Source organism: Amblyraja radiata, chromosome 4 (assembly GCF_010909765.2).
Source record: "Amblyraja radiata isolate CabotCenter1 chromosome 4, sAmbRad1.1.pri, whole genome shotgun sequence".
NCBI classification, from domain to species: Eukaryota; Metazoa; Chordata; class Chondrichthyes; order Rajiformes; family Rajidae; genus Amblyraja; species Amblyraja radiata.
Window position 1 is genome coordinate 51422293 of NC_045959.1, and position 234374 is coordinate 51656666.

At 42.7% G+C, this 234374-nt stretch overlaps 1 protein-coding gene across 2 annotated transcripts; it reads right to left on the reverse strand.

Moving 5' to 3' along the window:
• Positions 1-16599: 16599 nt before the first annotated feature.
• Positions 16600-175115, reverse strand: ldlrad4 (low density lipoprotein receptor class A domain containing 4). Of its 2 annotated transcripts, XM_033019425.1 has the most exons (6): positions 174707-175115; positions 135523-135922; positions 126389-126529; positions 49297-49451; positions 35422-35478; positions 16600-21959 (listed from the first exon to the last, which is right to left on the reverse strand). In XM_033019425.1, exons 2-6 carry the CDS (start codon positions 135560-135562, stop codon positions 21423-21425), a joined length of 930 nt encoding a protein of 309 aa, XP_032875316.1. In that variant the 5' UTR covers positions 135563-135922; positions 174707-175115; the 3' UTR covers positions 16600-21422. The 2 variants fall into 2 exon arrangements, with proteins under 2 accessions (XP_032875316.1, XP_032875317.1); XM_033019426.1 differs by lacking the exons at positions 135523-135922; positions 174707-175115 and adding an exon at positions 108124-108212 and having other exon boundaries at positions 126389-126503.
• Positions 175116-234374: the final 59259 nt, after the last annotated feature.

Genomic DNA, 234374 nt, shown 5'->3' on the forward strand with positions numbered 1-234374 from the left:
GAGATTTGTAATAGAAAAAAAAATCACATGTGGTTAAAGTGCACATTGTCATATTTTAAATAAAGGCCATTTTTATACATTTTGGTTTCACCATGTAGAAATTACAGCAATGTTTATACATAGTTCCCCTATTTCAGGGCACCATAATGTTTAAGACACAGCAATGTCATGTAAATGAAAGTGTTTATGTTTAGTATTTTGTTGCATATCCTTTGCATGCAATGACTGCTTGAAGTCTGCGATTCATGGACATCACCAGTTGGTGGGTGTCTTCTCTGGTGATGCTCTGCCAGGCCTGTATTGCAGCCATCTTTAGCTTATGCTTCAGTTTTCTCTTCAGCATATAAAAGGCATGCTCAAATGGGCTCAGATCGGGTGATAGACTTGACCACTCAAGAATGGACCATTTTTTAGCTTTGAAAAAACTCCTTTGTTGCTTTAGCAGTATGTTTGGGATCATTCTCTCGCTGTAGAATTAACTGCCTGCCAATGAGTTTTGAGGAATTTGTTTGAACTTGAGCAGATAGGATGTGTCTGTACACTTCAGAATTCATTATGCTACTGTAATTCCGGTCCTAATCTTACCCCCCCTAGTCTGGTTCAGTCAAACACCGAATACGAAACATTGGAATCTAACTCTCTTTATTGCACAACACCAATGCAATACCTAGTCCAATACCGTGGGTCCGATCCTTGTCTCTATTCATTCGAGCCCATCAGCCTCGTGCGAATAGAACAACTCCAGAAGATTAGCACACTCCAATGCACTATCTCAGAAGATTGGCCACCCCAATGTGCTCTCCCCTTTTTTATACCCTTGCAGACCCTTGGCACGGAAATACATGGTGGGGGGAGGGGCAACCCCTACAAGCCAATTATCAATAAGGATTACAAAATACATTAAATGACAGTTCCCTAACCCAATCACAAAACATCACATAACATAGTTTCGATAGAAAACAATTAGCACGGATTTTCCGTATTTTGTACGGAAATGCAATTAGAATACGGATTAACGATTTTGTGTTGTTAATTACAGATTTTAAATATGGAGTTCAGTTCAGTCTGAAGAAGTCTCGACCAGAAACGTCACCCATTCCTTCTCCCCAGAGTCGCTGCCTGTCCCGCTCCAGGTTTAAACAGAGCGCTGTTAGTTTAATGCGTGGGAATTTATATGAAGAGCTGTCGGCTATAGCGCTATGAGTTCTAAAAATAGCGCTACCAGCTGGAGCACTACGGGAGTTAAACATAGCGCTATGGGCTTTACACATAGAGCTATGGCCACGGCGCTATGGGTCACAGACTGTTCAGGAAAATTCCTGGATAACAATGACTGGAATTCTCTTTCTCAGTGCTAGTTGAGCCTTTGATTATTTTCCAGGCAGTGGTAGAATTGTGGATAAGCCTGGTGGTGAAAGGATTGCAGTTACATTGGGATTGGCCTTGATTTTACAGAACGGTGGGTGGGTTCAAGGGGGAGAGAGGGAGAGGATGGAGGGAGAGAGGGAGGAAGGGAATAAGAGAGGGAGGGAGAAAAAAAGGGGCAGAGAGAGAGGGAGGCTTCCAAAATGGCTTCTACATCATCATCTATTGCTAAAAGCAGGAAGCAGTCGTTCAAACAGCAGTATACAAAGAGATGACAATGAATGCACTGTCAAGTAAGGTGCCTAGAAGACATGTCAATTGGTAGCAAATTTATGCATTCTTGTACTCTTGTATGACTGCACATTAAAAAAAACTTTTTTCAGCAAAATGACACTAAAAATACTGATTTCCTCAGCAAAATACTGATTTCAGGTACTAGAATACTGAAATGCTCTGACAAAACTTAGCAGCTCTGACTTAGTGGGAAACAATTCTATTAAGTAAAGAAACATTATACCAGGTAAAGTAAACAGTTTGGGAAAGGCCCCTCTCCTTGACCAATCACAAGTAACTGCGCGAAGACCATGCAACATAGTCCGCAACATTATTGTAACCCATTATTTCCCACCCAATCCCAAGCATGCATTTACAACAGGACCTAGCTCCTGCAAAACCTCACACATATTAACAATTAAAGGCCATCTGGACATCAACCTTCATTCAACCTCGTCCCAGGCTACAGACACTCTGGAGCCATGATCCTCATGGTCTTTGCAGCTTTTGCAAAAGATGACACCGTGTAAAAATACTGATTTCCTCAGCAAAATACTGATTTCAGGTACTAGAAATATAAAAGTGGAGAAGTCTCCAGGTCCTGACAGGATATTCCCTAGGACATTGAGGGATGTTAGTGTAGAAATAGCAGGGGCTATGACAGAAATATTGCAAATGTCATTAGAAACGGGAATAGTGCCGGAGAATTGGCGTACTGCGCATGTTCTTCCATTATTTAAAAAGGGTTCTAAGAGAACTAGCAATTATAGACCTGTTAGTTTGACGTCAGTGGTGGGCAAATTAATGGAAAGGATACTTAGAGATAATATATATAAGCATCTGGATAAACAGGGTCTGATTAGGAACAGTCAACATGGATTTGTGCCTGGAAGGTCATGTTTGACTAATCTTCTTGAATTTTTTGAAGAGGTTACTAGGGAAATTGATGAGGGTAAAGCAGTGGATGTTGTCTATATGGACTTAAGTGAGGCCTTTGACAAGGTTCCTCATGGAAGGTTGCTTAAGAAGGTTCAATTGTTGGGTATTAATGGTGGAGTAGCAAGATGGATTCAACAGTGGCTGAATGGGAGATGCCAGAGAGTAATGGTGGATGGTTGTTTGTCAGGTTGGAGGCCAGTGACAAGTGGGGTGCCTCATGGATCTGTGTTGGGTCCACTGTTGTTTGTCACGTACATCAATGATCTGGATGATGGTGTGGTAAATTGGATTAGTAAATATGCAGATGATACTAAGATAGGTGGTTGTGGATAATGAAGTAGATTTTCAAAGTCTACAGAGAGATTTAGGCCATTTGGAAGAGTGGGCTGAAAGATGGCAGATGCTGATAAGTGTGAAGTGCTACATCTTGGCAGGACAAATCAAAATAGGACGTACATGGTAATGGTAGCGAATTGAGGAATGCAGTTGAACAGAGGGATCTAGGAATAACTGTGCATAGTTCCCTGAAGGAGGCATCTCACATAGATAGGGTGGTAAAGAAAGCTTTTGGTGTGCTAGCCTTTATAAATCAGAGCATTGAATATAGAAGTTGGGATATAATGTTAAAATTGTACAAGGCATTGGTGAGGCCAATTCTGGAGTATGATGTACAATTTTGGTTGCCTAATTATAGTGAGGATGTCAACAAATTAGAGAGCATACAGAGGAGATTTACCATGGTTTCAGCAACTAAGTTACAGAGAAAGGTTGAACAAGTTAGGGCTTTATTCTTTGGAGCGCAGAAGGATAAGGGGGGACTTGATAGAGGTCTTTAAAATGATGAGAGGGATAGACATAGTTGACGTGGATAAGCTTTTCCTATTGAGAGTTGGGAAGATTCAAACAAGAGGACATGACTTGAGAATTAAGGGACAGGTTTAGGGGTAACATGAGGGGGAACTTCTTTACTCAGAGAGTGGTAGCTGTGTGGAATGAGCTTCCAGTGGAAGTGGTGTAGGCAGGTTCAATTTTATAATTTAAAAATAAATTGGATAGGTATATGGATGGGAAAGGAATGGAGGGTTATGGTCTGAGTGCAGGTAGATGGGACTAGGGGAAAATAAGTGTTTGGCACGGACTTGAAGGGCCGAGATGGCCTGTTTTCCGTGCTGTAATTGTTATATGGTTATGTGACAAGCAGGTTTTACAGAAGCAGAAATCCTCCATTTTGTCAAGCACCCAAAATGCGTGATATTATCATTCCCCTCTTTTATCATATATGATAACATACAAAGTAAGATGACACGGTTCCTGTTATACAATTTAACAATGATGGCGATGTAATTTATCAGAACTCTTAAGTAACATCCCGAGTTTTCATGGACATAGTTTCACGATTTCTGACTGACGAGTCTCCATCTCCCGAGTTTGCATGGGCATGAATCCTCTTTGTCCATCTTGTTAGCTTAATGTACTCTTGACTCTCGATGGGTACGATATTCCTATACCTAAGAAATTCCTTGACGAAAGTTAGCAGCTCACTCTTCTACTAATACTCTTACAATGGTGAAGATGGACCCTTGCATTCCTTCCTTCTTACCTAACCGCAGTTGGAGTCATCAGGAGAACCTGGTAAGGTCCGTCCCACCGAGGCTCCAAACCTTTCCTTACCCAATTCTTCACTAGTACATAATCACGAGGCTTGACTTTAATGGAAGAAACCAAAGGAGTAATTCACTATATGCTGCTCGCACCGTAGAATGCAAATCCCTTAGTGCCCGAGTCAAGGCCAGAACGTAATTGGTCATCTCCGTAATCATGATATGGAAGCTTACGACCTTTGTGGCATTTTGGTTCCACGGGGTTCTTAAAGGATGTCCATAAACAATTTCAGCTGGGCTCAGTCTCGATTTCCCTGCAGGCGTGACACACATATAAAACAAAGCTATAGGGAGTAATTTGATCCAACTAATTCCCGTCTCCGCCTTCAAGTTTTCAGGGTCTGATTAGCCCTTTTCGACAAGTCCAGCAGCCTGTGGTCGATAAGCACAGTCCAGTTGCTGTTGGATGCCCAGCGGTTCACAGAATTCTTTATTAATTTGCCCAATAAAATGAGGACCATTGTCAGAACAAAGCCGAATTGGGATACCGAATCTAGGGATAATTTCTCGCATAAGCACCTTGACAACAGTAGCTGCTTTGTTATCAAGTGTTGGATAGGCATCGATCCATCTGCTGAATACATCGACAATAACAAGTACATATCTATATCCTTGGCACTTCTCTAGCTGGATATAACCCATTTGAAGCGTTTCAAAAGGACCCATGGGCAAAGGTGTTCTTCCATGTTCACAACCTTTCCCAGGATTATATATCTGACAAATGATACAGCAGCTACTCACTTTCTGGGCCAATAAACTTGGGTGCCACCAAGTAGCTGAAAGAGCATCACCGCACCACAGCGAAATGCATGCACTCCACAAACCAAACTGCAAGAGGATCTGACATACAAGTCTGCCCTGCCAGAGTAACCCACAATCCCGAAATGCAATCTATTGTACATCCAAGCTGTTTCCATAATCTTATATCCCCTTCAGAAGCTTCTTCCTGCAACTGAATAATTTCCTGGATGGTTGGCATTAGCTTTTCCGAGGGAGACTTGTTACCTGAACTTTTTATCTGCCTCATCATTTTTGGCACGACCACCTTGCGTTCTCCGGATAATTCCTTGGCTGCTTGATCAGCACATCGATTCCCTATGTCTATCGGGGTCTGTCCCTTTGTCTGAGGGCTACACTTCATCACTGAAATTTGTCTAGGTAGCAGCAGAGCCTTCAATAGATCAGTCACCAATTGCTGCCGAGGTTGCTATACCAATTGCTATTCCTCCACAGCTGTCCAAAGTCATGTCCTACTCCGAATGCATATCTCGAATCTGTATATGTTTACCCTTAAATCTTTCCCAACAATACATGCTCTGATTAAAGTGAACAGCTCAGCCTGTTGTGCTGAAAAGGGTGACTCAAAAGCAGCTGCCTCTACACTGTTCCCATCCTGGTCCACAATAGCGTATCCAGAAAGTTTCTCTCCCTGGGGCCCAATGGATGCACTCCCTTCCACGTATAGTGTCATGTCTGGGTCTTCTATAGGAGCGTCTTTTAGATCCTCCCTTACAGATGTTTCTTCTTGTATTATGAACAAACAGTCATGTCCTGATTCTGACTGTTCTTCTGGAGGTGAAATGAGGAAAGATGCCGGATTAATAGTACAGTGTCTGAATTTGAGTTTTGGATTGTTCAATAGATAAATTTCATATTTGTTTTGACGAGATGAGTTTGCAGTTGTCTCAACAAGGTTGCCACCAGATGGGAACTGTACACGACTTTCTCCTGCTGACGGGTCAGGTTTGCAGCAGACTGTAGACTATTATAGATTGCTGTTAAGATCTGGGTGCAAAGTGGGTGCCCCTCGCTACTGGGTCGAGCTTTGAGGAATAATAAGCCACTGGTCTGTCCTTATTCCCATGTTTTGGGGTGAGGACTGCAGCTGAACATTCAGAAAGGGTGTTACAGTAAAGTTGGAAGGGTCTATCGTAGAGTGGCCTTCCTAGTGCTGGAGCTTGCATTAAAGATCTCTTCAAATACTCGAAAGCTTTCTGAGCTTCTTTGGACAACTGAAATTCGCCCTCTAGGCTAGTATAAGGAGTCAATTCCTTGGTGTCTAGTGCAATATTAGGGATCCAGGGTCAGCAGTAGTTCACCATACCGAGCCACTGTCTCATCTGCTTCGCCTTTTTTGGTACAGGAAACTTGCAAATTGGTTCAAGTCTGCTGTTTGCTAGACTTCTCTCTGTAGCCAAAATTATTACTCCCAGAAATGTTACTTTTTGTTGAGCCATTGATACTTTGGACTGAGAGACCACATATCCTAAGGGTTGCCAAGTGGTTCAATAATTGAGCAGTATCCTCACGATTGCTCTGCTCATCTACACTATCCACTAACAGTCCACACAAGTCATCCATATACTGCACTAAAGTGGATTTCCTTTTAAAACTTAAGGTGCTTAACTGTTCGTGCATACATTGAGAAAACAAGGTAGGCGAATCAATGAATCCCTGAGGTAGTCTTGTCCACGTATATTGTTGTCCCCTGTAAGTAAAGGCAAATAAATACTGGCTGTTTCTGTGCAGAGGCAATGAGAAGAAGGCATGCGGCAAGTCTACAATTGAAAAAATCTTCACTTCCGCTGGAATCAAAGCTAAAATATGAGCCGGGTTTGGCACCAAGGCATGGAGCGGTTCTTCCACTGCATTGACAGATTTAAGTTCTGAACCAGTCTGTACTGGCCCTCTTTCCCTGCCTTGGGCACTGCAAGGATTGGTGTGTTGGAAATAGACTGGCACTTCACTAAGATGTCTTGTTCCAGCAATGCCCGATTCAGCTTGTCTATACTAGGAATTGCCTGTTGTTTCAATGGTTACTGCTGTATCGAAGGCAGTGCCACTCCTTTCTGGAGAGCTACCTGGATGGGATCAATGCGAACACATCCTACCTGAGTTGCATTTTCTGCCCACACTTGCGGGTTCGCATACTCACATACCTCACTCCCCAGATGCTGGCGTAGCTGGGCAACAATTGTCCTCTGGGTCTGATAAAACGTAACAGTACATTGGTTAGACAAGTTTTGTTGGCAGACAGTTTAACAATATTGCGAGGTACTGAGGAGAATTCGCCCCATTACGAAAATTTTAATCTCCTGACTGATCCATATATAGTTCCGAGAACCTTTCTAAAAACCCATCTGCTCCCTCTCCTTTCTTTGGTCTAATATCCAGAATCCTAGCGATGTCTATTGGCTTTTGGAGGGTAGTGGCAAGGGTGCACGAGGTGCTGGATATGGAGGTGGCACATAGGGAGCACAAAGGGAATAAGGTTGAGGCTGCAAACTTCTCTTAATTAGAATACTCTCCCAATCTTCCAAATATTCTTCATCTCCCCCTTCCAAACCAAAGCCAACCAACGAGTCCCTCAACTCTAATTCTACAAGTGCCAGTTTCCCTTCTGGAGTCGTCTTTGTCTCCCGTTCCCTATATTCTTTATAAGCACATCCACATTCCTTCTTTAAGGTATCTAGAGGTTTGTTTCCTTCATCATCTTTCAATTCTATTCCAAGCTTCAAAGCTGCCTCCTGCCAATTTGACATTATTGCAGCCTCTCTGCATTCTCTTAATCCTTCATAATATTGTCTCCACAGCCCAATAAGTTCCTTTGCGACTTCACTTTGGCTACATTGGCATATAATCCTCTCAATATATCTCACACCCTCCAGGGTTCCAACCCCTCCTTCAGGCCACAACTCATCTAAATTTTTATTCAAAGTTCCTGAGAAATGTTTCAATCTTTCTGCTTCTTTAGGGAACTTACTGCAAACTAGTTTGTAAAGTAGTCCAGTCTGACACACTGTAACTTTACTGAGTCTTTAATAAAGGCACATGTCAAACACGTCCCAGTACTGACTGCATCTAGTCTTCAGGCGTACTGGAACCAAGGGAGGAGCAAGGGGAAGATATCGCAGTTATACTGAGATGACTGGACGTGGTTAGTGGTATTGAGGTAGCTACATTATAGGTTGCATGCATAAACCATCTACATCCTTTCCCTTAGAAATCTAAAATTGAAGTTATAACAGTGGCAGTGTGATTATACAACACATGCAAATTTAAACGAAATCACCGTAGCGGACAGGAGGTTTGACAACCCGACCCGAGCGTGTGCGTATAGCACCATCACCCTCCCCACCAGATAGAAGAGGAGGCGGAGCAGTAGCAGCCGGGAAGGAGAAAGTCGGCGGAGACCCAACCGGGAATGCGGGAGGTGACCCAACCGGCACGGGTGATCCAGGAGGAGGAGACGGAGAAGGAGAACGAGCAGGGGAGGAGATCATCTGCCCGAAAGCAGGAAGCGCAAAGGGAGGAGAATGCGGCAAACAAACTGACCGGGGCATGCAGGGAGCTGTGGGGTAATTAGTAATGACAGGCTTGAAATGCAACGGAGGAGCGTAGGGATCCGCAGGAGGCAGAGGCTCGTTAACGGCCAACAGGTGCTGGCGGCTCCGGCGGTAGACAGTTCCATCAAAGTCCACCAGGTAAGATCTCGGGGAATCGTCCACACCAACAACGGTTGCGAGTCGGGAGAATCCGGTGGCTGTCTGCATGCGGACGACCTGGCCAGGCAGTAGTGGTGAGAGCGGGCGGCAGGACTTGTCGTGAGAGCGGCGCTGTACCTCATGCTTGTGAGCAATCCGTTGCTGGACGGCGGCAGGCTGGAGGACCTTGGGCACTAGGGATTGTTGGGCGATTGGCATCGGTGGGCGAAGCACGCGGGACATCAGACGCTGGACAGGAGATCGCATGGTAGGGTCCCGTGAGATGTTGCGAAGGTTTAGTAGACCCAGGTAGAAGTCACCATTGGAGAGACGAGACTGCTCGAGCAAATTCTTGGCACTGCGGACAGCTCGCTCGGCCAGGCCGTTGCTCCGCGGGTATTCGGGGCTGCTGGTATAGTGAGTGAAGTTCCACTTCACAGCGAAAGCCTGGAATTCTGCACTGGCGAACTGACGGCCGTTGTCGGTCTGCAAGCGGACCGGGGACCCAAAGGTAGCAAAGTGTCTACGCAGCTTACTGATAACCATTTCAGAGGTGACAGCAGGGAGAAGATCCACTTCGAACCAGTTGGAGTATGAATCAACCAACACCAGGTAGTGCTTGCCTCGCCATTCGAATATGTCAGCAGCCAGCGAGGTCCAGGGCATGGCAGGCGCAGGCTGCTGCAGAAGTGGCTGGCGCTGCTGATGTGGGGCAAGAGTGTTGCAATCAGGACAGGAGGCTACTCGGGATTTAATGTACTTGGCCATGCCGGGCCAATAGTATTGTTCTTGGGCATGTGAGACGGTGGCATCGGCTCTGGGATGCCCCATGTGGGCAGCGTTGTAGTACAAGTCGTATAGGGAGGCAGGGACGACCACCTTGTGACCCTTGATGATGATGCCGTCCCGGAGCACAAGCTCGTCGCGGACCAGAAAGAAGGGGTGGGCGCCCGCAGGCAGTGAGGTGCGTTTGCTGGGCCACCCCCGCTGGATGACAGCTGCGAGCTGTTGCAGGTCGGGGTCGTTGGCGGTGTGCTCAACCAGGCACTGCAGCTGCTTAGAGGGAACAAAGTTGACATTTAGTACCTGCAGATCCTCCTGTTCGTAGGGGTGCCTGTCACAGGAGGACGGGGGGCCCGGGACAGCGCGTCGGCCACATGCATCTCGGTGCCCCTCTTGTACACGATCAGAAAGTCGAACTGCTGGAGCTGTAGCATCATTCGCTGGAGTCTAGCTGGAGCGATGTGGATAGGCTTATTGAGGATGGTCACCAAGGGTTGATGATCGGTCTCGATGGTGAACTTGGTACCGAAAAGGAAGTCCTTGAACTTGAAGCAGGCGAATACAACCGCAAGAAGCTCCTTCTCGATTTGTGCATAGCGCTGCTCAGTGTCTGTCATGGTTCGCGAGGCATAAGAAATGGGCTGCAGCGAGCCGTCATCATGGAGTTGCAGGCAGGCAGCACCGAGTCCGAAGCGGGAAGCATCACATGTAACTACAATTGGACGTTGCAGATCGAAAAACTTGAGAGTCGGTGCTAATCAGCTTTGTTTTGAGAAGGTCGAAAGCCTGCTGGTGTTGGAGAAACCAGGACCAGGCAATGTCTTTTTTCGTCAGTTGCCTCAGGGGTGCGCTCAACTCGCTGAGGTCGGGGATGAACTTTCCCAAATAGTTGACCATGCCCAGGAAACGCTGCAGGCTGGTCACGTCGGTCGAGGCAGGCAGCTCGGAGATAGCGATGGTCTTCTGCGGATCAGGTTTCAGCCGGTGGGCCGTGAAGATGTGGCCAACATAGGGTACTTCAGCTACACGGAACTTGCACTTTGACGGGTTAAGTTTTAAGTTGATCTGGCGAGCGCGGTCTAGAATCCGTCGGAGGTTGTGGTCGTGCTCAGCAGCATCTTTCCCATAAACCAGGATGTCATCCACGATAATGGCACATGGCAGGCCAGCAAACAGTTGCTCCATGGAGCGTTGAAACACTTCGCTAGCAGAGTTGATGCCGAACGGCATCTGCAAAAATTTGAATCTTCCGAAGGGGGTGCCAAAAGTGGTTAAGTCTGAGGAGTGTTTGTCTAGAGGTATTTGCCAGAATGAGCTCCTGGCATCAAGGACAGAGAACACCGTGGCCTGACCGACCTGGGCAGCAATATCTTCTACAGTCCTCATGTGGTAATGAGGGCGCCTTATTGCCAGATTTAAGTCTTTGGGGTTGATGCACACCTGTATCTCGCTCTTACCCTTCTTCATGGTGGCGACCATGGTGGAGACCCACTCGGTGGGTTCGCTGACAGCTTCAAGCACTCCCATGTCAACCATGTTCTTCAGCATGGCTTCGACCTTACCTTTCATGGCAAACGACACCCTGTGTGGAGCACGGACCACTGGTACAACCGACGGGTCAGTTGCGATCTTGTATACAAGGGGCAGCTTACCCAGATAATCATCGAATAGGTCAGGGTACTCGGAGAGTGGATTCAGCATCACCCGCACTTCGTGGACCGTACGGTCAAAGGACACCAGCCCGAGATTCTGACAGGCCTGATTGCTCAACAGAGTCACACAGTCACAGTCAAGAATGAAAAACGACAGGTCACGCGAAGATTTCTTCAGCACACAGTGGAAGGTGGCCCTCCCCACAGGTGTTAGCTCCTCTCCCCCATAAGCATGCAATATGGAGCGATCAGCAGTTAACAGCTCATTATTTCTTATCTTCCTGAACAGGGATGTTGACATAACATTCACTTTCGCCCCCGTGTCCAGCTTAGCAGTGAAGGACTTGTTGTTGACAGTGACAAGCACAGAAGGATCGGGGAGGCGAGATTGATTATGAAGGAGAGAATAAACACTGGCATCTCCCATGGAAATACTGGGCTCAGAGTCGAGGGCAGTGTCGACAGAAGACTGGGAACCGAATTCGTTATCAACTTGTTGAAGGTTGTTTAAAACTTGTCTGGGAGCTGGAGGAACGTTCCCACGGGAGCGACAGGCAGCTGAGAAATGGTTCATCTTCTTACAGAAATTACAAGCTTTACCAAATGCTGGGTACCTGCGACTGCATAGAGTAGGACATAATTGCAGTTGGGGCACTTCTTGACAAGCGGGACCCGAGCGGCATAAGTCAGCAGCGGTGCAGGGCGAACGTTGTCTTGCTTGCGACGGGGCATAGCAACACCAGTCAGATTAATAGCCCGATTGTCAGATCCCCTCGGCCCATGTAGCGGGGCAACCACCTCAGCTATTCGGCATGCATGCATAGCCTCAGTCAGGGTGAGATCCGGTCTTCGCAGCAGCTCTGCTCGTAGCTTCTGATCTAGCATGCCGGTGACCAAAATATCTCTGGTGAGCTGATCACGCATGTTCTCGAAACGGCACCGCTGAGCAAGGTAGCGCAGGTCAGCGATAAAACATTCAACAGGTTCATCAGGCTGCTGTTTCCTTGTAAAGAATCTAGCCCGCTCCAATATACGGTTGGAGGGCAAGTCACAAATCTCCGCAAACTTGCGTAAGAGACATACCGGGTCGTTGGCAGATTCCGCCGGCTCGACGACCTGGTCGTTGTCATCCAGGACCGCTGGATTGTAAGTGAAAGCCTGAGCTCGCTTCATAGCATCGGGACCGGCAAGGTTCAGCAGGAGTGAGGCTTTGACCGCATCAGGGTCGTTTCGGTGCACGATGTTGATGAAGTGGTTGTAGTCCATCACGAAAGTAGCCCAGCGTTCCGCAATGTCAGCATCAAAGACAAGGGGAGAGGGCTTTCGGCATGAGAATGCCATAGTAAATAGGGGATTAAACACTAGTAAAACTAGGAGCAAATAAAACCCGATAAACAGGATAAACGTTTAACTTACTGACACCATGTAAAGGTCTCCAGTCTGACACACTGTAACTTTACTGAGTCTTTAATAAAGGCACATGTCAAACACGTCCCAGTACTGACTGCATCTAGTCCTCAGGCGTACTGGAACCAAGGGAGGAGCAAGGGGAAGATATCACAGTTATACTGAGATGACTGGGCGTGGTTAGTGGTATTGAAGTAGCTACATTATAGGTTGCATGCATAAACCATCTACATCCTTTCCCTTAGAAATCTAAAATTGAAGTTATAACAGTGGCAGTGTGATTATACAACACATGCAAATTTAAACGAAATCACCGTAGCGGACAGGAGGTTTGACAACCCGACCCGAGCGTGTGCGTATAGCACCATCACCCTCCCCACCAGATAGAAGAGGCGGAGCAGTAGCAGCCGGGAAGGAGAAAGTCGGCGGAGATCCAACCGGGAATGCGGGAGGTGACCCAACCGGCACAGGTGATCCAGGAGGAGGAGACGGGGGAGAAGGAGGAGAAGGAGAACGAGCAGGGGAGGAGATCATCTGCCAGAAACCAGGAAGCGCAGAGGGAGGAGAACGCGGCAAACAAACTGACCGGGGCATGCAGGGAGATGTGGGGTAATTAGTAATGACAGGCTCGAAACGCAACGGAGGAGCGTAGGGATTCGCAGGAGGCAGAGGCTCGTTAACGGCCAACAGGTGCTGGCGGCTCCGGTGGTAGACAGTTCCATCAAAGTCCACCAGGTAAGATCTCGGGGAATCGTCCACACCAACGGTTGCGAGTCGGGAGAATCCGGTGGCTGTCTGCATGCGGACGACCTGGCCAGGCAGTAGTGGTGAGAGCGGGCGGCAGGACTTGTCGTGAGAGCGGCGCTGTACCTCATGCTTGTGAGCAATCCGGTGCACGATGTTGATGAAGTGGTTGTAGTCCATCACGAAAGTAGCCCATTGCTCCGCAATGTCAGCGTCAAAGACAAGGGGAGAGGGCTTGCGGCACGAGAATGCCATAGTAAATAGGGGATTAAACACTAGTAAAACTAGGAGCAAATAAAATCCGATAAACAGGAGGCACGCATTTAACTTACTGACACCATGTAAAGGTGTCCAGTCTGACACACTGTAACTTTACTGAGTCTTTAATAAAGGCACATGTCAAACACGTCCCAGTACTGACTGCATCTAGTCTTCAGGCGTACTGGAACCAAGGGAGGAGCAAGGGGAAGATATCAGTTATACTGAGATGACTGGGCGTGGTTAGTGGTATTGAGGTAGCTACATTATAGGTTGCATGCATAAACCATCTACATAGTTGTAATGGGCTTTCGGGGTCTTCTACAGTAGAAGATCCCGAAAGCCCATTCGATTCTACAGTATCGATTTCAATTGGTTTCCCATTGTCACTTACAATGGAAACAATAGCTCAAGCTATTCATACTTCACTCACAAAATTCCTAAGAACAAGTTCGCTCACAAAACAATGGCCTAAAGTTCTTCAATGCACTAGTAAGTCTCCCACACAATCAATCTCTCTCCTTTCAACCGGGTACCCAAGAATCTTTCACGCAAATCTCAAACACAGAAATCACACAAGCTTTTAAATCGGTAAACACTCTCAGCTCAAGGTGGGGACCACCTTTTCAACGGAACAATCAAACACACTTCAGCAGCAAATCTCCTACACTTAAATACTTCAATCCAAACAAAAGCAGATACGGTAACACTCAAGCAAAATCACACTTGAACAAGAAATAATACCACTAATAACTATCATGCAAAAACAATGGAAACAGGATGAACCTAACCTCAATTTTGAGTGTCATAGCAAAGGGTCTGAATACTTATGTAAATGTGATATTTAAGTTATTTCTTTTTAATTACTTAACACATGTTTTCGCTTCATTCTGGGGTATTGTGTATAGAAACATAGAAAATAGGTGCAGGAGTAGACCATTCGGCCCTTCGAGCCTGCACCGCCATTCAATATGATCATGGCTGATCATCCAACTCAGTATCCTGTACCTGCCTTCTCTCCATACCCCCTGATCCCTTTAGCCACATCTAACTCCTTCTTAAATATAGCCAATGAACTGGCCTCAACTACCTTCTGCGGCAGAGAATTCCAGAGATTCACCACTCTCTGTGTGAAAAAAGCTTTCCTCATCTCGGTCCTAAAAGATTTCCCCCTTATCCTTAAACTGTGACCCCTTGTTCTGGACTTCCCCAACATCGGGAACAATCTTCCTGCATCTAGCCTGTCCAACCCCTTAAGAATTTTGTAAGTTTCTATAAGATCCCCCCTCAATCTTCTAAATTCTAGCGAGTACAAACTGAGTCTATCCAGTCTTTCTTCATATGAAAGTCCTGACATCCCAGGAATCAGTCTGGTACACGCCAGGAATCAGTCTGGTACATCCCAGGAATCAATCTGGTGATTAATGATTTAAAAAAAAGAATGTAATCCATTTTAAAATAAGGCTGTAACATAACAAAATGTGGAAAAAGCGAAGGGGTCTGAATACTTTCTGAATGCACTGTAAGTTAATCTTTGTCTCATCTCTCCACAAGACATTTTTCAAGAACTGTGGTTGCTCTTTGAAGTACTTCTTGGCAAACTGTAACATGGCCATCCTATTTTTGCGGCTAACCAGTGGTTTGCACATTGCAGTGTAGCCTCTGTATTTCTGTTCATGAAGTCTTCCGTGGAGAGTGGTCATTGACAAATCCACTCCTGAAGAGTGTTTCTGATGTGCTGAACAGGTGTTTGGGGATTTTTCTTTATGGAGAGAATTCTTCTGTCATCAGCTGTAGGAGCTCTTCCATGGCCTGCCAGTCCCTTTGCAATTAGTGAGCTCACCAGTGCTCTTTCTTCTTAATGATGTTCCAAACAGTTTATTTTGGAAGCCTACGGTTTGGCTGATGTCTCTAGGTTTTATTCTTGTTTCTCAGTCTCATAATGGCTTCTTTCACTTTCATTTGCACAACTTTGGTTCTCATATTGTTAAACAGCAATAAAAGTTTCCAAAGGTGATGGAAAGACTAGGTGTTGAGAGCTCCCTTATACCTGCATGAAGGAGGCATTTAAACACACCTGAGCGATTACAAACACCTGTGAAGCCATGTGTCCCAAACATTATGGTGCCCTAAAATGGGTGGACTATGTATAAACACAGCTGTAATTTGTACATGGTGAAACCAAAATGTATAAAAGTATCCTTTAATAAAATCTGACAATGTGCACTTCAACCACATGTGACTTTTTCTATTACAAATTGTGTAACATTGTATCAGATTGTTGAGTACAGAGGCAACTAAATAAACGACGGGTCTTTCTCCCAAACATCGAGGGCACTGTATGTGTGCTTCAATTTTCCTTCATTTCCATTTTGTCCTTTGATCAGGAATGCCAATGTCTCTGTTCCTTGGCTATTATATTGATGGTGGAATTGTGGCAATTTCAGGACTGCCACCCATTGTGGCAGTACTTAAAGTTGTAATAAATAGTATGACCTCTGCATTTAAATTTGCATTCAAATGTATAGAATAAAATCCATGCATTGATGGCACAAGTTTCTTGATGAAACAAATTGGGCAAGTATTTTGAGGCGGGGGGAGCAGCATAACTAAACGCTACACAAAATGAAAATCTCACTTTAATACTGACAACAGAACATTTATTTGGAATTGCATGATGCTACACTTGCCACGGGGAAGGTGCAAAACTTAATTTCCCTCTCCACTACAGTCATTCACGATTTGAAGAATCTAATGAGGCAGAGCTGGAAATTGGGATGCGCAGAGTACATGTAATGTGCCTTTGTGTCAAATTTCCCCAAAATTAACATTATAAAATGTATTTGCCTTTTCAAAATGTTTACAGATTAAAAATCAATCTATTACAAAATCCTCAAATGTTGTTTCCTGTAATAATTGAATTTAATGAGTCAGTTCTTCACAGGCATATTGTCAACAAAATGACATGTTAAGATGGGATCATGTGGCTAGAGTAACATTTGAGTTTCATTCAACAAAAAATGAAAAGATAGCCAGAATTTATTTATTTTAATTTTAGCTGTGGTCTGATCACAGCACAGTAAGCGTAAAATATTTTTGACTTACAGCAGCACTTAGCAACATGTTCTGTAAAGTATTGCAATACCAGACCTCGGGTCAATGAACTATGACACAACCATTGCTTAATTAAAAATAGGCATATACACAAGTTTTTCTGTGGATAGTGGTGATACAGAAATAAGTAAATAACTTTCTTTAAAGTATCCATACACAAAGTTTCCATTTTAAGTTACATAGGTGACTAGGTGTACAGTTCCATTGTAGTTAACCTTTCTGCCAGCATTCTTTTGTGATAAAACTCAATTAAGGACCATTCAACTAGTTGAGATATTGATGTACAAACACCATTTGTTTTGGTCAGTAATTAACGAAATTAGGGTATATGACGGCTTAAAAGTTACAGTACAATGTACTATAGCTGAGGCACCAATGCTGGAATAAAGCCTGCTATAACTCGAGCATCTAGCAAGCTGGCAGCTGTATTTGATCTATGCAGCACTGCTATGTTTTTTTTAAAAAACGTCTAAATAAAAATTATTTTTTATTGCCTGCAAAAAACAATTAGGATACTTATTTTTTTAAATGCTAACATTTAAAGAAACTCGTTTATTACTAGGAAAGAACTAGAGATGCTGGTTTAAACCAAAGGTAGACACAAAATGCTGGAGTAACTCAGCAGGACAGGCAGCATCTCTGGAGAGAAGGAATTGGTGCGTTTCGGTTCGAGACCTTGCTTCAGATTTGTTCATGTCAACAGATGGCAGGGTTTTAGTGTCAATTGCTACAAAATGTTCAAATGCAGTTATAACATTTCCTATATTTCAGATGTTTAATACTCCCACTGCATTTTGCATCAAATTTAAATATTGGGTATGAATACAAAAATCATTTGGTCACTCCTTTGGAAAGGCTTGTGCTGTTTCACCCTCTTCCAGACACATCTAGGGACTTAGAGGAATAATAGTTATTCCCCTCTCCCCTTCATCTGACCATTATGGTTTTGTAACTCAAGAACACAAGACCACATACAAAATAACTAATCCCCATATATGCTTAATTGTACCTGTAGCTCACTGTACTTGACATACATGTTTCGTAATTAAAAAAGTGTTTTGTGAATGTAACTGATTGTTTTACAGTGCACTGTTTTTTAATGTTATGTTCTTTCTCTGCATTTAAAAAGAGCGTGTATCTTAGATTTTCCTCTTAGTAACTAAAAGAGCAAAGGAAATATAAACATAAATCATTTTTTTAATCAATTCTGGCTGGAAACCAAATGATAGGCAAAATAAATTGTGAATATACTATTGCGTTTTAATGCCGACTTTGCAAGTCTTCACGGAAAGATTACATTTACAACGGAGAATTCTACTGCATACAAACCACTAATTACCCCCAATTCAGGGGCCATTATCAAGCTTGTATTTTTAGCTTTTTACTTTAACATTACAGGATAATCATTTTTAGGAAAATAAACTAAGTAGATATTCTTTATGTATTATTTTGCAGACCTTTGTTTACAGAAAGGACAAAGCACATGGTAGGCATTCAAATTCTATGCCATTGTTAAAATTTGTCATTTATACATTATCATACATTATTAACAAATGTCGTTTTTCTACCCATTGGGTAGGATATGTGCATAATATATTCAAGTTATATACAGCACCGTACAAATAAACATAAAAGATACACAACAATAGAAGCACCATATTTAAGTGAGGCACAACAAAGGTGGGAGCTCAGAGTGCAAGGGATTCCTATATCTGCTCAAACCTGAAAATGAGGCACCTTATCTGTTCACATACTAGAAACATGCAAACCTCCTCAAAATATATATAGATCAGTTTCTACCAGAGCTGACAAAACAAGCCAAGATAGAAAGCATAAAGAGGCTACTTTTTGCACCGGGTCTTATGATATAGCACATGATTATTATGTGACATACAAATTATTGAAAGCAATAGCAGCAAATAGAAGCAGCAGCAACACCACGGTACAAGTTAACTGCAGTCATTGAAAATCAAACAGCTTACATTACAAAAAAACTCTCAAGAACCAAGGAAACACGACTACTAAGATTTATCTTTCGTTCAGGAGTCATACAGGATACTGCAAGGTAAGAGGAAAGGTCATATATGAATTATCTTTTAAGTAGCAAAAGTGCAATATCGCCTATTTCTATTCCACCAGAGCTAAAAAAGTAAGATTGTTTGAGAGTACCTCATGCATTCTTAATTTGCGTCTAAGCAATGGGAGAAGGCTAGTTGGAGACACAATAGTTGGATCCTTCATAGCCCTTCAGAAAATGGGTGACTGATAAATTTACAAGTGATCGCATTAGTCTGTAGAATGTGCTCTCTGAAGATACATTACTTATTAGTAATACCTTTATAAACATTAAAAACAAGTCTATAAACTGGTGGGACAACTAGGGATTTGCAGGAATAACCAGTTTTAACCATTCACCATACAAATTTTCAGTTATCTACATCAATTATAATGTCTCACTTTAATTATGTTATTTGATAGAAAAGCTGCCTTCATATCATTAGCTAAGGCTTTCCCTTTATGTTGCAAATGGCAGTGTATTAGATATTCCATGAGATACCAAATGCATATTTAGGCCAATATGTTGTCTACGGGCTAATGACCCATCATTCACATGGTCATGCTTGGTTTCACGGATGGCCCTTTCAAAGCACAACTTTGTATTGTGTGCAGTAAAGCTCTGAATTTGTGTTTGCCACATTACAGCTCCTGCAAGAGGAAAAGGAAGTGGGTGTGTAACAAGGATGGGAAAGTACGCCTTTATTGTGTGGATATACGCAAAGCACTTTCTGGTGCCAAAATAGGTCACTCACAACACTGCTGCTTGGAAGCTGCCATAAGAGAGCTGTGCCAAATTATTTGGGGGGGAGGAAATTCCACCATAATCTGCAAGGGTTGCAAGTTATAATAATGGACGTATCTCACATGTTGTAGTTTGTTTTGAAGCCATCAATTATTTTATACAATTTTAATAACCAACTATGAAGTGCATATAAAAAAGTCAACTGTAAAATAAAAACTATTGTATTTCATTCACTACAAAGTTAATATCTTCTAACATTGTAATATTCATCAGGTAATAATCTGTAACCACAGAACTGAAATATCTAAGCATTGCTTTTCGAATACATATTGCTTGCTGCTAAATATCATGTATCTCAAGATTTAGTCACTTTGTAAAAAAAAATTCTGAAAGCAGGACTCCCAAATGTTCCAAGTGAAAACTTTTTCTGTATGTTTTCCATGAGTTGTAAAAGCACACAAATCAAGTAGTGAAAAACACTGCAGAAATCCCTGCAATTGTTGCTTTTAATGAAAACTTCCTGAAGGGCTAAGAAAAATTGTCTGTGAAAGTCAATAAAGTTTCAAGTATTTAGTTTACAAGAAATTTCATAAAGTAGTTTGAAAACATAAAGAAATAAAATCATTTTAACAGTTTAGACTGAGGAATGCACTCAACAGGGCTGTACTTTTGTGTCACTATTGGAAACTCAGTGGCTTTCTGTACACCCATGGCAATATTTCATGTGATGTTAATTGACACGTATAGAAATGATCACACTGAAAATAGTATGTTCAAAATTTACAGAAAAGGGCTTTAGCTTAAGTATCTTGCACATGCTCAATCTCAATTTTTGATCAAAATGGGCTGTAAATGTTCAAAAATTTCCAAAAGCAATAGGCAGTAAATAGCTGAAATAGCTAGATATTAATTTATATTTTCAGTTAAAAAAAACATCAGTAGATCCATGAATAAAAGTAACAGAGATCTTAGTCACTGCATATTTAGACTGAACTAGAAATAATCTAAATTCTAAGTTCCACCTCTGGAATTTAAATCTACACATTTATGTTTTCTCTACAGAAATGCAACTGGCCAGTTCCAACACATATTTGCAATATTAAAAATTTACAAAGTACAAGAGTAACTTATATACTCTACATGATGCTTTTTAACTAATTGCAATGTACTTGGAGAGTAAGGGTTAATCAAGTGCAAATATGCAAAAATCTTTGAGCAGTTGTAAATATGAATCATTGTTCATTCTAAGCAGCTGCAAACTGGGAACAATTGAACTTTAAACTATCTTCCACCTGGCAGGCGTCTAGATCATCATTTTCATCATTATGGTATTCCTTAGATTTATTGCGATTACAGTTAACATTTTGTGTCCCTGCATTTTCCATAATATGTGTGAATAGGCATTAGGCTGGAACCAGAAATCACTTTGGAAACAACTCCATCCTCTGAAAATGCTAGTTCCCGACATCCTTGGTAATTCTGTTCAGTTCCACTGGTGTAAAGACAAAAGTTGGGTTACATTTTCCCCATAAAGCAATTTTCATTTTCCCTCCCCAAACAAGAAGATAGTGCAACATTTCAATTTTTCACAAACTAGTTAAACATTGCGTTTTTTTCTTCCACATTTTTGTCGGCACTCAAGAGGGATTTCAGTTTGTTGTTTGACAATATCACAAAATTGGCCAAAAACACTTTTCAATTAAATGCCTTATGCATCCACCTTGGGTATCTCAGTCACTATAAAATAATCTACAAGGCAATAGATTAAATTTGTTAAATCTCTTTAAATTGTTAGAATTAACATATCATGCACTCCCTTAAAGAAAACAACACATTTCATGTTTGGTTTTACCAACCAATTCCCACAAAGTAGCACCTTGTGCCACCAGAGTACAGCTCGATATTGCTGTACCTGATTCAGTTCAAGCATTCACAGAGACAGTCACACAATTTTCCCTGTATGTGAATCCTTTCCTTGAAATGAGATGGACCTATTGTCCTCATTGTTCTGCTGAAAGTGGAGTCTGTTATTGGCCTGTGAGGATGGCATGTTCTGCTGGTGATGGAAGAACGCTGACCCTGGGTAGTGACCCATAACTTCACTGTAAGTGGGCGGTGGTCCTTCCATCCTTCCATTGCTGCTATAATTAGTTGCACTAATGCCAGAATTGCTGCTTGGTGGCTGTGGTCCTCCATTATACACAGAGACGTCAATCAAATCACTATCAAAGATAGTTCTGTTAGGTGGTGCCCTGACAGACTCACGATTGAGTTCCATTTGTTGTTCTGGATCTCGAAGTTGCAGTGTGCACAACCCCTGATATGGAGGAGGTTCCTCTCCATCTGATAGTGAAATGGTGGGAGGAAGATCAATTTCATGTTGTGCGTAAGGATACGTAGGTTGGAAGCGGCTAAAGCGCTCTCTCTGCATGAAAGATGGGGCTGAAAATCTGTCCCTCGATCTTGGAGAATACATCAGCTGAAAGCAAGAGAAAACGTTTTAATAGGGTTTTAACTAGTATTGAGTTTTTATATCGCATTTTTAAAATACAGTTACCATTTTATAACCATATAACAATTACAGCATGGAAACAGGCCATCTCGACCCTTCTAGTCCGTGCCGAACACGTATTCTCCCCTAGTCCCATATACCTGCGCTCAGACCATAACCCTCCATTCCTTTCCCGTCCATATAACTATCCAATTTATTTTTAAATGATAAAAACGAACCTGCCTCCACCACCTTCACTGGAAGCTCATTCCACACAGCCACCACCCTGAGTAAAGAAGTTCCCCCTCATGTTACCCCTAAACTTCTGTCCCTTAATTCTCAAGTCATGTCCCTTTGTTTGAATCTTCCCTACTCTCAGTGGGAAAAGCTTATCCACGTCAACTCTGTCTATCCCTCTCATCATTTTAAAGACCTCTATCAAGTCCCCCCTTAACCTTCTGCGCTCCAAAGAATAAAGCCCTAACTTGTTCAACCTTTCTCTGTAACTTAGTTGCTGAAACCCAGGCAACATTCTCGTAAATCTCCTCTGTACTCTCTCTATTTTGTTTACATCCTTCCTATAATTAGGCAACCAAAATTGTACACCATACTCCAGAGTTGGCCTCACCAATGCCTTGTACAATTTTAACATTACATTAACATTACAGGAGGAGGAGCAGCCATCTTGGGGAACGGCTGCTAACTAGCAGCCGTCCGTTTAATTCACTTTTTTTTGTAGTTCTAGTGAGTCCTGTGTTTTGTTTGTGGGAGAAATAGACTTATTAATGTGGGGGGAAGGGGGTAACTATATTTCTAGGTCCCTACCTGGTTGGTGAGGCAGCTTTTTCTCCGGGCTGCCCCGTCGACCCGTCCTTGCGGCCTACCAGCGGGCGTGGAGCGCCGTTTCCTGGCGGGGACCGCCCAGCACCTCGGCTTCGGTGGCGGCACAGCGCTGGAGCGCTATCGCGGAGCGGAGCGGGCGATGCCTTACCTGGGTCGCCGCGCTGGATCGACGCGCTGGAGCTCCGGTGAGCTATGACCGCCGAGTTCAACACCTCCGGCTGGGCTGCGGAGCGGGAGCCGACTTCAACATCGGGAGCCTGGGAGCTCCAAACCGGCGCGGCCTTGTCGGCTTCGGAAGCTGCGGTTTCCGGTAGGGAATCGGCCGTTCCAGGTGGCCCAGCCGCTGAGAGGACTCTCCCGACGCCGGGGCAACAGCACCCGGCGAGAACGGCCAGGAACATCGGGCCTCCATAGAGGCAATAGCGGAGGCCTCAATAGGCCTGACTTTGGGAGAACTGGGGATGGGGACTGGACATTGTGCCTTCCCCCACAGTGGTAACCATTGTGGGGGGATGATTTTTGTGTGTAAGTGATTATTTTAGTTTGTGTCCAAGATGGCTGTCGGAAGGGAGAGTGTACGCTGGCGCGGTTTAGCTGCCGCTGCTCTCTCTTCACATTGTGTTTTTGATTTTTTTGTCTTTGGATCGAATTCTGTCTTTAATTTGTGTATTGGTGATGTCTTTATTATTTATTTTACTCTGATTATATGTTTTTTACTCTTGTTAAATTCTGTAAGGTGTCCCTGAGACTTTTGAAAGGCGCCCACAAATAAAATTTATTATTATTATTATTATCCCAACTTCTATACTCAATGCTCTGATTTATAAAGGCCAGCACACCAAAAGCTTTCTTTACCACCCTATCTACATGAGATTCCACTTTCAGGGAACTGTGCAGTTATTCCCAGATCCCTCTGTTCACCTGCATTCTTCAATTCCCTACCAATTTACAAATTAAAGATATTTTTGAAGATGATTACAAGAATGCAACAGTTTAATGTATTTCATCTTTATAGGAATGAATATTAAGCACCTGTATGTTATGTTGAAAGCATCATTATAAAAATAGTAGATGGATTTAAAAGCATCAATACAGAAGTGGCTCTAAATGTGGGATATGTGAACTTTGAGATATGGCTTGTGCAAAATCACAAATCATAACCGGAAGAGAAAAGGGTAATCTCATCTAATAATAAAACCTACCAATTTGGGTTTTGCAGCCATGGTATTATTTGAATCTCGCAGTTGCACACAACACAGACTAACCCTGGATCAACATCTGCAATATTATAATGGTCATGCAGTAAAGCTCAGGCTAATGTTAAAATAATTTTAGGAATGAATTTGGAGTATTAACATATACCTGTAGTGAGATGAGGTACAGGGCAAGTTACAGTACCAGAATAAAAATTGATTGAAATAGAAGGGTAAAATCATAAAAGATTAAATTTTCAAGCTACTGTGAAGTTGAAGTTTAGAAATATGTAGTTATTTTATAAAAAAGTAAGCATATCCAGTTATTCCTTGAGTAAAACGACAGTGATGGAGTAACTTAGCATTGTTTAAGAAAGAACTGCAGATGCTGGAAAAATCGAAGGTGGACCAAAATGCTGGAGAAACTCAGCCGGTCCCCCTGTCACGTAATAAGGGGTGGTAGGAATAAACATGGCATTATTGGATTAGGAAAGATAATTAGAAGAGAGCAAGAAGGAGGTGTTGGGCCCCATCTGTTAATATCCTATCTCAATGATTTGGATGAAGTGATAAGTGCCATGTATCCTGACGAGATTAAGTTGTCTGTGGGCTGTAATGAGGATTCAGAGAAGCTTCAAGCTGACAGATTGTGAATGGGAAATGACATGGTATGTAGGATTGTCCATATTGGGAGAAAAAACATTGAGTATGCTATAAATGGTGAAGGTTTGAAAGGTGTCCATGTTCAGGGAGTCTGAATGACCTCATAGATAATATGCACTGTGGCGGCACGGTGGCGCAGCGGTAGAGTTACTGCCTTACAGCGCCAGAGACCCTGGTTCGATCCTGACAATGGGTGCTGTCTGTATGGAGTTTGTATGTTCTCCCTGAGACCACTTGGGTTTTCTCCAGGTGCTCTGGTTTCCTCCCACACTTAATTGTGGGAGGAAACGTTTGTACGTTAATTGGCTTCGGTAAAAAACTGTAAATTGTTCCAAATGTGTAGGATAGTGCTAGTGTACGTTGGTCGGTGCGGACTTGGTAGGGAAAAAGGGCCTGTTTCTGGGCTGTATCTCTAACGTCTAAAGGTCCAGCAAGGAATTAGGAAGGCAAACAAAATGTTGTTCTTCAGTGCAAGAAAATTTGAGAACAAGAGCAGAGGTATCTTGCTGCAATTATATGGGGAGCTGGTGAGAACCAAGAAAGAGTGTGCACAATAGAGGTAGTGCAACAAAGGTTCACCAGATTGATTCCTTGTAAAGGGCCTGTTCCACTGTATGAGGTAATTCAAGAGTTCTCCCGAGTTTCCCCTCATTCGTACTCGGAGAATTACGGTATTAGCCGTTCGTAGGTACTCGGGGACACTCGTGGACACTCTCCGCACTGTTGAAAAATCTTTGCGAGCTTACCCCGTTTCACGAGTACCTGCCGTTATCGTTACGAGCCGCTAAGAGACGTCCCGAGCTCCAATGTACCCGCTACGTACTTACCACGAGTTTGATTTTTTTTTAATCTTGGGTAAATTCGTATAGTGAGACAGGCCCTTTATATGAGAAATTCATAAAACAGGTGGGGCAATACCCTCCATAGTTAAGGTTAAGAAGTTATAGAAACATAGAAATTAGGTGCAGGAGTAGGCCATTCGGCCCTTCGAGCCTGCACCGCCATTCAATATGATCATGGCTGATCATCCAACTCAGTATCCCGTACCTGCCTTCTCTCCATACCCTCTGATCCCCTTAGCCACAAGGGCCACATCTAACTCTTAAATATAGCCAATGAACTGGCCTCGACTACCCTCTGTGGCAGAGAGTTCCAGAGATTCACCACTCTCTGTGTGAAAAAAGTTCTTCTCATCTCGGTTTTAAAGGATTTCCCCCTTATCCTTAAGCTGTGACCCCTTGTCCTGGACTTCCCCAACATCGGGAGCAATCTTCCTGCACCTAGCCTGTCCAACCCCTTAAGAATTTTATAAGTTTCTATAAGATCCCCTCTCAATCTCCTAAATTCTAGAGAGTATAAACCAAGTCTATCCAGTCTTTCTTCATAAGACAGTCCTGACATCCCAGGAATCAGTCTGGTGAACCTTCTCTGCACTCCCTCTATGGCAATAATGTCCTTCCTCAGATTTGGAAACCAAAACTGTACGCAATACTCCAGGTGTGGTCTCACCAAGACCCTGTACAACTGCAGTAGAACCTCCCTGCTCCTATACTCAAATCCTCTTGCTATGAAAGCTAACATACCATTCGCTTTCTTCACTGCCTGCTGCACCTGCATGCCTACTTTCAATGACTGGTGTACCATGACACCCAGGTCTCGCTGCATCTCCCCTTTTCCTAGTCGGCCACCATTTAGATAATAGTCTGCTTTCCTGTTTTTGCCACCAAAATGGATAACCTCACATTTATCCACATTATACTGCATCTGCCAAACATTTGCCCACTCACCCAGCCTATCCAAGTCACCTTGCAGTCTCCTAGCATCCTCCTCACAGCTAACACTGCCCCCCAGCTTAGTGTCATCCGCAAACTTGGAGATATTGCCTTCAATTCCCTCATCCAGATCATTAATATATATTGTAAATAGCTGGGGTCCCAGCACTGAGCCTTGCGGTACCGCACTAGTCACTGCCTGCCATTGTGAAAAGGACCCGTTTACTCCTACTCTTTGCTTCCTGTTTGCCAGCCAGTTCTCTATCCACATCAATACTGAACCCCCAATGCCGTGTGCTTTAAGTTTGTATACTAATCTCTTATGTGGGACCTTGTCGAAAGCCTTCTGGAAGTCCAGATACACCACATCCACTGGTTCTCCCCTATCCACGCTACTAGTTACATCCTCGAAAAATTCTATAAGATTCGTCAGACATGATTTACCTTTTGTAAATCCATGCTGACTTTGTCCAATGATTTCACCACTTTCCAAATGTGCTGCTATCCCATCTTTAATAACTGACTCTAGCAGTTTCCCCACTACCGATGTTAGACTAACTGGTCTATAATTCCCCGTTTTCTCTCTCCCTCCCTTCTTAAAAAGTGGGGTTACGTTTGCTACCCGCCAATCCTCAGGAACTACAGCATTGTTATTTGATCACAGCGAAAAACAGAAATGCCGGGTCTTCAACTTGGAATGTTAACTGGCATCTCTTCCTACAGATTCTGTTTGATTGGCTGAGTTCTTCCAATACTTAAGAGTCAGGAAGTTGTGTTGCAACTTTAAAAAACTTGGTTCAGCCACATTGAAGCACTGTGTGCAATTCTGGTCACCCATTACAGGAAGGATGTGAAGGCTTTGGAGAAGGTGCAGAAGAGGTTTACTAGAATGCCTCCTGGATTATCTACAAGGAGAAATTGGATAAACTTGGATTATTTTCCCTGGAACATCAGAGGGCGAGGAAAGACCTGAGAGAAGTTTATAAGATTAAAAGAGGCACAGATAGGGTAACATAGTTACAACCTATTTCTCAGCATGGAAATATCAAAAACTAGTGGGCATAAGTTTAAACTCAGAGGAGGGAAGTTTAAACGAGATATGTGAGACAAGATTTCTTTTTACACGGTGTGTGGTGAGTACCTGAAATACGCAGCGTGGGGTGGTGGTGAAGGAACCATATTCGATAGTGGTATTTAACAATCTTTTAGGTAGGCACATGAATATGCAGTGGACGATGTGATATGGATCACGTACGGGCACAGAAGATTAGTTTGATTTGGCGACATGTTTAGCACAGACATCGAAGGCCGAAGATCCCGTTCCTATGCTGCATTATTCTATGTTCAATATTATATTTCTGTTTCTGTTTCTGTTTCCAACTCGTTTTGCTTCCGACTTGTTTCTGATTGTGTGATATTCTGGTCACCTAGCATCAAGAAGGAGGTCATGAAGTTTGGAAGACTGCAGAAGAGATTCACCAGAATGTCACCCCCACCCCTCCAACATGCAAACTTGAGTTATAGTGAGAGGTGGGATAGGCTGGGATTTTTTCCTTTGAAGCAAAGGAGGCTGAAGGGTTATCTTAATGACGCGTATAAGATCATGAGAGACATACAGTGCCCTTCAAAATGTTTGGGACAAAAAAACATAATTTATTTATTTGCCTCTGTACTCCACAATTTGAGATTTGTAAAAGAAAATAAAAACATGTGGTTAAAGTGCACATTGTCAGATTTTATTAAAGGGTATTTTTATATATTTTGGTTGCACCATGTACAAATTACTGCTGTAATTATACATAGTCCCCTCCACTTCAGGGCACCATAATGTTTGGAACACATGGCTTCACAGGCGTTTGTAATTATTCAAGTGTGTTTAATTTCCTGCTTAATGCAGGTATAAGAGAGCTCTCAGCACCTAGTCTTTCCTCCAGTCTTTCCATCACCTTTGGAAACTTTTATTGCTGGTTATCGACATGAGGACCAAAGTTGTGCGAATGAAAGTCAAAGAAGCCATTATGAGACTGAGAAACAAGAATAAAACTGTTAGAGACATCCGCCAAACCGTAGGCATACCAAAATCAACTGTTTGGAACATCATTAAGAAGAAAGAGAGCACTGGTGAGCTTACTAATCGCAAAGGGACTGGCAGGCCAAGGAAGACCTCCACAGCTGATGACAGAAGAATTCTCTCTATAATAAAGAAAAATCCCCAAACACCTGTCCGACAGATCAGAAACACTCTTCAGGAGTCAGGTGTGGATTTGTCAATGACCACTGTCCGCAGAAGACTTCATGAACAGAAATGCAGAGGCTACACTGCAAGATGCAAATTGCTGGTTAGCCGCAAAAATAGGATGGCCAGGTTACTGTTTGCCAAGTACTTAAAAGAGCAACCACAGTTCTGGAAAAAAAGTTCTTGTGGGCAGATAAGACAAAGATTAACATATCAGAGTGATGGCAAGAGGAAAGTATGAAGGAGAGAAGGAACTGCCCAAGATCCAAAGCATACCACCTCATCTGTGAAACACGATGGTGGGGGTATTATGGCCTGGGCATGTATGGCTACTGAAGGTACTGGCTCACTTATCTTCATTGTTGATACAACTGCGGATGGTAGTAGCATAATGAATTCTGTAGTTTATAGACATATCCTATCTGCTCAAGTTCAAACAAATGCCTCATAACTCATTGGCTGGCGGTTCATTCTACAGCAAGACAATGATCCCAAACATACTGCTAAAGCAACAAAGGAGTTTTTCAAAGCTAAAAAATGGTCAATTCTTGAGTGGCCAAGTCAATCACCCGATCTGAACCCAATTGAGCATGCCTTTTATATGCTGAAGAGAAAACTGAAGGGGCTAGCCCCCAAAACAAGCATAAGCTAAAGATGACTGCAATACAGGCCTGGCAGAGCATCACCAGAGAAGACACCCAGCAACTGGTGATGTCCATGAATCGTAGACTTCAAGCAGTTATTGCATGCAAAGGATATGCAACAAAATACTAAATATAACTACTTTCATTTACATTACATTGCTGTGTTCCAAACATTATGATGCCCTGAAATGTGGGGACTATGTATAAACACTGCTGTAATTTCTAAATTATGAAACCAAAATGTATAAAAATACCCTTTATTAAAATCTGACAATGTGCACTTTAACCACGTGATTTTTCTTCTATTACAAATCTCAAATTGTGGAGTACAGAGGCAAATAAATAAATGATGGGTCTTTGTCCCAAACATTATGGGGGGTGGGACTGTAGATTAGAAGATTCTAAAACTAGAGGGCATAGGCTTAAGTTGAGAGGCGAGAGATACAAAAGGGGCCTCAGGGGCACCATTTTCACTCAGAGGGTAATCTGTATCTAAAGTAATTTGTCAGAAGAAGCTGTTAAAGTGGATGCTATTATTTTTTAAATTTATATGGTAAACTATATGGATAGAAAGGGTTTAACCATATAACAATTACAGCACGGAAACATGCCATCTCGGCCCTTCTAGTCCGTGCCGAACACTTATTCTCCCCTAGTCCCATCTACCTGCACTCAGACCATAACCCTCCATTCCTTTCCCGTCCATATACCTATCCAATTTATTTTTAAATGATAAAATTGAACTTGCCTCCACCACTTCCACTGGAAGCTCATTCCACACAGCTACCACTCTCTGAGTAAAGAAGTTCCCCCTCATGTTACCCCTAAACTTCTGTCCCTTAATTCTCAAATCATGTCCTCTTTGAATCTTCCCTACTCTCAATGGAAAAAGCTTATCGTCAACTCTGTCTATCCCTCTCATCATTTTAAAGACCTCTATCAAGTCCCTTAACCTTCTGCGCTCCAAAGAATAAAGACCTAACTTGTTCAACCTTTCTCTGTAACTTAGGTGCTGAGACCCAGGCAACATTCTAGTAAATCTCCCCTGTAATCTCTCTATTTTGTTGACATCTTTCCTATAATTTGGCGACCAAAATTGTACACCATACTCCAGAATTGGCCTCACCAATGCCTTGTACAATTTTAACATTACATCCCAACTTCTATACTCAATGCTCTGATTTATAAAGGCCAGCACACCAAAAGCTTTCTTTACCACCCGATCTACATGAGGTTCCACCTTCAGGGAACTATGCACAGTTATTCCTAGATCCCTCTGTTCAACTGCATTCCTCAATTCACTACCATTTACCATGGACGTCCTATTTTGATCTGTCCTGCCAAGATGTAGCACCTCACACTTATCAGCATTAAACTCCATCTGCCATCTTTCAGCCCACTCTTCCAAATGGCCTAAATCTCTCTGTAGACTTTGAAAATCTACTTAATTATCCACAACACCACCTATCTTAGGATCATCTGCATACTTACTAATCCAATTTACCACACCATCATCCAGATCATTGATGTATATGACAAACAACAGTGGACCCAACACAGATCCATGAGGCACCCCACTAGTCACCGGCCTCCAACCTGACAAACAGCCATCCACCATTACTCTCTGGCATCTCCCATTCAGCCACTGTTGAGTCCATCTTGCTACTCCACCATTAATACCCAACAATTGAATCTTCTTAACCAACCTTCCATGTGGAACCTTGTCAAAGGCCTTACTGAAGTCCATATAGACAACATCCACCGCTTTACCCTCATCAATTTCCCTAGTAACCTCTTCAAAAAATTCAAGAAGATTAGTCAAACATGACCTTCCAGGCACAAATCCATGTTGACTGTTCCTAATCAGACCCTGTTTATCTAGATGCTTATATATATTATCTCTAAGTGTCCTTTCCACTAATTTGCCCACCACTGACGTCAAACTAACAGGTCTATAATTGCTAGGTTTACTCTTAGAACCCTTTTAAAACAATGGAACAACATGCGCAGTACGCCAATCCTCCAGCACCATTCCCGTTTCTAATGACATTTGAAATATTTCTGTCATAGCCCCTGCTATTTCTACACTAACTTCCCTCAATGTCCTAGGGAATATCCTGTCAGGACTTGGAGACTTATCCAATTTTATATTTTTCAGAAGTGTCAGTACTTCCTCTTCTTTGAATCTCATAGTTTCCATAGCTACTCTACTTGTTTCCCTTAACTCACATAATTCAATATCCTTCTCCTTGGTGGATACCGAAGAAAATAAATTGTTCAATATCTCCCCCATCTCTTTTGGCTCTGCAGATAGCTGTCCACTCTGACTCTCTAATGGACCAATTTCATCCCTCGTTATCCTTTTGCTATTAATATAGCTGTATAAATCCTTTGGATTTACTTTCACCTTACTTGCCAAAGCAACCTCATATCTTCTTTTAGCTTTTCTAATTTCTTTCTTAAGATTCTTTTTACATTCTTTATACTCCTCAAGCACCTCATTTACTCCATGCTGCCTATAATTATTGTAGATCTCTCTCTTTTTCCGAACCGTGTCCAATTTCCCTTGAAAACCATGGCTTTTTCCAATTACAGGTGCACAACCTTTTATCCGAAAGCCTTGGGACCAGACACTTTTCGTAATTCAAAATTTGTCGGTCTTCGGAATGGAAATGTTTTAGCGTAGATTTTAATGGCTGGCTCAGTGGTAGAGTGCTCGGCTCATATCCGCAAGGTCGCGAGTTTGCGCCTTGATCCCGGCAGTAAACTCGGCCGCGAGTTTGAGTCTTCAATGTAGTTTTTTCTTGCAGAATAAATGTTTGTATGAAATGCAGTGTAGGAGAGGTGTACTGACTGTGTGGGCAGAACTTTGGAAGTGATTGCCCACCAGTCTAAAAAGCCGCTGTGTCTCCCTGTCCCTGGGATAGCAGGGGGCGATCAAACAGCACAATACCCCCCTCCCCCTCCAACTCCAGAGGAATCCGCTCCCCGATGGGCCGCTACGGCGACAGGTGGCAGTTTGCCCACAGCCCGAACTGCGCCCCCTCATCCGCCACCCCAAGAACAAGACGTACCTTGCACACCATCAGCTTCTGCCCCTACGTGTTCCTCTGGAGTTGGAGCGGGGCTGGGCTGGAGTTGCTGCTGGCTGTGGGTCTCTGGGATCTCCGTGCTTGCAGTGGGCCTGGGGGTCGGTGTCCCGTTGGTCCTGACGTCTCCGGCCACCCCCCTGGACTGGAGCTGAGACTGGAAACTGTACCGCCCTTGCCCCCTCCCTCTGCAACTGCAAACAACCCCACTCTCCTGCAAGGGCGGTACAGTTCCCGGAGGATGGCAGGTGGCCAGAGACGTCAAGACCAACAGGAACCCGCTCCCCGATGGGCCCCTACGACGCCCCGAGCTGCGCCCCGTCATCCGCAACCCAGGTTCCTCTGTAGTTGGAGCGGGGCTGGGCTGGGCTGGGCTGCTGTTGGCTGTGGGTCTCTGGGATCTCCGTGCTTGCAGTGGGCCTGGGGGTCGGTGTCCCGATGAGGGGGCGCAGCTCGGGGAACGGCTTCTGGTGGTCCTGACGTCTCCGGCCAGTTTGCAGTTTTCCTCTGGAGTTGGAACGGGGCTGGGCTGCTGCTGGCTGTGGGTCTCTGGGATCTCTGTGCTTGCAGTGGGCCTGGGGGTCGGTGTCCCGTTGGTCCTGACGTCTCCGGTGACTGGCACGGTCCTGCTGCAATCGCCGACATGAAGACAGTGCAAAGCCCCCACGCCGGTGCAATGGGCGGGGAGCTGGAGAGGGGAGGGAAGGGGTCACACACATGGCCGGGAAGCAGAGGGGTGTAGGTGGGGTGAAACTGAAGCGAGCGACAATCTGCTGCTGCCTGCCCCGCTGAGTTAAAAAGTTCCCACGCAAGACTCACGAAACACTGTGTATCGTGAGTCTACCGTGGGAACTTTTTAACTCAGCGGGCAGGCAGCAGCATATTGTCAATTATTAACTCTCCCGCGCAATATACCCTCACCTTCTCTTTTATGAATGGGGATTTAGTTCCCCTTTCTTCGAGGACCGACCGGAGGTTCCGCTGTCACCTCTGCGGGCCGCCCTCGGTGAACGTTTTCAAGGACCTTTCTTCAAGGACCGAAAAAATGGCCGCTATTCGGAGGTTTTCGTTATTTGGATCTTCGGATAAAAGGTTGTGCACCTGTATTACTATTTCCTTTCAACCGAACAGGGACATAAAGATTCTATTCTCTTAAAATTGCACCTTTAAATGTCCTCCATTTCTCTTCTACATCCTTCCCATAAAACAAAATGTCCTAATTCACTCCTTTTAAATCCTTTCGCATCTCCTCAAAGTTAGCCTTTCACCAATCAAAAATCTCAACCCTTGGTCCAGTTCTGACCTTCTCCATAATTATATTGAAACTAATGGTATTGTGATCACTGGACCCGAAGTGCTCCCCAACACATACCTCCGCCACCTGACCTGTCTCATTTCCTAACAGGAGGTCCAGCACTGCCCCTTCTCTAGTAGGTACCTCTATGTATTGCTGCAAAAAACTATCCTGCACACATTTTCCAAACTCCAAACCATCCAGCCCTTTTACAGAATGTGTTTCCCAGTCTATGTGTGGAAAATTGAAATCTCCCACAATCACTACCTTGTTCTTACTACTAATATCTGCTATCTCCTTACATATTTGCTCTTCCAATTCTCGCACCCCATTAGGCGGTCTATAATACACCCCTATAAATGTTGCTACACCTTTCCCATTTCTCAGTTCCACCCAAATAGCCTCCCTCGACAAGCCCTCTAATCTATCCTGCCAAAGCACTGCTGTAATATCTTCCCTGACAAGCAATGCAACACCTCCACCTCTTGACCCTCCAATTCTATCACACCTGAAGCAACAAAATCCTGGAATATTTAGTTTCCAAACACAGCCCTCCTGCAACCATGTTTCACTAATCACCAAAACATCATACTTCCAGGTGTCAATCCAGGCTCTAAGCTCATCCACCATTCTTACAATGCTCCTAGCATTAAAATATACGCATTTAAGAAACCCACCACCTCTTATTCTCTGTTTATTATCTTTTTCTACTTTCTCCCCTACATGTTGGGTCTGAGTGCTTCCCTTCTCTGCCTCCTGCCTCACACACTGTCTACTAGCTTTCTCTATTTGAGTCCCTCCCCCCAACCGTTCTAGTTTAAAGTCTCCCCAGTAGCCTTTGCAAATCTCCCCGCCAGGATATTGGTCCCCCTCAGGTTCAAGTGCAAACCGTCCTTTTTGTACAGGTCACACCTTCCCCAAAAGAGGTCCCAATGATCCAGAAACTTGAATCCCTGCCCTCTGCACCAGTCCCTCAGCCACACATGTATCCTTCACCTCACTCCATTCCTACTCTCACTGTCGCGTGGCACAGGCAGTAATCCTGAGATTGTTACTTTTGCGGTCCTTCTCCTTAACTTTCCTCCTAACTCCCTAAATTCTCCTTTCAGGACCTCTTCTCTTTTTCTACCTATGTCATTGGTACCTATATGTACCACAACCTCAGGCTCCTCTCCCTCCCATTCCAGGATATCTTGGACACGTTCAGACACATCCCACACCCTGGCACCAGGGAGGCAAACTACCATCCAGGTCTCCTGACTGCGTCCACAGAATCGCCTATTTGACCCCCTAACTATAGAGTCCCCTATTACTATTGCCCTCCTCTTCTTTTCCCTACCCTTCTGAGCAACAGGACCGGTCTCTGTACCGGAGGCCCGGCTGCTGTCGCTACCCCCAGGTAGGCTGTCCTCCCCAACAGTACTCAAACCGGAGTACTTATTGCCAAGGTGTACAGCCACCGGGGTACTCTCTAGTCCCTGCCTCTGCCCCTCCTCACCATGACCCACTAGAAGTAGGCAAATGGATCTGGTGTGCCAATTTGTTTGGCATCAACAAGGTAGGCCAATGGGTCTGTTTCCGTGTTGCATTGATCTATTACTCTCTCTAGGAATCCAGCATCTTTTATCATTATTCTATAATTTACCTGTGATTTATACATTTCATTCAAAATATTTATCTCACATTCATATTATAGAACATTCAGTTGGTCCATACCTCTGAAGCACCGTGACGCGATACTGTGCTGCTATCTGATGGACATAGACACCCTTCCTATTGAAAAGATAAGTAGTTTATAAATGAATAACATTTCACAAAAAAAAACATACAAATTTAAATTTATTGTCTCCCTTTACAGTTTAAGTTTCCTAGGTTATGCAGTGGAAGTCCAAACATCAATACTGTATTTAGTTTGCAAACAATGCATTCAAACTACAACATCAAACACTGACTCAATATCAGGCACAGAGATAATTAATAAACAGATTAATATGACATATGAAATGCATACTCTATGCATAGCATGGTGCCTTTTACACAAGTTTCTCTTGTAAAGCTAATTAGGCGCAAGTTCAGTGAATCAGTATCCCAGCACAATTGTCAATCTGGCTGTCTACCTTTGATTAATTTAATGCCATGCATGACTGCACTATGTTCCAAGCTCTTCAAACCTGATTTATTTTTAGGCATAGCTACTATTATAATGTTGAAAGGGCTAAGGATATAAATCACGTTTTGTTTTACAAATTTCTGGTTGGAGAGAGCGAGACATGGAACCAATGTAACTTTCAACTCTTTCTATCATTGGATGCATTTTCTCCCCTCCTCCCACTTCAGCATTCCCACCACTCTTCCATCCCTACCAATACGTGGCCTCCTTCGCACGGCCCCAGCTATTTACAAGATGTATTAATGATTTGGATGAGGAGATAATATGATATTATAGATATGATAATATAAATAATATAATAATATAGGATGTAATGCTGCAGCAGGATATAAACAGGTTGGTGGAATCGACAGATACCAGGACCCTGCAAACTGAAAGAAAATGCTCTGCAAAGCCCACGTCCATCTGTGTTGGGTTTCTCCAATGTAGAGGAGACCACATTGTGATAGCATTATCCAGACTGGAAGAGGTGCAGGTGAATCCCTGCTTCAGCTTTGGTCTACACCATCAAAATCCCGGTCTGAGTTGATAAGGGAAGGAATGATTATTATCGTGTCATGTGTCCAACAAGAGATTGTATCTACTTCTCCTGAAGCACAATGGCATTAATGTTGCTAAATCACCACAGGCAAGAACCCAGAATTTTAATTAGATCCACCACAAACAAAAACAAGAGCAGGATGGGAGCAGGGCAATGCACAAGTGAGTTACCTCTTCACTATCTACAATCATACTATCAACCTGTTACATTAGCAGTTGGGCGGAAATCGCTTTTAAAACATGGGGGGGGGGGGGGGTGGGGGACGACATAGTGAGGCCTAACATCTAGGATAGGGGTCGGCAACCTACGGCCCATAACACAAAATCATCCGGCCCGCAGGCGTATTTTTTTACAATTAGTTTTCGCGACCTGGGAACTGCAGCCAGTCCCGGGGCAAGTGAGCCGACCTGGACTCTACAGCCAGACCTGGGGCAAGCGAGCTGACCTGGGCGCTACAGCCAGACCTGGGGCAAGCGAGCTGACCTGGGCACTACAGCCAGTCCCGGGGCAGGCGAGCCGACCTGGGAACTACAAGTCCTTTGACCCACCATGTCCGCACTGACCAGCAATCACCCCGTACACGATCACCATCCGACACACTATAGGGACAATTTAAAATTTACCGAAGCACTTAACCTACAAACCTGCACGTCTTTGGAGTGTGGGGCAGGCAAGCCGACCTGGGCGCTACAGTCAGTGTCACACTATCCAGGGACAAAGCAACCCATTGAAGTGGGCTTTCGTCTGCACCCTCAACATAGAAACATAGAAACATAGAAATTAGGTGCAGGAGTAGGCCATTCGGCCCTTCGAGCCTGCACCGCCATTCAATATGATCATGGCTGATCATCCAACTCAGTATCCCGTACCTGCCTTCTCTCCATACCCTCTGATCCCCTTAGCCACAAGGGCCACATCTAACTCCCTCTTAAATATAGCCAATGAACTGGCCTCGACTACCCTCTGTGGCAGGGAGTTCCAGAGATTCACCACTCTCTGTGTGAAAAAAGTTCTTCTCATCTCGGTTTTAAAGGATTTCCCCCTTATCCTTAAGCTGTGACCCCTTGTCCTGGACTTCCCCAACATCGGGAGCAATCTTCCTGCATCTAGCCTGTCCAACCCCTTAAGAATTTTGTAAGTTTCTATAAGATCCCCTCTCAATCTCCTAAATTCTAGAGAGTATAAACCAAGTCTATCCAGTCTTTCTTCATAAGACAGTCCTGACATCCCAGGAATCAGTCTGGTGAACCTTCTCTGCACTCCCTCTATGGCAATAATGTCCTTCCTCAGATTTGGAGACCAAAACTGTACGCAACTACTCCAGGTGTGGTCTCACCAAGACCCTGTACAACTGCAGTAGAACCTCCCTGCTCCTATACTCAAATCCTTTTGCTATGAAAGCTAACATACCATTCGCTTTCTTCACTGCCTGCTGCACCTGCATGCCCACTTTCAATGACTGGTGTACCATGACACCCAGGTCTCGCTGCATCTCCCCTTTTCCTAGTCGGCCACCATTTAGATAATAGTCTGCTTTCCTGTTTTTGCCACCAAAATGGATAACCTCACATTTATCCACATTATACTGCATCTGCCAAACATTTGCCCATTCACCCAGCCTATCCAAGTCACCTTGCAGTCTCCTAGCATCCTCCTCACAGCTAACACTGCCCCCCAGCTTCGTGTCATCCGCAAACTTGGAGATATTGCCTTCAATTCCCTCATCCAGATCATTAATATATATTGTAAATAGCTGGGGTCCCAGCACTGAGCCTTGCGGTACCCCACTAGTCACTGCCTGCCATTGTGAAAAGGACCTGTTTACTCCTGCTCTTTGCTTCCTGTTTGCCAGCCAGTTCTCTATCCACATCAATACTGAACCCCCAATGCCGTGTGCTTTAAATTTGTAAACTAATCTCTTATGTGGGACCTTGTCGAAAGCCTATGGCTCTCCAAAATTGGCCCTATATAGCTGTCTAACTGTTTTTGTCACCTGATCAAGGTTCACCAACTGAAAACATTAACTCTGGACTTTACCTCCACAGATGATGTGTGATCTGCTGATTTTTAATTTTTTTTAAATCACTTTTTTGCTTTTTGATAGCTGTAATATTTACCATTCCTCAAGATGCATTGCAGCAACGTTCCTGCTCATTATCTCCACCATCCAAAAGGACAAAGACAGTAATCACCACTATTTCCCATTTATATTCCAGACCTTCTGACAGAAATATATTGCTATTCCTTCATCTTTGCTGGGCAAAACTCCTGGAACTCTCAACCTAACACCACTTAGTACCTTTGCAACATAGATTACAGCGGTTTAAGTAGGTGGATAACCGCCACCAATTACGGATGAGCAATAGCTACTGGCCTTGTCAGCCATACCTTCATCTCATTAACAAACAAACTGAAAAGAATATCCGTGTCTATTTGAAAAATCTGGTCATAAGATCCAAGAACTTATTCATGGTACCTTCTCTCAAACATTTATGGTCAAACCAATCCCATAACCAAGTAAAATAATTACCTTGCATTCCAATGACTTCAAATATTAACTAATAGCACCGTTTATGTATCCTTATCAAATGCTTTTTGCGAGTCCAAACATTCCTGCATCCAAAACTGTAGTTAAATTTCCCCAAGTGCTCAGTCACTCTGGTCCTTAATTACACATTTTAGGAACTTCTCTACAATAGATTATAGACCAACGGATTTGTAATTAACACAGAATTAAAAGCATATACAAAATCACACTCCTGCAGTACTGTCTAGTCAAAACAGTCAGGTTAAGGCATGGAAACAAAATTATAAGCACTAACAATGGCAATTATCCAAATAACTCTCCTTTTCCTCATGGGATTTGTTGGTTAGTAACCTATTTCTACTAAGACTTAAAAACACATTTATTGTAAAAGTGTGACATCCCTTGCACTTGATTTACTTCTATCAGATCTCCAATCGGCCTTTTCTAATGTTAACTCGTCAGCCTCTATAAATTTTAATCATCATCAATTCATGTCTAAAATCCATTGATCTAAACAATTTAAAAATGTTTAAGTACTTGTGCGACTTTTAAAGAATAAGAATTAATTCCAGTCTAGATGACAGGTCTATGACCTGAAACGTCAATTATCGTTTCCCTTCCACAGATCCTACCTGATCCACTTAGTTTTCACCTCCTTTTTTACTTCAAATTCCAGCATCTGCAATCTTGTGTACATTAAAGAATTCATGGGGGTTTTATATTCAGATTTTCAAGAAGGTATGTGTGACATTTAGTTCAGATCTTCAGTGGGAAACACAGCTTTACTTTGAGCAGGCTGCAAAGAAAAGGCTTTCAGATCATCTAACCTAAATTGGTACTTTTGCTCTGCATGAGCCTCTTGATTTCCAAACCACATGTATCTTTGCATAATGTTGAGCTTCTGCTGTTGGAATAACTTAAGTCATACACCATGATTAAGATCCAAAGACTATATTAACGTTACAGCACAGGGAACATCATCATAGCACGTTACTCTAAAAGTGAGAGAGTAAGAGCAGGGAGGCTTTCTGTTAAACTAGTGGGTGTAGCTACAAAGTGTGACGCATAACATGAGTCACTGGCCTACATCCTCCCTCTTAAAGAATTCAATGTCAGTACAAAACCATTGACTAAATAAGGCATGCACAGCAATTGATAATAAGCTGGAGGAAAGTCAAACATAGCCCGGGTACTTCACGGTGGGCTTGCAAACACGACCAGCACGTGTGCGATATAAACCATCTCCGTTTTCCCCACCGGGGAAAGAGCCGGTGGCTTCACAGGTGACGGAGACTGAACCAGCATTCCCGATGATGAAACGGGACTATGGCGCAGGCAGAGGGGGCATCGCCACCCACTCGCAAAGAAGCCGTTGCAGAAGTGGGTTGTTGTGCTGGTGGAGGCGGATTAATGCTGCTGGACACGGACGGAAGTACACGTGTACTGTCTGGATAATACGTAGGTGGAGTGGCTCATTCACAGGCAGGATATGTTGTCTGTTACGCCTGTAGGTGCCGCCATCGGCACTGACCAGATATGAACATGGCTCAGAAGCAGTTCCAGAAATTACACCGATACGGTCATGGCCTTTGTCAGTCCGCAAACGAACCACCTGCCCTTTGGTTAATGGTGGCAGTAGCCTACTTGTTTTATCATACCACTGTTTTTGAATGTCACGCTTTTGTTGTAACCTGGACTGGACTTCCGATGGTGGAATCAATGCGTGATCCGCCACAGGCACCGTGGCTCGGGTCTGCCTCGACAATAAACGTTGAGCAGGTGAACCCAAAATGTTGCGTAAGTTGAGTAGATCCAGGAACACGTCGGAATTAGCTCTGTACAAACGTTCCATGAGCTGTTTGGCACTCTTGAAAATCAATGTCAAACCATCCTGAATACGAATCGACAAGTACCAACTACTGCTTGCCATGCCACTCAAATATGTCAGTTGCCAATGTAGACCACGGGAGTACAGGAGCTGGATGTGAAAGAAGTGGTTGCTTTTGTTGATGAGGTGCCAAGCTATTGCACACTGCACAGGACGTCACATTCTCGGTGATGTATTCGGCCATGCCAGGCCAGTAAAACATGTTTCTCGCCCATAGGACGGTAGCTTCAGCGCCTGGGTGCCCTGCGTGGGCAGCGTTTAAATACTTGCTGTGCAGCAAAGCAGGGACCACAGCCTTGTGTCCTTTTACAACAATGCCATCCTGCAGCACAAGCTCATCACGGAAGGCAAAGAAAGGCCGAACTGGCAGCGGAACGTTGTAGTTTTGTCAGGCTTGCCACGCTTAATGACGGAGGCAAGTGACCGTAAAGTACTGTCAGCAGCAGTGTGGGCAACCAAGTCCTCCATGCTGGACGAGGGAATAAAAGACACAGTCATTACGACAAAGTCATCATCCGGCGAGGGCGGACCCTCGCAGGTCTTCCGGGGTGCATGCGCGAGAGTGTCAACCAGGTGCATATCCATACCACATTTGTAGATCAGAACAATGTCATATTTTTGAAGCTGCCGCAGTAGGCGCCCTGGAGAGGCATGAATTGGTTTGTAAAAGATGCTGATCAGAGGTTGGTGGTCAGTTTCAATCGTGACCGTAAGTCCGAAGATAAAGTTGTTAAATTTCTTGCAGGCGAAAACAACCGCCAGCAGCTTTTTCTCAATTTGGCGGATCCGCAGCTAGACCCGGGGCTCGCAGGCGACCTGGGTGCTACAGCCAGTCCCGGAGCTCGCAGGCGACCTGGGAACTGCAGTTAGTCCCGGGTCTCACAGGCGACCTGGGCGCTACAGCTAGTCCCGGGGCAGGCGACCTGGGAACTGCAGTTAGTCCCGGGGCTCGCAGGCGACCTGGGAACTACAGCTAGTCCTGGCGCTCGCAGGGGACCTGGGAACTACAGCCAGTCCTGGGGCTCGCAGGCTAACTGAGCGCTACAGCTAGTCCCGAGGCTCACAGGCGACATGGGAACTACAGCTAGTCCCGGGGTCGTGAGGCATCTGGGAACTGGAGCCAGTCCCAGGGCACGCAGCCGATCTGGAAACTGCAGAAAACTAATTGAAAAACACGTGAAAACTATTATTATTAGTATGTATTATTACTAACTTATGTATCATTAGTTTATATATTCACTAATTACTAATTTAGTTAGTATGTATTATTACCTCCATTTATTAACTATGGCGATAGATGTGGCCCGCCATCCGCTCACAAATATGCAATAAAGGTTGCCGACCCCTGGACTAAACCAAACCCTTGATCCTGTCCCGCCAGCCTTTTTTTTTAGAAGTTAGCAATTCAAAATGGGAGTGTGTCTTCGACGCAGGTGCGTTTTCATTACCGGGAAATACGGTAAATTTGAAAGGGGCTAGAGCAAAAGAACTAGTACAATTTCCAAGTTGAAACCTGGGATGAAAGGCAGGTCTGACAGTAAATAGCTGCAATAAGTATTGCAACTTAAAGCAATAGTGTGAGATCTGTAGGATAATAAAAGGCACATATACTGAGAAACTGTTGGAAAAATAAAAAAGATAGAGGAAGCAACTTTGAACTACTCTGCCATAACTCATCCCAGTTAGAAGAGATACCTAAAATTTAATGTAATTAGGGATGATTGGCGCCATCTGAGACCACTGGGAATGAAATTACAAGAGGATTGAAAGAATCTCTATGCACATACATTTTTAAAATAAACACATTAAAATAAATTATGTTGTATCATGCCAATACATACTTCTTAATCAATATGTGGTTAGCAATATCATTACCAAAACGACTTCACAAAATTGTTTCCTGGTGTGGGAACAAAATACGGCTTTATATTTTATACTCTTCACTTTTAATGTCAGTTAAATATTTTCCACTTTCTCTTTGAAATTGTTGAATACCTTTTATTCAAAAAAGCGAGCCAATGTTCTTGTAGTAGGATGCAATATCATTGTAGTGAGTAAAGGTGCATGTTGGGGCATGAGGTTTGAGAACTGCACAGATGAGTGGAGTTGTGTATGGTCAGTTATTTGGGACACAACAGATACTTTGTTAATTGCATAACAACGTTTTTTTAAATTTCACTGATGTTAATAGAACCATAGAGCTAAGCAGCACCGAAATATTCCCTTCAGCCCTCCACATCCATGCCATGTTGCCTAACCGTGCTCGTCCTACTTGCCTGTGCCTGACCCATATCCCTCCAAACCTTTTCTATCCTATCTTTGTCTTATCTGCCAGTTTCTAATAGCACGTTGAATAGAATTCATTCCAAAAAATATGTTGAATAGAATTCATTCCAAAAACCAAAATAAATAAATAAATATCTGTACATTTAGTCTCATCTTGATCACTTCCTGTTTGCACTGCATATTGATTTTAGAAAAAACGCTACCACTTACGGCTGTGATTTTTGGCCATCTTACTCAGAGTCCCCCTCCACTGCGCAGGACAAGAGGATTTTTCCCATCGATGAAAAATAAAAGACTTATTAATGTTTACGCCATGAAGGCCACGCCTCTTCCGGTGGGAGGGGGGGATGGACTATAAAACCCGGAAGTGTGGGCGTGGCTCAATCTCTGCAAGATGGGGGAGCGACAAGTCACGACTTTCTGTCTGATCTGTAAATCAATTGAACACACTGAATGTCTGAACTGTGAGTGTGGTTTTTATATGATTTTGTGGTGTTTAATGTGTTTTTATGGTGGTTTCACCTTGATTGAAATGGTATGAGTGCATTTGAATTTGGTGGCCTTGCACCCTGCTTGAAATGGTATGAGACTGCATATGAATTTGGTGGCCTTGCAGCCTGCTTGAAATGGTATGAGACTGCATTTGAATTTGGTGGCCTTGCACCCTGCTTGAAATGGTATGAGACTGCATATGAATTTGGTGGCCTTGCAGCCTGCTTGAAATGGTATGAGACTGCATTTGAATTTGGTGGCCTTGCATCCTGCTTGAAATGGTATGAGACTGCATTTGAATTTGGTGGCCTTGCACCCTGCTTGAAATGGTATGAGGCTGCATTTGAATTTGGTGGCCTTGCAGCCTGCTTGAAATGGTATGAGACTGCATTTGAAATTGGTGGCCTTGCAGCCTGCTTGAAATGGTATGAGACTGCATATGAATTTGGTGGCCTTGCAGCCTGCTTGAAATGGTATGAGACTGCATTTGAATTTGGTGGCCTTGCATCCTGCTTGAAATGGTATGAGACTGCATTTGAATTTGGTGGCCTTGCACCCTGCTTGAAATGGTATGAGGCTGCATTTGAATTTGGTGGCCTTGCAGCCTGCTTGAAATGGTATGAGACTGCATTTGAATTTGGTGGCCTTGCACCCTGCTTAAAATGGTATGATACTGCATTTGAATTTGATGGCCTTGCATCCTGCTTGAAATGGCATGAGTGCATATGAATTTGGTGGCCTTGCACACTGCTTGAAATGGTATGAGACTGCATTTGAATTTGGTGGCCTTGCACCCAGCTTGAAATAGTATTTCAAGGAATAGCCATGGGTTAACTGCCAGCCCACCAGCCGAGAGTGAGTGAGCTGCCAGCACACCAGGCTTGAGTGACTGAGCTGCCAGCTGAAGAATCCATTCAGCCCACAATGTCCATACTAGCCCTCTGGAAATCAGTCCCTTCATCCCACAACACCCATACTAGCGCTTCAGAAATCCCCCCTCCAACTGGCCACCAATATTGGAATTGGTGGGGAGGTGGAAAATTGCATTGGGGGATCAGCCCTCCCATGTGAACATGGGACCCAACGGGTCCCCCTTAGTCTGACATATATATATATATTGTAAATGCTAATTAATGATTTTTTTGCTTTACAGAATCCAATCTAACTTATATTTTAGAATGTGACAACAGTTTAGAAATTATCCCTAGAAATACACACACACACACACACACACACCTGCAGAATTACTTCTAGCACCCACCATGCTTCACCAATGGAACAACTGCCCTGCACCCAACAACCTCAACAGTCTTCAAGAGCACATCTGATGCTGCCACTGCTTTAGCAAGGGTAAGTAAGTGACCAACATGGATAGCAACATGTTCAAAAGGGAACTGCAGATGCTGGAATATCGAAGGTACACAAAATTGCTGGGGAAACTCAGCGGGTGCAGCAGCATCTATGGAGCGAAGGAAATAGGCGACGTTTCGGGCCGAAACCCTTCTTCAGACTGGATAGCAACATCTTTTTTCTCTATCCAATCTAAGTTTTGTGGATATTCTGAAGATATTAACACATCCCGAAGGATCAAGAACATCTTATTCCATGTGAAATTTGAGACTGAGAGCAAGTATAGAGCCATGGTACAAACGGCTACCCCAACCCCAACAACTAGAGTAGCTGAACTACTATCTACCTCATTGGAGACCCTCTGACTACCTTTGAACGGATTTTACTTGTTTTATCTTGCATTAAACGTTATTCACCTTATTCCTTTTATATTGTACCTACACTGTGAATGGCTTGGTTGTAATCATGTATCGTCTTTCTGCTGACTGGTTAGCAAGCAACAAAAGCTTTTCACTGTACCTCGATACACGTGACAGTAAACTAAACTCAAACTCAATTGTATTCCTGACAACTCCAACCACCTGAAAATGCCCAGTTAGTCAGGTGCAACCTGAGGAAGTAATCAATGAACTGCAGGTTTTTGCCAGCCAAATACCTGGAAGTGTGAGCTGCTTTCTTCCTCAAATGGTTAACCCTAAAATCGATAAATCAGCCTGTGGATAATCACGAGTTGACTATATTTCTTAATCAGCCCCATATGATTAATTCCTTGTGCAACTGATTTTTCATCACCTGCCCAAGCCTGTACCACATATTCAAAGAATTTTAAATTACACCTAGTCAATTCAGTTAAAAGTTAATTCAAATTACTCAAATCAAACAATTTCCTAACCTAGTGCATCCTATGATTTTTGTGATGTATGTTACCAAGAGGAACCTGAAGATGGTCCAGCAGCTTTATAGATTTGGATATGCAGTTATGAAGTTCCTGTCTCCAGGAGTTTCTACATTTCACTTATAGGGTGATTTCACGAAAGGTCACTGGAGCGTAGATCCGCACCCACGTGACCGAAAATTTTAACTGGAGTACATGCGTCACTTCCGGTACAAGTTAGTGAATGGGAAAACACGCACTTTCACACCCGTTAAAAACATCGAAAACGGCCCGTTTTTGAGCTGCAATTAACTGTACCAGTCGGGGTGACCGTGAGGCACAGCTACCTAAATTTACAGTCCAAAAAAAAGATAGAAACTAAGGTAAATTCAAGAGGGAGCTGAAGGTGTCAAAACGGCGGAAGTTGATAGCGGACATTTGCCGTGGAGATTTAAAGATCGAAAATATCGGGAATTATCGCGTTTGCTCGCTGCATTTCATCAAAAGTAAGGCATTATTGACTTTTTATCTTTATTCATTTGTTATATGAAAAGTTAAAAATCCGTCAGTAAAATTGCAAAATCGCCCATGGTTCTCAGGTGGGTTTTAACATGCAAAATGAAAATGCTTCTGAAGCTCCATTTACCATTTAAATAATCGTAAACTATCAATGCGTTTTGAAATAAATTTTACTGAGATGCAAGCTAAGGAATGGGATAATTGTCAGCTGTTTGTTGGACAAAAGCAGGACATTTTATTATCTGCCAAAATATATTTCTCAATGTTTCTTGTTTAAAGCCTGCACAATCACCCAAACTACTTATTTATTTATTTATCATCTAATAACAGACAAGCCTGCAGCATGGAATGATGTCAACAATCCTGATTGGGCACCCACTGTGAGCAGGATAGACAATGTGCACAAGAACGCCATGCACGTGCAACAAGAAGAGAGTATTAAAGCAGATTTGGTTGCAGCTCAAGCATCTGTCCTGCTTTTATCCAACAAACAGCTGACAATTATCCCATTCCTTAGCTTGCATCTCAGTAAAATTTATTTCAAAACGCATTGATAGTTTACGATTATTTAAATGGTAAATGGAGCTTCAGAAGCGTTTTCATTTTGCATGTTAAAACCCACCTGAGAACCATGGGCGCTTTTGCAATTTTACTGACGGATTTTTAACTTTTCATATAACAAATGAATAAAGATAAAAAGTCAATAATGCCTTACTTTTGATGAAATGCAGCGAGCAAACGCGATAATTCCCGATATTTTCGATCTTTAAATCTCCACGGCAAATGTCCGCTATCAACTTCTGCCGTTTTGACACCTTAGTTTCTATCTTTTTTTTATCAGATAATAAAATGTCCTGCTTTTTGTGATTCTATGTGATCTATAGTCCCAAATATAATTAGTAATATTTGAGTCTAATTTAAAAAAAAAATATTTTGGTATATATACCGGTATAGATTGAAATAGGTATAGTAATTGTGGTAGGAAGATCATTTTTATTGCATTTATTCTACCTAATAATGATAAGGGAAGTGTTTTCCAAAATTTAATCAACGTATTAAGTTTATTTAATAAAGGTATGAAATTAGCGTTGAATAATGCTTTATATTTTCTAGTAATCTGAATACCCAAATATTTAAATTTTTCTGTTGCGATTTTAAAAGGGAACTTCAGTAAGTGTGTAGGTTCTTGAGGTTTTAATGTCATGATTTCACTTTTATTCCAGTTTATTCTATATCCAGAAAAAGACCCAAATTCCTCTATTAAGTTTAATAAATTTGGTATGTTCGTTTGTGACTTTGTAATATATAAAAGTATATCGTCTGTATATAATGAGATTTTATTCTTTGAGTCCCTGGTATTATAGCCCTGAATATTCGGATGAATTCTTATACTTTCAGCCAGGGGTTCTATCATAAGGGCAAATAGCAGGGGTGATAGTGCACATCCCTGCCTATTACCCCTTGATAGTTGAAATTTTTGAGATAACATGTTATTAGTTAAAATTCTTGCCATTGGTTTATCATATAATAATTTTACCCATGTTATAAAATTCTCTCCCATATTAAATTTTTGTAGTACTTTATATAAGTATTGTCAGCTGTTTGTTGGATAAAAGCAGGACAGATGCTTGAGCTGCAACCAAATCTGCTTTAATACTCTCTTCTTGTTGCACGTGCATGGCGTTCTTGTGCACATTGTCTATCCTGCTCACAGTGGGTGCCCAATCAGGATTGTTGACATCATTCCATGCTGCAGGCTTGTCTGTTATTAGATGATAAATAAATAAATAAGTAGTTTGGGTGATTGTGCAGGCTTTAAACAAGAAACATTGAGAAATATATTTTGGCAGATAATAAAATGTCCTGCTTTTGTCCAACAAACAGCTGACAATTATCCCATTCCTTAGCTTGCATCTCAGTAAAATTTATTTCAAAACGCATTGATAGTTTACGATTATTTAAATGGTAAATGGAGCTTCAGAAGCATTTTCATTTTGCATGTTAAAACCCACCTGAGAACCATGGGCGATTTTGCAATTTTACTGACGGATTTTTAACTTTTCATATAACAAATGAATAAAGATAAAAAGTCAATAATGCCTTACTTTTGATGAAATGCAGCGAGCAAACGCGATAATTCCCGATATTTTCGATCTTTAAATCTCCACGGCAAATGTCCGCTATCAACTTCCGCCGTTTTGACACCTTCAGCTCCCTCTTGAATTTACCTTAGTTTCTATCTTTTTTTTGGACTGTAAATTTAGCTAGCTGTGCCTCACGGTCACCCCGACTGGTACAGTTAATTGCAGCTCAAAAACGGGCCGTTTTCGATGTTTTTAACAGGTGTGAAAGTGCGTGTTTTCCCATTCACTAACATGTACCGGAAGTGACGCATGTACTCCAGTTAAAATTTTCGGTCACGTGGGTGCGGATCTACGCTCCAGTGACCTTTAGTGAAATCACCCTATAAAAGTTACAGATTTAACACAACGTCCATCATGGGTACTGAGCTAAGTTGCTGTCTCAAAAAGGCAGCCAGCATCATCAGAGACCCAACACCACCCTGCCTACACTCTCATTGAAGGTGTAGGAGCTTGAAAACTGTAATGTCCAGGTTCAGGAGCAGCTTTTTCACCCAACACCAATCAGGCTAATAAACACTACCACTTCCAACTAAGCAAAATGGATGAATATTTTGCAAAAATGAAACATTTTTAAAAATCCATATACCTGGCACATTTAAGCTTCCTGAGAATTAAGCCAAGCTTGTGGGCATTCATTAACTTAATAAACCAATTCAACATCAGTGAATAAAGTAGTTAATAAAAACAAAGATCAGGATAAATTTGAAGGTTTTTTTTGATTGGTGCTTTAAACTATTTCTGTATTTTATTTTGCAAAAATAGTTTTCATTTTCATAAGAAGGGTACTAAATTAAACTTACAGGATGCAGTGTTTCCTCTTGGCGTCTAGCTTGACTCTGTCGATTTATGAAAGGCCGTGTTAAAAGCTTGTAGTGGTTCAGCAGGCAAATGATTACAACCACCATCACAGTCATTACTGCAACTATGATGATTATCTTGACAAATTCTTGTTCAGCTGAAATGACAAAAGAACAATGTAACTTGTTTAAAATGTTCAGTACCATTTTACAACACTGATGAGATGAATCTAATTAGCAACTACCCTCAACATTTCCTTTGCTGTGACAATGGTTTGAGGACCTATTTTTTAAAATCTTGAGTCCGGCGCGTTTTGAAGCAGTTAAATAGTAACACATTTTAAGAAATGACTCTAATGCAAAACAGAACAGTCATATAAACTTTTTTTTGTTGCACCTCTTCTCTAAAGAAAAACATCTCTTTCAACATTTCTGTTGAAATATCAAACCATCGTCCAATTTTCTGTTTCAGGAGGATGCAAAAAGTCCCTATTTTTAAGACCCGATGATTTCTCTCAGAGTTCTGGTCAATAATCACATAAATAAAGATCACAGTTATTTGATCATTATCACATTGCTGTTTGTTGCAGCATGCGGTTCACAACCTGGTTGGCTAAATTATCAAGTATTTCATTAGCTGTAAAACACTTTGGGGTATCTTGCGATTTTGAAAGATGCATGTAAATAAATGCAAGTCTTTGTTGTTCCTTTTACCTTTTCCCCAAATCCAGCCATTTGATTGCATAACCTTGACAGTGGTGACATTCATCTCATCATTCTGCATGATAAAACATGGATTTTACAATGTAGAGCCAGCTGCACTTGACCATGTTTCTTGAAGTGAAGTGACTTCAATGGTAGACAGAGAGAAACGGAACAGTGTTGTTGCACTGCAGATATCACAAGTACCCAGGTGCTAGACTTAAAGACAGCAGTATGATAACCATGAATCAAATGAAATCACTGGTAGAAAATATATGCTGTAGCAGGATGTTGCACGTGGAAACATAACCATTCTTAGCCTTGCTACTTTTGTTTGACAAAAGCTTTCTTGCCAATTGTTTACTGAAGTTAAATAAACAGGAAGAGAACTAGACACTTCAATTTGAATCCTTCAGCCAGTTTACCGCAAGGGAAACTGGAACAAACAGTATGAGTGTGCTATGTCTAACAAATGGATGGGACAACACTCAACAGATCAAGAGAGGATTTGTGCTTCTTGCCTTACTAATCTGGCTTTTAAAATATCATCTTGTAATAGATATTATCTTCACATATATTTTTGTTAATTTATACTGCAGTAGGATTCCTTTATTTGGAATTGAAATATATACACAAACACACAGTTCCCTCCATAATATTGGGATAAAGACCCATCATTTATTTTTTTGCCTCTGCACACAATTTGAGATTTGTAATGGAAATAATCACATGTGGTTAAAGTGCACATTGTCAAATTTTAATATAGGCCATTTTTATACATTTTAGTTTCACCATGTAGAAACCACAGCAGACCCCCCATTTCAGGGAGCCATAATGTTTGGGACACAGCAAAGTCGTGTAAATGAGAGTAGTCATGTTTAGTATTTTGTTGCTTGGATGTGCTTGGATTTGTTGCAAGATGTGGCCCTTGTGGCAAAAGGTATGGAGAGAAGGCAGGTACAGGATACTGAGTTGGATGATCAGCCATGATCATATTGAATGGCGGTGCAGGCTCGAAGGGCTGAATGGCCTACTCCTGCACCTATTTTCTATGTTTCTATGTTGCATATCCTTTGCATGCAACGACAGCTTGAAGTCTGCGATTCATGGACATCACCAGTTGCTGGGTGTCTTCTCTGGTGATGTTCTGCCAGGCCTGTATTGCAGCCATCTTTAGCTTATGCGGGTTTTGGGGGCTAGTCCCCTTCAGTTTTCTCTTCAGCAAATAAAAGGCATGTTCAATTGGGTTCAAATAAGGTGATTGACTTAGCCACTCAAGAATTTACCATTTTTTAGCTTTTATAAACTCCTTTGTTGCTTTAGCAGTATGTTTGGGATCGTTGTCTTGCTGCAGAATGAACCGCCAGCCAATGAGTTTTGAGGCATTTGTTTGAACTTGAGCAGATAGGATGTGTCTATACACTTCAGAATTCATTATGCTACTACCATCAGCAGTTGTATCATCAATGAATATAAGTGAGCCAGTACCTTCAGCAGCCATACATGCCCAGGACATAACACCTCCACCACCGTGTTTCACAGATGAGGTGGTATGCTTTGGATCTAGGGGGGGCCGTCCTGTAGCTGTCCGTTTTTTCTCTTTTTTTTTATTTTTAGTTAGTTGAGTTTTTTTGTTCTGGAGTTCTAGCCTTTTTTATGTGGGGGGAGGGGGGGGGAAGGGGGAAACTGCTTTTCTAGGGTCCCTACCTGGTCGGAGAGGCAGCTTTTCTCCGGGCTGCACCGTCGACCCGTCCTCGCGGCCTACCAGCGGGCCTGGAGCGGCGTTTCCTGTCGGGGACCGCCTAGAACCTCGGCTTCGGCACAGCGCTGGAGCGCTATCGCGGAGCGGGCGATGCCCTGCCCGGGTCGCCGCGCTGGAACTCCAGTGAGCTGAGACCGCCAATAAAAACATCGTGGAGCTGCGGGTCTGAGGAGCGGCCAGCTGACTTTTCATCGGGAGCCTGTGATCTCTCAGCGAGATCACCAGTTGTGGAGCTCCATCCGGCGCGGCCTTGTTGGCTTCGGAAGCCGCGGCCTCCAGTACGGAAGCGGCTGTTCCAGGTGTCCCATGCCGCTGTGAGGATTCTCCCGACGCCGGAGCACCATCACCAGGCGAGAACGGCCTGGAACATCGGGCCTCCGTGGAGGCAACTGTGGAGGCCTCAATAGGCCCGACTATGGGTGAACTGGGGATGGGGACTGGACATTGTGCCTTCCCTCATAATGGGAACCATTGTGGGGGGATGTTTTTATGTTTAAATGTTTTTATTACTGTTATGTCTGTATTCTTTCTTTATGTGCTGCATGGCAAGAAGCATTTCACTACACCTAGGTGTATGTGACCAATAAAATAACCTTTGAACCTTTGATCTTGGGCAGTTCTTTCTCACCTCCATACTTTCCTCTTGCCATCACTCTGATATGTTAATCTTCGTCTCATCTGTCCACAAGACTTTTTTCCAGAACTGTGGTTGCTCTTTTAAGCACTTCCTGGCAAACTGTAACCTGCCCATCCTATTTTTGTAACTAACCAGTGGTTTGCATCTTGCAGTGAAGCCTCTGTATTTCTGTTCATGAAGTTTTCTACGGACAGTGGTCATTGACAAATCCACACCAGACTCCTCAATAGTGTTTCTCATCTGTTGGACAGGTGTTTGGGGATTTTTGTTTATCTATATTACTAAAAGTAATATCTTGACCACTTCCTGTTTTTCTGTTACATGATTTTTGAAAAAACGCTGCCACTTACGGCTGTGAATTTTGGCCATCTTACTCAGTCCCCTCTGCTGCGCACGACAAGAGGATTTTTCCCATCAATTAAAAATAAAAGGGTTATTAATGTTTAAAACATGTTGACATTCTCTCTGCTGCCCCTGCTGGTGGGTGGGAAGGGACTATAAAACCCGGAAGTCTGATACCTCACAGTCTCTACAAGATGCAGGAAGCGAGAGGGTCACGTCTCTCTTAGCTGTGAGTAACACTGAACACATGTATACTCAACTGTGAATGCCCTTAATGTGGTTGCTTTGAAATGCTGCACTGCAACTGGTTGTTGGTGGTGGTAACTGCTTTGAAATGCTGCACTGCAAATGGTTGTTGGTGGTGGTAACTGATTTGAAATGCTGCACTGCAAATGGTTGTTGGTGGTGGTAACTGCTTTGAAATGCTGCACTGCAAATGGTTGTTGGTGGTGGTAACTTGACAACTTCCTGTTTGCACTGTATATTGATCTTAAATAAAACGCTACCACTTACGGCTGTGATTTTTGGCCATCTTACTCAGCCCCCGTCCGCTCATCAGGTGCAGAGAATTCTTCCCATCAATTAAAAATAAAAGTGTTATCAGTGAAAAATGTTGAGAATCTCTCGCCTGTCAATCATGCCATGAAGGCCACGCCCCTTCCAGGGGGAGGGATTATAAAACCCGGAAGTGTGGGTGTGGCTCAGTCTCTGCAAGATGGGGGAGGGAGAGGTCACGACTGTCTGAGCTGTGAATCAACTGAACACACTGAATGTCTACTGAACTGTGAGTGTGGGGTTTTGTGTGGTTTTATGGTGGTTTCACCCTGCTTGAAATTTTTATGAAACTGCATTTGAATTTGGTGGCCTTACACCCTGCATGAAATGGTATGAAACTGCACTTGAATTTGGTGGCTTTGTACCCTGCTTGAAGTGGTATGAGTCTGCATTTGAATTTGGTGGCCTTGCACCCTGATTGAAATGGTATGAGGCTGCATTTGAATTTGGTGGCCTTGCACCCTGCTTGAAATGGTGTGAGGCTGCATTTGAATTTGGTAGCCTTGCAGCCTGCTTGAAATGGTATGAGACTGCATTTGAATTTGGTGGCCTTGCAGCCTGCTTGAAATGGTATGAGACTTCATTTGAATTTGGTGGCCTTGCACCCTGCTTGAAATGGTATGAGACTGCATTTGAATTTGGTGGCCTTGCACCCTGCTTGAAATTGTATTTCAAGGAATAGCCATGAGTTAACTGCCAGCCCACCAGCCGAGAGTGAGTGAGCTGCCAGCACTTGAGGCATTAAACAGCACTAGCATTTGGTGGTCTTGCATCCTGCTTGATGTTTCATGAAACCGCACTTGAGTTTGGTGGCCCTGCACCCTGCTTGGAGTGGTAGGAAACTGCAGTTGAGTTTGGTGGCCCTGCACCCTGCTTGGAGTGGTATGAAACTGCACTTGAATTCGGTGGCCTTGCACCCTGCTTGGAGTGGTATGAAACTGCACTTGAATTCGGTGGCCTTGCACCCTGCTTGAAATGGTAGGAAACTGCATTTGAATTTGGTGGCCTTGCACCCTGCTTGAAATGGAATTTCAAGGAATAGCCGCGAGTCAACTGCTCGCCCACCAGCCGTGGGTGAGCTGCCAGCACATCAGGCTTGCGTGACTGAGCTGTCACCCCAAGAATCAATTTGGCCCACAATGTCCATACTAGCCCTCTGGAAACCAGTGCCTTCAGCCCACAATACCTATACTAGCCTAAGGTTTGCCTGATGTCTCTAACAGTTTTATTCTTGTTTGTCATTCTCATAATGGCTTCTTTGACTTTCATTGGCACAACTTTGGTCCTCATGTTGATAAACAGCAATAAAAGTTTCCAAAGGTGATGGAAAGACTGGAGGAAAGACTGGGTGCTGAGAGTTCTCTTATACCTGCAATAAGGAGGCAATTACACACACCCGAGCAACAGCAAACGCCTGTGAAGCCATGTGCCTGAAATGGGGGGACTACGTATAAACACAGCTGTAATTTCTACATGGTGATACCAAATGTATAAAAATGGCCTTAAATAAAATCTTACAATGTGCACTTTAACCACAAGTGATTTTGTCTATTACAAATCTCAAATTGTGGAGTTCAGAGGCAAATAAATAAATGATGGGTCTTTGTGCCAAACATTATGGAGGGCACTGTTACACTAAGCACTTGAAGCTCTTCTACATTTTTAATTGTATTTCCCTGGCACGTCACTGAAGAATTTCGAGTGCTTAAGTAATAGTTGTTCTCAAATAGTTAATTCTCAAAAGTCACATTTAAATCTGCAGGCCAGTCACACAAGGGAATAAGCAGCATTTCCTCTTTCGTCAACAAAGCCTTCACTCTGAGCAGTTCTGCTAGTATATAATCAGAATGAGGACTGTGAAGACATCTTTCCTGAATGAAAAATTTCTACTGGTATCTGTAGGAAGCAGATACTGAAATCATTGTTTCATGTTTTATATTCGCATGATGCTAAAGTAGGTGACAATGGTAAGTTACAATGCTTTTGTTCCCTTTCGCTTTTGCTGCAGTAATCATAAAGGATGCTTAGGCCACAGTGATGCCTGTCACCATCAGGATCGTGGATGCTACCTTGGTGAAGTATGGCTTTGTTCGTCATTTATTTACTTTTCCTACATGCAGTTTTACCAATTTGCTACAGTTTCAGTCAGATACTGTTATGCTTAAATTACCTAACTGTATGATATTTAATTACATTAAATACAATTTGACAAGTCAAATTTTCTCACATAAAAATAACATATACATTGGATGAAATGAAACACTAACATGTTTTATGATACCATCCCGAACATCTTTGAGATTTGAGAGGAAACTCATAGTTATAGGGAGATATAATGCAAACTTTACACATCCAGCACTCGAGGAAAGGGTAGCTGGTACCAATCTCTGGTACTGTGTGGCAGAGGTCTAATAGCAGTGCCACTGCACGACTCATCTTATTTTCCTTTCCTGTTGGGTTTGGGTCCAAAATAAAATCAATTTAGAAGTCCTGGGTTTTGTTCCAACAGGTCATGGTTGGTTTAAGTTTTAATTTTTTCCCTAAGCAGATCTCTGATGGTTGGGTGCCTAACCAATGTTTTGTAAAGTCGCAACTCTTAGACATTTTATCCTGACCTATGTAGGAATTTGCAGTATGCCTTCTTTACCATCCTATCCACTGTAGCCACATTCAGGGAACTATAGACTTCAACTCAAAGGTTCCCCTGTTCATCAACATTGTCTGGAGTCCGTCCATTTACTGTGTATATTCTACCGTTAATTGACTTCCCAAAATGCATCATCTCACATTTGCCAGGATTAAACTTCATTTTTCCATGTGTGCACTTAACTTTCCAACTTATCTACATTTAAGGTCTGTTGTAAATTGAGCAAAATCCTATTGCAAAGAAGAAAAGCAATTACTGTATTATGGAATCTCAAAGGATCCTTGGGATTCATTTCAACAGCGGGTTGTAATAAGGAATTGAACAACATAAGGATATTTAACATGCCTCAAATCCAAGCACATGTCCTGTCCATCATTGTTTGGGTAATTTAAGCATGCGTTAAAATAAAGATTACAATAGTAGATGACCTATCAGCTAATAATTTACATTATTAAAAACCTCATAGCAATCCTTACCTGCCGACATGTCTTCCTTCTATGCATTTTGCATTCCTACATTCTTTTGTCTATGTTTATTTAGAATAATTTTATTGTCACATTTCCAATATGTATGACAATTAAACACTCTTGGCTTTGTCTGTGTTCCCACTCTCTAACTGCTTCTTCACTCACTGACCAGATATAAAGTACTGTTGGAACGCAACGGATCGGGTAACATCACCCACTGAGTTGCTCTATCACTCTGTGTTTCGCTCAAGATTTCAGCATCTGCCTCCATTTTATAGCTTATCCTCATGGTCACCCTAGTTTTACATTACCAGAGGCATTCTTACTTCCCTGTCCTTCCTGCAGTTTAACCAGTTCTTGTTGTCTTCCCAGTTCTGACAAAGAGTCTTCAACATGAAATGTTAGCTCTGTTTCTCTCCCCACAGATGTTACCTGACCTGCTAAATTTTTGCAACTCTCTTCCTCAAAAGCTGTGGCGACTTTGAATGTTTTTAAGGCAATGTTGATATATACATAATATCAAAGGGGTGCCAAGTTATCCTGGGTAGAGTGGAATTCAGAGTTGATCAACCATAATCTTAGTTTAATTTAGAGATACAGCATTGAAACAGGCTCTTCGGCCCACCGAGTCTGCATCGACCAACGATCAGCCGTACACTATTCTATCCTACAACCTAGAGACAATTTACAGAAGCCAATTAACCTACAACCCTGCTCATCTTTGGAATATGGGAGGAAACTGGAGCACCTGGATGAAACCCATGCAGTCACAGGGAGAACGTATAAACTTTGTACAGACAGCACCCAGGATCGAACCCAGGTCTCTGGAGCTGTAAGTCAGAACTCTACCACTGTGCCACCAATTGAATTGTGATTCAATGAATCTCATTGAATGGTGGAGCATATGAAGGACTTGGTGACCTACTAACTACCTACCTACTAAGGACTTACTACCCCTCCTAATTCATGTTTTAAAATAGGAAACTATTGATTAGAATTATGTTTTACAAAGTATGTAATAAAATGGTAAGTGATTAGGGTCTAGAACCATGCGTGTAAGCCTTGCTGGCTTTGAATCCTCCTCCATTCCCTTGGCATATGGGGTTCCACAGGGCTCAATTTTAGGGCCCCTGCTCTTCTCTCTATACCTACTTCCTCTGGGCTCAATTTTAAGAAGGCATGGCATCTCCTTTCACTTTTACGCAGATGATAGCCAGTTATATATGCCACTCAGGAAAGAAGACGACTATTCTCTAAAATCACTTCTGTCTTGTCTTGAGGACATTAAGTCCTGGATGGCCTTAAACTTTCTGGGACTTAATGAAAAAAAGACAGAGGTGATTTTGTTTGGCCCCAAAGGCTGCCGTGAACCTCCCTTTGTTGACTTGGGTCCACTGGCATTGTCCGTAAAGCCAACAGTTTTAAACTTGGGTTTTAGGATGGACGGTGATTTTAAACTAGATAAACAAATAGGCGCGGTGCTTAAGTCCAGCTTCTTTCACCTAAGGAAGCTGGCAAAGATGAAGCCCATCCTCGAGCGGCAGCATTTTGAAACAGTAATCCATGCCTTTATTACATCTAGGCTGGATTACTGTAACGCACTCTACTCTGGAGTCGCACGAGCTTCATTGGCTCGTCTCCAGCTGGTTCAAAATGCTGCCGCTCGCCTGATAACCGGAACTCGAAAGAGGGAGCACATTACACCAATTTTGGCCTCCCTTCACTGGCTCCCAGTGCACTTTCGAGTTCATTTTTAAATTATTTTATTTGTTTTCAAATCGTTGAATGGGCTTGCCCCGCCTTACCTCTCTGAGCTGCTCCACCTATATGCTCCTGTCCGGTGCCTCAGGTCAGCTGATCAGCTGCTCCTTGAGGTACCAAGGTCTAAGCGGAAGCTCAGAGGGGATAGAGCCTTTTCTGTTGCTGCTCCGGCACTCTGGAACACCTTGCCGTTGCACATCACACAGGCCCCCTCACTGTCCATCTTCAAATACTCCCTAAAAACTCATTTTTATTCTCTGGCTTTCGACACTGGCTGAGACATTGCTCCTGTTCTTAGTGCTTTTAATGTCTTTTAATTTTTACTGTTTTTTAGTCCATCGTTTTACGGTTTTTAATGGTTTGTAATAACTTTTTGTCCATGAGTTCTCATGTACAGCACTTTGTGGCAACTGCGGTTGTTTAAAGTGCTTTATAAATAAAGTTATTATTATTATTAGAAATTTTGGATAAAGAGAGTTCAAGGATAGAAAAATATGAAATATAATTCAATAAATTTGGTGATTTGAAAAAAACGCCATAACCTAGCTGAGGCCTCGAGTACGCGGAGACCACTCTCGAGCATGAAGGAGAGTTACGAAGACCTCCTACGACCTCGTGTCGACCATGCTGCGAGTCTGAGTCGAGGGTAAACTCGCCAGAACTCACGGATTAGGTCGCCCAAGTTGGTCAGGCCCGTAAGGATGTCACAAAACTGAAAAGAATACAAAGATGGAGGGTGAGTTGTAAGGAGATGCTGGATAGGCTGGGTCTTTTTACCCTGGAATATAGCATGCTGAAAAGTGACCGTATAGATATTTATAAAATTATGAGGAGGATTAATCAGGTAAACAGCCACAGTCTTTACCCTTGGTAGGAGAGTCTAAACCTAGAGATCAGATTTAAGGTGAGAAGGACAAGGTTTAAAAGAGACCTGAAGGGCAAGCTTTTCACACAGAGGATAATACGTATATGGAATGAGCTGTCAGGGTAAGTAGTAAAGGCAAGTACAATTGCAGTCTTTAAAAGACATTTGGATAAACAGATGGATAGAAAAGGTTTGAAAGGATGTGGGGTAGGCACAGGCAAGTGGGACTAACTTGGTTAGAAACTTGGTTAGCAAGGATGACCTGGACCTTAGAGTCTGTAACCATGCTCTAGAGCTATATCTACTGTGTCAATTTATTAATTTTAAAGAATGGCATAACTTAGAATGTCCTCAAATTATCTTACAATATTCACCTTATCCAAATTGATCTGAATATTCATTATGGGTGATTATTTTTATCTCAAAATCATGGAGGTGGTGGAAGTAGTCATGTTAAATATTCATCTAAAATGCAAATAATTATCTGAGTGCTCCTGTACACAGCAATATTGACGTGGGATTAGCCACAAGGGGCATTAATAATTTTCATTTGGGTTTTCTTACCAAGCAATGACAAAGCAAAACTATACAGCTCCAGAGGGCTGATGTATTGGCTAGACAGTCAAGTATAAGATACTCAAACAGTCTGGATGTTATGAAAATCTAATTGTGTTATTGGCTGCTGTCTATGTGACAAGGCAGTGTAAGACTCATTTTCATTCCACCCACAAGATCGTGTTTGTATTAGTATCTGAGTGGTTGGCATATTTGTCAGCTCAAACTCATCAAATATACGATTTTTACGTTATCTATAGCAATTCATCAGGTAGTGCAATGCAAGGATACAAATAAGCAAACAGCCTGTGCAGATATAATCTTGAAATCTGTCAACCCTACAGAAACGACATCATCAGGAACTGTTGGAGTTTTAACAGTTTTACGTCTGTTGCATTTCCTTCAGCAATACCTAAGGAATTCTCTAATATAGGAAAAATCCTGCTATTATTGTTCTTCTTAGGCTGTCCCACAGGTGAGCCAGCAGAGCCTGATAGGATGCAAAAAGGTGTAGCTTGAGGGGCGCTGGTCTCTTTCCATCATTTATATTGAGATTTTGTTTGCCCTATAAATGTACATTCACAATGATTCATCTCTGTGTTGAGTGGTCTTGTGCCACAGATTCCCACGGGTAAATGGAAATGTAGCATATTTTCAAAATGGTTTTGAGAATGTCCTCATTTGTTTTGTTTTGTTCAGTTGGTAATCTCACCCTATATGGTGTCAGCATGTAAACAATGTGGTCATCCCAGCAGAAGCCACCAAGCATCCATGTTCCCCTGAGATGCTGCCTGACTCACTGAGCTACTCCAGCACTCTGTGTCTGCATCAAGTATAAACACGGCTGAATGATGAGCCTGTTAGCTTTGGAGAGGGTGCTTTTATCGATTTGCTAATCATGGCTAAAGATTTGGGGGATTTTACAGATACAGTTTTGGTAGCCTCACTGTTGTATATCTCAGAAGTATATAGAAGGAGGATCATTTCTGCCAGGTAGACTATTAGCTTTGGGTTAGAGGTCTTGCTCTGTAAAGGCTCTCTCCGTCAGATGACCAATGTATATGTTGTTGCCTTGAAGGTGATGGTGAGTTTGATCATCCATTTCTGCTTTCACTGAGAGGTAGTTCCCAAAACATGAGCATCGACAGGTTATTAGAAGTCATTTGCTGTGTGGAAATAAGTGCAAGACATCCTCTTGCTGACTTCCATGAAAGAGTGAACAAAGATTAGAGCTCAGCCACTGAATGTAAGAATCTTGTACTAATTGTAGCATGACTTACTAAGGTTGGGGTGATTTTGTTGTGACGTTGAGATGAGTTAAATGAAACAGTTTCTCATTAGTCAAGCAGGTAGCTTCATTCCAATGGTAAATTTGCTGGATGTGAGGTGAAATAGTGCAACAAGAAACATTGAGAGAATGTCAGGGCAATGACGCAGCCTTGCTTGACATCAAACTGAGATTGATTCAGTTGATCAGAGTCATAGCTTTCATGACATATTGAAGCAGATATAAAATAGAGGGAAACTTTTACAGGCAGACAAATTTAAGAATTGTTGTCAATAGTCCTTTCCAAATAATAGTCAAAGTCGTTAGTGAGGTCGAGTACAGTGGTTGGTGTTGCCTCCTGCATGTCTCTTGGTATTGTCACATAATGAAGGTCAGGTCCATTGTGTCTCTAGATGGACAGAATTCAGAATTCAATCCACCAAATGGTTGAGGAGGATCTTGACTCAACCTATTCATCATGGCATGGCCACTACTGATGGACAAGAGATTGAAAAGGCTATTTGCCAGCTCTCAAGATTGGTGGTTCCCTTGCTGAAGTTATAAAACTTAAGAGTTGAATAACATTGTGAACACCTGGAAAGTGAAGGTTATTCCAGGTGACCTCAATAATGTTGTAATCATGACCTTCTCCAGGAAAGGAGACAAACCTGAATGTGGTAACTATGGACAGATATCTGTGCCATCTCTGCCATAGAGTCCACCTCAACTGTCTCCTCCCTGTGACTGAATAACTGCTTATCTGGCATTGCCCATCAGTATTATTACCAACTGAATTGAAATATCTAATCAAATTTAATGAAAATAAAGGATCTAAGAGACCAGGTAATTGACTTCCAAATTGTCTTGGGCAAAGTGCTATTTGACCCTGAGTGAATGAATAGTAATTTGCCAAGTTCTATCTACAAGCACATCTACCTGCACCCTCCATACCTTTCACCAGGGGGATCAAAGTGAATTTCTAATGAAACAATGTAATTTACTAAATTGAAAAGAACATTGGTTGAACAAACTAATATCTCAGTTTTCACAAATAATGGTCAATAAATCTATTTTCTTCCAGTTTCACTTTGATATTTAGAAATTGAATTTAAGATGCACATTTTTTTTAAAGTGGCTGTTGTGTGAGATCAGATGGGAAAAAGCCCAAATTGTATATCATTATGAAGGATTTTCAACCAACAATAAAATAAAATAAATTTTAACAATCGTTTTGCAGAATAAACGATAGATAACTGCAACTGAGCTGCAAAGATCAACAAAAGAGACACATATTCAGATGAAACTATTTTACTTCAAACAAATTCTGTGTAAAATTTAGATTTATTAGTAGGCATAATCTGAAAAGACCATGAACACTTGGAATCTTTACCAAAATTGATATCTTGATCCACCAAACATCTTAAAAGGACTGTGCACAAAAAGGTTAATCAGATGGGAATTCTTAACAAATTCTTAGTTGATTCTTAACTGCCCTTTGAAGAGAACTTGTAAACTTTTCTGAAAATCAAAAAACACTCCACCTTCTTAAGAACAAACAGCATTATCTCACCAGTGATATCCATAATCTACAAATAAATCAAATAGTAAACTTCTATAGTGGAATTCCAATATTACAGGACTATTTAATGAAATGGGGCAGAATCTTGTGTAAATTTACCCTGACAAAATGATAAAACAAGGATAAAAAACATAAAGATTTCAGCCACAGCATTTAACTGGACTGGCGTAAAGATCTTTGTGAGGATAGTCACTACTGGCAGCTCGCGTTTCTTCTTTTCAATTGCGTTGTTGCTTCTAGGATAGATACAAAAAACTGGAGTAACTCGGGCAGCATCTCTGAAGAGAAGGAATGGGTGATGTTTCGGTTTGAGACCCTTATTCGGACTAATGCTTCTGGGAAATACATTGTTCAAGGACTAGAAGAAATATAAATCATTTCCACTCTTATTTTAGTGTTATAATTTATAATCTGCAATTATGTAAGAAATGTGGTAAATTTTCATATTTAATCTGATTTATCAGGTAGATCAGATTAGGATGAAATTGTTCAATGTAACATATTCTAGCAGAATCTGTTAGCAGTATTATAGCCTGCCCTGATTAAATTGAGAATATAATAAACTCATTCAACTATCAGCATCTTATAGAAACTAATTTGCCTAGATGGCCTCAGAAATGTTATGTACATGTATCGCTACTGTGAATAATTGTTCGATAATCAATGATATGAGTACAATATTATTAACAAAGCCAATGTGACAGTAGTATAACATTACAATAGCTGAATAGGATGAACAGCTGAACTTTCAACAGATGCACCAAGCATCAGTATGCTTCTCCAATATTGTCCAAACCCAAACATTTTTGTTGAAAGAGTTCAAAAGAAATGTATTTGCTCATAGCAAATATAATAATGCTATTTGCTTTTTGACAAATGTGCGCTAAACTTGGTATACAACTAGCTTCACCAATCATAAGCAGGTATGTACATTCTGCTGAAGAACAGTTACCATCATAACTGCTGGCACTTGTGGTTGCCCATCAGATTGCCAGAATCTCTTGCTGACAAAGCAGGTGCTATGCCACTGAACTGCAAGCAAGAAATCTATGAGTTTTTGACCAAATGAGACCACAGGAGTGAAATGAATCTCAGGCTCATTTGGGGATTCAGTGTGCAAATTTCATTATTAACTGAAATCGTTTAACAGATTTTAAAGATTTTCAAGCAAGACGAGGATCAGCATCTACCTTAATGTAGGCAAAGTTCTGAAAACTCTTTACCCCAGCACTTCCTATCCTGTTTTTCAACCAGCTTTCTCCCCATTATTCCATCAGTCTGAAGAAGGGTCCAGACAAAACATTTCCTGCCACAGATTCTGTCTGGCCCGTTAAGTTCTTCCAGTAGATTTGTCTTTTGCTCAGCAAAACATTAATTCTCTAAATATAAAAAATCAGCACAAGATGTTTGGGCAAAAGAAAGAGATTGTAAAATTGCTTCTGTGGAATAATTTAAGAAATATTACATACTGTAATGGTATTGATGTTAAAAAAAAAAATATTAATATAATATTGGTGTTGTGTAAATAATAACTGAGCCGCTGCAAGTGACTCTCTCTCTCTCTCTCTCTCTATTTTTTACAATTATTATTTCTGATTCGTCTGATGTGCTTTTGATGCCATCCATTACAATACTGTGTCAAGGATTACCATATCAAGTGATTTTTATGGACAAAATTTACTTCATGTCTGTAAAAACGGAATGAGTTCATTACCAGGAGATGGCCTGTAGCAGGAGGAAGCCAGGATGGATTATCCATTAGGCACTTCTGGCTGAACATGGTTGTAAATGCTTCAGCCTTGTAATTAGCGCTCGCATACTGGGCCCTGCCATCTCTTAGGATGGGATATCTTTGAGATCCCTTATCACATTTGCTGTTTAGCTGACTAGAGTAGTCCAACTCTATATACAATTGACATGGTGTGATTGCAGATCTTTGATCTGATCCACCATCTGATGAGCAATGGGTTAATAAATGTTCAACAATATTAACGGTATTGACCACAATGGTCACCTTGGGATCTTGCTGTTGACTGTCCCATGTTACAAAAGTGAGTATATTTCAGAAGTATCTCACGGACTAAAACAATCTGAAGCCATGAAAGTGTTTTATCAATGCAAGTCTTTTCATTCACATTTCACTAACATGAAAATCTATTCATATTATCTATATTACTAAAAGTCTGTTCTTGACCGGTTTTGGCGATCTGTGCTGCGATTTCCGAGAGAACGCCGCCACCTACGGCCGTCATTTTTGGCCATCTCGCTCAGAGCCCCCCTCCGCCGCATGTGTGCCGAGGATTTTTCCAGTCGATGAAAAATGACAGAGATATTAATGATTTTACAAAATTCCCCATTCTCTCTGCTGCCCCCGCTGGCGGCAGGGGGGATGGACTATAAAACCAGGAAGTGGTGTGCCTCAATTAGTCTGCAAGCTGGAGGAAGGCAGAGGGTCACGTTTCTCTGAGCTGTGAATAACACTGAACACATGTCCACACAACTGTGAGTAAGTACCCTTAATGTGGTTTGAAAATGAAAATATGGTTAAAGTAAAAAAGCACTGCCTGCAAATGGTTGTTTGGGGGGTTTGGGTTGAAATAAAAAGGCACTCTCTCTCCCCCCCTCTCCACTCCCTCTCCCCCCCTCTCCACTCCCCCCCCCTCTCCACTCCACTCCCCCCCCCCCTCTCCACTCCACTCCCCCCCCCCCTCTCCACTCCACTCCCCCCCCTCTCCACTCCACTCCCCCCCCCTCTCCACTCCCCCCCCCCCTCCCCACTCCCCCCCCTCCCCACTCCCCCCCCTCTCCACTCCCCCCCCTCTCCACTCCCCTCTCCTCTCCTCTCATTCCCCTCTCCTCCCCCCCCTCTCTCTCTCCCCTCTTTTTCTCCCCCTCCCCTCCATCCCCTCCCCTAAACCCCCCTCCCCTCCACACCCCTACCCCCTTCCCTCCAACCCCCCTCCCCCTCCCTGCTCCCCACCTCTCCCCCTCCCCTCACCTCACCCCCCTCTCAGCACCCCCCACTCCCCCCTCTCCTCTCCCCCTCCTCTCCCCTCCTCTCCTCTCCTCTCCCCCCCCTCCCCCTCCTCTCCCCTCCATCCCCTCCCCCACCGTCCCTCCCCTAAACCCCCCTCCCCTCCACACACCTCTACCCCCTTCCCTCCACCCTCCCTGCTCCCCACCTCTCCCCCTCCCCTCTCCCCCTCCCCTCTCCCCCCCTCCCCTCACCTCTCTCCCCCTCACTCACCCTCTTTCTCTCCTCCCCTCCACCCCCACCTTTTCCCTCTCACCCACCCTCCCTCTTCTCCTCCTCGCCACCCCCTCTCCCTCTTGCCCCTCTCTCTGTGTCTCTGCCCCTTCTCTCTCTGCCCTCACTCTCTACCCCCCCCCACCCCACCCCCTCCCCCCCTCTCTAGATGTGACTGCAAGTTGGGGGCTATGCGTCAGTAGATAGGGTGGTTATGGGGTAAAAGGAGCAAATGAATAATATTAATATAATATCAAGGGGGGTAATTAGCGTGAGTGCGGGGGGGAATAGTTAGTGTGTGTGACGCTGCATGCCGCCTCCCCACCACAACCGCACTTTGGGGGAACAGACCCAACGGGTCTGCACTTGGTCTAGTTCTATTTAATAGAGTATGTGCAGATATTACAATCTTGCCAGATAAAAACGTCATTTTACAAATGAATTCCTATCTCATAATTTCACGGTCATCTTGAATTACCTATGGTACCAGACATCCTCTACTCTCTGGCAGACCCTCAGATTTAAGGTCACACAGGACACCAACACCAGACATGTCTAGACACCTTGCATTTCAAACTTCTGTTTAATTATTTAGCATATATGTAATTATACTGACAAACCCAGATCAGACCAGCTATTACTGAAGCAGACTTTAATTCAATACTCAACACCTTTCTATTTAGTTACTCCAAACTGATTTACAACGGCTTATAGGCAAGGATGGTAATGAATACAAACACAACAATTGCTCAACTGGAAAAGGGAAAGACTTTCCACCAACCTTTCTTAATAACATATGCGATAAACTTCATCCATGATTTCACTCACAGAATTGAAATTGCTGGAAGCTGTAATAATCAACACAATTGTCTAACTTTTAATTTTACAATTCTAAGAATGAATCACAATTAATTTGCTGATTAAGGTAGACTGCTAATTAGATTATTGTTCAATAACTGGTATATTTAGGTCAGATACAATATAAAATTAAGCTATATATTATTTTTCACAAAGCACAGCGTGACTAAAATTACAAATCAACAAGACTTGGATTTTTAATTACCTCACTCCAACTGTAACTGGATGACAGAAGGCCAACTCTACTCATTACCCTACCTTCTGGTCTGCCATCTATTAGCCAATATAATTGATGAGCGCACAATTCTCCCTGACAGAGACTATGCCTGTGACGATATTCCATGTTGACATCTCACCAGCACAATAGTGTAACCTTTCCAGTCTTAATAACTAATTTTTCGTGCTTAAAAACTTTAGAATTTTAAAATATAACTTTCAAAACATCTGAAAACATCAGAATGAAATACATAAATTAGTACATCAGCACCAGAGTGGAAATTTGGAAGTTTTGTACATCAAGATGCAATCTCATAATATCAAAATATCAGTATAATTTGATAAATCAATAATTTATCAAAAACTTCCTTAGCAACACAGTGTGCTTATTGAATGCGCTGGTACAGAAGTTTTTATTGTTCTAAATAGAGTATCAAGGGAACAAAATAAAGGCTTAATAAGTTTGTAAAATTGAACAATGGATCAAGAACTATTAACAGAAAGTGCTGCAAAATTAGGTCAAGCAGCATCTGTGGTAAAAAAAAAGAGATAATGTTTTAGATCAATGTGTCCCCCTCCCATTAGTACGGAACTTTGACATTTTTCAGCTTGAAATTGTGCAATATGGTGCATACTGTAGCGAGTCTTTTAACCTACACTTGAATGCAATATATATGCTTTAAATTGGATTAGCTATGAATAAGGTTAGAGTAAATTACATTCCTAATTACATTCCACAGTATGGTAGAGAATTCCCTCCAGCAGGTAGCGTAGCTGGGACATGTTTGCGCCGAAGGGCCTGTTTTCACACTGTATCACTATGACTACATTATACCTCCACCATGCATGAATGCTTCAAAATCAAGTGATCGAGTTTTATTGCCATATACTCAAGCATAGAAACATAGAAAATAGGTGCAGGAATAGGCCATCGGCCCTTCGAGCCAGCACTGCCATTCAATATGATCATGGCTATTCATCTAAAATCAGTACCTTTCCTGTTTTTCCCCATATCCCTTGATGTCGTTAGCCCCAAGAACTAAATGTAACTCTCTTGAAAACATCCAGTGAATTGGTCTGCACTGCCTTCTGTGGCAGAGAATTCCACAGATTCACAACTCTCTGCGTGAAGAAAGTTTGTTCTCATCTCAGTCCTAACTGGCCCCCCCTTTATTCTTAAACTGTGACCCCTGGTTCTGGACTCCCCCAACATCGGGAACATTTTTCCTGCAGTTACAGTAAGTGAAAATCTAGCAAGCAAGCAGGATGCTTTCTCCAACCACCCCCCTTTGAAGTCCACTAACTTCCATCGTTTCTACCCAGTGCTTGGTACTTACATCCAGCAGCCACTAGTTGTCCTCCAGCAGCCTGATCCATGCCGGTCACCTGGGCGAATTTGGCACAGAGACTCTCATGGCAGCGGCGCAACGCTTCCGACGCCTCCGAAGGCCCGGGACTCTTCCACTGAGGCTGCTCCATGGCCGGAGCTGCAGTGAGCGACTCCCCAGCCCGGCAAACACTCGCCAGCCCCGCTCCCCGTCCGCACCTGTCCCCGCCGCTGCTTCTGCTTCCAACACCCGAGGCCCATGCAGTTGATATGAGTTTTAAAATTTTCGTTGATCACAGAATTTCTCACAACAGAGCGAGAGAAATTTGTGACCAGCGTGAGAATTTGGCAAAATGCGTGATTCTCATGCTCAATGCATGGGAGTTGGCAGCCCTGACTCTATCCCCCTCTCTCCCCTCTCTTCCCCCCCCCTCTCTTCCCCCCCCCCTCTCTTCCCCCCCCCCTCTCTTCCCCCCCCCCTCTCTTCCCCCCCCCCTCTCTTCCCCCCCCCCTCTCTTCCCCCCCCCCTCTCTTCCCCCCCCCCTCTCTTCCCCCCCCCCTCTCTTCCCCCCCCCTCTCTTCCCCCCCCCTCTCTTCCCCCCCCCCTCTCTTCCCCCCCCCCTCTCTTCCCCCCCCCCCCTCTCTTCCCCCCCCCCCTCTCTTCCCCCCCCCCTCTCTTCCCCCCCCCCTCTCTTCCCCCCCCCCTCTCTTCCCCCCCCCCTCTCTTCCCCCCCCCCCTCTCTGTCCCCCCTCTCTTCCCCCCCTCTCTTCCTCCCCTCTCTGTCCCCCTCTCCTCTCTCTCCACCTCTATCTCTCCCCTCCCCCTCTCTTTCCCCTCTCTCTCCCTCCATCTCTCCTCTCACCCTCTCTCTCTCCCCTGTCCCCCTCTCTCTCTCCCCTTCCCTCTATCTTCTCTCTCCCCTTCTCTCTCCCCTATCTCTCCCTCCCCTCACTCTCTCTTCCCCCTCTCTCCCTCCCACCTCACTCTCCTCCCTCTCTCTCGTCCCCTCTATCCTCTCCTCTCTCTCCCTCTCTTTCTCCTAACTCTCTCCCCCTCTCTTTCGCTCTCCCTCTCTCTCCCCCCACTCTTTCTTCTCTCTCTCCCCCTCTTCTCTCACCCCCTCCCCCTCTCTCGCCCTCTCCACACTCTCTCCCTTCTCCCCCCCCTCTCTATCTCTCTCTCCTCCTCACCTCTCTCCCCCATTTCTCCCTCCCACCTCACCCTCACCCTTGCTCTCTCTCCTCTCTCTCCTCTTTCTCTTTGCCCACCATCTCTCTCTTTCCCCCTCTCCCTCTTTCCTTCTTCCCCGTCTCCCATTCTCATCTACCTCTCCACCCCCTCTCTCTCTTCCCTCTCACCCCTCTCCCCTCTCACCCCTCTCATTTCCCCCCCTCCCACCTCACTCTCCCACCTCACTCTCCCCCCTCTCTCCCCCCCTCTCTCCCCCCCTCTCTCCCCTACCTCTCTCTCCCCTCTCCCCTCTCCCTCTTCTCTCACTCCATTCACAGAGACACAGAGACTCTCGCGGCAGCGGCGCTTCCGATGCCTCCGACGGCCCGGGACACTCGCACTGTCCGGAGTGCTCCATGGCTGGAGCTGCAGCGAGCGACTCGTCAGCCCCGCAAACACTCACCAGCCACGGCTCCCCGCATTTGTTCCCGCCGCTGGTTCTGCTCCCATCCCTCCCTCAGCCCCGGCTCTCCAACACCCGCGGACCATGCAGTTTATCTGAGTTTTGAAATTTGCTCACCACAGAGCGTGAGAAATTTCTGATCAGCGTGAGAGTTTGCCTGAGGGCGTGATTCTTACGCTCAAAGCGTGAGAGTTGGCAGCCCTGTTATGATGATTGTCACAAAATTGCTCATCTGTTCTCTCTCCCACTCTTTAAGAAAGGCGGGAGAGAGAAAACAGGGAATTATAGACCAGTTCGCCTGATGTCGGTGGTGGGGAAGATGCTGGAGTCAATTATAAAAGATGGGATAGCCGAACATTTGGATAGCAGTAACAGGATTGGTCCGAGTCAGCATGGATTTACGAAGGGGAAATCATGCTTGACTAATCTTCTGGAATTTTTTGAAGATGTAACTAGGGAAATGGACAAGGGAGAGCCAGTGGATGTAGTGTACCTGTACTTTCAGAAAGCATTTGATAAGGTCCCTCATAGGAGATTAATGGGCAAAATTAGGGCACGTGGTATTGGAGGTAGAGTGCTGACATGGATAGAGAAGTGGTTGGCAGACAGGAAACAAAGAGTGGGGATTAACGGGTCCCTTTCAGAATGGCAGGCAGTGACTAGTGGGGTACCACAAGGCTCGGTGCTAGGACCGCAGCTATTTACAATATACATCAATAATATGGATGAAGGGATTCAAAGTAACATTAGCAAATTTGCAGATGACACAAAGCTGGCTGGCAGTGTGAACTGTGAGGAGGATGCTATGAAGGGCGCCGTCCTGTATGGTATGGCTGCCCAGCCTGCAGCTGTCCGTTTTTTCTCTCTTTTTTTTATTTTTAGTTAGTTGAGTTTTTTGTTCTGGAGTTCTAGCCTTTTTTATGTGGGGGGGGGGGGTGACTGCTTTTCTAGGGTCCCTACCTGGTCGGAGAGGCAGCTTTTCTCCGGGCTGCACCGTTGACCCGTCCTCGCGGCCTACCAGCGGGCCTGGAGCGGCGTTTCCTGTCGGGGACCACCCAGAACCTCGGCTTCGGCAGCGGCACAGCGCTGGTGCGCTATCGCGGAGCGGGCGACGCCCTACCCGGGTCGCCGCGCTGGAACTCCAATGAGCTGAGACCGCCGATAAAAACATCGCGGAGCTGCGGGTCTGAGGAGCGGCCAGCTACAGGTGGCGGCGCTGACTTTTCATCGGGAGCCTGGGATCTCTCAGCGAGATCACCAGTTGTGGAGCTCCATCCGGCGCGGCCTTGTTGGCTTCGGAAGCCACGGCCTCCAGTACGGAAGCGGCCGTTCCAGGTGTCCCATGCCGCTGTGAGGATTCTCCCGACGCCGGAGCACCATCACCCGGCAAGAAGGGCCTGGAACATCGGGCCTCCGTGGAGGCAACTGTGGAGGCCTCAATAGGCTCGACTATGGGTGAACTGGGGATGGGGACTGGACATTGTGCCTTCCCTCATAATGGGAACCATTGTGGGGGATGTTTTTATGTTTACATTTCTTTATTACTGTTATGTCTGTATTCTTTCTTTATGTGCTGCATGGCAAGAAGCATTTCACTACACCTAGGTGTACGTGACCAATAAAATAACCTTTGAACCTTTGAGAGTGCAGGGTGACTTGGACAGGTTGGGGGAGTGGGCAGATGCATGGCAGATTAAATTTAATGCGGATAAATGTGAGGTTATCCACTTTGGTAGCAAAAACAGGAAGGCAGATTACTATCTAAATGGCGTCAGGTTGGGAAAAGGGGAAGTACATCGGGATCTGGGGGTCCTTGGACATCAGTCTATGAAAGTAAGCATGCAGGTACAGCAGGCAGTGAAGAAAGCGAATGGCATGATGGCCTTTATAACAAGAGGAATCGAATATAGGAGCAAAGAGGTCCTTCTGCAGTTGTACAGAGCCCTAGTGAGATCACACCTGGAGTATTGTGTACAGTTTTGGTCCCCTAATTTGAGGAAGGACATTCTTGCTATTGAGGGAGTGAAGCGTAGGTTTACAAGGTTAATTCCCGGGATGGCGGGACTGTCATATGCTGAGAGAATGGAGCAGCTGGGCTTGTACACTCTGGAGTTTAGAAGGATGAGAGGATATCTCATTGAAACATATAAGATTGTTAAGACTTTGGACACGCTAGAGGCAGGAAACATGTTCCCAATGTTGGGGGAGTCCAGAACCAGGGGCCATAGTTTAAGAATAAGGAGTAAGCCATTTAGAAGGGAGACGAGGAAACACTTTTTCTCACAGAGAGTGGTGAGTCTGTGGAATTCTCTGCCCCAGAGGGCGGTGCAGGCGGGTTCTCTGGATGCTTTCAAGAGAGAGCTAGATAGGGCTCTTAAAAATAGCGGAGTCAAGTGATGTGGGGAGAAGGCAGGAACGGGGTACTGATTGGGGATGATCAGCCATGATCACATTGAATGGCCAAACGGCTCGAAAGGCCAAACGGCCTACTCCTGCACCTATTGTCTATTGTCTATTGTCATTGATGCTTTGTCTATTTGCATTATTAAAATGCATGCCTGAGAATTTCACCTCTTCTAGTTAAGCTTGCTTCATACTGGCAAAAAATGTTTTTCTGAAAACACTAAAGGATTCTGAAACACCAATACATTTTTCACCAACTGAATACTAGTTAATATTAAATATTGAAGTCCATCCTCATTACCGTCCTGTTGTCATCACACTTGTCAAAAATTTGCTCTCTCTCACTTGGATAGCTTGGAGATCTACAGAACACTCCTATGTGTGGTTCAATACCGAGGGGTGACGATTCATCAGCTGATATTGAATGTGGTAATTTTCAGAGGGTTTCTTTAATGTTTTATCTGATGCCATGAGGTTTTTGGGCTCCGTAATCAATGTTGAAGGCAACCAGGCCCCTACATCAACACTTGCAGACAATTGAGACACAATCTCTTGTGGTTCACCCACTAATGTGGCAAAGCCAAACCAGAGGCTGTGATGGAGGATATGAACTGTAAGGAACAACTTTGTTGAATGGCTTGATTAATCTGTTCTACAGCTCTTCCAATTTAAATACTTGTTCTAATGCTCCTGAGATAATTTACAAGATCAACTGGGCTGTGAATGCATACAGGGCAATTTTATGTCATAGCCCTTAGTGGCAAGACATTGATGAACCATCATAAAGACCAGCTTTTATTTCTAATTTAATCACAGATTACTTAATTAACTGGACAAACTCCCTAGATAGCATGATGTGATTTGATCTCGTGTCTCTGAATCAATAGTCTGGATTCCTAGATTATTTGTTCAAGCCTCTTTATGATTAATACCCATATTTCAAAATGCATTACTTAGTTATCCCATAATCAGTTTTATTCTGAATTTTTTTATTGAGAAAAGTTATTTTATAAATGTCAAAGTGAACGACTAAAGAGAAAATTAAATATAGCCTCACAACCTATATAAACCACACGAACCATATATATTTCCTTTGCAGTAAGTTATTTGAAACTAAGCAAAAGAGTACCAGATAAAATCAGATAAGTGCAATAAATCTTAGGTTAGTGCATATATGATGGGCCAAATTTCATAATGTGAAATTTCTCTACATTTTTTTTTTTTACATCAGTCACATAACACATTAGCTACAAGAGTGTATTACTGACCAGAAATCAGCATTTAAAAAAAATTTGTATGGGGAAAATGCAATTTGTATATATTGTGAACCTTTAAATAGACAAAAAATGGGAAATAGGTTTTGTGATTGTTTGCAGTTTGTTTCTTCAAATTGATTCTGCATAAGGATCTGCCTAGCAGGTTTCCACTAGAAATAGATCTCAATCACGTACTTTCATTTATTGCATTTTAATTTGTGGCTCAGATTATAATCTCTTTGAAGAATAGTGACATAGAGGAGGGATAACTCAGAAAAGTTATTAAAGTGGTGTCAGAATTATGCTAAAACACTTGAGGTTAAACATGGAAATATATTTGAGGCAAGTAAAAACAACTTGAGTTTTGAGATTTTCCATATTACGCCAATTAAGGAAAAACAACTTATACAACAACTAAATTTTCACACCAATTGCCACAGACTAGTCAATTTCCAGCCCTTAAACAGTAATTTTCAATTCTTCTCTTTAGTCATTCATTTTCACATTTTCATCATAAGACAGAATAGTCAGGGACAATGATCATAATGAAAACTAGATTAAGTGGAACCCGTTTGGTCCCATGTTCACACCGGAGGGCTGGTCCCCAACACAATATTCCACCTCTCCACCAATTCCAATATTGGTGGCCAGTCGGGGGAACTAATATGGGTGTTGTGGGCTGAAGGGACTGGTTTACAGAGGGCTAGTATGGACATTGTGGGCCAAATGGATTCTTGGGCTGGCAGCTCAGTCACTCAGGCCTGGTGGGCTGGCAGCTCAGTCACTCAGGTCTGGTGGGCTGGCAGCACAGTCACTCAGGCCTGGTGGGCTGGCAGCTCAGTCACTCAGGCCTGGTGGGCTGGCAGCTCAGTCACTCCGGCCTGGTGGGCTGGCAGCTCAGTCACTCAGGGCTGGTGGGTTGGCAGCTCAGAAACTGCCAGAAATTCTGCCCAAAACAGGTGAGAGACTCTGTGTGAGAGAGAGAGAAGGGGGAGAGGGTGGACAATCAATTTTAGACATTTTTCATATTTTTCTGCAGATCACAGCAATGAAGGAGGAAAGTCTATCCTGGCCTGGATCTCACAGGGAGCCAATGAAGGGAGGGAGAAAAATACTGGGGTGAGGTTTAATATTTGCAGGGGGAATATTACTGATGGGTCGAAGGGACTCCTCCTGGGCGAGTACAAGCCTGATGGGCCAAGGGGGCTCTTTAAATAAAAAAAATGAGTGAAAGGCACTTTTTCTGGACTTTTCCTGGCCTGGCATGGGCTGTTTGGGCCAAAATGCTTCTCCTGGGCTAATGCAGGCATTTGGGGCGAAAGAGACTGGTTTCTTGGCTAATAGGGGCCCTGTGTGCAGAAATTAGTGGTTTCAGTCAGGCCAAACAACTCATTCCATTTCAAGCAGGCCAAACAACTAATTTCATTTTCATTTCATTTCCATTTCCATTGCAGTTTCAAGCAGAGGGCAGGACAAACAACTCATTGCATTTTCAATTAATTTCCATTTCCATTGTAGTTTCAAGCACAGGGCAGGCCAAACAACTAATTGCATTTTCATTTAATTTCTATTTCCATTGCAGTTTCAAGCACAGGGTAGGCCAAACAGCTCATTGCAATTTCATTTCCATTTCCATTTCCATTGCAGTTTCAAGCACAGGGCAGGCCAAACAGCTCATTGCATTTTCATTAAGAGCTAACAAATCATTTATTGCAAGTACATTGCAGACTCATAGTTCAGTTGATTCACAGCTAAGAATCAGTTGTGGCCTCTCCCTCGCCATCTTCCAGAGTGACTGACTCATGTCCAGGCATCCGAGGTTTTATAGTTCTGCCAGCCCCCGGAAGGGGCGTTACCTTCATCATGGTGATTGACAGGCGAGGGGACCAATCAGCTGATCTCGCGATTTTTTAAACACTCATAGCTTTTTTATTTTTCATCGATTGGAAACATCCTCAGGGCTCCTTCAGCGGAGGAGGACTCCAACTGATTGCCAAAAATCATAGCGATATAGGATAGCGTTTTCTCTAAAATCAATATACAGCGCAGACACGAAGTGGTCAAGATGAGACTTTTACTTATATAGATGAGAATGTTTACTGTACATTAACAATGAAGTCAGATTTTCATGAACTTCTTTGCTCAGAATGTTCTGGAATTTGGAATATATCAAACATATAAAATAATTGATACCAACCTTAAAAGTTCAAATCTTCCATTTTGTGAGCTGATTTAAAGTTATTAATTTAAAGTTATTTTCTGGCTATAAATTCAACGGCCATATCAGATTGGCTCATTCAACGTAAACTATATTTTTGAAAACATAAATATTCCTAGTCTCAATCGCATCATAAAATATATTATTTGCCTGTAGAAACAAGGAACTGCAGATATTGGTTTACGCAAAAGGATACAAAGTTATGGAGATGAAGTTTCGGGTCAGCACTGAAGAAGGCTCCCAACTCGAAAAGTCACATCCATTTTCTCTAGAAATGCTGCCTGACCCTCTGAATTACTCCAGCACTTACTGTCGTTTTATATTATATGCCTGCAAAAAGCTCCTCTCTTCCTACAGTCATACCCACAGGAACACAGTCAGACTAAGTTTAGAATTTGATAAAACTATTTTCACTATTATTTTTGAGAATCTGCATAGTAAGACCAATGCTTCAAGCTTGAATAATTTTTTTTTTAAAAGCTCCTTGTTGCCATCAATAGTGAGCAAGCAACATTGAATGTGCAATTAAGACATTGGACAAAGTCATGCAGCACATTTAATGAAGGGTTTGCTAAATATTTTCCTTCCAATATTTTTCAATGAAATTAGTGTTAAACTTAATTGTTTTAACAGGTTAGCTAAATAAATATAAATCTTAATAAATATTGAAAGAGATCACTTGCGGCTTATTAAAAGAGGTCCAGTATCGAATAAGACATCAAAAAGAAAATTTTGTAAATGCCCTTAAAAATGGGTGGATCTGATCTATATACAAGAAATACAAACTAAATATGATTGATGTCTACTATACCACATAAACAACAAAATATATAGAACGCTATCCAACAATCTTTCTGTATGTCCATAACGAGAAAGTCAGATTACCAAGACAGGAAAAATGTTCCCGATGTTGGGGGAGTCCAGAACCAAGGGTCACCGTTTAAGAATAAGGGGTAGGCCATTTAGAACTGAGATGAGGAAAAACCTTTTCACTCAGAGAGTTGTGAATCTGTGGAATTCTCTGCCACAGAAGGCAGTGGAGGCCAATTCACTGGATGTTTTCAAGAGAGTTAGATTTAGCTTTAGGGCTAAAGGAATCAAGGGATATGGAGAAAAAGCAGGAACAGGGTACTGATTTTGGATGATCAGCCATGATCATATTGAATGGTGGTGCTGGCTCAAAGGGCCAAAAGGCCTACTCCTGCACCTATTTTCTAATTTTCTAACAAATGATAATGAATTCTGTGCAGACAAGTAATGCTTGATTCCACTTGCAAACTATTCTGAAAAAAAAGTATGGGAATGGGTGCACGAAAAGACACTGCAAATTCAGAGCTGAGAAAATATTGGATACACAATGTATTTACATTGAAAGAGCAAAAGCAGCTTTTTCCTTCCGGAAGTTTAAAAATATATAAAATATTTATGGGGAAATGTGATCTCCTTGCTGGGATGGGAAGGAGGAATACAAACAGAGATCTACATATTTCAGTTTTTGTATTGCTGAACTTCCTTTGCACCAGTAAAATACATATTATATATCAGCAGAAGAAACATTCTCCATCAAACAGGTAAATTGTAATGAGAACTTCTGGTATACACGGCGAGCGGAAACTTTTGATATTCTTGGAGTAACATGTCAAGATTCCAATTTTCCCACCTTAAGCAAACATAAAAGGAAATTGCTGGCATATGTAAAATATAAAGGAGATTTATATGCCTCACAACCAGAGACACTCTTTTATGATGCCCAAGGCAAATAAATTATATTTGAATTATCTGCTTGAATCACAAACGTTAGTATTCGCCTACCATTCAGCATACAATAGAAATGCCTTACTCTGCCTTATTAATTTGGTTTTGAATCAGCTGAGGCATAATCGCCATGCAGAACAAATTTAATGAACTGAAGACACAAGATACTGTGGATGTAGAGATCATGGGCAAGAAACAAAGTGCTAGAGGAATTCAGCAATACAGGCAACATGTGTGAAAAGAAATGGACAGATGCGTTTCGGGTCGGGATTCTTCAAATTGATGGAGAAAGGTGAGGAGGAACTTAACAATCTGTTATAACAATTCAGTCTAAGAGCTCAAAGTAGCAGCGTTCTCCTCGAAAATAAGTAATGGGTGTATAATTTCAGATACTCTCTACTTTTCTCAGAAAATCTCAACTTCCTCACCATTTGAATTTAAAATAAACAAGGAAGTTATGTTAACCTTTACAATCACCAAGTAGACCTTAAACCAGTAAGTACTATGTTCTATTGTGGGCACCACATTCTCGGAAGGACGTGTGAACCTTGGAAAAAATACAAATAAGATTTACCAAATAAATAAAGCATTAAGACTTCAATTGTCAGGGTGGCTAAAAATAATTCAGAATTATTCTCCTTAATCCGAATCCTGGACTCCAGCTCATTAATTGATGCTGCAGATACTTAATCTGCTTGGATTCCATTGGTTTTCATAATCTCCCACACACAACAAATGCAATGCATAATGTAGAAACAAAGAACTGCAGATGGAGAAAATAGATGGGTGACATTTCGTGACAGGACCCTTCTTCAGACTGAAAGTAGGGGGTGGGGTGGGGGGAGGGGTTCAAGAGCTTGAGGCGAGAGAAGAGCAGGAACAATCCGGGTCAGTCACAAATAACCTCCAGAAGGTTGGTGCCCTGGTAGGCCCATTGTTGGCTAGAGAAAGTGTGATCTCAAGAAGGATACAATGTAGAGAGCTGTGTAACTGGATAGGGTGGAGGAAGTAGGCAAGGGGAGAGGGTGAAGGGGAGGGGTGTAAGGTAGAAGGGGGGTAAGGGGGGTAAATTGCTTAAAATTAGAGAATTAAACGTTCATACTGCTGGGTTTTAAGTTTCCCAAGCAAAATATGAGGTTTTATTTTGTCCAATTTGCGTGAGGCCTCACTCTGGCAGCGGAGGAGGTCCAGGACAGATTGGTCAGTATGGGAAGGGGAGTTGAAATAGTTGTCGACTGGGAGATCCCATAGGCCTCAGTTTACTGAGCTTAAGTGTTTTGCGAAAGGTGATTAATATGGAAAGTGGAAAGGGGTGGGATTGAGAAGACTTGACTGGTGGTGGGATCACATTGAACCTGGTTTCTCTTCCCACAAATGTTGCTTGATCTATAGTTCTTTAGTCCTGCATGTTACAATTTAATATTCATTTTCTGTGTTCACGCCTTCTAAATACCTAATTTCATAGCTTTTATGAGTAAAGAACTATATTCTTTCCTCCTAACTAAATGGACCAGATTACCTTGTCTACAGTTTACCCCAAGTGCAACAATGGCTTTACTATTGATCGAACTATCCCTCCCCCACTTTCCCTACAATTTAATATCAATTTATATTCCTCCTTTCCTAGTTCCATTAACTCTGGTTCTCTTATCCGATGCTGCCTGGCCTTCTGAGCGTTTGTAGCATTTCTAATTCTAATTTATATTAACATGGGGATTATTCTTTTCTAGCTTGTTGACAAACACTGAAACCAAAGCATATATATTTTGCATCTGAAGAAGGGTCTCGACCCGAAACGTCACCCATTCCTTCTCTCCAGAGATGCTGCCTGTCCTGCTGAGTTACTCCAGCATTTTGTGTCTATCTTTCATATATGTTGGACCATGTTCAGAGACAAGATTGTTATGGTGTGATCCAGTGGCCTGTTCAGTCAGGAGAACATTGCTGCTAAGTATCGGAAAGAACTGCAGATGCTGGTTTAAATCGAAGGTAGACACAAAATTCTGGAGAGAGATGGAAAGCAAGGGCTATTTGAAGTTAGAGAAGTCAATGTTCATACTGCTGGGGTGTAAGCTGCCCAAGCGTAATATGAGGTGCTGTTCCTCCAATTTGTGCTGGTCCTCCCTCTGACAATGGAGGAGGCCCAGGACCGAGAGGGCAGATTGGGAATGGGAGGGGGAGTTAAAGTGCTGAGCAACGGGGAGATAACCATATAACAATTACAGCACGGAAAACAGGCCATCTCGGCCCTTCAAGTCCGTGCCAAACACTTATTTTCCCCTAGTCCCATCTACCTGCACTCAGACCATAACCCTCCATTCCTTTCCCGTCCATATACCTATCCAATTTATTTTTAAATGATAAAATCGAACCTGCCTCCACCACTTCCACTGGAAGCTCATTCCACACAGCTACCACTCTCTGAGTAAAGAAGTTCCCCCTCATGTTACCCCTAAACTTCTGTCCCTTAATTCTCAAGTAATGTTCTCTTGTTTGAATCGTCCCTACTCACAATGGGAAAAGCTTATCCACGTCAACTCTGTCTATCCCTCTCATCATTTTAAAGACCTCTATCAAGTTCCCCCTTAACCTTCTGCGCTCCAAAGAATAAAGACCTAACTTGTTCAATCTTTCTCTGTAACTTAGTTGCTGAAACCCAGGCAACATTCAAGTAAATCTCCTCTGTACTCTCTCTATTTTGTTGACATCTTTCCTATAGTTAGGCGACCAAAATTGTACACCATACTCCAGAATTGGCCTCACCAATGCCTTGTACAATTTTAACATTACATCCCAACTTCTATACTCAATGCTCTGATTTATAAAGGCCAGCACACCAAAAGCTTTCTTTACCACCCGATCTACATGAGATTCCACCTTCATGGAACTATGCACAGTTATTCCTAGATCCGTCTGTTCAACTGCATTCCTCAATTCGCTACCATTTACCATGTACGTCCTATTTTGATTTGTCCTGCCAAGATGTAGCACCTCACACTTATCAGCATTAAACTCCATCTGCCATCTTTCAGCCCATTTCCAAATGGCCTAAATCTCTCTGTAGACTTTGAAAATCTACTTCATTATCCACAACACTTTTTCACCCAGAGAGTTGTGAATTTGTGGAATTCCCTGCCACAGAGGGCAGTGGAAGCCAAATCACTGGATGGATTTAAGAGTGAGTTAGATTTGGCTCTAGGAACTGGTGGAATCAAGCGATATGGGGCCAAGGCACGGGTTATTGATTTGGGACAATCAGCCATGATCACAATGAATGGTGGTTCTGGCTCGAAGGGCCGAATGGCCTCCTCCTGCACCTATTTTCTATGTTTCTAAATGACTGGCCCCCTATTTTAAAGCTACGTCCCCTTGTTCATAACACTCCCAAGAGTGAAAACATCTTCCTGTTGACACTGTCAAGCACCCTTTGGATCTTATATGTTTGAATAAGGTCATTCCTTGTTCTTCTAAACTCCAAGGAATACAGACCTAAGTTTGCACAAACATGTCAACCCCCTGCTGTAATCTGGTTTTAAAAACTCAAATGCTTTGCAAGGTACAACACTGAAATTTACAGAAAATGTGTTTATGCATAAAATATGTAAATACATAAATAAAAAGAGCACGAGGATTCATGTTCATTGTACAACAAATGTCTCAGCGTTGTGACTGTGCATATTCTTATGTTATTTGGCATTGCAGTACATGATCAATCCACCCTCCCACCCCCAATATCTCAGCTTTATAATTCATAACCATGGGGGATGGAAATCCATCATTAACATTGGACAGATCTTGAGTTTTTCAAACAGATTACAAATGCTATCTTTGTTCTTTCTACACGGTCTGTGACAAATCTACATCTTAATTCACACCATAAAAAACTGCTAGAGAGACAGATTTACATTGTTTCAAGTCAGTAGCGTAACAGATTCCAAGAGGAATACATTACATGGAGACACAAGAAACTACAGATGCTGGAATCTTACTCAGGAATGCAAGTTTTTTTTCCAAAATACAGTATTTTTTGTATATTACGACAAAAGTTCAAACCAATCAATTCATATTTTTTATTAATTGTGTGAAATTGTGAGATTATTTTCATCTCAGTATCCCAGAATATGAATTTCTCTAACTTCAGGTAGCCCCGGCATTCCCTCTCTCTCTATCCCTCCCCCACCCAAGTCGCAATAGCTTCTCGTTTTCACGTAACAAACAGCTAACAATGGCCTGTTTCCTTTATCATTGTTACTTTGTTGCATATCTTTCATTCATTGTTCTTTATCTCTCTACATCATCTCCTATCCCTTTATCCCTAACCAATCTGAAGAAGGGTCTCGACCTGAAACGTCACCCATTCTTATTGAAACACAACCACATGTCCATCGGGCAGTGGCTGGCACGGAACGTCCTGCAGGCACTGCAGAGAAAGGACTTGATGGATCTGGTGGCGATGATCCGGTGGCAGAGCAGACTGCCCAGCTTGTCTGGCAAAATGCCTCATCGCCAGAACTCACCAACAAGCACCAAGACCTGGCGAGGGGAGCGCTCCCAGTAAGATCCTTCCTGCACCGTCGGAACCTCACTGCCAGCGCACGCTGCCCTCAGGACAGCTGCTATGGAGAGGAGATAGTTGCCCACCTCTTCGCAGAGTATGGATTTGCTAAGAGAGTCTGGAAAAGTATGCAGGTATCCCTGGCACGCTTTATCCCGAACAGCTCCGTCACAGAGGACTCTGTGATTTACGGACTGTTCCCAGGGACACGTTCAGAGACTGACATCAAGTGCTGCTGGAAGGTCATCAACTCGGTGAAAGACGCCCTTTGGTCTGACCGAGCGTTGTTCACCACCCGGCAGAGCGAGATGTCCATCAGGGAATGTTGCCGACTGGCCCGCTGCAGACTGCAGGAGTACATGCTGAGGGACACACTGAAGCTCGGTGCAGCCAACGCCAAGGCTCGGTGGGGGAGGACCACAGTCTAGGGTCATTCCGCTGCTGGACACGGGGGGGGGGGGGGGGGGGGGGGGGGGGCAGGGTGTGGTGAAGATGCCCCTCAAAATAAGGGAAGGTATCCCCCGCCAGGGGGCCACATGAGTGGCACGGGTGGGGGACGGATTCGTAAAATTTGAGCAATTATATAGACTGTATTGAACAATTTGTATAGCCTCCGAAAATGTCGGATGAATTTTTCGCACGGTTCATGTATTGTATATATTTATTACCTGAATAAAGTCTATTTTGAAATTCTTATTGATTATAAGATATTTAAGACATAAAAGATTATTAAGGTTTTGGACACGTTAGAGGCAGGAAACATATTCTCGATGTTGGGGAGTCCAGAACCATGGGCCACAGTTTAAGAATATGGGGTAAGCCATTTAGAACGGAGATGAGGAAATACTTTTTCACACAGAGAGTTGTGAGTCTGTGGAATTCTCTGCCTCAGAGGGCAGTGGAGGCCGGTTCTCTGGATGCTTTCAAGAGAGAGTTAGATAGAGCTCTTAAAGATAGCGTAGTCAAGGGATATGGGGCAAAGGCAGGAACGGAATACTGATCGTGGATGATCAGCCATGATCACATTGAATGGCGGTGCTGGCTCGAAGGGCTGAATGGCCTACTCCTGCACCTATTATCTATTGTTATTCCTTCTCTCCAGAGATGCTGCCTGTCCCGCTGAGTTACTCCAACTTTTTGTGTCTATCATCAGTTTAAACCAACATCTGACACAGAACTGTATTCATGATGGCTGGAATTGTTCTGAACCAGCAGAATAAAGGCAACTGTTTAAGATATCATAAATTCTCACCATTGGTTACGTTTAATCATGTGTAGAGAGGAAAACAAATGGGTTAGACAGTAGCTATCATTAATGTTGCCAGTGGATGTTCAAATACTAAATGGACTGAGTACTCAATTTATGCCTTATTTCATTTTCTTCAAGCACAATTGTATGAAGTTGTGAGGTATAAAGTACAAATACAATAGATTTTATGACTGAAAGGTCACATTGGTTAAAATGCAAACAACAGCCAAATGGTTCCACCCGCATCTTCCACAATGCTGCTTTCTTCACTTCTCCCCCGCTGCCCACACCAACTACTCCCATTTCCATTACAGGGCTTGAGACAACACTGATCTGTTCTATGCCCAGAAACACTCACTTAACCAAGCCAGTACAGCTGCACAGACTAAACAGAGCAGAAATTTCCAGACACGCATTTCAACTGAACCTAAATTGTCTGCTTTAAATGGTATTTTATATTTTGTTTTCTGTCTGCTAATTCAAATTTAGAAGTGGCAAACCAGTTGCACAAAAAAGTTGTGCTGGTATGGATTAGTGTTTAAAAAAGTAGAGAAATGTAACAACTACAGTATAGATCAAATTTAGAGGCAAAGAGTCATACAGCTCTTGGAAACAGACCCTTCAGCCCACTTTACCCAGGCTGACAAAGATGCCACATTGACACTGTCCACTTGCAGCCCATACCCTTGTAAACCTTTCCTATCAATGTACCTGTCCATATATCTTGTGGATGTTGTTAAATGTACCTGCCAGAACTACCTCCTCAGGCAGCTCGTTCCATATACCCACCACCCTCTGTGCGAAAATGTTACCCCTCATGTTCCTATTAAATCTTTCCTCTCTTACCTTAAACCTATGTCCTCTCGTTCTTGATTTCCCTACACAGGATTAACGATTCAGCGCATTCACCCTTTCTATTCCTCTCATGATCTTATACAACTCTATAAGATCACCCCGCACCCTCCTGTACTCCAAGGAATAAAGCCCCAGGCTGCCCAACTTCACCCTATAACTCAGACTCTCAAATCCTGGCAAAATTCTTGTAAATTTTCTCTGCACTCTTTCCAGCTTTAACAACATCCTTCCTATTGCAAGGTTACCACAACTAAACAATTCTCCAAATGTGGCCTCACCATCGGCTTATACAACTGTAACATAGCATCCCAACTTCTATAATCAATACCCTGACTGATTAAGACCAATGTATCAAAAGCCTACTTGACCACCCTTTCTACCCGTGATGTAATTCCCAGATATATATCCCAGTTGTATAGACTTTTAATCATATTGAGTCTTTCCACTGACTGGATAGCTTGTAACAAAAAAAGCTTGTCACTGTACCTTGGTACACATGACTAATTAGATCCCTTTTCTCAACGACACTCCCCAGGGGGCTGGCATTCATTATGAAGGTCCTGCCCTGGTTTGACATCCTAAAATGCAACCCCTCGCACTTCTGTATTAAACTCCATTAACCATTCCTCAGCTTACTAGCCCAATCGATCAAGATCTTGCTGTAATGTTTGATAACCATCTTTGCTATTTACGATACCATCCCCCTTTCATGAAGCCAATTCTCTATCCACGGATAGCTCTCTCTGGATACCATGCAAGCTAACTTTCCAGAGTAGCTGACCATGCGGAATCTCATCAAATGCCTTGCAGAAGTCCACATAGACAATGTATTTTCCCTCATCAATCTTTTTAAGTCCACATAGACAATGTATTTTCCCTCATCAATCTTTTTAGCTACATTCAAAAAACTCAATCAGATTCATGACATATTTTCCCACATACAAAACCATGTTGATTATCACTAATCAGCCCATGTTTTTCAAAATGCATATTTACCTTATCCTTCAGCATCCTCTCCAGTAACTTGCCGACCACAGATGTGAGATTCATTAGCCTATAGTTCCCAAGCTTTTCCCTAACTTTCCCAAGTTCCCTAGTCTTCATGTCTTTCTCAACAGAGGAGTAATCCGCATTGAGGACCTACTCTTCTGTGGTTACACACAGAGATGTTCACTTTGGTTTCTGGGGCCCCATTCTCTCTCTAGTTACCCTCTTTCCCTTAAAGTAATAAAATATCTTTGGATTTTTCTTAATATTGTCTGGCAGACCTATCTCCTACTCACTTTTTGTCCTTCTGATTTCCTTCTTAAGTATGCTCATCAGTTCCCAAAACTCCTTCATGTATACACTTGATCCTAGCTGCCTATATCAATCCCATGAATTATTTTACCTGGCTAGAGCCTCAATTTCTCTCGTTATCCAAGATTCCTTATTCCCACCTGCCTTGCCCTTCACGCTAACATGAACATGCATGCCCTAAACATGTCATTACACTTTTAAAAGCATCCCACTTTCTATGCGTTCCTTTGTCTGAAAACAGCCATTTCCCATCAACTTTAGATTTGTTTAATTGGATACATACTTCACCAATACTTACATGCAAAAGTTTAATTCCACCAGTAAATCTTTATTTGAACCCAATTAACCCCTTTGTTGGGGTTATGGCATTAATTTTCACATCTTCTGTCCATGTGAATACATACATTTTAGGGAATTAATAACCATTTTCATGATAATATTCGCCTGCTGAATGATGTCTTCACCAAGTGTATACTAGTTCCCTCTCTAATCTTCATCAGTACCCCCTTATTTTCCTATTCATCTAATCAAGCCATCCCTGTACCATGCTGTTCTACCTTTGATCTCCACCTCTATTCCTGTTAAGTATTACGCGATTACGCGATCAATTACTCCGCTCTAATCCTTCCCGCTTATTGGCCATTAGCATTTCCTGCCCACAACCCGACACTCTGTTTGAGATTGTTGGCGAAGCTACCTCGTCTGGGCACTAACACAGTTGCAACATTCTTTCTTTCTTCCATTAGCTTCACTTTCATTCCATTCTATACCCTCAACTATCCATCACTCAATACTAGGGGACATGGGTTTAGGATGAGGGGTGAGGATTAGAAGAGTTTTTTGACCCAAAGAGTACTCTTGAGAGAGTTGTGTACGCAGATGCTTTCACTTTTTTTTAAAAACATAGAACATACGATGCCAAGTTAAACTGATCATTTCTGTGTGCCTATCCAAAAGCCTTTTAAACACTACTATTGATTTTGCCTCCACCACCACCCCTGGCCAGGCCCTCACCACTCTCTGTATAAAATAAACTTGTCCCACACATCTCCACTACTTTTCCCCCCATCACCTATGCTAGCTATGCCCTCTAGTATTGGACATTTCCATCATGGGAAAAAGGTTCTGACTGTCTACCCTATCTATGCCTTTAATAATGATATATACTTCTACTAAGCCTCCCCTAAGCCTCCGACGTTCCAGAGAAAACAATCAAGGTCTATAGCTGAAACACTCTAATACAGTCAGCATTCTCGTAAACCTCCTCTGCACCCTCTCCAAAGCCTATATATCTATCCTCTTATGGGGCAGCCAGTACTGCACGCAATACTCCAAATGCAGCGTAACCAGTCAACTATCGTCATGGATTCCTGACTCTTATATTCAATGCTCCTAGCAATGAAGGCAAGCATACCACACACCTTCTTAACTACCCTATCTACTTGTGCTGCCACCTTCAGTGAGCAATGAACGGACTCCCTCTGCACATCAATGCTGTTAAGGATCTTGTCATTATATTCTCTTCTTACGTTCAACCTCCCAAAGTACAACACCTCACACTTCCTTGGGTTAATCTCCATCTGCCATTTCTCTGTCCATTTCTGTAGTTAGTTTGTATCCGAAAGTAGATTCTGACAGCATTCCTCACTGTCTGCAACTCCTCCAATTTCGATGCTGTCAGCAAACTTAACTCACCAACCTATTTACATTTACATCTAGGCAGGGCTGCCAACATTGGGTGAGAGTTGGGAGTGAGAAATTGCGAGAGACCAAGCCCGAGGGAGTATAGCGACCGGGGGGGGGGGGGGGGGGGGGGGGGGGGGGGGGGGGAGGAGGAGAGTGTCCCCCTCCCATTGGTACGGAACATTTGCATTTTTCAGCTTGAAATTGTGCAATATGGTGCATACTGTAGCGAGTCTTTTAACTTACACTTGAATGCAATATATATGCTTTAAATTGTATTGGAGCGTTTTTGAAAGGGGGGAGGCTGTGCGATCACTGATCACTGGCCTTGGGGGTACCCGGTGAGGGAGTGGAGCAACCGAGTGGGGAGAGGGTGTGGAAGAAGGGTGTTCCCCCTCCCAGGGTAGGAACCTTTTGAAATTTAATGTATTAAAATCATGTTTTAGTGCACTGTAGAAGTATGATTTCAATGTTTTTTGTATGAAGTATTTTTTAGAGGTAACTTTATCCACACAAAGGGTGATGGGTGTATGGAACAAGCTGCCAGAGGAGGTAGTTGAGGCAGGGACCATCCCAACATTTAAAAAAAAGTTAAGACTGATACATGGATAGGACAGGTTTGGAGGTATGGACCAAAAGCAGGTGGCGTAGTTGGGACATGTTGGCGGGTGTGGGCAAGTTGCACCGAAGGGCCTGGTTTCACACTGTATCACTCTATGACTACATTATCCCTCCACCATGCATGAATGCTTCAAAATCAAGTGATCGAGTTTTATTGCCATATACTCAAGCATAGAAACATAGAAAATAGGTGCAGGAATAGGCCATCGGCCCTTCGAGCCAGCACTGCCATTCAATATGATCATGGCTATTCATCTAAAATCAGTACCTCTTTCCTGTTTTTTCCCCATATCCCTTGATGTCGTTAGCCCCAAGAACTAAATGTAACTCTCTCTTGAAAACATCCAATGAATTGGCCTGCACTGCCTTCTGTGGCAGAGAATTCCACAGATTCACAACTCTGCGTGAAGAAAGTTTGTTCTCATCTCAGTCCTAACTGGCCCCCCCTTTATTCTTAAACTGTGACCCATGGTTCTGAGCGCCCCCAACATCTGGAACATTTTTCCTGCAGTTACAGTAAGTGAAAATCTAGCAGGCAAGCAGGATGCTTTCACCAACCACCCCAATTTGAAGTCCACTATCTTCCACCGTATCTACCCAGTGCTTGGTACTTACTTCCTGCAGCCACTGGTTGTCCTCCAGGATGCACCGAGCCGCAGCCTGATCCATGCCGGTCACCTGGGCGAATTTGGCACAGAGACTCTCACGGCAGCGGCGCAGCGCTTCGACGCCTCCGAAGGCCCGGGATTCTTGCACTGAGGCTGCTCCATGGCCGGAGCTGCAGTGAGCGACTCGCCAGCCCGGAAAACACTCTCCAGCCCCGCTCCCCGTCCGCATCTGTCCCCGCCGCTGCTTCCGCTTCCAACACCAGAGGCCCATGCAGTTGATATGAGTTTTGAAATTTTCGTTGATCACAGAATTTCTCACAACAGAGCGAGAGAAATTTGTGATCAGCGTGAGAATTTGGTGAAATGCGTGATTCTCACGCTCAATGCATGGGAGTTGGCAGCCCTGCCTCTCTATCCCCCTCTCTCTCCTCCTCTCTCTCTCTCTCTCTCTCTCCACCTCGCTTTCTCTCCCCTCTCTCTCTCCCTCCCACCTCACTCTCATCCCTCTCTCTCTCCCCCTCTCTTCCGCTCTCTCTCCTCTCAACCCCCCTCTCTCTCCCCTCCCCCTCTCTCTCCCTTCCCCCTCTCTCTCTCTCCACTGTCTCACCCCTCTCACTCCCCTCCTTCTTCTCTCTCCCCCTCTCTCTCTCCACCCTCTCTCCCCCCCTCTCTCTGCTCTCTTCCCCTCTCTCCCCCCTCTCTCTCTTCCCCCTCTCTCCCACCTCACTCTCCCCCTCATCCCCTCTCTCTCCCCCTCTCTCCCCTCTCTTTCCCCTGACTCTCTATCCCCACCTCTCTCTCTCCCCCCCTCTCTCCTCTCTCCCCCCCTCTCTGCCTACCACCTCACTCTCACCCTCTCTCTCATCCCCTCTCTCTCCCCCCTCTTCCCTCTCTCCCTCTCTCTCCCTTCTCTTTCCCCTAACTCTCTCTCCCCTCTCTTTCCCCTAACTCTCTCCCCTCTCTTTCCCATAACTCTCTCTCCCCCCCTCTCTCTCCCCCTCTCTTTCTTCTCTCTCTCCCCCTCTTCTCTCCCCCCTCTCTCTTTCTCCCTCACTCTCTATCTCTCCCTCTCTCTCTCTCTCTACACTCTCCCCTCTCTCTCTCTCCTCTCTCTCTTCCCCCCTATCTCTCTCATCTCTCTCTCCCACCTCACTCTCCCCCTGGCTCTCTCCCCTCTCTCTTTGTCTCTATCTCCTCTTTATCTTTGCCCACCCCCCATCTCTCTCTTTCCCCCTCTCTCCCTCTTTTACCACCCCTCTCTTCCCCCTCTCCCATTCTCTCCTCCCTCTCCACCCCCTCTCTCTTCCCTCTCACCCCTCTCTCTCTTCCCTCTCTCTCTTCCCCCCCCTCTCCCACCTCACTCTCCCCCCTCTCTCTCCCCCCCCTCCCTCCCTATTCTCTCTCTCCATTCACGCCCCCTCTGTCTCTCCCCTCTCTCTCCTCTCACCCCCTTCTCTCTCCCCCCACTGTCTCCCTGTCTCCTTCCCCTCTCTCTCTCTCCACCTCCCTTTGAGAGTCTGTCCCTTCGGCACAGAGACTCTCGTGGCAGCGGCGCTTCCGACGGCTCCGCGGCCCGGGACACTCGCACTGTCCGGAGTGCTCCATGGCCAGAGCTGCAGCGAGCGACTCGCAGCGCCACAAACACTCGACAGCGCCGCAAACACTCGCAAGTCCCGGCTCCCCGCATCTGTTCCCGCCGCTGGTTCTGCTCCCATCCCTCCCGCAGCCCCTGCTCTCCAACACCCGCGGACCATGCAGTTTATCCGAGTTTTGAAATTTTCGTTGATCACAACATTTCTCACCACTGAGCGTGAGAAATTTCTGATGAGCGTGAGAGTTTGCTTGAGGGCGTGAGTCTCACGCTCAAAGCGTGAGAGTTGGCAGCCCTGATCAAGGTCATTTATTTTTTATCACAAACAGTAGAAGTCCCATCAGAGATCCTTACGGAACTCCACTGGTCACAGATCTCCAGCCAGCATATCTGCCTTCTGCTATAACCCTCTGTTTTCTAAATCTAAGTCATTGTGAATCCTGTACATCTTAATCATCCGGATCTGCCTACTAGAGGGGACCTTATCAAAGGCCTTACTGAAATCCATGTATACAACATCCACCGGCCTGCCTTCATCAATCTCCTTCATCACCTCATCAAAAAACAATCAAGTGAGACACAACCTGAAATGTACAGTTCTCTGGGACCTCACTTGTGGCTAAAGAAGAAACAAAGATCCTCGGCAAGGGCCCCACAATCTCCTCTCTTGCCTTCCTCAATAACCAGGGATAGATCCCATCAGGCCCTGGGGACATCCACCTTAATGAGCCGAATATCTGTACTTAATGGTAAAAAAATGATTTAAAAGTGATAATATTGAATATAGTAGATCCTTCTCTGGGAAGGGCACGCAAGGAGTCACTACCCTCCGGTGCCATATTGGAGGCTATCTCATTGAAACATACAATTCTTACAAAGACTTGATGAGTTGTTGCTATTTCTGATTATGATTTTGGAAACCTGGAGTCACAGGCTCAAAATCAGCGGTGGCCATTCAAGACTGTCAATAAGAAGAAATGTCTTCATCCAGGAACTTTGAACCCTGGGAATATTCAACTGATGAGAAATGTGAAGTTCAGTTGCTCAATATATTCAAAATTAGCATTGATAGGTTTTTAAATTTGGGGGAATCAAGAAATATAGGATTATTATAGGAAATGAAGCTGAGGAAAAAAGATCAATCATGATTTTACTGAATGGCAGAACAATTACAAGTGATCATGCAGCCTAGTCATTTCTATTTCAAATGTTCCATTCAAAGAAAACATAAATTATTCATTAACTTGCACCAAATACCTCATACACAGAATTAAACATCCTTGTGATTGGTCAGAGACTTTCAGTAGTGGACAGGTTCACTTACTTTTGCCACACTTTCTCAGGATCAGCCAACATTGCTGACAAAACCAACAACAAAAACACCTCTGTTTTAGTAAGTAAAATGTGGGAATAACAGATATCAGTTAAAGACCAAGCTGAAGGTCTATCATGCTGTTGTCATACCTATGTTGTCATTCTATGCTCGCCAGTTATGGACTTTCCCTTACCCCTGACCAGTCTGAAGAAGGGTCTCGTCCCGAAACATCACCCACAGTCAACCTGGGCCTGCACTTCATCCTCCAGCACCAGGAGACCTATGCGAGGATTTTGTTTGTTGATTTTAGCTCTGCATTCAACATCATTGTGCCAGAGCTACTACACTCCAAACTTTCCCAGTTGACTGTGCCTGAAACCCACTCTCGATGGATCACCAGCTTCCTGATAGACAGGAAGCAGCATGTGATGCTGGGAAAGCACATCTCGGACCCACAAACCCTCAGCATAGGAGCACCGCAAGGCTGCGTACTCTCTCCTCTCCTCTACACCAATGACTGCACCTCCACTGGCTCCTCTGTCAAGCTTGTGCGGACGACACAACCCTGGTATGGTCTGGTTTGGCTCAGCCACCAAGCACGACATGGCTGCAGCGAAACGTCCGATCAGCTGAGAAGGTTATTGGCTGCAACCTTCCCTCCATTGACGAACTGTACACTGCAAGGGCTAGGAAGCGAGCGGGTAAGATCTTCTCTGACCCCTCTCACCCTGGCCACAAACTCTTTGAATCACTTCCCTCTGGAAGGCGACTCTGGACTGTCAAAGCAGCCACAGCCAGACATAAAAACAGCTTTTTTCCCCATGAGTAGTAGCTCCACTCAACAACCAAAAATCTGTAGCCTCCTTTAGCTCTGATATTTTATTTAATTCACATGTTTAATCAATAATGTTTTATTATTAATGTTTAATGTTTTATGTATCATTCCTAACTGTCACTGTATGTCATGTTGTCACTTGCGGGCGGAGCACCAAAACAAATTCCTTGTATGTGAATACTTGGTCAATAAAGTTATTCATTCATTCATTCCTTCTCGCCAGAGATTCTGCCTGTCCCGCTGAGTTACTCCAGCTTTTTGTGTCTATCATGGACTTAAATAATATGGATAATGCCTGGAAAAGGTACACATGCTACTTAAAAGACATTCTGGCTTGAACACCTTGTCTCAGACCATTTAAACATTGGAAAGACGCAAATACTGGAGTAACGCAACAGGTCAGGCAGCATCGCTGGAGTACATAGATAGGTGCCGTTTCGGGTCAGGACCATTCTTTTCACTGGGGAAGGATCCCGATGCAAAATGTCACCGATCCATGTTCTCCAGGGAAGCTGCCTGGCCCACAGTTACTTCAGCCTTTTGTGTCTTTCCTTAGTAAACTACCATGTGCAGTTGCATGTTTTCACATTTAAACATTGGAAAAGGTCTACTACTTTCTTTCCTGCCACCATCTTTCACAATATAAAATTTTTCTAATGCATTTTCCATTAATATGCAAATCCCAATCACATTAAATTCATCCAGCCATCTTTCTTAATATTCTAGTATTTTAACTGTTATTTATTTTCTGTTTCTTTTAATCTTCATATTTAGTTACTCTATCTCTTATTGTTATATTGTCGACATATTAAATGCACCATTCCTTTCAGCTCATGAAATACTTTAGTATACATTAAGTAAGATATTTGATACATATTTGTGAAATCTATTAAATATAATATATTAAGTATATTAAATATAAAGACTGGAGCAGAAATCTGGGAATTACAAAGAAAATTGCAAAAATTGGGCTGGAACGCTGAGAAATCTTGGCATTCCTTAGTACAGGCATCATGATACTGCATTGATGCCTAACAGCGAACCATGAGTTTTCTACTGTTCCCCCACTTACACTGCGTGATCTGTCATCAACTCTGCAACAGGTGAAACAAGCAGCAGAAACAGTCGTCCATTCATTTCAGTGGAGATGAAAAACCTCAAGGATCAAAAAGTGGTATTAATTACTTTACAATTTTCCATTAATTAGTTATGTATTTAAATGCTTCCATTTTTTTAATTAGTTTTCATGTTTTAACTGTTTTATGGAATTTTTGTGTTTTTGAATGTTTCTAAAGATCAGAAATTCAAAGCTAGACAATCGGCCCGAAATGTTGCCTATTTCCTTCGCTCCATAGACGCTGCCGCACCCGCTGAGTTTCTCCAGCACTTTTGTCTACCTTTGATTTTCCAGCATCTGCAGTTCCTTCTTAGACAGAAATTCAAAGCTGGCTGGATGTGGCTATAACTGAAGTGTGACTTAGATGCTTTGAGGGTCAAGCTTCTTCGGATATGGGAAAGAATTATATTGCACAAGGCCATATCGTTTTGAACCAGAATGGCTTTGGATAGCAAATACACTCTGGTGAAAAGATAAATTAATTTATCTTTTAATTAAGATTAAAATTAAGATTTATCGCAGTCGCTGCCTCAAAAAGGTTGGCAGTATCATCAAAGACCCACACCATCCTGGCCACACACTCATCTCCCTGCTACCTTCAGGTAGAAGGTACAGGAGCCTGAAGACTGCAACAACCAGGTTCAGGAATAGCTACTTCCCCACAGCCATCAGGCTATTAAACCTGGTTCGGACAAACCTCTGGTTATTAATAACCCATTATCTGTTATTTGCACTTTATTAGTTTATTTATTCATGTGTGTATATATTTATATTATGGTATATGGACACACTGATCTGTTTTGTAGTAAATGCCTACTATGTTCTGTGTGCTGAAGCAAAGCAAGAATTTCATTGTCCTATCAGGGACACATGACAATAAACTCACTTGAACTTGAATTAATATTTTCCATATAGGTCAACGGCAAGCAAGGACAACACTTGCTGGAAACAAGTTCTGGTATAAAAACCATGTTCCTCTTCACAATTATATTTTCATGATAATTAATCCTACATCCATTAAGAAAATACAATTTAAAAGGTTTCGTCAAAAGGTACGATCAAACCATTCAGGTACTATGTCTTTTTCCATGAACCCAACAATGAACATTCCGTGGCACACCTTGCAGAACGTACATAGGATTAGTTTTAAGCCACTATCTGTGGCTGAACAACTAATCATCCAGGTATTTAGCTATTTATTTCTGCAGACTTGCTTAGCGTAGAAATAGGATGTCAGCCGAGGATAATGAGGTAATGTCTAGGTTTCAAGCCAAACTGTAGAACTGGTAAAGACACTGCTGGGAAATATTGTCCTACAAATGGTGAAATTTACTTTGCAACTTAAATAAATTCAATTATACATTTATTTTAAGTTTCCAGCTTACAACACAATTTTAATAATTTATTCAGTAATTTCACATAAATTAAATTACATCTATAAATTACATAAATGATTGAATTATTGCATCTGAGATATGATACAGCCAATAATGACATGAACTGAAAGTAAACCTTATTTTTCTTCAGTTAAATGCAAATTTTAATATAATTTTAATTTCCTCTTGAAAATGCCCATTCTTCGTAGCATGTTTACTTCAACCCTCAGAAATATTACAGTGAACATGTGAACTTAAATGATAACCATCATAGAGGGATACAGCATGGAAACAGGCCCTTCGCCCCAACTTGTCCACACCAGACAACATGCCCCAGCTACACTAGTCCCACCTGCCTGCGTTTGGTCCATATCCCTCCAAACCTGTCCTATCCATGTACCTGTCTAACTGTTTCTTAAACGTTGGGATCATAAAAATTAAAAAATACCTGCAGATATTTGAAATCTGAAATTAAAACTGAAAATACTGGAAACATTTAGCTGGTCAGGCAGCATCCGTGAAATAAGGTTTACATTACAAGCCAGTGACACTTTGCTCAGGGATCATCATAGCCCACGGAAATACAATGCTCATCAACGTCAGATAAAAAGACACAGACATATAATTTTCCAGTATCAGTCACTGCATAGTTAAGCACGCAGGCGTTCATACTCTTTCCCTTACTAATATCACATTTCCAGTCTAGTGGCACAAGACATTCATTCATTATAAATGGTGCTAAGGATGAGATTAGTTGCTCAAGCCAAATTTAGAAATTTTGGAAAGAGAAAGGTAGAAGGGAGATGGCAAAGGGTGAAAAAGGGAAGAGGAAATAGGCAAGGAGGGAAAAATGAAACACCCACGTAGGGGTAAATACAGAGACAGAAGACAAGGGAGGCACAGAGAGCATGGGGAATGTGGGTGAGCAAGGTCCAGAGAGGGAGATTGGTGGGTATATGGAAATGCTCAGTCGGAGGAACGAGGTCCAGAGAGTTAGGGCTATCGGAGAGGAGCATGCGGGTAGAGGTTGTCAGGAAAGGAGGTCATAATGCATCTTGCTACTATGCCCTCATTGGATGCGTTCTGGATTCCAAACAACTTTTAGATTTAAAAAAACACCTTCTGTTTTTATTTCAGATTTCCAGCATTTGATTTATTTTTACCTTCATTTTGATAGCCTTTTATTTTGATCTTCATCACCATTTGCCAAATCTTGCCAGATGATATTGAAATCGTCCTACCCCCAATGCAGGACCTAGGCTTTGTGCCAAGAACCTGGGTTGGGGAGGGGGCGGGGGTTATAGAATGTGGCTGGATAACTCTCCCTGTGTTGGTGCAGACAATATAAACTCTCATTTTTAAAGCACACTTAAACAATGTTTTGTCACTGTGCCATTTAAGAAAGATGAGAGAGGGAAGACCAATCAGTGGTGCACCAATTAGCCTAATGCTCCTTAATCTGCTATGCTTAGGAATTGAGTAGTACCACACTGTTAAATTCTCCTGACTATTGGGTGTTATTAGCAATTAATACCCCAGCACATTTTTAATTTACCTTTTTCAAGATGATATTCAGTATTGTAATACATTTTCCAGTAAACCAAGTAGAGTTCCCCGAACTCTACCTCCGCTACATCGACGACTGCATTGGTGCTACCTCCTGCACCCACACACAACTCACTGACTTCATCCATTTCACCACTAACTTCCGTCCTGCACTCAAATACACCTGGACAATTTCCGACATTTCCCTACCATTTCTAGACCTCACTATCTCCATCACAGGTGATTGACTACTGACCGACATACACTATAAACCCACTGACTCCCATGGCTATCTGGACTACACTTCTTCCCACCCTGCTCCCTGTAAAGGGCCTGCCCCACTTTCACGACCTAATTCGTGACCATTTTTACTCTTGGACATTTTTCATCATGTTAGAATAAACGCCCGACCTACTTGATGCCACGAGTACCTACGACTAGCATCACGGCCTGCTACCACCTACATACGACCTCCTACGACCTCGTGACGACCATGCTGCGAGTATGAGTCAAGGGCAAAGTCGGCAGAGGTCGTGAATTGGGTCGTGAAAGTGGGACAGGCCCTTAAGGACTCCATCCCCTACTCCCAATTCCTCCGTCTACGCCGTATCTGCACCCAGGATGAGGTGTTCCACACCAGGGCATCGGAGATGTCCTCATTCTTCAGGGAACGGTGGTTTCCCTCTTCTACTATAGATGAGGCGATCACCATGGTCACTTCTATACCCCGTAATTCTGCTCTCACTCCCCATCCCCCCCACTTGTAACAAGGGCAGAGGTCCTCACCTTCCACCCTACCAGCTGTCACATGCAACAAATAATCCTCTGACATTTTCGCCACCTCCAACGGGATCCTGCCACCGGCCATATCTTCTCATCTCCTCCCCTGTCTGCTTTCCGCAGAGACTGCTCCCTCCGTAACTCCCTGGCCAATTCGTCCCTTCCCACCCAAACCACCCCCTCTCCTGGCACTTTCCCTTGCAACCGCAGGAAATGCTGCACTTGTCGCTTTACCTCCCCCCTTGACTCCATTCAAGGACCCAAGCAGTCTTACCAGGTGCGGCAGAGGTTCACCTGCTCCTCCAACCTCAACTATTGCATCCGCTGTTCTAGGTGTCAGCTGCTCTACATCGGTGAGACCAAGCGTAGGCTTGGCGATCGCTTCGCCTAACACCTCCGCTCGGTTCGCAATAACCAAGCTGATCTCCCGGTGGCTCAGCACTTCAACTCGCCCTCCCATTCCGAATCCGACCTTTATGTCCTGGGCCTCCTCCATGGACAGAGTGAGGCCCACCGTAAATTCGAGGAGCAGCACCTCATATTTCGCTTGGCAGTTTACACCCCAGCAGTATGAACATTGACTTCTCCAATTTCAGGTAGTCCCGAGTTTCTCCTCCCCTTCCCAGCTCTCCCTAAGCCGCCCACTGTCTCCGCCTCTTCCTTTCTTCTTCCCGCCCCCCAACCTCAGATCAGTCTGAAGAAGGGTCTCGACCCGAAACGTTGCCCATTTCCTTTGCTCCTTAGATGCTGCCTCACTCGCTGAATTTCTCCAGCATTTTTGTCTGACTCCACACTTTGCTACACTATATTCCATCTCTGCCCATGCTCCCAACCTGTCCAAGTCCTTCTGCAGAGTCCCTGCTTTCTCTACGCTATCTGCTCCTCCACCTATTTTCGTATCATCAGCAAACTTTGCCACAAAGCCTTCAATCTCCTCGTCCAAATCATTAATATTCAACGTTGCGGCCCCAGCACCGACCCTTGCGGAACTCCACTAGTCACTGGCAGCCAACCAGAAAAAGCCCCCTTTATTGGCAATCTTTGCCTTCTGCCATCCAGCCTATCCATGCTAGTATCTGCTCTTTGATACCGTGGGCTGTCATCATCCTAAGCATCATAACGTGTGGCACCTTATATAAGGCTTTCTGAAAATCTAAGTAAACATCATCTACTGACTCTCCTTTGTCTGACCTGCTATTTACCTCTTCAAATAATTCCAGTAAATTTGTCAAGCAAGACCTCCCCTTCACAAAGCCATGCTGACTTTAGCCTATTTTATCATGAACTATGAAATCTCATCCTTTATAATTATAATGGGCTCTAAAATCTTACCAACCACCGGTCAGACTTTAGCTCCTACTATTCTGCCTTGCTCCCTTTTTGTGCAGCGGGGTAATATTGGCAATTTTCCAATCATCTGCAACCAATCCTGACTCGAGTGATTCCTGAAATATCACTATCAATGCCTCCATCTATATTACTAAAGGTCTGATCTTGACCGCTTTTGGCCCACTGTGCTGCGATTTCCGAGAGAACGCCGCCACCTACGGCCATCATTTTTGGCCACCTCGCTCAGAGCCCCCCCTCCGCCTTCCGGGACCAGAGGATTTTTCCCATCGATGACAAATCAGAGAGATATTAATGTTTTTTAAAAATCAGCCATTCTCTCTGCTGCCCCTGCTGGAGGGAGGGGGAGGGACTATAAAACCAGGAACTGGTGAGCCTCACTCAGTCTCTGCAAGATGGAGGAAGCCAGAGGGTCACGTCTCTCTAAGCTCTGAATAACACTGAACACATGTCTACTCAACTGTGAGTGCCCTTAATGTGGGTTGAAAATGAAAATATGGTTGGGTTGAAGTAAAAATGCACTGCTAATGGTTGTTTGGGTTGAAGTAAAAATGCACTGCTAATGGTTGTTTGGGTTGAAGTAAAAATGCACTGCTAATGGTTGTTTGGGTTGAAGTAAAAATGTACTGCTAATAGTTGTTTGGGTTGAAGTAAAAATGCACTGCTAATGGTTGTTTGGGTTGAAGTAAAAGTGCACTGCTAATGGTTGTTTGGGTTGAAGTAAACATGCACTGCTAATGGTTGTTTGGGTTGAAGTAAAAATGCACTGCAAATGGTTGTTTGGGTTGAAGTAAAAATGCACTGCAAATGGTTGTTTGGGTTGAAGTAAAAATGCACTGCTAATTGTTGTTTGGGTTGAAGTGAAAATGCACTGCAAATGGTTGTTTGGGCGGGTTTTGGGTTGAAGTGAAAAGACACTGCAAAGGGTTGTTTGTCTAAACAAGACAACTTCCTGTTTGCACTATATTGATTTTAGTTAAAACGCTACCACTTACGGGTGTGATTTTTGCCCATCTTACTCAGTCCCCCTCCGCTGATCAGGTGCAGAGGATTCTTCCCATCAATCAAAAATAAAAGTGTTATTAGTGTTTAAAAAATGTTGAGAATCTCTCTCCTGTCAATCACGCCATGAAAGCCACACCTTTTCCGGTGGAAGGGGGAGGGAGAGGTCACAACTCTGTCTGAGCTGTGAATCAACTGAACACACTGAATGTCTACTGAACTGTGAGTGTGGTGTTTTGTGTGGTTTTATGGTGGTTTCACCTTGCTTGAAATGGTATGAAACTGCATTTGAATGTGGTAGCCTTGCACCCTGCATGAAATTGTATGAAACCATTGGAATGTGGTGGTGTTGCACCCTGTATGAAATGGTATGAAACTGCACTTGAATTTTGTGGCCTTGCACCCTGCTTGAAATGGTAGGAAACTTCATTTGAATTTGGTGGCCTTGCACTCTGCTTGAAATGGAATTTCAAGGAATAGCCATGAGTTAACTGCCAGCCCACCAGCCGTCAGTGAGCTGCCAGCACATCAGGCTTGAGGGACTGAGCTACCACCCCAAGAATCTATTTGGCCCACAATGTCCATACTAGCCTTCTGGAGACCAGTAGTCCCTGCAGCCAACAACACCCATACCAGCTCTCCAGAAAGCCCCCCACTGGCCACCAATATTGGAATTGGTTGAGAGGTGGAATATGGCGTCAGGGGACCAGCCCTCCCGTGTGAACATGGGACCCAATGGGTTCCACTTAGTCTAGTAATCTCTAAAGCCACCTCTTTCAGAATCCTATGGTGCAGTCCATCAGGCCCAGGTGACTTTATCCACCTTCAGCCTGCTCAGCCTGCCAAGTACCTTCTCCCTGGTAATAGTCACTCCACTAACTTCCATCCCATAACTCTCTTGAATTGTAGGCACGTTGGTGGTGTCTTCCACTGTAAAGATTGATGCAAAAAAGTTATTCAGCTCATCTGCCATTTCTTTATTCCCCATTATCACTTCTCCTGCATCATTCTCCAGCAGTCCAAAGTCCACTCTTGCCACTTTCCTGCTCTTTATATAACTGAAGAAACTCTTACTATCCTATTTTATATTATTGCATAGCTTACCTAGATATTTCATTTTTTCTTCCCGTATTTTCTTTTTAGGTACCCTTTGTTGTTCTTTAAAAGTTCCCAATCCTCTGGCTTCCCACTAATCTTTGCTATGTTATACACCTACTCTTTTGGTTTTATACTGTCCTTGACTTCCCTTGTAAGCCACTGTCTCCTCTTTCTCCCCCTAGAATCTTTCTTCCTCTTTGGAATGAAAAGATCCTGCATCTTCCGATTATTCCCTGAAATTCCTGCCATTGCTGTTCCACCGTCATCCCTGCCAGGGTCCCTTTCCAGTCAACTTTGTCAAGCTCCTCCATCATGCCTCTGTAGTCCTTTGCCCAGCTGCAATACCGACAATCGGTGAAACTAAGCGCAGTCTCGGCAACCGTTTCACCGACTTGGGCCTCTTTCATTGTCACTGTGAGGTCAAATGCAAACTGGCGGAACAGCAACTCATATTTCGCTTCGGTAGCTTACAACCTGACAGTATGAACATTGAATTCTCCAATTTTAGGTAGCTAACCTACAAACAACCCCCCTTTTTTTCTATCCAAAATCTAATTTCAACAAAAAGATAGTTGTGCGTCTCTGTATTATATCATGCTTTTATAGAGAAACGTAATTATTTTACTATTCAGTTACATGCTTGTGCTTTAAATCTTTTAAAAATATATTTTCCAGCAATTTAACAAAGGCTTTGCAACAGTAAGTAACAAGCTACGCAATGCTCATTACAACACAATCGGAAGCAATTTAAGAGGAATTCTGTGGAATTCTCTGCCTCAGAGGGCGGTGGAGGCAGGTTCTCTGGATGCTTTCAAGAGAGAGCTAGATAGGGCTCTTGGTTCTTGGTTCTTGGTTTCTTGGTCCTCCAAAATATTCCAAATGGAATTTAAACTGGAGGTGGTGAAGGGAGGGATTAAGCCAGAAAGGGTTATTGCAAAGAAAGAAAGGCTCTTAAAAATAGCGGAGTCAGGGGATATGGGGAGAAGGCAGGAACGGGATACTGATTGGGGATGATCAGCCATGATCACATTGAATGGCGGTGCTGGCTCGAAGGGCCGAATGGCCTACTCCTGCACCTATTGTCTATTGTCTAAGAGGAGGTTGTGGTAGTTCATACCTTAATAATAATGGTTTCTGCACTCTTGTGGAAGATTGTATCAATTAATTGATCACAAGGAACTATTGATCGCATAAAATAAATCTAGACCCCTTGCAATTTGCATACAAGAAAAATAGGTCTGCAAGACTAAGTCCCTTGCACTACAAACCTAAACTTTAGGACTTTTGCCTTGGGGCCTCCATCACCAATTGGCTTCTGGACTTTTAACCTGACCAGTAGATCTCAGTCGGTTAAAATTCGGCATAACATTTCTTCCACTCGGACCCTCAACACTGGAGCCTCTGAAGGTTCTGTGCTCGGTCTCTTGCTATTCCCTTAACCATGTGGCCAAGTTCAAAGTCAAATCGATCATTAAGTTTGCCCATGGTACCAGAATTGTCGGCCCAATCAACAACAACGAGACAAAGAACAAGAGAGTGAAAATTTTGTGTCGTGATGTCAGAACATCAACCTATTTCTTAATGTCAGCAAGACAAAAATTGGTTGATAACCAAAAGAAACGAGGAAGTCAAATCAGCCCTGTTTTCATCAACAGAGCTACCGTAAAGATGATCGACAACTTCAATTTCCTAAACATCGGTATCACCAGCAGCCTATCAAGGTTCCTTTGTGCTAATGCAGTGATCAAGAACATGCATCAGCGCATTTACTAACTTAGGTGCCTGAGAGGATTCGACATATCCTTAAGGATGCCATGCTGCAAAACATATTGATTCCATATTGGATGCAACAAAGCAAGATCAATTAATGTATTCCCCATGCTACAAGATTTTTATAAATATCTAGTCCATAGTATATTAACTCAAATTGGACAAAGAGAATCTACAAATGCAACAATTGTCTGAGCTGCTTGTCTTTCTATGGATTCTGGCCAAAAAGTAATTTTGTACAGCAGGGTATAGCTAATGAAATAAATTATCCATCAAGTAGCATGGCTGAGGGCTACAAAGTATTTCAGATAATGCAAATCAATGATTGTCAGTATAAGTTACAAAGATAATACGCACCAAAAGCCTTTTAAGATTTCTAAATTGGATTCTGTGTAGAGGGGTTCCCTGGGTTACAGAGGACTTACCTTAAGGAAATGTGATTATGCAAATTATTTCATGAATCAGTTGATGTTCGGAAGTGCATGCTTTGTTAGGCTAACAAATAATATGCAAATGTTTTGTAGTGTTTGGTAGAAGAATTGTCTGAAAGTGCATGGACGAGAGGTTAGTTTCTGCAAACCATTCCCTCTCAAACTGAGGCCTTGCTGGACTTCAAACCTCAAATGAATTATGACGTATCAAAGAAAATCACTACTGTCTGATATATTTTCAGATTCCTCTTTGTCATGTTCATCTTACAGATGGTAGAAACTGAGACTGGCAAGCCATGGAAGTGTTATGTATTTTTTGTGGCATCCAGTAATATCCAGCAGAGTGTATTACGGATAATAAGCCACAATAATCAAAATACACAGATCATTATGAGATTAAATACTTACATATTGTTGCAGGGTCTAATATTGGTCTCAGCTGTCAAATACAGGTGGTGGGTCACTTTGTCATCACCGATAAAATGGCCTAATATGTACAAATATTCCAGTTTCCGCTGCAATATTTACACAGGTCATAATCCTAATCAAAATTTATATGTCTCCTAAATCAATCAATTGAAATTTCAATAATCGCTCATTAGCTTTTTAATCCTTATACAAACAAATGGAATTTACTGTTAACATCACATGCTCACTTGGTTTTTAACATCCTATCAGCTGTATGGGGAAATCTAAGGAAAAGAGTATCATTTCTCAATCTAGAAGGGGAGGCCCAACTATTTCAGGCAGGTCAGGCAGCATGGAGAGGTGACAATTTGGGCTGAGACCCTTCTTCAGACTGGTTTTGGGGGAAATTATTTCTAACTTACAGTAAAATTGGTTTGTGGAGAGTTCTCAGGAATGGAACCCTTATGTACCTGTCGCTGATAAAAACGTAGCAGCAGAGAAATAGTAACTTTTCAGAGCACTGTGTACCAAAGATGTAACAACAACTGCTCAAAGACGTTGAACAAAGTAGGTAAGAGCAAAGATACTAGAGGAGCTCCTCTAGTATCTTTGGGTAAGAGTGATCTATCCAAGATTATATATATGATGATTTGTAACCCTAATCAAAAGGAAAATACATTATAGATTACACCCATTCTGCCCATATGTCTGGTAAATCAATCCTTCTCCTGTGGAAACCCACATCATACAATTGTTGGATTTAATTGGAATTAAATACCCTTAATTATTTCACATATCATCAACAAACTTGACATCAAACAAGGATTCTAACACAACTTTCATTACATCCACCAGCACTGGTTCAGACCTGCAATATTTCAATTTTTAAATTATCATTTGCAGATGTCTCTACAATTTACCCTCTAAAGTTGACGTAATTAACAATTTTGCTGTTCACATACTCATTTAAATCAAGCCAAGCCTCACTCATCCATCACACATTGTGTGCGGACGCGGCGCCGACAGACAAGAGGCCGAAGCAAAGAAGCCGAAGCCAAAGAACCGAATAGAAACAAGGCTGAAACGCCAATGAACCGAAAGAGTCCGAAGATGAAACGCCTACTAACCGAAAGGATGGGACGCCTAAATGCAAACTAACCGAAAGGGCGGGACGCCTAAACGCCAACGAACCGAAAGGCTGCGTCGTCTAAAAGCAAACTTACCGAATGGCCGCTCAGTCGAAACGACACCTACCCGAAAGGCGGCGGCGCCTACAATCCAAAGGGCCGACTGCCGCTCAACAGAAAAGTTACTTGATGTTGCCGGGGGGCGGGACTTGTCAGCGATTGGTCTAGACCCCCGCGTCCATCACATCACTGTGAAGGCATGAACATTGCCCCAAACCTCCGCTCCACCCGACCCGCAGCCCTCGGAGGGTGGCCGTGGGAGAGTGGGGGCTGTCCCGAGGAATGCAGACCTTCGGCCGCTTTCAACTTGGTGCTTGGGTTCAGATTGCCCAGTCACCTATGGCTTGTGTGGGAAAATGAACCCCACGCTCCCGTCTCCCCCTTCTCTCTCCTCTCTTCTCTCTCTCCTCCTCTCTCTCTCCCCCCTTTTCATAAAATCTGTGCTCTCATCCGAGCATCTGTGCTGACTCTCATCTGATCTGGTCAATCTCATTAGCCAGCTTTTCCCCTAAATCTCTGCAAATATTTATCACCAAATTTTCAAATAGTTTACCTTCAAATATTTATCCAATTTCCCTTTGGAAATAGTTTACCTTCAAATATTTATCCAATTTCCTTTTGGGCAATTGATAATTTTACATTAACGTCACTTTGTGGAGTGGAGTGCTGCACTGGATAAGCATCACCAAACATCCCACATGGAGCACCTGAGCAGACCTAAAAAAGTTCCAGTAAAACTGAGACAGCAAAGCCACATTTCCATTTCTGCCCTATGTTTAAGAGGTCACGTTTTTGGAGGAGTGCTTCTGAACAATATTTAGGTGCTAGTTCTTGACCAGTTCCCTCAGACTGAGTAATATGTAATGATGTTTTTGAATAATTAAAATAAAACATTCTGACAAAAAGAACTTGACCTGAAACATCAACCCACAGATGCTACATGCCTCGTTTACCTCCAGCATGCTCTATTATTTTGTTGAAATATATTTCTTATTGTGGATAGTGATAACATCTGAAATTTGGTTGAAAATGACTGAAACAGTGCTCCACTGTAAAGAATATTACATTTGAACTGCACCATCAATGGCAGTCAGTGGTGAATGAACACTTGCACCCACACAGAGGCAGATTATTTGAAGCCTTTCATTATGGATTCTGGAATAGCAGCATGCATCTCCAATCATGAAATTGTAAAACATTTAAAAATACTTTAAAAGTTCAAACCAGGAAACATAAATGTTCAGTGCATAAAGGTTCAGTGCTAAATATACAATTAGAAAAATGGGAGAAATTGGGCTGTAGTGGAGAGTTGATTTTTTAAAACTCAAATCTTGTGACCAAGTCAGTGCTGGCACTCCTTACTCACTGTTTAATGTATACATTAACAATTTGGATACAAATGTAGAATACAAAAATGAGCAGTTTTGTTGATAAGAGGATAGTCATAGGCTATAAGATGATATTGATCTTTTGGTAAGATGGGCAGAACAGTAGCAGATAAAATGTTATCTGATAAGTGCAAGGTGATGCACTTCGGGAGGACTAATAAGGTAGGACATATAAAATGAATGTCAGAAAATTAGGGAGCACCTTGGTGTAAGTGTCCAGGATCCCTGAAGGTGGCAGCATAGGAAGTTATGGTGGTGAATAAAGCAGGGATACTTTCCCTTATTCAGGCATAAGAAAAGGAGTAAGAGGTTTTGAGGAATCTGAAGAAGATTTTTTTTCACCCAAATGATGTTGGAATATGGAATGCATTGCATTAGTGGATAGCAGAGGTAGGTAGTCTCACAATATTTAAGTATTCGGATGAAGATTGATTCACCAATATATAGTCGGTGCAAGTGCTGATAAATGGATTAGCGTAGACAAAGACATGATAGCCAAAGGACACGTTTCTGTGCTTTAAGATTCTCGGAAAAGAATAGCAAAAGTTAACAATGATCCTCAACAAACTGCAACAGGAGAGATTATACTGGGGAATAATTAAATGATTGAGAAATTGCATCCCAAGATTTTGAAAGTGGTTGTAATGGAGAGAGTGAATGCACTGCTTATCATTTTCTAAAATCACATGCCTGACAACAGTAGTTGGGAAAATAGTGAAATCTATCAAGGAAGAAGCAACAGGTGGCTTAGAAATTAATAACAGGATTGACAAAGTTAACATGAATTTATGAAAGTAATATCATGTTTGATGATTTTGTAAAGAATTTACTGATGTTAAACTAGCAGAATAGATAAGTAGGGAATCAATGGGCTACACAGATTCCTGTTGAGATAATACTTAAAACAGTGTGTACAGGTCTGGTCTTCCTGCATTCATAAGAATATCCTTACAATAGTTCAACAAAGATTTCAAAGATTGATTACTGGTAGGAAATAGGTGGGGATGGAATTATCCAACTAGGAGAAATTAAGCAGACTGGGCCAATACTGTCTAGACATTAGAAGAATGGGAGGTAACCACATTTAAACATACAGTACATGATCCTTATGTAGTTTTAGTGTGGATAAAGGAATGTTTTCCCTGGTTAGGTGGTGCAGAACCTGCAAGCTAACATTCGAAGCAGCATTCAAACACAATGATAAATGAAGTAAACAATTTAAAAATGTTTAAATTAAGACAATATAGGAATTTAAGCCACCTAAAAGCACTTTCTGTTTCATCTCCCTTTATGAATCACATATTTGTTTCCCTTGATTTAGCCCCTTGTATATCTCACTCTGAACTGTATGTTCAAATTTATCATTCCTGGTTTTACCATTTACCATTTATCATTCAGGGGGCGCTCCTTTGTGTGCAGCTATGTCAGCAGCGCGTCAGTTTTTCCAGCTTTTTTTTATTTTTTAGTATGTTTTAAAGTGTGTATTTTGTGTTTCTTTGTGTGTTTTGTGTGGGGGGTGGTGTGGGGGAAACCGCTTCGGTCGCCTCCTCCATGGAGAGGCGACTTTTTCCAGGTCGCCTCCCCCGTGGCCTAACATCAAGGATCGACGCGGCCTTTCCCGGAGACGCGCCCGGGGCTTCAGCGGCGGGCGCAGCGTGGACTCGTGGACTCTCGGCGTGGAGCGGGTGAGCCCTCGCTGGAGGGGAGCGCTCCGTTTCGCTGGCCCGCGGCAGCCGGTAGCCTGAAGTCGCAGCCTGAAGCCGCGGTCTGCAGAGCTCCAGCTGGTGCGGCGTCTACAGCCCGGGATCCCTCGTGGGGGACCCGGGGGAAGAAGAAGCCATCACTGCCGGCCCGCGGCCAACTTCTACCGCGGGTGCGGCATGGACTTACCATCACCCCTGGAGGGGAGCTTCGACCGCCGGCCCTGCAGTCTACGGTGCTTCTGGCTGCAGCGGGGACTTTAAATCTCGACCGCCGGCCTGCGGCCTACAACAATCTAAAGCCGCGGTCTCCGGTGAGGAAGAGCCGATCCTGGACTGACTGGACTCATGTCCTGTACACGGGGGGGGGAAATGGAGGAGGACTGGCCAAATTTTTGTGCCTTGCACCACAGTGATGAATGCTGTGGTGGTTGTTTGTGTTACAGTTTTATTGTGTGTTCTTTATTATTGTACTGCTGCTGACAACCCAAATTTCCACCAACCCTGGTTGTGTGGCAATAAATTATATCTATCTATCTATCTTTGAATTCTAAGGATTGGTAAAGATTGGTTACCATTGATAAGGATTCTTCAGTCTATAGGGTTGAAGATGTTTGCTTAATTTGCCATTAACACAAACTACAAAATTCCCTGTAGAAAGCTTCAGATTATATCAGTCTCTATTACTACAAATGCCAGCACAAGAATGTGTGAGGACATTTTATTCACTGCTAACAGCCATTGATACAGCCAAATTAAAAAGCAATATTAAAAATCAAAATATTGCAGATGCTGGAAATAAAATCAGAAAATGCGTGAGACACTCAGCAGGCCAGGCAGCATCTGTTGAATGAGACACAGAGTTAAACATTCCTTTTCTTTCACTTCCCACAGATATCACCCAACCTGCTGAGTGTTTCTAGCATTTTCTGTTTTTGTTAAACTGTAGTATTATTTGCGAGTCAAACTGCAGTAGAGCAAAATTTCTGCTGCCATTTCCTGTTAACTTTGACCTACCTTCAGACATTCGCATTCACAACCACAATATGACGTGTATTTAAATTTTTCAATAATAAAACATTAAAAATAAAAGCATCAGGGAACATCTGTGGAAAAAGAGAATCAGTTAATGTATCAAGTCAGGCTTCTTTTATCAGATCAAACTATGCAAACACATCCATCACACTCATTTATTGCAGTTGTCAAGAGTTTTGAAACTGGCTGATAAATATGTTGAAGTTTAAAAAAAGTAACTATGGACGTTCAAAAGATTTTGACCAAGATTCACAAGGGTCTATACAGCTGTTAGAATTAAGAATTCATTTTCGAAATTGATTTTTTAAAAATGTTCTGAAGATCCAGTAAACAATAAATAGGAGCAAAACTGGAACAATATGGAACAAGCTTGACAAACAAGTGACAAGTTCAATAGCAAATCAAATTCAGTGGTCAGAGAAAGAAGCAAGTTCCCTCAAAGGCTTAATGATTGCCTTTGAATACTCTGAACACATTGGAGCCTAAGCTGACTCCATACTCAATCCATGCAAAACAACAATCAACCAAGAATACTTGTCCGAGGAACTAATGAACAAAAGAGAAATTATGAGAAAACTGCGAGAAATTATGAGCAAACTGCAACAAGTTATACAGTGCTCTAGTCAAATTACACATTGAGAACTATATTTACATCATAAGGTCATAAGGAATAGGAGTAGAGTTAGGCCATTCGGCCCATCAAGTCTACGCCACCATTTATTCATGAACCCCATTCTCCTGCCTTCTCCCCATAAACTCTGACACATGTACTAATCAAGAATCTATCTACAGTGCATTCAGAAAGTATTCAGACCCCTTCACTTTTTCCACATTTTGTTACGTTACAGCCTTATTCTAAAATGGATTAAATTCATTTTTTTTATCAGCAATCTACACACAATAGCCGACAATAAAAAAGCGAAAACAGGTGTTTAGAAACTTTTGCAAAATAATTAAAAATAAATAACTAAAATATCACATTTACATAAGTATTCAGACCCTTTACTCAGTACTTTAGTGAGGCACCTTTGGCAGTGATTACAACCTCAAGTCTTCTTGGGTATGACGCTACAAGTTTCACACACCTGTATTTGGGTAATTTCTCCCATTCTTCTCTGCAGATCCTCTCAAGCTCTGTCAGGTTGGATGGTGAGTGTTGATACACAGCTATTTTCAGGTCCCTCCAGAGATATTCGATCGGGTTCAAGTCCGGGCTCTGGCTGGGCCCCTTACGGACATTCACAGACTTGTCACAAAGTCACTCTTGCGTTGTCTTGGCTGTGTGCATAGGGTCGTTGTCTTGTTGGAAGGTGAACCTCCGCCCCAGTCTGAGGTCCTGAACGCTCTGGAGCAGGTTTTCATCAAGGATCTCTCTGTACTTTGCTCCGTTCATCTTTCCCTCGATCCTGACTAGTCTCCCAGTTCCTGCCGCTGAAAAACATTCCCACAGCATGATGCTGCCACCACCATGCTTCACCGTAGGTATGGTATTGGCCAGGTGTTGAGCGGTGCCTGGTTTCCTCCAGACGTGACACTTGGCATTCAGGCCAAAGAGTTCAATCTTGGTTTCATCAGGCCAGGGAATCTTGTTTAGGTGCCTTTTGGCAAACTCCAAGCAGGCTGTCATGTGCCTTTAACTGAGGAGTGGCTTCTGTCTGGCCACTCTACAATAAAGGCCTGATTGGTGGAGTGCTGCAGATAAAGTTGTCCTTCTGGAAGTTTCTCCCATTTCCACAGAGGAACTCTGGAGCTCTGTCAGAGTGACCATCGGGTTCTTGGTCACCTCCCTGACCAAGGCCCTTCTCCCCCGATTGCTCAGTTTGGCCAGGCGGCCAGCTCTATGAAGAGTCCTGGTGGTTTCAAAGTTCTATTTAAGAATGACGGAGGCCACTGTGCTCTTCGGGACCTGCAATGCTGCAACAAATGTTTTATACCCTTCCCAGATCTGTGTCTCGACACAATCCTGTCTCGGAGGTCTACAGACAATTCCTTTGTCTTCATGGCTTGTTTTTTGCTCTGACATGCACTGTCAACTGTAGACAGGTGTGTGCCTTTCCAAATCATGTACAATCAATTTAATTTACCACTTGTGGACTCCAATCAAGTTGTAGAAACATCTCAAGGATAATCAATGGAAACACGATGCACCGAAGCTCAATTTTGAGAGTCACAGCAAAGGGTCTGAATACTTACGTAAATGTGATATTTCAGTTATTTCTTTTTAATTATTTTGCAAAAATTACCAAACACCTGTTTTCGCTTTTATATTATGAGGTATTGTGCGTAGATTGATGATAAAAAAAATGAATGTAATCAATTTTAGAATAAGGCTGTAATGTAACAAAATGTGGAAAAAGTGAAGGGGTCTGAACACTTTCTCAATGCACTGTATCTATCTCTGCTTTATAAATATCCACTAACGGCCTCCACAGCCTTCTGTGGCAAAGAATTCCACAGATTCACCACGTGTCATAACACAAGCCACTGTATAGATGGGGAGGGGGTTACGAGAGGACGTGGCTGATTAGTCATTAGAAGCAAAAGATAAGAGGTATAAGGAATAAGGAAATATTTGAACTTTTCTGTCTGGATTTAAGATATATTCAAATCAAAGTATGCAAGATACCTGGCAGAAATGAAAAAGTAAATTTGGAATGTTTCTTCAATCTATAATGCCAGAGTACAAGAAGGGAAAATAGACTGAAACTAAAAATCATAAAATTAGACTTGATTCTTAATTAAGAATCACTAATGGATTAAAAAAAAACCCAGATAGAATAATAAGAGTAATCATCTAATACTGAAGAAATAATTGAAATTAGCAAAACAGAAATGTTGGGATCTTCCTGCAGAATTGCTTCTTTTTTTTTTAAATCCACAATTTCTGCTCCTATATCTTATGAACTAGTTAACCAGTATCAGAAATTGGGAAAGATGGAGATCTCTGTATAAAAATGTTCTTACAAAATTAATTTTGATGGCTTGACAGGGGAAAGCTTAGAGCAACTTTCAGCATTTTCCAGAGCATTAAAAATGTCCGCTAATCATCGCTTCTAACCTTTTAACCAGAGATGATTCTTTCAAGCAACTTCACTCCTTTCATGTAAGTTCTATAAGCATTTTAGAAATATGCGACCACCACTGATGGAAGTGAAATGAAACAAATGATCTTTTAATATTCCTTTTTAAAATGTACTAGACCAAGTGCAGACCCGTTGGGTCTGTTCCCCCAACGCGCGAGGGGGGGTGGGGGGGGGGGGGGTTAGGGGGCGTCACACACACACACACACTAACCACCCCCACACACACTAACTACCCCCCCGCACACACGCGAACTACCCCCCTTGATATTATATTCATTTGCTCCTTTTACCCCATAACCACCCTATCCACTGACGCATAGCCCCCAACTCGCAGGCGCATCTAGAGAGGGGGGGGGTAGAGAGTGAGGGCAGAGAGAGAAGGGGCAGAGACAGAGTGGGGCAGAGACAGAGCGAGGGGGGGGGTGGAGGGGAGGGGGTGGAGGAGAGGGAGGGTGGGTGAGGGGGGAGGGTGGGGGAGGAGGGGGGAGTGGCGGAGGGGGGAGGAGCGAGAGGGGAGGAGAGAGAGGGGAGGAGAGAGAGGGGATGAGAGAGGGGGGGAAGTGAGGGGGAGAGGTGGGGGGAAGGGAGGGGGGGGATGGGGGCTGCCGCCATGTTCTACGATCGGACGGGGGGGGATGGAGAGGATTCAGAAGCAAGCCGGTGGCCTCTGGCTGTGAGTGAGCGGCTGTGAGCGATGCCTCAAGCCGCAGCCGTTGATAACTGCCAACTGACAACAGCCCTTTAAAGCCGCTAAGGAGCGGGCGTTCACAGCATAGAAGCACCGGCTTCTGACTCTCTGGAAACCCACAGCTGGGGATTGGAGGGGAGCACAGGCGGGCGGGGTTTCGCGAGCTGCGCCAGCTGTGAGGAGAGAGTTCAGCGGAACTTATGAGAAGAAATTCAGCATGCGAGGAGTCACTGCCCCGAGATCTCTAGAACAAAGAAGCTATAGCGGAACGCAGCTGTAGAATCTTTGTTCTGCAGAACTTTCTCGATATTTCTGCGCCTTTAGTCCACAGCGGCGGGGGGACGGTGCCTGTCGGCATGTGGGCATTGTGACGTCAGCAGCTGGTGAGCGCCATTTATATTTAAAAATTTGAGTTTTGTGATCAATTTAATTCAAAATTTGGGGAAATAATTGACCAAAGAGTGGATTACTGAACTCATAAGTTAAATCCCTACCGAAATGGCAAAAATCTCCACGTTTTTGTGTATGGTTTTCGAGGAGATATGTTTCACATGCAAAATAACACACACACACACACATAGAGTTTTAAAAGTATACCAGACCAAGTGCAGACCCATTGGGTCTGTTCCCCCAACGTGCGGTTGGGGGGGGGGGGGACAGCATGCGGCGTCACACACATTAAGCACCCCCACACACACACACTAACTACCCCCCCCCCACACACACGCTAACTACCCCCTTGTTAATATATTAATATTATTAATTTGCTCCTTTTACCCTATCTACTGACGCATAGCCACCAACTCGCAGGCGCGTCTAGAGGGTGGAGTGGGCGAGCGGGCGTGATCCCGAGTGAGCCTGCGGGCCGCCAGCGAGGACGGCGAAAAGCAGCGGGGGGACCAGCCGATCTGTGGCTTCCGCCAGCGTGACAGAGCCGGGGTGGGGGGGAGTGGAGGAGCGCCGGGCGGCAGCAGCCGTTATCGTTGCGCGGGGCACACGATGAGAAGTTGGCCAGCGGGAGGCGAAAAAATGACTGAGTGAAGGATTTTATTAAAAATGTGTACAGAAAAATGACTAAATTTAATGAGGAGTGGATTTGCGAATGTAAAAGTAAAATCGATAGCGAAATGGTAAAAATCTCGGCGTTTTTGCGTCTGGTTTTCGCGGAGTAACGAATCAAAGGCAAAATGTCAAAGGCAAAATGACATACACCCATACACACACAGAGTTTTAAAAATAGATAGACAGACAGACAGACAGACAGACAGACAGACAGACAGACAGACAGACAGACAGACAGACAGACAGACAGACAGACAGACTATCAAGCCATAGAAGGAAATGACTGGCCAGGCACATCTTTTCAATGTTGAAGTTATCCAGCTCGATATGACAGTATTTTTTTTTTAACTTAACAAACCCTGCCTCATGATCAGAGTTTTCTCCATATCCTGTCACACCAAGCCACAATGTTCTGTCATTGGAATAACATATTACATTGTAGATCCCTGAAGTTATGGATAGATATGAAAAGAATTCCTGTAGTTTGCCTAAATGTAGTTATCTTAATCATCTCTTGGCACAAACATAAATCAAATATAAAAATCAAAACAACTTGTACATATGGAACCAAATAAATTTACATGCTATAATTAGAAGTCATGACATTACTCTCAATGAATCAGCAGAGACAATTGAGTGCTAGAAAATGGAATAAATCAATAAAACAACCCTTTCCCAGTACAGGTAGTCAGCTGGAGCTAATACTTTTAGTTTGAAATTACACCACTCACATGTTTTCACATTTCAATTGTTTTTTCCTCTTTAAACTCAAGAGAGTTATATAATCATGTAAATCAAATGGATTTATATCCAATTATAAAAAAATAATACAATTGCTGCACCCATACAATAGAGAAATTTTGGCAGAATTTTGTGAGGAAATGTCAATGTTTACACAAAGGGCTAAAGCAGCAGCCAAGCGTTCCAAGCACCTTTCCCCTGAGCATGCTTCAATGAACTAGGTTCCTTTTATTTGCAGCAATTCAGCACAACTTGTGGTGGGAACGTGGTTCAGGGACTGCTTCAGCATGGATTTCAACAGAGGAAAATGGCTACAGCAGACTAAATTATATATATTATGTATATATGTTTTAGTTTTAATAACTTTAACTGTTTTAATGTTTCAGCAGAAATTTTTGGAAGCTGGAAACTTGTAGCGTTTTTTAACAGGTTGGCACCTGGTAGATACAAAAGTATTACATTTTTCTAGTTTTATTGAATGGGGGACATTGTTCTAGCACCCATCTACACGATCCCGTTACACAATAAAAAGCCCTTTCTACGTACGGGATCTCTTAATAAAATAACTGCACTTGAACAAAAGAAAAAAACATATTTTTCAGACCCAAAAACAAAGTGCTGAAGGAGCTCAGCGAGTCAGACAAAAGTATAATTGGAGTGAATGCACACACAGCGCTTTGGGTCGACACCCTTCTTCAGACTGATGGAGTGGGGGGGGGGGGTGCCTGACAAGTGATAGGTAGAGATAGATGAGGGTGACTGGTAGAGTGGTGCAGTAAATGACAAAGATTAGATGTAAAGAGGAGTCAAAGAGTGTCAGATGTGAAAAGAAGAGGTGTGAAATTTAAAGTCGGATATGGGTAGGGGACAGGGGATAGGGGAAAGAGGGGGGAACAAAAGGAAATATGGGACTCGGGAATGGGAGATAAGGGTACAGGATGAAACAATGGAGTAAGGTGGCTGGGGTGGTTGGAGATGGCGGGGGAAATGGGTGCCTACCAAGGTGCGAGGGACAGGGGGAAGAGAGGTGGGATAGGGGGATATTACTTGAAGTTAGAGAATTCAATATTCATACTGTTGGGTTATGTTATGCAAGCGAAATATGAGATGCTCTTCTTCCAGTTTATTCAGACTCCTTTTCTGGAACTTACGCACCACCCAGTACATCACAATTTTGGTTTTGTGCATGATTGTCAAAAATTTGCACTTAAAAATCATGATGAGATCCTAACTGCATCAGAGGAATCCAACAAATAACAGGGTTACAGACTACATGGGAACTGTGCAATAATTTTAACCAGTCTGTTTCCATCATGCAGGTAAGATTAAATTTGCGTTTTAATTTCAGATTTTAAAACAAGCATCTTAAGAACTGAATATTTAGTCAGAAGTGTTAATTACAGAATATCATCAGTTTGCAGACAACACAAATTGGAGTCTAAGTCAACATGTTATAATGTGCATTTTTTTTTGCTCAGAGCAAAATAATGCAAAACTTCAAACCAAGGTAACTATTGACCTGTTATATAAAACACCAAACTTTTCCCAATTCTAGGCTAATATATGCATTGATTAGCAGTGGATTAGATGAGAAAATGTCCTTACATTTCCAATTATCTAAACCAGCTCTCACCGTTATGTCCTGAGAGACCACAGTTTCACTTGGGCATAGTCTGTCTAGACAGTATTCATGATCATCCATCTGCTTGTACAGCCAGGATGATGACAAACACTATTAGAATTCAAAGACTTTCAGTGTGCAAGTCGGTAATCCTACTCTGAAAATTACTATCATTGTTCAAGCTCTTAAAATAGCATGATCCATTTCATTAACATCTGCACCAGACTACTAAATATTTAATGAACTTAATAAATTTCACCTCCACCCAAGCCACTGCATAAAAATGCAGAATCTAACCAAATTTATTCAGCTGGTTTCCTCATTCTTCAAAACCAGACTCTAGTGTTGATAAAATATTAACTATATCTATAAAATAATTTTATTATGCAAAGAACTTTCATAACCTCATGACATACCAAAGAATTTCAATGCCAATGACGAAGTTTAATACAGGCACCAAACAGAAACAGCAGCCAATTGTCATGGAGACATACAGCATAGAAACAGGCCCTTCGGCCCACCATATCTATGCCGACCACCTAGTACCTTTCTAAACGAATCCCATTTATCAGCCCTTGTTCCATGGCGATTCAAGTGCTTGTCAAGACAGTTCATAAATGTGATCTAAACACATCAACCAACCTACTCAATCATGTTTTCAAGTCACAGAAATGTGATTTGAACCAATACATTTGATTCCAGAGCAAATATCCTACAATTATATCAGGGTTTTTACAGTTGGTTTGAAACAAAGCCATATCATACCAGTTTACCCAGGGGAACTGAGAAACGTTTGGAATAGGAATAGAAGTCTAATTAACATATCCAGCTTGTTTCACCTATCAGTAATCTATATCTTAACTATAAAAATTTGCCAAACCATATGTACATTTATATTTATAAAATTCTTGCGAGTCCTGAAGTTTTTAATTTATCAGAAAAATGTTATGGAGCCTCCCCCACTTGGCTCCATCTGCCCACCAAGCCCTCATCTGGATCCACATATCGCTTTCCAGCATTTGCCTTATCCCTGCCCCTCAAGTAGCTATCTCCCCTTTACATACGTAGTCCTGAAGCAGGGACTTAATCCATCCTTTTGCCTTCTCAGAGGATGCCTGACACACCAAGTTCCCCAGCAGCATATTTCAGCAGCTGCAGTCTCTTGTGTCTCAACTTAATTTATTAGCCTTTTGAAAACCATCTTCTTCACTCCTTGGAACTTTTAACAACAAACCTTGAATGTATAACTTACTATTCACGTCTAATTCATCTAATTGAATAGCTGTAGCTCCAAAGTAGATCCCATTTAGTAACATTAGCCATATCCTGCCAATATGACTACATTCCCAAAAATCTTCACTAACCCCTAAAATTTTGGCAATTTCCCAAACAGGTCAACTATTTGCATTCAATGACTTCAACTACAACCATTTCTAATGATGAACCATCAAATTTCTGCAGTCAATCCATATAAATGGCTTTTCCCAAATTCTCTAACGCGCTACCTCTTCAAAATATTTGGCCAGTTTTGTCAAGTCTGACTAAGCCTCTAGAACCCAATGCTGCTTCCTTTCAACAGCTAAAATAGTAAAAACTGAAAATGCTGAAAACACTCAGCAGGTAAAGCAATATCTGTGGAGAGAGAAGAAATGTCAACCCACACAGGAGTTAACATCAAATTCAACACTTTCAGATAACCTACCTTTCTGGTTTGAATCAGATATGATAGGATAGTTTAGAGGGCCAAATGAGGCAGATGGGACTAGTGTAGATGGTGCATGTTGGTCGGCCAGGGTAAGTTGGGTCAAAGGTCCTGTTTCCATGTTATATGATTCTATAACAGATGGTCACAATTTTGAGGATTCTCTACTTTCTCACTGATGGTATAACCAAAATGAGAGCATGACCAGGGTGGAGTGGGTCTTTGATGATATTGGCTGCCATTTTTTCCAACCAGAGCCTCCTCTAGATCCCTTTGATAGTCGGGAAGTCAGTACCCGTGATGAACCAGACAGCGTCCGTCATTCTCTATAATTTCCTTTGTTCCTGGCATACAAATTGCCAGGCCGTGATACAAGCAGTCATTGTGCAATCTATTGTACATCTGCAGATGTTCAATAGAGTATTTGTCAACATACCAACTCTTCTCAATCTTAAGGAAATAGAGGCTTCGATGTGAAGGCTCTGGCAGAGATATTTGCATCATGATGAAGTTCTAAAAGATTGGAGGATGGCTGATGTTGTACTGTTATTTAAGAACATAACAAGAACTATAAGTCAGTGAGCCTGATGTCAATGGTGATAGGCAGGGATTGATTAGGGATAGTCAGCATGGCTTTGTGTACGTGGGAAATCACATCTCACAAATCTAAACGTTTTTTGAAGAGGTCACCAGGATTATTGTGGAAAGAGCATTAGACATTGTCTATATGGACTTTAGTAAGGCCTTTGGCAAGGTCCCACATAGTAGGCTAGTCTGAAAAGTTAGATCACATGGAATTCAAGGTGAGCATGTCATTGACTTATTAACAGTTTGGTAACATGGTATCAAAATGACAACCTCTTCCTCAACGTCAACAAGACAAATGAGCTAGTTACTGACTCCAGGAAGCTGGTGTACAACACACCCCATTCAGCATCAACCATATTGAAGTGGAGATGGATGGGAGCTTCAGCTTCTTAGACAAAAATATCACCAACAATTCATCCTGGATCAACCACACTGACGCTACAATCAAGAAAACACACCAACCTATAACTGTAACATTTATACGCTATAACATTATACTCTGCACACTGGTATTTTTCTCTTTGTATTACATGTTAAATGTGTATAGCTTGGTTGTATTCATGTATAATATGATTTGACTAGAAGCACTCAAACATTGTTTTTCACTGTATTTTGTTACATGTGACAATAATATACAATTACCAACTGGATTCAAAATTGGCTTCATGGTAGGTGTCAATGGATAGTTGTGGAGGGTTATTTTTCTGGTTGAAGGCCTGGTGTGCTGCAGTGCTTGGTTTACTGTTTGTTATCTATATTAACGATTTGGCTGACAATTTAAGTAAATTTGCAGATCGGACAAAACTTGGTGGTATAGTGGACAGAGACTAGGATATGCATGTTTTTAACAGGATTTAGGTCAATTGGGAAGGTGGTCCATCAAATGGCAAATGGTATTTAACTCAGACAAGTGTGAGGTGTTGCACTTTGGTGTTTCAAACCAGGGCAGGACTTACTCAGTGAATGACTGAGCCCCATAAAGAGTTGCGAAACAAAGAGATCTGTAAATACAGTGGAATATAGTGGTTCGGATGGAACGGTGATGAAGGTATTTGACAAATGTCTTCATTGGGAAGAGTTAGTTGGGACATCATGATACAGTTGTACAAACCATTATTTATACTAGACTTGGAGTACTGTGTGCAGTTCTAGTCGCCCAACTATAGGAAGGATGTCAACGGAGTTGGAAACAGTACAGGAGATATTCACTAGTTTATTACCTGGACTTGCGGGCTCGAGTTATAGGAAGAGGCCGAATAGGCTGACATTTTTTCTTGGGAGTATGGGAGGCTGAGGAGGTGACCTAATAGAAGTATTCAAAATCATGAGATGCATAAATAAAGTGAATGTTCAGACTTTCAACCAGAGAAGTGGATTCTAACACTAGATGTCTTAGGCTTAAGGTGAGAATGGATAAACTTAAGGGGGACCTCAGAAGAACCATTTTTCACTCAGAGGGTAGTCCGTATCTGGCTTTGTGGATCTTGGGTGAAAAGTAGTAAATAAATCAACACAAAATATATTTCTAACTCGTGTTTCTTGACGCATGCACAAATGACATGGCTTCATGTTACGGAAAAATCGCAACAGGCCTCATATTCTGGAAAAGCTTCCCCCCCTCACGCACGAGTCATCTGTATTAAATGTAAATATACCATAGCTGTTTTAAGACACATGTTCATACAGTTGGACTGCTAACTAAACCAGACACGTTACTGAATGTCATATGGCCGGGTCTTGAATACATTGTTGAAGCAAACCAACTCAAACACACTCTAGAAACTGTTTATCTTTGAGACATGAGGAAGTCAGCTCATGCCATTCTATGTGAAAATTTCAATCAACTGAGCGGCACGGTGGCACAGCGGTAGAGTTGCTGCCTTACAACCCCAGAGACCCGGGTTCGATCCTGACTACGGGTGCTTGTCTATACGGAGATTGTACCTTCTCCCCGAGACATGCATGGGTTTTCTCTGGGTGGTCTGGTTTCCTCCCGCACTCCAAAGATGTACATGTTTGTAGGTTAATTGGCTTGGAATAATTGTAACTTGTTCCTAGTGTGTGTAGGATAGTGTTAATGTGCAGGGATCGCTGGTGATTCGGTAGGCCGAAGGGCCTGTTTCCATGCTGTATTTCTAAACTAAACTGAACCATATTACCTTTGCGAGAAGTATGCATTCCCATTTATGCATTCTTCTACTTCACACTAGCTGCCCTGTGGCCAGCGGGATGAGTGGCATATCAAAAAGTCACTATGAATTTGAGCTCAGCTGTTATGGCAGCTGGTGCTAGTTCATACCAGTGTGACAACTGTAGTTTTAATAAACAGTCACATTCCATTCTGACTTGAAAATACTTTGTAGGTCCTTTATCATCACTGGGTTGAAATCTTCACCCCTTCAGTGTTGAGAGAATACGTCCATGAGAAGGATAGCAGTGTTTCAATGTGACAATTGAACATTACATTCTTGAGAGCAATTAAGAGTTAAAGCTGAAGTAATTTTGCACAAAACCAGGTTCCTTGACACACCATGCACGCAGCGCATATATTTAAGGTAATGGGTAGGAGGAGATATCTGAGAGTGATTTTTTTTTCACCCAGACATTGAAATTTGGAATAGACACACTGCATTTTAAAAGTATCTGCATCACAACATAGAAAGTTATGGGTCTAGTTAGCCTGAGATGGTGGATCGAGGGTCTTACCATAGATAAAATGGAAATGGGTGAAAAAAGAAAAATACTTCTGATTTCTCCCCACCTCCCTCCTCCCCCCGGTGCACACAACTTTCGCCCACAACTCCCTTCACTGTTCCTTTCCCCTCTTTGCATGCATCTCCCACCCCTCCATACTCCATTCACCCATTTCTTTATCACCCCTCTTTATCCCCCCCACCCCATCTCCTTCCACCCATATCCCTCTCTCTGGCTTTACATTTCACTCTTCCTTCCTATCTGACACTCTTTTTACTCCATTGTACCTCTAGATTTTGTCATTATCTGCACCCATTTGCCAATCACCCCTCTGCACCTGTATCCACCTATCGCTTGCCAGGCTTTGCCCCAACCTAATATTTATTTTCCAGCTTTCCCACTCGCCACTCCATCAGGCTGAAGAAGGGTCACAACCCAAAACATCATCTGTCCATTCCCCTTCACAGATGTTGCCTGGCCTGCTAAGTCCCTCCAACACTTTAATTTTTTCATAAGATTCCAGCATCTGCAGTCTCTTGTGTCTCCAGCTATGTAAAATAGTTTTGAGCTCTACTTCGGAAACTTAAGGATATTGTAATCTGGATAACAGACATTTCCACACTCTGTTTGCAAAGGGAACAAATAACATTCACAAGAGCAGAGATCAGTTTGCAAAAAGCCAATTGATTTTTTTAAAGAAATACCTTTTACTAAAATTAATGTGCATAAAATGAGGAAACAACTAGTACGCTGGATTTTATGATAAAATTTGGATGGCATTTATTGCCAATGCAGCTGAAATAATAAAACTCTCCATTTTTTCAAGTGTAATCTTCCTAATTTATTTCTGTACCTATATGTCAATTTATTATTTTGTAAACAAGGACACCAACATATCACATCATCTTGCAAAAATTTGCCCACTAACTGAACCTATCAAAATCCATTTGCAAACTGTAACTTCCTCTTAAATTACTTTCAAATCCATCTTTATATAGCCAATAAATGGTTATAATTCACTTGGCCCTTTTAAACAATAGACAATAGGTGCAGGAGTAGGCCATTTGGTCCTTCGAGCCAGCACCGCCATTCAATGTGATCATGGCTGATCATCCACAATAAGGACCCCGTTCCTGCCTTCTCCCCATATCCCCTGACTCCGCTATCTTTCAGAGCCGTGTCTAGCTCTCGCTTGAAAATATCCAGAGAACCCGCCTCCACCGCCCTCTGAGGCAGAGAATTCCACAGACTCACAACTCTCTGTGTAAAAAAGTGTTTCCTCATCTCCGTTCTAAATGGTTTACCCCTTATTCTTAAATTGTGGCCCCTGGTTCTGGACTCACCCAACATAGGGAACATGTTTCCTGACTCTAGCGTGTCCAATCCCTTAATAATCTTATATGTTTCAATAAGATACCCTCTCATCCTTCTAAATTCCAGAGAATACAAGCCAGCCGCTCCATTCTCTCAGCATATGACAGTCCTGCCATCCCGGGAATTAACCTTGTGAACCTACGCTGCACTCCCTCAACAGCAAGAATGTCCTTCCTCAAATTTGGAGACCAAAACTGCAAACAATACTCCAGGTGTGGTCTCACAAGGGCCCTGTACAACTGCAGAAGGACCTCTTTATTCTTATACTCAACTCCTCTTGTTATGAGGGCCAACATGCCATTCGCTTTCTTCACTATCTGTTGTACCTGCATGCTTACTTTCTTTGACTGATGAACAAGGACCCCCAGATCCCGTTGTACTTCCTCTTTTCCCAACTTGACACCATTTAAATAATAATAATCTGCCTTCCTGTTTTTGTTACCAAAGTGGATAACCTCACATTTATCCACATTAAACTGCATCTGCCATGCATCTGCCATGCATCTGCCCACTCACCCAACCTGTCCAAATCACCCTGCATTCTCATAGCATCTTCCTCACAGTTCACACTGCCACCCAGCTTTGTGTCATCTCCATATTTGCTAATGTTACTTGTAATCCCTTCATCTAAATCATTAATATATATTATCCAAATTGTCATCATATACCGCTTATGATTGAGGACCCAGCAGTAGTTATTCTTTGCCAACCTGCAAATAACCAATTTATCCTGGCCCTCTTTCTGTTATTTGTCAATCCTAGTTTGTTTATTATCTTCAGTACAATAAGGTCTTCCCTTCTGAGGTAATCTTGACGGGCAATTTTATCAAAGCCTTCTGGAAATACAAATGCACATTATCTACAGGTTCCCTTTGTCATTTTTCTCATTATATTCTCGAAGGACATAAGTTTACCACATAGACTATACAATAATACTGTATCATGATTTTCTGAATATCTTGCTGATTCTTCTTAAAAAAAGATACCAGCATGGTAAAATAACAGCAAACAGGCCAGCTAGATTAGTGTTCCCTGCTTTCTGTCTCTCTCCTTTCTTGAATAGAGATATTCATGTATGGCTTTACAATCTAATTTGTCCTGTGCAGAATCGGAGGGAGATTTTAGAAGATCAATACTAACTTAGATAGGACAGCAGCTCAGAGACAGCACCGTTGTTCAAGTAGTAGAAATGCTAACTCACAGACCCAGAAACCCAACTTTTCCATTTTTAATTGCTCATCTTCTCCAGGACCAGATTTTACCTTACTTCTTCTTAATATGATTATGCTGTCTTATTTTTAATTGTTTCTAGCAAGCTCATTCTCAATTAATTATTAACCTTCAGCTTTTTTTAGTTATTGTTTGCTCGCTTGTAAAATGTTCCCAATCTTCTGGCCTCCTACTAATCTTCACAAGATCATAAAACCTTCTTTTCAAGTAGTTATCAGTCCTAACATCCAGAATTAGCAACGGTTGTTTCATCCTCGAGAACATTAGTTTCAGACTTGTTTTTCATTTACAAATTGGATATAAAACCCTACTGTGTTATGCTTGCTCTTCTCCAGAAAAACCTTTGCAAGACATTTAATTAATCCTGTATTACTAAAAGTGACCAGATTGAAAATAGCCTCCGCCCTGCTTGGTTTCACAACAGCTCATGCTCAGAAAGGCCTAGACCAGGGATGGGGAACCTGCGGCCTTCTAGGCCATTAAAGTGTGGCCTTTTGAATGAATCCAAATTTTGTAGAACAAATCCTTTTATTTTTATTAATATGTTTTTCTTCGTCTTTATTTTAATCTTAAAATGAACGTATTTAAAATACCAAAGAGTAAAAGAAGATTCAACTAAATAATCCTCCCCTACTGACGGCAACAATTAAATTATTGTAAGTCATGAGGGCTATTTTAACACCTGTCTTGCACATGATTTAGTTCTAATGCGACTCTAGAATGTACGTTAACCTCCCTGCCTGACTGGCGCCAATACCGCCTAACCCAAATCAAAACGCCCTTAAGGTCATAAATGACGTATACCCATCTAGAAGATCAGCTGAAATGCGTACCTCCATGTTGCAACCAAATATTCAAATGCTTTCCCACAAAAAGCCGTCACAACAAAGTAATTAAAAGATTAGTAAACTTTAGAATTAACAATTTTTTTTCATTTTCTTGAAGTTAGTACATAGTAGTTAGATTTTTACAAAATAATGTACATTTTGAAGTATATCTAATTGAAGTTTCTTGGATGCGGCCTTATTAGATTACAGCTAACTTAATGCGGCATTCCAACATGAAAAGGTTCCCCACCCCTGGCCTAGACATACCATATGAATTTGTCCACCTTTGCCAATTTTGTTTGGAAGATGAAAGCTACCTGAATTTATTTTCATACTTTCCTTTTGTAAGATCCCATTATTTCTTGATTTAAGGTCTGTTTTAACTTTGGTGCGGCTATTGTTAGCATACAAATACATATACTGTCAAGGCCTACTGGATCACCCAGTTAATAACCATTTTAACTACTGTAAACACGAGCCATTCCCACACTGATCTGGACCTCTTCCATTGCCAGAGTGAGTTCTATTGAGCATACAAATACATATACTGTCAAGGCCTACTGGATCTCCCAGTTAATAACCATTTTAACTACTGTAAACACGAGCCATTCCCACACTGATCTGGACCTCTTCCATTGCCAGAGTGAGTGCACACGCAACATAATTTGCATTGGGTAGTTTACATTTGAGTTCTCCAAATTTAGATAACCCCTACTCTTTCTCCCCGAACCACCACCACCTCTCCCTCTCCCCCCGTACCCCACATGGATTCCCACCTATTTCCCCTCTACTTACCCCACCCTACCTTTCCTGCCAATCTCCTTCCTCTGAACTTACAATCCACAACTCTTCAAACCTGTCTCACACCTTCTTTCCTTTCTTATCTCTGGCCTTTCACGCGTTGTCCTGCCTCTCACCTTTTCCAGCTTTCTTCTCCCCTCCGCTGAAGAAGGGTCTCACCCTGAAACGTCAACTATCCGTGTTCTCCAGGGACGCTGCCTGACCCACTGAGTTACTCCAGCACTTTGTGTCCTTCTATATATACTCTCGCCAGTCACTTTTCATCCTTCCTATTAATCCACAGTCATTTCTCACTACTGATCTCACCCTTTATTAGTTATCCCATCTTCTTCGAGATTCTGCCTATCCTTCCAAAACATTATATCCCACAAAACATTTAGCTTCCAACCTTGGCACCTGGCAATCATATATTTCTAATGGCTATTAAATTATTCTCATGTATTTGTCTTTGTGCCAATAAATTGATCAGTTTATGGAAAATCCCGTATTCAGATAAAGAGCCTTTAGTTTTTGTCTTCTTAACACTTTACTCTACTTTACTTCACTTACACTGTAATGCTAGTACAGTGGCCATTCCTTTCACACTCTGGCCATCATTGCTCATTTCGCGACCCTACACCACTGGTATGCCCTTCTTTAACTTTCTAAATTTCTTCTCAATAGAACTCTCCTCCAATATCAAAATTAAAGCACTGAATGTAGCCCTAGTTGTTTCATTCATCAAGACACTCGTCCAAGGCCAGTTCAAGCAAGGCCCTTCTCCAATGGAAACGCAACAGTTTCCAATGAGAGGTCAAAGCGGAAAGACTGAACAGTTACTTGACGAACACATGTTTTCACAGAGTGGTACATATATGAAACAATCTGTAATAGGAAGAGGTTCAAGCACGTACAATAATAACATTTAAAGACATTTAGACAGATACATGGATTGGAAAGGTTAGGAAGAATATGGGTCAAATTAAGGTAAATGGGACTAGCTTAAATGGGTATTTTGGTCAGCATAGATGTGTTGAGTTGAAGGGTCATTTCCGTGCTGAAAGACTTCATGTGTAAGTGCAATATGACGAACTCCATTCCGACCAAATCAAACTTTGAGCTCAACATACTGACCTTGTTGAACATGTGCAGGTCACGTGTGATGCAGATAATAATCCAGAGGTTATCACCTGTGGATTCAACTTTTTTCCTCTGCGGAAACTCGTACTTCATCTACTTGCATCACACTTGCACCACAAGCTACACAACAACCGGATATTTACTCCCCTCACAAAATTCCTCTCCAGACATTAGAAGATTGGGCCACAGTTTAAGAATAAGGAGTAAGCCATTTAGAACGGAGTCGAGGAAACAATTTTTCTCACAGAGAGTGGTGAATCTGTGGAATTCTCTGCCTCAGAGGGCGGTGGAGGTGGGTTCTCTGGATACTTTCAAGAGAGAGCTAGATAGGGCTCTTAAAAATAGCGGAGTCAGGGGATATGGGGAGAAGGCAGGAAAGGGGACTGATTGGGGATGATCAGCCATGATCACATTGAATGGAGGTGCTGGCTCGAAGGGCCGAATGGCCCTCCTGCACTTATTGTCTATAAGATGTTCCGAACACTGGCAGTAGACAGACATGGCATACTTTGGAATCCATACACATAGCTGTAGAGAACAGTATCAGTGAAAAAAAAAATTCCAGGTTCAACCGCAAAATATTTTTAATTTGATAAAACTGAAAATTTCAAGCTCCATTCATCCTCATATGAATGACAAGAAATACAAAAAGAATCGTAGTTCTCCGTCTGTTCATGGCAATATAAAATATAAACAGGGTTCAAATTCAACACTTACAGTTAAAAATTGTTGGAGGTGGGTGTTCAGTTACGAGCAAACAGTTTTCTTCGTCACTATTATCGCCACAGTCATTTAGTTGGTTGCAAATCAAGTTTCCAAATTTCAAACAGTTGCCATTGTTGCAGTGGAATTTGCACTCTGCAAAAGAGCATATTATTTGCTTTTAAGGATCTTCAAATTGTCAGAAAGAACTTGCTAAATTAACGTTCATAGACATTTACATGAAATTTAAAAAAAAGTTATTTTCCACTTTGAATGTTTTGAAATATTACAGTGGGTCAAATTGCAAGTTACTAATATGATGTCGTCCACAATTGATTACAAATAATTGTTATCCTTTTGTTCTTCCCTAGAAATGTGGTTACCAGTACGCAAGAAATTACCTGAACAATTTGTGTACAGAAAATTAATACAAAACAAACAAGGCCATATTATGTGAACTGGAACATCATCCCTTTCATTCATTGTATTGAGAAAGGCTCATGAATCACAATGCCTATCACCATTCTTAGATTTGTGTTGTGAGATTAACCATTATCTCAGTTAACAGTAACTGGAAAGGCAATTTCTGAAACCCATTGAATTTCCACTGAATTACTGTATATTTGAGCAGAAGGTTGGGGTGGGAGATTGCAACCTTCACATGGTCCACCCTGTCTTGACAAATGCAATCAACCTGGCGTGCACAGAAGATCAAACAGAACAAGTTGTCTTACAACTTTAGGCTGTGCATGCCATACGCCAAGAAGAAAAAGAGCACAAGGTTAAATTCTTACCTTTTTATTTGAGGTAAAAGATGTATTTTGTCACAAAAGATGTAGGGATATTTTTTATAATTCTACAGAAAAGATGAGACGGCTTTCAGATGCCAGGGACCAAATCTTGGGCAACAAACCTGAGCTACATCCCCAGTTAACAGTTTATGATTTCTAAGTTTACGTGCTCATCTTCCTCAAGATTCTACCCACTGCAGTCTCTTGTGTCTCCGCTAGGCAAGTCACATAGCTAAATATGCACAGGATGGATGAAAATCATTTATTTTAATAACTTCCTCCACATCCTCACACCCCATCCCCCATTCTAGGAAAACAGTACAGGTTTCCTCCTGCTCTACCACACTGTAACGTATCAGATTATTTGGCACCATCTCAAACAAATGAACAGAAGGTTCTTCCATTGAAGTAAAACATAACGACATAAAGTAATTGGTGGGCATTCCATGAAATTCGCTAAGTTAAAACAATACCAGCAAAGTTAGTTTTAAAATCTATTCGTTAACTTATTCCCTAAACAGTTGGCTACCACATCAACTGCTACCATGCCACAACAATTTTCAGCTTGTCATATCTGCTACATTCATCTCAAACTCACCTCTTCCTGACATCTATAATTTATAAACACACAGAAGTATGATAGCTTCCAATTCAAAACCTCAATTAAAATCATAACCAGGCTAAGTACACCCAGAAGGGAGAACATTTTCATTAGTTTCCAATATTAATGCTGCTGTTCAAATTGACTGATTTGCCTTACCAATTACATTAGTCAGCTACAATCATTCCGACTCATGGAGTCATACAGCACAGAAATTGGCTCTTTGGTCCACCATGTTGACCTTTTTGTCCATTTACATTAATCTCATTACACCATACCTTTCTTTGCTTTGGGATCAGTGAACAAAGAGCTACCTTTTCAATGATCATGCAAAGGCCTCCTTTGTGATCCGAAACCCCATGCACATCCCCTCAGCCATGTCCAGCAGCAAATGTCAAGTTCCCCAATAGTTATTTCACAAAACCTAGTTCTGGAAATCACCATTGAGGACTTTGACAGTTGCTGCATGGAGCAGTGCTGAGAGGACTCTGCTTCTGCATGATCTTCTTTGTTTTTAAACTATATGTCAGTGACATAAGTTATGTTGATGCTGCCTGCCCAGAAGCACACATTATTGACTCAGCCAGGGGCAAGTTCATCACTAGAGGAAGCTGCGAGTTATCAGATCATTCGTTTGTTTCGTGTCCTGTTGAAACTGTTAAGACCACTTGTTTACGTCTTCGCTTGTAGTATGCACTAGTTGACAATTGACAACATCTCATCCATCTTTCCAGATTAACCTCGGCATTAATTGTCTGGCACTTATTTGGATCTTACAATATGTTTGATTTTTGACTCTTGCCTACTATTCGTGCTGTCTGCAGGCCAGACAAGGTCAGCTAATAACATAAGAGTACGAAGGAACAGCAGATACCGGTTTACACTGAAGATAGACACAAAATGCTGGAGTAACTCAGAGGGACAGGCAGCATCTCTGGAGAGAAGGAATGGGTGGTTTTGGGTCGAGACCCTTCTTCAGACTGAGAGTCAGGGGAGAGAAAGTCTAGAGATATGGAGGGGTAAAGTGTGAAAATGACAGATCAAACTAGACATTGATAAGGAAATGTAGAATGTAGAATGGTTCATTGTTTAGCTATGGGGAAGGTGACAAGGAAGCATACAATCAGTAAAATTAATCAGAAGCACCATGAAATTAGTCGTAGAACTAGGGGGGAGAGAAGGAGAGAGAAGGAAAGTAAGGGTTCAGAGAAATTAATATTTATACCACTGGGTTGTAAATAAGCCTAGCCAGACTGAGCAAAGATGTTCAGTGAAACAATCGCCGAGCCTGCGCTTGGAGTCCACATCTGGAACAGCGGATACAGTAGATGAGTTTGGAGGAGCTGCAAGTGAACCTGAAAGGACTGCCGGGGTCCTTGGATGGAGTCGAGGGAGGAGGTATAAGGGCAGGTGTTGTATTTCCTGTAGTTGTAGTTGCAAGGGAAAGTACCTGGGGAGGGGATGGTTTGGGTGGGAAGTGATGAGTTAACCAGGGGGTTGCAGAGGAAAGGTTCACAGAGGAAAGGAGTGGAGATAGGAAGATGTGGCTAGTCGTGGGTTCCCGTTGGAGGTGGCAAAAATGTCAGAGGATTATGTGCAGCATTCGACAGGTGATGGGGTGAAAGATGAGGACTGGGGGGACTCCGTCCCTGTTGCGACTGGGGAGAGGGGGAGCAAGAGCGGAGCTGCGTGATATTGAGGAGACCCGTGTGAGGGCCTCATCTATGATGGAAGAGGGGAATCCCCGTTCCCTAAAAAATGAGGACATCTCAGATGTCCTAGTATGGAACACCTCATCTTGGGCGCCAATGCGGCGTAGATAGAATAATTGGGAGTGGGGGATAGAGTCTTTGCAGGAGGCAGGATGGGAAGTAGTGTAGTCCAGCTAGCAGTGGGAGTTAGTAGATTTATAAAAGATGTCCGTCGATAGTCTATCTCCTGTGATGTAGATGGTGAGATTAAGAAAGAGAAGGAAGATGTCAGAGATGGTCCAAGTGAATTTGAGTGCAGGGTGGAAATTGGTAATGAAGTTAATGAAGTCCATGAGTTCTGCGTGGGTGCAGGCGGTAGCCCCGATGCAGTTGTCAGTCATAAACTTACCAGTTGTCAGTCGGAAAGCAGAAAGGTGTGAAGATGGGAAGATGTGGCCAGTAGTGGGTTCCCGTTTTTTTTTTGTTGTTATATTTTTTTTTGTTTTCTTTCATTCCGCTTACATGTTTTGTAATCTGCTTACTAAATTTTGTAAGGTGTCCTTGAGAGTCCTTGAAAGGCACCCATAAGTATAATGTATTATTATTATTATTATTATTATTATTATTATTATTATTATTATTATATGTTAATAACATAATTATCTGAGAACTTAAAAAACACACATGTAAATCTGAAATAAAAACATTAAAGTTGGAACTATGCAGCAGGTCAGGCAACACATATGTAGAAAGAAATAGTGTTAATGTTTTAGGTTGATGAATTTTCTCAGAACCGGGAAGATGTTGAAAATATATATATTTTGAGCTGCAGAGAAAAGATCGACAAGTGGCGCTGGGAGTAGGTACCAAGCGAATCTCCCAGTAGACATCAATCTGCATCATTAAGATCTCTTGCTCTTCCTCCTATCACAGACATTCCCTTCACCTCCACCTTAATTGTAACTAAAATCCAAAGTTCTGAAAAAGGCTTGTCAACTTGAAACATGGATTAGAGTTCTCCCTCCGCATAATGTGCAACTCTGGTTGACCCATTGCATTGTGGGTAGTGGGAAAGAACTGCAGATGCTGGTTTAAATTGAAGTTAGACGCAAAATGCTGGAGTAACTCAGCGGGACAGGCAGCATCTCTGGAGAAAAGGAATGGGTGATGTTTCGGGTCGAGACCATTCTTCCGACTGATGTCAGGAGAGTGGGCGGGACAGATAGAATGTAGTCGGAGACAGTAAGACTGGTGGGAGAACTGGGGAGGGGATGTAGAAAGAGGAAAAGCAAGGGCTATTTGAAGTTAGAGATCAATGTTCATACCGCTGGGGTGTAAGCTACCCAAGCGAAATATGATGTGCTGTTCCTCCAATTTGCACTGGGCCTCACTCTGACAATGGAGGAGGCCCAGGACAGAAAAGTCAGATTGGGAATGCGAGGGGGAGTTAAAGTATTGAGCAACCGGGATATCAGGTTGGTCTCGCCGATATACAGGAGTTGACACCTGGAACAGCGGATACAGTAGATGAGATTGGAGGAGGTGCAAGTGAACCTCTGCCTCACCTAGTAAGACTGTAAGGGTCCTTGGATGGAGTCGAGGGGGGAGGTAATGGGACAGATGTTGCATCTCCTGCGATTGCAGGGGAAAGTACCTGGGGAGGGGGTGATTTTGGTATGAAGGGACGAGTTCACCAGGGAGTTGTGGAGGGAACGGTCTCTGCGGAAAGCAGAAAGGTGTGAAGATGGGAAGATGTGGCCAGTAGTGGGCTCCCGTTGGTGGTGGCGAAAATGTTGGAGAATTATATGCTGTATGAGACGGCTGATGGGGTGGAAGATGGGGACAAGAGGGACTCTTGTTACGAATGGGGGGAGTGGGAGCTAGAGCGGAGCTGCGGGATATCGAGGAGACCTGAGTGAGAGCCTCACCCAAAATGGAAGAGGGGAAGCCCCGTTCCCTGAAGAATGAGGACATCTCCGATGACCTGTTTGGGAAAACCTCATCCTGGGAGCAGATGCGGGAGCATAGAATTGGGAGTTGGCGATGGAGTCTTTACAGGAAGCAGAGTGGGAAGAAGTGTAGTCTAGATAACAATGGGAGTCAGTGGGTTTGTAATAGAATGTGATGGAGACGGTGAGATCTAGACGGTAGGGAGATATCGGAGATGGTCCATGTGAATTTGAGTGCAGGATGGAAATTAGTCGTGGAGTTGATGAAGTCAGTGAGTTCAGCAAGGGTGCAGGCAGTAGCACCGATGCAGTCATCAATGTTGCGGAGGTAGAGTTTGGGGATAGGGCCAGTATACGCCTGGCACAGTGATTGTTCGACGCTTTCCCTCTCTTTCCATCCCCTCCCCCATCCCAGTTCTCCCACCAGTCTTACTGTCTCTGACTACATTCTATCTTTGTCCCGCCCACTCCCCTGACATCAGTCTGAAGAAGGGTCTCACCCCGAAACATCACCCATTCCTTCTCTCCAGAGATGCAGCCTGTCCCGCTGAGTTACTTCAGCATATTGTGTCTACATTGTCGGTAGTTCCAGCTTCTCCATTACAGGAAGGTGTAGGATTTGGAGAGTCTGCAGTAAACGTTTACCAAAAGGCTGCATGGATTAGAGGGTATTAGCTCGAAGGAAAGGTTGGAAAATTGGGGTAGAAGAAAAGATTCAAGTATGTACTAATTTCTTTGAAACTGTTAGAGATTATACATTTTCAGAACATAACTGGAATGGTAAAATAAAATGTGATTGTAGTGTTTTAAAAGAAGCACATCATGAAAATTCAACCAACTAAAACCTGCACAAACCACAAAAACAAAATGATAGTGAATGCGGTAGCCCATTCATGCAAGTATTTCACTGATTAATTACTACATTTAGTGAAATAAACACCCAATCAATACATTTATAGAGCAGCAGGGAACAACAATTGATAATGGAGAAATCAGCGCTATAAAATTGAAACCAACAAGTACACCAAATCAATCACAAGGCACCAACCAATTAACAAGTTAATAATTATATGTGAATTAATAAAAACCTGAATGTCTCGCACAATAAATCAATATGAATTTCACAAAAGATAATGGGGTAGCAGGCACCCAGGAGTCAACAATAGTAGTGCAGTAGGCATCCGCGAATCAATAAATCAAAATGAATGGCGCTGTGGGTTTACTAAGAATTTAATAGATGAATATCTTTGTGGAGCAGCTTACACTTCTAGGTCCAATAATGGAACAGTGGAACACCATAGAAATTAGTGAAGCAACAGGAACCTAAAATTAATACACAAATGGGGCCAGAGGCATTAAGAATTGATAAAAAAAATCATGGAGCAACATTAAAGTTTGGATGATGTGGCCACAAGGTTGCTTGTGAGAAAACAAAATAGCTAAGCATACAAGAGAAAAATATTGGCAAATGTCTGCAATGCTCTGCATTATAACACACCATGTAGTAGACAAACCAAATTAATGAATGTGAAATAGGGCACATAAATTCATTTATATTTATTTATTGTAAGAGTTTCTTTCTATAATAATTGAACATACATTTTTTAAATTAATTTTTTCCTTTCAGGTCAATGAGCTTTCAATTTTCTAAGATACAACATGGAAACAGGCCCGTCGACCCACCGTGTGGGAGGAAAACGGAGCACCTGCAGACAACCCACGTAGTCACAGGGAGACCGTGCAAACTCCTTCCAGTTGCACCCGTAGTTAGGATCAAAACCCAGATCTGTGGCCCTGTAAGGCAGCAACTCTACCACTGTGCCACCCAGTCTTTTATTAACATTTATTAAAATTAGAAACATAGAAAATAGGTGCAGGAGGAGGCCATTCATTGTGATCATGGCTGATCGTCCCCAATCAATAACCCGTGCCTGCCTTCTCCCCATAAATTGGTGTAAGTCTTTAGACTTTAGAGATACAGCGGGGAAACAGGCCCTTCAATCCATTGCGCCGACCAGCGATTACCCCGTAAACTAACTGTCCTAAACACTAGGGACAATTTACAATTTTACTGAAGCCAATTAACCTACAAACTTCACGCCCTTGGAATGTAGAAGGAAACCGGAGCACCCGGAGGAAACCTACGCAGTCACAGGGAGAACGTGCAAACTCTGTACAGACAGTACCCGTAATCGAGATCAGATCCAGGTCTCTGGCGATGTGAGGCAGCAGTTCTATCGCTGCGCCACTGTGCTGACGGGCTGGCTTGTTCAGAAAAATTACTTCCATCACTTCCTCAAGGAGGATACAAGGGGTTCAGGGATCCTCCCTGCCCCAGGTCACCAAGCAACCCCGTCTCGGCACCAAATCACTTTGTAAACTCTCCGCCCCCCACTTAACATCATACAGCATGGAAACCGGCCATTCTGCCCAACTCGTCCATGCCGACCAAGATACCTCATCTACACTTGTCCAAACCCTTCCTATCCCTGTACCAGTCCAATGTTGAAATGTTGTGATAGCACCTGCCTGAATCACCTCTGGCAGCTCGTTCCATATCCCCACCATCAGGGTGTAGAGAAGATTTATGACTCGAGGCCCTGAGCTATAGGTAGAGGTTGAGCAGGCTAGGACTCTATTCCTTGAAGTGCGGGAGGATGAGGTGTGATATTATAGAGGTGTACAAAATCATGAGAGGAATAGATGAGGTCGACACACACAGTCTCTTGCCCATTATAGCGGAATAGAGAACCAGAAGATATAGGTTTAAGGTGAGGGGGGAAAGATTTTATGGAAACTCGAGGGCAACTTTGTTACACAAAGCATGAGGGGTGTATGGAACAAGCCACCGCACCGCAGGAGGCAGTCATTGACAAGAAAATGCTTGGTTTCCTATCCACAGATACTGCCCAATCCTCTGAGACTTTATAGCTTTTCTGTTTTATATCAAATTTCTGATGTTAAGTTTTATAGGAATTCCTAATTTTCAAGTACGGTAACAACTGTGTCAGCATATATTTTACTAATAAACTATGAAGTTTGTGATGCAGATACAACCACTTGAATTTGCACAGACACATTTGCACTTTAGACTGTTTTGACTGTTTTACTGTTCTTTTTATAAATCATGTTTCTCGGGGTATCTAAATCTAAATTTTATTAGTTGTTTAAGTTATGACATCGGATGGAAACTGCATACCAAATCTCGTTGCACATATGTGCAATGACAATAAAATATATTATTATAATTATTAATCATATCAGAAAAATTCAGAATATTATTTGGCATATTTTGTAGTATTGGAGGAATTGCAACCCTTAAATATGTGGATCATAACATAAGAATTCCAAGAACTAGTATATTCCTTACACGAACATTAGATATAGACTATGGAAGTTATTAAGCAGTCAATTCATTAACAATGCTAATAATATTCAGCTGTTTTGTTGGATAAATGTTTACGTCTTCACTGACTTAGTTATAAGGCCGTGTTTTACCCAACAAATGAAGTTGAGAAAGCTCGTTCAGCCCATCTCTTTCGCCAGCACCGTTAGTCCATGAGGTTTCTCATGTAACCCAATAAATGGGAAAGCAAATGGGTACATAATTAAGTAAAAGAGAGCTAGCTGTCATAAGAAATGTTATAATGTTCCTTTATTTCAATGTTCTGCACTCATAGAATGATTTCAAGTATTCATAGTACACCAAAGGAGTTTGTCATTCATCTCAGCATATTTCGATTAGTTTGTTCAAACAGTTATTCTAATAATCTAACTAAGCAGCTTATTCTTCTTTGTCCCTTTAAATGTTTGCTTTTAATGTAATATTTAATATAGGAGTAAGATAACTTCAGACAAACCTTTGAGATAAATATATTTCAGTTGTTCTTGTTAATTTGACAATTCGTTTAATCCATGTTGTCTGGTCACCATCCATTTGTTAGCTGAGTTTCTTATGGACTACTCAGATTCAAAGTGACTTAAATTCAAAATGCAATCAAATGACAATGAAATCTCTCAATTTTTAAATAATTTCTTGTCCAGAAGCTACATAGACATTGTTTAGAGATATTTCAATGGGAAACTCTCCTATTATGAATCTAGTATAAATACATACCATTTAAAGCATTTGTAGCTTGAAAACCAGCTTCCTGCATACTGTTTTTCAAGCAATGCTTGCAATTCCAAATTCAACCTGCCCTTACTGGGCAAAACTGAGCAGGAAGCAGCCAGGACACCTCCACTTCAGGTCTTGACAATCCATTTCTAAATATATTCTGTGTCATCTGCAAACAATCTTTAGAAGCAAGTGTACAAATAAATGTAGATGATCCAAACCGATAAATATGCAAGTGGACAATTATCCACTAAACCACAAGAATGTTGCCGTTGTCAATTTGAAAGTCACAGTGGTAAAAAGAACCATTCCAATCGATGTTTTCAAGAAGTTATCAACATTGTCTTCGTCAAGATTTGGTAACAAGCATTTTCCATTCCTTTGTACTTTTGGCAAATTCCTGAAAAAAAAAAAATTTCATTACCTATTGACATGAAAATTGATTTGAGAGAGTTATATTACAAAGCCCCCCCCCCCCCCCCAAAAAAAGTAAATGCAAATCTCAAAGGCCATAATTTAGTTGACTTTGCAGTACCAGATAAATAATGGTATACTCACAAAAATGTCACCAATGCTTAATATTCAATATTAAATGAATCATGTACAGCATGTACTATTTGAGTGGTTTTGGTGACATTATTTAGTGATATAATCAGTGCTTCAATTTATCAACCAAATTTCAACACTTAGAACTTTGAAATGAATGGCTTCTGCCATAGGAAATTCTAATAGAAACATAGAAATTAGGTGCAGGAGTAGGCCTTTCGGCCCTTCGAGCCTGCACCGCCATTCAATATGATCATGGCTGATCATCCAACTCAGTATCCCGTACCTGCCTTCTCTCCATACCCTCTGATCCCTTTAGCCACAAGGGCCACATCTAACTCCCTTTTAAATATAGCCAATGAACTGGCCTCAACTACCCTCTGTGGCAGAGAGTTCCAGAGATTCACCACTCTCTGCGTGAAAAAAGTTTTTCTCATCTCTGTTTTAAAGGATTTCACCCTTATCCTTAAGCTGTGACCCCTTGTCCTGGACCTCCCCAACATCGGGAACAATCTTCCTGCATCCAGCCTGTCCAATCCCTTAAGAATTTTGTAAGTTTCTATAAGATCCCCTCTCAGTCTCCTAAATTCTAGAGAGTACAAACCAAGTCTATCCAGTCTTTCTTCATAAGGCAGTCCTGACATCCCAGCAATCAGTCTGGTGAACCTTCTCTGCACTCCCTCTATGGCAATAATGTCCTTCCTCAGATTTGGAGACCAAAACTGTACGCAATACTCCAGGTGTGGTCTCACCAAGACCCTGTACAACTGCAGTAGAATCTCCCTGCTCCTATACTCAAATCCTTTTGCTATGAAAGCTAACATACCATTCGCTTTCTTCACTGCCTGCTGCACCTGCATGCCTACTTTCAATGACTGGTGTACCATGACACCCAGGTCTCGCTGCATCTCCCCTTTTCCTAATCTTAATAGAGAACGCAGAGAAAAAATGTCTCTTAACAATAGAAACTGGAAAAAGAACGTGAAAGGAACATTCCAACGCCAACACAATTATATTCAGGATCTATATGGATCATATGCCCAATAATTTTGTGGTGAAGAATTTAATGAGGATATTTAAATTGTTTCAGAAAATTCAATGTGAAATAATTCAGTCAAATTATTAAACTTGAAACAAACTAATGACTCCAATTAAACATTACCAAGGAGTTTTTTAATAGGTTGAAATAGTTGAAAAGTCAACACAAATCCGACATAATCACAAATTCTCAGATGCATTCTGTGAGTTGTAAATTATCAGAAAAACTTCCATTGCTGCCATAACTCTGAAATAATTTCCATCATGAATCAACAATAAAGACAAAATAGTCATCAACTGTAATATAAAAGCTGCTGATTAGACAAAATTCAATTTTCCACAGTTGAAATGTAATTTTATATTATTTCATCAATTATTTTTTATTATCACAGCTACAGTTGAAGACTCTAAGAAGTGCTTCATGAGTGTTTCTGACAGTGCACAATATCTTTTAGACAAATAAATCTTACAAGCTTTCATGAATGCTAGTTTTTTTGCATCCCACGCAATTACTTTAATTACAGGAGATTAATTTGTGAACAATGCAAATTTTGCAAGACAGATAATTGCACAAAAAGCCCACAATGTTTAAAAAAATATTATTTCTTTTCTAGCTGGATTCTCACCAGGGAGAACATTTCTTTGTAATTTCCCTAGTTTCATTCATCTTCACAGAGCAGTTTACCACATATAACATTATGGAGCAGTACAAAACCTTCCACCCGCCATTTCCATGCCAAATATTTTCCCCAACTGTACTTATTCCTATCTGACCAAATAAGGGCCGTCTCCTTCTACACCTTGCTATAAAGTTACGTGACATTAAATATCAGAGTACATTCATGATGCCAAGATCACTTTAGATACATAAGGGTGGTTCTGTACCTGTTACAATTTTTATATATTCTCCATTTCTTCGGTTCACATGCAAGATCTTTAAACTGAAGTTGAATGTATTATTCAACTGCTTGTAACAACATCACTATATTAATTCTGACAATATCCCTTAGTTACACAATTCTATTCATATTTCAAAATATAGAAGTGCTGGCTTACTTTTAGCCTAGTTCAAGACAAAGTAATGCCTAGCACTTTTACCAGTAAATATGGTAAGCGAGATCAGCAGTCTATCAGCAATTTAGAGACTTTCCATGTCTGTTCAGTGAAATAACATGGAGAGGTATATTTCTACAGTTACAGAGCTAGTATATACTTCACTATATAAATCTGTGCATAATTCGTAAGAACCATAATATGGGCCTATTGTCTTTAAATTTATTAAAATGCCGTTTTCTCCTGCCTGTCGGAGGCGGATTTCCTCAGGTTGCTAGTTGCCGAAGAATAATCGATCCGACTTCCGTTCCCGATATATTTTTTTTAAATCGCGAGACAATTTAATAATTTGATTAAAATAAAAAGCGACTTCTAATGCCCTCAAGGCCTACAACGTGACAGATTGCAAGAACGGGACAAAACAAAGTGTAAGTCGTCTATCTTCTATATTACTAAAAGTCTGTTCTTGACCGCTTTTGGCCCACTGTGCTGCGATTTCCGAGAGAATGCCGCCACCTACGGCCGTCGTTTTTGGTCACCTCGCTCAGAGCCCCCCCTCCGCCTTCCGGGACCAGAGGATTTTTCCCATCGATGAAAAATCAGAGAGATATTAATGTTTTAAAAAATGTTGCCATTCTCTCTGCTGCCCCTGCTGGAGGGAGGGGGAGGGACTATAAAACCAGGAAGTGCTGTGCCTCACTCAGTCTCTGCAAGATGGAGGAAGCCATCTCTCTGAGCTCTGAATAACACTGAACACATGTCTACTCAACTGTGAGTGCCCTTAATGTGGGTTGAAAATGAAAATATGGTTGGTTTAAAGTAAAAAGGCACTGCCTGCAAATGGTTGTTTGGGGGGTTTGGGTTGAAGTAAAAAGGCACTGCCTGCAAATGGTTGTTTGGGGGGTTTGGGTTGAAGTAAAAAGGCACTGCCTGCAAATGTTTGTTTGGGGGGTTTGGGTTGAAGTGAAAAGGCACTGCCTGCAAATGGTTGTTTGTCTAAACTTGACAACTTCCTGTTTGCACTATATTGATTTTAGATAAATCGCTACCACTACGGCTGTGATTTTTGGCCATCGTACTCAGTTCCCCTCCTCTCATCAGGTGCAGAGGATTCTTCCCATCAATGAAAAACAAAAGTATTATTAGTGTTTAAAAAATGTTGAGAATCTCTCTCCTGTCAATCACGCCATGAAGGCCACACCTTTTCCGGTGGGAGGGGGAGGGATTATAAAACCCGGAAGTGTGGGTGTGGCTCAGTCTCTAAATGATGGGGGAGGCAGAGGTCACGACTCCGTCTGAGCTGTGAATCAACTGAACACACTGAATGCTACTGTTTGGTTTTATGGTGGTTTTTATGGTGGTTTCACCCTGCTTGAAATAGTATGAAACTGCATTTGAATGTGGTGGCCTTGCACAAAATGGTATGAAACTGCATTTGAATGTGGTGTCGTTGCACCCTGCATGAAATGGTATGAAACTGCATTTGAATTTGGTGGTCTTGCACCATCCTTGAAATGGTATGAAACTGCACTTGAATTTGGTGGCCTTGCACCCTGCTTGAAGTGGTATGAAACTGCATTTGAATTTGGTGGCCTTGCACCCTGCTTGAAGTGGTATGAAACTGCACTTGCATTTTGTGGCCTTGAACCCTGCTCGAAGAGGTAAGAAACTGCACTTGAATTTGGTGGCCTTGCACCCTGCTTGAAATGGTAGGAAAATGGATTTGAATTTGGTGGCCTAGCACTCTGCTTGAAATGGAATTTCAAGGAATAGCCGTGAGTCAACTGCCAGTCCACCAGCCGTGAGTGAGCTGCCAGCACATCAGGCTTGAGGGACTGAGCTGCCACCGCAAGAATCCATTTGGCCCACAATGATCACACTAGCCCACTGGAGACCAGTAGTCACTGCAGCCAACAACACCATACCAGCGCTCCAGAAAGCCCCCCCCCCCCCCCACTGGCCACCAATATTGGAATTGGTGGAGAGGTGGAATATTGCGTCGGGGGACCAGCCCTCCCGTGTGAACATGGGACCCAACGGGTCCCACTTAGTCTAGTTTTACATGTAAACTTGCTTCTTGGGATGGCTTTAATCTAATTTTACGTTGCGAAAATGTGATTTGGGCCCCATACGAACCGGCAGTGTTTTTCCTGCCGATATGGGGTTCACATTTACCGCAAATGCAACGTTCCAATCGATCGCGTTCCAGAAAATCCCACTCGCAAGATTTAAATGCTTTTTTTTTGGGACAATCATGTCGTAAGAGCATCTGAATCATCTATATTTTGTGTTATTGTCTGCCCATAGTCAATATTTTAATATTAAATATCAGTTTTAGTCCCATGTATTGTGCATAAAGATAAAAAATTTGATTATATTGAAAGTGGATGTTTCCAGATTAATTTATAGGAATTAAACATTAAATTCCTTTCATCTGGCATGTAAATTCATGACTGTGAGATTTAAAAATCATGTTATATTGTAAATTCTTGTGTGAATGGGATTAGTTTGTTATTTGGATACAGGCTATTTAAAAAATATATCATTTTCTTAAGAAATTGAATCTACAGGACATTCTTAATGGGGAAAGTAGTGGACAGAAAGGCATGTCATGTGTGGTTTTAAGAGCAAAAACTTGTAGTTTACAATGCCAAAATTGAAAGGTTGAGGAAAAACAAGGTGTACAGAGTTGTTTATTGATTACAATCTGAGGAGTATGGTGATGCTACTGATTATGATATGCCAAAGTACCAGCTGGCAACTGATCTTCTCCATAAAGACTTGGTCTATTGCTAGAAATTGTAATTTATTTACCTATCTGTTACGAACTTACAGCATATAATACAATAATATTAAAGTTCTGATCTTGAGAATATCACATTTTTGAATTTTCATGGCAGTCTGGGTGTTTATTACTATTTCCTTCACAACGGTCAATTTTGTAATTAGCTACAATTAGGTAATTAACTAATTATATGCTTTAATTTCAGGTCATCCAAGTAAGATGTTTTATATTTGTTTTAGAATGCTTCAATCTATAATAGGTGAAGATTTCATTCAGTTCTCTTAATTTTTAAGAAAGTTATGGGCTTTTGACTGTCCTCGATCACAGCTTTTGTGTTAGGGAACAATAGGGAACAAGATGCTAATTTCTGAGTATGAAAATGGCCATAACGTTTTTAATACTAAAGATATGAAAGTGAATTAGGTGTCAAATTAAACTTCTTTTTATGCTTTATCTGATGGGATGAATTGCAGACATGATTTTTTAAATCTCAAAATTTTGTAACGTTGCTACATTATGCTTCTTTAACCATATAACCATATAACAATTACAGCATGGAAACAGGCCATCTCGGCCCTACAAGTCCGTGCCGAACAATTAAAGGTGTTGTGTGCTGCTAACAAGGCCAAGCAACATGTCCAAGAGGCCAGGAAGACAAAAAAATTGTGCCAAAATAATGACAAGCAGGGCTGACCTCCGAATATGTTGGCTACATTAGCACTGATACAATGGTTTTTGTCACTCAATAATACTTTCTCCAGTTCTCACATGTACATTCATCATATTTTAAGGCCCACTGGTATGGTTTCTTCTTCATTACAGCAGTTGGAAGTTGATTTATTACAGGTCTTGTACAGGTACGACCGACTTCAATAAGGCAACAGCACACGGTGCTCGAAGTTATTGAGACGTCACAATGCTGAATACAGAAGCTTGGATCACCCCAACCAACTTTGCGATCTCTCGCTGTGACTTTGTACAATGTTGATTCTAGGTTATGATGTTTGGATTCATATCTATTTTGTAAATTACAGACAATAGACGATAGGTGCAGGAGTAGGTTATTTGGCCCTTCGAGCCAGCACCGCCATTCAATGAGATCATGGCTGATCATCCCCAATCAGTACCCCGTTCCTGCCTTCTCCCCATATCCCCTGACTCCTCTATTTTTAAGAGCCCTATCTAGCTCTCTCTTGAAAGCATCCAGAGAACCTGCCTCCACCGCCCTCTGAGGCAGAGAATTCCACAGACTCACAACTCTCTGTGAGAAAAAGTGTTTATTCGTCTCCGTTCTAAATGACTTACACCTTATTCTTAAACTGTGGCCCCTGGTTCTGGACTCCAACATTGGGAACATGTTTCCTGCCTCTAGTGTGTCATAGAAACATAGAAATTAGGTGCAGGAGTAGGCCATTCGGCCCTTCGAGCCTGCACCGCCATTCAATATGATCATGGCTGATCATCCAACTCAGTATCCCGTACCTGCCTTCTCTCCATACCCTCTGATCCCCTTAGCCACAAGGGCCACATCTAACTCCCTCTTAAATATAGCCAATGAACTGGCCTCGACTACCCTCTGTGGCAGGGAGTTCCAGAGATTCACCACTCTCTGTGTGAAAAAAGTTCTTCTCATCTCGGTTTTAAAGGATTTCCCCCTTATCCTTAAGCTGTGACCCCTTGTCCTGGACTTCCCCAACATCGGGAGCAATCTTCCTGCATCTAGCCTGTCCAACCCCTTAAGAATTTTGTAAGTTTCTATAAGATCCCCTCTCAATCTCCTAAATTCTAGAGAGTATAAACCAAGTCTATCCAGTCTTTCTTCATAAGACAGTCCTGACATCCCAGGAATCAGTCTGGTGAACCTTCTCTGCACTCCCTCTATGGCAATAATGTCCTTCCTCAGATTTGGAGACCAAAACTGTACGCAATACTCCAGGTGTGGTCTCACCAAGACCCTGTACAACTGCAGTAGAACCTCCCTGCTCCTATACTCAAATCCTTTTGCTATGAAAGCTAACATACCATTCGCTTTCTTCACTGCCTGCTGCACCTGCATGCCCACTTTCAATGACTGGTGTACCATGACACCCAGGTCTCGCTGCATCTCCCCTTTTCCTAGTCGGCCACCATTTAGATAATAGTCTGCTTTCATGTTTTTGCCACCAAAATGGATAACCTCACATTTATCCACATTATACTGCATCTGCCAAACATTTGCCCACTCACCCAGCCTATCCAAGTCACCTTGCAGTCTCCTAGCATCCTCCTCACAGCTAACACTGCCCCCCAGCTTAGTGTCATCCGCAAACTTGGAGATATTGCCTTCAATTCCCTCATCCAGATCATTAATATATATTGTAAATAGCTGGGGTCCCAGCACTGAGCCTTGCGGTACCCCACTAGTCACTGCCTGCCATTGTGAAAAGGACCCGTTTACTCCTACTCTTTGCTTCCTGTTTGCCAGCCAGTTCTCTATCCACATCAATACTGAACCCCCAATGCCGTGTGCTTTAAGTTTGTAAACTAATCTCTTATGTGGGACCTTGTCGAAAGCCTTCTGGAAGTCCAGATACACCACATCCACTGGTTCTCCCCTATCCACGCTACTAGTTACATCCTCGAAAAATTCTATAAGATTCGTCAGACATGATTTACCTTTTGTAAATCCATGCTGACTTTGTCCAATGATTTCACCACTTTCCAAATGTGCTGCTATCCCATCTTTAATAACTGACTCTAGCCCTTAACAATCTTATATGTTTCAATGAAATCCTCTCTCATCCTTCTAAACTCCAGAGTGTACAAGCCCAGCTGCTCCATTCTCTCAGCATATGACAGTCCCGCCATCCCGGGAATAAACCTTGTAAACCTACACTGCACTCCCTCAATAGCAAGAACGTCCTTCCTCAAATTAGGGGACCAAAACTGCACACATTACTCCAGGTGTGGTCTCACTAGGGCTCTGTAGAACTGCAGAAGGACCTCTTTGCTCCTATATTCGATTCCTCGTGTTATAAAGGCCAACATGCCATTCACTTTCTTCACTGCCTGCTGTACCTGCATGCTTACTTTCATAGACTGAAGTACAAGGACCCCCAGATCCCGTTATACTTCCCCTTTTCCCAACTTGACGCCATTTAGATAGTAATCTGCCTTCCTGTTTTTGCTACCAAAGTGGATAACCTCACATTTATCCGCATTAAACTTCATCTGCCATGAACCTGCCCACTCCCCCAACCTGTCCAAGTCACCCTGCATTCTCATAGCATCCTCCTCACAGTTCACACTGTCACCCACCCAAATTGGTTGATATTCATTTTATGAATTGCTTGAGTTCCTCTCAAATGATGATGAAACAGTGGGGAGATGACAGGGCACTAGTGCAAGCTTGTTATTTTATCTTTAATTTATTTTGAATGTTATTGGTTTTGCTTTTGCTTTGTTTGTATTTCCAGTCACATGTTAAATCGTAGCCATCGTTGTTTACCATTTCATCCCATACATTTCACACATCTTTATTTGCATAATGTCCAGACCATCCTCATCCAGGTGTGTTCATGCATTCCATCTTCACATCTGATTATTTTGTTGTTGCTCATTATTATTCCAGTCACCTCCCATTGCTTATTGGTTATTTTTGTAAATTAGGTTAATCTATTTCTGTTGGATTCCTCCATTCCCTTGTTCTGATTTGCTGCTGTACAACACTTATTATTTTTTTCTACACCAGCCTCTCCCTGTAGCCAATATTTCCTAATCATTCTGGTAAACCTCCTCTGCATCCTTTTCAACGCCTCCACATCCTTCCTGTAATGGGGCGACCAGAACTGCATGCATTACTCCAATCACGCTATGTTTAAATGGAGTAAAGAAGGTTGTCATCAATGATGTGATCATTCTTTCATTTCTATTTTCTACCGTTAACGCCATACCTTTAGACACATCTCCATAATAACATTCTTTGGGAATAAGGACATGATTATGATCTTAGACTATAATAAACTGAACGTAGTTTGGAACGGCAATGCCACACCTAGAAATAGTGTATCTAAAGTTTTAGTTACAACATTCAAACAAAGAATAACCTTTAAACTATATATATGTGGGTACTATTTTTAAATCAACGTACAATAGGTAGCAATGTTACAAAATTTTGAGATTTTAAAAATCAAGTCTGTAATTTATCCCATCAGATAAAGCATAAAAATAAGTTTAATTTGACACCTAATTCACTTTCATATCTCAAGTATTTAAAAAGTTATGGCCATTTTCATACTCGGAAATGAGCATCTTGTTCCCTATTGATTTTCTATGGACATAACAAAAAAGTTGTGATCGTGAACAGTCAAAAGCCCATAACTTTCTTAAAAATTAAGAGAACTGAATGAAATTTTCAGTTATCATAGATTGAAGCATTCTGAAACAAATATAAAAGAATCTTACTTGGATGACCTGAAATTAAAGCATATAATTAGTTAGTTACCTAATTGTAGCTAATTTCAGACTTCAATACTAGATCTAAACATCTATCCATTTCTTAATAAATTATTAACATTTTTAAATAGCCTAAATGTCCAAATAATATTCACAAATAATTCACAATAAAACATGATTTTTAAATCTCATTTACATTAATTTATAGACCAAATGGAAGGAATTTAGTGTTCAATTGCTGTAAATAAATGCCCATTTAAATCAGCTTTCTAGTGGGTCCCTGTGGAACGCGCTGGTTTAGAACGTTCACATTGCGGTAGATTTGTGCCTCAAATGCCCAGAAAAATACTGCGCGATATAATTTGCCCAAATTGAGCTACTCGCAATATTAAATTTTGTATAAAGGGATCTTTAGAAGCCCTTTTTAATGTAAAAATATACAACCTAACTTCAGCTGTCTGCTTTATGAAACCCTGCGGTTGCTGGCTGTCGCGGGTTTAAAGATTGATTTTTAAACTACTATAACTATTATACGAGGCCTTTAAACCTAATAATAGCTTTTGCGACGGGGTCTTCCAGCGATTTTTCGTTAATAATTAACTAGGCTGAACGTCTTCGATTTGAACAGCCTAGAGAAAATCGCGTTTTAAACCCGCCCCCTCTAAACGGCGCCAAAATCGCGCACACACACAGCGGCAGATTTTCAAAGACGCTTCAGGTAGGCTTTGCAACATACCTACAATAGGGAAATAAAACTTGCTTATTGTTCTGAGCAAAAATATTTAGCTGCACATTTAGAAAATATTGAATCAGTTTCTCTTTGCCTCACCCCATCCCACCAGCTATCACCCCTCTACTCCATCAGGGTCCCAACCTGAAATATTGCCTGTCCAATTTTCCTCCGTAGATGATGCCTGACCTGCAGACATCCCTGAACCCAATAGCCAATAACTGAGCAGCTGCACCACTCACTAGTGGGCACATACATGTGAATATCAAATCATTGCTATGTGGGATACCAGAGTACTAACATAAAAGCTCCATCTCGCATATCATTATGCAGAAGTGGGTTATAAATGATATAATGTTCAGAACTTACCATTACAAAACATTGTAATTGATGGTAATTTCAGTTTTTGCAACCCTATGATTCATTTCATAATAAATGTTTTACTATAAATTAACAAATTAATCTGGGATACAATGAAAATTAGCAAACTAGCTTGCAGAATAAAAGTAAGAAACCAAATAACATTGTCTGTCTAGCTTCCAGGCACGTGTCAAAAGCAAGACATATCATTCTCAGCATGTTTCTTTCATTTGGTAAAACTAACCATTTAAAAAAAAGCCTTGTCTAGACAGAAATGAATAGTACAATTTCAGAAGATACAAGCCAAGGTCATGTCAAATCTTTTTTTTTAATTAACAGGTTGATAATTACCATTACTTTGGTTTTAGAATGGCTCCAACGATTATGCACATGTCAATGCAGTTGTACCAATGTTCTAATTGTTTCCATTTGCAAGTAATTTAAGTATATATCAGATCTAATCCCCCGATGAACCAATGTGCCGCAATGAGTACCTCTTGGAGTTTGACAAATCAAGGCAAGTGCATGATAGTTTCCAACTTATTCAAAAAGCTAGTTTTTTGTATTGCCGAATACAATATTTACATGAAAATATCTTAAAAATGGATTGTAACTGCATGCATTTTTTATTTACTCTTCAGAGAAAAAAGTGCAGCAATATTGAATTTATACTCTTTCTCTCAGAGCTTAATACACTTCAAATACTCAGCACAAAATATTTTTAAAATGTGCATACAGACTAAGAGGCCTCTTAACATTCATTTTCTCTCATCCTTTACCATACAGTCATTTAAAACGATCTAAATCACAACCAAAGTAAAGAATATTTATGATAATGGTTAGAGACACTGAACATAAAAATACTTAACCCAAGATGATACTTCCTTAAATCCAAAGTAAAATATTTAATCATATTTTTAGCCATTACCCTGATAGAATCACTTCTGCATTTTAGTCAACTAAAATTACAGCACCAATTTGAAGCAACTTCCATTAAATTTCAACCATTCGGGGGAAATAAATGGAATATGCATTAATGTTAACAGTAAAGCTAAAATAAACATACAGAGCTGACAGGCAGAACAAACGTACTGCATTAGTGTGAAAACTGAATGCTGGCACTTCCATTGAAGCCTCAAAGAAGAACTGATAGTACAACACTGAAGTGGGCAGTTGCAAGGCAAGTAACGAAACAGAAGTAAAACATCACAAACAGATATGTGAAAAGAAAGAGATTAGTTAAAACAAATGTAGGTCCCTTGCAGTCAGAAACAGGCGAGTTGATCATGGGGAACAAGGATATGGCGGACCAATTGAATAACTACTTTGGTTCCGTCTTCACTAAGGAAGACATAAATAATCTGCCGGAAATAGCAGGGGACCGCGGGTCAAAGGAGTTGGAGGAATTGAGTGAAATCCAGGTTAGCCGGGAAGTGGTGTTGGGTAAATTAAATGGATTAAAGGCCGCTAAATCCCCAGGGCCAGATAGGCTGCATCCCAGAGTACTTAAGGAAGTAGCTCCAGAAATAGTGGATGCATTAGTAATAATCTTTCAAAACTCTTTAGATTCTGGAGTAGTTCCTGAGGATTGGCGGGTAGCAAACGTAACCCCACTTTTTAAGAAGGGAGGGAGAGAGAAAACGGGGAATTACAGACCAGTTAGTCTAACATCGGTAGTGGGGAAACTGCTAGAGTCAGTTATTAAAGATGGGATAGCAGCACATTTGGAAAGTGGTGAAATCATTGGACAAAGTCAGCATGGATTTACAAAAGGTAAATCATGTCTGACGAATCTTATAGAATTTTTCGAGGATGTAACTAGTAGCGTGGATAGGGGAGAACCAGTGGATGTGGTGTATCTGGACTTCCAGAAGGCTTTCGACAAGATCCCACATAAGAGATTAGTTTACAAACTTAAAGCACACGGCATTGGGGGTTCAGTATTGATGTGGATAGAGAACTGACTGGCAAACAGGAAGCAAAGAGTAGGAGTAAACGGGTCCTTTTCACAATGGCAGGCAGTGACTAGTGGGGTACCGCAAGGCTCAGTGCTGGGACCCCAGCTATTTACAATATATATTAATGATCTGGATGAGGGAATTGAAGGCAATATCTCCAAGTTTGCGGATGACACTAAGCTGGGGGGCAGTGTTAGCTGTGAGGAGGATGCTAGGAGACTGCAAGGTGACTTGGATAGGCTGGGTGAGTGGGCAAATGTTTGGCAGATGCAGTATAATGTGGATAAATGTGAGGTTATCCATTTTGGTGGCAAAAACATGAAAGCAGACTATTATCTAAATGGTGGCCGACTAGGAAAAGGGGAGATGCAGCGAGACCTGGGTGTCATGGTACACCAGTCATTGAAAGTGGGCATGCAGGTGCAGCAGGCAGTGAAGAAAGCGAATGGTATGTTAGCTTTCATAGCAAAAGGATTTGAGTATAGGAGCAGGGAGGTTCTACTGCAGTTGTACAGGGTCTTGGTGAGACCACACCTGGAGTATTGCGTACAGTTTTGGTCTCCAAATCTGAGGAAGGACATTATTGCCATAGAGGGAGTGCAGAGAAGGTTCACCAGACTGATTCCTGGGATGTCAGGACTGTCTTATGAAGAAAGACTGGATAGACTTGGTTTATACTCTCTTAGAATTTAGGAGATTGAGAGGGGATCTTATAGAAACTTACAAAATTCTTAAGGGGTTGGACAGGCTAGATGCAGGAAGATTGCTCCCGATGTTGGGGAAGTCCAGGACAAGGGGTCACAGCTTAAGGATAAGGGGGAAATCCTTTAAAACCGAGATGAGAAGAACTTTTTTCACACAGAGAGTGGTGAATCTCTGGAACTCCCTGCCACAGAGGGTAGTCGAGGCCAGTTCATTGGCTATATTTAAGAGGGAGTTAGATGTGGCCCTTGTGGCTAAGGGGATCAGAGGGTATGGAGAGAAGACAGGTACGGGATACTGAGTTGGATGATCAGCCATGATCATATTGAATGGCGGTGCAGGCTCGAAGGGCCGAATGGCCTACTCCTGCACCTAATTTCTATGTTTCTATCAGTGGTAGAGACCTCTTTGGGGAAAATACAATGAGGTACAGGATTATACTATACTTGGAAAGTAAGGAAAAATCAAAATCATCATGGCTTTATTAGAGGGCGATCTTCTCTGACCAAGTTGATTCAAATTTTCAAAGAGGTTACAAAATATATTGATAAGGATATTTCAGTTGATGCAGTAAGGCCATGTGATTCAAGGCAATGCAACACATAATTCTCCAACAGTTCCACTTCTTTCAACATGATCTCACTTCCAGCCACATCTCCCGTCCCGACCCCTTCCCGCTTTCCACGTAAACTACTCCTTCCACATAAACTACTCCTTCCACATTTACTTGGCTCACTCATGCCTTCCCACCCAACCCATCCCCTCCCTACCAGCCATCTTATTCTTCCAAAATCTGGTAAATACAGCCCTATTTGACTCAGCCTCTCTATATACAAATGTTCTGTAGTCCCAGGATTCAGTCTGAAAAACCACTGCAATCCCTCTTTTGGCTAGTTTATCCTTTCTTCAGCAACAAGACCAAAATTGCACAAAATGCTCCAGCTGTGGTTCACCAGGCCCCGTACAATTATAGCAAGACATTCTTCCTCCTACATTATGTCATGTAATTTTGCCTTTTAACTGTTTGCAGTACCTGGTTGCAGTGATTGGTGCACAAGAACATCCAGAACCCATTGTAATTAATATTTCCCTATCTCTCATCCATTAAGTAATACACTACCTTTCTACTTTACTCACCAAATTAAATTATATCCTATTTATCTACATTATAATGCATCTGTCACGTATTTGCTTATTCACCTAACCATGTTCTCCAGGGATGCTGCTTGACCGGCTGAGGCACATTAGCACTTAGGCCCTGCTCACCCTTCGTGGATCTGAGTCGTCCCAAGCCACCGGCGTTGACGGGAACCATGCCACCGAGAGCGAGGAGGGGCCGAGAGCGAGATGGACTGGTGAGAGCATTGGGGGGGACCCGGCGATGTGCCGCAGAGAACAATGGGGGAACTGGCGGGAGGGGGGGCCTGCTGCCACGTGCGGCTGCAGGCAGTAAATAAGGCTGTTCAGTACTTTTGTAACTTTGTCAGCGCCAACACGTGGCGACACTTGTGTACTGCCTAGATTGAATGCAAAACAAAGCTTTTTACTGTACCTAGGTACATGTGACAATAAAGTATCATTCATAAAGTATCATTCATTCAATTTGGCCTGAAGTCCCTTTGCATCATTCTCACAACTCACAATCACAATTTGTGTCATCAACCAACCGAAGTATTTCATCTGATTCATTGATATACAGAATATCTATGATCAAAGTACTGGGATCTTGTGGATACCCCACTGCCACCCAGAGAAAGTCTCATTTGTCAACTCATTATCAACCCCCGCACCTCTAAATCCACATACTGTAATTCTGCATACTAACCTTTTAAATAGGATTTTATCAAAGACTTTCTGAAAATCCAATCATACCACATCTACTGGTCCCCCTAACTATTTACCTTGTGCATCTTTAAATATCTCCCCAGAACTGCTAGAAATAAGCTTTTGGGATATATAAAGAAGCTGATGGAATGCGTAGATAGGTAGCAGATGAAATTTAATGTTGAGAAATGTGAAGTGTTACAGTTTTGTTGGAGGAAGCAAAATAAACTTGAGGACACAATTCTAAAAGGGTGCATAAACAATAAGATCTGGGAGCGGGTATAGTTTGCAAAAGGTGGCAGGATAGGTTGGGAAAAATGTTTAAAGTATTCTGAATTTCATAAATAGAAGCAAAGAATAACAGAGCACCTGTCACGAAGGACCTTTCTAAACACTGGTTCTGCCACAATTGGAATATCAGTTCTGAGTGTCACTCTTCATAAAAGATGTAAAATTTGCAGAGTACATTGCAGCTTTACTGAATTAATTTCAGCCTTTAGTCGTGTGGCTGAATGGCACAGCTGGAAATATTTGCTTAGAAAAGATGAGGTCGCAAGGGATCACTGCTCTGGATAGAGTAAAAAACAAACTGCTGGAGGAACTCAGCGGGCCAGGCAGCATCTGTGGAGGGAATAGAAAGACTGTTTCGAGTCAGGACCCTTCTTCAGGCTGTCGATATTTCAGTATTCAAAGAATGGTACAGCACAGTAAATGGTCCTTCGGTCGACAATGTTTGTGCCACAAATTATGCCTGGTTAAACTGATCTTAACTGCCTATTCCTCTATCCATATCCCTCCATTCCTTGTACTTCCATGTGCCTACCTAAAAACCTCTTAAAGGCCACTGTCGTATCTGCCTCCACCACCTCCCCTGGCAATGCGTCCCAGCCCCCCACCACTCTCTGTGTAAAAAAAACTTGCCCCGCACGTCTCCATTAAACTTTCCGCCTCTCACCTTATAGCTGTGCCCATGAGTGCTGGACATTTCCACCATGGGAAAAAGGTTCTGACTGTCTACCGTGTCTATTCCTCTCATAATTACATTTGGTTCTATCTTGTCTCCCCTTAACCTCTGACGGTCCAGAGAAAACAATCCAAGTCTACCCAACCTCTCCCTGAAGCTGAAACTTTCTAAACCTTCTATACAGGCAGAATTTTGGTAAACCTCCTCTGCACTCTCTCCATATCTTTCTTGTAATGGGGTGACCAGAACTGCATGCAATACTCCAAATACAGCCTAACCAAAGTCCTATAGAGCTGCATCCTCACAGCTGAGATGCCCGTCAAACTTTGTGTTATTGCAAACTTTTCCAGTAAACTCTTGCTGTAAAGGACCACACAAGGGGAGATGGTGCAAGTTATTACTAATTGTCCACTGTAACCGAATAAGGGGGTTAATATATACAGTACTATTGGAAAAACAGTCAATAAACATACACTACACAATAAACAGTAAAGGACACAAAATACACAGTACCTTGGGACAGCACAGTGGCGCCACGATAGAGTTGCTACCTTAAAGCGCCAGAAACCCAAGTTCGATCCTGACCTCAGGTGCGCACTGTGGCAGCGTGGGTTTCCTCCAGGTACTCCAGTACACTGGCTTTATCCTAAATGTTGTGAGTTGTTTTAGTGTGTGGGATGGAACTGTGTGCAGGGGCGCCCGGGGGAGGGGGTCACTGGTCAGCCTGGACTCGGTGTTCACATGCTGTATGTCCAAACTAAACTAAGCTAAAATGGTTCAAATATATCATTCGCTCCAAGTGGTCATTTCATGAAACAATGAACTTGATCTACAACAGATTCAGTCCGCTATAACCAAAATCGATTATAAAGAGGTCTGTTAAATATCAATATCAAATATATTACTTATTAAGTAAACTCAATGCTAGCATTTATTTCAAGAGGGCTTGTATACAAAAACAGGGATGTAATGTTGAGGCTCAATAAGGCGCTGGTAAGGCCACATTTGGAATATTGTGAGCAATTTTGGGCACCATATCTGAGGAAGGATGTGCTGGCTCTGGAGAGGGTCCATAAGAGGTTTACAAGAATGATCCCAGGAATGAGTAGGTCAACCTATGATGAGCATTTTTCGGCACTGGGCCTGTACACACTGGAGTTTAGAAGAATGTGGGGGGACCTCATTGAAACATACAGAATAGTGAAAGGCTTGGATAGAGTAGATGTGGAGAGGATGTTTTCACTAGTGGGAGAGTCTGGGTCATAGCCTCAGAATTAAAGGACGTTCTTTTAGGAAGGAGATGAGGAGAACTTTCTTTAATCAGAGGATTGCGAATCTGTGGAATTCTTTGCCACAGAAGGCTGTGGAGGCAGTCAATGGATATTTTTAAGGCAGAGATAGATAGATTCTTGATTAGTACAGGTGTCAGAGGTTATGGGGAGAAGGCAGGAGAATGGGGTTAGGAGAGCTAGATCAGCCATGATTGAATGGCAGAGTAAACTTGATGAGCCGAATGGCCTAATTCTAGTCCTATTCTTTATGACCTTATGATCTAAATCATGAATATACATTGCACATAGCTGCATCCCTACAGTACCCTGCTTGTCACTACCTGCCAGGATAGAAAAATACCCATTTAATCCTGCATTTTGTTTCTTGTCTGCCAACTGGTTTTCTACCAGTGACAGTACATTACCCCTAAGCCCATGCTAACTTCTGCTGTTGGACATTATCAGAAACCAGCAATCGCCTGTACACTAGTTCTATGTTATCCCAATTTCGCATTCTGCATACTAGGGGCACTTTAGAGAAGCCAATTAACCTACAAAACATACATTTCTTTGGAATGTGGGAGGAAACGGAGCACCCGGAGAGAACCCACATGGTCATAGGAAGAATGTACAAACTCTGTACTGACATCACCCACAATCGGGTCTCTGGCGCTGTAAGGCAGCAACTCTACCGCTGTGGTGCCACTGTGCTGCCACTGTGCTGCCCAATAGAATAAGATGAACAAGGATGGAGGAAAAGACAAGAATTTAATTTAAAACTGCTACATTGTTTTAAAAACCATCTACTAACTTTCAATAGAGAGCCCTGCTAACCTTCTAGACTGTTTCTCTATGTGCCTACTGACCCACAGCAATATGGTTGACTGAAAGATCATTTAAAAGGCCCAGTATAGTACTCCATTCAGAGGCATTTAGATATGGGCAATAAATGCCAGTGATGCCCTCATCCCAAAATTGATAATAAATCCCAAAGGGTATGTGGCGCAGTGTTAAAGACATCCCCTCGGGGCTGTTGAGGAATTTAGTAGGAGGGTGGGAGAGATCTAGTTGTTATAGTCCATCTGACAACTAAGAACAAAAGACACGTGTGGCGATGTTAAGCAAATATGAGTTAACAGAATCCAAATTAAAAAGCAGAATCACAAAGATAATTATCTCTGGATCATTACGTGAGCCACTTGCAAACTGGCATTGGGCCAATCAGATCAGATAACTGAATGTAGCTTAAAGACTGGAATGTAGCTTAAAGACTGTAGGTGGTTTTCAATTCATGAATCACTGAGACTGGAACTGGTAACAAGAATAGGCTTCATTTGAATCAGGCCACAGCCAGCGTCCTGCTGAATCAAATAAATTGGGTTGCACATAAGACTTTAAACTAAATTGACACAAAAACTGGAGATGCTGGAATACTTTGGAAATTGATATAAAAGTCAAAAATTAATTGGTTCAATCTGAAACCAAGTTACCACATCTGAACAAAGCAAGGCATAAGAAGCGAAGGTACACAAAAAAGCTGGAGAAACTCAGCGGATGCAGCAGCATCTATGGAGCGAAGGAAATAGGCAACGTTTCGGGCCGAAACCCTTCTTCAGAAGCGAGTTGGGTATGTGTATTGTGTATCTTCAACGCGCTGGCTGTGGGCTGTCTCTGGCCGCCCCCGGCCGGGGGTGGGGCACTCGGGGGTGGGGGGCAACGCTTGTGGCACCGGAGACATGGGTTCGATCCTGACTGCGGATGAGGCGCAGGTCTGTGTGCATGCGGTAGCCGAGAGTGTTTATCGCAAGTGACCTTTGACAAATCCCATGATTCCTTGCGTTTTTCGGAATACCGAACTTGCTTATTCTCTCAATCCCTTAACCAAAATCCTGTGAACGCTCTCAGCGTAAATGGTAAAAATATACTCAATTTTTCTCGTCTTTGCGCAAAACGAGAAAGCATGCAAATTATTTCCAAACAAATTTAAACTGCTTTTTTGTTTAAAAGTGTAGTCACATATTATGAGGCAGAGCCAGTCTGCACTATTTTCACAGACAGTAGCAACATTTCATAATAATATATTTGTTAATTAAAACATTATCTGGATGAAACTGCTCATGGTAAAAAAAAACTGCAGTAGGGAATCTCCAGATATGTAACAGGGATTTCCAGGTATAAAAGTATACTTTGAAACAGAAGATGTCAAAAACATGGAGATATAAACCTTGGAGAATATGGATAGGACGTTTTGGGTCAGGACCCTTCTACGGATTCCAGCATCTGCGGTTCCTTGCGTTTACATTCAACAATAAATACCCTATCAGAAACATTACAATCAATTGTCGTTGCCACTATTTCGAGCAGATGGCTAAATTTAAAAGATCAATGTTGTTTTGGTTATACTATATGCAATACTATATATATTACCTCCAAATGTTTAAAAACATAAGCATAGATAACAAGGTTGACGTTTACTACCATTCAAAGGTAAAAATAAGCCACCTTTAAGAAAAGCTGCAGTTTCTGTGGTGAACGTACGTAATGGCAATCTAAATGTTGAGAATGATTTCGATCCTGACTTATTTCCACTTGGACATAGCATGAAATATGAAGAAGAATATCCAGATAGTGGTATTCTCAGGAGCCTGCATCATTGTTCTTCTGGGTGGTAGACAGTGATGATTTGGGAGGTTATTACAAATACCTTGACAGGTTGCAGGTGCAGATGCAGTGACAATGTACAGTGGTGACAAAAGTGAATGTTTAGACTGAAGAGAATGCCAAACCACAGGTTTTTAAAGATAGACACAAAAAGCTGATGTAACTAAGCAGATCGGGTCGAGACCCGAAACACAGGGCTGCCAACTCTCACGCTTTGAGCGTGACACTCACGCATTTCAGCCAATTCTCACGCCCTCACACTGAAGACGGAATTCTCACGCTGACAGGCTGTCGTCAGTCCCTGCACCGCAATGATCCTATAGCGGAGCTATAGGATCTTTGCTGCACAGTTTGTCTCTTTGAGCCACATGACAGCGATCTGCACGGATTGGGGAAGCGCGTCGGTCCCGGGCGCGGGTGTCAGCGCTTTTGTGCGCCGTCTGCGAGCTCTGCGCTTCCGGCTGCCGCGGCAACCTCGCTCCCTCCCTCCCTCCCAAAGATCTTATAGCTCCGCTATAGGATCTTTGCTCCTGCCCTTCAACTCACACGGCAGCGCCAGCGCCGCCAATCCACGCTACACCCTGCCCGCCAGACTCCCCATTGGGCGGCCCTGGAAAGAGTGGGAGGGAAGAAAGAGAGAGAGAGAAAGAAAAAAAGGGAGGGATGGGGGCAAAGAGAGACAGGGGGAGGGAATGTAGAAAGGGAAGGAGAAAGCAAAGATCCTATAGCAGAGGATCTTTGGGAGAAAGGGGAGAAAGAGGAAGCGTGAGGAAAAAGAGGGAGGGTGAGGAAAGAGAGGGAGGGGGAGGAGAGGGGGGGGAAGGAAAGGTGTGTGTCTGTTTCCCTGTGTGTGTGTGTGTGTGTGTGTGTGTGTGTGTGTGTGCCTCCCTGTGTGTGTGTGTGTGTGTGTGCCGCTCTGTGTGTTTATGTGCCTCCCTGAGTGTGTGTGTGTGTGTGTGTGTGCCTCCCTGTGTGTGTCTCCCTGTGTGTGTGTGCGCGTGTCTCTGTGTGTGTGTGTGTCTCCGTGTGTGTGTCTCCGTCTCCCTGTGTGTGTGTGTGTGTGTGTGTGTGTGTGTGTGTGTGTGTGTGTGTGTGTGTGTGTGTCTCCGTGTGTGTGTTTGCCTCCCTGTGTGTGTGTGTGCCTCCCTGTGTGTGTGTGTGTGTGTGCGCCTCCCTGTGTGTGTCTCCCTGTGTGTGTGTGTGCGTGTCTCTGTGTGTCTCCCTGTGTATGTGTGTATCCCCCTGTGTGTGTGTGTCTGTCTCCCTGTGTGTGTGTGTCTGTCTCCCTGTGTGTGTTTGTGTGTGTATCCCTGTGTGTGTGTGTGTATCCCTGTGTGTGTGTGTGTCTGTGTGTCCCTGTGTGGGTGTGTGTCTGTGTCTCCCTGTGTGTGTGTATCCCTGTGTGTGTGTGTGTCCGTGTGTATGTGTGTGTCTGTGTCTCCGTGTGTGTGCGTGTGTCTCCCTGTGTGTGTGTCTGTCTGTCTCCCTGTGTGTGTGTGTGTCTGTCTCCCTGTGTGTGTGTGTGTCTGTCTCCCTGTGTGTGTGTGTGTGTGTGTCTGTCTCCCTGTGTGTGTGTGTGTGTGTGTGTCTGTCTCCCTGTGTGTGTGTGTCTGTCTCCCTGTGTGTGTGTGTCTGTCTCCCTGTGTGTGTGTGTCTTCCTTTGTGTATGTGTCTCCCTGTGCATCTGTTGTCACATCCTGGCCTTAGACAGGGCTGCCAACTCTCACGCTTTGAGCGTGAGTCACGCATTTCAGCCAATTCTCACGCTGATGACAGAATTCTCACGCTGTCTTCAGTCCCTGCACAGTTGGTCTTTTTGCACCATATTACAACGATCTGTGCGGTCTGGGAAAGCGCGTCAGTTGGCGGCTGTGAGTGACGTCGCATCTCTTCTCTTCTTTCTTGGTTGGATGTGCAACCGCCGACAACATGAAGCAGCCGGAGATAAAACTAACCGGTTGTAATCGGTTGTAAAACATGGGGAGGACCACAATGAGGCCAAACATCTAGGACAGGGTTCGGAAACCTACGGCACACGGGCTGAATCCGGCTCGTAACCCGAAAAACCACTTTTTTTTTCAATTCGTTTTCGCAGGGTCGGGGCAGGCGAGCCGACCTGAGAACTGCAGCCAGTCCCTGGGACGCAAGCTGATCTGGGAATGGCAGCCAGTCCCTGGGCACGCAGAATGCCAACTTGATCATTATGGACAAATTGGGCCAGCCACGTACATGTTGTATAACTCTGACTCTATGAAGATCTGAATGGGCTTAGAATGACCATTTAAGCAAAATTGCCCCCACTTTCCCCATTTTGATTCTTGAGATTAATATCCCTTTGCTCTGTTAACAGCGTTAAAGTACTTATGAGGTCGAGTCAGGAAAGGGAACATGTTATTTCTTTTTAGTTTGCTTTAATTTGTTAGTTGATTGTTTGTTGAGTGCCATCATTTCTGAAATAGTCTTAAAGTAACTTAACTGTTATAAAGCAGTAATAAGTGATTTTTGTCCAAACAATTGGAACTTGCATAAAATGTTTGCATTATTAGCAGGACTGCCAACTCTCACGCATTGAGCGTGAGACTCATGCATTTCACAAAATTCTCATGCTCTCACGCTGATCACAAAATTTCTCAAGCTCAAATATCTGCGGGTGCTGAAAGTTCAAAATAAAGCAAAAATTGTTTTAGAGGTGAGTAAAAACCATGAGGGGAATATCAGATGAATGCATAGTCTTTTTTTTAGGATATGTGATTCAAGCACTATTGGTTTAAAGCAGGGCTATCAAACTACCGGCCTGCGGGATGATTTTGGGGGGAAAATTTTAGTTTCTCCCATGCAGATGGTGTGATAGGTGAGACACGACCGCGGTGGTCCGAGCACCAACCCCCCTCCCCCTTCCCCCCTGAGACACGGCACACACCTCCCACCCTCACCTCCGGCGGCTCTATGTCCGTCGACCGCTCTGTCCACACCCCATGGAGTTTTAACCCCGGCCCGGAGCCAGGAGCAGACCGGGTGAGTGGGGGCGTTGGTGCCGCCTCCGGAGCCTACTATGGGAGGGGGAACACCCTCTCCCACACCCTCCCCCCATCGGTCGCTATGCTCCCTCGCAATTTCTCACTCTCAACTCTCACCCAATGTTGGCAGCCCTGGAAACATCACCTATTCCTTTTCTCCAGAGATACTACCTGTCCCACTAAGTTACTCCAGCTTTTTGTGTCCATCTTCAGTGTAAACCAGCATCTGCAGTTCCTTCCTACACACAGTTGTTTTAAACTCTATTTGGTGTCAAGCTTTTTGATTGTTGTGGAAATACAAGAGACTGCAAATGTTGTAAAACAAACTGTTGGAGGAACTCAATGCGTCAGAAAGCATCTGTGGAAGCAAAGGGAAATTCTATATTATGAGTCCTGATGCAGAGTAGAGAAACAAAATGTCAACTATCTTTTTGCCTCCACAGAAGCTGCATGACCCGCCATGTTCCTCCAGCAGTTTTTTCTTTGTTCTGGATGGTTATGAGAACTAACCCTTCCCTAGCAATTTGGAAGTACTCTTTTTATTTCTTATTTATCTATACAATGGTAACTAATTTAGAAATTGGATGATATTAAGCATAAATGAGGCAACTCCATGGGAAAGGAGAACATGCATCAAAACAATCAAACAAAAGGTCAAAAGGCACACTTAACCAAGCTTTTAACTCACTAATCAGAACAAGTACTTTACTTCCTCAATCAATATCCTTAAACACAGAATTGCAATTTACTCTTTGCAACACATAATCTTTTTTTTTTTACAAAAATTGAAGATAAAATTCCTATTTTAGACAAATAAGCCTGAAAAAATTAAAATATTTCCTCAAATGCAAACTTATTTCACTGAACATTTGTCAAATTCGAATTCTGACATTTGAGATTGGGATTAAAACAAATTTAAATTTGACATAAAATTGGTTAATAAAATATTTTCCACTGCAGATCTATGAGATCACTTCAATAAAGTTGTTATGCTTACATAAATTTACAAACTCTCCTGAAAAGATGCTTAAAATCAATTTTATTAAACATTAAATTAATATATGTCATGAAGTGTGAAAATGTGATGTTCCCATTAACTTTACAGAAAATGTCATTCAATGGCATTCAGTGGGTCGAGCAGCATCAGTGGGTAGAAGGGAATGGTCAACATTTAGGGTCAAACCCCTGCATCAGAACCTGATGCAGGGTTCTGACCCCTAAACGTTGACCATTCCTTTCTACCCACTGATGCTGCTCACCCCTTTGAGTTCCTCCAGAAAATATTTTGTTGCTCTAGATTCCAACATCTAGTTTCTTGTGTCTGTAGAAGGAACATATTTACAAACATTCAATGTAGATTTAGGAGATTCAGTTGAAGAACAATTAATTTACTGGCAAAATGTATTTTGTACAAGTTTTATATGTTAGCCCCTGTGTGTGATGGTGGAAGGAAGTTAAAGTTTATTACAATAGACATGGCAAACAAATTGGCTGCTTTGATTATTTGATGACCTTTACTTGGATATGCACAAAGTCATCACCTGCTTCAAATAACAACGTATAAAACTGTAGAAGGGAGAAACCAATCTGTCCTTCGGCATGAATAAGGCATTTCTTGCCTATTCAATGAGATTATGGTTGATTATTTTACTTCAGCACCACTTTCCTGCACACACAAGATTACCTGTACCATGTTACTTTAGACTTGAGAGATAAAGCGTGGAAACAGGTCTTTCGGCCCACTAAGTCCATGCTACCCATCCTATACACTAGGAACAATTTAGAATTTTTACCAAAGCCAATTATTCTACAAATCTGTACGCCTTTAGTGTGGGAGGAAATTGGAGCACCCGGGTAAAACTCACATGGTCCAAGGGAGAATGTACAAACTGCGTACAAACATCACCCGGTCAGGATCAAACCCATCTCTGGCGCTGGTACACAAAATTGCTGGGGAAACTCAGCGGGTGCAGCAGCATCTATGGAGCGAAGGAAATAGGCGACGTTTCGGGCCGAAACCCTTCTTCATGTAAGGCAGCAGCTCTATCGCTCCACCACTGTGCTGCCCCAGGGGTCAGAGCTATGTACTGTCAGGGGTTATGTAACATGCTCTTGCAGGCATATTTTTCTGTGTAGAATCAGGTAAGTCTCTGGGCTATAACAAATTCCTCCCCTTCCCATCCTACCCAGGCCATTATTAAGATATCTGATGAAAGTAATGTCATGTAAGGTTAAATTCTCTCTTAGTATATTATTATATATCATTATTTGCACCATGTATCAACTCAAAATATCATCTGGGTTTTATTAAATGAGGGCGTGGACAGTGGCTAGGATAAGCCCCACAAACAATTGCACCAATGTCTTGGGTCCAATATTCCTAGCCTTCAGTAATAGGCACTGCATGAAAGTGTATTCCTCTCCTGTTGGTGCCATCACTTTGCAGAGCCATTAAGAATGCCAAGAGGGAATTCCGGACTAAACTGGAGTCTCAAGGCAAGACACAAATACCCATAGATTGTGACAAGGTGTGCATGCTATGACAGGCCACAAAGCTAAGGTGTGCAGTATCGCTGAGAACAGTAGGTCCCTCCATGATTAACTCAATGCATTCTACACCTGCTTTGAGCAGAAGATTAGTGGTGGAATGCCACCCGTACCAAAGGTTATTGAGGCATACGTAAGATTAGCTTTCCTGGAAGCGAATTCATGGAAAGCAACTGGTCTAGATGTAGTCCCTGGACGTGTCCTCGGGTCCCATGCGTATCGGGTAGCAGAGGTATTCACCAGACATCTTTTACCTCTCATTACATTTCATCAGCAAGGCTTGGATAGACTGGATGTGGAAAGGATGTTTCCACTAGTGGGAGAGTCTAGGACCATAGGTCATAGCCTCAGAATTAAAGGACGTTTCTTTAGGAAGGAGATGAGGATGAATTTCTTTAGTCAGAGGGTGGCGGATCTGTAGAACGCATTGCCACAGAAGGCTGTGGAAGCCGTCAATGGATATTTTTAAGGCAGAGATAGATAAATTCTAGATTAGTACGGGTGTCTGGACAGGAGAATGGGGTTGAGGGAGATAGATCAGCCATGATTGAATGATGGAGTAGACTTGATGGGGCCAAATGGCCTAATCTTGCTCCTATCACATTGGAATAGGCTATTGAGTAACATAATCAAATCACATGATCGAGAATGATGGCTTTTGTAACAGGTATATAAAAAAACAAATGAAGAAAAATGGGCTTGGAATTCCAAACTTTGGATCTGCTTACATGCATAGCCATCAGTGGTTGGGAATGGATGGAGTAAATAATATACAAGATGCCAGTTAGAGGTGGAACATTTACAGAACAGTTAGGCATCAGGAATGAGAAAATATGATAAATAATGAAAGGACTGAAATGCAAGAATGATGATTTTATGACATTAGTGTATAGCTGCATGGAATGACTGTTATTCAGCGGGTGTCTTTCCAAACCAAAAACCTTTTCGGTTTTCATAGTTTAACTGTTGTGTGCTTGATTACAGTTTAAAATTAGAAAATAAGTAACAAATTAATTTTAAATTCCTGGGCATTGTGACCACATTTCTGCCTCTTTCCTCTTTTAATAATTGTTTTGCATATTTTTTTTTTAAAACATCTTGAATGCTATATAAACTTGGTGGTGGGGTTATGTAAAGTCAGAGAATGTACTTAGGAGAAAGATCTTGTTAAATATTAAGGATGGAATTTCCACTAATTATATCAGCAGAATCTGAGTGAAATCAGCTGGGACAGCAGAAGAAATTAGGGAATTTAAAACATACCCAAATTACACAGAATATATATCCATGTAACTAAAAGTCTCATCTTGACCACATCAGGTCTGAGCTACCCTATATCGCTATGATTTTTGGCCATCTTAGTCCTCCTCCACTGAGGCAGCCCCGAGGATTTTTCCGATCGATGAAAAATAAAAAAGTTATGAGTGTTTAAAAAATCTTGAGATCAGCCGATTGGTCCTCTCGCCTGTCAATCACCATTAAGAAGGTAACGTCCCTTCCGATGGGGGGGGGGGGGCAGGACTATATAACCCTGGATGCCTGGACATGAGTCAGTCACTCTGGAGGATCGCGTGGGAGAGGCCACAACTGTGATTTTTAGCTGTGAATCAACTGAACTGAGAGTGTGCAATGTACTTGCAATAAATGATTTGTTATCCCTTAATGAAAATGCAATGAGCTGTTTGTCCTGCCCTGTGCTTGAAACTGCAATTGAAATGGAAATGAAATGAGCTATTTGGCCTGTCCTGTACTTCAAACTGCAGTGGAAATGGAAATGAAATGAAAATGCAATAAGCTGTTTGGCCTGCCCTGTGCTTGAAACAGCAATGGAAATGGAAATGAAATGAAAATGCAATGAGTTGTTTGGCCTGCCCTGTGCTTGAAACGGAAATGAAAATGCAATCTGTTTGGCCTGCCCTGTGCTTGAAACTGCAATGGAAATGGAAATGAAAATGCAATGAGCTGTTTGGCCTGCCCTATGCTTGAAACTGCAATGGAAATGGAAATGAAAATGCAATGAGCTGTTTGGCCTGCCCTGTGCTTGAAACTACAATGGCAATGGAAATGAAATGAAAATGCAATCCATTTGGCCTGCCCTGTGCTTGAGACTGCAATGGAAATGAAAATAAAATGAAAATGCAATGAGCTGTTTGGTCTGCCCTTGCTTGAGACTGCAATGGAAATGGAAATGAAAATGAAAATGCAATGAGTTGTTTGGCCTGCCCTGTGATTGAAATTGAAATGGGAATGGAAATGAAATGAGTTGTTTGGCCTGCCCTGTGCTTGAAATTGAAATGGAAATGAAATGAGTTGTTTGGTCTGGCCTATGCTTGAAACTGCAATGGAAATGGAATGAAGTGAAAATGAAATGAGTCGTTTGGCCTGCCCTGTGCTTGAAACTGCAATGGAAATGGAAATGAAATGAAAATGCAATAAGCTGTTTGGCCTGCCCTGTGCTTGAAACAGCAATGGAAATGGAAAGGAAATGAAAATGCAATGAGTTGTTTGGCCTGCCCTGTGCTTGAAACGGAAACGGAAATGAAAATGCAATGAGCTGTTTGGCCTGCCCTGTGCTTGAAACTGCAATGGAAATGGAAATGAAAATGCAATGAGCTGTTTGGCCTGCCCTATGATTGAAACTGCAATGGAAATGGAAATGAAAATGCAATGAGCTGTTTGGCCTGCCCTGTGCTTGAAACTACAATGGCAATGGAAATGAAATGAAAATGCAATCCGTTTGGCCTGCCCTGTCCTTGAGACTGCAATGGAAATGAAAATAAAATGAAAATGCAATGAGCTGTTTGGTCTGCCCTTGCTTGAGACTGCAATGGAAATGGAAATGAAAATGAAAATGCAATGAGTTGTTTGGCCTGCCCTGTGATTGAAATTGAAATGGGAATGGAAATGAAATGAGTTGTTTGGCCTGCCCTGTGCTTGAAATTGAAATGGAAATGAAATGAGTTGTTTGGTCTGGCCTATGCTTGAAACTGCAATGGAAATGGAATGAAGTGAAAATGAAATGAGTCGTTTGGCCTGCCCTGTGCTTGAAACTGCAATGGAAATGGAAATGAAATGAAAATGCAATAAGCTGTTTGGCCTGCCCTGTGCTTGAAACAGCAATGGAAATGGAAAGGAAATGAAAATGCAATGAGTTGTTTGGCCTGCCCTGTGCTTGAAACGGAAACGGAAATGAAAATGCAATGAGCTGTTTGGCCTGCCCTGTGCTTGAAACTGCAATGGAAATGGAAATGAAAATGCAATGAGCTGTTTGGCCTGCCCTATGATTGAAACTGCAATGGAAATGGAAATGAAAATGCAATGAGCTGTTTGGCCTGCCCTGTGCTTGAAACTACAATGGCAATGGAAATGAAATGAAAATGCAATCCGTTTGGCCTGCCCTGTGCTTGAGACTGCAATGGAAATGAAAATAAAATGAAAATGCAATGAGCTGTTTGGCCTGCCCTTGCTTGAGACTGCAATGGAAATGGAAATGAAAATGCAATGAGCTGTTTGGCCTGCCCTGTGCTTGAAATTGAAATGGAAATGAAATGAGTTGTTTGGCCTGCCCTGTGCTTGAAATTGAAATGGAAATGGAAATGAGTTGTTTGGCCTGCCCTGTGCTTGAAACTGCAATGGAAATGGAAATGCAATGAAAATACAATGATTTGTTTGGCCTGCCTTGTGCTTGAAACTGTAATGGAAGTGGAAATGGAAATGAAAATGAAATGAGTTGTTTGGCCTGCCATGTGCTTGAAATTGAAATGGAAATGAGTTGTTTGGCCTGCCCTGTGCTTGAAATTGCAATGGAAATGAAATGAGTTGTTTGGCCAGCCTGAAACCACTAATTTTGGCCCACAAGATCCTTATTAGCCGAGAAACCAGTCCCTTTTGCCCAAAATACCCTTATTAGCCCAGGAGGAGCATTTTGGCCCAAAAGGCCCATGCCAGGCCATGAAAAGTCCAGAAAAAGTGCCTTTCACTAAGATGTTTTTTTAAACCTCCTTTGGCCCATCAGGCCTGTACTAGCCCAGGTGGAGTCCCTTCGGCCCATCAGTAAGTATTCCCCCTACAAGTATTAAACCTCACCCCAGTATTTTTCTCCCTCCCTTCATTGGCTCCCTGTGAGATCCAGGCCAGGATAGACTTTCCTCCTTCATTGCTGTAATCTGCAGAAAAATATGAAAAATGTCTAAAATTGATTCTCCACCCTCTCACTCACAGTCTCTCACCTCTTTTGGGCAGAATTTCTGGCAGTTTCTAAGCTGCCAGCCCACCAGGCCTGAGTGACTGAGCTGCCAGCCCACCAGGCCTGAGTGACTGAGCTGCCAGCCCACCAGACCTGAGTGACTGAGCTGCCAGCCCACCAGGCCTGAGTGACTGAGCTGCCAGCCCACCAGGCCTGAGTGACTGAGCTGCCAGCCCACCAGGCCTGAGTGACTGAGCTGCCAGCCCAAGAATCTATTCGGCCCACAATGCCCATACTAGCCCTCTGGAAAACAGTCCATTCGGCCCACAAAACCCATACTAGTGCTCCAACGGGTCCCACTTAGTCTAGTTTATTATGTTTAGTGCTTACCGTGATGTTTTATGTCAATTCAAGATTTAATTTCACCTGATCAAACCTGACCCACAACCTTCAGTGCAAAACTGCAAGATTCTGATTATACTGGTTTGTGAAGAGTAAAGTAACACTTACTTTCTCAAGTAGTTGAAAGTACATCTTCCTAATTTCCACAAAGTTTTAAGTTTACCAACAAATACCAAACAATTGTATTAAATTATTTCCCGAAGCTTTAAAACATTTTCAGAAACTTTAAAATCAGGTTATTCATGAAGGTGTTAGGAGAGGTGGGCGAGAACAGGACAACCTAATTAAAATTGCTATTACTTGCTGATAAACCTATTTTCAGTTCTATTAATAAACTTTAAGTTATAGATATAATATGAAGGGAAAAAAACATGATGAAATAGCCCGGCCTAATCCACACAATTTCCAGTACATGTTGGCAATTTTCCCACTACATTGCAACCAATTTCACGAAGAGCAAATATGTATTCATTGTCTTGCGGAGATTTGTAGAACTTTTTTCTGTGCAATTTAGCAAGTATGTTTAAAAAAAATAGTAATCACACTTTGACTGTGGGCAGAGAATCAATGGGCTGACCGTCGTCTTAAATCGTAAAGGAACAAAACAAATTTGAGAACTTCCAAATTTTGCATAAAGTGGGAAACGTACCCCGATGTGTTTTTCTGCTTAAGACTTAAAACGGCGAGCGAAACTTACATAAACATGAATGAAATAAAAACAGAAAATGCTGCAAAGACTCAAAAGATCAGGCAGAATCTGTGGGAAGGATAAAACTCAGGATTTTGTTGCGTTCCTTTTGAACATTGTCAAATATGAAAATCAACGACTGTTTTACATGGTTCCAATTTTGTCTCTATCAATGAAACTTGATAGGTAAAACATTTTTATGAACACTATGGTGTTTGAATTTTCCCCACTTGTTGTTGCTTTCTTTTTTTCCTTCTTTAAATACAAAGGTATTTTTTACATGACTAATTGTGCCTGAACGTGGCTCTTGAAATTTGTGCCCTAGGTTTTCCGCAAACTGTCAGAATAAGACACTAAAGTGCTGATGATGTGTTCTGGAATCTATGCATCATATTTTAGGATCTGTCTTCAACGTCACAGTTCAGGGCCAAAATGTTAAATTGAATGCCAAGCTTTTGAAAATTCCAATGTTATTGAGGAGTTAAAAGATACATTCATAGTTAATTATGATCTGATTAACATGAAATATTTTCAATAACACACTTATTAGCATCAATTACACTGGAAAAAGTTCCAAGTTAATTTAAAGAAGTATTATCAAATAAAAATGAACAACAAACCATAAGAACATATGAGCAAAAGAACTCAAAATAATAGATACAGCTTTAGGGCTGTCAATGTAGTTGACGGCACACCACCAATAGTGAAAAATAATGAGGTGGTCAGAATGGAAAAAAGAGCATTTTCAATGCCACGTCTTTTTTTCACTGAACCACCTTGGTCCTTTTAGAAAGCAATCAGTCATTTAGTCAGTTTACAGACTTTTAGTTTGCGTTTTCCCCTTCTCTTCAACTCTTCACTTCAATGCAGTTTTTATTTTACATCAGACAGACCAAAATATTGTTTAAAGTGTGAAATTACAAAAACATCAATACTCTCACATGGGAATTGTTCACAATGCCATTGGTACATTTTATATCAAAATCAAAGTAAGTAACTACAAGGTGTCAGAAAGCAGCCCTAACATGATTCAGAGAGCCTACACTAACTCCACACGATTAACCCATCAGTGGTCAATCGTGCAATTCATGTCAGCCTTCCTTTACCCAAAAGACAAGATCTTTTTGTAGGGTACGTAGAACAATCCTTGTTCGAGGCGAACCGTGGCCCTATCCCCGAAATCTACATTGAAGACTGCATTGCTGCTACCTCCTGCACCCATGCAGAACTCACTGACTTCATCCATTTCACCACTAACTTCCACCCGGCACTCAAATTCACCTGGACCATTTCCGACATCTCCCTACCGTTTCTAGACCTCACTATCTCCATCACAGGTAACAGACTACTGACCGACATCTACTACAAACCCACTGACTCCCATGGCTATCTGGACTACACTTCTTCCCACCCTGCTTCCTGCAAGGACTCTATCCCCCTACACCCAATTCCTCCTTCTACACCACATCTGCACCCAGGATGAGGTGTTCCAAACCAGGGCATCGGAGATGGCCTCATTCTTTAGGGAACGGGAGTTCCCCTCTTCGACTATAGATGAGGCTCTCACCAGGGTCTCTTCTATATCCTGTAGCACTGCTCTCACTCCCCGTCCCCCCACTCGTACAGAGTCCCCCTTGTCCTCACCTTTCACCCTACCAGCTGTCACATACAACAGATAATCCTCCGACATTTTCGCCACATCCAATGGGATCCCACCACTGGCCACATCTTCCCATCTCCTCCCCTTTCGGCTTTCCGCAGAGACCGCTCCCTCCGTAACTCCTTGGTCAATTCGTGCCTTCCCACCCAAACCACCCCCTCCCCTGGTACTTTCCCTTGCAACCGCAGGAAATGCTACACTTGTCGCTTTACCTCCCCCCTTGACTCCATCCAAGGACCTAAGCAGTTTTTTCAGGTGAGGCGGAGGTTCACCTGCACATCCTCCAACCTCATCTATTGCATCCGCTGCTCTAGGTGTCAATTGCTCTACATCGGTGAGACCAAGCGCAGGCTTGGCGATCGCTTCGCCCAACTCCTCTGCACAGTTCGCATTAACCAACCTGATCTCCCGGTGCTCAGCACTTCAACTCCCCCTCCCATTCCGAATCCGATCTTTCTGTCCTGAGCCTCCTCCATGGCCAGAGTGAGTCCCACCGCTAATTGGAGGAGCAGCACCTCATAATTTGCTTGGGTAGTTTACACCCCAGCGGTATGAACATTGACCTCCAATTTTAGGTAGTCCTTGCTTTCTCCCTCCTTCCCCATCCCAGCTCTCCCACAGCCCACTGTCTCCGCCTCTTCCTTTCTTCTTCTCCCCCGCCCCCACATCAGTCTGAAGAAGGGTCTTGACCCAAAACGTCACCTATTCCTTTGCTCCATAGCCTCACCCGCTGAGTTTCTCCAGCATTTTTGTCTACCTGAGATCGTTTGTATCAATGGCTCAATCCTTGATCAGAAAGCACAGATTTAATTTACAAAGTATCTTTTTTTCCCAACACCTGATGGTCACAAGAAGCAGAGTGAGGGAGAATTACATACCTTGTTCTTATAAGCAGCATTGCTAGTTTTCTAAAACATTGCATCTCCAGGAGCAGAAGTAACACCTGACAATATTACGCTTCAAGAAACATGATAAATGTCATATTTCAGGAAAATGTAAAAACACAGATTTTGACATAAACCAGAAGAGAAATTTGACTGATAGGGACAATAATTTTTTCTCTGATATATTTTATCTGATACAGATGCAAAAAGGAATTACATGGTGCAGCTATTTAAAGCTATTCAGCACAGAAACAGATCTATTGGCCCACCATGTCCATGCTGACCAAGTTACTTAACTGAGCTAGTCCCATGTGCTTGCATTTGGACCATATGCCTCTAAACCCTTCCTGTCTAAATGCCTTTTAAATATTGTGATTGGATCTGCCTCTAGCACTTCCTCTGGCAACTCGTCCATATACACACCACCTTCTGCGAGGCAAATCTATCCCACAGGTCCCTATTAAATCTTTCCCCTCTCACCTTAAACTTTACCCCAGAGTTTTGATTCCCCTAACGATCCTGTGACGATTCTCCTTATCTATGCCCCTCATGATTTTACAGAGATCCGCAAGATCACCCTACAGCTTCCTACACTCCAGGGGAAATGCCTTTGCTTTTCCAGCCTCTCGTTATAACTCAAACCCTCCAGTCCAAATAACATCTTCGTAAATCTTCTTTGCACCCTTACCAGTTTAATGACATCCTTCCTATCAGAACTGTACAGTTTACCAAATGTGGCCTTATTAATGTCTTGTCCAACCTTGTAACATGACATCCCAACTTCTGTGTCACCACTTTCAAACTACCTCACATTTATCTGAATTAAATTATGTCTACTATTGCTCAATATCAAGTTGATCAAGATCCCATTGTAATCTTATATAACATTCTTCACTGTCCAAAATAACATAATTTTAGTGTTATCTGCAAATTTACTAACCATGTCACGTACATATTCATCCAAATTGTCAATAAAAATATCAAACATTTTACCCCTAAAATAATAATGTTACTATTATTCAATAACACCTTGATCCAGGCTATAATTAAAAAAAATATTAAAACTGCCTTATACGTCCAACAACATAATGTACCGCAGACACAAGAAACAGCTGATGCTGATTTACAAAAAAAGGGTACAAAATGCTGGAGTAACTCAGCAGGCCAGGCAGCATCTATGGAAGAGATGGATAGGCAACATTTAAGAGTTTAGAGTATGAAGAAAGGTCCCAACCTGAAATGTTGCCTATCCATGTCCACTAGAAACGCTGCCTGACCTGCTGAGTTACTCCAGCACATGGTGGGGGGTTTTTTAAACATAAAATACTGCTTGGATGTGAGTTTGTAACTATGAACTGACAGAAAAGAAACACCAAGTATGGAGAGAGAATTAATCTGCAACTAATATTTAATCAGTTTCACAGAAATCACTGCACATTTTCATTTTAACAAAACACAAAAGGAAACTCAAAAATTCAAATTAAAATTCTGCCCTTTTGAAACTTTAAGCCGATTTAACACAATTTTTTTAATTGCGTATTCTATTTAGCCCCCACACATAATGCAGTACAGCACTCTGCGGTTGTCCTTATTTGCAAAATGAAGTACAATAGTTGCACTGTGAAAGAATTTCCTTCATCTATTTCAACATTGAAAAAATAGACTGCGCAAAGATTAGTGCTTACTCCACCACTAACTTTGAGTTGTCCTTCACGGTTATTCCATTAACAAAAACAACTGATATCCAACATCATCTTCTTATCGAATCAAATGAGGTCAAAAAGGATATGCTCCCACACTGATTTGGGTGGTACAGTGGTGCAGTTGGCACGGCTGCTGCCTCACAGCACCAGAGACCCAGGCTCGATCCTAACTCAGATGCTGTCTGTGTAGAGTTTGCACGTTCTGTCATGTGGGGTTTCCCCAGGGTACTCCACCTTCCTCTCGCATCCCAAAGACGTGTGGGTTTGTAGATTAATTGGATTCTGTAAATTGCCCCGTGTGTATAGGGGGTGGATGCAAAAGTGAGATAATATAGTCATCATGGACTTGGTGGGTCAGTTTCCATGCTGGACCAATGCTGGATGCAATAGGGCAGATGGATATATTATCTGGAATGATGTGTACTTCTTCCATTTGACCTCTATGCTCTTGTCATTTGGACTTACGGTGTTTTGTGCTTTTCTAGATAGTCCTCCATTTTGATTTGTCTCTGTGCCAAGGATTCCCATATGGCGTTGAAGATGCTACGTCTTTTCATGTCCTTGCTTTGACATATTTCAAGTAGACAACTTCCACCACCCATCATTCTGAACCAATTTTGTTAGCCTTTGCTGTCTCCTCCCCTTCCTCAGCCCTCGGGCTGTCTCCTCCCATCCCTCAGCCCTCGGGCTCCTCCTCTTCCTTTTTCCTTTTTTCTCAGTCTGAAGAAGGGTTTCGGCCCGAAACGTTGCCTATTTCCTTCGCTCCATAGATGCTGCTGGACCCGCTGAGTTTCTCCAGCATTTTTGTGTACCTTCGATTTTCCAGCATCTGCAGTTCCTTCTTAAACACCTTGTTTCAGGAGTTTGGTGTTAGAAACGAATAATGTGACCAACCCAGCAAAGCTGGTTGACTGTTAGCACTGGGAAACTGGTCTGGTGTACAACACTGACATTGGTTCACCAATCCTGCCAATGGATTTGGAGAATTTTGAAAAGACAGATGTAGTGCTTTGAGGTATCTACTGTAGGCTGTTTATGTCTCTAAAATATATAGGAGAGCAAAGATCACAACTGTTTAGCAGACCATGAGCCTAGTACCAGATCTGTGGCCTTGGTTTTCAAAGAGTTTGGCTTCAAAGAGCCAAATGCTGTATCAGCATTGATGTCTTCAATATTAACTAGTAGTGTATATAGTAGTGTATCGTGGAGGAGGAGCCATCTTGGGGAACGGCTGCTAACCAGCAGTCGTCCGTTTAATTCGCTTTTTTAAAGTTTTTAGTTAGTCCTGTGTCTCGTCCGTTTGGAGAAATGGACTTTTAAATGTGGGGGGTAGGGGGCAATTTTGTTTCTAGGCCCCTACCTGGTCAGTGAGGCAGCTTTTTCTCCGGGCTGCCCGTCGACCCGTCCTCGCGGCCTACCAGCGGGCTTGGAGCGCCGTTTCCTGGCGGGGACCGCCCAGCATCTCGGCCTCGGTGGCGGCACAGCGCTGGAGCGCTATCGTGGAGCGGAGCGGGCGATGCCTTGCCTGGGTCGCCGCGCTGGATCGACGCGCTAGAGCTCCGGTGAGCTGTGACCGCCGAGATCAACACCTCCGGGCTGCGGGTCTGCGGAGCGGAGCGGGCGGCGCCAATTTCAACATCAGGAGCCTGGGAGCTCCAAACCGGCACGTCCCTGTCGGCTTTGGAAGCTGCGGTCCCCAGTCAGGAAGCGCCGTTCCAGGTGGCCCAGCCGCTGAGAGGACTCTCCCGACACCGGGGCAATCACCACCCGGTGAGAACGGCCAGGAACATCGGGCCTCCGTAGAGGAAACTGCGGTGGCCTCAATAGGCCTGACTTTGGGTGAACTTCGGGTTGGGGACTGGACACTGTGCCTTCCCCCACAGTGGTGTCCATTGTGGGGGGATGATTTTTTGTCTGTACGTAATCCTGTTAGTCTTTGTCCAAGATGGCTGGCGTGAAGAGAGAGTGGACGCTGGCGCGCTTTAGCTGCCGCTGCTCTCTCTTCACATTGTGTTTTTGATTTTTTGTTTTTGGACTGAATTCTGTTTTTAATTTGTGTTTCTGTGATGTCTTTATTATTTATTTTATTCCGATTATATGTTTTTTATTCCTGTTAATCTTTGTAAGGTGTCCTTGAGATGTCTGAAAGGCGCCCAAAAATAAAATTTATTATTATTATTATTATTATTATTATAGAACCCAGGTTATAGAACACAAACCACACTTTCCAGTTTTCTGTCATGGATCAGCCATGATTTCATTGAATACAGTGGAGTAAATTTCGGAGGTCAACTCCTTCTCTTAATGTTCTTCTAGATCTTAATTATTGAGGAATGGTGTTGAAAGGTCAATGGGATCTTTGTCTTTTAGATATTTAGCTTAAGATCCATTCTCAGTTAAATTTAGCAAAGGAATCAAGGATGACCATGCCAGAGTGAGGACCACCGTAAATTGGAGGAGCAGCACCTCATATTTCGCTATGGGTAGTTTGCACCCCAGCGGTATGAACATTGACTTCTCTCCATGGCCAGAGTGAGCGTCACCGTAAATTGGAGGAGCAGCACCTCATATTTCGCTTGGGCAGTTTGCACCCCAGCGGTATGAACCACTTTGGTATGAACATTGCCCTCTAATTTCAGATAGTCCCTACTTTCTCCTCCCCTTCTCACCTGGCTCCTCCTCTTCCTTTCTTCTCCCCGCCCCCCCCCCCCTCACTTCAGTCTGAAAAAGGGTTTTGTTCTGAAATGTTGCCTATTTCCTTCGCTCCATTGATGCTGCCTCACCCGCTGAGTTTCTCCAGCATTTTTGTCTACAAAGGATCATTTGGAATTTGATCTCCATGTGTGTGAATGCACATTTTGGATTGACACCTGCTAACTGATGATTGAAGGTGGTTTAATGTTAGTTCTGGAGTGGAAGTGAAGGTTGAATAGTTTCCCATGCATCCTGGAGATCAACTCTACTCCAATGGAGAATTTATTGGAGATGCAGTGAGGTTTGTAACAACGAAGAGCCCCGAGTTATGGAGGAAGCACTGGTTTGGATCAGTTTGCATATCATCACATCACAGACATAAAATGGAAATGAATCTCAGAAAGACGACCCTTCCTAAAGCACCCTCTGTCATAATTTACATTTGCAGCAACTCACTTATTTAAAAAATAAAAGTTGCACTCTTCATATATTGGAAGCATCACTTTCAGATTATAGCATTTAACGTAATCATTACACATTTCACGTCTTTTTTTTTACATTGTCCCGTTTACTGAGTAACACAAACTAAGTAGATGTAAACGACCCAAAATGTCAATAAATAAAATTTCTCACAAACCTAGCTGAGCATAAGTAACTGCATTCAAGTTAGTCCCCCCCCCACCCCACCTTCCATTAAACGCTATAATACACTGTGCAACTACCAAAGGCGAACTTCCATACTTTAAATGGCTTTTATTTTGCTGTCACAAGGTGATTCGGTTGATGGTGTTAGGCTTATGTGATTTATTGTGCTGTTGACTTTAAACTTGGGCCTGTCTGGCCAGCGCACAGACAACACATTCTGTGTGACTGCCCCAGTCTAGCTGCAACTCTCCTCCCTGTCTGGCTTCTATAGGAACACAAAACACACGCGCTCTCCGCACCACAAAAAAAAAAGAGCCATTTCACAGCCATCCTCTTGGAAATAATAAATATATTTAAACACACGGGCAGAAACAACTTAACGTCCCCACCTCCGCTCCTAATCGTGAATAAATGACAGCGAGTCTCACTCACCCCCTGAGGCAGTTGTCTGGCGCGGTGTCAGTCACCGACTGACTGTCTGGGCGGGCGACGCTCGAGCTCGATCTCGCCCCCTCCCCCCTCCTCCTCCCAACCGCCAACCGTCCTAACCGTCTCTCGCAGCCGCAGCCGCAGCCTCCGCGGCGCGGCCGCCGCCGCCTCCTGTCGTCAATCCCCTGCCCGCTGCCCGCTCGAGCTCCATCCAGACGGACGCATGGGACAAGAGCATTAGGATGGAGGGAGGGAGGGAGGGAGGGAGGGAGGGAGGGAGAAAGAAGAAGGAGGAGGAGGAGGACTTCAGGGAGGCAGGGAAGCCAGCAACATATAAAGAAGAAAGAAAGAAAAAAAACCCTCCCCGGGCTGCTGTGGCGCCTCTCGTTTTGCTTCGCGGCCGGCAGCAGCTCCACCTGCAGGGCTGCATGGAAGGCGGCTCGACGGGAGCAGCGAAGGCAAGATTCAAGTCAATAGTCAAGCGTGTTTTAGTGGAATATTGCGTTGGGGGAGGGGTATCCAACGGGTCCGCGCTTGGTCTAGTATATAAATAAATAAATAAATAAATACACACACAGACACAGACACAGAAGGGTTTCGACCAGAAACGTCACCCATTCCTTCTCTCCAGAGATGCTACCTGTCCCGCTGAGTTGTTGCAGCATGTTGTCTATCTTCGGTTTAAACCAGCATCTGCAGATCCTTCCCACACACATTTATATGCACATTATACATACACATACGCATACACATGAAAACAAACAAACAATAATAGTGCAAAAAGCCAAAACCAATGCCCCCAAGTCTATGTAGCTCAGAGCTTATTTGGAAGTTGCAGTGTTTAATAGCCTGATGGCTGTAAGAAAGAAGCTGTCCCGAAACCTGCACGTTTCAGTTTTCAGGCTCCTATAACTTCTTCAAGTGGAGAGGGCGTGGAGGAAATGAGCAGGGATTTGTTTTCCTTCTCAGTGTGAAAGGAAAGAAAGAGGGAAAGAGAGGGAGATCTCGATCTCTGGCAATTGAGTGCCGAACAATCTCCATACCGCTGCCATCATCATACAGTCTAAACCCCCCTCAGACAGATGTCAAGCTAGCAGTTGTGGAATTGAGTGTCACGATCAACAAGCACAAAACAGTGTACCACAAGACCTTCCACATCATAGCTGGGGACCAAAAAACTACAACTACGATCAACACATCACCTTAAACACCGGAGGACTCAAAACACTCATCCACTGCTATACCATTATCAGGAATGGCAACAGCTCCATCTCTCACCCGCACTTCGTAAAGTTTTACCACCTGGCTGTGCTTCTTCATTCTGCATACAGGCATAGACTGAAGGGCATCTCACTGGCTAAGGGGATTGCAAAGCTCTGGCCATGAGAGGCAGAGGAACCCTCTCGGGACTACGTTGACTTGATGGACTAGGCTATGTTCAAGGATTCATTAGCAGACCAGAATGAATATGCCACAATCGTTACCAACTTCATAAAGAAATGTGTGAATGAATGTGGATCTATAAAGGAATTCCAAGTTTTCCCTGGCCAAATCCTCTGGATAAACCAGGAGATTCTTAATCTGCTGAAGGCCACAACTCTGTTGTTTAGGACTGGTGCTCCAAAGTCATACAAGAAGTCCAGGTACAACCTCCTGAAGAGTATTGATTGTCCGAGGGTTCAATTTCAGACAAATTTGTTGGTCACAGATGGATGCTGATCTTGCATGCTATCACTTCCTATAAACTGAAATTGGGTAGCATAAGTGGCAACAATGCTTCACTTTCAGATAATCCCAATGATTTTTATGCATGCTTTGAAAGGAAGAACAATGACACTCCCACAGGAGCCTCCACAGCCACTGATGACCCTGTGATCTCATTCTCTGAGGTCAATGTCAGAGCATCTGTCAAGAGGGTAAACCATGCAAAGCATCTAGCCGAGTGTCAAAGATATGAGCAGACCAACTGGCTGCACTATTCAAGGATATCTGCAACCTTTTTTTCCTGTGGCCTGAGGTTCCACCTGCATCAAAAGGGCATCAATTGCCCCTTGCGCCAAGAAGAACTATTTCTACAGATTTGGGAGTTAATGACCGAAGAGTACATTTAAAAATCAGAATAGGTCTTTATGTAATAAAGTTTAAAAAAAAACTTATTTACACAGAAGGTAGTTGAAAAGCTTAAATACTCCAATAGTAGTCCATTGATGGTGAGTTAAGTGTTAATTTTAAATCTGGCACAGACTGATTTATGTTCACCTAAATATTAAAAGATATGAATCTAAAACGTGGTTAGCTTGATCATATCAAATAAAGAGCTGTAAAGGACTAAATAGCTCACTCTTGTTCTCATATTCATATTACTAGAAGAATAGGGATCCTTGGTCACTTTCTTCATGTGCCCAATTAATTGAGATCAAGGCGTATATCCTCAGTTTTAAATTCTTCGAAAGCCAAATTAAAATTAGGAAACGAACATTTGCTTTTATGTAAACCATTTTCTTTGGGCCAATGTTTTAATTTAAAAACAGGTGTTACCCCATTTATTTTCAAGAGCTTAACACCACTGCTAAAATATGCACATAAGGAGTTCAAAAAATCGCATGTATCTTTTGTTACCAATAGTTGCCATCTCTCCTTATTTGAAGAAATGAGAGATGAAAGGTTAATTTAAAAATATGCATTTTCTTTATTTTGAATTTTGCTATACAAATGAATTAGTTGTTAATCTTCTTCTGAACAGTCCTGTATCTGTATGCAATTATTCTATTTATGTATTTATTTGTCTATATCCGAAAAAAAACTGATTAATTATATATACAAAATGTTTGGCGTATTATTACCAGCCTCATGATTCGTAAAATTAGACTGAAGTAAGTGGTAGTTCATCACTGATGTATAAAGTGGTATGTAATATATAGAGCATTTAACAGGACACCTGGAATGATATCAACTTCTTCCTTATCCGGACAAACCTTCAAAAAAAGTGTGTAGGAGGGGTGGGTGAAGTGGGGAATGTGTGATTTTTCAAAAAGAATAAACAATGACTTATTAATTTAGTTATGCCAAATAGAAATATTCTGCCCATACACAAACATTTGTCGTTATTATTCAATGGCAGAAGTTAATAGTAATCATTCATCCCAACATTGCTTATATTTGGTTTAGTTTTATTATTATCATGTGTCATGATACATTGTCGTGTATCACGTACAATCGAAAGATTTTGTTTGCTTGTTATCTAATCAGCCAGACAATACTATACTTTACAATCCACCCGAACACAAAGGGGAAGATAACGTGCAGAATATAATTTCTCACCATCATAGCATAACAGTTCCAGTGAAATAATCCAATGTCCAAAATTAGGTAGGTTTTTAAATCGTGACTGTACCCGAGGTTATGGGAGGACCATTCAGAAGTCTGTTAGAAGAGAAGAAGTAGCTGTGCCTGAGCTTGGTGGTACATGCTTTCAAGCTTTTGTGTCTTCTGCCCAATGGGTGTGGGGAGAAGAAAGAATGACCAGGGTGGGAAAGGTCCTTGCCATGTTCTTATTCAACCATTTTTTTTGTGTTAATATCACTGCAGTTGCCATATCTGAGCATATGATTAGTGATGGGGTTAGGCAGAAAAACTGTATTGGGGCACTCAGTTGCACAAACACTGCTTCCTGTAATTCACTGTAGTTATCTTTGTGGCTATTATCGCAGAATCCAATGCAGTTTACTATATATCTGGCATTGTATTCAATCCTAAACTGAACATTAAATCACATTTAATAGTAAGATTAAACGAGAACTTACCAGTTTGAAGTTTGATCTGTATTTTATGAGGAGTTACGATGAGGGATTACGTGAAGAACCCGTCCAGCACGCATGCGCGACATACTTCAAAGCAGCGGTGTGGAATCACAGAAACAACACAATAATTGAATAAACATAGTAAAGACAAGGAGAACTAAGTTATCAGTTGATCTCTATAATTGTGGGTGGGAGCGGAGGGCACGTAATCCCTCATCGTAACTCCTCATAAAATACAGATCAAACTTCAAACTGGTAAGTTCTCGTTTAATCTTACTATTTTACTTCGGAGTCACGTGAGTGACTACGTGAAGATTTTAAAGCTCTGTGATTTCAAACCGTGTAACAGTTCATATTTCACTCGCTGCCGAAGTCATTCAGGGAGGAAGTATGTTATCGTAATCAACCATGAATCTGTTTGTAAAACAATAATGGTGTTATTAACAATAACAAGACCAAAATGCTCCCCCGGGCTTAAATTATATATTTTTTGCAGATTCTAATACTTTTTCTGCAAACGATACAGGTTCTGCCAGCGGCTTGTTATAAAAGTTTGGAACGTATACTCCCTAGACCACCCCGCTGTAGCCAGGATGTGGTCCATAGGCACGTCCATCCTCTTAGTCACCGATGTGGATGCTGCCCTAGTGGAGTAAGATTTATACACGTTAGTGTTTACTCCAGCAACTCCCGGTACCTGCTTGAGCCACTTGAGATAGTTTGGCTCGTCACCCGACCATGAGGTTTCTTGTGGCTGACCCATAAGGCTTTTTCTCTCCCTCGAGGATTTCTTATTGTGTCGATGTAGTTCAATAAGTGGGTCATGACACATAACCGTGGTTCAGGTGGGTATGCCCGGAATTCCATGACTAGACCTGATGTTCCTGGTCTGCTCTGTTTGACCAGCCCCTAAATGGTAAATGTAACACGGTCTAGTGTTATAACCATATTGTCCAATCGTAGTAGATGGAGGAACTGGACTCTTTGTGCTGAGACAAGGCCATCAGCATGGATGGGCTGTTCCAGGGTGAGGGACCTGGCTGGTGACCATCCCCTAAGGTACGTCAGGTCCACACTGACATCCCAGATTTGGGTGTACCATGGTCTGGGGGATTAGAGTTGAATATGCCTCTCCTGAATTTGATCACCAGCGGGTGGTACCTATGGCCTGTTGTCCTGGTGCCCGAGTTAAGTAGGCTGACAGAGCACTTCTGGCTGTGTTGATGGCGCAGTAGCTGAGTCCTTCATTGTGGTGAAGACATGCCAGAAACTCCAGTACAGGTTTTGTTGTAGTTGAATATGTAGTTCCTGTATTTGAATAGTATCTTCCCACTTCTTGATGTTCGCCAAGTATGTTCCCTAGTGGATATGCAATGGGATGCTATCATCGTGTCGATAATGCTGTTTGACAATCCAGGCCCAGCAATGGTCTTTTCAACTTTGCAACCCAGTAGTTTTATTTATCGTGGCATGGGTGGCTTATGCCTGAAACTGGGTGAGTTGATAAGTCTGGGCTATTGGGGAATCATTAGGGTTTTGATGACCATGTCGAGGACCACTGGGAACCATGACTGTAGGTTTGCGTAGTACCCGACTGATGAGGCCGTAGTACCTGACTGATGAGGTAGAAAAAAGGGGAGAACATAGAGATTAGATTCCCCCCCCCCCCCCCCCCCTAGTTCAGCGGGAATGTATTCATTGTCGCTGCCTCAAAGTTTGGTTTCATGCGACATGCGATTTGAATATAGGAGCAGGGAGGTTCTACTGCAGTTGTACAGGGTCTTGGTGAGACCACACCTGGAATATTGCGTACAGTTTTGGTCTCCTAATCTGAGGAAAGACATTCTTGCCATAGAGGGAGTACAGAGAAGGTTCACCAGACTGATTCCTGGGATGTCAGGACTTTCATATGAAGAAAGACTGGATAGACTCGGTTTGTACTCGTTAGAATTTAGAAGATTGAGGGGGGATCTTATAGAGACGTACAAAATTCTTAAGGGGTTGGACAGGCTAGATGCAGGAAGATTGTTCCCGATGTTGGGGAAGTCCAGAACAAGGGGTCACAGTTTAAGGATAATGGGGAAATCTTTTAGGACCGAGATGAGGAAAACTTTTTTCACACAGAGAGTGGTGAATCTCTGGAATTCTCTCCCGCAGAAGGTAGTTGAGGCCAGTTCATTGGCTATATTTAAGAGGGCGTTAGATGTGGCCCTTGTGGCTAAAGGGATCAGGGGGTATGGAGAGAAGGCAGGTACAGGATACTGAGTTGGATGATCAGTCATGATCATATTGAATGGCGGTGCAGGCTCGAAGGGCCGAATGGCCTACTCCTGCACCTATTTTCTATGTCTATGTTTCTATACATCGGTACGTGGTGATTTAATTGAAATATAGGAAAATCGATATCTGGTGTTCCATATTGCTTTGTAATTTCCACAAATACTTTGGTTTAATATGTCTGTTTACAGTATTTGGCTCACCTGGTAGGTAAGTTTGCTGATGGTCGAATATGTTTGACGACATACGGTTACCAATTGTTAAATAAATTGTCACATGATATCGATTTTATTCTGCCCAAGTGGTTGGTATATGCCACCACCGTGATGTTGTTAATTTATAAACGAACATGCAAAATGGTGCACTACTGAATAATATGCTTTTACCAATAGAACGTACTCAATATTTCCAACTAGGTTTTATGCCTATAGTGATGACGACTCCAGATTAGTCCATTTGCCACCATGTTCTGGATATGGGTATTTAGTTTAAACATTAGCACCTTAGCTCTAATGGAAAGGTTCAAGTTAAGTAGCTGGTAATGCTGCTACTAACTCCCAATTACTCTAGCCACTTGTTGAATGGTTGGTTGATTGTTACCATTAATTGTTACAGGTTGTGTCATATGCTGACTCTCCTTATGGCAATGTTATAGATGAGTGGGTAGAGTTAATTGAATACCAGATAGTCAATAGTTGTGGATGGTGTCAACGTAGATCTATCTGGATTGTATGACAGAGCCCAGGCTAAATAAGTTTAGTAGCTAATGCTGCTGATTAGCTATTCCCATGGATTTGTCTGTCGTTAATGTCATAGAGACATACCATGACGATATGTTCCTTAATAGTGTCAGGGCTGGTTTGAATATCTGGAAACAGTTTTGGCTCATATTAGCCATTGTCAATAATTTATACTGCCATAGTTACCCCATCCAGGTAAATTGTGGTATCTCCGAAAATCTTATGAATGGGTATAGTATAGTATAGTATATCTTTATTGTCATTTTCCTGAGTACTCACATACCCAGAGGAAACAAAAAAACGTTGCTCAACCAGTGTCCATTCAGTGTGCAGTAAAAAATAAATAGAAATAAAAATACATATATCATGAACAAATTAAACACTCTACTCTCTACTAAACATCAACAGGCGTTCCGATCGGCAGCGGCACGACAGTGGCTCTGCTGCAGTGTGTCCAGGTTGGTGGTTGGTGCGCGATACTTTGGCACTGAATAGTATGCATCTTTTAAGTTGATATCTACCATAAAGTATCCTAGGAAATCCATGGTTAGCAGCTACAAGTTTCCATAAGTGTGTAACCTGGTGAAAATACTCAAGTGGTTAAGTCAATGATGGTGCGACATTCACCATCTTTGGGTTTTTTGGTACCAAAGGTTCATATTAGGCTTCTTTATGACCCCTTGTATATCAATGATGGTGCGACATTCACCATCTTGGATTTTTTGGTACCAAAGGTTCATATTAGGCTTCTTTATGACCCCTAGCATATCTTCTCCAGTTAGCTAGTCCCTCATGTTCTTTTTTAGTGGGAGGGTAGACCCCTTTGGGGTGCATGCTGAACTGGTGGTAGGTTTCTTAATTCAATTTGATCCTAGAATACTTTTGGTATATAACTACCAAGTGTGATAGTTCTTCATGTTTCCAACCCAGGTGTGATCCCCCCCCCCCTGTTAGTACAAACCCTTCACCTTTTATGTGATGGTAGGAACCATACTTATCTGCCTTCACTGTTGTTTAGTGGTGTGTTCATTTCTTCGGTTCTGGTTCCTTGTCTGTAGGGATGATGTTGTCGGGGGGTGGCGCATTTTCCATGGGGCCCGCTCTGGACCCTGGCCTGAAAGGGCTTACGGGGGTTGGCATGCGGGCCCCGAGCTTTCACCAGTACCATTAAGTAGACGCCTACTGGTGGACGCGTGGAGGTACTGCTGTCTGGTTTTGTGTGGTGCTCATTCCAGACCCTGCCCTCTTGATGCCGAATATTTTGGATACTTCGTCCAGTTTCTTAGGCTTGGTTTGGTACCTTTTCCAGATAGCAGGATCTGTGGTTGTGAGGTCGGCGTTCTCACAGTTCTGTGAATTTTTTAGGTTGAGGGCAGGTTTTATAACTTCCTTCGAGAAGTTGCGGAGCATACTGTGAACAGTAGGGTCAGGTGTTTTGCCATACTACCCTGCCCCTCTGGAATGAGCATGCGAAAATGATAGCCGACGTCAGGGGTATCAAATGCAATTTAAGATATTTGGGTTTTTTTAAATGCTATGCTCAATGTACCCCCCAATAATGGTGGGCACTTTGAGTAAATGCAATTTTGGGGAGGCGTGATGAAATCCAACGCCTCATGACTACCTGTCTTGGAGAGATTTTTTGAAAAGAACAGGTAGTAAGCTGGCCGTCAGTTGAGACTAAAAAGCCATCTTGTTAGTGGTGGAGCCACATAGCGGCCACACCCAGCAGCTCTTCCTGATCCTGTACCTCAAGCATACTCCCGGTGTTATTCAGCCAGTGACCCCTCTTCTTGACCAGCCCAGCCCTGGTCGCCATCGATCCCTCGATAAGGGAGATGGCCAGTGCTGTAGTGCACTGGAGCGGGAGTGTTATGTTCCCTTGGCGAGCTTGCCCCTGCTCCCGAGGCAAGTCTCGCTGGAGTTTTTGGCTCCATGACCTTACTCTAGGCTTGGAGAACAGACACTTACTTGCTCTCGGGCGGTAGTTTGATGTGCCGATTCCATCTTCCGTGTCTGTCTCCAGCCCGAGGTTTGGTTCTGACTTTGCTGCTAGAGGCTGCCTGCCGTTTTCGGGCGGAATTTCTGCGGTTCTCGGGCGGCGAGTCTCCTTGTCGGGAGTATGTAGGGGTTACCGGCCGGTTTTTGAGTTTCCCTCCAGTCCGCTGCTGTTGGTCAGACAGCTGTTAGCGAACTGGGCATCGGCTCAGTACCCTGACTGTGGACCACAGCGTGTGCAGTCCCGGTGCCGCCTCTCCCCCCTCCACTGACGGAACGCTCCTTCCCTGGAGTCGAACGGGGGCCGCTTCCCTCTGTTCTGCTTTGCTCTCTCCAGTTCCCCTGGAGCAACAAAGAGGAGCAAAGTAGTAAATTCGAACCTGTGGGTAAGTACTTACCTAACGGTCCGTTCCTTCAGGCTTGTAGCGGGAGCACCTGTACTCCCGTTCGTCGCTGTTGCACTGCGTGAACGCTCATGTCGCGCATGCGTGCTGGACTGGTTCTTCACGTAGTCACTCATGTGACTCCGAAGTAAAATCACCATTACAATCTGTGCTATTACTGTCAATAGGTAATATTACCTACCATTGTCTCAGCCCATCTGTTTAACTTTTATATCGCTTTGGAACCTCTATAGTTGGCCTCTTAGCTGGCTACCCATTTTTTGTGAATTTCATTTCACCCAAGTTTACTGCCATTTTCTATCCTAAAGTTATGGTTTTCGAATGGTGCTGACCTATAAGCCTCAATATCTCAATTTAAAATACTAACCTTGTCCTCCAAAGATGCTCGACGCAAGATTCCAGCATCTAAAGGTCCTTGTGTCTACTAATCCCTATCCTCACTCCCTAATCCATTAATGTTTAAAGGTAGATAAAACTTTTCATTACCTTTCAAAATGCTTGAAAATGATCAAATATTTTTTAATGTTTAGAGAGATACAGCCTAGAAACAAGCCCTATAGCCTACCTATCACACACCAACCATCCATCTCCCATTCATACTAGTTCTATATCATCCCACTATTGCATCCACTCCCTACACAGCAGGGGCAATTTACAGAGGCTAATTAAAAAACTGCATGGTTTGGCGCCGTAGGAGGAAACCAGAGCACCCGGAGGAAGGCCACTCGGTCACAGGGAGAATGTGCAAACTCCACATGGGTCAGGATCAAACCTGGGTCGCGGGCGCTCTACCATCTGCGTCACTGTGCCGCCAATACCAGTCACCTTGCTAATCCAGAAAATATTACATCCAATGTGTGTACATCAAGGTCCCACATGGCAAAGATATACGACCTTATAGGCCCATTCTTAGTCACGTGTGTGATCAAAAATATGGAAAACCTGTGGAATACATCTCTTCTAATTCTGAAAGCCTTACAGGTATTGTTTTGTACTGTATATATTCTTCCTATTTTTTTCGAAGTTTATCAAGTGAGATTCTTATGTTATGCTGACAATGTTTGTTTAGGGTCCGAGATAAAATATGGCTGGTCACATGTGTGACCTCACACGGAAGTATTTTTTTCATAACTCATTTTATCTTACAAACTGAATTTAAAAAAGCTAGAATGTTCATATCTTTAGCAGACATGCATTATAGTTCTGTAGGTAGGAAAATAGCAATGAATAAGATTAATCTCTTACAATAATTTTTTAATGTATTACTTTATGTGATGGCATCTGATCACGTGTGTTGGTTCACTTTCCACAGAAAGCCCCTATGTTGAAAATTCCACAATTATACTCAAGGTATCTTTATTCCGCCAACTGCCATCTGTGAATGCCCTAATTTATTTTGCCACCAGTGGCAGCCATGGAACATCATCAGCCGCAAGGTTGCCTCTATGTCACCCTCTATCCATCATTGTTCACGGGCCAGAATTCAGGAAATGCCAATCAAACCAGCAAGGGCAAAAATCCACACAATGGGACTCCAGTGGATCAAGATAGTAGTTTACCATAATCTTTTCAATCTATTCATTTGATTGCAATGCCCATGAATAAAACACATTCAGATCTGAAACTCTTTAGTTCCCTTCTTAATCCTCAATGCTTCTACGCCTTAACATAGAAAATAGGTGCAGGAGGAGGCCATTCGGCCCTTCGAGCCAGCACCGCCATTCATTGTGATCATGGCTGATCGTCCCCTATCAATAACCCCTGCCTGCCTTCTCCCCATATCCCTTGACTCCACTAGCCCCTAGAGCTCTATCGAACTCTCTCTTAAATCCATCCAGTGATTTGGCCTCCACTGCCCTCTGTGGCAGGGAATTCCATAAATTCACAACTCTCTGGGTGAAAAAGTTTTTTCTCACCTCAGTCTTAAATGACCTCCCCCTTATTCTAAGGCTGTGGCCCCTGGTTCTGGACTCGCCCAACATTGGGAACATTGTTCCTGCATCTAGCTTGTCCAGTCCTTTTATAATTTTATATGTTTCTATAAGATCCCCCTCATCCTTCTAAACTCCAGTGAATACAAGCCTAGTCTTTTCAATCTTTCCTCATATGACAGTCCCGCCATCCCAGGGTTCAATCTCGTGAACCTACGCTGCACTGCCTTAATCACAGGGATGTCCTTCCTCAAATTAAGAGACCAAAACTGTACACAATACTCCAGATGTGGTCTCACCAGAGCCCTATACAACTGCAGAAGAACCTATACTGAAATCCTCTTATGAAGGCCAACATTCTTCACTGCTTGCTTCACTGCCTGCTGTACCTGCACGCCAACTTTCAGTGACTGGTGTACAAGGACACCCAGGTCTCGCTGCACCTCCCCCTTACCTAACCTAGCCCCATTGAGATAATAATCTGCCCCCTTGTTTTTGCCACCTCACATTTATCTATATTATACTGCATCTGCTACGCATCTACCCACTCACTCAACCTGTCCAGGTCACCCTGCAACCTCCTAACATCCTCTTCACAGTTCACACTGCCACCCAGCTTTGTGTCATCCGCAAACTTGCTAGTGTTGCTCCTAATTCCCCCTTCCAAATAATTAATATATATGGTAAACAGTTGCGGCCCCAACACCGAGCCTTGCGGCACTCCACTCGCCATTGCCTGCCATTCTGAAAAGGACCCGTTCACTCTTTGCTTCCAGTCTGCCAACCAATTTTCTATCCATGTCAACACCCGACCCCCAATACCATGTGCTCTAATTTTAGTTACCAGTCTTCCATGCAGGACCTTATCAAAGGCTTTCTGAAAGTCAAGATACACTACATCCACTGGCACCCCTTCATCCATTTTACTTGTCACATCCTGAAAAAATTCCAGAAGATTAGTCAAGCATGATTTCCCTTTCATAAATCCATGTTGACTTGGACTAATCCTTTTACTGCTATCCAAATGGCCCATTATTACCTCTTTAATAATTGACTCCAGCATCTTTCCCACCACTGAAGTCAGGCTAACTGGTCTGTAATTCCCCGTTTTCTCTTGCTCCTTTCTTGAAAAGTGGGATAATATTAGCTATCCTCCAATCCACAGGAACTGATCCTGAATCTATTGAACATTGGAAAATAATCACCAATGCGTCCACTATTTCTCGAGCCACCTCCCTGAGGACCCCGGGATGCAGACCATCAGGCCCAGGGGATTTATCATCCTTCAGTCCCATTAGCCTACCCAATACTATTTCTCGCCTAATGAAAATGTCTTTCAGTTCCTCTACCTCCTTAGATCCTCTGTCCTCCAGTACATCTGGGAGATTGTTTGTGTCTTCCTTAGTGAAGACAGATCCGAAGTACCTATTCAACTCTTCTGCCATTTCCTTGTTGCCCATAATAATTTCACCCGTGTCTGCCTTCAAGGGACCCACATTTGACTTTGCTACTCTTTTTCCCTTAACATATCTAAATAAACTTTTACTGTCCTTCTTTATATTCATGGCCAGCTTCCCCTCGTACTTCATCTTTTCAGCCCTTATTGCCCGTTTTGTTTCCTACTGTTGTCCTATGAAAGTTTCCCAATCCTCTGGCTTCCGGCTACTCTTTGCTGTGTTATACATCTTTTCTTTTAGTGTTATTCTATCCCTAACTTCTCTTGTCAGCCACGGTTGCCTCCTACTCCCCTTAGAATCTTTCTTCCTTTTTGGAATGAAATGATCCTCCGTCTTCCGGATTATGCCCAGACATTCCTGCCATTGCTGTTCCACCGTCATTCCTGCTAGGATCCCTTTCCAGTCTACTTTGGCCAGCTCCCCTCTCATGCCTTCATAGTCCCCTTTGTTGAAGTGCATCACTGCCACTTCCGATTTAACGTTCTCCTTCTCAAATTGCAGATTAAAACTAATCATATTATGATCACTACATCCAAGCGGTTCCTTTACCTCGAGTTCTCTTATCGTATCTGGTTCATTGGACAACACTAAATCCAGAATTACCTTTTCTCTGGTTGGCTCCATTACAAGCTGCTCTAAGAATCCATCTTGGAGGCATTCTACAAACTCTCTTTCTTGGGGTCCTGAACCAACCTGATTTTCCCAGGCTACCTGCATATTGAAATCCCCCATCACCACAGTGGCATTACCTTTGTTACATGCCAGTTTTAACTCCTGCTGCAACTTACACCCTACATCCGGGCTACTATTTGGGGGTCTGTAAATAACACCAATTAGTGTCTTCTTGCCTTTACAATTCCTCAACTCAATCCACAGTGACTCGTCAGTCCCTATGTCTTCTCTCGCAAGGGACTGAATTCCATCCCTCACCAGCAGAGCTACCCCCCCTCCTCTGCCCACCTGCCTGTCCTTTCTATAGGATGTATAACCCTGAATATTAAGTTCCCAGGCCCGATCCTCCTGCAGCCACGTCTCAGTAATCCCCACAATGTCATATCTACCAACTTCTAACTGAGCCTCAAGCTCATCTACTTTACGTCTTATACTTCACGCAGTCATATACAATACTTTTAATTCCTTACGCATCTCACCTTTCACATCGATCCCTATTACACTTGGCCATAATCTCCTATCCCTTTGTGATCTTCCTTTCCCGTTACTTCTGGGGTAATTAACCATCCCTTTACTCTCTTTCCCTTTAACTCCATCCTCGATTATCCCATTTGACACCCCACCTCCCTTATTCAGTTTAAAACCACCTGTGTAGCAGTGGCAAACCTGCCTGCCAGAATGCTGCTCCCCCACCTGTTAAAATGCAATCTGTCCCCTTTGTACAGTTCCCCTTTACTCCAAAACAGATCCCAGTAATCTAAGAATCTAAATCCCTGCCCCCTGCACCAGTTCCTCAGCAACACATTCAGGTCCCGTATCTCCCTGTTCCTGCTCTCGCCAGCATGAGGAACTGGAAGCAAACCGGAGATAACAACCCCGGAGGTCCTGCTTTTCAGTATTTTTCCGAGCTCTCTAAAGTCACGCTTCAGAATATTCATCCCCTTCTTTCCGACGTCATTTGTGCCGACATGCACTACCACTTCCGGCTGTTCACCTTCGCCGTGGAGCATTTTCTGCACTGTCTGTGACATCCTGGATCCTGGCACCAGGAAGGCAGCACACCATCTTCGAATCCCGTCTGTTGCCGCAGAAACCCCTGTCCGTACATCTCACAATGGAGTCTCCAACTACAATGGCGTTGCCTGACGTTGGCCTCTTTGGTTTTGACTCAACAGCCCTTTTTGCTTCGCAAGCCAGTCCGCCGCTCAGTGTGACAACGTCTTCTGTCCCGACAGCTTCTAAGTGGGCGAATCTGTTCACAAGAGGTACAACACCCGGGGACCTTTGCATTCCAAGTTTCCCTCCCTTTCTCACCGTCACCCACTTTCTCTCTTCCAGTACCTTAGGTGTAACAATCTTACTGTAGGACTTGTCGAGGAACGACTCAGTTTCTCGGATGAACCTGAGGTCATCCACTTGCTTCTCCCGTTCCCCAACACGGTCCTTCAGGAGCTGTACCTGGATGCACTTCTCACATTTGTAGCAGCCAGAGGCACCAGCAGTATCCTTGACCTCCCACATACTGCAAGCATCACACTGAATCAGCTTGCCTGACATCTCCTTCTTTTGTCTCTCCCGCTCCAGCATTTTGCGTAGCCACCTCTCCTTAGCCTCCTCGCCAAAGACTCGCACTTCTCTCACAGGGCACGTCCCTCACTGCCGCTCCCTAAGAGACGTCTTGCTTATATTGACAAATGAATTGCCTAATTTACCAATTTACAAACCAAATTCCTCAGTTTTCAACAGTTTTCCCCCTCTGACTCACTTCTAACTCTCCTCCCACTCGGGCTAGAGCCAATCAGTGTTTTCTCCTGCTTCTCTTTGTTGCTGTTGCTTCAAAATCCACGGGAGCTCTGAGTAATCCACGGGACCTCGTCCTCTCAGTCTCTGAGGCATCCAAAAAGATTTATCTCTTTCATGGATTATTTGGTTATCCCTCCTCAAATCTTTTTCGTTACCGTGCATCGCTTTCAGTCTGATTGTATGTCTATAAAACACATAGGTTATTTTCCATGACCAATTAAATGGTTTACATATGTACATTATTCTGTTTCATGAGCCCCAGAAATTAGGTGGATAAAGTGCTTCAGACAGTGTAAGCCATTGGCATTTCTGCAAGTTCAGCACTAAATTATATCCCCTGCAGTATCTTCAATATAATTTATGGGTTTATAACCTTCAGTAATTGTATCTTATGTTCGAAGATGCACCATAGTAATAAGCTGTATTTCTATCAGTATGACACTACCCTGATTGCATGTCAGTAATTTATTTTATCTGGTTATTGTTTACTGTCCACATCAGGGAAGGCATATTCAATCCATTATGTTACATAAAGAAGGGACATGAGAAATAGAGGACATGCTTCAGTGAATGTGAGTTACAGTAATTCTTTCATGAGAAAGAAAGAGCCATAATTCTCAGTACAAGCTTTATGAATTATGATATTTTGCATGAATGAACAATGCAATGTTCACAGTCAGTAATATGATGTTCTGGATCTTAGAAGCTGTTTTTCTATAAAATATTTTCTTAACAACATAAGTGGAGAAAGATGGGTAAGATCACTATTTTATCTTTGCAAATTTCTATATTTGATAGCAATGAACATTAAATCTATTTATAAAGTACCCTAACTATATCCTATGACTCGATGGAATTATTTATTTAATATGCTTTCAAAAATGCACTCAACATTATAGGACCCAGGAAAAGATGGAGATAACATTCTTCCTCCTTATGAAGGTAAAGTTTTGGAAGCTCTAAATGACATTATTCATAGGTAGAGAACTACAGATGCTGGAATCGTGACCAATACATTATGTATTTATAAGAGTCTAAAGAGTCTAAAGTCCCAACCCAAAATCTCGCCTATCCACTCCCTTCACAAATGCTGCCTGACCCACTAAGTTATTCCAGCACTTTTTGTTATTCATTGATAGATGAGCTGGTTAATGAACAGGGTTTTCTATGCTGTTAACTTGCCAGTTAAATTTAAAAAAAGCTTTTGAAATAATCTTGTTTATAACCTTTGACTCTGGTCACCATGAACATTAATGCTCATCATCATTAATGCTGTTTGACAGTAGTATGTCCATTTGCCCCATTTACAATTGCCCATTTAACTTATGCTCATCATTTTAAGTAACATGCTCCATTCATGATTATTCTTCAACTGCTTGCTCACTGCACTTATATATGTTCACTAATTATTTGGTTGTGTATGCAGTTAATTGCAGTGATTGTTTATTAGCATTAAATCTGATTTCAAAACATGAAACCAGGGAAACTGGATACAAGGGAGAAAAGTATCGTATGACAAGTATCGTAAGTCCCCAAATGCTTATGATCATAAAATGTCCAGCACAAAATGTGGTAAATAGGTGCAATCATTCCAAAATAAATTTAATCTGTGTGAATAAGAAAACATATTAAAGAGTACCTACATAGGAATGGCTGAACAGTTACAAAATGCAACTAGGAGGGCAATTATCACAAGAAGTGGATAATGTAAGGTTAATGCAGGTGGAGCACACACACACTGTCCAGAATAAAATAAAATCAAAAACTCAATGCTGATGGTGGTGGTAATTTCAACAGATAGAATCTGGGGAGAGTTGACAAGAATGGACAAGGGAGATTTTTTTTTTAATGTGATTAATGTAGGATTAGTCTAAATGGGTACTTGATGGCCGGTGTAGATTTGATGGGCCAAATAACCCGTTTCCATGCTTATCTTTCTATGACTATATTCTGCCTGCAATATTTAAAAGTGCTACCTCTTGACTTTGCCATTGAATGCATGGCAGTCTGCGAAGTATAAATTGAAATGACATGATTCCAGCTCCAGTACTTTTGTATGATTCAAGGGAGCTAAATGGTTTATTATTATATAGTTCCTGTGATCAATTTGTAGACAGCAATTTCCAAATGTGGACTAAGTGATTGCACTCCGCTTTTATAATGGCTCACTTAAGTACTCTTGAGAGAAATAAGTTACGGAAGTGAGAAACTCTTCCCCAGCAATGGTTGAACGAAACTTGTTAGTGCAACAAGGAAGATGTGGCCAACTGGAGACAAGCTGTCCCAGAGGGGAAGTGGGAATGATTGCCCTGACTTCAACAGTTTTTTGTCAAGTGTGTGTGATAATTGCTCTTTTCTAAGCTTCCCCCCAGTCTAGTTTCAGTAAAAACACTGAATCAAGCACTTGAAACAACTAAATTTTATTTTACCAAAAGTATTTTTACAGTTCAACTACTGTACCTATCCCGCCGCGGGTTCGAAACCCGTGTCTGCTTGTTCAAGCACTCTAGGCCTCGCTCAGACAGAGACAGTCCAGAAGTTCACGCAGTCCCAAGCGTTTTCCCAGAAGATCGACCCTGAGCCTCGTGATCGCGGACTTTTATATGTCCCGGGACCTCGAGGGGCTGAACCACACAGGGGTGGTCTCTTAATAACCCAATTACAGATATCGATTAACCCCATACATAACAGGCATTCCCTAATCCAATGATACAACAGCTCAATACATTGTATTCAAAACAGACTTCGAGAGGCAGCCAATTTAGAAACATTTACCCTGATTTACAGAAAACCCAGACAAGGCTCAACACCTCATCCAATCAACACTTGGCAAATTCAAACTCTGCAACATTATTTACAATTATTTACAAGGTGTATGTCTGGTTTGCAGCCATCTATGCATTTGCACCAAATTGATAGGGTTTGCAGATATTCCCATTCTTAGTTTACAAATTTGTATCTAAGCTCCAGACACTCTGGCACCTCTCCACAGCTTGTCCCAGTCCTGCAGAGAGCAACTCCAATTTGACCAAATCTCCCAGCAATCCTGAAGCTTTACCCCATTTTGAAGTCCTAGCTGTTCCAATTTAGCCAGGATTAACATTCTTTCCTTTTATCATAATGATAACCCATCATTAATGATAACCAATGTGGCTCAATAATCAGCTAACCAGATATACATAACTGTGCTTTACATTTCCCATCTACCAGTAACACAAGATGATGATGTTTCTTCTCAGAATCTTGTCAAGCGTCCCGAGTTTTCATGGGCATAACTTCACAAGTTCTGTCTGAGGAGTCTTCACATCCCGAGTTTTCGTGGGCGCGAATTCCCTCCATCCGTGTTCCTGCCCAGTCTTCCATCACCTTCCACAGTCGAACCTAAATCCTAGAAAATCCTAAGAAGCTTGGGACAAAGCAAGTTACCATCATGCACTCATGCTTTCCCATACATTTGCCATTTCTATTTCACTTGAACCCATTCATATTCAATTATCTATTGAACCTATTATATTGTGTTCTATTACTATATCCCTATTCCTATTCTGTTCCCTAATATACTCTTTATCATTCCAGGATTTACACTAATTATCCTTCTTCATACTCACATGATGTTATAATATGTATATCTGATGATGGGTAATCATATAAATTTCAGCTGGGTTCAGTCCAGATTTCCCTACAGGCGTGACTTTATTTTGAAGCAAACCATGATAAATGTTCCAATTTAACCAAATTCAGTCTCAGCCTTCAATTTACTATTTTACATTTCGATGCCCATTTCATCTTTCTCATTCCACAGCATTGTAGCCAATAATACAATTCCAATTCCTGTGGAATTCCTAGCTGTTCAAATTTAAACAATCAATTTCCTTTGCTATTAATTTTATGCTAAGTCCAATCAAAAATGCCAAATCCATGGACAATTTCTTTCCACCTTGATAATATAAGCCTCTTTAACCTCTTTATCAAGGGTTAAACAATTCAAATCCATCGGGCAAATATGCATCGGCTCTGCTATTCCCAATACAATTCAAGTTTCCCCCTACAGTTAACCAAGTTTTTCCTCCAGTACCTCCTCTTATTTATGTATGCACTCCTCACTATGGTAACTCATAACTAGAGCCAGGATGTTTAGGCACTAAAAAACTCTGAAATAGGCAGGCAAAGTGTGCAGCATAGTAGAGTACAGCAGAGTGCCATGTACCCCCACCTAGTCAAAACGGGCAGATGAGGTAGCGGAATCTCGGGTGCTATTTCCTTGAACAACTGCACACATGACGGTGCTTTGAGGAAGATTTTCTTGACATTGGAAACTAGGCGATCGACATTTGGAAACAAGCTATGTATGTGCATGGCAAATGCAACATTTTGTGAATAAAACGTTAAGAGCACAAGCAGCTTTTTTCATGTACGGAGTTGCATCAGTCACAAACGGAAGAACATTCTAGTGTTTTATACCTTCTGGCCAAAGTACAGCAAGTGAAGATGTAAACAACTGAGCAATCGTTGAGCTGTTTGACTTCTCCAATGCTTTTAATGTCAACAAATGCTCCTTTGATGGTTGACCTGCCTCCAGTGTATCGATGACCACATTGGCAACATATCTCCCCACAGGTAGACAAAAATGCTGGAGAAACTTAGCGGGTGAGGTAGCATCTATGGAGTGAAGGAAATAGGCGACGTTTCGGGTCGAGACCCTTCATCAGACTCCATAGATGCTGCCTCACCCGCTGAGTTTCTCCAGCATTTTTATCTACCTTCGATTTTCCAGCATCTGCAGTTCCTTCTTAAATATCTCCCCACAGCATCAGTTGTCTCGTCTATTGAGATCCATATTTTGTTGCATGCAACTTAATCTCTAATTTTCTGCACAACAATGTTAAAGTTGCTGTCAACATCATTTTTCCGTAATGATGACTCGCTTGGTATAAGTTCCTCTGTGTATTTCTCTAAAAAACCTCTGAGAGATTTGTTTTCCAATATCCACAGTGGAATTCCAGCATCAATGAATACCTTGCATAGATCACTCGAAAACTCAGATTTGCGACTGGAGCCAGCAGTAAATGTAGTGAGGAGACAAGCTTTGGTATTTCGCTTGGGTAGTCTACACCCCAGCAGTATCAACATTGACTTCTCTAATTTTAGCCCTTGTCTTCTCCCTCCTCCGCTCCGCCTTCCCAGCTCTCCTTTTAGTCCTACTGTCTTCGCCTCTTCCATTCTTTTTCCCATCCCCCCCACATCAGTCCGGTATTGGGGGTTCAATATTGTTGTGGATAGAGAACTGGCTGGCAGACAGGAAGCAAAGAGTAGGAGTAAACGGGTCCTTTTCACAATGGCAGGCAGTGACTAGTGGGGTACCGCAAGGCTCAGTGCTGGGACCCCAGCTATTTACGATATATATTAATGATTTGGACGAGGGAATTGAATGCAACATCTCCAAATTTGCGGATGACACGAAGCTGGGGGGCAGTGTTAGCTGTGTGGAGGATGCTAGGAGACTGCAAGGTGACTTGGATAGGCTGGGTGAGTGGGAAAATGCATGGCAGATGCAGTATAATGTGGATAAATGTGAGGTTATCCACTTTGGTGGCAAAAACAGGAAAGTAGACTATTATCTGAATGGTGGCCGATTAGGAAAGGGGGAGATGCAACGAGACCTGGGTGTCATGGTACACCAGTCATTAAAAGTAGGCATGCAGGTGCAGCAGGCAGTGAAGAAGGCGAATGGTATGTTAGCATTCATAGCAAAAGGATTTGAGTATAGGAGCAGGGCGGTTCTACTGCAGTTGTACAGGGTCTTGGTGAGACCACACCTGGAATATTGCGTACAGTTTTGGTCTCCTAATCTGAGGAAGGACATTCTTGCCATAGAGGGAGTACAGAGAAGGTTCACCAGACTGATTCCTGGGATGTCAGGACTTTCATATGAAGAAAGACTGGATAGACTCGGTTTGTACTCGCTAGAGTTTAGAAGATTGAGGGGGGATCTTATAGAAACTTACAAAATTCTTACGGGGTTGGACAGGCTAGATGCAGGAAGATTGTTCCCGATGTTGGGGAAGTCCAGAACAAGGGGTCACAGTTTAAGGATAAGGGGAAATCTTTTAGGACCGAGATGAGGAAAACATTTTTCACACAGAGAGTGGTGAATCTCTGGAATTCTCTGCCACAGAAGGTAGTTGAGGCCAGTTCATTGGCTATATTTAAGAGGGAGTTAGATGTGGCCCTTGTGGCTAAAGGGATCAGGGGGTATGGAGAGAAGGCAGGTACAGGATACTGAGTTGGATGATCAGCCATGATCATATTGAATGGCGGTGCAGGCTCGAAGGGCCAAATGGCCTACTCCTGCACCTATTTTCTATGTTTCTATGTAAGAAGGGTCTCGACCCGAAATGTCGCCTATTCCTTCTCTCCGTAGATGCTGCCTCACCCGCTGAGTTTCTCCAGCATTTTTTGTCTACCTTCGATTTTTCGACCATCTGCAGATCTTGGAGAAGACTGAACCAGCGGGCAGCGGCATGAACGAATGAATGACTGACGGTGGCGCCCCTGGTTTCGCCCTGGCGGTGGAAATTTTCTTGTAACTTATAGTATGTTAACACATTAATAATTACATTAATATTAACGTGTTAACATAGAAAAAGTCATTGTAATCACGGTGCAACTAGAGAAAATAGCACGACCTTGTAGCAAAACGGCAAAAAAAGGCTGATTTAGGCACTCGATCGTGAAAAAGGCATTATTCTGGTGAAATCATCAAAAAAGGCATTATCCTGATGAAATCATCAAAAAAGGCATGAAAAGGCACATGGCATTTATGCCAAAATCCTGGTTCTATTCATAACTATGTTGATTCTCTACTATGTTGGTTCTTTACTCTATTAGTTCTGTAGATGGTTTATGCATGCAACCTATAATGTAGCTACCTCATCACCACTAACCACGCCCCATCATATTAGTATAACTGTAGTATCCTCCCTTTGTTCCTCCCACTAGGTCCCAGTACGCCTGAAGGCTGGATGCAGTCAGTGCTGGGACGTGTGTGCCATGTGCTATAATAAACTCCTAGTAAAGGTTACAGTGTGTCAGCTATCACTCCTTTAGAAGTTCTTACTATGTTGGCTTTGTTCTCTGTCTAGGGCTTCTCGCTTGTAATATTTCTTAACTACTGAATAATTTCTCAGTGCGGTCTCTCAAAGGGAAGTGTTGTACTTCCGGTGGCGCTGGTGCCAGCAGCCTCCACCTATAGTATCTTTTTGTTTTTTTGTTTATTTAGTTATGTAAAAAGTGTGTTTTTTTGTGTTTTGATGTGGGGGAAGAGGGTACGGTGCGGGGGATACCGTCCTTCAGCCGCTTCCTGGTGAAGACGCGACTATTATTCGAGTCGTCCCCCCCCCCCCCCCCCAGCGGCCTACCTACTGGATTGGCGTGGCCTTTCCTGCCGGGATCGACCAGAGCTCCAGCAGCGGCGGGACAGCGCTGTAACATCGCGGGGCTGGCGATGCCTTACCGGGGATCGCCGTCTGGAGCCCAGAGTGCTGGACCTGCTGCACCGACATCATGGAGCTGCGGTTTGCGGAGCTCCCAACGCGGGCGGCGCTGATGGACAGCGCGGGGTCCTGCGACTCTGCCCGGCTCGGCCTGCGGACTCGTGAGCTGCTGCGGACTCGGGAGCTGCTGCGGACTCCGGCTGCGGGAGGCGGCTGATCAGGAGGTCCGGGCCGCTGAGGAGGAGGATGTTCACCGTCGGGGTTCGGCGTCGGCGTTCCACCAGCCCGGCGTGAGGGCCTGAACATCGGGCCACCCGGGGCGGCGACTGCGGGTGCTAGGAAGGCCTCGACCACGAGTGAACATCTGGGAAGAATGGAGGGGAGGCTGGCTGGACTATAGTGCCTTCCTCACCTTGGTGCCACTGTGTTATGTTGTGTCGTGGACTTTCAGTGTTTGTGCTTTTTTTTAAATTCTATTTTATTTTTAATATGTTTTATTATTTATTATTATTTATTTATTTTTATTTTTATGATACTGCCTGTAAGGGAAATTCATTTCGTTGTCTCTAACTGAGATAATGACAATAAATTTGAATACAATACAATACAATACTGCTCAGTTCCTCTTTTGACCATTTTCAATTATAACTCCAATTCCAATTTCAATTCCCATTTTAATTTTCAAGTTTAATTCCAATTTTAATCCCGATTTTAATTCCAACTCTCATATTCTATGTTACCAGATCTTCTCAAGTTCCATGCTTCCTGGTGCCATTTGAACAATCCTTTCCATTTTTGTCCGCCTTTCTGAGGATGAGATAATAACAATGTCAGTTAATAATCAAACTCCAATTAGTCCTAAGTCAGATTCCATAAGTCTATTCCAAATCTAGAACATTTTAAAGTCCCTCCAATTCATCACCGTACAATTTCGAGACCAAATCCAAAATTTATAAATTTATTTCTAAAACCCATAATTTAGATGTAATTCAGATATTTTACTCCAAACAACAGAGAAATGTTTTATTTGAAATCAGTCCTTTAAAGTGAGGTTTGTCCCAGAAGTCAATATAAGTTTGCGGTGTTGTTTCTTTCAAAGATGATTAAAGTGTCCTTTGTGCTTCTTCCTTTTCTTTCTCCAGTAGCTAGGTGATATTAAAGTTGGGCACTAGGGTAGGTCCTTTTCTTCTTCCTTTCTGATGATGGTTTCAGTTACTAGGGAGTGGAGATACTGAGGAGCATGTTGCTCTGCCTGCTGGCCTTCCCAAATGTCTTAAAGGAGCAGGACAGTATCAATTCTTCCTGCTGGTCACCTTTTTCTGGGGAGCTACATTATCTTTCGCTGTGTTCTTCTCGCTTTTAGGGGTCTACATTCTTTTACCTCACTCCCCAGATAGTCTCTTGTTGATATACTGTCTGCAGGGACAAAACTCAGCAATACATTAATTCAATATCTTCTTTCCCCACTCCCATTCCTCCTGCACGGTAAGTTTGTTTCTTCTCTCCCTCGTGCCATTTCCATTCCGTAGTTGTCATCCCTTTTCACGCTAGCTGCTATGTTTCCCTGTCGTACTTCTTCCTTTTAGTGAGGGTTCTTTGTGAGTCGGATTCTATGTATCTTCTCCTACTTAGAAGGGGTGGTGTTCCTGTTTAATGTGCAGTGCTGTTTCTCAGGCCATGTGAGGACGCCTTTTAATTTTAACAGATGGTATTGCTGCTAACTGGCAGGTCAGGGCTACTGAAATGGGTTGGATTGTTGGTATGTCCCTTCCCCCTGATTCCCCTGCCAGTGTCCCCATCCTCTACTTTCAGGATCCCAAGAGCCTCGGTACCCTCTTGGAATCCATCGGTCTCCATGACCCCGTGGCCGCCTTCTCTGCCCCCTTGCTTCCTGATGATATTCTCTCATGGGACACGACCAACTCCAGTGCCCTAGTCCCCCACAACTAAAACACAGATCGGACCGGATTGCTCTACAACCTCGCCAACCAAACCTAGGAAAGGTTGGTTCTTTAAATGGGAGATCGATCCAGGCCTTGAGGTCTTCTGCCTCCTTATACTCATCTGTTCTTATTTATTTTATTCGGACCTCTAATCTCCGGGCTGCCGTTGAACCAGGCTGCCTTGATGTCTGACCATCTGTGGTCTGGGGGACATTTATACCTGATGCGGGCATCTCCCTACAAACACATTGTCTACGGCGAGTTCTTACTAAATCCTCCTCCGTGGTGAATTATTCTGACATAATAATATTATCTATGTCCGGACCAATCCATCCATATCCTCCCCTTATCTCACCCCCTGAAAGGCTATTTGTTTTATCCCGGTACTTCCAGAAGGATTCTTTTATTCTTTCGCTACTGGAATCCCTAATTAGTTTCTGCTCCCATGTCGGTGAAGTCTTCTTTCTATCTCCTTGATTTCCCCTATTGTCCTCCACCTGTGGGGCAATCCTAGGAGATAGAAGATCTCTCCCCGATGTCTCAGTGTCAGATTTAAATTTCGGGTGAGGAGCCGAAGATAACGCTGACTCCTCCCGTGTGTCCCGCTCGCAGACTGCGCACGGTTTCTCCGAATTGGGAACATAGAATAGAATGCCTTTTATTGTCATTCAAACAGCTTGGATTGAACGAAATTGCATTTTTTACAGTCTTAACAATTACAAAAAAAAACAGTACCGACACTTAACACACTTTACACAGACATCCATCACAGAATCTCCAACACCTCCTCATTGTGATGGAAGGCAAAAGTCTTATCTCTTCCCTTGTTCTTCTCCCGCGGTCCAGCAGCCCAACTGCAACTTTGAGGCGAACTGGGGCTCCCGATGTTCAAGCCCCCGGCGGGCGATGGTAAGTCCCGCGGCCGTTAGGCCGCGCGGGGCGATGTTAGGCCCCGCACCGAGTCCTTTAAACCCCGCGATTCCAGCGGGGGAAGTTGCCGTTGGAGCTCCGAAATGCGGTCTCCCACCAGGGATCTGCGAGCTCCCGATGTTACCGTCCACCGGGCCTGCGGCCGGAACCACCGAAGCTCCGAAGTCGGGTCGCAGCTGCGCGCCACCACAGCTCCTCCCGCTCCGAAGGCGGCCATCTCTGCGATGGCAGATCCGCAGGCTCCGCGACTGGAGTACTCAGGTTAGTTCTGGTCGGAGGCCGCCGCCGGCTCCACGATGTTAGGCCCAATGACATCGGGGACCCGACAGAGAAAAAGTCGGGTCCCTGAACAGGGACGAGATTTAAAACGGTTTCCCCCACCACCCCCCACCCCACACATATACACCAAAATAATAAAACTAGAATCAAACATACATTTAACGAGACAAAAATTTTAAAAAGACAGACGGACTGCAGTCGAGCCGCCACACCACGCCCAGATGAGAGTTCTGTGAGGAATACTGTGGCTCTATCTCTACTCTGAAGAATTCTGCACACCCTGGCATATAATAAATATCTCTCCCTTCAAGATGTGCAGACCCTTTCTCATTCTTACTGAATTTACCCGATTTAATTTCGGTCGGCACCTTCCCTTTAAGAGCCTTCTCAGCAGTCTCCCTTCCGAAAGATGACACTCTCTCCTGCACCTGCTCCTGCTCCTGCTGTTGGCTTACTAATTCTCCTTGTCCCCGCTCTGAAACGTCCTGAGAAGGATCAGTTCTATCATTTTCTCCTATTCCCAATTTACAAGCTGCCATTCTTAGGGTGGACAGTAAAACAATTTCTTTATTTATTTTTCTTTTAGTGAAGAATATCTTCCCCATCTCAATTAACTCGTTTGCTTCCTCACTAGTCCCATATTTTTTAACGATCGTCTCTATGTAGTTTATCCCGATTAAAGACTTTATACCCCCCAACGGCCAAAGTTGGCCTTTCAAAATTGCATTTAATTTCCCCGATAATCCTCTCAGTCTATCCTCTTCATTTCGAAGCACCCTGCAAATTACCATTATCGGGCTTTCTAATTTGTTTGATCGATCCTTCTCAGAGACATTCCCCATTCTTGGAACAATGGACAAAACACAAATTGCAAAATAAAGGTTCTAGACACTAACACCTCTTTCTCTCACTACTCCTCTCAGACTTCAGGGTCAATGGAATCTCTCCCATACAATGGTCAACGATCTTTCCGATTCACACTTACTCTAGCAATCGCTTCCTTTCAACTGTCTCCCAGTCACTCCTATTCAATCACTCTTGTTTAATTATTGAAACCACTCACTCCTATTCAGTCTCTCCCAACTCTCTTATAAGTTAAATCACAATCACTGCATTCAATTCCAAACTTTCAAACAAAGGGTCTAACTCCCACTCGCAGTCTCTCAAGCATGTCTCTCTCTCACTTAATTAACTTTAAGTTTACACAAACAGACGAACCCAAACCACGCTAACAAAACTAATTAAGAATGAAAATATTTCCCTGATTAGCAATAACCCAAAACACACTCCAATATAAACTATAAGCATCCAGTAAACCCCACTCTAATTCATCTTCCTCATGGCGCAATCAATCAGCGGGATGATACCTCCCCCGACACAGCGATTGAAGGAACCACCCTGATTCAGATTCTTACAAAACAATCTTAAACAAATACGAATATCTAACTTAAACACACTCTCACTTCAAGTTTTAAATCTGTATACACTCGCACAAGCAGCAACACAAATTACGGTCTGCAGACTTAACACAATCTAAATCTTAACTTTTAATTACTCTAGGTTTATTTACATACAGAGAATTTTTACAAAATCCGGAACCTATTACAATACGGAAAGCTAGATTTTTACAATTTATAAAATGATTTAAAACACTAGCGCACAATTCACGAACACTCGATCTTGACGCCGCGTCACGCTGTTATCACGCAGTGAACCTCTCCCTCTGATACCGAAGATTTTCCCCTTCCTAGTTTACTCTTTGCTGATGGGTACTATTCCTTAAATGATTACTTTTCCTCCTGAATGTTACTATCCCTCTGCTAAGACGACTTCTATAGGGGGACCTCTATCCCTCCTCAATAAGTTCGACAGAATTAGGGGTACCCTTCACTATTCGGATTACTTTTCGTCAAGTAAGGAGGCTCCCGTCTCTCAGGTACTCTTCGCTATCAGGTACTAGTCAACAATCAACCCGAGGGTTACTATTCACTGTTGATCAGCCGCTATTCGGAATCGATCACGGACATGCACTAACATCGAAGTTCTATATACAGGAATTCAAATTCCACCTTACTGACAGAACTTCAATATGAAATCCAGTATTTGAAAATTTGGCTGTAAATAAACTCAGAATCAAACTCGATCCCTTAATTTTTAGTGCGTATCTCTCTTACTATGCGGGCTCTCGAATCACCTAAAATTGCCCAGTTAAATTCTTGAACGAACTGGAGTATTCTGGCCAATCTATACTCTGTTCGCCCAAGCCCGGTACCTTTTCGAGGCTCTTCGTCCGTCACTTCAGGGAGAGATTCAGATACCTACACACAGATACACCCTTCTGCTAAGTACCAAGGATCCTGCGCCTAGCCGCTTCGCGCTGTAAATTATCGATGCTGTTTTTCAGAGCGCACCTTTTCAATTCGTGCTCCCGGCAACGATCCGATCGAAGGCGAGACCTGTCTTTTAATACCCCACCAATTCGGATAACAAGTCTAAACCTGGGCCACTCCTCGCCCGATGAAGCGCGTTTGGCTCTCGTTAAGGCAGCGGCAGTCTGCCTAACTACGACCAGTTTTGTGCCTCTAACCCAGGAAAGGGCCTCTAACCCAACCCCACCAGGGCCACTAACCCCAGCCTGGTTTTATGGGCCTCCAACCCAAAGACTTTCATAGAAACATAGAAAATAGGTGCAGGAGTAGGCCATTCGGCCCTTCGAGCCTGCACCGCCATTCAATATGATCATGGCTGATCATCCAACTCAGTATCCTGTATCTGCCTTCTCTCTATACCACCTGATCCCTTTCGCCACAAGGGCCACATCTAACTCCCTCTTAAATATAGCCAATGAACTGGCCTCAACTACTTTCTGTGGCAGAGAATTCCACAGATTCACCACTCTCTGCGTGAATTTCTTTTTTCTCATCTCGGTCGTAAAAGACTTCCCCCTTACACTTAAACTGTGACCACTTGTTCTGGACTTCCCCAACATCGGGAACAATCTTCCTGCATCCAGCCTGTCCAACCCCTTAAGAATTTTGGAAGTTACTATAAGATCCCCCCTCAATCTTCTAAATTCTAGCGAGTACAAGCCGAGTCTATCCAGTCTTTCTTCATATGAAAGTCCTGCCATCCCAGGAATCAGTCTGCTGAACCTTCTCTGTACTCCCTCTATGGCAAGAATGTCTTTCCTCAGATTAGGAGACCAAAACTGTACGCAATATTCCAGGTGTGGTCTCACCAAGGCCCTGTATAACTGTAGTAGAGCCTCCCTGCTCCTATACTCAAATCCTTTTGCTATGAATGCTAACATAGCATTCGCTTTCTTCACTGCCTGCTGCACCTGCATGCCTACTTTCAATGACTGGTGTACCACGATACCCAGGTCTCGTTGCATCTCCTCTTTTCCTAATCAGCCACCATTCAGTTAATAGTCTACTTTCCCGTTCTTGCCACCAAAGTGGATAACCTTACATTTATCCCCATATACTTCATCTGCCGTGCATTTGCCCACTCAACCAACCTATCCAAGTCACCTTGCAGCCTCCTAGCATCCTCCTCACAGCTAACACAGCCCCCCAGCTTCGTGTCATCCGCAAACTTGGAGATGTTCCATTCAATTCCCTCGTCCAAATCATTCATATATATTGTAAATAGCTGGGGTCCCAGCATTGAGCCTTGCGGTACCCCACTAGTCACTGCCTGCCATTCTGAAAAGGACCCGTTTACTCCTATTCTTTGCTTCCTGTCTACCAGCCAGTTCTCTATCTACATCAATACTGAACCCCCAATACCGTGTGCTTTAAGTTTGCATACTAATCTCTTATGTGGGAACTTGTCGAAAGCCTTCTGAAAGTCCAGATATAACACATCCACTGGTTCTCCCTTATCCACTCTACTAGTTACATCCTCAAAAAATTCTATAAGATTCGTCAGACATAATTTACCTTTCATAAATCCACGCTGACTTTGTCCAATCATTTTACCACTTTCCAAATGTGCTGTTATCACATCTTTAATAACTGACTCTAGCATTTTCCCCACTACCGATGTTAGACTAACTGGTCTGTAATTCCCCGTTTTCTCTCTCCCTCACTTTTTTAAAAGTGGGATTACATTAGCTCCCCTCCAAACCTCAGGAACTACTCCAGAATCTAGAGTTTTGAAAAATTATCACTAATGCATCCACTATTTCCGGGGCTACTTCCTTAAGCAATCTGGGATGCAGCCTATCTGGCCCTGGGGATTTATCGGCCTTTAATCCATTCAATTTACCTAACACCACTTCCCGACTAACCTGGATTTCACTCAGTTCCTCCATCTCATTTGACCCGCGGTCCCCTGCTATTTCCAGCAGATTATTTATGTCTTCCTTAGTGAAGACAGAACCAAAGTAGTTATTCAATTGGTCTGCCATGTCCTTGTTCCCCATGATCAATTCACCTGTTTCTGACTGCAAGGGATCTACATTTGTTTTAACTAATCTTTTTCTCTTCACGTATCTATAAAAGCTTTTGCAGTCAGTTTTTATGTTCCCTGCCAGTTTTCTTTCATAATCTATTTTCCCTTTCCTAATTAAGCCATTTGTCCTCCTCTGCTGGACTCTGAATTTCTCCCAGTCCTCTGGTAGGCTGCTTTTTCTGGTTAATTTGTATGCTTCATCTTTTGTTTTGATACTATCCCTGATTTCCCTTGTTATCCACAGATGCACTACCTTCCCTGATTTATTCTTTTGCCAAACTGGGATGAACAATTGTTGTAGTTCATCCATGCGGTCTTTAAATGCCTTCCATTGCATATCCACCGTCAACCCTTTAAGAATCAATTACCAGTCTATCTTGGCCAATTCACGTCTCATACCCTCAAAGTTACCTTTCTTTAAGTTCAGAACCCTTGTTTCTGAATTAACAATGTCACTCTCCATCCTAATGAAGAACTCAACCATATTATGGTCACTCTTGCCCAAGGGGCCACGCACAACAAGACTGCTAACTAACCCTTCCTCATTACTCAATACCCAGTCTAGAATAGCCTGCTCTCTCGTTGGTTCCACTACATGTTGGTTTAGAAAACTATCCCGCATACATTCCAAGAAATTCTCTTCCTCCAGATTTGCCAATTTGATTCACCCAATCTATATGTAGATTGAAGTCACCCATTATAACTGTTTTACCTTTGTTGCATGCATTTCTAATTTCCTGTTTGATGCCATCCCCAACTCCACTACTACTGTTAGGTGGCCTGTACACAACTCCCACTAGTGTTTTGTGCCCCTTGGTATTCCACAGCTCTACCCATATCGATTCCACATCCTCCAAGCTAATGTCCTTCCTTTCTATTGTGTTAATCTCCTCTCTAACCAGCAACGCTACCCCACCTCCTTTTCCTTTCTGTCTATCCCTCCAGAATATTGAATATCCCTGGATGTTCAGCTCCCAGCCTTGGTCACCCTGGAGCTATGTCTCTGTGATCCCAACCATATCATATTCATTAATAACTATCTGCACATTCAACTCATCCACCTTATTACGAATGCTCCTTGCATTGAGACACAAAGCCTTCAGGCTTGTTTTTACAACACTCTTACCCCTTATACAATTATGTTGAAAAGTGGCCCTTTTTGATTTTTGCCCTGGATTTGTCTGCCTGTCACTTTTACTTTTCATCTTGCTACCTATTGCTTCTACCCTCATTTTATACCCCTCTGTCTCTCTGCTCATGCTCCCATCCCTCTGCCACATTAGTTTAAATCCTGACCAACCCTGAGCCTCGTGATTGCGGACTTTTATATGTCCCGGGATCTCGAGGGGCCGAACCACACGGGGGTGGTCTCTTTTTTTTTTTTTAATATTTTATTTTATTAGAAGTAAGTACAATCATATGGCACCAAAGTGCCTAATATATATTTGCATAATACATTTTATGTACAGCTTCTTATTTTTTTTGTTGCTATATTAAAGAAAGATTAGAATAAGAAACAGAAATTAGATAGTAAAGGATAGAAAAGCGTGAGATATATAGTGTGTGAAGAAAAAGAAAGACGAATGAGTGAAGAAAGTTGAGGAAAAGAAAATAGAAAAAAGAGAATAAGACATAAAGAAAGAGAAGAAAAAAAAAAAAGAAAAAAAAATCATTGTTTATAATCTTGACCAACCCTCGTCCAGTCCTGAAACAGTTAGTTTTTACGATTGTGTTGCACCATATGATTCCAAGAAGACGACAAATGGAGATGAACTCGTTATGAATTGGTCTGATTTATCCATTAGGAGGAATCGCATTTCCTCAAGATGTGCGGTGTCCAACATATTTGCAATCCACATTTTAAGCGTTGGTATTGATGTATTTTTCCAAAATTTAAGTATTAATTTTTTTGCTATTATTAAACCATAGTTAAAAAATAAATTTTGAGATGTGTTCAATTTATTCCCATCTTCCATTACTCCAAATATAATAATTTCAGTACAGGTATTAGGTTCCATTCTTATCTTGAATAATTTTGTAAATATTTCGAAAATATCACTCAAAAATTTATAAAGTTTTGTGCAGGAGACTAAGGAGTGTGTTATAGTTGCGTTTTGGGATAGACATTTATCACAAATGGTGGATATATTTGGATAAAATTTGTTCAATCTTGTTTTTGAATAATATAATCTATGTAAAATTTTAAATTGAATTAGATTATGTCTTACATTAATCGAACATTTGTGAATATATATCAAATACTTTTCCCATGTAACTTTCGTAATTTTTATCATTAGTTCCCGTTCACACTCTTCTCTAAGTACCTCTGTCGATGGTAGGTCTATATTTAGAATACTATTATATAAATATGATATTAATTTTTGTGAGTCAGCTTCAATATTCATTGCTTCTTCCAATAATTCAGGAGTTATTTTTTGACATCCTTGTATATATTTTTTCATAAAATCACAAATCTGAAGACATTTAAAATATTGGTTGTTTTTCAGTTTAAATTTTAATTGTAATTGTTGGAATGATAGTAAGTTTCCCATTTCGTACATATCCCCGATCCTTCTAATTCCGAGACTTTCCCATTGGTTATATGTTTTATCAATAAGAGATGGTTTAAATAAAGGGTTATTCGCTATTGGCATTAACAATGATAAATTTCTTAATTTTAAAGATAATTTTATTTGTTTCCAAATTCTTATTGTACCATATATAATTGGGTTCTTCTTATATATTGTGTTATTCAGTTTTTTCGGGGAGAAGAGGATCGTTCCTATATTACAAGGATGACAATCCTCTTTCTCCATTTTTATCCATTCTGTCTGTTGGGTAGAACTATCCAGCCAATAAATTATATTCTTAATATGCACTGCCCAGTAATAATACATAAAATTCGGAAGTGAAAGTCCGCCGACCTCTTTTGGTTTACATGCGTGTTTTTTTGTAAACCTTGTTTCTGAATTAACAATGTCACTCTCCATCCTAATGAAGAACTCAACCATATTATGGTCACTCTTGCCCAAGGGGCCACGCACAACAAGACTCCTAACTAACCCTTCCTCATTACTCAATACCCAGTCTAGAATAGCCTGCTCTCTCGTTGGTTCCACTACATGTTGGTTTAGAAAACTATCCCGCATACATTCCAAGAAATCCTCTTCCTCCAGATTTGCCAATTTGATTCACCCAATCTATATGTAGATTGAAGTCACCCATTATAACTGTTTTACCTTTGTTGCATGCATTTCTAATTTCCTGTTTGATGCCATCCCCAACTCCACTACTACTGTTAGGTGGCCTGTACACAACTCCCACTAGCGTTTTCTGCCCCTTAGTGTTCCACAGCTCTACCCATATCGATTCCACATCCTCCAATCTAATGTCCTTCCTTTCTATTGTGTTAATCTCCTTTCTAACCAGCAACACTACCCCACCTCCTTTTCCTTTCTGTCTATCCCTCCAGAATATTGAATATCCCTGGATGTTCAGCTCCCAGCCTTGGTCACCCTGGAGCCATGTCTCTGTGATCCCAACCATTTCATATTCATTAATAACTATCTGCACATTCAACTCATCCACCTTATTACGAATGCTCCTTGCATTGAGACACAAAGCCTTCAGGCTTGTTTTTACGACACTCTTACCACTTATACAATTATGTTGAAAAGTGGCCCTTTTTGATTTTTGCCCTGGATTTGTCTGCCTGTCAATTTTACTTTTCATCTTGCTACCTATTGCTTCTACCCTCATTTTACATCCCTCTCTCTCTGCTCATGCTCCCATCCCCCTGCCACATTAGTTTAAATCCTGACCGACCCTGAGCCTCGTGATTGCGGACTTTTATATGTCCCGGGACCTTGAGGGGCCGAACCACACGGGGGTGGTCTATTAATAACCCAATTACAGATATCGATTAACCCCATAAATAACAGGCATTCCCCTAACCTAATGATACAACAGCTCAATACATTGTATTCAAAACGGACTTCGAGAGGCAGCCAATTTAGAAACATTTACCCTGATTTACAGAAAACCCAGACAAGGCTCAACACCTCATCCAATCAACACTTGGCAAAGTCAAACTCTGCAACATTATTTACAACTATTTACAAGGTGTATGTCTGGTTTGGAGCCATCCAATCCATTCTATGCATTTTACACCAAATTGACAGGGTTTGCAGATATTCCCATTCTTTGCTTACAATTTGTATCTAAGCTCCAGACTCTCTGGCACCTCTCCTCAGCTTGTCCCAGTTCTGCAGAGAGCAACAATTTGACCAAATCTCCCAGCAACCCTGAAGCTTTACCCCATTTTGAAGTCCTAGCTGCTCCAATTCAGCCAGGATTAACATGTGTGATCCACAATGAAGTCAAAGAGAATCAATGAAGAAGACCTGCTTAAAAAACTACCTGGAGCCATATCTATCCGCGAGGAAGTTAATTGTTCTTACTGGAGCCCAGTCATTCTCACTGCAGGAGTTCCTCAGGGTAGTGTCTAAATCCCTGCCATTTTCAGCTACTTTAAAAATAACCCCTACCAGCATAGAAGTGGGAATATTTTCTGATAATTATGTAGAGTTAATTGCCATTTCCATTTCCATTTGGTGGCCGAATAGGAAAAGGGGAGATGCAGCGAGACCTGGGTGTCATGGTACACCAGTCATTGAAAGTGGGCATGCAGGTGCAGTAGGCAGTGAAGAAAGCGAATGGTATGTTAGCTTTCATAGCAAAAGGATTTGAGTATAGGAGCAGGGAGGTTCTACTGCAGTTGTACAGGGTCTTGGTGAGACCACACCTGGAGTATTGCGTACAGTTTTGGTCTCCAAATCTGAGGAAGGACATTATTGCCATAGAGGGAGTGCAGAGAAGGTTCACCAGACTGATTCCTGGGATGTCAGGACTGTCTTATGAAGAAAGACTGGATAGACTTGGTTTATACTCTCTAGAATTTAGGAGATTGAGAGGGGATCTTATAGAAACTTATAAAATTCTTAAGGGGTTGGACAGGCTAGATGCAGGAAGATTGCTCCCGATGTTGGGGAAGTCCAGGACAAGGGGTCACAGCTTAAGGATAAGGGGGAAATGCTTTAAAACTGAGATGAGAAGAACTTTTTTCACACAGAGAGTGGTGAATCTCTGGAACTCTCTGCCACAGAGGGTAGTCGAGGCCAGTTCATTGGCTATATTTAAGAGGGAGTTAGATGTGGCCCTTGTGGCTAAGGGAATCAGAGGGTATGGAGAGAATGCAGGTACGGGATACTGAGTTGGATGATCAGCCATGATCATATTGAATGGCGGTGCAGGCTCGAAGGGCCGAATGGCCTACTCCTGCACCTAATTTCTATGTTTCTATGTTTCTATTTGCAGTTCCTCGGAAAATGAACTATCACATGTCACCTGCAGCAAGATCTGGCATTTAGACATAGACTGACAATTGATAAATTATATTCAATTATCATTTCCAACAAGAGAGAATGTAGATGCTGGTTTATACTCAAGTCTGAAGAATTAACCCGCTGAGTTACTCCAGCACTCTGAGTCTATCTCCAACAAGACTGAGTCTAATCATCTGCCTTTGACATTTAACAGAAATGCTGTTTCTGGGTCCCTCACCATCAACATCTTGTTGTCACTATAGCTAAGAAGTTAAAGTGGGCAAGCTACTTTGACCGCAAGAGCAAGTAAGAAGCTGGATATTCTGCAGAGAGACTGATTACCAGACTTCCAACTACACTGTGCACAACCCACCAGAAAATCCTCGATACATCTAGAATGATCTGGAAGCTAAAGGAAAGGGTTAAGTTGAACACTTTCCACAGAGAGTTAGGATAGATCTAGCAATGGATGGTATATCGGATACACGTAAGTCTGCATCACTTACCAAATAGAGGCCACTTTTGACATTAGCAAGTTTATATTGTTGTTTTTACAAACGTTTGATTCTTAATTATTGTAGCTGATCATTATGCATCTGTCAACATTTTGCCTGGGTAACAATAGATCTGTCAATATTCATCTTGGGCAACATAGGAATCTGCCAAACCTTTAGGACAAAAAGCTGATGTTCACATATAGGGTGATTTCACTAAAGGTCACTGGAGTGTAGATCCGCACCCACGTGACCGAAAATTTTAACTGGAGTACATGCGTCACTTCCGGTACATGTTAGTGAATGGGAAAACACGCACTTTCACACCCGTTAAAAACATCGAAAACGGCCGGTTTTTGAGCTGCAATTAACTGTGCCAGTCGGGGTGACCGTGAGGCACAGCTACCTAAATTTACAGTCCAAAAAAAAGATAGAAACTAAGGTAAATTCAAGAGGGAGCTGAAGCTGCAAAAACAGCGGAAGTGGTCAGCGGACATTTGCCGTGGAGATATAAAGATCGAAAATATCGGGAATTATCGCGTTTGCTCGCTACATTTCATCAAAAGTAAGGCATTATTGACTTTTTATCTTTATTCATTTGTTATATGAAAAGTTTTAAAAGTGAAAAATCCGTCAGTAAAATTGCAAAATCGCCCATGGTTCTCAGGTGGGTTTTAACATGCAAAATGAAAACGCTTCTGAAGCTCCATTTACCATTTAAATAATCGTAAACTATCAATGCGTTTTGAAATAAATTTTACTCAGATGCAAGCTAAGGAATGGGATAATTGTCAGCTGTTAATTGGACAAAATCAGGACATTTTATTATTTGCCAAAATATATTTCTCAATGTTTCTTGTTTAAAGCCTGCACAATCACCCAAACTACTTATTTATTTATTTATCATCTAATAACAGACAAGCCTGCAGCATGGAATGATGTCAACAATCCTGATTGGGCACCCACTGTGAGCAGGATAGACAATGTGCACAATAACGCCATGCACGTGCAACAAGAAGAGAGTATTAAAGCAGATTTGGTTGCAGCTCAAGCATCTATAGCTCTGCAAGTTGATGGCGTTCTTGTGCACATTGTCTATCCTGCTCACAGTGGGTGCCCAATCAGGATTGTTGACATCATTCCATGCTGCAGGCTTGTCTGTTATTAGATGATAAATAAATAAATAAGTAGTTTGGGTGATTGTGCAGGCTTTAAACAAGAAACATTGAGAAATATATTTTGGCAAATAATAAAATGTCCTGCTTTTGTCCAACTAACAGCTGACAATTATCCCATTCCTTAGCTTGCATCTCAGTAAAATTTATTTCAAAACGCATTGATAGTTTACGATTATTTAAATGGTAAATGGAGCTTCAGAAGCGTTTTCATTTTGCATGTTAAAACCCACCTGAGAACCATGGGCGATTTTGCAATTTTACTGACGGATTTTTAACTTTTAATACTTTTCATATAACAAATGAATAAAGATAAAAAGTCAATAATGCCTTACTTTTGATGAAATGCAGCGAGCAAACGCGATAATTCCCGATATTTTCGATCTTTAAATCTCCACGGCAAATGTCCGCTAACAACTTCCGCTGTTTTGACACCTTCAGCTCCCTCTTGAATTTACCTTAGTTTCTATCTTTTTTTTGGACTGTAAATTTAGGTAGCTGTGCCTCACGGTCACCCCGACTGGTACAGTAAATTGCAGCTCAAAAACTGGCCGTTTTCGATGTTTTTAACGGGTGTGAAAGTGCGTGTTTTCCCATTCACTAACATGTACCGGAAGTGACGCATGTACTCCAGTTAAAATTTTCGGTCACGTGGGTGCGGATCTACGCTCCAGTGACCTTTAGTGAAATCACCCTATATGATAATGGTAACAAGGGGACTACTACTGAATTTCAGTTCTGTTACTGAATGTTAATGAATTCAGAAAATTACATACCCACTTCCGCATTCTTGATGGTGATGGCAATGGGAAGTCAAAGAAAAGGGAAGCTAAACGAAACAGCTAAATATTTCAAAAATTGGCATTTAAATTTTTTTTAATGAAATGGAGTAAAACATTTCAATAATGTAGCAGCTAATTGTTGGGAAATTCTAATGTTCTGGGATTTAGCTTGCTCATTAGTGATCTAATGATCTTGAGTGCAAGAGGGATGTGCAGTCGGAGCCACCGGTGATAGTTTAGAGTTGGAACTAGAGTCTGGCATGCTTGTATATTACCTGCAGAGTATAAACTCACCTGGTTCATTGGTAAATTTATTGTACTGCCTCGTGACACGTGAATAAAGTAATTAGAATGTGTTTGGGCATCCAGAAAATCTGCTGGTCCGGCACAACCAAATTTCCCCAGAGGGCCAGATTATTAGCGTTTTACTGCATTGCGGATATTGGAAATCTGAAATAAAAATAGAAATTACTGTAGACACTCAGAAGGTCAGGCAGTATCTGTTGGTACAACGTTCCCAGTATTTCCAGAATGTTCTGTTTTTATTTTAGGCTTTCAAAATGTTTACTTGTTTGTGCAATTTGCCAGTCCAGTGGAGAAGAGAGAGGAAGAGAGAGAGGAAGAGAGAGAGGAGGGGGGAGAGGGAGGGGGGAGAGGGAGGGGGAGAGGGAGGGGGAGAGAGAGAAGGAGCGAGGGGGAGAGAGAGGGAGAGAGAAAGCGGGGGAGAGAGGGGGAGAGGGAGAGAGGGAGAGAGGGAGAGGGAAAAAAACAAAACAAAAAACAGATGATTACTGTCATTATCAGGATGACTAAGAGTCTGAAATCAAGGTGAACACATGAGTGTGTGCAACTAATCTTCATGAGGCAATTTGGCTCAAACCCAGGCAGGGCATTAGGGAATAACAACTTTTGCAACACAAACCGCAATCTGAGCACATAAACTACCATCGACACCACAGTTCCTGATAAAAATTATTAGGATGCAACACATCCTGAGCTGCTGCCCAAAGGCTCTTGTACACCTGGCGTCACGACCAGGTTCTTAAATCCATTGCAGAAGCCATTTCAGCATGGGAATCAGCAGCTGCAGACGAGCACGGCCCACCACCCAGATGATCACCTTCGTGAAGGCCGGAGTGGAGCTGCCATGAACCACAGCAGCCAGGAAACTGTCAGGAATCCTGGCAACTGCGCAGGACTGGCAGCTTTCTGTACACCTGGTGAAACAGCTGAAGTTCCCACGGCACATTGCCATGACCACCCTGAGGCCAGACATCCTCCTGGTCTCAGAGGCGACCAAAAACATTGTCTTGTTGGAACTGACAGTGCCGCGGGAGGACCATCTGGAGGAGGCCCACGAGAGGAAGATGACCAAGTACGAAGAGCTGGTCATAGACTGCCGTAAGCAGGGCTGGAAGGCAAGGTGTATGCCCATAGAGGTTGGCTGCAGAGGTTTTGCAGGGCAATCGCTCTACAAAGCCTTGAGTGCACTGGGCATCAACGGAGTGGCGAGGAGAAGGGCCATCAAGAATACCACAGAGGCAGCAGAGAAAGCCTCGAGATGGCTCTGGATCAGGAGAGGAGGTCCATAGGGAGGAGCGAATGCCACCTGAACACAAGTCGTGGTCTGATCAACCACGGTTGGGTCGCCTGGGTGAGGGTGTCTAATGTTGAAAGACCCAAAACACCCAATGACCCCAGATTACATCACTGATGATGTGTTCAGGAGCATCAATAGATGTATTTTTTTAAATCAATCAGACCCTTTGCTATGTCACTCAAAATTGAGCTTAGGTTCATCCTGTTTCCATTGATTATCCTTGAGATGTTTCTACAACTTGAGTCCACCAGTGGTAAATTAAATTGATTGGATATGATTTGGAAAGGCACACACCTGTCTATATAAGGTCCCACATTTGACAGTGCATGTCAGAGCAAAAACCAAGCCATGAAGACAAGGGAATTGGCCGTAGACCTCCGAGATAGGATTGTGGTGAGACACAGATCTGGGGAAGGGTATAAAACAATTTCTGCAGCATTGCAGGTCCCGAAGAGCACATTGGCCTCCGTCATTCTTAAATGGAAGAACTTTGGAACCACCAGGACTCTTCATAGAGCTGGCCGCCCAGCCAAACTGAGCAATCGGGGGAGAAGAGCCTTGGTCAGGGAGGTGACCTAGAACCCGAAGGTCACTCTGACAGAGCTCCAGAGTTCCTCTGTGGAGATGGAAGAACCTTCCAGAAGGGCAACTATATCTGCAGCACTCCACCAATCAGGCCATTATGGTAGAGTGGCCAGACGGAAGCCACTCCTCAGTAAAAGACACACGACCGCCTGCTTGGAGTTTGCCAAAAGGCATGATAAACAAGATTCTCTGGTCTGATGAAACCAAGATTGAACTCTTTGGCCTGAATGCCAAGCGTCACGTCTGGAGGAAACCAGGTACCGATCATCATCTGGCGAATACCATACCTACGGTGAAGCATGGTGGCGGCAGCATGATTTTCAGCAGCAGGAACTGGGAGACAAGTCAGGATCGAGGGAAAGATGAACGGAGCAAAGTACAGAGAAATCCTTGATGAAAACCTGCTCCAGAGCGTCTGGACCTCAGACTGTGGCGGAGTTCACCTTCCAACAGGACAACGACTCTAAGCACACAGCCAAGACAATGCAGAAGTGACTTTGTGGCAAGTCTGTGAATGTCCTTGAGTGGCACAGCCAGAGCCCGGACTTGAACCCAATCGAACATCTCTAGAGGGACGTGAAAATAGCTGTGCATCGACACTCCCCATCCAACCTGACAGAGCTTGAGAGGATCTGCAGAGAAGAATGGGAGAAATTACCCAAATACAGTTGTGCCAAGTTTGTAGCGTCATACCCAAGAAGACTTGAGGCTGCAATCGCTGCCAAAGGTGCCACAACAAAGTACTGAGTAAAAGGTTTGATCAGTCTGAAGAAGGGTTTCAGCCCAAAACGTTGCCTATTTCCTTCGCTCCATAGATGCTGCTGCACCCGCTGAGTTTCTCCAGCTTTTTTGTGTACCTTCGATTTTCCAGCATCTGCAGTTCCTTCTTGAATACTGAGTAAAGGGACTGAGTACTTATGTGATATTTCAGTTATTTCTTTGCAATTACTTTGCAAAAATGTCTAAACACCTGTTTTCGCTTTTTTATTATGGGGTATTGTGTGTAGATTGATGATTAAAAAAATGAATTGAATCAATTTTAGAATAAGGCTGTAACGTAACAAAATGTGGAAAAAGTGAAGGGGTCTGAATACTTTCTGAATGCACTGTATGAAGGCAAAGAGAATGTTATTTTTTATTGCAAGGAGGTTGCCAAAAAGGATGTATACAAGAGTAATGAATTCTCACTCTCACCATACAGGGTTTTGATGAGACCACACCTGTAGTTCTATTTTATTTTATTTAAGCCTTCATGGTCTTATAGCCCGAGATACACTATTTCATAGCTTTCTGATGACCTTGCACTCTTACATTCCTTTACACAAACCAAAGTCCTCAATTCCTTTCACCTGAGTTATTTGTACATTACCTCCTATGCTTTGACCCTTCATTAGTACCAAATCCTTTTTGTGACTAGTTGTAACCGCCTCCTATTTTACTGCCACATCATTACTATCAATCCGTATTTGTGTTGGATAAAGTGCTAAATCCTCTCAGATGGAAATAAAGGATTCTATGGCACAAGAGCAGATAAGTTCTCTTGGAATTCTGGCCAATATTTATCTCTCAACCATCATCATTAATATATTAGTAGATCGGGAGCTTGTTGCTCTTTATGAAGGCTTGCTGTCTATGAACTTGCTGCTTCATTTTCCACATTACATAAGTGACTATGCTTCATAGAGTAGTTCATTGTCATTAAATTGCTTTGAGACAGCCTGAGGTCATGAGACAGTGGATCACCAGATACTCCTAATTTATTATTCATACTTGTGAAATATTTTGGGATTATTTTGTTAAAGACTTTAGATAAATGGAAATAGAAATTGTCGTGATAGGTTCAAGTTTTCATTCCACCTACTGCTGAGGTGTAAGCTCTAAATGCATACAAGGAACTGCAGATGCTGGTTTACAAAATCTTTGCATCACCCCTAAAACTATCCCTGGTTTGAAACCCGTTCTGTGGACCTTGAAGCTCGCACTGACTAATGGGAACAGATCCTTACTTACCCAATCTTACGAAAGTATAGATAAAATGGATAAACATGGAGATACTGGCGGATGCTGGTTTACCAAAAAAAGACACAAAGTGCTGGGGTAACTCAGTGGGTCAGGCAAGCATGTTCTTGAGAACATGGTTAAGTGAGGTTTCGGGTCGGGACCCTTCTTCGGACACTACAAGGATACTGTTGTTGTTCTCCCAAATCTGCCCCCACCATTCCATAGCTGACCTGCCTCATCTCCTCTTCTGTGTTAGTTCCCCATAGCCCTCAATTCCCTTGTCTTTCAAAACTTTATCTACTTTCTCTTTAAGTACCTGCAATAAGCAAGCCTCCATAACCCTTTGGGATGGAGAATTCAAGAGATTAACCATTCTCTGCAAGATGTTCCTTCGCATGTCAGTTTTAAATGACCACCTCCTGAACCTTGTAACTATATACCTCATTTGTGTTTCTCCCAATAGTGGAAACACTTTATGTTTCTATTTTCTTTTTATCTTCAATTTGAAACCTATTTTGCAAAGCTGGCCTAATCCTGCAGAGCGAGTTCATGTGGCTGTTTGACAAACTGTGGATCCCATTTTAACATTACATTCTCAGTAAAACAGTGGCACACTGGCAATAATTCATTCTTTATTCAATCTCCATCTGTGTGCACTGCAGCTGGGCTGGAAAACAAATCCCATTTTAAAATGACATCATGAAAATGTAACAATGAAGAAACACTGACTGGAATTTGTGAAACCTCTTTCAACTTCTATATTTTCTGTAACATTCAAGAGGATCCCACCAAAAGTTTTCTTATGCTTTCACATTTAATGTAGCAGCTAAATAGTTCATGTTGAAAATTTCAAATTAATAGTTAAAAATCCTTTACAGGTAATTCAGCGTGGGCGAAGCAGCATCTCTGGAGAGAAGGAATGGGCGACGTTTCGGGTCGAGCCTGAAGAAGGGTCTCGACCCGAAATGTCGCCCATTCCTTCTCTCCAGAGATGCTGCCTCACCCACTGAGGTACTCCAGCATTTTGTCTCTACCTTCGATTTAAACCAGGATCTACAGTTCTTTCTTACTCCTTTTCAGGTAAAATCCTTTTCAGATAGTTTTCAGGTAAAACTATCAAAGGTAATGATATTGGTTGAGGGATAATTATTGGACAGAATGTCAGAGAAAATATGCTTCTTTTTTTTCATGGTTTAGTTATGTCTTCACATTTCTCTCTTCTTGAGATCTAAAAAAAATAACAGCTTTCTTCATCAACATTTTTGCATCAAAATTTATTTTGAGGAATTACACCAATCTAGGTTTTAGTCTAGGTTCAGTTGTAACATTCCCATCCAAGTCAGAAGATAACAGACATATCTATAATCAAGACGACCACTTCCTTACAATTTATTTTAATTTAGTTTAGAGATACAGCATGGAAATAGGCCCTTCGGCTTACCTAGTCTGCGCTAACCAACAATTACCCATTCACTAATTCTATCCTACACATTCGGGACAATTTACAGAAGCTAATTAACCTAAAAACCTGCACGTCTTTGGAATCTGGGAGGAAATTTGTGAAATCCTCTGCCTCAGAAGGCAGTGGAGGGCAATTCATTGGATGCATTCACAAGAGAGTTAGATAGAGCTCTTAGAGCTAGCGGAATCAAGGTATATGGGGAGAAAGCAGGAACGTGGTACTGATTGTGAATGATCAGCCATGATCACATTGAATGGCGGTGCTGGCTCGAAGGGCCGAATGGCCTACTCCTGCACCTATTTTCTACATATCTATGAAACCAGAGCACCTGGAGAAAAGCACGGGATCACAGGTAGAACATACAAACTCCTTACAGATAGCACCCATAGTCAGGTTCAAACACGGGTGTCTGGCACGGTAAGGCAGCAACTCTACTAATGTGCCACTGTGCCATCCTCTTTCAACAATATTGAAAGAATGCACCAATATCTGCCCTCTCAGATGGGCATAAAGGTCTTCCAACTTTCTGGAAGACAAGTGAGTTTTTCTTGGCATTCTGTCCAATAATTATCCCTTAACCAATATCATTGGAAATTATAACAGAATACATACATATAGGCATGGTGAATAAAGTTAGATTGCTGCAAATCCAAATAGCTATGTGGGATTATGATGTTTCACAAAGGGAGCGTGTTAGCCAGTTAATATTCTGAACAAGATGTTCAGTAAAGGAGAAAATAGAAGTGGAGCAGAAGTACTAATTAAGGTATTACAGGAAGGATGCAGAAAAGGTCTTTGGATGCAGAAAAGGTTTAACAGAATGCTGCCTGGATCAGAGGGTATTACCTATAAGGAAAGATTGGACAAACTTGGATCGTTTTCTCTGGAGTGTGGGAGGCTGAGGGGACACTTGATGGAAGAATGTAACATTTTTCCAAGTGTGGAAATGTCAAAGACTAGAGAGCATAGCTTTAAGGTAAGAGGGGCAAAATTTAAAGGAGATGGGCCAGGCAAGTAAATGTTTCACTGAGAAGATCACTCGTATCTGGAACATGTTGCCAGATGTGGAGGCGGATACGATAATGGCGTTCAATGAACTGTTGGATATGCACAGGGACATGCAGGGAATTAAAGGGTATGGACGTGGAACGTGTTTCTAGCTTCAGGTTCCTGGGAGTCAACATCTCCGATGACCTCTCTTGGACCCACAATACCTCAACTCTGATCAAGAAGGCTCACCAGCGTCTCTTCTTCCTGAGGAGACTGAAGAAGGTCCATCTGTCTCCTCAGATCCTGGTGAACTTCTACCGCTGCACCATCGAGAGCATCCTTACCAACTGCATCACAGTATGGTATGGCAACTGCTCTGTCTCCGACCGGAAGGCATTGCAGAGGGTGGTGAAAATTGCCCAACGCATCACCGGTTCCTCGCTCCCCTCCATTGAGTCTGTCCAAAGCAAGCGTTGTCTGCGGAGGGCGCTCAGCATCGCCAAGGACTGCTCTCACCCCAACCATGGACTGTTTACCCTCCTACCATCTGGGAGGCGCTACAGGTCTCTCCGTTGCCGAACCAGCAGGTCCAGCAACAGCTTCTTCCCGGCGGCTGTCACTCTACTCAACAACGTACCTCGGTGACTGCCAATCCCCCCCCCCCCCCCGGACACTTATTATTATTTATTCAAATCATTTGCTATGTCGCTCTTCCAGGGAGATGCTAAATGCATTTCATTGTCTCTGTATTGTACACTGACAATGACAATTAAAATTGAATCTGAATCTGGATCATGTGCAGGCAGATGAGGTTAGTTTAGCTTGGCATCATATTCGGCATGAACACTGTGGGCCAAAGGGTCTGTTCCTGCACTGTACTTTCCTATATTCTATGTATATGTTATAGTATGCTGGTATCCTGCTTGGCACTAATCTATAGACCGCTGATTGGTTAAATCAAGCACACTTTGCCCTGGAGTCCGAGCATCTACAGGTATAAGCTGCAATCTTCACTTTAAACAAGGCATCAGTTCAGGTTGCAGGCTGTGCACTTTTGTGCCTGGAACAAATGCCTACATTGGTTTGGAGTGAAACGTCAGAACGATTCAGAGGCTGCCTGTGAAGGCTGGTATTGGCGACATGGATGAGCAGTATACCAGTGCGCAGGGAAGTGGGACTTAGGACTGCTCCTTGGTAAATCAGTGTAGACGATTGCTAGGGACTGGCTGAGGTACAGCCCTGAACCCCATATCCTCCCAGCACCTGCTTCGTACATCGACACTCCACCCAGATCTGATGGTCACTCTCTCGTCATTGGATTCCTCATGCTATCAATCAGAAAGAAGGAGAACATAAAAGTTCAGTGTAAATGGTGGAAGATGTATAAAACTGCCTCGTCAAATACTTCTTCATCCATTAATTGCAGTGTCTAGCGATCCATTGACCACCTCAGAAACCCTCAGAACAATCAATGGTGAGACCATACTAGGAGTACTACCTGTAGTCCTGGTCGCCTAGCTGCAGGAAAGACATCATTAAATTGAAAAGGGTGCATAAGAGATTCACCAGGATGTTACCTGGGCTTGTGGCTTGAGTTATAGGAAGAGATTGGATATGCTGGGACATTTTTCTTCGGAGCATAGAAGGCTGAAGGGTGAACCTATCAAGGGGCATGATCAAGGGGCATGGAAAAGAGAGGTGTACAAGATCATGAGAGGCATGAACAAAGTAAACACCCACAGTCTTTTCTCCTAGTATAGAGGATTCTAGAGGGGATAGGCTTAAAATGGGAGGGTGGAGAAATTTAAGACAGACCTCAGGGTAAATGTTTCACTGAGAGGATCACTCGTATCTGGAACAAGCTGTCAGTGGAAGCTATAGAAGTGGATATAGCTTTTTAATTACGACTGTTAAAAGACATTTGAATGATAAACGATTAGGAAGGGTTTGGAGGGCCATGGGCCAAATGCTGGCAAATGGGATTATCCCAGAATGCCAACTTGGTTGACATGGGCAAGGTGGGCCAAAGGGCCCATTTCCATTCTGCACGGCTCTGACTTTAACTGGAGTGAAGCAATTCAACCTCAACCATGAGAGACTGCTTGAGAAGCAGGGATGTTATCAGCATGGACTTTCAGAAGTCATTTGATATAATTCCACACTAAAAGGCTGTTTTGCAAAAATGAGGTCCATGGAGTTAAGGGATCACAATAGTCTGAAGAAGAATTTGGCTTAAAGGCAAAAAGTAGAGACAGTGAATTTTCAGTCTGTATGATGCTGATTGGTGGTTTCCTGAGGTCAGCACTGTTTCTATTAATTACTCTTGAAAATACAGAATTAGGCACGTTTGTGTGTGGGGTAAAATTTCAAAATGAATGGTTGACGTAAAGCTTGAAACATCAAGTACACCATCTCACCAACCCAGCTTGTTTAAAAAAAGGTAATAGTCAATCACAGTCAAACAGGAAGTCAACTTGCCCATGCCGAACAATATACCCCATCTACACTAGTCCCACCTGTCTGCGTTTGGCCCATATCCCTCTAAACCTAACCTATCCTATCCATGTACCTGTCCAAATGTTTTATAAATGTTGTGATGGTACCTGCCTCATCTACCTTCCCTGGCAGCTCGTTCCATAGACCTACCAACCTTTGCGTAAAAAAGTTGCCCTCCGGTTCCTATTAAATTTTTCCCCCCTCACCTTAAACCTATATCCTCTAGTTCTCGATTCCCCTACTCTGGATAAAGGACTGTGCATTTATCCTGTCTTTTCCTGTCATGATCTGAACATCTCTACAAGATTACCACTCATCTTCCTGCTTAACTACTCCCTATACCTCTGGCCCTTGAGTCATGACTTTTCCTCACTAAACCACATTCTATGTTCCTCACCCTATGGTTATTATTTCACTGCTATAATAATATGTGATGGACAAAATGGAAAGTGGATATACAATAACATTGAGCACAGTTCTAAAGACTGCTCTGTTCGTTATTGGTTGTAATAGGGTGGCACAGTGTTGCAGTGGTATAGTTGCTGTCTTGCAGTGACAGAGACCTGGGTTTGATCCTTACTATGGGTGCTGTCTGTATGGAGTTTGTAGATTCTCCCTGTGACCGCGTGGGTTTTCTCTGGGTGCTCCAGTTTCCTCACACACTCCATAGATGTGCAGTTTTGTAGGCTGATTGGCTTCTGTAAATTGGCCCTGGTGCGTAGGATTAAACTACTGTGCGGGTGATCGTTGGTCGGCGTAAACTCGGTGGGCTAAAGGGCCTGTTTCTATGCTGCATCTCTAAACCAAACTAAACTAATGCATTTTAAGCCATCAAGGTCATGAAAGCCACATTATAAACATTTAAAAAATTCTAACCTTCATAGGTTTCTGCACATCATAACATTTGTGAGCTTTTAATTCCTGAATTAAATCACCTAGTTGCATGTCCATATATTACTGTAGGAATATGATAGAATGTCTTTAAGTTTATTCACCAAGAATCTTCCCAGAGTTGCAACAGATATAAAATAAAGGCCAGAAAGTGGTTGGAATGGTCGGTCGGTCGGTCAGACAGCATCTGCACAAACAAATTAGACGTTGTGCTTCAGGTTGATTATGTGTGAAAGCCATTTGCATGTTGCCCACTGTGTATTTTTAGCATTTCCTGCCTTTATTCATAACCTTGCTTTTTCTTTTAAAAGTGTAAATTAACATCATACTTTTCTTTTCATTTAAAAAGTGCTGACTCAGGGTGCTGTCTCAATTACTCTGCCTGCTCTTTGATATATCAGCCCGACTTATACATGTCTAGACAGTGATAGCTGCCAAAACTGTATTGTGACAGCTTTTTAACTCAGATCAATGCTGCCTGTATTGATTGTATCTAAGATTTTCAGGTTAGGGTCACCGGATAGTGTTCGGGAACAGCAGTAATTGCATAATTCTCCGGCTGGCTAGAGTGGAGAAACTTAAGTGTTGGTCGGCATGGACTAGTGTCAGGGCCAGTGATCAAAGCCAAGGATATCTGATCAATCTGCTTCCTCAACACACCAACTGATTCATTGTGGAAACATACCAGCTCTGTTTTCAAATGTCAATACACCTTCAAAGAATGTTCTGAAAGTACTGTACTTGTAAATATAAATCAAGACTGTTGCGTGATTAAAAATACAAGATAATTATTGTTTTGATCAGTCTGTTGAACAGCGACAAAATACTAATATTTTTGAGTAATCCATAAGAACTGAAATTCATGCTGAATTTTCCCCTCTTTTTTCTGAAAAAAAGTGGTTACTTTTAATTAAATTTTGAAATATTTTGTAAATATTAAGAGGGATAATTAACACATTCACATCTACCATATAAATAGCAATTAACATATAGCAATACATTTTATACCAAACAGCAAAGTCTGAAGAAGGGTCTCGACCCGAAATGTTACCTATCCATGTTCTCCACAGATGCTGCCTGACCTGCTGAGTTACTCCAGCACTCCAGGTTGAAGAAATTGGTCATATATTTGATGGACTTTAGGAGAAACAATTGAATGATTGCATTTGGGACCCAGCTGGTGGTGTTAATAAGTTTAATACTTATGACAAATAGATGTACTGTTGATTTTCTGGGTGAAATTAATGCATCAATTAATGTGTAATTGCTTCGGCTGAAGGCTAAAAATTGACTGCCGAAAACAAGTAATTTGTGGTAGAAATCTATCATCATTTTACATAAAAGAGGCACAAAGCACTTTGCCATTTGGCAAATCAAAACCCTATAGATGTTGAAAATCTGAAATAAAAACAGAAAGTGCTGGAAATACTCAGTAGGACAACTAGCACATGGGGAGAGAGAAAATCAGCATTGATATTTGAGGTCATCAAATGTGAATGACTGCACCAATTTGCACAATCGTGGATCTGTAGGTTGGGGTCAGTGTTAACTTCAAAATGATGTACCGAGTTGATGTACAGACACATTGGCCAAAGAGTTCAGTACAAATGGGTAAAATAGGGTCGAGAATTTACACCAACTTACCAGTGGAACTTTAGGTTACAGGTTTTTCTTGGTTAACAAGTATTCACTTCACAAATCTTCGCTATAACATAGGGTGTTAATTACAGTAATTTGTGATTTAACTAAAATTTCAGATTCACTGCAACAAAGAATGGAGAACACATTTGGACACCATCTTTCCGACAGAGTAGCAAGAAAACCTGACATTTAATAGTCTTTTTGATGAGATGAATGGGAAGGAGATTGTGAAATAAAATAAACAACTCTCGGGCATTTGCCACTAAGCTAGTTGGCAATAATCGTCCCTGGACTTGAAGTTTCAACTTGTCCGATTCAACTTCATCAAGGTTTAGAAACATAGCACCATAGAAAATAAGTGCAGGAGTAGGCCATTCGGTCCAAGCCAGCACCGCCATTCAATATGATCATGGCTGATCATCCAAAATCATGACCCCGTTCCTGCTTTTCCCCTTTTTCTTTGATTACGTTAGCCCTAAGAGCTAAATCTAAATCTCTCGTGAAAACATCCAGTGAATTGGCCTCCACTGCCTTCTATGACAGAGAATTCCACAACTTCCACAACAGATTCACAACTCTAGGTAAAGAAGATTTTCCTCATCTCAGTCCTAAATGGCCTACCCCTTATTCTTAAACTGTGACCCCTGGTGCTGGACTCCCCCCATCATGGGGAACATTTTTTAAGGCTATTGGCCCCATTACAAGGGTTTACTGATTTTTAACATAAGGCAATGAGAATTGGAAACATTTGTTACATTTCCCAAATGTAAATTAAGGTTCGAACCCTTGTTGAATCTTTAAGGAAAAGGAGTGGTTGTGCTGCGCTCACAGATCTGATGTATCTCATTCAGTTTTATTATTAACTAAGGGCATCTGAGACATTTGTCTCCATTCCCTTACAATGGCTCATAGTCAAAAGTCTTACAGCGTGGAAACAGGCCCTTCGGCCTAACATGCCCACACTGGCCAACGTGTCCCATCTACACTAGTCCCACCGACATGCATTTGGCCCATATCCCTCTAAACCTGTCCTATCCATGTACAGTACCTGTCTAAAAGTTTCTTAAACGTCGCAATAGTACCTGCCTCAACTACCTCCTCCAGCACTTTGTTCCATAGACCCACCACCGTTTGTGTGAAAAAGGTACCCCTCAAGTTCCTATAAAATCTTTCCCCCTCACCGTAAATCTATATCCTCTGGTTCTCGATTCCCCTACTCTGGGCAAGAGACTCTGTGAGCCTACCCGATCTATTCTTCTCATGATTTTCTACACCTCTATAAGATCACTCCTCAACCCCCTGTGCTCCAAAGAAGAGAGTCCTACCATACTTAACCTCTCCCTATAGCTCAGGCCCATAGATCAGTCGTGGGCTACAGCCATCTCAGTAATGGCTCAGGTCATTTATTATCCGAAAGTGCTTTGCGTCTTCTTTTGTAAACCAGCATCTGCAGTTCCTTGCTCCTTCATTCCTCACCCAGTTGCCTACTTTTTCTCTAGAATGGTTATATGCAATGCTGTAAACTACATTCTGCATTCTGGTATTTTTCTCTTTGCATTACATGCTGTACCTGTGTACAACTTGATTGTACTCATGCATAGTATTATCTGATTTAATCAGATAGCACACATTTTTTTCACTGTACATCAGTACACATGACAATAATAAACCAATACCACCATTAACTGGCCAAAGATACAAATCAATGCTTTGAATTTTCCTTCATTCTTGGGACATGCCCAACTTCCAGAAACTAAATGAGACTTTAAGATCACCATAGACACAAAAAGCTGGAGTAACTCAGCGGGACAGCCAGCATCTCCAGAGAGAAGGAATGGGTGATGTTTCGGGTCGAGACCCTTCTTCAGATCACCAACTACCTGTTATGAACTGATGGAAAATACCAATTATTACCACTGTGTCAATTCCTTCAAATAACTGAGAACATCTCAAAATTACTCCTAGGATCTAACAAGTGTCATATATTGCTAGGAGCATGTGTATTTAAAACCTTAAATATCCACAAAATAGAGCTGAGGCTATATTATATTTACCCTACCAGTGACTTATGAGTTATAGTGGATAGATTGTATGTTTTATCATTATTGTGCCTTGCTTTTCCAAAATAACAAAAAAACATGAGCACTTCCACTTTATTGACCTTTTAGCTAGTTCTGAAACTGACCAAATTGTTGAGCAGAATTTATTGTGGCTGTTAAGTGCACTTGTCATTCACTAAATTTGGCCTTGTCACTTAATTTTCATGAACATTTACACAAATGCTCCTGTGTGAGAAACAGTGCCCTCTATAGGGGTGTGTTTGGATCCAAGTGAACCTCAAGCCAAACAGGTAAGCAAAACACAAAGTGCTGGAGGAACTCAGCTGGTCAGGAACCATTTGTGCAGAGAATAGACCGACGTTTCAGGTTGATACACACTGCTGAAAGGTTCTGATCCAAAATATCATCCCTTCACATATGCTGCCTGACCTGCTGTAAACCTCCAGCACTTTGTGTTTTGCTCAAATATTCCAGTACCTACAGTCATTGGCGGACTGCGTCTAAAAATATTGGTTGCCAGGTGACAAAGGGGGCCCACTTGATATAGGGGGCCCACTTCATCAGGGGCCCACTTGCCATCGGGCAAGCTGACACCCTGGCCAGTCCGCCACTGTCTACAGTGTTGTTTCACCTAACAGGTGAGAATTGTGAAAGTCAGATGAAGGGTCCCGACCAGAAACATCACCTATCAGTATTATCCTGCTGCGAGATGCTGCCTGACCCGTTGTGTGACTCCAGCACTTTGTGTCTATAAAAAAAAAAGAATTATTAAAGTATGGTTTCAATCAGATCGGAAAGTTGGAATAGAGAATTCTACGGTAAATTAGGCCCAGGGATCAATAATGTGGAAGGGCTAAGAAATGCACTTTAAAAAGTGATTTATTGTTATCATTTAGTTTAGTTTAGAGAACAGGTCCTTCGGCCCAACGAGTCCACACCAACCAACAATCACCAGTACACTAGTGCTATCCTACACACTAGGGGCAATTTACAGAAGCCAAATATCTATCTTCTATATAATATTAAAACTCTGTGTGTGTGTGTGTGTTTCTGCCTGACTTGTGGGTGCCAGCCTTTGATTCGTTGCTACGCCAACACCAGAAGCAGAAACGCCGCGATTTTTTCCATTTCGGTAGAGATTTCACTTTTCATTCCAAATATCCACTCCTAATTAAATTTTGTTGTGTTTATGTACATATTTTTAATAAAATCCTTCTCCCACCCCCCCCACTCACTCATTTTGTCGCCTCCTGCTGGCCAGCGACCATAACGACTTCTGGCGCCTGCCTCTCGCCTCAAAGACGCCATTTAAAAACAGCCGCACTGCTGAGTGCTGGAATCTTATGTTCGGGAACGGCTTGAGTTGGAGGACCACGTCTCCCGTATACTTATAAAACTCTGATCTTGGATGTGGATGTATTTGTTTATGTGTGTTTTTCTGTGATTCACATCTCTCGAAAACCCGACGCGTTAACGGTGAAATTTTTACATATTCAGGTAGAGATTTACCTCATGATCACAAAAATCACCTCATCTGAAATTTGACTCATTATTTCCCGAGTTATTTCTTCAACTTGTTCACGAATCTGAGATCTTTCTTAAATCTAACGAGCTGGATGACGTCACAATGCCTCTGCTCCTCGCGGCCCACTGCGAATAGTTTTAAAAGCGCAGTCTGCTGGGCACTGTTTTTGCATGAGCTGCGAGTTATGTTAACCCCCCCCCCCCCAAATTCGCAGTCATTTAGTCGCTTGATTGATGCCGCTGAACACGCAGTACGCTCGCGCCTCGGCTCGGGTTTCCCAAGAGAACCCGAGAGATGCCGAGAGGAGCTGCCCGATGCGCACTCTTTTCCACGCTTGTGCATTGACTCGGCTTTCTCGTGAGCAACTGAGAGCTGCCAAGGAGCACCCGAATGATGACGTCACACGCTGCAGCCCAGCCTCACTCCCCTCCCCCCCCCCCCCCCCCCCCCCCCCGGGCTCTGGATTGAAGCCGCTCAACACGCAGTAATTTGGTTGGGCATCCGAGGGCCTCAGAGGTCCCGCGAGGTCCCGAGAGCTGCCGAGGCCCGCCGCCCGCTCGCAGTCGGCCCCGTCCGCGCCGCCCGCTCTCCGAGTTCAAGTCCGCCCTCTACCTCTCTCCCCTCCCCTCCCCCTCCTCTCCTCTCCCCCACACCTCCCTCTCTCCCCTCCTCTGACCCCTCCCCCTTCTCCATCTCCTCTCACCCTCTCTCTTTCTCTACCCCACTCTCTCTGCCCCTCGAGATAAGGCAGGGATGGGGTAAAAGGAGCTAATGATTAATATTAATATAATATCAAGGGGGGTGGTTAGTGTGTGTGTGTGTGGAGGGGAGTGGTTAGTATGTGTGGGGGGGGGGGTTAGTGCGTATGTGACGCCACAGGCAGCCCCCCCCCCCCCCGCAACTTCACGTTGAGGGGACGGGACCCAACGGGTCCCCCTTGGTCTAGTAACCTAAGATCTGCATGTCTTTGAAATGTGGGAGGAAACTGGAGAACCTGGAGAAAACCGACACGGTCACAGGTAGAACATACAAACTTTGTACAACAGCACCAATAGTCAGGATCGAACCTGGGTCCCTTGTGCGCCAAGACAGCGACTCTACTGCTGTGCCACCCATAATAGAAAATAGACAATAGGTGCAGGAGTAGGCCATTCGGCCCTTCAAGCCAGCACCGCCATTCACTGTGATTATGGCTGTGATAATATCACTCATTCGTTTATTTACTTTATATACAATTTTTCACTTTGTTGCAGACCTATCAAACACTCGCATCATCAGAATGCAACACTGTCCTTTCCATCACTTCCCTTCCAACCATCCAAAACGTCAGATTTTATTCAAGTGAATCAATTTGCACTTTTCCCATTTAGGCATTGTGCTCATAGTGGATAAACAAATGTTGCTTGGGCAACCATTTTACACAACAACTCATTCCACCCACAACGGTTATCCTAATCTTCCAATTGCCCAATCCTTCACTGCTCCATTTTCATTTCAACCTCTTAAACCATTTAAAGCTTATGGTAAGCTTTAATGGAACACAAAAAGACAAATTATACCTTCTCGACTGCTTCCTTGGACAGCTCATTCCACATACCCACCACGCTGGGAAAATGTGGAAAAACGTGATCCCGAGGTCTCTTTTAGATTTTTCCGTTTTCCCCACTATCCACTAACCTCTGTGGTTCAGTTTTAGACTTCTATTCTGAAGCAAAACGACTGACCATTCTCAATGAAGTCATTTCAACTACTTAATTGTTTACTACTCAATGTTAAATCAAATGTATTAAAGGACACGTCATAAAAACATACACAATTATCATTATTTTAAATATACATTAAAATGACCACATAAATAAGTTAAACAGTATTGCAGGGGAGGATAGAAACAGTTCCTTTCCACAGTAAGCTGGCTTTTCTTATTCAATATGTATAAATATATATTATAATATTCTTCCTCCCAAGATTAAGTGGTTTCAAATCAAACTGGGACCAGTGTTTATGAAGCTCAACTTACAAAATGCAGACAAGTACAGAAATGCAAATCACTGTACAGAAAAGATTGCTACACAATGCTGGTCATTTTTAATTTTCCACCAGGGTTCAATACAGCACATCATTTACAAAACATCAATTTTTCTGTTCTTTATTAATGGCTACACCAATAAGTCGAATATAAAGCTTTCCACAAATGTCAGTCTGTATGTCGAGGAGTTCCTCAAATCTTCCCTCCGAATCCGGTTTGAAATGCACAAGTAAATTGATGTAGTGTTGAGACTTACAATAATCAGAAAGACAAAGGTATTGAACCAAACTGGAATCAATTTTTCACCAGTGAGAAAATCAAAATACTTGTTCCTTAACATAATACAGAAATATTATATACAGTAACATTTTCTGATAAAGACAGCATATGGGACGTGTCATTGGTTAGGATATCGAGAACAGGAGTCAGGAAGTCATGCTACAGCTGTTTAAAGGTTTGGTTGGGAAGCAGTGTGTGCAGCTCTGGTCTCCTCTTTACTGGAAGGATGCGGAGGCTTTGGAGAGGGTGCGGAGGTGCAGAAGAGGTTTGATCCAGGTATCATTGCCAGAATAAAACCTAGATTAGAGGTTAGACAAATTGAGATTGTTTTCTCTGGAGTGTTAAAGATGGAAGGGGGATCTGAAAGGATATAAAATTATGAGGCATTGTTAAGGCAGTCAGAAGCTTCTCCTCCCTTCCCTCCCTCCCTCCAGAGTGGAAAGGTCAAAGACTAGAGGGCATAGCTTTAAAGTCACGGGGGGTGGGGGGGGGGGGGGGAGGGAGGGTCAAGGAAATACACAGGTTTGTTCTTTTTTATATAAACAGTGTGGACAGTGCCTAGAACACACTACTGGTGGGTGGTGCTGGAAGCAAATAGGATCGTGGTTTTCAAGAAGCATTTAGATAGCCACATGGTTCTGCAGCGAAGTGAATCACATGCAGTCAAAGGAGATTATTTTATATTGGCAACATGTTTGGCATCGATATTGTGGGCCCAATGTGCAATGTGCCAATGCTAAGACTTTTCCAATGGAAGGTGCATAATAATATTGGAGAGAGTAGGAAGGAACAGCAGATTCCCAAAAACAAAAAGCTGTAAAAGTTGGGAGAATATCAAAGCAAAGTGAAAATAGTAAAGAAGCTGAAGATTAGCATTCTTGGTTTGATTAGATGGAGTAGTGATACTGCTAACAATCAAATCAAATCCCCACCAAGATTTTATGTTCTTATGAATGAGGTTTAAAATATTGTTTGCCCAGTAATTCCATTCCCAAGGACTTGCTTTCATATTAGATTCTTGTTTACCACTCACCGTAGTGCGTAATAGGTGTACTTGATATAAAATGGCTCTCTGGGGTTTATAAACTTCAGCTGTAAATCAACATCAAAAGCATGAGTAAAGCTGCTCACAAGTGAAAGAAAATTCAATTTTTAAAGCTAATGGATTGAAAAGCAATTTTAGTCACCACCAACTGACTCAAATGTGATGAGTAGGGACATTTTAACCACTATTCTAGCTTACGGCACAAAGCAAGGATTAACTTTAAAGTCACAAGGACTGTTTTAAGTTGGCAGCATGAAGTAATATCATTGTATGATTTCCTTCACAGTGATCCAGGATGGAAATAGACTCAAGTGTGAGGAAGTGATGAGACCAATTGAACTTTACTAGGCTTTACACAGTCAATCATTAATTCCACTAATGTTTTGCCCAAATTAAAACAATCTGCTTTAAAAAGCATTTAAAAAGCACAATTTACTGTTTGTGAGCTAGCTGTGTGTTTCCAGCACAGGCGAGATACTCTTGCTCAAGGTGGAGTTTAATTTCATTAGAATCCCACAGACAGGCAAGGATCTAGGAGTGGAAAGGTGGACTGAAAGAGCAAGGGTCTTGTCAGAGCAAGGGCCTTTTATACCTTCAATTCAGTGTCACTAGTCCGGTCCAACAACGATTCACCAGCCCCTTCCCTGACATGTGTAAATTGCGGTGACCTAATTGGCGAGTTTAGAAGAGTTTGCCCTCGACTCATACTCGCAGCATGGTCGACAAGAGGTCCTAGGAGGTCTTTGTAACTCTCCTTCATGCTCGAGAGTAGTCGAGGCCTCAGCTAGGTCACGGCGTATTTTTCAACATGCTGAAAAATGCCCGCGAGTTAAAAAAGGTCGCCATGGAAACAAATCGATTTTTTTTTACTCGTAGGTTTATTCGAAGTAGGTTGGCATGTTATTCGTAGGTAAATGAGGGTAGTCAAAGGTAATCGAAGGTAGTCGTAGATAATCTTCAACATATTTGAAGGGAGATCGAAGGAGGTCGTCTTCACTCTCCACTATGCGGTGTCCAATTTTCTTGAAGCTAGTAGTAGCTAGTCTTCAACATAGTCGAAGGAGGTCTTCTACATAGTTGAAGGAGGTCTTCAACATAACACTTTTTCAAACTCTCCTAAACTCGCCAATTAGGTCGCCGCAGTGGGACAGCCCCTTAATGCCAGACCTCTAGAGATTGGTACAGCACAGTTCGGGCTCCTTCCTATTCCACATTACTCACTGATAAGTCCAGGTATGCTCTTTAATCCTGCCCCATACTTCTGAGCCCCTCTTCTAAGTAATCTAGATCCTGCTTGTAAAGAGGAGTCATAACACACTGTGTCTTTACTACTGTTTATTCATGATACACATACATTGCTGCCCTAGCTGTTCGTGGTCTGTCACCGGAACCAGAGAGAGCGATCAATGGGTGGGAAGGTTGTAATTATACTTGTGATATGGGGAGTGGTTAGTAGTGGTGAGGTCACTATGTTAAAGGCACATGCACATGTCATCTACATCCTTCCCCTTGGAAATGAAAAGCAATGCAGTAGTGACAGGGCGACCACGTCTCATACGCTACGAGCAGGTAAGCAAACAGTTAAGCAAAATCACCATAACGGACAGGCGGCTTGACAACCCGCCCGGACCGGGTACGCAGCTCGCCATCTCCCCCCTCTGCAGGAAGAACAGGAGCAGAAGCAGGTGCGGGTGAGCAAACCGGGGACCCGGGACGAGAAGGAGAAGACGGAGGAAGGGATGCAGGCGCAGCAGCGGGAAGACGGGCAGGCGAGGGAGGATTGGCTGTTGGAGAGCGGGGCTGATAGAGCTGAGAAGGCAGGGACCGAGGCATGCGTGGAGCGGCAGGCAACGTGGCAGACAGCGGGGGGGCAAAGGGGTCGGCAGGCGGTGATGGGGGCTCGTTGACAAGCTGCAGATGTTGGCGGGACTGGCGGTAAATGGTACCGTCATGGTCGACTAGATAGGACCGCAGCGAACCAGCAGTACCGACGACGATGGCAAGCCTGGAGTGACCGGAGGGGGACTGCATCCGGACGACTTGGCCAGGGAACAGACGCGGGAGGGGACGGCAGGACTTGTCGTGGGAGCGCTTTTGGATTTCTTGCTTGAGGGCAATGCGCTCCTGGACGGCAGCGGGCTGGAGAACAGAGGGCACGAGGGACCGCTGGGTCACCGGGATCGGAGGTCTCGTAGTGCGAGACATCAGCCGCTGTGCCGGCGAGCCCAAGGCAGGGTCGCGGGAGATGTTTCGAAGGTTGAGGAGGGCCAGGTAAAAGTCAGAATGGGACAGTCTACAATGTTCCAGCAAGTCCTTAGCACTGCGGACAGCGCGCTCTGCCAGGCCGTTGCTTTGCGGGTACTCTGGGCTGCTGGTATAGTGTCGGAAGTTCCAGGTGGCAGCGAAACTCCGAAATTCGGCACTTGAGAACTGGCTGCCGTTGTCCGATTGAAGACTGGCCCCAGGGATCTGACGCCGGGTGAACATTTTAAAACGCTCTAAGATGCAGTTAGTGGGGATGTCGCACATTGCGGTAAACTTAGTCATAAGACATACCGGGTCCCGAGCATCTTCATCTGCACCATAGACAAACGACTCAGACCGTTCCAGGGCATCGGGACCAGCCAGGTTGAGAAGCAGAGAAGCCTGTGTCGCAGGGGTGGCAGCAGGATGGGCGATCGTGACGTAGTGTTGGAAGTCACGTCTAAAGACACCCCACCGATGGGCAATGTCTGAGTCGAAGACAAGCATATCGGGCTTGCGGCAAGAAGTAGCCATGGCACGGGAGATACAAAAAAACACACAGGATAGGGAACTGGGTCAAAAGTAAAGAAAACCCGACAAACAGGAGGCGCAAAGGTACGATTCTGACACCATGTAAAGAGTAGTCATAACACACTGTGTCTTTACTACTGTTTATTCATGATACACATACATTGCTGCCCTAGCTGTTCGTGGTCTGTCACCGGAACCAGAGAGAGAGATCAATGGGTGGGAAGGTTGTAATTATACTTGTGATATGGGGAGTGGTTAGTAGTGGTGAGGTCACT

What these genes read in the sequence shown, in the direction of transcription:
- ldlrad4 (XM_033019425.1), bottom strand. Translation starts at nt 135,562, where the DNA reads ATGCAGGAAGCTGGTTTTCAAGCTACAAATGCTTTAAATG. An exon ending in AAGAGGAAACACTGCATCCT is followed by an intron (nt 35,479 to 49,296) that starts GTAAGTTTAATT and finishes TCTTTTCAATAG; the next exon opens with GAAGGGTGTCTATGTCCATC. An exon ending in CGCGTCACGGTGCTTCAGAG is followed by an intron (nt 21,960 to 35,421) that starts GTATGGACCAAC and finishes TCTTGCTTTCAG; the next exon opens with CTGATGTATTCTCCAAGATC.